We start from the raw sequence: 231,019 nt of genomic DNA, 5'->3' as shown, positions 1-231,019 counted from the left end.
GCCCATTCATCGAGCCCAATGCCTTTGCGGCCGCTGCGCATGCGACGCGAAGGCCTATACAACGGGAGCTTATGCTAATATTGAACTAAAACGTGTTAATAGTTCCAAAGAAGCATGTAAAAGTGAAATACCGTGACGCTGTCGATTACACACAGGCCACAAACATTTTTTTTTCTGTAAATAACTAAAGAAGAAAAATATTATTATGTTTAGTGGACAGTTTTTTTTACTTGTAAATGGTTTATATTAACTTTACTGATTCCATGGGTTCTAAGTGCAGTTAGTAAGGTCAGTAGAAATTAAAGTAGATTCCTTTTATACATATTCTACCAATAATGATTTACTGAGTAATTTTACCTATAGAAAATAAGGATTTTATTTATTCAAATAACTATCTGACCCACCAAACTTCGTACCATCTCATTTTTTTTATTTTTAAACCTCTGAACTTCCACGCTTAAAACCAAAACTAAACCAATAGGTCCAGCCGTTTTCATGTTTTAGTGACACTAAGGAACAGCAATCAACTTCAACCGACTTTCAAAAAAGGAGGAGGTTCTCATGTCGACCGGTATTTTTTTATATGTTTAGATTTAATAATTATTTTCTTTTAAGCTAGTAACAAAAGAAGTAGTGTATTATATTCTAACTAATAATTAAATATTAGAATGCATAAGAAGTTTTTTTGGCTACCTACCTATTGCGTTTTATTTTAATATAACGTTTTTGCGTCAACAGGATTACATTGTTTATTTTTGTTTATAAGCTGATGTTGTTGTAATTATAGTAATTTCAAAATTCTAATTCCAATATCTACAGAAAAATATTTAATGCCATATTCTGAGCAATATTTGCTTCTGACGACCATACCTGTAAACATTATAGATAGGTAGTATGTAATCTTTTCTTTTAGGGGGGAAAATCATCAAATGACTTCTCCCGCCTTGGGCGAGACGAGAGGGAGTGTCAGAGTCTTACTTAGGTACTAAAAACCACCCCGTTCCTTTTCCTGCTTTTCGAGCCAGAGCCCCGGTAAACCCGCTAGGTAATCTGCATCTACGTAGTTAGTCTATTATAAATACATTATTTATATCTATTAATTGATATACCTAATAAAGACAAGTTTATATAGAAACTCAATTTATCGTTTGATCAATTTCAAATGATATGAATGCATGGTAAGTCGAGTTTTCAATATACAGCTTATAAACTTATGCCCGAATACTTAAACGCTACTCAATTTTAAGATCCTCAAATGTAGTTCTGTTACTATCAATTCTTTATGAAATGACAGAGATAGCACGATATTTAAGTACAACTTTAAATTGAGCGTTTGAGTATTCGGGTGTTACTGTTTTAAACATTTGAGCAAACGGCCCTAAATCACGGTGACTTGGACTCGGTTACTGTCTTGCGTAAATTATAACTTGTCTGTCATAAATACCGTACAACCTTGTATTACGTTGTACGTTGAATAGACAGTACCAGCTGTGAATTATTTAATTATGTATTACTATTTACTCACGGTTAAAGATTTCCTATAGAATCTATAAATGTATGAAGCAAAATGAATCACCGAAATGTACTTATGTAAGCGCATAACTACCGAACTGCTAGTCCAAATTAGATTAATCCTTTTTTGTTGTGATTGTCATTGTAAGGACAAAGTTTTTATGAAAGAAAAATTTGAATATATCTTCTAGAACACCGATAATACTAGTTCATGTTGTGGCGGATTGCTAGTTGTTAATAATAAAAACTCTATTGGTAAATTACGACAAAAAAAACGCATCAAGACATTCATAAACCTTATAATGTATGTACAAAGGTGTGACTAGCGTAATATTAAGTAATATTAATATACATATGCGTTTTGTTTACATATTTAAGTGGGCAAGCAATGTTTACTTAGGCTCTCAAGTTTTGTGTAATCCACCAAAAATGTTCAGCTTATAAGGACATTAGCACTGAACCAGTCTTATGAATATTTTAGCCAGCTTAGTTGCATCAATATAGCCCTCACATTTTTAAACAAATAAAAATGTCTTAATAAATAGCATACAATTTCTTTTTAATTAGGTATATGTAGAATATAATTGTAATATCATAATTATAAAGTAAGGTTTTATACACCGTTGGGTAAATATAGAAAGGTTAATAGGTAATTAGGCTTAGGATACAATGTGTTTTGTTTTGAGAGTGATGTCTGCCTGACTAATTGAAATCAGTAGTAATTAGTACGAGTTTGCTTAACGTTGAACGAAAACGTTCGGCGCTCTGATTGGCCGGCGCGAATGAATCAACCAATGAGAGCGCCGAACGTGCTCTCGTTTTATTTTCGTTGGACGTAAAGCAAACTCGTACTAAGGGTATTGAATATGGGAAGAATGTAATGAACAGCTTTTTTGTTGATAGTGTATTCACAAATGCCTCAGCCGGACAATATGTTTCATAGTTTAAATCTTTAAATTCAATTTGTAGTCGAGAAACCTATTACATATAATAGATATAGGTAAGTGAGCGATCGCGAGTAACGCTTTTTTAAATGACAACACATGAACATTTTTTACGTAGAATGATCATTTATCTGACACATATGGACCAGCCATTTTTTAATTGGTCCCATAAGTACAACAATTATAAACATATTAACTATAAATTAAAAAAAAACAATAATAAATCAATCCATCACCAGAACATGTACAGTTTAGTTTTATAGTTTCAAGAAAAAAGTCGACAGAAAGAGGTTATATATTGCTTCTTCTTGATGCAACTAAGCCTTAATTACTAGACTAGAAAGTTTATATTTTATACACGAAAATTATTAAGTTTTTTAGAGATAATAGAGATCAGATGTCATGCTGATTTGGAGGACGGAACAGCCCATCATGGATTGCTGGTTAAACTCTTAGATTCATGTCGCCAAGCCGATGGACTGGCCACATGCACTCGCAGCCAGCAGGAATCACCATGGTGCTCGTCTCCCAACAGTCACTGAAATGATAAAATAACACGACATGATAGTATTTAATAAATCAATACGTTTATGTTACACTAATAAGCTATCCAATCATATTAACACTAAATAGACAATATCTATATATTAATACGTGATGCAAAAACTTTGTACCCCTTTTTATGAAAATTGCGCGAACGTAGGAGCATAAAATTTGGTACACTTATAGTTTATGTGTAGGAGAAGTGCAGAACGCTAATATTTTTCAAAAATAATGCTTATAACGTACATTAAATCAATAAATAAAACATTACACACACTACCATGCATAGTATTTGACAAAACGTCAAAATTGACAGACATTGCGATGATATTCTCACGTCTCATATGAAAAGAGGTTTCTCATTGAAGGAGGTTTGGTTATTCATGATGCGCCGGAATATATTAATTTGAATTTTACAAAACGAATAGCAATTCGTTAAATAAAAATTATCCTTGAACGTATGTTAAGTGGTATTGTAAATTAAATCGTATATGGTCGAGTTTCGACCACTAGGCGACCACTAAGTAGTTACTATAATTGAGTAGATCACCTAACATTATATTTTCGGTAAGTGCTTTTAAAACGGTCCAATTGTAGAATACAAGTGATTATTATATCATATTTGGGTACGAAGAGCTCAAAAATTTGTTCAATAACTTGTTATTCGAGTTGTCTAAAGTTATAGAAGATTTCTAAGTTTTAATTTTAGATGAGACTACGAGCTACCCAATCGCCATATTACTATAATATCATTCATCAGCCCAGAGACGTCCACTGCTGAACAAAGGCCTTCCCCTGATTATACCTGAATATTACTAATATGGTGTGAAAGAAACTGACTGAGTCGTCCAATGGTTACAGCACTTATAGCTATTTTGACTTCGTTGAAATATACAATTTAATGTAACAATTGCTGCTATCTCATACAATAGCCATTTTAATTTTCATACCTACGTGTAAATGTCACTAACTTGACGGATATTCAAAAGTGTAATTTAAAAACGTCTCGGTTGTATGCACCCACGTCATTGTAGATCTCATCTGTGTGAGTATAATGGATAAGTACGATAATACCACCTTAACTCAACTTAAATAAAGCTTACTTAAATTAAAATTACTTCTACCTGTATTTACGTTATCACATAAGTACATAATTAAAGTTAAATACCTAAATGCAATTATAATAATTTTGCAAATCCTTCTTCATTTGTTTATAAATAACTTTTATTCAAATGGATTTTTTTTTTTTTTTTTTTTAGGGGGACCATCATCCCATTAGTTCTTCCGCCTTGGGCTTGTGTGAGACTCTTACTGTCTAAACACCACCCCATTACTACTCCTGCTTTTCGAACCAGGCAGGCTCAATTCGAATCAGTCAACACAGGGGTTGTATTTTCGTACTTAAATTCCTTAATTTTATAGGGTTGTGTGTTAACTAGTAGTAGTAGGTACCTATTAAATTAATAACAAAGAAAAATTTAACCTACGTAATAAGCTGTGAGAAATTACATATTATACAGTGTGAAAAAATAATTTATTTTATACTAGCTTTTGCCCGCGACTTCGTTCGCGTGGAATAGTGACTTCCGGCAAATTTTTGGTTTTAACCACATAGTTCCCGATCTCGCGGGATCTCTTCAAAAATGAGATGTGGAAGATATTCCAGGGAACTCTTCAAAAATCAACATAATGAGCTCTGCGTTTGAATTTAATAGATGTATACTCACTTAGGGCATTGAAAAAATAGTTTAAAAACGGACTTAAACTAACTTAAAACTAAAGAAAGCTACGAATTACGAATTTATAACAATTAAAAAAGAAACTATATTACAACCTATCCTCTATGCTATAATAACCAAGCTTAAACTAAATAATTTAAAAGAAACGACTTAAATCTAATCTAATTAATTTATAAATTAGACTTACAATTTTATTAAAAAAACTAACTACAGTAACTACTAATAATCGATATCAAACTAAACCTACGTTAAATAGTTTAACCAAAAAACCAGGAAAACCCAACAAATAAACTTATTAATTGACAAATACAACGAAACCAATTTAGAATATACGAAACAGCAGGACCACTACAGACAAATAATCATACGACTGATAATACACTTTTTCTACGATAGTACCGAAGCGCTCGGCCGATACCCAACCAAATGAATGTAACGAAACCATAGCGCGATCTATTTCGATCCCAACGCCATCTATCGAGGATAAAGACAACTTGGATTATTTATTTATACTCCGTTCGGGCATTTTCTTTGTACTAAAAGTTTAATTATATTGATATTATTTTTTTCATACCTTTTTACTATTTATTTACTTTTTTCGATGAATTAAAACAATAACATGAACCGAAGTCGTGTAACGATCGACATAGAATTATCTATACTCCGTTAGAGCATTTTCTTTGTACTAAATGTTTTATTATATTGATATTATTTTTTTCATACCTTTTTACTATTTATTTACTTTTTTTCGATAAATTAAAACAATAACATGAACCGAAGTCGTGTAACGATCGACATAGAATTATTTATAAATAATTTATTTCTTATTTTTATTTTTTGATTTTTGAAATAAAAATATATCTATGTCCTTTCTAAGGTTCTAAACTATATCTGTACCAAATTTCAACCAAATCCGTCAAATAGTTGCGGAGATTAATGGTATAAGCATAGAATGTTCGACGTGATTCTTTAATTTGACATAACTTTTTTATTTATGAACCGATTGACATGAAACAAACACTAAATGTAAATTTAAGCATCCCACAATATATTCGTGAAAACCGCATCCAACTCGGATCAGCCGTTTCTGAGATTAGCGCGCACAGACGAACAGACAAACAGACAAACAGACAAACAGACAAACAGACAAACAGACAAAAAAAAAGTTAATTACATTTTTGGGTTCGACATCGGCATAACAATAACCCCTGCTATTTTTTTATTTTTATTTTCAATGTACAGACAGCACTTTTCTACGATTTTATTATATGTATAGATTTTAATAAAACAATGGGCCTTTAAATATTTTTCAAAGTTTTTCTTGAATATTTATTCTGTTTTTACGAAAGTTAATATTCGTCATACATTGATGTACCTAAATATAATTACTGTACCTTATATTTTTTTTTAATGTCTCGTTTTTATTTTTAATTAATGCGTATATATTTTCAAAAGTTCAAATACTATATTATAAGAAAAGATAATAAAACTTCGCAGTTATATTTTTTTATCTCTAAACACCATTTTTTTTGTAACGCGATGGAAATCCTCATGGATGGGATGGGAATCGGGGCGCTGGACTCTTACCGGCTTACCCTTGTGGATCCACCGTACTCGTAATGTTTACTTGTATAAGCAATTATTATTTTCACTACAAAATCGCTACTAAGGAATAGTTTAAGTAATAATTAAATGTCTCGAATGCGGCAGTAAAAGAAACTGAAGATTTGCTTTAAATGACGTATTGTATATCGATCGACATCATGACATGATATACATTTGTTTAGTTGGTATTAGTTTCAATAGATGACACTACTGGTCTGATATTAACTTCTGTAGTACGGTAGTACCTTACACTTACAGTACATTAATACAAAGTTCCGTATATTATGTTAAAATAGTAAGTAAAATAATAACTAAGTCGTTTTTTTTATGGAACACGCCGGCCGATAAACGAGCATGTTATCACCTGTTGGTAAGCAATCGCCGCTGCCTATGGACACTTGTAATACCAGAAGAGTTACAAGTGCGTTGCCGGCCTTTTGGGGGTTAAGAATTTAAGGAATCGGGGGTTGGGAAAATTGGGAAGGGGGGAATTGGGCCTCACCTTACTCACACAACGAAACACAACGCAAGCGTTATTTCACGTCGGTTTTCGGTGAGGCCGTGGTATTCTCCGGTCGAGCGGGCCCATTCGTGCCGAAGCATGGGTCTCCCACATTTCTGGTTTCTAATGATAACTGCCACTGACAAATAATTTGATGCATAATTCAATTTCATCTTGAATTTCGCTTGTTCAGCAGAACATGCGACCCATCGATTCACCATCGATTCGTCATTCATTGGAACTGAAATCATTAAGCGATTTGAATATATTCTGGATCAAACCCAGGATTTTGACCGTAACTCTATAGAAAAATAAGTCCATAGATTTTGTATTGAGATAGGTTATATTTCTTGTATGTTTTTTTCTACACAACATCGAAGTCAGGCAGGGCAGAGTTTACCTCAAGAAGTATTTGAGATTCATCATTAGGCTTATAATTAATGTTTTTTTTTATTTAGCTACACATACGAGCTGAAGTTTCTAGATAGAGGTAAACCGTACACTTTTGTAAGCGTTAAAATAAATGGCAAAGGTTCTTTTTTGTTATAATTTAAATTGCCTATTCAGTTGGTCTCATTGTCTATATCTACTAGACCTTTAATTTCTCGAATTTTCTCATAGATTTTATGGTAATTCAAAGTTGTATTACCAACCAGTGAATAATGTCTCATTACATCCGCACCCCCATGCCTGAGAAGCCTTATGTCTTAAGACTCCGGGCCACCACGACTTGCATAGTTACAATTATGTGTAATTACAATTTTGCAAAATGGCATTGTATATGTTTTTTTTTTCATGTCAAAATACTGCGACATTATGGCATGATGTGTCTGAAGATAGCTAGGAGGCTGAAGTGTGATCTGAAATTACTTGTCCTTGACCACACAGAGGACGACCCGGGTAATAGTTAGTAAAGAGAATTGTAATAATTAAGAGAGAGAGAGAGAGAGAGAGAGAGAGAGAGAGAGAGAGAGAGAGAGAGAGAGAGAGAGAGAGAGAGAGAATTGCACTCCCGGTCCCCAATATGTCTTTCTACAATAGAATTCCAAATAAATTATAGAAAATATTAAAGTTAATTAAGACTAAAATTTTGGAAGACCTACATTAAATTCCGTAAACTTCGATTGTGATGAGATCTACAGGTGCACGTGGTTGTCCCGTCTTGGAACATTTGATACGAGTACTACCTACCGCCATGACCAGTTCAAAAGACTGTTTATTTTATTAAATGGACATTCGACATATACCTACTGTTTGCATTAATAATTCTCTATGGATCACGTGTCATCCCACGAGATTGTTACAGCACGATATCAATGCAATATTGTTGCCTCCACTCAACTAATAGGTAAACACATAAAAGAGGTTTCTAATGGACTGAAAAAAATGGCGAGAGAACAATGCTATAGAAAGAGATTTTATAGTCTATTTTCATAAAATATTGTATTATTAAAGTGTAATAATGTTAGGTTTACGATATTAACAGCCTTTATTATAAGTGTCTCACTGTTGCCTCACCTCTTTACCTCTAGACTACACCAAACTTTTAATTTAGAGGTACCTACTGTAACAGCAGAATTTAATTTATACCCATTTTAACCCTAAATCTCTCGATCATCTTAGTTTTTTGATAGAAACTAACTAATGCCGAAGATTTAGGGAATTTATATGGGTTAAGACCTTAAGGCCAAATCACATAGATCAAGCGTGGGTATTAATACTCAAACCTTCTCCATGTGAGAAGAGGCCTTTGCTTAACAGTGGCCACTTATAGGCTGTTGATGTATATAGTAAAATATGTATATAGTAAAAAAAAATCAGTTAGTAATCATCTGTCAAAAAGTTTCATTTTGCTTCTAAGGACACAGACTCTTGACAACTGCAAATTGGCTTAGCAACAAGAGCTATACATATGTACACATATGAAAAGTCCTTGTACATAACCATTACCTAAGAGACAGCGTGATATTATTTTGATGATGAAAGAAAATTACTCAGTATCAGTAATATTAGTTCATCTTAAAAAGAAAAGTTGTACTAAAAAAGAAATGCTTTACCTGGAGTACCGTCTTCTTGTTAAATGAATAGTTTTGTTCCATTGGACGCACGCCAATCCGAGACTCGAGCAGACCTGGGAAGACCGAACATATTTGTTTTATAGGGATGATTAGGATACATGAAAGTCAAGACTGGCAATTCTAATGCTGGCTACACATCTTCTGTTTTAAGTGCGCTGTTTTAACTGTAGGTATAGTCGAAATATACAGATGTGTATGCTGTATGGACCTACGATTTAACTGTACAGTACGAAAGGACAGATAAGACTGCACATGTAAATCGTAAGGTGTGTGTGCATAAGATTAACAGACTGTCACAATAATCCAGATAGAGTTTCTTGCTCGTTCTTCTCCATTCGAAGCTACACTTTGGAACGAGCACCTAGCTTTACTGATAGACAGACTGACGGACAATTCAACTTGACGTTTCAAAAGTACCTTTGACTTTATATATCTGTTGGTAGGATCAATTAATTAGAGATAGAACATCGAGCTTTGTTGACATTCAACATTTTGTGTGGAGCATATGTTAATAATAATTCTCTTATGACCAAATCTATCGATAGATTTATTGAGTTTGACCTTAAATCTGTCGCGGTATGTGAAGGTAAATTAAAATAATGCTCACAAAGTATGCATTGCTCATTCTTCAAGTATATTTGTAATATCTCGTTACGATTTCGCCGACTCATCTTACTTTTGGTAATCGTCATTTAATTCTTTTTTATTCTCGTTTCAATGTGGTACAAAGTCCATAAACCTACTTAAATTAATTTTTTTGTGCAATTCAGTAAATAAGTTATGTGAAGATATTAGATAAATTTAATTCTAAATCTGGAACATAATTGTTGAGAAGCGGGTGTTACTAGTGATTGGTACATTTGATGCATCACCACACATATCCCTAATCCTTCGGGGAATATTAGTGGTGATGCTCTATGTTCATGTTACTATAAATAAAAATGGCAGAAACAATGAAATGCCAAATGAAATTGTCCTCAATATTTTCAAAGTGTTTGCTTTTCACTTAAATCGCTTTTTGCGATGTTTGCAAAAGGTGTTAACAATTTATAGGAGGACATTGCAGTTGTGTTCGTAAGAGTTCTGCTAGACGGACATTCTTATTTTTTAAGCGTCATACCTATTCCATAGCGCTAGCCATTAGACTGTACAAAAAGTTGGTATCTAATATATCTTTAGAGGTAAGGAACTTCTAAAGATACATAAAACACATTTATAAAAAAGAAAGTAAGAGAGAGAAGTTGCGAGGCGACCCCATCACAAGTATTTGTATAACTTCTTGGGGACGTTTCGATTTTGTGAAAAAAAAGAAATGTCTCAAGAAAACGGCAGGACAAATTTGGTTAATTTTGGTTTTGAATTATTTGTGGAAGTCCACGGCACGGCAGGTCTAGATTGTGAGAAAGAATATGTTTGGAAATATTTCCATGCGAGCAGAAATATTATTTGCCGGTAAGCGACCACCGCCGTTTATGGACAACCAGAGCTTCAGAAGTGTAACCAGTGAATTGTCGGCCTTTAGGTAGAGTGTAGGGGAAGAGGAAAGGAAAGGAAAGGAAGAGGTTACTAGAGATGATCTCTAACCTCATTAGTTTCGCCAATATCGTCGCTCGATGTCATGGTGCAACGTACTTCTTCATAGTACGCTGGTCGGTATTCGTATTCGTTGGTGTTCAACTTCTTGATTGTCCTCTCCAAATGACATATGGGGTAGTGTTTCTGAAAGAGAAATATATCTATAATATAAAAATAAGTCGGGTTTTCCTCCTGACGCTATAACTCCCGAACGCACGAACCGATTTCCAAGGTTGGAGAGGTCTCGGGCTACGTGAGGTTTAAAGAAAAATCAAGAGAAAAGCAACAAAACAGGAAACATCCGAACAACAAAGCGTCTTTGAGTTTCCATGTGTGAATCGCTATGAAATGGAATATAAGTTTGCTAGAATATAAGTTTCCTGAAAAAGATAACTTAGGTGTGTTCAAATCCCAAGTAAACAGGTGCAAGGCGTTTGAGGTAGTAGGCGTGCTCTACCATCGGCCACATGATCGCTTACCACCTGGTTGCGCAACTCAACTGTTAGCTGCAATTTCCAATTCAGACAGTCAGAAGCAATTTCCAATTCAGTCAGTTAGAAGAATTTTTAATTTAATTAGAAATGTTTATGAAATTGTTATGATTCATATTAAATGTTAATAGGACACCTGAAGCCGTATTTAGCTAGTGCTAACACTGCATTTAGTGACATGGCATGATGCAATATTGGTCTTACGTCATTCTATATCTGATGTTAAACAATAGGTACATTAAGTTCTTTTGAAATCTTAAATCCGTGTTATGATATTAAACGATCAAGACTTGTGTGTAGTTGTATCTATGGATTTGTAATTCGAGACTTTAAAAGAAACTATGACCTCTGAGTTTGTTTCGGCATTTCTTCTCAGAGTAGTCGGATAGTAAATGCCGGCCTCATCTAGCTATTTGAAATATTGACGTGTAAAAGTGTTATATTATTTAACAACCTACTTACAGATATAAATATAATTTCATTTCATTTCGACTCTCGAAAACTATTGCTATGTACGTAACCGATTAAAAGAAGACCTGAAATTATGATTGAATTTTTGAATCAACTGGTTGTAGAAAGAATTAAAGTCTACTTAGTGAGGACACTACCGTGCCTCAGATAGTAGAATTCATTGGTTAGATTACTTACCTGTGCTCCTAGCTGCCTGAGCTCCCGTGAACCTTGAAGGGCCGCTGTGTATTCTGGTAACAGCTGGAAATCAGATAAGTATTAGGAGAATCGTCTAGATGAAAGTTTCTTACAACATCATGATAAACTCCCATTTTAATCAGTTAGTAATTTACGTGTACGTTATATTTAATCTTTGAATTATAAGAACGTTTACAAAAGTATATTATGAAACATACTGGATACTACAGCACAAATATATCAATTCCAAATAGACTTAATCTGGATTTTGCAAGAAGGTGCAACATACTGGATTCTACAGCTCAAATAAATCAACTCCAAAAAAACTAAATCTGGATTTATTATGAAGGTTGAAAATTCTTGCCGATTTAAAGCCTCACTTCAACAGAATCATCAGGAAACAGCGGTGAAGTTCAGGATCTCTGAATGTATCTGTATTGTAAACTAAACAGAGTCTAAATAATGAGTTACCTCGCTAGGATCTTCACAGTCAGCCTCAGCAACACGCTGCCTCAACAGCTCCTGTTGTCGAGCCCTCTCAAGTCTACCACGAGCAGAGTTCAATATCTTTTCAGGGTTTGGGATCCTTAGGACATGTTCTATGAATTCTCTAGCTGATTCTTCATTGGGCGATGGGGAATTATATGCCAGGCATACAGTCACGCAGAGCGCCTAAAAGAGATGCGAAAATATGTTTATACTAATTTATAGGCATATAATTTGCCCTGGTTGGGTTCGAGGCCATTGCTGAGAGTGTGGATAGATTTGTCCCGTTTAGTGGTCAACAGCCCTACCGTACTGAACTAGGAAAAAGGTAAGCAACTACAATTGAATATCAGAACCAGTCGAAGATTAAGTACATAAACAATGTTAGGGGATTTGAAGACCATATTTGAGTTCATCCAAAATTCATAAAATAGTAAACCATGAGGTATACGTTGATGGTCTCTCTATAGAGGTACCTCTGTATCTACCTTCCCATCCTTTTGTCTGTGATAGTCATCTTTACTATTATCATGCACTAAATAGAACATTGTTTCGAGTTTCCGACTGTAACACCGGAAAAACTATAGGTACACATGTTTACTATTCATCATTAAAACAGATATGTATATGGTACTACTACTAACTCCATACAAACGCTGTTAGATTGAATTATAGTTCAGTCGTCAGGGCATGTGGCTACCCAACATATGAACTAGATGTCAGACTATTGGCTGGTAATTGAAGAACATCTTGAATCGATCTGGTTCAATTAGCTATTTAAAAGATATTAAAGCTTTAGTCGTGGACTCCACAGATGTCGTACTGGCGCGATAGTTCAAACTAGGAATCAAAACTATAATAATGATTATTATTAATACATTCATCAAAATTAACTCAGCAGACATTGTATGCTGAAATTATTGCGAAAATAATAGTTATGCTGTTCGTCAGAAGATATCATTAAACCTCGAGAATAACTGAACTGATTTGGATCAAGTATTAAAACGATCAAGGAAAGTATGAAAGGTGTAAGAAATATTTGCATGAATGAAGCCATGGGCACTCCTAACTAATAAGTTGTATAGGTGTACCTGTATAAATAGTACATGTAGGCACAAAGGTTTGAAGAATGATATGTGATTTGTGAAGCTGATTCAATATGTTTACGTGTGACAATTTACACGATGACGTAGTCATTGTGTCTTGGGGTCAATGTACCTTTGTATGCAAATACACAGAATCTTCTAAGTAGTTTTCACATACATAATATTAAATACAGAAAACCGTGAAAATAGAATAATACGGTCATTAGTCACGAGTGCTTTATGAAAACAACTGGTTTACATTAGTTTTATCTCATGTAATAACGGGACCATAATGGGGACCGGCTGAAAATGTTGATATCGAAAAATACAATAACTTATCGGATGAAAAATGTAAAGCAGGACAACGGAACAGAAACTTGTCCTTCTGTTCCTATCCTTGCGCAGTTATTACATAAGTTATTATCACTATTGAGATTATGCTCAAATCGCTGGCCCATCGTGCTGTGTAGTGTGATACATACTAATAATCAAATCAAGCGATGTCCAAGTCATCTATTTGTTTAAAACGCTTAAATATTTTTAATATTAGCAACTACTAGATTTAAGAAGCAGTATACCTTTAATAATGTAATAATAAATTATATATCTGTACCTACAGTACCTATCCTATGCAGTACTCTTTGTAAATATCAACACGAATACAGATTCCCGATAATAACATGACAACTGCATAATGCGAACTGTTTTGAACTAACAGCAGCACCGGAACACATCATTGCAAATAACGGTTAATTAGTTTTAATGCGGGGTCAGATTCAGCCGTACCTACTGGTGTACCGTGCATGCTGTGACGAGGATGACGTGTTAGCATCGAGGCAAATAGCTATTCAGCTGATTAGTCCCGAGCGACAAGCCCGCGCTCTGATTGGCAACCGTCCGTAGAGCTCAACTGCTACCACACTGCAGGATCACAGGGGCTCTCAACATTCGTACCAGTTTTGTTGCGATTTTTTTATCGGGCCTTTTTATCCTTGAAAGCTAAAGCAACACTCACTTTTATTATCAGTTATGTCTACCGAAAGTCTCATATTTTAAGGAGCGGATTGGCATGTACCAACCACAACCCTGGATTAAATTTTAATCAGCTAATAATTTAATGTTTCAAAATCTAGTAACACCTTTTCCGTGTTAGCACTCGCGATTGGATTATAGTATAATTAAGTATTTATACTGTTAGTACCTGGATTCAGAAGATTCTAGTTACATGTCTAACTTGTAACTGGATTCTACCGTCTTGGTAAAGTGATGAATACATGGGAAGCTAACAGAATAAAAGAACAAATTCTACAAACATGGTCAAATTACCTGGCGATGGCAATATAATTATAGAGCTGGTATCTGTTTACTGTATTGAATAATACCTTATTGAATTTCCAGTGCAAGTGTTCTAAGCATGAACCTCGGTTTCAGAAGTCGGTTGAATAGTATCGTACTGCGTAGGAGAGAGTAAGATTGGCCAGCCCTGCGGTCACAGCTTTGGCCCGTACAGTACACTCTGCTCGCACTACGGTCAATGTAACATGCTATGATGATGGCACCTTGCAAGTGTTTCTGTTTTTTTATGCACAATACGTGTCTACGTGTGCACATTCGTCAATGATTCTTCACTCTTCACAACCAGTGCATTTAACAAGTGTTTATTTATTTGCAAAACGAATTGGCGCGCAATGTCAGCTGATATTGTTGACTTCTTATCACCACAGCTTGACGGGTAAGCGATGTTTTTGTGACAAAAACAATAGAAAATTTTGTGCTTTTCATACAGATATATCATTATTTTATACTGTAGTATTGAAATAGCAGAAATTATCAATCGTTTTGACCAAATACAAAAATAAACTTAAACTAGACACGTGTTTATTGTTTATTTATACGAATTATTTTTCATTGTGTATGTATATAGACTATCAATATCCCAAGTAGTTCCTATTCCTACCTGTGTATGTGATGATCATCATTGTACAACGTCATGTGGCCTTTACAACGGGCACAATACATTTATTGTCGTATAAAAGATCGCTAGTTTTTAACACAATGAAATTGAATGGTACTCTGCTCCAATGAGGAGGGACTGCGGATCCTGCCAAATACGACAAAGCAAGGGGTACTAGAGCTACGTAAAATCTATATTTAGAACCTATTATCCTGCCAAACCTCATCCTCATCTTGAGTATCAAGTGTTGTGACGTTTTGATACAAATAAAACTAACAGTTAACTATAGAACTTTAATCGTTGAGTTGGACAAAGGTTCAATCACAACAACAGTAAGGTAGGTTCAAATCGGATGTTTTCATAATCAGCTTAACATTTGTTTATATTAAAGTCTTGCTAAACTCTCTGTATGTGTGCTAAGCAATATTGTTACTTAGTGATGTACAGGATACAAGCAACTTTGATGATATTAGGAGAGACATACGGTAATATAATTGTAATATTATCCGTGTATTTACTTTTAAAATCTTATTGCGAATTGTGATCAAGACGTTTGGTTTATCTGATGTGGGTGATGCTGCGTTTTGTTCATTAGTCTGTTTAACGTTTGTGGTTTTCTGTGAGATTTGATCAGTTATCCAATAATTTGAATAGCTATAGAAAATCTAAAAATCTTTTACCTATTAATACTTTACCTTAACTTTAAAATTTTGGAAGAAAGGTAGGTAAGTACGAAAATAGACTTCCAAATTTATTTTAATGATTGTTGCTAAAACTTTAACGCATAACAAAACGTGGATCAAAAATAGAAATGTACTTAACGGGTAGGAAAAAGTTATGTTACGTCTACGTGCATATAATTACAGTAAAATACCCACTTGACGCACTTTTTTCGCGATAAGCGGTTCACGCTAAGATACGCTTATTTCATTAAAGGTGGCAATGTATTGCTTTGTTTTAAAGATAACATTGACGTTTAGTACTGCGTATAGTTATTGTTCGTAGTTATTCCTAATTCCTATAAAGGTGTTAAATCGTGAATGGTGATTTAGTTATACAGTTTTGTTGTTCAAGAGAACTGTTTATCGATACAATGTGTGATTACTATGAAACGCAGTGAGGACATAATTCTGTGCAGAAATGAAAGGGTTATTGAGACGGTAAATGCTCTTTTGTCTTTTGGATCTTGTGTTTGTTTTTAAAGTTAAATAGTTTTTGGTTTTGATGGTTTTCTTTATTGATATGAGTCTCGTGAACTGTAAACTGTACTTCCTTTTTTCATTACAGATTTTGTTGTTTATTAAAAACTAGAAAACGATACTGCTTGTTTTGTATATGAAATGGTGATTTATATTGCCTATAAATCAATTTCCTACATTAGGTAGGAATTGATGTATTTGACCAACCTGAAAATTTAGGTTAATTTAGTTAAACCTAATTTCTTAGGTAGGTTAAATACCTGTGACCTAGACACTTAATTATATTGTAGTGTAAGCACTAGATTTTAGAAAATTCTTAGTACTAAACATTGAAGTTAGAAAAAGGCAATAAAATTCATTCTGTATAACTTTATTATATCCTATTAGGTACGCATCCTAAATAATAGTAACAATAATTGCGAATGTGAGTTTGTTTAATTTTAACATCGCAGATGTATTTTGTTGTGTTGATTTGAAATAAATCGAGATATGCTAAATTGTGACAAGATTATCGGAACAACTTAATGTTTCTATTCATATTTTTGGAATACAAATAGGAAAATTCATTGGTATTCCTTGCATCTGTAGATTTGCGACGCATTAATTTGTCAAAACCAATGAAAATGCTAATTTATTGTAGTTCTGAGATAAACACAAGGAAATGAATGTCAATATGGGTCAATTCAATTGAATAAGTTATTTAGCTACCTAGTAAATAGCTACGTAGAATATCTAGATACTTATTATGGGTACAGCAATCAGAGGATGATTGATAATAGTGCTACCGTGCTACTCATCAGCAGATCTCAGGTACCATCGCAAGAGTGTAGTTTAATAGTTCTATTTTGAGAAGTTTTTATTTCGAGAACATTAACAGTCAAAGAATTGGTAAAGGAGGTCTCAAATAATTGCTATTTTGTTTAATTTTTGTTGTAATTGAGAATTTCGGAAAGAAAATTCCAGTAAGTAATGGTTTCTGATGTACTCCCAATATTTCACTGTTTCGGGTTCTCAAATGAAAGTATTGTTTTCCTGATATTTCTCTATTTCAGATCTCTCGATTAGATGTGCAATACAATTAATTATATTTTGTTTTATATGTTCCATAGCACCCGTAAAGCGGAGATGCGTAGGAGTCAGCGTGGTACTTTCCACATGGAGCCGGTACCAGAGAACGAAGGTCTTTTCAAAGTCTCTCAAATTGGAGACAGGTATGTATCTAATCATCATCAATATCTCCATCGCATCATGCATGTATTTATCTATACATAAAATAAATTACAATATAAAAAACAAAAATCGATCATAATTCAAAATATCTGGATCGATCCTTGTTTTTTACACTACCGTTAGTATGGATTTGCTTCACGTTTAAAAAAATCGAAACGAAAGCGCGTTCGGGCGCTCTGATTGGCCGGTGCGAAAAACCAACCAATCAGAGCGCTGAACGCGCTCTCGTTTCGTTTTCGTTGAACGTAAAGCCAACTCGTATTAAGGGTATAGAACAGAAACTTCATACAAGTAATGTCAAAAATTCATGTTTACGACAGATTTTGTATTGAGATTACTTATTTATTTCGGACGTTAATCAGTAGTGTTACTGATTCAGCATCCTTACTCCGAGTTTGCTTTACGTTTAAAGCAATCGAAACGAGGGCGAATCCGTTGGCAGAAGCAACAGTGGTATAATTTATTTTTATTACCAGAGATGGTAGCTAAAAATGTATATTGTAGAATTCCTCCATAAAAAATGGTTCATCATATAGTAAAGACTCGCTTGCATATACCTAATGATAATTTTTACTAGTTTTGATTTTATTTTAAATCCATAGGTAACTTTAAAGTCGTACCCTTGTGAGGCTAAAAATATCTTGTTAGCATGATACTTGGCCCTGTCTCTGGACCTTAACCTGTCAGTTTTAATCATGAAACAAGACGTTGGGACCCTCCATCCTACGGGTGATCTCGGTCAGGGTCTAACAAGCAATTTTGAAATTGCGGACCTTTGAATTACGGACAATGGCAAAAGGACGTGTTAGGATCGCAGAAATTTTGCGTTTTTGCAATCTGATGCATAGCAGTCTTTCTGGACATGAGCCTACGTAGCATGTATTAAAATCGTGGCTATCGCAAACCAATGCAAGGCAATGCAAACAAAAATATTGATGAGAAGTACAATAATTACCTTAATGATGAAATGCCTGACTGCCATCTTCAACTGGTGCTTTCCCAGGTTATTTTTATGAGGGGTGATTCACGGCCAACAATCCACGGTTTTATGAATGATTTCCACAGTCTGAAACTCTTTTTATATCACGAATTATCTTAATCCAGTCCAACTGTCGAAGTGTTTTAATTAAAATGTTCTGGTTAATCTTTACGATGAGAATAGTATGGGTCACCATTTTGTTGTGAGAAATAAATAAATGTTGATGACCATGCAGCTTTATTGGACAATTTCATATATCGTGAGTGACCCGGTTGTGGCCACTTTAAGAATTTTGTCGACTTTGGGGCTTTCTTAACTTATAGTTTTTACCGACTTCACAAAAAGGAGGAGGTACTATGTTCGGCTGTTTGTATGTTTTTTTTTTTTTTTTTTGTATGTTTGTTCATCGAATACTCCGTCAATTGTCGACGGATTTTCAAAATTCTTTTTTTGTTCGAAAGTAGATAGTTCTGAGGTGGTCCCATTGTCACCAAGTTAGGATCTGATAATGGGATCTTAGAGAAATCGAGGAACTCTTCAAATATTATAGGGAACTATATAGTGATTTTGGTATATTCATCTAGAATTGAAGCATTTACAGTCAAAAAATAACCTTTGAAGAGGTGGAACTGATGAAGAAGACCAGAAATGGCCAATGGAACTTCATACTCACATAGAAATCACAATAAAGTTATACTCCGTCAATTGTCGATGGATTTTCAAAATTCTTTTTTTGTTTGAAAGTAGATAGTTCTGAGGTGGTCCCATTGTCACCAAGTTAGGATCTGATGATGGGATCTTAGAGAAATCGAGGGAACTCCTCAAATATTATAGGGAACTATATAGTGATTTTGGTATATTCATCTAGAATTGAAGCATTTACAGTCAAAAAGTGACCTTTGAAGAGGTGGAACTGATGAAGAAGACCAGAAATGGCCAATGGAACTTCATACTCACATAGAAATCACAATAAAGTTAATTAAGTGACTGTGACAATACAAATAAATAAAGTAGTTATTGAGATAGAGAATTTTAACCGACTTTTTTAGTTAAAAAGTGTGAAATAAAATACTTTTTACAAAAAAATAAACCGACTTCACTAAAAAAGTTAAAAATAACTTAAATTTCGGAAGTCGGTGTAACAAACAAATAATACCGAGAAACACCGAATTCCGAAATTTAAGTTATTTTTAACTTTTTTAGTGAAGTCGGTTTATTTTTTTGTAAAAAGTATTTTTTGTAATCACGAACATATTTCTTGTAAAAAGTAATTTAACATGTATTAATCTTGCCTAAGAAAACCCTTTTTTTAAAGAACGTCCAGTAAAAAAATAACTGTATAAAAAAGAAAAAAAAAGGGAGTTTGTGCCATTTTTGGCCAGATTCGTGCCATTTCTGGCCACGGTCGTGTGCCAGTTCTGGCCATCAAAAAATACAATAAAAGTAATCAAAATTTATTAATTAGATTTGACATTTTAGAAACAATGGTTTTCATTTAGTCTGGAAAATATGAAATATTATTACTTCACTTGAATTTAACTTACAAATAAAGAGATCAACATTTATATGACGTTGGTAAAAGCTGCAAAGTAAACTGACCTCCCTTTGTATGAAGGCAATTTATTGCATCTCTGAAAATGAAAAATATGTGTTTGTTGATATGTAAAGCCAAGGAAAAATTATAAATAAATTACGATAAATGACTAGAAGTGGGGCGTTTATGTACAAAAGTTTTGGCCAGCCGTGTGGCCAAAGATGGAGAAATTCATAATTTTGTCTCCATTAGTGGCCACCTTCTAATAATCCCACTTCAGAAACATATGGCGACAAAATAACTTTAGTTCCACTTAGACAATATATTCTTCATGTAGTATTAACATAAACATCCAAACAATAAGCAAAGATTAAAAAAATAAAAACCAAATCCTCACCCGCTCGCCTTAGCCTTTTTGTTAAGAACTTAACAATTTCACCCTCCACTAAAAAGAATGACTTGTTGCATCGAAGTGAAGTTTGACACATCAAAGCTGCCAACGGTATCAGTGTCTCCAATATTCAATATTTTAAATACTGTACATAACAGAGTAATTTATTTGTCCATGCCTTAGTTATAAATATTTGAAGGCCCAAGTGGCCACAAAGGGGTCGATGGCCACAACCGGGTCACTTGCCCTACAAATTGGAATAGAAAAAGATTTTTTTGTATTTTTTTATGGTATAAGCCGGCAAACGAACATACGAATCACCTGATTATAAGCAATCGCCGCCGTCTATGGACACCCGGTAACCAGAGGCGTTACAAGTGCCTTGCCGGCCTTTTGGTGATTAGGAATTTAAGGGTTGTTGGGGCATCGGAAATGTTTGAAGGAATAAGTGATTATTTAAATTATTATTATTGATATCTTTCATTTATTCATGATGCAATCGATATTCCCCTTAATTATAAATAAATGCTTACATTATATTTATGGTTTGGTACGTTAGTAACAATAATTTTCTTTGTGTGACATACTCACCTAATTACATGCCATTTTAGATTGTACCATGTATTGTTTAATTATTACGTTTAATAATCAATAGCGATAACTGCCCATAATAATATTGTTGATGGCTACATACAATTGATCATGTTTATTGTGTAAAAATACATTATACAAATAAATCAAAATTTAATTAACTTATTTCTCTAGTAGGTACTATCAGTTCAAAAACGAAGTACCTACACATAATGAATATTTAAACAATATTTTTTTCATTAAAAAGTAAATATTTTTCTATCGACAGTGTCCATCGTCCTATCCATATTTTCGAACGTGAACAAAAAATTTAATTTTCTATATTAGTCGTCAGATTTAACAACAGAGAGATTAACACCAAGATAACACCGGGATACTCTGTGATAATTCCCGACAAATGACAATCACACTAAAATGTCAGACTGTGATAATAAAAATGTGACCACAATCTGCGTCATTAGCTAAATCAAACCAAATAAGCTAATATTTACGTTGATAGGAATTACCCCTTTTAGACGGTAAACTTGTTCCGTTTTCTAAGAATTGTCATTTTATTAATGGAAGGAAAAATGGTTATTTTTTATACGGATTCAATGTTCCAGCCTTTTCGTAGATTACTTTGCTTCAATTATTATTGTGGGCTTTGAACTTTCGCGTTGTTTTTAATACACTTAATCAACATGAACCGAACTACTCTCTTCAATGGTTATTTGTGTAGCTATTACCTAAGTACATTTTCTTTCGAGAAATATCTCCATTAGATAGGTTTTTTATGTTGTAAGTCGGTAATCGAGCAGACGGATCAGCCGATGGACACCCGAAACACCAGAGGCGTTACAAGTGCGTTGCTGGCCTTTTGGGGGTTAGGAATTTAAGGGTTGTTGGGGAATCGGGAATCGGGAAGATTGGGAAGGTAGTTGGGTCTCCGGTAACCTCACAACAACAAATCAACGCAAGCGTTGTTTCACGTCGGTTCTCTGTGAGGTCATGGTATTACTCCGATCGAGCCGACCCATTCGTGTCGAAGCATGCCACGTGTCCAAGCATCTCTCACATTTAAAATATGGCTCTATATTACATAAATCACCCAAAAGTTTTACTTGTTTTTTCAGGAAAATGACCAGCGATATAATTTCACCGGGGGCACAGGGAGTTTTTAGACAGGTATGCAACTACGCACATTAATAAGAATTACCTACAATATTGTATTGCGGAAAATGTTCATATTGAAATGTAACGTGACGTCATGAGATCGATTTACGTCATTATTGTCAGCCGGCCGTTCTACAACAGTGATGATGAATAAAAATCTTCAGTTATAGAAAAGTTTGCCGAATACCTTTTTAGTTTTTTTCCTTTCATTCTTAGGCTTCAATCCTAAATCAATTCACGGCTTTTTTACTTAAGACACGCAGAGTTGCATAATTATATTATAATACTAGCTTCCGCCCGCGACCCCGTCCGCGCGGATGTCGATCTTTGCGTGGAAGTCATCTTATAAATATCTATTGGACCCAAATACGGCGAGGCCCATAATAATTAAGGCGATCCCTCTATTGAGCTACTGCTGTTGAGCTCGCGTTCTGTAGAATAAAACTTAAAAATAAAGATTTGTTTTTCTACGTATTTTTCCAGGATAAAAAGTATCCTATTTTATGCTCAGGATAACAAGGTATAATTATACCAAGTTTCATCAAAATAGAACCGTTAGTTTTCACGTGATGCTTTTCTTTCAATATTTTCAATGTACAGAATTGACCCTTCTACAGATTTAGTAATATGAATGTATGAATGAGAGTGTTATAAACGTAAGAGTAGACAAATATAATCAGAAAGCTCCGAACTGGTAAGCTAACTCCCGATAGTTATAAGTGTTATTGTGAGTCAACCATAAGAGATAGACATTTGCTGTCGTGGAATATTTTTTTAACAATTTTAAGGAGAACATTTCCGTCATACATTATTTCTGTGTAGCTTTAACCATTAAGGCTGCACACGCGACGGAAGTTTAAAAAATGGAGTAAGTTCTCCTGTTTTCCCAACATTTCCCTTCACTGCTCTGCTCCTATTGATCGTAGCGTGATGAAAAGTATACTATAACCTGCCCAAGAGTATGAAGAACAATTGTACCAAGTTTCGTTGAAATCTGTCGAGTGGTTTTTGTTTCTATAAAGAACATACAGACAGACAGACAGACAGACAAAAAAAAATCTGATTGCATTTTTGGCGTCAGTATCGATCACTAATCACCCGCTGATAGTTATTTTGGAAATATATTTAATGTACAGAATTGACCTCTCTACAGATTTATTATAAGTATAGATTTTATTAAGTGGGGATAATCCAAATACCTCTCCCGCTTTAGATGTGGTGTGAGGGAGTGTCAAACTCTAACTGATTAAAACCACCCCGTTCCCTGTCCTGTTTCGAGCCTGAGCTCCGGTAACCTGTTACCCACATACTTTCAACTTACAATTGCAGATTATGTACCACCCCATTTAATAACACTCATTTAAAAGATTCGATGCTTTTCGATTTTTCTTAAAGCTATGTTTTGGATCTCACAAAGAGTTGTTCCGTGCCGGAATCGAACCTGTGACACTTGCACGGCGAACACTTGCCTAGTCAGTCATTTGTCATCTTTATTTAAAATCATAGATTTCGCAAAGGTAGAATGCCTGTACTAGGAAGAATATCCTGTCTTACAGGCAGAGAAGGACAAGTTATTTATACATACATATAAACAATTTATTTAACATAAGTAATCAATTAATAGTAAATCATAAGTAATCATAGTACATGACTTGCCTAGTAATTTTGTATACTAGGCGCAATTCTGAATTCTGCGTCAATAGCTAATAAATTTTCCCATAGTACCCATAGTTGCTGAAAATCACGATAATATGAACTTTACTCAGGCTTAAAATTAAACTTCTTTTTACCTAAAAAGTAACCGAAATTAATATGGAAAATGAGATTTATTATCAATGTGGAGGCAAACGTGTATACGTTTGTCTTACCTACTTAGGTATTATTTTATTCACCTTTACGAAATTAAAAGTAAATATAATACTTAATGTGGTTAATTAATGATAAATGTAATGTAATAAAATAAAATTAATGATAAATCTTGCCTACTCAGAGCAGCAATACGGCACATACCATATTTTAATGGTATATTAGTTGCCAAACAAAACCTGAATAGTTATTTATTTTTTAGCAATTCGAACTTGTAAAATAGTTTTTCAGTATTTATTAAGAACTGAACTGCAGCAATGCAGACAGTCCTATTCAAAAATATGGATACACGCTACTGCATGAGCCTTTCTTCTTAGAGAGATGACCTCTCCCTATATTTCCACGCGTCGCCCGCCGGTATATGTAGTCGGCTTGGAACGAAACCATAGCGCGATTCAGCAAATGAACGGTTTTGTACAACGCCATCTATCGAGCAAGGGGTCAATGAAAATCTTAGGGAATGATTTTATTTTGTATAAAAATTCATATATGTACGAACCAGTAACAGGCGGCTAGGGATATAACTTTTTTGTTCTCATATTTTATAGCCCGGTAAGTAGTTGATTAACTCTTATTTCGAAGAGCAAAATTCCATCGAAACGTTTAGGTTTCTATATTTTTATTAAATTACCTTAATAATGCTTAATCCATTTTGTTACACTGTCAACTCAGTATTATTAAGTGTAAATTGACTATCTACATTATAATTAATGTGATAGATTGAAATCGTAATGAAAATTATGGAAGAGTCGTATCGAGTTGCAATGTGTGATGATTTCTGTATTTAACTATGAAAGAAACAAGTAGGTATGTTTGTATAATAAGCTCAAATCACATAATATGTGGTCCATAATATCATTTTACAAGAATCGAGGGTACACAGTAATTGGTGGTTTCAAGTCATTTGGTATGCACTATGCAACAAAAAATAGATTCTAACTCTTTCCGCGTAACGGACTCGGCCGTTGATTCCATACGACAGCCTATAAATAATATAATTAATAGCCAGAAAACGATGCTACGCGCTACGAACTATGTGCTACGAACTACGCGTTACGAACATGTGCTACGGACTACGCGCTACGAGCTACGGCTGTAGAATTTCACTGCAATTTGAGACTTGAAGGGTACAAATTAGGACTTTTAAGTTTAGAAACCTGTCTCTACATTTTCATATTGAGTAAATCTCATGTAGAGGTCTCCCTCTACACATTGGTAAAGTACTTTGGTAAAAGAGTATATAAAAAATAGCTAGGTATTTATATATTATTTATCCTTATGCTTCGCTTTGCTCGTGTTTGTGGGGCACCAGAGATCTAGATACATTTATTCAGTCATCAATGGCCCTTGAGGTAGCCAGTCTACAGTACTTACCCTTTCCTCCTGCGTAGGTAGATTAGTGCTCTAAATAAATCTTTATAAGACACACATTAGACTGGCATTGTTAATAGAAAAATGGACCTATAAATCAGTTAGCTAGATCGTTAAGGACACATAGAGTACAGTGCAACAACGTCTACCTATAAATTCACTCATAATCTGGATGTATTTTTATGACGGTTAAGAACTTTGAACACTGTGTGGTCACGGTAGAGTGGGTAGTTCGAGTAGGTAATAAATACCTATATTCTCTTTGTACATATACATCTGTCACCACTCCTACGGTGGTGCTACTGATGGCGTAAGAGCTGACAGGACCTCACATGTATCGAAAATTGCACAGCAGCGCTCTGTGATAAATCTAAACCTCTTAAACTGCGACCTCCACCCGTCTGCTTAACGTGGAGACGAATTCTTAATTTCACATAAGAAAGTCAGGTACTCCATCTACACATACATAAGAGTAGTAATAATATAGCCAATTAAATATTACAACTTAGAAGGGCTAAATACCTACTTAAATGTAGCCTAGTAAGGTATAGGTAGCATAGTTACGTACCTACCTACTTTGAGAACTCATAAATTGTTTGTATACATTTCCACCGGGGCAAAGTCCAACTTGCCAATCATGCTGAGTCAATAACACGACGACACTTCAATTTATTCTCTCCATTTAATCGATCATAGATGATAAAATTTCATGTTGGTTTTCTGATCTTAGATTTCATATTCTGCCTACTTAGCAATAATTTTTGCCTATTGTTTTTTTTTACAAAAAATGAGTTTGGAAATCTTTAGGTATGTACAGTGGCGTGCTGCTTATCTATTTACTTAAAATTACAAAATACCCAGGTACGAATTAAAATTTAATTTTATGTCCCACTTTCAAGTAATATTTTACCAGACATCGATTACCTAAAATAATGATAAAAAGATTGGTAACAACAAATTATTGGGTTAATAATTAATATTTTTAAAAGTCGAAATTGAAATTTGTGCCATCTATTGAATCATTGTAAGAATTTTATACTATGCTATCTATGTGTATAGTTGCCGAAAAGTTTTAAATAGTAATAATAGATGACGCTACGGATTTCGATTTGATTAAAATATTCTTTATTTTGAAATCGAAAAAATATATTATGAATAAAAGACAATTAACTGACCAACTTAAGATTTATTTACTCTAGCTTTCCTTATTTTGCATTCCTCAGAAATCATTCGGAGCGTGCGATCGTCAGAAAACCGCATTGTCGTCATATGCGCGAGCCGCGCGCTTGTCGATCGGAACAGCCGCGGCAGGAATCGGAAATTTATTCACTCGCAAAATGGCGACTGCTACTGCAAACAACTTGTGTCCATGGCCCAATAGTCAAGATGATTATGAATTACGAGATGTTATTGGTAAGTTTTTTTATGAAAACGTATTAAACTATTGCTAACTAGTATTTTATTCGAGTCTAATGTTTTGTATGTATTCATAAAAACCGCAGTCAAGGTGACGATGGCTTATTTGGGTCTGGCTGTCAAATTCCATATGATCTAGTAAATGTCAGATTTTCTTCTATTTCTTTGATTTTGTCCAGGTTCTCAATGACTGAAGTGTTTAGGGCTCTATTAAAAATAGATACGTACCCAATGGTATGGTTCCAACCACTGTTATCTATGAAGTCATGTTTTAGTACCAAAATCTAATGTTACTAATACAGCAACTTGGATAGCCGCAGTGAACAGTGTTGTTGATTTTAGGTGTTGGGGCTACCGCTGTGGTACACGCCGCCTTCTGCGTACCGCGCGATGAGAAATGTGCCATAAAACGTATTAATTTAGAAAAATGGAATACATCCATGGACGAATTATTGAAGGAAATACAGGTATGGGCGGGAAATATTTGTTATTTTTAATATTCAACGGGTTTTTAATTGTCCAAAATGATTGTGCATTATTGATTTCATACCTATTTTTATTTTCAGGCTATGAGCAGCTGTAACCATGAAAATGTAGTAACATACTATACTAGTTTTGTAGTACATGACGAATTATGGCTGGTGCTGAGGCTCCTTGAAGGTGAACATATTCTCATGAATTTTTTATTACTTAATTTATGCTTAAGAACTCAATAGTATAAACAGTTGTATCATATTGTTTAATTGAATTATTAAACCGCTTGCTTGATGAAGTTCAAATACGAGGAAGTGTTTATTGATTATGTTTTTTACTTGTTAGTCTTTACCTTGTTTACTAGACATAAAGTATTATGTTAAAATATTTCTCATATATGTTTTGTATTTTATGTTATATTATAACATCTTAATTCACAATTTTTGTATACATTGCTGTGGCCATGGAAAGCTCTACAAAGAGATGAGTGGAAGGAGGGTAGGAGGGCTTTGCCCTGCATTAGGATGACCATAGCTGAAAATAACATAAATAAATAAAGTATCCCATGCTGAATTAAAATAGTAATCAAGCCACAATTAATAAATGTGTACTATAAATAGTTTAAGTCTTGGTCGCAAATGTTTCAGGAGGCAGTTTGCTTGATGTTATAAAGCACAAGATGAAAGTGGCAAACTGCAAGCACGGTGTATTCGATGAGGCAACTATTGCTACAGTTCTCAAGGAGGTCCTCAGGGGATTAGAGTATTTTCATAGTAACGGACAAATTCACAGGTATATTGTTATTATTAATATAAATGAAATAGCTTTGCGCTAAAAAGGAATATTTGTTACCGTTATTGTAAAACTTGTTGCTCTTAGCTTGCTATCATTATGCGACATACATTAAACCAAATATAATTTGAAATAGATAATTAATTGTGCTGCTAAGTTTTATCCATTATTCGCTTCATTTATTATTTGAATTTCCAATACAGTTTTTTTTTCGAGCTTGCTACAGATTATAAAGGTTCTTATTTCAATTTTACTTTGGTTGTTCTATTTTCCAATATCTTTTTTAAATAAAATACCTATTATTTTACTTGATATTAAGTATATTTCACCTATACTTTGCTGCTTTGACAAATTATTTGCGAAAACATAGATGCAAAATTTTATGAAGTGCGAACAAAAATTTTTCTCCATAAAGCGAAAGTTGAATATCAATATTATGGTGAATTGCATTTTAAAATTTCTGATCAAATTGCATAGATTTGTTTTTAAATGTATCACATCACATGACCTACAAACCTTGGAAGGAAATCGATTATTTATTAAAGTTGCACATTTCCTTGAATGAGACATAATAATATTGCAAGTGTCATGCGAATTCTGAGATCTGTGCTAATAATAATTACTGCTAAGCTTTGCATTGCTGAATTAGGAATCTTATACATATATTCTAATACTATGTTATGTATGTACTGTTAGATAGTTACTTGAGTATTTTTTCACAGGGATATAAAGGCTGGAAATATATTGTTAGGGGAAGACGGGACTGTACAAATTGCTGATTTTGGTGTCTCTGCGTGGCTGGCCACTGGCAGAGACATGTCTAGGCAAAAAGTTAGACATACATTTGTGGGCACTCCATGTTGGATGGCCCCAGAAGTCATGGAACAAGTGAGATTTGTATGATTCTATCACTACTAATACCATTTTGTTATTTTTTGTTTACTAACACTCGTTTAGGCCTCAGAAGTAGATCACATCACTTTCCACTTTCCATTAATTATAGACAATAGATGCATTACATTTAATAATCATTCAATTACATTGATGCAACATTTAATAATGCCTGATATTTCCTACATGGTCAACAGTTTTGTTATATGTCCTACTGTTTTAGGGACTTTCAGCCATTTATGTTATGAGTCCGAAGTAGACACTCCGCCTAGTACCTTATACCAGACAGTATCACTGCTCTATTGCAGATTTAACCAGGTTTTATTAATCCAAATAGAATGAGAATTTCTAAATTGAAAATATCTAAATATGTAATCTAATCAATAATCCAGAAGCGTATATGTTTTTTGACCTTGATTAAATTTTATATGTATGTTACATAATTACTTTAATGAATAAATTATTCATTCAGCCAGACAGAATACATAAAAACAGGAAATGTATCAGTGCATATTCAAATTAAAATGCTAATGACTCTATTGCTTTTCGAGTCTCAGGCTGTATTAGGCTTTCTTTTTTTGTTTGCACTGAAAAAACGTAAAAGCTATTATTACACCAGGTTATAAAAATTGCAGGATCATGGCTACGATTTTAAAGCAGACATTTGGTCTTTTGGAATAACTGCTATAGAAATGGCAACGGGCACAGCTCCGTACCACAAGTATCCGCCAATGAAAGTATTGATGCTAACGTTGCAGAATGACCCACCTAATTTGGATACTGGTAAGATATTGAATTACATGACTAATGCAACACGCTTTGTATTCTTCGAAGCGATAGACAGTACATTTATTCCACATTAACAACTAACTGATGCCCGCAGCTACGCTCGTGTGAATTAAATTATATTAGTTAATAAAAGCTGATTATCGCGGCTACCTTCTAATAAAAGTTTGTCAAAATCGGTTTAATCAATTCAGAAATTAGCCAGAACAAACAAACATACAGATAGACAAACAGACCGACAGATAGACAGACAGACAAAAATTTTACTAAATATTATTTTGATGTATGCAACCTATATATATTGATATGCATGTAGAAAAAGCGGTTATATCAATATTACGAATAGACACTCCAATTTTATTAATTAATCTAGATTTGAAACACGTTTTCAAGTGTGTTTAGTAAATGTACTGTTGTAATGTAATGTTATCTAGAATTCTAGACTATCTACATGCTAAATGCAGGAAGTATTAGTTAATACTTAACAGTTTATGAATTGGATTTAATATACTCTACAGCTGCCCTTCAGAAAACTAGACCTACCTAATAATAATATGAAGTAATTCAAGTCCTTTTATGCATGCACGTGACCAATTCACTCACAACTAATACATGAAGTCTGTACTTATGTACTATAGAAATTTGAACCGACCGTATCATATTAACTTGCCTTATTGAATTGTGACGACTGGTTGATTGCAATATGAGATGGAACAATCTTTTTATATATGACACTAGCTTCTGCCCGCGACTTCGTCCGCGGAAAATTCTTGTTTTAACATAAGATTACACTCGGCGTGTTATTGTAGCTTCCTATTAGTAAAATAATTTTAGGAATCGGATTTTACCGAAATTCTCTGTCAAGGTTGAATTGAAATGGTACGATGATGTCATTAAATATTTTATGTCACATATCAATCAATTATAATCTGCTTCAATTACGTCAAATTGCAATATGAGATGGAACAATCTTTTTATATATGACATGTGTGTATGATATTATAGATAGGTTTAATCCAATTTGGAGATCATTTATGCCTCAATATAATTTAAACTAGTCACTACTACCTGATGTTATGTTGCACCACTGCTGCATGAGCATTTAATTGCGGGCGGGAGGTCGATGCTGCACACAACATGTTAAAAATACATGTATAAGCGGAATTAAAACTAAAAATCTTATTGTATTGTTAGTGTAGGTAGCATGGATTTCCGCAAAGCAATACCTGATTCTATTCTATATAGTCTATCTATCTGAAGTAGTCATTGAAACTATCACAGATTGAATATCATACCACAATTATTTCATTTGATTGACGTGATATGTACATCTTACATAACGTTTTACGTAAAGGAAACTGCTATCAAATTAACTAAAAAAATATTTTAAAGGATTTTAATTTCAATTGCTAATATCGTCTGGAAAAGAGTTTAAAAATGTTTATGTATGACATGTTTACGGCTACAGATTCAGATTATGTTCTGAATTAAATATAAATTCTGCATAATACATATAGATTTGACATTAGTTTACCTTTCCGAGGTTACTGTCACCTTGATTTCCATTTCAACGGGACAATATTGTTTACAATAACATTGTTTGTTACTAATACCTTTCTGTTGCATGAAACATTTATTTTAATTTACATCTTCCTCTATAGATTGTTGTTTTTATTTATAGGTGCCGATGAGAAGGAACAATACAAAGCGTATGGTAAAACCTTTAGGAAAATGATTGTAGACTGCTTGCAAAAGGATCCATCGAAAAGGCCAACTGCTACGGAGTTACTAAAGCATCCATTCTTTAAGAAGGCAAAGGATAGAAAGTATTTAACGCAGACTTTAGTTGCCATTGGACCTAGTATGGAAACTAGAGTACATAAGGTATACTCAAATATTACCTAAAGGGGTTCGACAAACAATCACGAAACATTACGAAGGTGGATGGGGGCTCAATAAAATATCTGTACTTATATTTTTTGTCGAACACTGGATTTTTAAGTCTTTAAATATGGTGGATTTATCCCATTTCTTAACTCCATAAGAGTATAACTTATGAGAGATGTTGATGGTGGCGGGTTAATCTAAAACCTCACCACATATCACAAAGGGGGAGGGGACGGCCACCTTATTTGCAGTTTTGGACCAATGATAAACAAGTTCAAACAAATGCTAAAATAGTGTAAAAAATGTGATCAGCAGAATGTATACCATTGATACACATTATATTACAAAATTTACAAATATAATCTGAATATAAATAGTGCATTAAAATATTAATCTAACTTCTAACAAATATTCCAGGCAAGCAAGCGTTCCACGGGTGCGTCTGGCAGGTTACACCGCACAGTGACGGGTGAATGGGTATGGAGTGAGGAAGAGGAGGAACAACCAGCTGTTGAAGCACCAGAATCTGATGAGGAGCCATCCTACACTGATGACAAGCGACCAATGAACCAGTTACAGAAGGCTGACTCCAGCGGCAGTGACAATGAAGCTGAGGTGAGCTTAGAAAAAATATTGTTTACTGAAACATGAGAATTTATTGTACAGTAGGATAAAAAAATATATTTGTATCTATATGGTTTCTCGCTCAGTAAATTTTGCATTGTCTTTCTTTCAAAGTAACCTTATTATTTTATTTATTTTTCGTTTTCCAACCACTTGTATCCAGTTATCGCCAGTTGTATTGCTCTGAGCAATCTGACACTATAATAGATGGTTACTAGAAGGGTTAAAACTTAATTTTCAGGAACCCCAAGCAAAGCCACCGAAGCAAAGTCCAGCGGCTCCTGCCCCTTCGCCTCCAGCCCCGGCGCCTCTTGCCCCTTCGCCTCCCGGTCCGGCGCCTCCTGCCCCAGTTCCGGCACCACCACCGCCACCAGCAAGTACACAGACTCCGTTCGCATTGAAATCAGACGGAGAGCCTCCAATCGTGAACTTGGTGCTACGATTAAGGTCGGCCTCAAATAGAAATACTTAACATACTATAATATCAGGTGTTCTGTCCTATGAAAGGGTAGGCGGACAGATACACGCAGATTTTTGTTATGATCTTTTCGTCAGAAGGAATAAACTGAAAGGATTTTATGGTACACATTATTAGTTGAGCGCGGTTCAGAATGCCGAGCTAATGGTCTTCCTGGGTCAAGAAAAAGACGGTTTTTCGTATAACATAAACTAAATCTTGATTTGAACCCAGTCCAGGGCTTATAGATTCCTAATCTCATCTTCAATTATTTTCTTTATAGGAACGCTCGCCGCGAGTTGAACGATATACGGTTTGAGTATATAGTCGGCAAGGACACTGCTGAAGGCATTGCTATGGAGTTAGTAGGGGCTGGTCTGGTCGACCCTCACGACTCCGTTCCCATATCCGTGAACCTGGCCAAATTACTTGATGCACAGGTGTTGTCTGGCACTACGCACCCTAAAGCGGTTACATTCCATTTGGTAAGCAATTCTTTTTGATATTTTTGATTTGCTTGGCATTGGTCTTTAATACTCTTTAATCTTGAATTTTTTAGTTGAATTTTGATATTACGACAGAAGAGATTTGATTGACTTTTCAATGTGACAATAGCGCACGCGAAGCCAGTAAATATGGATCGCTAGTTTTTCTCTTAAATATTTTATTTTATTTTATTATAATATATGGAAATAATATCTCATATACCTGATTGTTACCATTTCAGAATTCGGCTGGACCCAACGAACAGTTCGATGACAAAGCACTGATAGGATTTGCGCAAATCTCAATTATTGATTAAGGACAGAAGCAGGGTTGAAATATTGTGTAAGAGGCAATGTGTTTGGTGGCCGGCGTCTAGCTATATGTACTTGTTTGTTTATGGTGCTAAAATGTGAAGGCTTCATAAAATTACGGTAATTTAATTTCCTTTATATTATTACGTTATTATTGGCCATTGTTTTCCATCGAGCCAAAGAATTTTAGTCTTAAATCTTAATTATCGTTTTGGTGAGTAGCTGTAAGAATTATTTTTTGTTGTTTTGTTACTGCGTATGCGTTGCGTGTTCGTAAAGATAATATAAAATTGTTTTATTGATTTATAATAATTATTATTACTGAATGTACGAGTCGCCGTTTAGCCATGGATATCCGTAATGTCTAGATGTTTTAGGGGTAGTAATTACTTTTACCAAACATATCTTCATGTGTTCCTTGCATTGTAGATTAAAGTCATCTGTCAGTATTTACCGAATACTTCATGGTTTCCTGAAACACATTGACAATTACTTTGTCTATTTTTATAGGTAGACAAAGGATTATTTCAGTTTTGGAAGTCATTACTTACATTACATACCACTACGGAATACTATACGTAATTAATGTTCTTATTATTGGTATGACTTTATATCGCTAAAATATCCTCGCTTTGCGTGAACTTGAACAATGCAACCCTAAACTTATAAATGAATTAAAATAGTTTTCTACACGATTTGTATGAGGAGGGAGTCAGTTCTACAGTCCTCCTTGACTCTCATTAAGACGAATTAAAGAAGGGCCATTATTGACCGTTGTTTCGTAAATATGAACCTTAAATTGACCACTTTAAATCTATAATTGTCTGGCGTTGCAATGTAATTAGTGCTAGGTATGTTGAATCTAATTGTAATATGGGATGTTGAATTTGGATCAAAGGTTTTACCGCAGGTAGTTATTTATATTAGAGTTATACAATTTATCGTATAATTTGTTCCTAAAGAATCGTGAATGAGGATGCTCGAACTGTTTAATCATCCTCATTATACAAATGTCCCAATTCAGACAATATACTAGTGTAATAACGTGATTGGTTTGTGCATTTCAATCATAAAAGAGCATTTAGCTCGCTGTATTTACGGTCCTTATTATATAATATTTATATACTTAAATTATATTACATTTAGACATTTTTTATATTCCTTGAAATCATGATCTGATTATTTAAACACTAGTTTGTTTTTTTTTTTTAACTTTTTTTAAATATTTCTTTTCTTAACAGTGTACATTTACATTCCTTCTTTGTTTCTATTGCTTTATGCATTTTAGTTATAGAAGCTAAGCAACATTAATTAATTTCATAAATTATTGTCGAACATGTTTGGTATTATTATCAACACTTTTAACGTATCGGAAATACGATACACCTCTTCTTTATTACAATGATGCTAAGAAGTAATAATTTGCTGTTATACTTACTTATTAAATTCCTAGGAAAACAATTTTATAATAATGTGAAATAATATCAGTATTATTACATATTGTTTAGGAGGGTTCCTCTGTATTATGAGTGGCACTATTATTCCATAGTACTAAGAAACAGTCAAGTCATAAACAATATAGTATTTCTATCTACTCTATTCTTTATTGCTTTTCCAGTAAATAAGTAAATACAGGTGTTACTTTAAAACAAATTATCAATTATGTACCGTGTCAAGTACATCATACATGAAATAAGATATAGGATACTACGATACAAACTGTCTTATTAATATTAAATAACTTTTTTAAATATCATGCTTCTACATCTTACTTATTAACTTACATACAATATTAATTTTAAAATATTCATTCATGCTATCGTGGGCAATATTGATTAGAAATTTTATTTTATTAATTAATCTACTACTTATATTTAGGTATTTTCATGTATAACTAACTTCACCCAATTACTTATTGTATTTCTATTTAAATTAGAGAGGTCCCAAAAAGTGTATTTTTTATTTTTATGCATCTTTTGTGAATTTGCAATGTGTATGTTCGCTTGTGGAATTGAATTCAGAGTATTTGCGAACAAATTTGCTTATTTTATTGGTAATTTTTTGTTTGTTTTTGGAAGTAATATTTACATCTATTTGCTTTTTTTATTATGCCATTCATTAAAACAAAAAATAAGAGCCCCGCCAGGCGGGGCTCGGCCGTCTTGGGCTAGTTTAGGCTAATATTTTTTCATTTTTTTCTTATTTTCTCTCATTATTAATAATCGTTGCCCCACAATGCGATTTTATCCTGTGTCGTGGGTGCGTTTCCAAACATACAAGTTCATATACACATGACACCCTAACCCGAAATAACAATTTGTGGAATACACAAAGAGTTGCTCCTTGGGGTTATCGAATCCGCTACATGTTGTGCGGCAGCCGAATATTAGGGCAAACCTATGTAAAACAACAATAATCATTTAATAGGTATAGGGTACTGGATCCCATAACTCCATGATTGTAAGTGATTGATGAGCATGATTTACTGTAGGTCTCATTTTATTTATAGTTTGGCCACAATCCTTCTATTTTGCGGGCAAACACTATTATTTAAGAAACACAGAACTAACAAAACAAATTGACACACGACGTTTGCACACAGTGGCGCTGGCGCACTTCAAAACTTTCTACAAAACTTTGTGATGATTCTGATGCTAATTCTGTAGTATTTAGTTGTGTTTGTACACAAGGATCATAAAAACATAGATAGTTTTACCAGACACTGAGTGATTTAATATCCTATAGCAGTGCAATTCTCTATCTTAATAGATATTCAATGCGTTTCAACCATTACTCCTTTATTGTACCACTCATGCTTGCTCATTCATGGTGCATATTATAAATCATTTGGTCTTACCTACATACAAAATAACTGAGCAAACTGTATACAAATAGAACAGCTTCAGTTTCTAACCGAACGAGCCAAATATTTGAACAGTCATTTTGAAAACGGACCAGACGGGATGCACCTACGAATACGGCACGCCAATAAGATATAATTCAACCTTTATTCGTGCTTTCTAATAACTAATTCTAAATCAATACCAAACATGTGTCCTTTCCCATTAAAAATATTGTCGCATTTATTTTATACAATACATCAAATGAAGCTATAAATAAATTTTTCACTTCGTGCGTTTATTTTTAATTTTCTATTAATCGTATTTTAATATAATAATTAACAGCAATGTGGATAAAGCCGGGTAAAATCTATAATCTATAAATAGTTTATAAAATACGAGATTTTTAGTATTATTTTGTACGATCAATGTATAATTATGTCAAGGTTAGTTTCATATATTTTATTTTGTATGTAGACACAGGGTTTTATCGTTAGCTAAATTTATTTTATTACGTTAAGTTTGTTTTTGGGCATATTCGTTTTGATTTTCTAAATCATTGTTGGACAGGGGTTCCCAACCTTTGCTTGATCAAGGGCCACTTGTATATGGTTCTTTTTAGGTTAGGGACCACTATTATTATACCTTTTTCATGTCGTCACGTCCTCACTTCATGGTGTTCTTATAAGAATAGTAACTTGGATTATTGAAATCAATTGCTCGGCTCTGCCGTTTCCTTGGACATAAGATTAATTCGAGCTTTAGCAGTGATATTTATTGGAAAGAGGTAGAGATGCTCAAGACCTTTATCTTGTGGTTGGGAACCACTGTTGTAGAAAAAATTATAGTACCTAGCCTGAGAATGCGTACACAGATTATTCTCAATTGCCGCGATATTCATTTTTAAATGTTTATTTTTTAGACTGTAGGTTTCGCGACGGTAAATTAATTTGAGATATTATAAGTAGATGCTTCAAAAATTATGTGGTTTAGTAGCAATAATATTATATGATTGTATTTTGAATGGATGTTTCTCACTATAGTATAGAATAATTTATGGTTGAGCCTATAACAGTATTCATCATACTGTGAACTAAATGTAGATATATTCTGTTGCAATTTTGTGGCAAATATTAGTGAGCTTCTTATCTAAAAGGAAGCTAGGAGGGAAGTATATTTTATGTAATGCACTCACACATACTACTCCATCATTAGTAAACTGTATGTTTTAGTCAAAAGTACACTCATATAATACACACTTTGAGAGACCGCATTAAATACAAATACCTTGACTACGTGACTGACAAGCAGACAATCTCTGAACCTATTCCTAGACCATTCCAGGGGTTCACAAGATTTTAAAATAAATTCTCAGTAATCCCACAAAATTACCGTTCTTGGTTCACGAGATTTGAAAATTAATTCTCAGTAAACTCCCAAAAATTCCGATTTTGGTAAAAGCTAAATATAATATTATTTATAAAATCTTACAATATGAGTTCTTAATGTTGCTGTTCTTTAGTAGTACCGCTGTTATTCTGCAATTGGCAGGTGGCGCTGTTGTAGTTTAAAGTCCGAAGGTCCGATCTAACGGAGTACTGTTATACTAGACAATTTTAAACTGTCGCTTACTTTAGTGCAATCTTTTGAAACTATCAGTCAAACAAAATCATCATTTAGAGGATTTGGTGTTTTTCTAACAGTATCTAACGAAATTGAAAAACACATCTGTATAATTAACCTAAGTTTATTAAGTACACCGAGTACACGATAATGTTCTTACTGCTAAATATTGATGACTATTCAAATTCATTGATTAAAGTTCGTAGCGTATTTATTTATATTTGAATATCCGACTTATTGTGTGTAAAAACTATAAATAAAAAATCTATTTTAAATAGATAGTTTGCTTACGCCAAACTCGATCATATGGCTATTTGATTTATTGATGTATGAGTGCGTATTTGTAATTTTTATCAGAATATACGCCACATAGTTCCACCTAATGATAGTATAAAAACTGTGTAATCTAATACTGGGAAGCGTCCCAATATTCTAGCGGACATTAGTAAAGAGAAACTAGGTGATTAGGTGGTATTTACACATATTTAAGTAAATATTTTGCCACCAAATTCTGATAATACAATTTGTTTTGCAGAACTAATAAAAATGTTATTTCTGCATACATTAGGGTAAACCCTAAACTAACTCAGTAATGATTGGATTTCTTCAATTAAAATTATCTTATTTCCTTCAAAAGTCGCTTACAATGTCAAGTAGATATAAATTCCCTGTGCTGTGCCTTGCTATCTTTGCTTAGACTATAGATAAACCTGCCATACGTGAGTCATAAGGTCGTGACGAATACTATAATTAGATATTTGATGCGATGACGCAATCTCTACAGAATCCCTTAGCTAGAGATCAATGTCAATCTTCGTTGTCCAACGTAACTAACATTTTTCTTAGTAAGATTCGATCCTTTGATATTACACATTTATAGTAGATATGATATGATAAGTATTGTGCACGAAAGTTTTCATGCAATTTAGTGCAATTGTATCGACCACGTCTATTACTAAATTACTATGTGACTTATAATAGATCTTGCACGTGACACTTTTGTTATTGTCATCGTATTTTTTACATATCATTAGCGCGAAAAATTTACGATAGCGCTATATTTTCTGTCCTTGAACTTTACTTATCAAAAGTCTGTGTTTTGTACGAATGAAAGCCAAGGTTCCCCGCAGATAGAGGGGCCCGGTTCTCGGCGTGTGAGATCGTATCTTAGGGATGACTGATGTTACGTAACTAAGTCACATTATAGAGGCAAGTGATGGACGCATGTGACTTTCTTCTCTTATCAGAGACATTATATTCTACAGCGAGACAATAATCAACTGGTATTATTAATAAATAGGTACATGTCGTAGCCCGTTATATTAGCTAGATCGTGACACCACTGCTGCATGAGCATTTAATTGCGGGCGGGAGGTCGATGCTGCACACAACATGTTAAAAATACATGTATAAGCGGAATTAAAACTAAAAATCTTATTGTATTGTTAGTGTAGGTAGCATGGATTTCCGCAAAGCAACTCCTGATTCTATTCTATATAGTCTAACTATCTGAAGTAGTCATTGAAACTAGCACAGATTGAATATCATACCACAATTATTTCATTTGATTGACGTGATATGTACATCTTACATAACGTTTTACGTAAAGGAAACTGCTACCAAATTAACTAAAAAAATATTTTAAAGGATTTTGATTTCAATTGCTAATATCGTCTGGAAAAGAGTTTAAAAATGTTTATGTATGACATGTTTACGGCTACAGATTCAGAGTTTGTTCTGAATTAAATATAAATTCTGCATAATACATAAAGATTTGACATTAGTTTACCTTTCCGAGGTTACTGTCACCTTGATTTCCATTTCAACGGGACAATATTGTTTACAATAACATTGTTTGTTACTAATACCTTTCTGTTGCATGAAACATTTATTTTAATTTACATCTTCCTCTATAGATTGTTGTTTTTATTTATAGGTGCCGATGAGAAGGAACAATACAAAGCGTATGGTAAAACCTTTAGGAAAATGATTGTAGACTGCTTGCAAAAGGATCCATCGAAAAGGCCAACTGCTACGGAGTTGCTAAAGCATCCATTCTTTAAGAAGGCAAAGGATAGAAAGTATTTAACGCAGACTTTAGTTGCCATTGGACCTAGTATGGAAACTAGAGTACATAAGGTATTACTACTCAAACATTACCTAAACGGGGTTCGACAAACAATCACGAAACATTACGAAGGTGGATGGGGGCTCAATAAAATATCTGTACTTATATTTTTTGTCGAACACTGGATTTTTAAGTCTTTAAATATGGTGGATTTATCCCATTTCTTAACTCCATAAGAGTATAACTTATGAGAGACGTTGATGGTGGCGGGTTAATCTAAAACCTCACCACATATCACAAAGGGGGAGGGGACGGCCACCTTATTTGCAGTTTTGGACCAATGATAAACAAGTTCAAACAAATGCTAAAATAGTGTAAAAAATGTGATCAGCAGAATGTATACCATTGATACACATTATATTACAAAATTTACAAATATAATCTGAATATAAATAGTGCATTAAAATATTAATCTAACTTCTAACAAATATTCCAGGCAAGCAAGCGTTCCACGGGTGCGTCTGGCAGGTTACACCGCACAGTGACGGGTGAATGGGTATGGAGTGAGGAAGAGGAGGAACAACCAGCTGTTGAAGCACCAGAATCTGATGAGGAGCCATCCTACACTGATGACAAGCGACCAATGAACCAGTTACAGAAGGCTGACTCCAGCGGCAGTGACAATGAAGCTGAGGTGAGCTTAGAAAAAATATTGTTTACTGAAACATGAGAATTTATTGTACAGTAGGATAAAAAAATATATTTGTATCTATATGGTTTCTCGCTCAGTAAATTTTGCATTGTCTTTCTTTCAAAGTAACCTTATTATTTTATTTATTTTTCGTTTTCCAACCACTTGTATCCAGTTATCGCCAGTTGTATTGCTCTGAGCAATCTGACACTATAATAGATGGTTACTAGAAGGGTTAAAACTTAATTTTCAGGAACCCCAAGCAAAGCCACCGAAGCAAAGTCCAGCGGCTCCTGCCCCTTCGCCTCCAGCCCCGGCGCCTCTTGCCCCTTCGCCTCCCGGTCCGGCGCCTCCTGCCCCAGTTCCGGCACCACCACCGCCACCAGCAAGTACACAGACTCCGTTCGCATTGAAATCAGACGGAGAGCCTCCAATCGTGAACTTGGTGCTACGATTAAGGTCGGCCTCAAATAGAAATACTTAACATACTATAATATCAGGTGTTCTGTCCTATGAAAGGGTAGGCGGACAGATACACGCAGATTTTTGTTATGATCTTTTCGTCAGAAGGAATAAACTGAAAGGATTTTATGGTACACATTATTAGTTGAGCGCGGTTCAGAATGCCGAGCTAATGGTCTTCCTGGGTCAAGAAAAAGACGGTTTTTCGTATAACATAAACTAAATCTTGATTTGAACCCAGTCCAGGGCTTATAGATTCCTAATCTCATCTTCAATTATTTTCTTTATAGGAACGCTCGCCGCGAGTTGAACGATATACGGTTTGAGTATATAGTCGGCAAGGACACTGCTGAAGGCATTGCTATGGAGTTAGTAGGGGCTGGTCTGGTCGACCCTCACGACTCCGTTCCCATATCCGTGAACCTGGCCAAATTACTTGATGCACAGGTGTTGTCTGGCACTACGCACCCTAAAGCGGTTACATTCCATTTGGTAAGCAATTCTTTTTGATATTTTTGATTTGCTTGGCATTGGTCTTTTATACCCTTTAATCTTGAATTTTTTAGTTGAATTTTGATATTACGACAGAAGAGATTTGATTGACTTTTCAATGTGACAATAGCGCACGCGAAGCCAGTAAATATGGATCGCTAGTTTTTCTCTTAAATATTTTATTTTATTTTATTATAATATATGGAAATAATATCTCATATACCTGATTGTTACCATTTCAGAATTCGGCTGGACCCAACGAACAGTTCGATGACAAAGCACTGATAGGATTTGCGCAAATCTCAATTATTGATTAAGGACAGAAGCAGGGTTGAAATATTGTGTAAGAGGCAATGTGTTTGGTGGCCGGCGTCTAGCTATATGTACTTGTTTGTTTATGGTGCTAAAATGTGAAGGCTTCATAAAATTACGGTAATTTAATTTCCTTTATATTATTACGTTATTATTGGCCATTGTTTTCCATCGAGCCAAAGAATTTTAGTCTTAAATCTTAATTATCGTTTTGGTGAGTAGCTGTAAGAATTATTTTTTGTTGTTTTGTTACTGCGTATGCGTTGCGTGTTCGTAAAGATAATATAAAATTGTTTTATTGATTTATAATAATTATTATTACTGAATGTACGAGTCGCCGTTTAGCCATGGATATCCGTAATGTCTAGATGTTTTAGGGGTAGTAATTACTTTTACCAAACATATCTTCATGTGTTCCTTGCATTGTAGATTAAAGTCATCTGTCAGTATTTACCGAATACTTCATGGTTTCCTGAAACACATTGACAATTACTTTGTCTATTTTTATAGGTAGACAAAGGATTATTTCAGTTTTGGAAGTCATTACTTACATTACATACCACTACGGAATACTATACGTAATTAATGTTCTTATTATTGGTATGACTTTATATCGCTAAAATATCCTCGCTTTGCGTGAACTTGAACAATGCAACCCTAAACTTATAAATGAATTAAAATAGTTTTCTACACGATTTGTATGAGGAGGGAGTCAGTTCTACAGTCCTCCTTGACTCTCATTAAGACGAATTAAAGAAGGGCCATTATTGACCGTTGTTTCGTAAATATGAACCTTAAATTGACCACTTTAAATCTATAATTGTCTGGCGTTGCAATGTAATTAGTGCTAGGTATGTTGAATCTAATTGTAATATGGGATGTTGAATTTGGATCAAAGGTTTTACCGCAGGTAGTTATTTATATTAGAGTTATACAATTTATCGTATAATTTGTTCCTAAAGAATCGTGAATGAGGATGCTCGAACTGTTTAATCATCCTCATTATACAAATGTCCCAATTCAGACAATATACTAGTGTAATAACGTGATTGGTTTGTGCATTTCAATCATAAAAGAGCATTTAGCTCGCTGTATTTACGGCTCTTATTATGTAATATTTATATACTTAAATTATATTACATTTAGACATTTTTATATTCCTTGAAATCATGATCTGATTATTTAAACACTAGTTTGTTTTTTTTTTACTTTTTTTATATATTTCTTTTCTTAATAGTATACATTTACATTCCTTCTTTGTTTCTATTGCTTTATGCATTTTAGTTATAGAAGCTAAGCAATATTTAATTTCTTAAATTATTGTCGAACATGTTTGGTATTATTATCAACACTTTTAACGTATCGGAAATACGATACACCTCTTCTTTATTACAATGATGCTAAGAAGTAATAATTTGCTGTTATACTTACTTATTAAATTCCTAGGAAAACAATTTTATAATAATGTGAAATAATATCAGTATTATTACATATTGTTTAGGAGGGTTCCTCTGTATTATGAGTGGCACTATTATTCCATAGTACTAAGAAACAGTCAAGTCATAAACAATATAGTATTTCTATCTACTCTATTCTTTATTGCTTTTCCAGTAAATAAGTAAATACAGGTGTTACTTTAAAACAAATTATCAATTATGTACCGTGTCAAGTACATCATACATGAAATAAGATATAGGATACTACGATACAAACTGTCTTATTAATATTAAATAACTTTTTTAAATATCATGCTTCTACATCTTACTTATTAACTTACATACAATATTAATTTTAAAATATTCATTCATGCTATCGTGGGCAATATTGATTAGAAATTTTATTTTATTAATTAATCTACTACTTATATTTAGGTATTTTCATGTATAACTAACTTCACCCAATTACTTATTGTATTTCTATTTAAATTAGAGAGGTCCCAAAAAGTGTATTTTTTATTTTTATGCATCTTTTGTGAATTTGCAATGTGTATGTTCGCTTGTGGAATTGAATTCAGAGTATTTGCGAACAAATTTGCTTATTTTATTGGTAATTTTTTGTTTGTTTTTGGAAGTAATATTTACATCTATTTGCTTTTTTTATTATGCCATTCATTAAAACAAAAAATAAGAGCCCCGCCAGGCGGGGCTCGGCCGTCTTGGGCTAGTTTAGGCTAATATTTTTTCATTTTTTTCTTATTTTCTCTCATTATTAATAATCGTTGCCCCACAATGCGATTTTATCCTGTGTCGTGGGTGCGTTTCCAAACATACAAGTTCATATACACATGACACCCTAACCCGAAATAACAATTTGTGGAATACACAAAGAGTTGCTCCTTGGGGTTATCGAATCCGCTACATGTTGTGCGGCAGCCGAATATTAGGGCAAACCTATGTAAAACAACAATAATCATTTAATAGGTATAGGGTACTGGATCCCATAACTCCATGATTGTAAGTGATTGATGAGCATGATTTACTGTAGGTCTCATTTTATTTATAGTTTGGCCACAATCCTTCTATTTTGCGGGCAAACACTATTATTTAAGAAACACAGAACTAACAAAACAAATTGACACACGACGTTTGCACACAGTGGCGCTGGCGCACTTCAAAACTTTCTACAAAACTTTGTGATGATTCTGATGCTAATTCTGTAGTATTTAGTTGTGTTTGTACACAAGGATCATAAAAACATAGATAGTTTTACCAGACACTGAGTGATTTAATATCCTATAGCAGTGCAATTCTCTATCTTAATAGATATTCAATGCGTTTCAACCATTACTCCTTTATTGTACCACTCATGCTTGCTCATTCATGGTGCATATTATAAATCATTTGGTCTTACCTACATACAAAATAACTGAGCAAACTGTATACAAATAGAACAGCTTCAGTTTCTAACCGAACGAGCCAAATATTTGAACAGTCATTTTGAAAACGGACCAGACGGGATGCACCTACGAATACGGCACGCCAATAAGATATAATTCAACCTTTATTCGTGCTTTCTAATAACTAATTCTAAATCAATACCAAACATGTGTCCTTTCCCATTAAAAATATTGTCGCATTTATTTTATACAATACATCAAATGAAGCTATAAATAAATTTTTCACTTCGTGCGTTTATTTTTAATTTTCTATTAATCGTATTTTAATATAATAATTAACAGCAATGTGGATAAAGCCGGGTAAAATCTATAATCTATAAATAGTTTATAAAATACGAGATTTTTAGTATTATTTTGTACGATCAATGTATAATTATGTCAAGGTTAGTTTCATATATTTTATTTTGTATGTAGACACAGGGTTTTATCGTTAGCTAAATTTATTTTATTACGTTAAGTTTGTTTTTGGGCATATTCGTTTTGATTTTCTAAATCATTGTTGGACAGGGGTTCCCAACCTTTGCTTGATCAAGGGCCACTTGTATATGGTTCTTTTTAGGTTAGGGACCACTATTATTATACCTTTTTCATGTCGTCACGTCCTCACTTCATGGTGTTCTTATAAGAATAGTAACTTGGATTATTGAAATCAATTGCTCGGCTCTGCCGTTTCCTTGGACATAAGATTAATTCGAGCTTTAGCAGTGATATTTATTGGAAAGAGGTAGAGATGCTCAAGACCTTTATCTTGTGGTTGGGAACCACTGTTGTAGAAAAAATTATAGTACCTAGCCTGAGAATGCGTACACAGATTATTCTCAATTGCCGCGATATTCATTTTTAAATGTTTATTTTTTAGACTGTAGGTTTCGCGACGGTAAATTAATTTGAGATATTATAAGTAGATGCTTCAAAAATTATGTGGTTTAGTAGCAATAATATTATATGATTGTATTTTGAATGGATGTTTCTCACTATAGTATAGAATCATTTATGGTTGAGCCTATAACAGTATTCATCATACTGTGAACTAAATGTAGATATATTCTGTTGCAATTTTGTGGCAAATATTAGTGAGCTTCTTATCTAAAAGGAAGCTAGGAGGGAAGTATATTTTATGTAATGCACTCACACATACTACTCCATCATTAGTAAACTGTATGTTTTAGTCAAAAGTACACTCATATAATACACACTTTGAGAGACCGCATTAAATACAAATACCTTGACTACGTGACTGACAAGCAGACAATCTCTGAACCTATTCCTAGACCATTCCAGGGGTTCACAAGATTTTAAAATAAATTCTCAGTAATCCCACAAAATTACCGTTCTTGGTTCACGAGATTTGAAAATTAATTCTCAGTAAACTCCCAAAAATGCCGATTTTGGTAAAAGCTAAATATAATATTATTTATAAAATCTTACAATATGAGTTCTTAATGTTGCTGTTTTTTAGTAGTACCGCTGTTATTCTGCAATTGGCAGGTGGCGCTGTTGTAGTTTAAAGTCCGAAGGTCCAATCTAACGGAGTACTGTTATACTAGACAATTTTAAACTGTCGCTTACTTTAGTGCAATCTTTTGAAACTATCAGTCAAACAAAATCATCATTTAGAGGATTTGGTGTTTTTCTAACAGTATCTAACGAAATTGAAAAACACATCTGTATAATTAACCTAAGTTTATTAAGTACACCGAGTACACGATAATGTTCTTACTGCTAAATATTGATGACTATTCAAATTCATTGATTAAAGTTCGTAGCGTATTTATTTATATTTGAATATCCGACTTATTGTGTGTAAAAACTATAAATAAAAAATCTATTTTAAATAGATAGTTTGCTTACGCCAAACTCGATCATATGGCTATTTGATTTATTGATGTATGAGTGCGTATTTGTAATTTTTATCAGAATATACGCCACATAGTTCCACCTAATGATAGTATAAAAACTGTGTAATCTAATACTGGGAAGCGTCCCAATATTCTAGCGGACATTAGTAAAGAGAAACTAGGTGATTAGGTGGTATTTACACATATTTAAGTAAATATTTTGCCACCAAATTCTGATAATACAATTTGTTTTGCAGAACTAATAAAAATGTTATTTCTGCATACATTAGGGTAAACCCTAAACTAACTCAGTAATGATTGGATTTCTTCAATTAAAATTATCTTATTTCCTTCAAAAGTCGCTTACAATGTCAAGTAGATATAAATTCCCTGTGCTGTGCCTTGCTATCTTTGCTTAGACTATAGATAAACCTGCCATACGTGAGTCATAAGGTCGTGACGAATACTATAATTAGATATTTGATGCGATGACGCAATCTCTACAGAATCCCTTAGCTAGAGATCAATGTCAATCTTCGTTGTCCAACGTAACTAACATTTTTCTTAGTAAGATTCGATCCTTTGATATTACACATTTATAGTAGATATGATATGATAAGTATTGTGCACGAAAGTTTTCATGCAATTTAGTGCAATTGTATCGACCACGTCTATTACTAAATTACTATGTGACTTATAATAGATCTTGCACGTGACACTTTTGTTATTGTCATCGTATTTTTTACATATCATTAGCGCGAAAAATTTACGATAGCGCTATATTTTCTGTCCTTGAACTTTACTTATCAAAAGTCTGTGTTTTGTACGAATGAAAGCCAAGGTTCCCCGCAGATAGAGGGGCCCGGTTCTCGGCGTGTGAGATCGTATCTTAGGGATGACTGATGTTACGTAACTAAGTCACATTATAGAGGCAAGTGATGGACGCATGTGACTTTCTTCTCTTATCAGAGACATTATATTCTACAGCGAGACAATAATCAACTGGTATTATTAATAAATAGGTACATGTCGTAGCCCGTTATATTAGCTAGATCGTGACCCGTCTAGGTGTTTCACGATTTTGTTGATTAACACCTTACATATCTTTCGACGTACGCTTTATATTTAGGCAATTGTGGTCAAATAGGGATGATGACAGAAGGTGTATAAACTATTTTGATTTGGAAGTGTCTATGAGGGTTATTTTTTACAAAGCTTTATGTGGCAAAAGAACTCGAAAAATCACATTAAAGTATTGCAAATATATCCGTGTTATATTTAACTCACAAAATAGAAAAAGATTTCAGTCATCATTCCTGTGGGATCAATTAAAACGTAGAACATTTGTGGTTGTGGATGTATTATCGTAATTTGCAAGGGAAATAAATCGTTTGAATGTATAGCGAATATTGTTATTATGTATACAAGTTTATTAGCAAAATATAGTTGTTAAAATATGCATTTCTGCCCCACTGAGCGGTTACTCTTACTTTTTTAACCGCAATACTAGTTAATGGATTTTGGATTTCCAAAACCGCAATTATTAACATTGAAACGATTTATTTCTATTGATTCGGACCCTGTTATTCGTCCTTATATTGATGAATTTGGATGTTATTTAGTTCGAAATTGATGTTAAATGTTTATTGGGGAAAAGTATATTTGATTAGACTTAGGCCCAGATCGACGTGAACTGTTTGTAAACACAAAGTGAAGGAAAGACACACATGGGCCTAAAGTTCTTATTATCCAAAAGTAATATTTCGTAACATAAGAAAATTTCTTTTCTGACCAGGTTGCTTACAAAATGTCAATGCTCTGTGAACGAATGTTCTTCTATTAGAAACAGATTAAATAACCTACTTACTTTTCCTCACATTTTAACATCGATTTTCCGAAGAGTATACACGGATCTAGAGAAATTGGCAAAATCATAAAATAGCAGGCCTAGCAGTGTAAATAATTTATACCTTATTATCATATAGATATTTAAATATACAATATTATACCTACTCGCATTAAATGTCCATAGACTTAATGCTTTTGATGGCATATTGTAGACTTGATAACATGTGCACGGGAACTTGGGACTTCAGAGTGATATTCTGATATCAATTTTATACCCAAATATTTAAGATTCATTTTTATTTTAGCTACAAAACGCCTTCTACTGAAAATAGACTTAATAAAACAAATTTGGTTCCTTTTTTATGTATGATTTAATATAGGCAATATTATTCGTATAATGTTTGATGTACACTGTGTACACACGGGTGTCAAGTTTTCCGCACAGGTTATATAGGTACCTATTGCAATGTATTATAGTTTTATAGTGTATAGTTACCTCATGTGAACAGTATTCGTATACATAATATTGGTGAGTGAAACCTAATTGAAAGCTACACGACACACGTTCGTCGTAAACTGAAGTCACATGCTTATACAAGTGACAAGACGCAGTGGGGAATACCCGCATTTATTTTTATACAAGAGTAACACGAGACCATCTCCGACAAATACTGCATAGTAATCTAAACTTTATATACTTGAAAATACGAATGAAAACTGATTCTAAAGTATTTGCCTATGCATTATACACGGTTCTTAAGAATAAGGAATCTTTCATCGATCTTTTAAACCTTATCACGGAATTAAAAATATATGTGGTGTTTTCAGTGTGCTATATATTATACATTATACATGTATTTATTGGATGTATTCAAATATTGATGTTCTAATGAATGTAAAAATGATGAGTTGGTTCATACGAGCCAGCTAACCTATGTACGTAAGTTATTATAATATATTGTATGCCAATTACAATTATTCATGTTATTAATTACTATGAATCTCTGAATAGCACATTTCTTGATCGTTTCTATGTGTCAAAATTTGTTAAAATGGTGCCTGAAAGCGCACAATATTGTTTTCATTGAGTTTTTGCGTCGCAATAATCATTTTAGTATCTCAATGCTTATGTAACATGTTTTATGGTCTTATGATTAGCAGTGACGTTGATATAATGCTTATGTGTATCGTATAAATACTATAAATTACTTGATTCAGTTTATAGGTACCATTTAAGTCTCCTTTTACCAAGCAACAAAATGTCCTGCGATATGTTGTCGCTTAGTAATACATTTTTCTTGTACGCAATCAGTATCTGTAAGTATATGGAGTCTGTGTGCTGAAAACAAAATTCGTTATTAAATAAAACTGTAAAGAAGATTTTTTGTTGTTTTAATTTTTATTGGTACGTGATCTTCCCCATTTTCAATCAAACCAATTTTATTTGCTAGAAACTGGTAAATTACAAATAATTTCTGTCTCTAAAATTGTTGGCAACACACTCGTCTTGCCTCTCCAGTTGTAATTTTGCATAAACTAGCCATTTATGGCTTTTCAAAGTCTGACTGAAAGCATGCGTCGCTTTCAAGCTCACTTAGGTACTGACCAGGCATGGATGCTTCAGTAAGTAGCAGAATCTGGCACAGGGATTCCGCATCTCGTCCTGTGTGTTTCTCTGAGCGGTGACACCCTGGTTGCCAGGATCGGGCAGATCTATTTCTTTCAGCAGTAGCAAGACTATGTTGGTGAAGACAGATGATTGGGAAGGAAGTGACCTCCTATGGTGACACAGTAAAGCCCCAAAAGAAGAGATCGTGAGAGCATTGATCGTGCTCAGAAGGAGCCATCGAGGTGGCAGCTGCCTCAGTGTGTAACGTGCTGATATCAACCAGGGCCACGGACGCTTAGTGAATTTACCGGCCACACAGTAACTTCAAAGATGCTGGCAGTCGTAACGTACCCCGCGCTAAGCGTGACTCAGTGGAGATATTTCTATTGTGTATGAAATACCGACAGACAAGAGGTTAAAATAATCCAGGTAACCGCTTATAATATTACGTCAAAAAGTAGATTTGTTGAATTTCAAATGAAATCTAGGTGCGTACCTAAATTTATTCAGTTTCAGTAGGTACCTAGGTATACATAGGTACAGCTTTCTTTTGCGCGAAAACCGTAACTATTACTAACGATATCTTTCGAGTTTTGGGTTTCAAGTCCGTATCTTAGTATATCGCTCGACCTCAGATGTTTGTATTATAAACAAACAATTGCAATGTTTTCTTTATTTACTATCCATAAAACGTTCACAGAAACCAAAAATAAAGTTGTTCTGAAACCCTGACCCAATTTTTGGTCGAAAGAGTTTTCGCATTAGGTATACTGTGAGTACAGATTACTGATTAGAGCATTATCAGTTGGACCGATAGGAGCTGAGAAGACGCTGAATGTTGGCCGGACAGGACGGCTGCGCACACGACGTGAAGCGCGAAACTTGATACCTACAGTTCCTGGAATGATATTGCGAGTCGTATACTTAATCTACAGTGTACATAAATTGCTTAATAAATTCGTCACATGAGCGTCGTCAGTTCACAGGTCACACCAGCGACAAACAAATTTGTATCAAGGTCAAGTGCGAGCCCGACCAATCAAACCGTTACCTAACAATTATTTCTGTTTTCATGTCATAACATCAATTTTATATGTGGCACTGTTCCCTACATACCTACTTAAAAGACGCGACAACAATTTATTCTGGAAACAATAAGTTTAATACTCCTACCTGCTACGGAAATTGGTTTTCATAAAATTATATAATAAAATCAAATTACCCCCTTTTCCACAATTTAGTTGTTCAAAGTACAATTAAAAAAAAAAGACTTTCAAATTGTTTATGTAGTAGGTAGCGTGAATCAAAACAGTTTGTACGCTTGTAAATATGTACATTGAAAGCGATAACCAACCACGTGATTCGTCGTTATAATTTTTTCGCGAAAGATCCGTGTTGTAGTGACGAAGGGGGGTGGCGTGGGTTGTGGACTAATTTGAAGTGGTAGATGACAAGGAGAGTGTGAATTTGAGTGCGTCGGGAAAAAATACGCATTAAGAAGTGTACGTTGGTTGTAACGCGTACATACCTAGTGAGATGTGTGGCGCATAGTGGCGAGGCGCGTTGTTTATCATTACGGGTCTATATAAGCGTCTGAGCGGACCGGCGTGCTCATACATTAACGGAATACACCACGCTAGTAGTACTCAAGCGATTTCTTCACACTATTTCAAAATGAAACTGCTGAAAATGGTTGTGTTTGCATTCTTCGCACTCCTGGTGGTTGCAGTGAGGGCCAATCCCCTACCTTTTGAAAGTAAGTTCACATTTAGATCTGCATTTTTACGTTTACATTATTTTTTTTTTAATTTTTATCACGCTCTTTTATATTTATGTTCACAAATATCAAAAGAAAGGTAATTAAAATTTATGTTTTTGTAAAACATTATTAGGAAATTAATAATTTAAATCTGTGTTAAAATAAGAACAGGCATAAGAGGGGTATTTATAATATTTATTCTACTATTTTATACCAATTGTGACCGTTTATTAGTGGCCAGTACCTACCATAGCGAAATAGGCTACGTGTGCAAGCGATGCAAAAAAGCGAAGTGGCTTATCTACGAACTTTCAAAACAAATTCCTGTGCTATCACCACTTTATTATTAAGCAAAATTATTGATCTATCATGTACCTATTTATTCCAAAATTAAACAGTAGGTAAAGAAAGGCGATAGTTAAACAAAACAACTTGATTACCGAACCGATTTAAAGACATTATTCATATTTTTTTACTCATTGCTTGCTGTTCCCGCCATACCTATCAAACTTACCTATTTAGGTTATTTACGCTTTCACTTGCTTCTGCCAGTGGCTTTGTCCGCTTTTCCGGGAACAGAAATAGTCTATATGTTATTCCAGACCATAATTTACCCCTGTTATTCATTTCAACCCGATCCCTTCAGCCGTTTTCACGTGATTGATTAACAAATATAGACACAAATCTAGTTACTCAAACTTTTCATTAATAATTTTAGTAAGATGCAACTGTTAATTAAAAAAGTATATCATGATCATCATGGTGCGTTTTTGGTCTTCAATGTAATCTCAGTACAATCCCAAATTGCCAGTGAATATAGCTTCTGTCAATGGCTTCGCCTGCGTTACCGGGTGACCAAACTCCAAGCTATATTCCAATTTGTATTGTGTAAAAGAGAATAATGAAATATATAATGTAATGAAATCCTGTGTGGATGCATCAAGCATTTATGTATAGTACATACTGATAGTTTAGTCGGTCAATGAGTCAATCTCCAAAAGCCTCAATCAAATGTGCATGAAGTAAAGGTGCATGAAATGAATGACATGATCATCATGACCTAAGTGACAGCAGATCATGTAGGTACGAGATTTCTGTAGAGTGCATTTTATATCTAATACTTATATAAATTTTCCATGTCACAATTTTAGTTACCGTACTCATCCGAAACGCCTATACCGATTTTTACCAAATTTTAAATGCGTATTCAGTAGGTCTGAGAATCGGCTTTTACCTATATTCTAAAAAAAAAATATGGCAAAACAACGTTTGCCGGGTCAGCTAGTAATACGCAGGAACAAAAATGTCACGCAGATATTTTCAGGTGAAAATTTTAAATATTTTTAACTATAACCTGTTGCGGGATTTCGCCAGCGGCATCGACAGTAGTGTCCATCAATTGACACCCTCCCCATTTCTAGTCCTCTTCGTTTTATTATGTCTCACTATCTCCCCTTTATATGAAAAATAAATTAATGAATGTTCAATGAATGTTAAATGCACCTGTACTTTTTTAATGACACGATGAAGAATATTTAAATGGTTGTTTCAATCAGTTGAACTAAACAAAAGTTTTCAATTTCAATAATTGGGTAAACGTAATGTGTTTTTCATTATGCTGGTATCATCATTATCTTGAACTTGTTCCAATTATTCTGATTCTGACCTAGTACAGAAAAGTAAAATTATGTCACTCATACATTACCTACATGAAATGTTCATTCAAAATTTCTTTTTGATATTTTCTGATTTATAGATACTGCTATCCTATAAAATATGGGCCTAATATAACCTACATATTTAAGAATTGGAATTAGTTATTTCCCTAAGAATTGGGTTTCCACATAATAAAAATATTACGTATCGGTATCAAGTTCTTGTATATATTTTAAGTGCTTGACCTCTATCTTGTTGAACATCTATCGAGTAATAAGATTGAGCGAGCAGAAAGTGCATCAACAAATATATGCTTATACAAGTATATTCGGCTAATCTGGTTAAAAAGAATCGATACAGAATCATTGAAGAAAAAATATTTATTGTTTTTATTAGGTACACCTAATAAAAACAATAAATATTTTTTTCACAATCTCTGATGAGAATTAATGCCTTTAATCTGTCACTCAAACTGATAAATAGTCCAAACATAACAGTAATAGCGAAAAAAGCAGTAGCAAGTGGAAGCTTGCAATTTTTCATCGAAAAACGAATAATATTCGAGTCTTGATAAAACTCATAGTTTAATTTTAATCTTACAATAATTTGGAGACATCACAACAATACAACTGAAGTGCCCCTAAGATGACCTACTGACCAAGAATTCCTGTTAAAATAAAAACTTTTTTATTTAACAGCAGGTACAAATACTTCGGTAACAAATTCACTGCCAATACAATTACTAAATAAACTTATACCTATATAGTAGTTACTTATATCCGTTCGTGTCACGTGAAATTATTTTCGAATAAACTGTGTCATTTGCTATCGGACCGTACTTACGTTAGTAATTTCAAATTCATTACTATCACGACATCATGTGAGAACTAAATGATAACTAATTAGGTATCATATATATTTTGTATATTATGTAAATAGGTACTTACTACTCATTGCCGAGTATTAAACTTCGTCATCTCGGGATTCTTGGAAACTACAACGATAAACATATCTTATACCATTAAAATTTTGCGTCGGAAATGTTCTTATCGCTTATTCAAAGCTACGTGCAATTGTGATCGAAAGGAACTTGCCAATGTTAGTGAGAATCATCTCAAGTTACTTATAGATCTAAGCTGCGAACAACGTAGAAAATTACCGGGGCTGCAGCTCAAAGCAGGAGAAGGAACGGGGTGGCTTTAGTCAGTCTGACACTCCCTCTCGTCTTGTCCATAGCGGGTGAAGTCATTGGATGATTTTTCTTCTCAAAAAAAAAAAGAACCAATAAAGTTACTTATGGATACTATTTGAAATTGTCAACAATAATTAAAACGTATAAATTTCTATTACATAAGGTTGAAAGGTGTATAGGTACATTCAGTGCAACGCAGTTTTTCGCCAACGATCGAAACATTTTCTATAGTAATTTTAAAATAGGTCAATGTCGATCTAAATGTTTTTTTATAACATCCGATGGATTACGAGAAGTATGCCAGATCTGACATTGACCCGTTTGCCACAAATAAAGTCGGGTGCGGATGTTGTGACCGTTCCGAATCACGCTGTAAATAGAGTAACTACACTTTAATTTCACTCACGTACGTCACAGCCCCGTCTTACGAGCTATCCATTAAACTAAGAACAATAAACTTTAGCGATCATTTACGTACGTCTTACTACTTATATAAGTGTACATGTTATGCTATAAAACAGGAGCAGTTACTTTTGTTTATATACCCTTGATAGTTTTAGATTTTCTTCGCGAGTGTACTTGTTTAGTACGAGTATGCGTGCTGCTACGCTAATCTTTGGATCAAAATCTTAATAACGATTACTTTTGCTAGCTCGTATTCATTCATAAAATGAAAATACAATATCCAATGATATCAAATCAGTATTGAGTATCACAGCGCAGTGATACTCTGGTTTGACTATTGGATTGCAAACTTAGAGGTTTTGGGTTCACACACATTTGGCAGTGTCCAGAGTTCAACATAGTGATAATCTCCTACATAACCTGTTAACTGGCTCGGTTATAATAAACCACCGTGATCTAAATCGATTAAGAGACCATTATTTAGTTTTTTTTAATTAAGTCAATGCTCATGGTGTGGCGATGTTCTCAGATAGAAATTGGTTTAAAATAACTGTCATGAGTTTTGAGCTCCAAGAAGTAAATTATCGTGCCTATTTATCGCGATTTTTTACTTTGATTAGCCAATAAATAATATCTATTCAACTTTAAATCAACGCAAGTGACCAATTAACATGCATTCAAGAATATATTCCTAATCGCAATGGACTATGATCGGAAATTCCCAAGATAAGGCGAATTTTGTGGAATCTTGAGTCAGGCAGTTGGATCAAGGATCCAGCGGCCTAATCTCATGAGGTCATGATCGAGGTCACCACGACGATAAGCAATTACAGTTGTGACAAACCATTTGATTTAATGACGATGATTCCATGATTTAGGTACGAGATGATTCTAGAAATTCCAGTTATTACCTATCATATTCTTAGGATTACCTACAAATTAAAAGCGCCCTAGGCAGGTGCCTAAATTTCTTTGGTGCCGCAACCCCTCAATAGGCTGTTGGCACTTGCGTCTCGTGGTGGGCACCAACCTTCGTAACCTGGCGTTCTAGGTACTTTCCTAGTTTAGCCTAGGAATAATACGGTTCAGCTAAGGTAAAAAACGTTACCCCCTTGTTTATTACATTCAGAAATGGATAACATTTTCAGTTTTTCCAGCAACTAAGGATTATTTGCTTATAAGGAAAATTAATTTTAAATTCACTTAACTTTTTAATGATTTTCGTTTGAATGACAACAATATGTGAGTGTCATTTTTTTTTAAAGACATCCCGATACGCATTTATGATGGCATGAAGTGCGCATATTAAATGATAAAAATATCCAACCGAGTTTTGACTGAATTTGCAAAATAGAAAAAGCCAATAATCAATCCTTGGACAAAACAAAAGTAACAAAAGTCACGTATTTACCTAAGTACAAGAGTTATACACGCACTCTTTCGATCTTCATTTTTGACGGATACTCCATAGAACTAAAATAAAATTAAAAATATTTTGTATAAAAATAAAATTAGTCATTTGGCTGAAGGTAAAGATTTAACAATATCACGTGCAATGCCCAATGCACATCACCACATTAACGGATAAACAAATTAATCATGTTTGGAGAAAGTGTGATAAAGCAATAAAACTGATATGAAAGGTTATGTAAACTGGCTCGATAACCTCTAGTGATTAACCTATAATCCGTGCTTATTTTACCTAATTCTTAGTTACATAGTATTTTATTTCATTTTAACTGGATTGTACCAAAATGTCATTTGAGTACAAGAATTTAATATTAACAAGGCTATTAATAATAAGGTATCTACTTAGTAATAATACGAGTAGTTCAAATTATGTTATAGTATTACTTATTATTTTGCAACGTACACTGCACAGTGTGTTTATGACCCGCGGTGCTAGCTTGAAATTAAATGAGAATGATCTATATATCCCCACGATAATTACAAATAACACAAAAATACACATGCATAGGCATATATGCTATATGGGCAGGCCTCAACCTAGGTGGAGCGATGAGAAGATGGGTGGAGAGATGCAGAACATACATATCATATCGTTATTTTATCCTACAAGTTTGTTATTGAATAATAGTTATTATTATCACATTTGTTGTTTAATTTCAGCTGTACATGAGTTGGAAGAGTCGTGTGTGCGACAAGGCGGTCTCTGCGTCATGAAGTCGGACTGCCCACCTGAGAACATCGTGTTCCTCTCGGGCACACTCTGTCCGAAACAACAACACTTAGGCGTCACGTGCTGTTACGTAAGTGTCTGCTTATTATATTCAAAATTAATACCAATGGTTAGATAACGATCTGTAAAATACCAAGATAATATTGCCCATTCATTTTAATAACTCTGGACACCAGTCTACGAGGTGCTATCTATTTCGAGGATAGGAAGACGTGACGAGCAAACTGTTCTGAAGAATATCACTCCAATACCAAAATTAGGGATAGTAATGGTAATGATGAAGTCGATACGAGGGCTGAATTAAGTAACTTTTGTCAAAGGAATGTCTATGGCATAGTTACTTTAAAATAAAAAAAATATGTTGCATCGTACAATGGTTGGCACTCTGTCTCCGAACTAAACTCTCTTGAGAATGGGGAAAAAAAAATTAAAATTCAATAAAAATGCAAACTGTTCTCGTACCAAAAATCTTAAAAAAAAGTTCATTTTAATGTGCCTACATTTTAATAAGTCGATACAGTACCGATACTTAATTCCTTATTAGATAAATCTATGACCGATACGCTTAAACTTTGAACGAAAAAAAAAACAGCTTCTCTTTAGTCCTTGTCTATACTAATATTATAAAGCTGAAGAGTTTGTTTGTTTGATTGTTTGTTTGTTTGTTTGAACGCGCTAATCTCAGGAACTACTGGTCTGATTTGAATAATTCTTTTTGTGTAGGATAGCGCATTTATCGAGGAAGGTTATAGGCTATAAATCATCACTCTACGATCAATAGGAACCGAGCAGAGCGGGTGAAACCGCGCGGAAGTAGCTAGTCATTAATAAAATGTATCTAATTAGATAGAGCGATAGAATATTCTTTATTGTACACTTCCATCAACTATACATAACATAGTTATAATATATTGAAGAATGAACACCATTCATCATAACATAATAGTACACACAGAGAAGAAATAACAAACATAAGTAGTATAGGACTTACCTGCATTCATAATTAATTAATACATTTTTTTTCTGTTTCCAGTTGTGAGCTGAACATGGCAGCAGCAGACTCCTTCCTCGTACTTACCCATAGTTAATTGCTAACGATTTAATACTTAATTAGCTATAAGGTAATTTAAGCTCCTGTAAGATTTACTTAAATACTTAGTGGGCCGTGCCGTATCAGAAACATTTATTTTGTTTATAACAAGAAAAAATTAAGATTTAGTGTGTGTGTCCGCCTGTCCGTCCGTTCGTCACACAAGCATAAATATTTGGATAATTGAAATAAAATAAAGCTATGGAAATTTTTCAGCTGAAGTCTTTAAAATGTACCTAGCTTTGCATTCATACCCACGAAGATTTGATTAGACTATTGGTATACCTACTACTTATTTAAAAGTAAAAAATAGTTAATCAGATTGTGAGGGCATAGTACGAGTTTGTGTTACATTTAATGAGATCGAAACGAGAGCGTGTTCAGCGGTCTGAGTGGCCGGTGCGTGTGAACCAACCAATCAGAGCACCGTACGCGCTCTCGTTTAGTTTTCCTTCAATGTAAAGGTAACTCGTACTGAGGTTACTGTTCTTAACAAATAGAATGACAATAGAATTTCTGTTTAATATTTTAATGTATAATGTAAATTCAATTCCTCTACACATTACCTACTTACTGAACAAGGCACGGGTACCCAAACCAGTAATAGTTACATTTATTATTATTTAATGTTAAACAACGAAATTGTGTTAAGATGTAATTTAGGTATTAATGTGTCAAATTGACTTATTTACTTAAATAAATGTAAGTTGAACTGTTTATGTTTATTTGCTAACCGTTTAGCTCCCCTCTCTCTTTTGAGTGTCAACCGTAGTCTTTACACCACTTGCTACGGCTACGGCCACCGTAGTACGTAGTCAACGTAGCGTAGTAAGAATTGTTCCTTATACCTTTCTTCTTATCAAACAATTTTTTTTTTTAGTATGTACTTAAACAAGTGATGGGTAACAATAACCTTTGTATAATTAGTACTACATTTTTTAAATTTTAGTCTGGTTAAGAAAACCAACACCTAGGTAAATACTCTCTAAGACAAAGTCAAACTAAAACAAAAACGAAATACTTAGTTTTAAATTATTTAAGTAGACTTAAACAGGCGTTTTGAAAGACAATTTTCTTTTTACAATAATTGTGCCTGGGTTTTGGTCAGTTTCCTAGTAAAAATATGTATCAATGTCGTGTCGTTATAAAGAGAAGATATCTTTATAATAAAAACTTCATATGAAACCTGTAGTTGCCCTAGAGCACTTAGTATAGTGAATCGAAAGCCTTTGTCAAAACTGTTTTTGATATTTATCATTATTTTTACAGATTAATAATGGGAAAATATTGATACCTGCAAAAAAAAAAAAATTTTTTTGATTAAAAACTCAATGATACAACTATGACGTAGTTCACCAATGAAACAATAGATGGCGTTTGTTGAACTATACCTATTCATGTAACAAAAGCTTAGACAGTGCACATATGTAAAAAAAGTATATTCTAGGATACAGTCCATATTATAATTTATTGTGTAACTAACGTATAAGATCGTATAAAAGTGCTATGAGCTTTAAATAGTTATGGCACTTCAGCTTCAACTGGCCATAACTTAAGGGTAGCGAAGAGTGTTTCTGTTTTGAGACTTCTACATTACTACTAATATCGAGTCTTTTTTTTTTTTTACAAAAAAAAAACTAAAAGACAACTGTAGTCACTAATCGGGGTTTACAATTAAGTATGTACTTACTAAGATATTAATACATACCTTTAGGCTAGCGAAAAAGAAAAAGCAAAATGACAATATTCCAATGTTTAAACGGCATCTCCATTTTTCTTAATAATTATCATTTCTATTCAGAGTCTAGGTATCCGGTCTACTTTAATTTAACTGAAATGGGACACCGACTAGCAATTATCGCAGTATGCACTATTGAAATGCGCCTAAGGGCATTTAGTTAGCGGCCTATTGTGGACTATAGATACGGTACTTATAATAAAGCTATGGGTATACATGCGGAATAGTTAATAGGGAGTATGACAGCTTGACTGAAAGTTATTGTCAAAGTCAAAATTAGTTCAAATTACATAACATAGAATAGCATTGATGAGCCTCACTTTGTTTCCGAGAGAGCCAGATTTTGTTTTTTATGGAACACGCCGGTTATCGAGCAGACGTATCACCTGATGGTAAGCAGTCGCCGCCGCCCATCGATACTTGAAACAGAGGTGTTACAAGTGCGTTGCCGGCCTTTTGGGGGTTAGAAATTTAAGGGTTGTTGGGGTATCGGGTATTGGGAAGATTGGAAAGGGGGGAATTGGGCCTCCGGCAACTTCACTCACACAACGAAACACAACGTAAGCGTTAAATGCACGTCTTATACTTATTTTATTATATAATGCTGATGAGTTTGTTTATTTGAACGTGCTAATCTACGGAATTACTGGTTCGATTTGAAAAATTCTGTTTTCCATTAATTGAGGATGGATGGCTATAAAACATCATGCTACGATCTGTAGGAACCGAGTAGAGCGAAATAATGTAATTGTAGCTAGCTAGCTTGTATAATACACCCAATTTTCATTAGTTATGTTATGTCTCCCATATGCTATAGGACGAGAACCTATCAAACATAAATTCCATACGAGAATTTTAAAAAATCAGAAAATGTATGAATAGATTTTATAAAAAAAAAAAATGTGTTTATGAAACAAACACATGTAACACAACCACGTAAACACATTGCTGATAATATCAATCAAGTAACGCTAAAAAAATAAAAATACCAAAGCTATTTTTCAATTGTTTTGTCTTTGTTCAAATTTAATACTTGTTTTTGAAATACGTATACATTGCAGTCTAGATAAACAAACTCCCACTGCTGGGCAAACGCCTCTTCTCAAGTTTTCACATGAAATTGCTGATTGGTGACAATTTTGGACTATTATTATACTAAGGTCATAGCATCTTTAGTTAACATTTAATATCTATCATCAGGGAAAATCATCCAATGATTTCTCCTCAATTGGGTGAGGCTGGAGGGAGTGTCAGACTTTTACTGACTAAAAACCACCCTATTCCTTCTCCTGCTTTGAGCCGGAGCCCCGGTAACCTTTTATTTCTTCTTTTTATATCCGGATTTCTTACTACTTGCCAGGTTTTGACTTCGTATCTATCCTCATTGGTTCATACTATGGAGATGAGGAATCATGAGTAGATTCATAACCCCTGGACTACTACTATACCTTATTATCAGTTTGAAGAATTTGTCGCCTGTCAACTTAGAAGAACACAGAAAAGAAACGGAGACTTCCTTAGTATTCTATTTTTTTCCGGATATCTGCCCGGATAACACTTAAATAGGTACATTAAAAAGTTATGTTATTTGGAATAAGTTCGTCTTGTTTACCTAAGTACTATAGTACTAAGGAAGTCTCCGTTTCTTTTCACTGTTCTCTCTCAAAGTTTGACATTATGACAGACATCAATATAACTATGATCGTAATTTGATCATCTCAATACGTAAATAACTATATATAATAACTAATCGTACGTTTGTTAGTGTGTATCAATGTATCAATAAGAAACAAATCCATTTTACTGTGTTTTAGTAATTGAGGATGGTAAAACTTCGCACAACGAGGATACATGGTGGAGCCTCGTTTCTCCCTACCTTTGTTAATAATAGTTTAATAGGCGATAATAATAAAATGCCGTACACAATTGTACTCAATCACTGAAGTAAATAATTTGAGTATCACATAAATAAAATAAATCTGAGCGGGAATCAAACCCGCAAGACTACCTGCCAGGCAGTTACAAATTCAAAACATTTGTTCTTAAACTTAAACGACACTATGATTGCCAAACATAGCAAGAGAAACACAAGAAGTTAATATAAAAAGAAATAAAATGTTATTTGTTCAAAGTCTAGAGAAAACCCAAGTGACAGTCTCGTAGTGTAGGGTAGCGGATACTGAACTAGCGAAGCAAGTAGGGTAGCGGAGCGGGTAGCGAGTAGCGAGTAGCGAGTAGCGGTAGCGGTGTCATATCGGTGGTTGGTCCGCGATCGCGTCACTTCTCGCCTTGAAGTCGTGGGGAACGCGCGCATATCCTGCTCGCTTGTAGCACGAGCAAAGTTCCGGTCACCGATCGCTTACCGTTGCAGCTATTCCGTTCCATCCGTATCAACGAAAGGTGAGCAGTATTTTACTTTTAATTTTTGTTTTTATTTTAATCTTTACCGATTTCCTAAGAAGACCCTTTTTGTTTTGGGAATTTTGTTCAAATAAGCTATCTCTGCGATACTTTGTCGAGTTCTCAAACTTTGATGAGTTTGAGTAGGTACAGTACAAATTAGATTTTCCCATCTTCAGATATATAACTCTTTAATGTAATAAAAGTTGCATTAAAATTAAAATAATCTGTAGGTTTTTAGGTTTTAAAAAATACTTATAATTAGTGTAAATAAAAATATGAAAAGGTATATTAGCTTAAAAACTGTTGTCGCTACAGGGTATTTATACAATTACCTAACAATAATATGTCAACGCAATGAACAAAACATCTTGTTTTTTTAATATCTTTTTCAAAAATATCAGCCATTTCGAGCGTTGTAGTTAAATATTTTTTTTTGTTGATGTAAAATCCTTTTTTCGGTCCATATTTCGACGTTTTTATTTTGAGTGAATGTAGGTCACCAAAAGATTGGTAGACAGAATAGTGTTTTAATTGTAGATGGAGTAAATATTTTAATAATTTATATTGTGAAACTAAAGAAAGGAAAGCGCGCCAAATTGTTAGGCGGGAACTTAATATTAGTATCTTACTAACCTACTTAAGTACAATACCTTTAATACTTTTTTTATTGGAATCTCTTACTTTAATACTAGATATTAAATACTCTTTTAACGTATTTCGTATTTATTTGTGCATAATTGCATAGAAGTCATTGGGGGAGGTCTATGTTCATCCATACTTTTTCCCACAAAAAGCCTTAGCAGTCAGCCTAAAGCGGACAGTGCTCCGTGATAGGTACCCAAACCTTAAACTTTTAAAATGCGGTCTCCAATTCGGTTGAAAAGTGTGGAGATTTTGACCAAGCATTTTGCGTAAGCTGTGTATATCCTTATATACCTTCTTTTTATACGTATAGTCCCCCAATTAACTGTTAGGGGCTGTTGGTTATGATAATGACTATCTACCATACTCAGAGTCATTAAATGGCTATCTAAGTCGTTCCTTAGTAACTTTAAAAATGTTCACTCTCAGACACAGTTGACTACTCAACAAAAAAGTAATATTGTTTAAATTAAACACCAACTCCAGCTCTGCAGACATTATTGGAATAAGTATTGCAAAAGTCATCAGAATCAATACATCCGAATAAGAGATTATTTTTTCAAAAATATCAATAAAGGTACACATTGCAAAAAACATGGTAATATAATATTACGGGTATGATAAGCCTTAAAGATTGGATTGCGTACTAATGGATGTGGATGTACAGAACCGAATCCAATCAGAAAAATGGGTTGGGGATATGCCATTGCAAATCCGGCTGTAAAATATCAAGTTTCGATAATTCATTAGTCGACGGATGAAATGATAGTGGTCGGTTACCTACCTCATATCCAGACAATGTATTTGGTTAATTGCTGTGGTTATTAAATATATAATTATTATTAGGATACATTATTTTTGTTTTTGCAACACGCTGTCGTTGTTGTTGAAGTAAAGGTTTGTTCTACAGAAATGGGATAATCCTCATCATAATCACAGAACAGTTAAAACTTCTTTTATCTGTTTTGTGATCATAATATCAGCCTTAAGACAACCACCTCTATGCAATAGTTCCCCCTACAGAACTACCGATTTGTTTATAGCTGTAGTCTTTTATTAGGATTTAAGTATACAATTATATGTTCTAATTAATGAGTATTGATTCAAGAACGATGGATTGGCAATTCAATTTGCTCTTTAAGTTTACATTTTCTTATATATTCACGTGGCATTTTTAATTTACTATCGAATTATTTTAGACAGGCCTTCAATGTTCACAGAACTTCTTCAAAAGTTCAGAATTGGGAACCATGATATTTTATCCTAGATGTTGATATTTTTTTAAAGTGAGTATCCTGTGGACGAATCTTGCAATTGAGTTAAAGACAAAAAGAATACACATGTCTGCACATTGTCTGGGTACAAACATCCACTGCTACTATTCTAACAAACCTTTTTATTTTTGCCACGTAGTTTCAGGCCGAAACTAAAATCAATTCTAAGCGGCTACCCTATAAACGTATTAGAACAACTCGAGCGCAAATCACTGACTTAACTTTCGACATCGGTGTATACGCAACGGTTACGCTGCAGACTAGCCGCCGCTGGGACGCAGCGTATCCCAAAATTACATTACCAACAGTTAACTCCACTGCAAATCTTCTATCGGTACCTAGTGTCAATGTGTATCAATTTGCAATCAATGTCACTGCATTGGCAGGCGTCTCGTGTATAGGTTAATATACCTATTGAGTGAGATTGATGACTTTAGATATGTTGACTAAGTAATAGTAGGTATTCTTGTTAAATCTTCACTACTATCTATAGTCACTCGTCTAAATGTGGTTAGGTGTAATAGAGGGTGCGAATATTACATGTGTTTGGCTCCATTTTATTCTCTGTTTTAATTAAAACAATAAAATTGGTGTAGGGCTACACAATCTCGTTTGTAACAAACTTAAGAAAATGTTGTACTAGCAGAGAAGCCGTTTGATCAAAGCACGAGACAGTGTAGTCTGAAGGATAATAAGGTATCAAGTAGCTGTATCTGTCACACTGCTCCGGCCATTTGGTGGCCTTAATGCATTGCAGGGCTCGGGCCGTAGCCGGCGGGCCTTGTCCTTGTTGCACCGATAGGCGTGGGTACATGGTTGTAGCCTCCAGGCTTTTGGTACACAGCCATCACTTCCAGCCACCAGGCATCAAACGTTTTGTCCAACGCCGTTACAACTATACATAAAAAATGTGCAATGATTATTCTTGTCTCATTTAGAGGATCCGTGGAAAGGCTTGTGATGTTTATTAACAGCATTTATTCATTCTATTTATTTTAAAATAAATGAGGTTTTGCATCCGCCAGTTTATTTGAACAGAGCAATACTAGCTAGCCATATAAATAATAAAATGACCACAATTAATGACCTAGTTCTTAAATGCGTACCTACCCTTCCTATCTTTACGTATCTTTTTACTGAAAAAACTATGAGCAAAAAATAACTTTTTGTTTCGTTTTACTCCCAATTTTAGAGTATAAAATTTTTGCCTCGTTCCGAAGAGGTATGCGTTCCTATGTCGGTCTTTAGCCCGTGGCGTAAAACCTAGGGTCACTCGCATAGACATTGAGCTCCAAGTACTAAATGTAAAACCATCGTCCAACCATGCTTAAATGGTGAATCCTGGTGTATGGTGCCAACGAGGTAACTTCACTGACTGAATGACGGAATATTCTACTTTACTGTGTCGCAAACGCCTATCGGTGTATGGTTTCTTAGAAGATTGTTTTTGGTAGGATTTAAAAGCTTTTCTTTTCTTTTACTGGGTTATTTCGGATTTTCGAAAATTTTTCGGTAGTAGCACGGTGTCTGGAATTGTGTCCAGTATGTGGCAATAGGCTCACCCCCTATTACCTACATCAGCTACCTGCCAATAAAATTCCCGTCAAAATCGGTCACGTCATTTCAGAGATTACACAGAAAAAACAGATAAAAATGAACACTCCAATTTAATTTATAAATGTGGATTTTATTTTATTATTTCTTATGAGCTGTACAACCTGCTATTGTGATATACGCTACCAATTAACTAAGAAACATCTACCTCGATGTACGTATCTCACACGACAATGGTAATACAATGACGTTTACTCACTTTGGTGGCACCTGCCTCGGACGTTTCCTTAGGTACACTGGCTTAGGGCTGTTTCTACCCTCCAGGCCCGTAATGGGAACAACGCATACCTATAGTATATTGATTGCTGTCTACTTACTTAAAGGGTAGCCCCAAGCTGTGTACCTATAAATATTGTATTGTATGAACCACTAACCCTACGGCTACGTCTTAGGATCTTTTCCTAATTTAGGATTTATTTTAAAGGAGGAAACTTTGGTGTTGTTAGATGTACTTTTATAATATGTTTTTTAGAAAATGTAGCGCCATAGGATGGTATAAGTACATTCATATTTGAGAATATAAGTTTTTAAACTGACATGGTTACTGGTAATATCATTAGAACTTTAAACGGGATTTTACCATGTTTATTAGTTTATCATCACGGATGAACTTTTCTAAGTTCATCTGTGAATATGGCGCTTGCAACAGTGCCGAAATATCGCGAATTCACAAAAACTAATAAACATGGTAAATATCCCATTATAAGTTCTAATGATATTACATATTTGATAAAGAATTTTTTTAAACTTAAAACACAGTATGAAACTTCGTGCTACGTACAATTTTGTTTGTAACTCTAATTCCTCGTCTTCATCAGCCAGTATCCATCCACTCCGGGACATGGGCCTCTTCTCTAACCCGACAGCGAAGAGATCTATAACTCTTTATCTAGTAGTCCAAAGTTCAAAATTAGAGAAGTAGAGTAGTTAGAAGCTCCCATAAACAAGAACATTTGTTTAGGGTAAGGAGTAAGCGTAGTGTAAGGTCTAACCCTGGCATTCTTAGTACTGTCGTGATACATCATTATCGTCTATTATATTGTTCTTACACCTTGTGCACATACAACTCTACCGCCCAGCTTTACTGCTCTAACTGCGATCGGATTTTTAAAACCAAGTTCGGTCTGGCCAGTCGCATCAGGGCCCACGACAGGAAATAGCTTATCTAAGGTCGCCGTTAGCGAAATCGGTAAGGAGGACTATATATTAGTTCCTGTGAACATATTACCTCGAACTGTGTTGGTGTAGCTCTTCATATGTCTTAATTTAGTCTCTTCTTGGTTTTCCCATTTAAGTAAACGTTACTTTTGATATTTTGTCCTGTACTTTGATATCTATTACGGTTTTATTCAGCTTGACCTGTTTGTTTGTTTGGGTCAAAAGTAATTGGAAGTTAACACCCTTTCTGACGTCTTATTGACCTGATCTTGGTACACTTGATGACCATACAATATAAGCCCATTAAAGCCGTTTAACATTAAAAAAAATATATGTAAGTATTGCATGTTTGTCGAATGCTTCAGTTAAATTCGTTTTATTCCTTAGACATTCAGAATCTGTAAATCATTTACGTCATAATCGATAAAATGTTTAGTTCGGAGCTATTGGAAATGCAAGCATTAAATCCAGTTCAATTTAGTTCAAATAGGTTTATCAGATAATTAATTTAGTACAATATTACATAAACAGCACCACAAACGAACCGGAAATGATTTGAAAGCAAATTCGTATCTGGCCAAATTGAAATAGATATGTTAACCGACGCAGTGCCTTTTTGGTAGGCTTTTAATTCACAGGTACGGTACATATTTTGTTACAATCCATTAAGTGTGGTAGAGAGGTACCTTAAAAAAGCAAACAATATTTGTTTCATGAGTGAAAACTAAATGTTGTTCAGGCAAATCGCTTTGAAATATTTCAGCGGAGGGTCGCGCGCGTCGCTAGGTACGAAGAACTTTAGAAGCGCGACCGTAGGCGGCGGTAAGTCGATAGCTCAATGACTCAGTCTCGAAGGCTCCAGGCAGTTTCAAAATAATTTTCGAAATGATTGTTCTGCAGATGAGCGCCTCGAGTAAAATGGCCTGAGGTATCAAAAGCAGAGCTACGAATAGGTGTGCTTTAATATCGTCGGCGCCGAACGCTGCCGGCGAGCGAGCAGCGCCGCGACGCCTGCGGCCTCAGCCCCTCCGCCCCACAACCCGCTCCACATTATGCCCCGCTTATAATATAATATAATCATATTTGTATGTATGCTTCGCAACCGATGTGGCTAAATAATAATTTATGGCCTCAGTGCGTTTTATATGTATACAGAGCCAACGGCGATGACCAAGTCGTGATGTGCCGCATGACCACCGCGCGGCTGCAGCGATCATTCTTACATTAACCTCGAGAAATTTGGATGGCCTGCGAAAAAAATTGCGCCCCAAACGTCTTATTCCAAGATAATAATATTTTTAACATAAGCATACAAGCTTGTTCATTCTCTCTACTAAATTTGCAATCTGCTCAGTAACAGACAAGGGCAATTTATTATTTAAATAACATTACGTGCATTATTTAGCTTCTAGTAAAATTCGAAGTAGCTACATAATAATTATCATATTTATTGCTGTCAGCAGTTACTCTCACGTTCTAAGTATGTGACACTCGTCTTACGTGACTGCCGTGTCCTATATTGAAAAAGTGCACAGTATTTGTTTTGGAACATAGAGCAACGCGGACCTCGTACGGAGGCCCGCGTTGCTCTATGTTTTGGAATAGTCAACTAATCAGTCCATAAAGAGTTTGCGATAACTAGATGCTTATTGAAGCTGTTCAAGCACCATTATTTTGCCATTGCTAAAATAATTTTTGCAGAAGTTCTGACTTCAGCACTTTAAAACATTTTATTTTGTCATTTCTAACTGTAGATACCTACCCATTATATTTTGACTGCCCCTTTGATCGTACGAGCGCAACTACCAAGGGGGGTCTGCCGGACTCTTAATAAATTTCCACGTCGGGCTTTTTGTATGGTAATAGGTTCATCCTCTGTGACATACCTTGAGAAATTTTATATACACCCCTCCGCACATTAAAAAGTATATAGTTTGTAGTAAAACTGTTCAACCTTCACTTTGATATAAAAAAGTGGGAGGATGGAATTTTCGCCTAATGAGTACGGTACGGTAGTGTTAATTATTTGCCTACGTTCTAATGACAATTGACTGTCCAGCTGTCATATCCTGACTACAGACAGAAGGGCAGCAGAGTTTTGGTATTTGATTTCCGCTTCTATCCCTTGAATAGGAAACCCTAAAAATACAGATTTATGACAATTTTTTCATCCAAAAATATTCGATATCGAATATTTCGTTGAAAGTAATATTGAATTTTCCATTAACGTACAAATTGTACTCAAAACAGGAAGGTAATCTAGATGCCTCCGGCAGAAAAGTTACTAGTTCCAACGGGACACACACAAGTTGCACGGCAATTTTTTTATCATACAAACTGAAAAATTTTAGTAACCTGTCGAAAAGTTTTCAGACTTTCATACAATGGCTAATTGGACGCCTTATGACAGCAATGCCTAGACGTATGAGTACGAAATGTGACTCTATTTTACCTCACGTTATTATGAACGCTTAATGACAAATTGGAGCAGTATTTTGCTAAAGTCTACAGAACAGACATTTCGTATAATAACTTGAACTAGATTTTCGTACTTCCCAAATGTTTTGTCTCTGTTCTACTAACTAAGTCACAAACGAAGGAAAACATCGTGAGGAAACCTGGGCTTATTATTTTAAAGTTTGAAATCACCAACCCGCATTGAGCAAGCATGGTGATTAAGGCTCAATCTTCTCCGTGCGAGAAGATGTCTTTCATCTCAGCATTGGCCACATAGGCTGATGATGTGATGTGTGACTCACTAACAAGTTTATGAGGGTGGCTTTTGATTCTCAATGCCAAGTCCAAATAAAAAAAAATGTTTTGACATCACTACATAGTGCATAAATGCTGAGTATGTAGGTACATAGGTGCATCTGTGCGTGTGTATGTTATTTTTTATTTTATATATTTATGTGTAATTGAGATAAGATTGTGACTAAAAGCGAAAACGGTATTGATGTACCAGTGAACGTTAGAACACACTAACTTATTTTAATGTAAAATTGTATTCATAAGTCTCCGCCTAATTCAAAATTATACAAGAATTTTGGTTAATTATTATCCTAAAGATTACGTCATACGATATTCTATAAAATGTAAGGAAACTGATTAGTTGAGCCAACAGTTAATCTTTAAAAATGCATTTAAGTATGTATGTATCAGACAACAGTTTTCTTTTGATCCAGGTCTCTTTGATTTCACTCATGTGTATTGTGTAGTCTGTGAGTACCTACCGTAGCATGTTAGTTCACCATCTTCAGTAATAAAGTGTTCTGAAGCAGAAATTTAATATGCGTTTATAACAGACTGGTACTTCTAGATAGTGATTATAAAATACTCTATAGATAAAGCTGCGTAGTCTGTTTGCGATCAAATAACCAAACTCCTCAGCCCTGATATTAGTTTATACTGTTATATAGGAACTTACTTGAAGATAGGTTATACGTAGTTTTAGTCAACATTAACGTTCACGTCATATCGTCGATATATTTCAACGAATGTACTAACTTATTGTTCAGTAATGTAGGTAAGTACCTACTTAGGTATTGCTTTTTTGTTCTTTGAGTCAGTAAAGTAAAGCTCCCTTGTTGGTTTTAATTCCGTCGTTGTCTGTGAGATCAAGAAATAGTTTTGTGCTGTTTGGTGTGGCTTGCGCCTTAGAGGCGAGATAGCCGGAGGCCCAAACATAAAGTATTGATAAAACGGAAAGGGTGCCTACAGGCCGCGAGCGCCGCCGGCGGCCACGACATTGTATTACGACCGCTCTATTGTGTGTTGAGTACACACCAATAATTCTCAAATAACGTACCTGCACACTATATTATAATATTCACTACAGTATAAAGCTAAGAAATATTATATTCAGAACGTTCCCTAGGTACATACAGGCACCTAGGGCGCCACTCACTATGTGTAGATACGTAAAACCAAAGTTAAAATCGTCTACATGCGGTGTAGCAAACCCTTTCCGTCTGTCCGGTTCGTAATGAGAATAATTGGAAATCCGTATTCACTTTTCAATACCTCAAATTCGACGCGGCGTTTGATTGAATCGAAAGGAGATAAACGAGAACCAAAACCTACGGGCAGGGTACGACAGCCGAAACGATTGAACAAAGCACAAATCCCCTTGTGATGTTTTTTCAACTATTTTGACCATCTGCTCAGATAAAGGAAGCTCTGTGGGGCTGGCGATCTTTTTAAAAAACAAAATCTAGGCTGCTATTATCGCGTGTCAGTTAATTTGGGAATAGGGAAAGGATTGAGTTGTTCGAAATTCTGACATTCAATTTTCTACCCAATTATCGAGTCTGTCGTTCGAAAATCATTTTGAGTTTTCAATTAAAAGTGAATACTTACTCGCAATCCGCAATTCTCGTAGGTCGGCTGTACATATACACTGTACAGTCACAGTGTGTTCAGTATAGTTGACCGTTGCATGCATTGATCATTATTAATGACTGAGTATAAATATGATTAATATTAATTGAATACTAATTTAGTACACGGAATACAATATGTATTGTGTATCTGTAAGTAAGTAGCTATCTATATAGTTCATATTATGTTAATATTTGAAACAAATATTTTTATTTTCGTTAAGAGATTGAACGTTTTTCTATAATAAAATTGATTATATGGACAATATGCTCGATTAACTACTATTTAGCTTTTCATCTAACTGGATTTCTATAAACCTCTTCTATATAAGAGGATTTGACCCTAGTACGAGTTTGTTTTGTGCGTTCGGCGCTCTGGTTGGTTGGTTTATTCGAGCCGGTCAATCAGAGCGCTGAACGCGCTCGTTTCGAAACTCATACTAAGGGTACTATATAAGATTAATATCTAAGAGAGTAATATCTAAGAGTAAATGTCAACTGTACTAGCATGTGGATCGGGATATTCAGGTGAGACAGCCAAAAGAAAACATTCACAGGAACAGGACGGAATACCCGTGGTTTTGTCAACTATACCGAAATATACTTGAAAGAAGCTTTGTTTTAGTACCTGCATAGCTTTTAGTTGTACATACACACGTTGACTATCAGATTGTTACTTTACCTTACCTTTGAGTGTTACTTACTCTTACACGTAATAAATGTACCTACAGTACTGCACAAATGTGAAGGCTTGTATAGATGTTTGTTTAATAGTCACTCAACACGTGACTCCAGTGGACATCTGTCCACTAGAGTCGCTGCCACAAAGGTAGGATAGGATTAACAGATATATATTTCTTAGACAAAAATGTGAGCCGAGCTGTTTAGAGAAGCACTTCTTGCTATTTTATTTATTTTTTATTATGACTGTCATATCGACACCAGCAATTTATACTACGCTAACTCGAAATTTGGAAAAAACTGTTTTTATGCCAAGTTGCTTAAAATGTGTGTTTACATACGTCATAAAAAAATTGAGAAGAAATATGCAAAAATAAGAAAGTTACAAATCTTATAAAACGCTAAGTAAAGGTACTTTTTGAAATCACTCGATTTATATTACGCCAACTATTATTAGCGGAGTGTGCACGAGGATCACTTTGGTCAAAGTCCGTGCAACACTGCACTAACACATAGTTAGCGTAGTTTAGTGCGTTCGTGTGTATACTTGTTCGTTTGTAAAATGAACGACTTAGCGACTTTTACATAGTAAATACTTATGTGTTAACGTATTAATTAGTTTATCAATGGTACGTTGACTATTCTTTTTGTGAGTAAGTACATGTTCTTTATAAAATATTGAAATATGCATCAGATGATTGATCATGCACTACGACGTCCCGTACTACACTACGCTAACATAAGTTAGACGTGTATAAGATGTAATTTTTTTTAATGAATTACGTTTATATACGGCTAACTTGCGCTAAATCAAAAAATAGAAATAATTAAGGAAATATAAATATGAGATATTACAATGAATAAATTAAATATTAAGCATACCAAATTTCAAAAAAGTATCTTAATTAATGTAAAAGTTATCACGTTTTTCCCTTTAAACGCCTCTATTGTAAAGTACGCTTTTTGAGTTAGCGCAGTATAAATTGCTGGTGTCGATATGTCCACAGAAAATACATAGTAGGTACCTATTCCTCAGACTGGTTAAGCATATGTGACGAGACTTATCCGGTGTGTAGCATAAATATACTTTACATACAAATGCTAAATAAATACCCAGAAATTTACTAAATATTAAAGTAGCGGGCATGCCCTTGGGTTAGCCCTAAAGCAAGAGCCGGTGCGTAAATTTCTTAAAAAAAAACACAACGGTTAATAAAAAAACAATATAGCTTTGAACTCACTTCCCAGTTCTTACCTATATGTAAAATGTAGTTTAAAAACTAAAATCAATAAATTACCCTGATGTTTGCTTCCTCGTAGTAACATTCAAGATTACAGTCAGCCGAATAAATACAAAGAAAACTAAAACTGGTCAATTTGATTAACGCCAGCGGTAGTTTGGTGCAGAATCGCATGTGCATTTTTTAGAGGTAGGCTGTAAGGGCAGCATGGAATAAGACCCGCGGCGATGCTGGAGGCACGTGTTCTGTCCACGTCCACGTGCGCTTCCGAGGCGAAATATCTTGGAGCCTGCATGGTGGGCTGCCACGTGTGTCGGAGAATAATTATTCCCGAACCCCAGTCCCTCAGTTACAATGACAATGACTGACTGAAAACCATCTTCGTCTGTAGTTCAATAGAATAAAATCCAGATTTTAGCAAATTATTAAAATTTTTGTCCACGGCACCAAGGCGGTGACGTTGCGTACACCCTGAACTTAGGTTCAAAAATATAAGTAAAACTCCGTATATCTGGTTTCGTAGAAAGTAAAATCATTCTTCAGTTGAAAAAATATTAATATTATATAGTTACGAAAATATAGATGTTTGTGTGCAACGTTTGTTACGGATTCCTGGAATCTTGGACTATTAGAACATAGGTATTTATAAATTTAAACTTTGGTAATAGACGATAGTCTATTGTTGAAGATAGTTTAGGGGTAATTTGGTGAGTCCGAACTGGATACGCGATTATACAGCCTTCATTGGCATACAAAAAACAACTACTTATAATAGACTACCGACGTTGCCTGCTGACGTGTATTTAGAATCCATAAATTAAATATTTACATTACATTTTCAGCGGCCACACCTTAGAGGCAACAGTGCATTCGTTTTTATGTAGGTTGCCCCAACAAAGTTTTAATTCAGGTTCCCAGTACCTTGCCTCGGGACAGTAATTATTACAGTTGGAATAGAAGGACCGGCCAACCCATTGGCGAACCCGCCGGCTAACCCGCTGGTACATTGCCACCCTTTGAACCATTTTTAAACTAAAAAAAGTCATATATTTAAACTGAAATGAATTCATCAACATCATAAAATATGAATAAAAAAATGAAGATGTATACAAAATTTAGACGTATTTTATTAATTTTAAAGTTCACTTTTGAATGTGACGGTCTGTTGAATGTTACAACCAAAATGAATGAATGAACCAAATTTTGTTCGTCATTTGTATATTACACTCATATAAAAATTCTCGATTCTTTTCAATATTTGCTTTGAATAAAATGCACATAATTTTACAATACTTTTTATGGCCCTGTAAACGGAAAAGTGTAAACCCTAGATATCTCTTTTAGGCAAAGGATATTTGAATATAAAATCTAAAAAAAGATTCATATCAAAATCGGTATGTATTGAGCAGCATAAATGGTATTGGTACGTTTTACTTCATACAAAATTCGTACTAACTATGTATGTACCAGTACTACATATTCCCCAATTAATTTATATTTCAAAATTATATAGAGAAACTAAAACGAAGCGTTACTTTGGTGTAGTTTCGTAAAGGCTAAGCTCCTATTGATCTAAAATTATCCCATGAAATTTGTCGAACTTAATCAACCGTTCATTTCTGTGAAATTCAATCTCTAAATATAGATTTTAATATACGTTTAAACTGGTATCTAGTTATACAGCTTGTTAGGTAAAGGTAGAGGGAAGATATTTATTGCTATGTACTTGTTTATATAGGTTAGTCACAGAGTCTATTTTGGTAAATAGAAGTTATCGAAATTAAACACATTAACTAGATTTTGTAGTATGCCTATGTATAGGTACATAGTAGAAGTATAATAATATACTAGTATACTAAAAATATACTAGTACTTATTATTTATTTTGAATCCCACAATTCTTTAATTTCCTGAAATATTTCCAAACCCAAATTATCGTTAAATGTTCAAGAAAAGAAAGCTTCAGCTTCATTGATGGACAAACTGACAAACAAGACAATTGTTGTCTTATTGACATAGGAATAAATGATTTGACTTTGACTTTGACATGATCGCTCCTAATAACAAAATACGAGTATTTAGCTAAAATTTTATGAAACAATACATTAGAGAGAAGAATGAGAACAGTGGTGGTCGGTTAAATACATTGTATATCCTGTCAGACGGTAATTATGCTATTATTTATCGATACAAAAACCACTACATTATATTACTTTTCTAACAAATTATTACTAAGGTGTAACATTGTAGCATAGAGAGACAGGAACATATAATTACATATCGATACCAGTGTACACAACATATTGATATATCATGACAACAAACCACAAATCAAAGCAAAAAGGTTTTGATTTATTCTAACAAGACATCATACACTTGAGTATATGAATCAATTGAACCAAATTGAGACATTACTCTTTGAAAACAACTTTATTGACCCGTATATCAAGTATCACTTACGACACCCAGCCTTATTAAACTCCTTAGGTACTCTGCTAAGTACCTATCTAGAATGCTAGTACATCTACATTGTGCCTAGTTACAAACGAATACGAAACACTCCACACAAGCAGTTGATATGCAAAGAGTGGGTTAGAAATACGTCAGAGGGATTAACCTCAGGCGATATTTTCGAACGTGGCGGATAGCGGATTGACGTTTTGAATCGTTGTTCGAACTTCGGACATACATAGGCGCACATCACATCACTAAACTGACACTTGATGTACGAACCCACGAACTATTTTAACTGAGATGTAGGTATCATACATCTGAGGAATTTTTTCGATGCTTTTTTGGTATGATGAACGATGCGTCGCCCCAAGCAGTGGTGTGCCCCGAGACATCGGAGGGATCGCATGCGCTTCCCACTGCCGTAGGCGCAGAATACTTCGTCACTGGTGTACTCAGCTTACTGATAAATATATACGATAAATTATTTTTATTTAAAGTTTTATAGTTACCCATAGTTTGCGCAGTCCACAGAATCCGCTAAAGTCTACAGAATTCTTTAAAGTCCTCAGAATAAGAGTGTTTTGGATTGAACGGTACGAACAAACATCATTATAAAATTATTTTTACGTACTTTTGCGGTAAAAAGCTAAATATAAAAAGTTAAATAAAAATAATTTTTGGGAGACTTTCTAGTTGTAAATAACAAAAATATAGTTTTACACCCTTGCATTGTTTGAATAATTACTGTTTCAATTGTTTTTATATTTTCCAAAATATTCAATATATCCAAAATATACATATATATTTTGGATTATATACATATGTATATTTATATGTGTATATATGTATATAGGGCTATATACAAACCGTACATAAGTTTAAGGAAATGCTTTTTAATGAATACTTTATTCACAATGATTTATACGAGTATATCGGGTTTACGCATTCAATCTAGAGCTGGATAGAGGTATTAAAATATAATTTCCGCGCTATTACGAGTTTAAGTGGAAGCATATTCACGTTCTGTCATCCATCTTGAATCGCAGGGCTCCAGCTCTGTTATTTTACAACTAAAATATATGTACCTAAATCAAAGTAATCACTAAATTATATTTTTCTTACCTAAATGTATTGAAAAATATATGAAGATATACGACCCACGTGCAGTTTGTTCAATTATTGTTGTCACACGGGAACCTTTTTGTTCAGTTAGTTTTCTTGATAGTACACAGGAGCAGACTATGATTTTGTAACAAATGTTATTTGCTTAACCAAGAATTTATATGATGACACTACATCTTTTACAGTTCTCATCAGTCATCTTCTACAGTCGAATTTTTTTTTTGGATATATGCTCTTTAAATACTATGATATTTTTGTAATTATGACTGCACGGTCAGTGCGGTGGCTGGGGAACCGGCTGCCACAAAAGGTGTAGCGGGTTTGATTCCCGCACGGAGCAATTCTTTGTGTGATCCAAATTGTTGTTTCGGGTATGGGTGTCATGTGTATCTGAACATGTATGTTTGTAAACGCACCCACGACACAGGAGAAAATCCAAGTGTGTGACAACGTTATTTAAAAAAAAACTAAAAACTAAGAATTAGATTCAATTTCACAAGATTTAACTCGCAGGATGTGCATCCTTTTAATTGAAGTATTACTTTAACCATGTATAGCTAATTATATTTTATCAAGTTAGTATATCTTTCGTTAGGAGTCCAATTAAACAAAACAAAATAAAAACACTCTAGAGGTAAGCAAGGATATGAAAGTAATTTCAAAATCATCTTGACTGATAAGCTAGATATTTTTAGTAATGCTGATATGCTAAGCTTATATATATCTACTATAAAAGGTTTATATATTATATATATATATTACTGCTGACAAACGACCACCCAGAACAAAAACACCAGCTGATATCGTCATGTATAGTCGTTTACATTTACGCAACGCTGCCATTTCTCAAGAAATTAAGCTTACACCCAAGCGTTCGTTATTTTCATATACTTAATTATGATAATTAGTTTTTAATCTTCTGTAGTTTTTTGTGTCACAGGTACATGTTGATCTATTGTTAGTAGCTGCTTTGACTTCACACATGTATCGAAAGCCTTAGACGGTTGAAGTTTATTACGTTGGTCGGTATCCAGCGATTAGGTATTTGGGCTGTCGCGGAGCAGGCAAACAGCCTCAGGCATATTTATAATGAAACCAGACAGGTAAGAGTGGTGGCTTGCTTCGCGACGTAACGCCCTCTAGCGGCTCGCTACTGTAACTACAAGTATACAGTAGCCGTCTTTACTCGCTTGATTTCCAACTCGTTTCTCAACCTGTGTACTATTTACTGCGAGCCACTAAATACCATATTTTTTCTCTACTTTTACTAAATGACTATAATTCTCAGTGATTACAAAGCGTGTAATAATAGTCCGAGGTAGCCATAAAAGCTCGCTAAAAATGTCTCTTTAGAGAACAATTTACTTCGTTTAAATTATGCAAAATGCAAACGTAAAAAGGCATTTTTATTCATTTGAGAATTCCGAGACCTGTTTTGTGTTATAATTTGGAGAGGTAGGTTACGAACAAGAGCAAGAAGAAATGAACTCATTATGTCTAGTTGTTTCTGTTGTACATAGAGTTTATTTCTTTAAATAATGCTGAGGTAGCAAGGAACTGTGGGGAGAATAAAGAGCGCCTTACTTTACAGTCACAAGTGTACCCTGAATAGAGCGTTAGGTGTGAAACTAGTGAGATAGGCCACCAGCCGACTGCGCCGGAGATGCATTCAAGAGATAAAAAATAATTGAAGTCGGACTTGGTCCGGTGTGTGGCCGCGGGCGGCTAGCCAGCCACACGACATGGCAAATGACAATTTTCATTGCAATTTGTTACTTGCAAACATCCTGAGTACCAACTATTTTCACTGTCAACGTAAATGCTACATGAATAATGTATTTAAAAAGGTTGCTATTATTTATACAGGGGGTGTTTATTATTTCTTCGTATGTAATTAGATTGGCATTTATTTAAGAGAAAGAATTAATGTAGTAAAAATATCGATGGGTAGTCGGAGAAGGGTGCCGTGGGAGCGATGGCAGTAGGTCGGCTCGTTGGCTGCTCCCACGCTGACGGCGTCTCACGTCTCCTACACTTTTACATTTCCAACATCATCGCAATGGTTACCTACGGGTTAAACCTTAAAGCAACGTTCCCTCCGTGTTTAGGAAGATGGCTCATCACATCGAAGCAATCATTTTGCTAATGCAGCTTGCGTGAGTTTATCAGTTTTATCTTGATAGATTCTTTTATGGGAAAAATGTTGGTTATTTTCATTAACATTAAAATTAAAACATTTTATAAAATGTAATTCGTACATTATTACATACATTTTATTTAAGGCAGCGATCAGGTTTTAAATAAACTGTATAAAGATATTTCTTAAGATGATGTAGAGGTTGAACTTCGTTCGATTCTTTCGAATTAATTAAAATCAATCAACCTTTAAAAATCTTGTACAAATGTACACTGCTATATTTACTGCTACTAGTGTTTTAATTTTATGAATAAATAACACTTAACCTAAACTTAATTATTTTGTCTTACATAATCCACAGTCTTGATATTGACTAAAACTAGAAGTACATAGGGTTGTGAATTCAGTTTCGATTTGTACTGAACTTCCATCTTCACTCCAGGGAATGTGAGGTACACGGTGTGGTATAGTATATTTTTTATTACGAACTTTAATTTCGTGTAGCCTCCGCCTGAGGGATCTCGTTGCCGATTGCCGGGGGCTTTAAGATGTGGTCTAAATAGCGAAGCAGGCGCCCAGAGCCCCACGTACCCGCGACCTCCTCAGGCATCCTATCATTATACGAAGAATTAAAATTCTATGTACTAAACTACAAGATAATTGGATCCCTGTATTCGTATCAAGTTCTAGATGCGGTTTACGATAACATATGGAAAATAAAAAAAATACTTGTCAACTAGTGATAGCCAAATAATGCAATAGTGGTTCAAGAATTTAAGTATTGTGTGTATTATTAAAATAATTTCATTCTATTTGTGTACAATTTTAAATGCACTACTGCCGCACTCAGAGTCATTTAATGATTACTTAAACTATTCCTTAGCAACGATTTTGTATATAAAACAATTGCTAAGGTCTGGATTAAGTAACCATTAAATGTCTCTGAGTGCGGCGGTAAGTGTGTGTGTTTCGTAAAATATGTGGAATTACATAGTTCATTCGTTATTAGGATATAACATCTAATATCGGATCATTTCATGGAAGCTGCCTTTGTGTAAACTAATAATTTACGTATTATAACATGCCAATACCTGCACAAACTCTCTAATATAAACAACATATAAATATAAGTTATTTACTCGATGTTACGTAAACAGTATATTAGAGTTATTACATATTACTAACATCGAAATGACTATCAAGTCATAATATTTGCTTTAATAAGGACATTATTGGATTCAACATTCGTAATAGTTTCTTCGTGATTGGCATAGTCGTTGGGTGAACGTGTAACGGGTTCGCTTACCACGTTGACCAAAAAGTACTTACTCGAAAAGCACAAAAGTGGCTCCATGTCTGGGAAGGTGACGTTTTCCTACTTCCCGTGCCTCGGAATGTATTACATTCCTTAGTCTCGGTTGTCATATAAAGGTTGCGATAGTTGTTAATTTCCAATAATCTCAATACATAATTCAAGTGTTGGAAAGCCATGCTTCGGCATGTATGGGCCGGCAGCCACGGCCTTACAGAAAACCGACGTAAAACGACGCTTGTGTTGTGTTTCGTTGTGTGAGTGAGGTTACCAAAGGCCCAATTTCCCCCATCCTAATCTTCCCAATCTCCAATTTCCCAACGACACTTAAATTCCTTACCCCCAAAAGGCCGGCAACGCACTTGTCACGCCTCTGGTGTTTCAAGTGTCCATGGGCAGCGGCGATTGCCATTAGGTGATCCGTTTTCTCGTTTACTGGCTTGTTACATAAAAAAAATATAAGAATCAGCACTCAGCATCGTCTTCAAAAGTAATTGAGAAAAGCCAGAAAAAAAATAAAAAGAATAATAATTCCCCTGCTCTTTCTTCCTGCATAACAATTCAGTTATTTAAACTCATAACTGAAAGCAATTTTGTAATAAAGCAAATTCCATTTGTAGACGTGTTTCATCTCATAAAAACAAATAAAATTACTTTAGCTCAGCTCAGACGGTGCCTGTTGATTCTTTTACAATTGTCGAGCATTAATCCAAGCTTTTAGTGGTCTTGGACACTTTCCTAACATTACTTAGTATCTAGATAATGCTGCAAGTCTTTTTTATTTTATCTGTTAGCACCTTGCAGTCTTCATCTTATTTTTATTTTCTCCTTGTTTAATAAAATGTCTTTCTTGGTACTTAAATTGTATCGTAATTGTAATTAAGTCTTATGCATTTATGAAAGATTTGAATTTGTTGTTATTGTTTGTAAGTATGTACCAGGCTTTTTGTGTAAAAAAGTCAAAGAAACGTGGCACAGAATTGGAGGACAAAATGTGATCGAATATTGTATCACTATTACTTCGGCGTCCCATTTTGTCTGGCTACCTGCATGGGAGACAGGTGTGAGGTTATGTGTATGTATGCACTATTGGTTTTGGTAATCCAAATATACGTCGTGGACATCAGTTTATTCCTTTACGAAAGTCGCAATGGTGACCATTTGACTAATGAGGTAGTTGTTAGTCTGTCGAAGCAACCCTCGGGATGTATCTTTTATTGACTTTAATAGAAATCTTAAATGTTGTTTATAAAACGGTATCCATTTTATTAACAAAGCCTTGCGATGTAGTCTATTTATTGGATGCGCTTCTTTCACGGTAATTGGTATTCGATACGTACCTAGGCGTTTTATATAGGTGGTTATTGAAGAAACAATATCTGCAAATAACTAATTCGATTTTAACAGGACACGAGTTCATCCATTTGTTTTTAAGTCAGTTTGATGGATCAGTTTTATTGTTTTTTTTTACCAAAACAAAGAATTCGTGTATCATAAAGTGTTCTTATTGGTAAGGACCTTGGTAGTACTTACCTACCGATTTAAGGGGGTTCTCCAGGTAGTACTTATCTAACATTTTTAAGGGAGGTTTTTAATGGTGGGGGGGGGAAGTAACCAATGACTTCTCTCGCCTTGAGTGAGGTGAGAGGGAAGTGTCAGACTCTTACTGATTAAAAACCACCCCGTTTCTACTCCTGGAGCAACAGTAAACCCGTTAGGTAGTCGGCAGCTCTTACCTACCCTGGCTCCTAAAGTAATTGAGATGTTATTAAGAAATGGCTATTGTTTCAGATGCAAGCCATCAAGGCAGGTAGTCCGTTGCCGGAGGACATGTCGTTGGCGGTGGACAGCAAGCTGATCGTGGGCATACCTCGCGTGGCCACCACCACCAAGGACAATGCGCCCGTCCACATCGACGTCGGTGGCACCATCTATACTTCGTGTCTGGAAACTTTGACTTCGTAAGTGTCAATCAAAGATTTGTTCCTTCTCCTCTAATAACATCTGATTTGTTTCGTTGCGGGATCCAAGACAGTCATTCATTACCCTGGGATGCGCCGGAGTTCAGTGTTCTGGTGTTTTCATGGTTGTATCTACTGTAGATCTTGGATTACAGGAGTTGCGGCGGTATGGGAGGTTTATTTATTTATTTATTTATTTATTAAAAAAACATGCATAATTTTACAGCTTAAGCCAATACATTATACAGTTAAAGATAAAATAAAATAGTACAATAATCTTAATTACTTAAAACTAATTCATCAGCCATCCATCTTCTCACAAAACTTTAAACATTCACGACATACATCCTTCCATCTCGCTGCGAACAAATCACACTCTGGTGCGGACGTCAAGAGAGCATTGATCATCGTCAATGCACGAACGAGTGGAGAATTTGCATGCGCGACTGTTCGGGCTGCCGGCACAGCCAGCAATGGGTGCTTGCGCGGCCTAAGCTGATGTTTTAGCACTGCCGGCACAAACAACCGCACCACCTGCGCCACCAGCTCGGGACAGTCAGATTGCCCGCGCAGTGTGCTACAGGCTGAAATAATGAGAGAATAATTCCGTCTCACTTCCAAAGAATTAAAATTTAACATTCCTAACAGAAACTTGGTAGGATATAGAAAAGGAGGTTGTGGCGGGTTTGTCCCACTAAAAAAAAAATATCAATCAAAGAAAAATAATTTATATTTTTGACATTTGAAAAAGTTTTGAACTTTACCTTTCCCGTTTGTAGTCCCCGTCTCGTGGTTACTTACCTACCGGGGGAAGTTGATACACATGATAGCTTTGAATGAATGTATCGAGAAATATCTAGTAAAAAACTCATAGCGGATTTTTTTGTAGAAAATGAAAAGAAACTGGCAAGAAATGCAGAAAACTTTTAATGATGTAGCAAAGGTATAAGAAACAAGTATCACGTCATAGGTATGATATGATCAGAGGTAGGTTTGTATACGGTTAAAATAATATCCGATACTTTCTTCCTTCTTTGTAACTTATTAATGACCGCATAAGTTCATACGTAGGTTCTTTTCTATAAGAACTTATATACTTCAGATGTGATGTATAGGCCTAGGTAGGTCCAGTTCGTAACAAATATGTATTAATTATTAACTACTATGGTAACCACTGGAGAAGTTAGTTACTTAAAAATAAATTAAACCCCTCACAATTTTATTGTTATTGGTCACGGTTTACTTTTCCATTTTTGATGAACTGAAAATAAACAACTGAATTGTTACTATTGTAATGAATGACTATCGATTGAGATATAAGTAAGTACATAATAGTAGTGATACTTTACGCTTGTTGTAACATGTTAGTAAATAACTACTAACATGACATAGAGTAGATCAAGGGATCGTGGGCGGGGTTGCTCAAAGGCTAGATTTTAACAGTTGTAACTTGTAAGGTCTAAAAGGGACATTAGACTACACTTACATACGACAGAATGATCATATTATATTACAATATGAGTTATAAGTAAGTACATAAAATATAAGTGACACTTCATGTTTGTTGTAACATGTTACTAAAGAACTACTAATATGACATAGAGTCAATCAAGGGATCGCGGGCTGGGTTTTTTGAACGTTAGACAGTTATTATGAGGTCTAATAGCGATAGCTTAGACACTCACTTACATACCACTGAATAACTACATTATATTATAATATCTGCTGTTCTGCCTATCAATGGACATGATGTGATTTCTATGCCTTGAATCTCCCCTACTTTCCATCTTAGTTTCTAACCATGTACATTTATTGTATGCCTAACAACTCTTTACTTTATTCTCTGTTGTTTATGACATTCCATAGATTCAGTGTGCCCGCGGGATCCTTGTAGCCCGCGGTCGTGCCATGCAAATGAGCCCCTGGCATTTTCATATCGTGGATATCAATGACAATGCTTGCGGGCAAATGAAGCGTCAACTCCAATTAAGTCTTTGTGCGCGATTATTTGCTAAAACATACTCAGTACTTTTTAATTAGTTGGTTTTTATTTTAAACTACTGTGAGTAGGGAGATAGTTGCCCGTATAAGTTGTTCATAGAGGTCGTGTTGACATCACGTACGAGTAATTGGTTGAATTATTTCAATATTATATTGTTATGTGTTTTTTTTATATTATACTAGCTACTTCCGCGCGGTTTCACCCGCTCTGCTTGTCTCCTATTCGTCATAGCGTGATGTTTTATAGCCTATAGCCTTCACAAAAAGAATTATTCAAATCAGACCAGTAGTTCCGGAGATTAATTTGCGCTTTCAAACAAACAAACAAACAAACTCTTCAGCTTTATAATATTAGTATAGATTGTTTTTTAGGTCACAAAAATTATGATTTTACTGGTAATACATACAAAAAAACCGGATTCATTGATTCAACACCCAAATTAGGTATTCCATCAAGATATAACATGAAAAAGTTTTTTCTTTTTGAGCCCGTTTTTATACTGAATCCTTCTCTTACAACTATAGAATGACTTTAGAAGTTTGTCTAAGTATCTCAATAGGTACTAAACATTTGAAAGTTTGGGTTTGCATGAAAATATACGCAAGTTTGTTGCATTTGAGCAAATAACGTCACTATCGGTGCAACAAGTTTGCGTGAAACTTTAGATATAATCTCTTCATGACTTAAAAACACGCATGAACAAACAATTTGTTTTAAAATAGTTTTGTTATAAAAACGTCTATCCTTTCAGATACACAACAAAATTGTTTATATAAATTGATTTCTCTAGAAGAGAATCGTGAAAAAGTTAAAGGTGGAGTGCGCTCGAAGAAATTACTTAAATATTAATATACCTACATACAAAGAACGTCTCACAAAGAGCGATATAAGCAATACCGAGATTATTTATTTATACATGCACGTATTACCAAGTCTTTGGTTACAAAGAAAACGGTACAGTATGCGATTAAAAATTGTTTACAACAGTTCTTGGGGTCTTTTAATACAACAGGAACTTAATCTACCGTTCATAGCCCTTCAATGGGTTACTGACCCTAGAAAACCATTTCTTCTTCTCCCGAGGCATAGTACTTGCAGATTTTACAGGAGGAACTCTTCATTATTCATCGAACTGAATAGTCAATCACCCTGTGTAATGTGTATTTATTCAGGGACTATGAATGCATCCTGTAGTAAACTTGTTGTGATGACGACAATCGGAGTGTTTTTCAATTGGACAGTACTTTTTAAAGATTCAAAGTTGAGTCTTTTGAGAAATTGATTATGATTCATCATCGTCATCATATCAGCTACAAGACATTCACTGCTGGACATAGGCCTCTCAGAATAACTTCTAGATAGGAGATAGGCCGGTTGGAAGCGACCTGCATCCAGCGGCTCCCAGGTCATCAGATTATAATTAGGGAACTGGAATTTTCCATAACTAATAGAAGTATCTTCCGATTTATTTCGTTTCGGGATCCAACTGACTCTCATTCATATCCCTGGGACGCGCCCTGTCATTCATATCCCTGGGACGCGCTGGACTTCTGTGTGCCGGTGTTTTCATGGTTGTATCTACTGTAGATCTTGGCTTACAGGGGTTGCAGCGGTATAGGAGGTTGTGGTGGGCTTGTCCCAAAAAAGATACTAATGGAAACAATAGTAAGATAATCTTGATACTTATATCAACAGTTTATGCTCAAGGAAATTGGTTTTATAAGCATTTTAGTTAAGTTTAAGTTTCAACATGTTTGTTCTCATAAACTTTTGTTCTAGATAAGCAATAATGTTCCTTCGACGGTGCTGTGGTTATTTTGCAAAACGATGATGTATGTACTTAGTTATTGTGAACTGCGCGCTGTGTTGAACTTGGTCTACATATTATAATTCGATTTTGTTGAAGTTAGTTCAAAATTAATTAGGTACTTACCTAGACGTCGCGTCGTCAAGCGATCTTTGTACAGTTTCAGAATCAATTCAATAAACGTTCTGTTATTTTTGTTTTTGATGTAGGTATGTACTTAATGAAACATTGTCGATGAAATTGAAATATGTACGTAAAATGCAAACAGCGTATTTAAATTAACATTTAAGGCTGGTAACGTATCTGTAACTCTACTGGTGTTATGGGTGTCCCTCATCGGTTGGACGGCGGTAATCGCTTACCAAATCCACAAAAAACCGGATCATAGACGTACTTACTGGTGTAAGATGAATTTAGTTATATTTAACACTTTAATAGACTCTCTTTCTCAAGTCTAGTAATGACGACGAAGGTTTTATCGCTAAAGAACATTCCCATAGGATAATTATGGGAAACTCGTTTTCCAACGTCGACATAGGCGAAGCCGCAGGCAAAAGCTAGTTACATGAATGAATAAATATAAAATGTCCACTTGAAGCAAAACACGCGATAATCTCATCGGATTCATTACATGGACAAGGACATAATAACAACCAGGTCTAATCAATGTTTCAAGTCTTATATTAGCAGTAAAATGAAATCTGTCAACATAATTTACCATCAAGCATTTTATTTCATACAAAAAACACGAACTAAACATTACATATACTGCTGTTAAGTATGTACTGGTTTACTGTATGCCTGTGCATTGGTTGGCATTCCGTTTCATACATGGCTAAATGATGCAAATAAACTCTTATAAACCAACAACCTTGATAAGAAAGAACGAAGCTTCTCACTAATTACGCCTGCACAGCAATTGTTTGCGCGAAGAAGCCAGGGCATCACGTCGCGGTGGTCGCGGCCCCGTTGCAAGTGATGTCGCTGCGTTATTTGACTACATGATCAGTGTTATGTGCGCTGTTAGCTCGCATTGTTTAAGCTTGTTTTATCTGAGCTCGCCGTGTTATTTCTCGGTGGGAGCGTCGGTCGGAGCGCGCCGCCGGCGCTGCCGCGGGGCCTGCGGGATATGCAGTGCTCCAACCCCGCCCCGCAACGCCGCCTTCGCCCCCTCACTTTTTCTTTTAATCAACTCACTTGGGGGCACAATATGAAATATTCTTCGCTTCAAAATCTTGCGAAATCATGAATATTCAGTGGCCAACAGTCGGTCGGTACTAGCAAATTGTATAGTAAGTTTAGCGTCTAACGATTCTTACGAAGAATATTGTTTATTCCTGTAATTAGGCTCCTAAATAACAATTTTCTCGATGATGTGTCAAAAGTAAGTAAGCCTGGCCTTTCTAATCTGACTCCTTAGAGAAGAAAGACCGAAATTAACTCAGAGGTAACTCTCTTTCTAAGTCTAGACTCTAGACATCACAGAGTGGGAGTACAGTTTTTTATAGAGAGATCTACACGTACGAGTGTATCAGTTTACTAAGGTAAACTCTACAGATCTAAGTTAATTGTAATGATGATGCCCAATGACTTGATGAACAATTCGCGATGTGTATTAGGTCAAATTAAAATACCAAATTCTAAAAAATCCACACAACAATGTCGCATTGTATAAAACTGTAATTTCATACCACAAACGTGACTATCAATCATGACAACGTGTGTAGAAGTTACAGCAGATCATTGTCAAGTGTGACCCTTTAAGTAACCATTTATTTTTCTAATTTACTCGGCACTTGAGTAAACTAGTTGAAGAGCACTCAATCGGAAATCGTTTTGTATCTAGATCACTTGAATCAACGACTCACTGACGCACGACCAATTTGCATCACTCAAGAATTGATCGCAGAACGTTCGAGTTGTTTAATAGGTGACATTGTTTATCAGTCTGCCGGTAATTGCACTTTTTGTTTGTAATTTCTTTCCTTAACACATTGAACGCCGTGGTGGTCGCCAGTGACTGACGTTAGCGGAGGATTTGCCTTCAACAGTTTTCTATTGGCAGTCAAAGACTTGAGAAGTTACAACTTATAATAAAGCTATCGTTTATTAGTTATAGCTAATTGTTAATAGCGATATATTTTGGCATCGTACCGGTATTAGTTGTGCTTATTTCGGTTCAGATCTTGGTTTGTTTAAAGAGAGATCGGTACCGTAGTATGAGTATGCCTTATGTTTACGCTCAGCGCTTTGATTAGTTGGTTTATTCGACCCGGCTAATTAGAGAGCAAATCTTTCATTTGGATTACTGTAAACGTAAAGCAAACTCGTACTAAGGGTATGGATAATAATAAAGCCCGTTAGTTTACTAATCCGTAATTATCATTATCATCATTGGTATATTAGTCACAAGATTTCCATTACTGAAAAAATAGGTCCCGCAAAATTCCTGTGTTTTTTATGGTATAAGTAAACGAACAGATGTATCACCTGATGATTTGCAATCGCCGCCGTCCATGGACACCCGAAACACCAGAGGCGTTACAAGTGTTTTGTCGGTCTTTTGGGGGTTGGGAATTTAAGAGTTAGTGGGGAATCGGAGATTGGGAAGATTGGGAAGGGGGGTAATTGGGCCTCCGGTAACCTTACTCACACAACGCAATCAGTTTCACGTTTGTTTTCGGTGAGGCCGTGGTATCACTCCTGTCGAGCCGGCCCATTCGTGCCGAAGCATGGTTCTCCCCCACTTCAATGATAATGTGTATCTACATATTATGTTATGTTATATTTAGTTTCTTTTTGTCATAGATTCCCGGAGTCCAGACTGAGCAAGATGTTTAACGGCACGATTCCAATAGTCCTGGACACGCTGAAGCAGCACTACTTCATCGACCGTGATGGTGGCATGTTCCGCCACATCCTCAACTACATGCGCTACAGGAAGCTGCTGCTGCCATCCGACTTCCAATACTTGGACCTTCTGATACATGAGGCGCAGTTCTTCGAGCTTGACAGTAAGTGCTTTCGTCTTTGTTATTAGTTTTAAATACCTGTGTCATGATTGTTGTGATTTTAGGTAATTGTAACTAGCAAACCCAGCTAATTTCCTTTCGCCACCAATGATTCTACCGTTCTCCTGCTTTTCTACTGAATTTTCTTTGCTATATACCTCACGGAGTCCGAAACCTTTCCAACGAATGCTAAACCGTGGAAATCGGTCCGTGCGTTCTGGAGTTACAGCGTCAGGAAGGAAAACCTTAGACTTATTTTTATATAAATTACATAAACGTAAACCTATATAGAATTGGAACTATATAGTATATATACAGATTGCGATCTTATGTTTAACCAATATAACAAATGATCTGTTTACTTTCCCATATTAACTTGGATTATCTATAAGTCTGTTATTTTTATTGCTCATTCATAAAGCCTGTTTATGTGTTTTTTTTATTTACTTCTCTCTTCTAACTAAACTATGTACTTAACTGCTGTGCATTTAGATATGAGTTCACATTTGCGACTTAACGACTTCTAGTTGCGACTTTGCTATGGTTTTTAATATCTGCCCTGCGGATTTATTAAACATACATATGTATTATATTTTATTATTATATTTATAATTTAATTCAGTGACAGCATACCAGGGTTATCTTCTCTCTTCAGCTTTTTATTTGAACATGCTAAACTCTGGAATTACTAGTTCGATTTGAACATTTTACTTTGGGTAGTTCATTTATCAAGGAGAGTTATAGAGTTAGAGAGAGGCTATAAAACATTACGCTACCATTAATAGGAGCTAAGCAGAGCGGGTGAAACCGCGCGGAAATAGATAGTTTATTTATAAACAGTTATATTCTTAGATAGATACGTATATTAAAATATTACGTTATATTTATGCTGTTGCAATAATTGACGACTTTCTGTATTAATAATAATATAGGAACTTAAGTACTATTATGAAATGGAAATTAGAATCATATAATATTTGAAATAAATATAGCCCCATTTTACATTTGAACATACATACACCAACACAAATTGTGTCATTATTATTATAAAGGAATGTTTTTGATGGTAGGTACAATTTTCTGCTTCAGCGATTTGGTTAATGCATAATGCGATATTAATAATGGTTGTAAATATCGCGAGGTTATACTTAAATATGTCTAAAGAGCTGCTGCTGTTAGCGTTCATAATAAAATTATTATCTTTGCGAACCTTTTTTTTTTATATAATGTTGTATGCACGTTATAAATAATTGTACGGGTGCAATTTTGTTAGAAGAGATTCTGCCTCCTTACCTAATGATTAACTTAAAAAAATATATTTACATTTTTGTATTATAATATCGAGAATTATTTCGAGGAAACTCGACTAATTTCAAGCCGCTAATGACTCACATTCGCTAGCAGCCTTGTACTTGAACATTGTAGGTAATTCAAGACTTATACAGGGTGACTTTGAATTCGACGTATTCCTCTCGGGAGGTGATAATACAACTAATTTCCTACAAAAATAGCCCTGAGGTCCTTGGGCGGAAAGTGGCTAGTTTCTGAGATATTCAACATTTTTGGTTTTGGTAAAAATATCCCGAATAGATTACAAAAACATCAATAAATAAAAAAATACTGGTTGGATTTTAGTTATTTTAGTTTTAATCAGTTGCCAATACATCAGTTATCATTTATAAATACTAATAATGGCAGAAATATCATTCGTTTTAAAATAGCAAGTAATTTCCTATGAAATTTTGTTTTGTTTCACTAATTTGGTCAATAGATAACTGGATTTATTTCGAAAAAAATATATGACACTAAGCGTACAAACTATTAGAAAAACTTCCTTGATTTATTAGCTACCCAGAAACGTAAAATTATTTACAATATTCCCAAAAACAAATGAATTAATTGGTGATAAGTAGAGTGTAAAGAGAAAAGCGCAATTTCAAAAACATCTTAATTTGCAAAATTTTGTTCAAAATAATCTTCCCTACGACGTGTACATGCTCGAACACACTTCCTTATCCCTATGACGTTCACTCTTGGGCTGAATATGCGTTTTATTTCGTCACTATGTTTTGGAGAAGAATTTCGAAATTCTGCCAATTCCATCTGCATAAAAAAGGGACTTCATGTAAAAATCAACCAGCGTTAGATACTGGACACCGCGCTTGCCATGTAGTTGGACCCCCTTGCCAATATAACACCTGGGAACCAAGGTATCCAACCATTGTCCCACAGTAGTTCGATAGTGTGCTGGATAAACTATCACAATATCCATTATTAGCCACAAAAAAGTCAACAAAATCCGAAAAATCAAATCATCGTTAGCGCATCGCGGTATTAATTCAAATGTTTGCAGGGGTATCATAATTAATTATTTGATTGGACCCTACTTTTCATCCAACAATTTAAATGGTGAGAATTACGAAAAAAATTTAAGGAATGAGCCAGGGTCATTGTTTTAAATTTGAATTTAGAAACAAGATGAATGAACTTATTCTACTTATTGAATTAATTTATTAATTTGATTGAAGAATTTATTCCACATGACGATTGTCAAGTGCATTATCGAACTACTGTGCGGCAATGGTCGAAAACATTGATTTTCAGGTATTGGATTAGTAGGGCGGTCCAACTACATGGCATGCAGAATGACCAGAACCTAACGCCGGTTGATTTTTACATGAAGTCCCTTGTTTATACAGACGTAATTGGCCGTGTATCGTAATTCTTTATCGAAACAGATTTGAAGATAATGACGAAATAAGACGCATATTCAGCCCAAGAGTGAACATCATAGGGATAAGGAAGTGTGTTCGAGCATGTACACGTCGTAGGGAAGATTATTTTGAACAAAATTTTGCAAATTAAGATGTTTTTGAAATTGCGCTTTTCTCTTTACACTCTACTTATCACCAATTAATTCATTTGTTTTTGGGAATATTGTAAATAATTTTACGTTTCTGGGTAGCTAATAAACCAAGGAAGTTTTTCTAATAGTTTGTACGCTTAGTGTCATATATTTTTTTCGAAATAAATCCAGTTATCTATTGACCAAATTAGTGAAACAAAACAAAATTTCATAGGAAATTACTTGCTATTTTAAAACGAATGATATTTCTGCCATTATTAGTATTTATAAATGATAACTGATGTATTGGCAACTGATTAAAACTAAAATAACTAAAATCCAACCAGTATTTTTTTATTTATTGATGTTTTTGTAATCTATTCGGGATATTTTTACCAAAACCAAAAATGTTGAATATCTCAGAAACTAGCCACTTTCCGCCCAAGGACCTCAGGGCTATTTTTGTAGGAAATTAGTTGTATTATCACCTCCCGAGAGGAATACGTCGAATTCAAAGTCACCCTGTATAAACAGTTGAAAAGGTACCCACTGTATCTATAATAATTCATAGAAATATAGCGAATTCGTAGAACTGACCAAAACGTAAAGCCTTTTTATTTTTTCGCCATAAATGTATTTTCTGTGATGTTTTCTTTTGTAAAAGGTTATCTACTGATTGTTATGGATACGAGCCAATTCTTGTTATGGAAACAGGCTAATATAATGTTACAGTTTTTACAGCGTCATTGTTAATTAAAGCAACAATGGGAGTTCCTACTGTTCCTTTCCAATTACACACGTGTAATCCAAGTTCCCAGTATCCATACTCTGTGATTGTTATTAAAAACCAATTGCATTGGTAGATAGGGACTTACATAGAACGTATTTATTGTGTATTCATCTGTATTATGCAACAGCGATATTAGCAAGTTTCAAGCCTACGCGACTATTTATAATTAAACTTTTTAGTTGTTATTTCCTACAACTTTAAATTATTATTTGCTAAGCTCTTTCTTATAAGTGCGATATTTTTAATCATGTGAATAATGAGCGCCATGAATATTTTTCGGTTATCGGCATCAATATTATATGTCGCTAGTGTATCGTTGGGTCCAGTTTGTCTTATTTCACAACAACAGTGATTGGCACTGTAGTTGTGAAAAATGGTTTTGTCACTGACTACTTGTCTAGACAAACAGGACTACACAAAATAAAAAGATGGTAATCCTTATTGTAAAGTTTAATTTCGTTGTTAAATTTTTCAGATATGGTGTATGCTCTGACGAAGGTGAAGGTAGAAAGGGAAGGAATGAAGCAGGATAGGGAGTGGCTGAGCGAGGCTACTGAGCGCCTGAAGAAGGAAACTGAGATACTGATGCACGAACGTGGCCGTCTGCAGCAGCGCTGGTCTTAAACAGAGCTAGGTACGATATCCAATTTTGTTGATCAACTTTTGCTAGCAATTTCACCCAAGTTAATACGCCTGTGTGTTATGCCAAATTTTAATGTAACAATAAATTATAAATCCACACTTATGAAATAGCGAATAGGACGCTATTTAGTTCTTATTAGGTCCACTATGGGTCCACTAGTAATACTTTCTATTTTATAAAGATTTATATTTCCCGCGTTATTTTGACGTTTGTTAGCACAGTAGCGCCATCTTTTATCATCATTGCGTACCAATTCTTGAAATAGCTTGTAGTAGCTTGCAATCTTGTGATATTTTATCTTAATTTCTCTAGACAAAATTACGTATTTTAAAGTTATGGATATGAAACTGTAGTTAGTAGTATAGTATAGGATTCGATGAACTGTTGCCCAGAGTTAAACTAGGTTAGTTTTCATTTTAGTCTTTACTGCTTTTGATAGATGGCGCTATTACTTTTTAAGTGACTGAAAAAAATATGTCTCATTAATAAATGTGTATTGTAGTCGAAATTAATATTCTTAAATGTTGTTATTACAGATTGCAGTTTCTAAGACATCAGCTGATCCATAACCGAAGAGACGTCGCATTTAAGTACTACTTTTTAAGGTTGTTTTTGAAGTACCGTTTTGTATTTACTTTGTAGTGTAAATTGTAATCAATTAATGTTTAGTAAAATTCCAAAGTTAGATACTTAGTTACGTTAGTTATGTTTTTAGTGATTATCTTATTAGGTATAGTAGCGAGAGTTTGCTTATTATAGTAGTTATTAATTTGACACAGTAGGTAAGTGAAATCATAAAATATTAGATATTATTATTAATTTTATTTATAAAATTGGAAATTCGTTAACACGTTGAAGAGATGCACAGAAATATTTTTTTATTAAGTGGATAATAATTAACCCATAGGAAAATATGCCATCTGACTAATTAAATCCATAGCAAGTCTTATAGAATTCATTAACCTACTACTTACCTGCTGCAATATTTACAATTAATAATGGGCAAAGTTGACTACTGTTCAAAAATATTGTTAAGGAAACTAGGCACACCAAGATACTTTTATTTCATTCCTAAGCAATATTTATTGTTTCTGTGAATCTTAAAAAACGTGTAAAATATTCGTTGTTCCTTTATAAAAATGTTGTTATTATTAATTAGTTTAATTGTTGATCTTATGTTATTAACGTTAAACGTTCCCATCAATTATTATTTTTAAGTATTTTCCTAGTTAAGTATTTCATTTTGAAGTAGGTAATTGGTTAAGGAACATATTATACTTAAACATAATCTTTCATTATTAGATATTAGGTATACTATTAAAATTATTAGTACTTAGAAGTAGTATGTTTAATATAATTAAGTAGCTACTTGTATTTCTAATTCTATTTTATAAAATTAAGGTGAAATTTAAGTGAATGATATATAAAATGGTAATTATAAAAGCTGTTTATTAGAATTCATGTTGCAGAAATGCTGAAACATGTTTGGTGGACATTTATTGGTTATATAATTTAAAATTATTTGTAGATACTTAATATCGGTGATTCGTATACCAGAATTGTGCTATTAACTTAAGGGATAAGTGTGTGTACATAATTAGGGCTGGTGGCTTATTGGGTAGGTTACATAGAATGGATGCTCACTTCAGCAGGACAGATTATTTCAGGGTGTCGAAACATTAGGAATCTCAACATGTTGAAAACTTGAATGTCACATTTTTGACTAAAATGTGAATTTTGAATAATGATCTTTACGTAAAACAAGAACCAAAATTGAGTTAGATATTCGCAGAACTGCAAACCTGATTCAAATTGTCATTCATGATAAGTCACCTTAAATGAATAGGGCGTGAGGGCAAACACTTTTCAAAATTAATTAAGGTTTTGATTTAATTTATTTAGGTCAGGTAGGTAAGGAACAATGACGTGAGGTAGAAAAACCTTCGCAAAGACTGATGTTTTGATGATGGTTTAGGTATTTCGATACATGCGAGTTCGAATGTGTTTAATGGCTTTGAAAAAGAACATGAAGCAAGTACAAAGGAGATGTCATAATGTGATTGTGCACACAAAAATAAACATAAAAATATGAAGATGGGTTACCTATAAGCGATCAGAAAGTGGCACTCTAAAATGTGGACAGTTGGCAACGTGTTTGTAGTATGGGATTGCATGTTGGAAAACAGAAAGGGGATTGATTTATAACATCCTGTGCTCCCTTAAAGCGTCACGCTTATGTTTAGGAAAATCCCATTATGATATCTCTTCTTAGTATTGGCTTCATGAAAAAGACACATGTGAAGAATCAGCACCATTATTATGAGTGAGTGAGAAAAACAAAGAGAAGTAAAAGTGTGTTAGAGGAATTCTTGAAGCATTGTCAGTCTCAGAGAAAGTACCTACTAGGTGATATCTTTTGTTATGAGCACGATGTAGTATTATGGTTAATACACTTTCTACAGATTAGGCTATGGTGACCATCAGTTGACCTGAAAGTTTTACTGCCTACAAAAGTAGTTTAAAAAAGGATGAAATCCATTTAGCTGAGCGAATGTGATGGATGGATATGAAGGGGAAAATACCAGAAGGTTTGAGAAGCAGTGCATGTCATAAATCACAAAGGTAATAGTAAAAAAAGTACTTGCTTGAGAATTGGGATGAGGCTAGACTCTTTATTACTAAATTCTTCATAAAGGTATCAAAATTATTTTTATTTTGTCCACCTCAAAAACTCAAATTAAACAGCGTCGCTCCATCTGCAGTAACATTCAGGTTTTTATAAATATTTATATTGTCATTTACTTGAACTTCTATTTTTATTAAACCTCTAAATAGAGGTAGTATCTAGGTCTCTCATTTCAACAAAACATACCTCGAAAAGTAGCTTAGTTGTTTTTGTAATCATATAGACATTAGCGCACCGGTATCTGGAAGTCTGATCTCATTGATAAATTAATGTGATTGGCTATTACTGAGCGAGGAAGACATAAAGCGATGGTGCTGCCAGCGGCTGTAATGTTTAACTTTAGATTGGGCACTAACGCCCGAATACTGAAATGCTGCTCAATTTTAAGTTGTACTTAAATATCGTGATATTTCTGTCATTTTTTTATGATGTGATAGGGACAGAACTAGTTTTGAGAGCGTCTTGATTGAGTAGCTTTGAATATTCGGACATAAGGGGAGAAGAAGTATCTAGTCTGTCACTGTCGTTTTGTTTCTTCCTTTCTGATAAGAATTATATTTATTATCTATTTATTGACGTTCTTTAGCCTCATCTCTGTCAGCCAAATTTCCAAAATTCTAATGTAAACGATAAAAATACTGACAGAATGTTTGTTTCGATCAACCTTCGAGATGTCTGGTGTTTACTTGTTTAGACTAAGTTTAGTTTAGTCGTTGTTTGAGGCTAGTTCATTTTAATTTTAGTTTTAAAGAGGCTCCTTTTTAATTTGCTCCATTTCACATAGAAGACAAATCATAAAACATTTCGATGCGTAATATCAAGAACTATTTTGTTTACAATATAATCAGTCAGTAGTTGTAGTGTGAATCTAAATTTAGCTACTTTTTAGTTGCAGTAATATAAAAATGACCCATAAATAATATTCTATTAAGTTTAATATTTAATATAAACTATTATAGGCCTTTGGTTTTAATATTGATTTCATGAAATATAAGTAAATGTTTTCGGATGATCTGCAACCTATTAGATTAGTATAAGCCGGTACTTTGGTATTATTGTCCTGGTACTCGGTATTTTATTTCGGGGTTCCTTTACCCCAGCTTATACAGTTGTAGAAAGAAGAACACAGGAAATTACTATAGTACATTAACCAAATCAAGGCCTATGCCCCAACCAAAGCCTTTAGTAAAAATTTCCCTGGCTTACACGATGTAAAATGGTCGCCAAAGTTTGTAGAAGTGTGCATGCACATTACTTAAGATCGCGTAATCTATGAGCACTAGCAAGGTAACCCGTGACCGCGATTATGTTGGAACCTAGTGACGAAAACTAATCACGACGTGGAGCGCACTTTAGTTCTGGATTATAAAATTCGAGTAGCGTAAACTGTTACCCCCTATTTTCATAGATCAGTATACGATCTTGCCGTGTTTTGTCGGTGTGACAATTATACTTATTTCAGCCATCTCCTCACATTGTTTGAAATAGCTGGTAATATCGGTGTATTTCATATAGTCGTTGTTTTGTTATAGAATATGATGCCATAGCCCTAATAAAGCCTACAATAATTAACGTGTAGGCCATAAGTTTATATACGGCATAGTTGTACTATTTCAGTAATTCTCAATGAAAACGGATACTTTTAGCTTCTGTCAAAAAGAAAGCCAATGGATTTTGCATAAGATGGAAAACGCTTGTTATGGTATAAAGGGGTAAACGGGGTGAATAGATACAGAAATAGGTGGTGAATGGATATCGGGAAATATCCTTCATAGTCACTATTACACCCTAATCTGAATTTTAATGCACCCTGTTTTACCCGGTAGGCTGCAGCCAAGGTCACTAACATCCAAAGAAGTACGCATCATCTAAAGAGTGGTTTCCACTACACGAAAGCTAGGTCGGTCGCTAAATTGGCTACAGAACAAGAAGTTATTCTCATTCGTTTGACTGATGCTGGGACGCGCCCTGTCATTCATATCCCTGGGACGCGCCGGACTTCTGTGTGCCGGTGTTTTCATGGTTGTATCTACTGTAGATCCTGGCTTACAGGGGTTGCAGCGGTATAGGAGGTTGTGGTGGGCTTGTCTCAATGAAAAAATTACTAATAAGAAACAATAGTAATATAAGATAATCTTGTTATACTTAAGAAGTATGATACAACAGTTTATGCTCAAGGAAATTGGTTTTATAAGCATTTTAGTTAAGTTTAAGTTTCAAAATGTTTGTTCTCCATAAACTTTTGTTCTAGATAAGCAATAATGTTCCTTCGACGGTGTTGTGGTTATTTCACAAAACGATGATGTATGTACTTAGTTATCATGAACTGCGCGCTGTGTTGAACTTGGTCTACATATTATAATTCGATTTTGTTGAAGTTAGTTCAATTTTAATTAGGTACTAGGTACACGACGCGTCGTCAAGCGATCTTCGTACAGTTTCAGAATCAATTCAATAAACGTTCTCTTATTTTTGTTTTTGATGTAGGTATGTACTTAATGAAACATTGTCGATGAAATTGAAATATGTACGTAAAATGCAAACAGCGTATTTAAATTAACATTTAAGGCTGGTAATGTATCTGTAACTCTACTGGTGTTATGGGTGTCCCTCATCGGTTGGACGGCGGTAATCGCTTACCAAATCCACAAAAAACCGGATCATAGACGTACTTACTGGTGTAAGATGAATTTAGTTATATTTAACACTTTAATAGACTCTCTTTCTCAAGTCTAGTAATGACGACCAAGGTTTTATCGCTAAAGAACATTCCCATAGGATAATTATGGGAAACTCGTTTTCAACGTCGACATAGGCGAAGCCGCAGGCAAAAGCTAGTTACATGAATGAATAAATATAAAATGTCCACTTGAAGCAAAACACGCGATAATCTCATCGGATTCATTACATGGACAAGGACATAATAACAACCAGGTCTAATCAATGTTTCAAGTCTTATATTAGCAGTAAAATGAAATCTGTCAACATAATTTACCATCAAGCATTTTATTTCATACAAAAAACACGAACTAAACATTACATATACTGCTGTTAAGTATGTACTGGTTTACTGTATGCCTGTGCATTGGTTGGCATTCCGTTTCATACATGGCTAAATGATGCAAATAAACTCTTATAAACCAACAACCTTGATAAGAAAGAACGAAGCTTCTCACTAATTACGCCTGCACAGCAATTGTTTGCGCGAAGAAGCCAGGGCATCACGTCGCGGTGGTCGCGGCCCCGTTGCAAGTGATGTCGCTGCGTTATTTGACTACATGATCAGTGTTATGTGCGCTGTTAGCTCGCATTGTATAAGCTTGTTTTATCTGAGCTCGCCGTGTTATTTCTCGGTGGGAGCGTCGGTCGGAGCGCGCCGCCGGCGCTGCCGCGGGGCCTGCGGGATATGCAGTGCTCCAACCCCGCCCCGCAACGCCGCCTTCGCCCCCTCACTTTTTCTTTTAATCAACTCACTTGGGGGCACAATATGAAATATTCTTCGCTTCAAAATCTTGCGAAATCATGAATATTCAGTGGCCAACAGTCGGTCGGTACTAGCAAATTGTATAGTAAGTTTAGCGTCTAGCGATTCTTACGAAGAATATTGTTTATTCCCGTAATTAGGCTCCAAAATAACAATTTTCTCGATGATGTGTCAAAGTAAGTAAGCCTGGCCTTTCTAATCTGACTCCTTAGAGAAGAAATACCGAAATTAACTCAGAGGTCACAGTCTCTTTCTAAGTCTAGACTCTAGACATAACAGAGTGGGAGTACAGTTTTTTATAGAGAGATCCACAAGTAGGTACGTGTGTGTCAGCATACTAAGTTAAAGTTTACCCTTGTACAGGTTTAGACTTGACGAACAATTCGCGATGTGATATGATATTAGACAAATTAAAATACCAAATTCTAAAAAATCCACACAACAATGTCGCATTGTATAAAACTGTAATTTCATGCCACAAACGTGACTATTAATCATGACAACGTGTGTAGAAGTTACAGCAGATCATTATCAAGTGTGACCCTTTAAGTAACCATTTATTTTTCTAATTTACTCGGCACTTGAGTAAAATAGTTGAAGAGCACTCAATCGGAAATCGTTTTGTATCTAGATCACTTGAATCAACGACTCACTGACGCACGACCAATTTGCATCACTCAAGAATTGATCGCAGAACGTTCGAGTTGTTTAATAGGTGACATTGTTTATCAGTTTGCCGGTAATTATACTTTTTATTTGTAATTTCTTTCCTTAACACATTGAACGCCGTGGTAGTCACCGGTGACGGATGTTAGCGGAGGATTTGACTTCAACAGTTTTCTATTGGCAGACAAAGACTTAGAAGTTATAACTTATAATAAAGCTATCGTTTATTAGTTATAACTGATTGTTTAAAGAGAGATCGGTACCGTAGTATGAGTATGCCTTACGTTTACGCTCAGCGCTTTGATTAGTTGGTTTATTCGACCCGGCTAATTAGAGAGCAGATCTTTCGTTTGGATTACTGTAAACGTAAAGCAAACTCGTACTAAGGGTATGGATAATAATAAAGCCCGTTAGTTTACTAATCCGTAATTATCATTATCATCATTGGTATATTAGTCACAAGATTTCCATTACTGAAAAAGTAGGTACCGCAAAATTCCTCTGTTTTTTATTGTATAAGTAAACGAACAGATGTATCACCTGATGATTTGCAATCGCCGCCGTTCATGGACACCCGAAACACCAGAGGCGTTACAAGTGCCTTGGCGGTCTTTTGGGGGTTAGGAATTTAAGGTTATTGGGGAGTCGGGGATTGGGAAGATTGGGAAAGGGGTTAATTGGGCCTCCGGTAACCTCACTCACACAACGAAAGACAACCCAATCTGTTTCACGTTTGTTTTCGGTGAGGCCGTGGTATCACTCCTGTCGAGCCGGCCCATTCGTGCCGAAGCATGGTTCTCCCCCACTTCAATGATAATGTGTATCTACATATTATGTTATGTTATATTTAGTTTCTTTTTGTCATAGATTCCCGGAGTCCAGACTGAGCAAGATGTTTAACGGCACGATTCCAATAGTCCTGGACACGTTGAAGCAGCACTACTTCATCGACCGTGATGGTGGCATGTTCCGCCACATCCTCAACTACATGCGCTACAGGAAGCTGCTGCTGCCATCCGACTTCCAATACTTGGACCTTCTGATACATGAGGCGCAGTTCTTCGAGCTTGACAGTAAGTGCTTTCGTCTTTGTTATTAGTTTTAAATACCTGTGTCATGATTGTTGTGATTTTAGGTAATTGTAACTAGCAAACCCAGCTAATTTCCTTTCGCCACCAATGATTCTACCGTTCTCCTGCTTTTCTACTGAATTTTCTTTGCTATAAATCTGACGGAGTCTGAGACCTTTCCAACGAATGCTAAATCGTGGAAATTGATTCGTGCGTTCTGGAGTTACAGCGTCAGGAAGGAAAACCTTAGACTTATTTTTATATAAATTACATAAACGTAAACCTATATAGAATTGGAACTATATAGTATATATACAGATTGCGATCTTATGTTTAACCAATATAACAAATGATCTGTTTACTTTCCCATATTAACTTGGATTATCTATAAGTCTGTTATTTTTATTGCTCATTCATAAAGCCTGTTTATGTGTTTTTTTTTATTTACTTCTCTCTTCTAACTAAACTATGTACTTAACTGCTGTGCATTTAGATATGAGTTCACATTTGCGACTTAACGACTTCTAGTTGCGACTTTGCTATGGTTTTTAATATCTGCCCTGCGGATTTATTAAACATACATATGTATTATATTTTATTATTATATTTATAATTTAATTCAGTGACAGCATACCAGGGTTATCTTCTCTCTTCAGCTTTATATTTGAACATGCTAAACTCTGGAATTACTAGTTCGATTTGAACATTTTACTTTGGGTAGTTCATTTATCAAGGAGAGTTATAGAGTTAGAGAGAGGCTATAAAACATTACGCTACCATTAATAGGAGCTAAGCAGAGCGGGTGAAACCGCGCGGAAATAGATAGTTTATTTATAAACAGTTATATTCTTAGATAGATACGTATATTAAAATATTACGTTATATTTATGCTGTTGCAATAATTGACGACTTTCTGTATTAATAATAATATAGGAACTTAAGTACTATTATGAAATGGAAATTAGAATCATATAATATTTGAAATAAATATAGCCCCATTTTACATTTGAACATACATACACCAACACAAATTGTGTCATTATTATTATAAAGGAATGTTTTTGATGGTAGGTACAATTTTCTGCTTCAGCGATTTGGTTAATGCATAATGCGATATTAATAATGGTTGTAAATATCGCGAGGTTATACTTAAATATGTCTAAAGAGCTGCTGCTGTTAGCGTTCATAATAAAATTATTATCTTTGCGAACCTTTTTTTTATATAATGTTGTATGCACGTTATAAATAATTGTACGGGTGCAATTTTGTTAGAAGAGATTCTGCCTCCTTACCTAATGATTAACTTAAAAAAATATATTTACATTTTTGTATTATAATATCGAGAATTATTTCGAGGAAACTCGACTAATTTCAAGCCGCTAATGACTCACATTCGCTAGCAGCCTTGTACTTGAACATTGTAGGTAATTCAAGACTTATACAGGGTGACTTTGAATTCGACGTATTCCTCTCGGGAGGTGATAATACAACTAATTTCCTACAAAAATAGCCCTGAGGTCCTTGGGCGGAAAGTGGCTAGTTTCTGAGATATTCAACATTTTTGGTTTTGGTAAAAATATCCCGAATAGATTACAAAAACATCAATAAATAAAAAAATACTGGTTGGATTTTAGTTATTTTAGTTTTAATCAGTTGCCAATACATCAGTTATCATTTATAAATACTAATAATGGCAGAAATATCATTCGTTTTAAAATAGCAAGTAATTTCCTATGAAATTTTGTTTTGTTTCACTAATTTGGTCAATAGATAACTGGATTTATTTCGAAAAAAATATATGACACTAAGCGTACAAACTATTAGAAAAACTTCCTTGGTTTATTAGCTACCCAGAAACGTAAAATTATTTACAATATTCCCAAAAACAAATGAATTAATTGGTGATAAGTAGAGTGTAAAGAGAAAAGCGCAATTTCAAAAACATCTTAATTTGCAAAATTTTGTTCAAAATAATCTTCCCTACGACGTGTACATGCTCGAACACACTTCCTTATCCCTATGACGTTCACTCTTGGGCTGAATATGCGTTTTATTTCGTCACTATGTTTTGGAGAAGAATTTCGAAATTCTGCCAATTCCATCTGCATAAAAAAGGGACTTCATGTAAAAATCAACCAGCGTTAGATACTGGACACCGCGCTTGCCATGTAGTTGGACCCCCTTGCCAATATAACACCTGGGAACCAAGGTATCCAACCATTGTCCCACAGTAGTTCGATAGTGTGCTGGATAAACTATCACAATATCCATTATTAGCCACAAAAAAGTCAACAAAATCCGAAAAATCAAATCATCGTTAGCGCATCGCGGTATTAATTCAAATGTTTGCAGGGGTATCATAATTAATTATTTGATTGGACCCTACTTTTCATCCAACAATTTAAATGGTGAGAATTACGAAAAAAATTTAAGGAATGAGCCAGGGTCATTGTTTTAAATTTGAATTTAGAAACAAGATGAATGAACTTATTCTACTTATTGAATTAATTTATTAATTTGATTGAAGAATTTATTCCACATGACGATTGTCAAGTGCATTATCGAACTACTGTGCGGCAATGGTCGAAAACATTGATTTTCAGGTATTGGATTAGTAGGGCGGTCCAACTACATGGCATGCAGAATGACCAGAACCTAACGCCGGTTGATTTTTACATGAAGTCCCTTGTTTATACAGACGTAATTGGCCGTGTATCGTAATTCTTTATCGAAACAGATTTGAAGATAATGACGAAATAAGACGCATATTCAGCCCAAGAGTGAACATCATAGGGATAAGGAAGTGTGTTCGAGCATGTACACGTCGTAGGGAAGATTATTTTGAACAAAATTTTGCAAATTAAGATGTTTTTGAAATTGCGCTTTTCTCTTTACACTCTACTTATCACCAATTAATTCATTTGTTTTTGGGAATATTGTAAATAATTTTACGTTTCTGGGTAGCTAATAAACCAAGGAAGTTTTTCTAATAGTTTGTACGCTTAGTGTCATATATTTTTTTCGAAATAAATCCAGTTATCTATTGACCAAATTAGTGAAACAAAACAAAATTTCATAGGAAATTACTTGCTATTTTAAAACGAATGATATTTCTGCCATTATTAGTATTTATAAATGATAACTGATGTATTGGCAACTGATTAAAACTAAAATAACTAAAATCCAACCAGTATTTTTTTATTTATTGATGTTTTTGTAATCTATTCGGGATATTTTTACCAAAACCAAAAATGTTGAATATCTCAGAAACTAGCCACTTTCCGCCCAAGGACCTCAGGGCTATTTTTGTAGGAAATTAGTTGTATTATCACCTCCCGAGAGGAATACGTCGAATTCAAAGTCACCCTGTATAAACAGTTGAAAAGGTACCCACTGTATCTATAATAATTCATAGAAATATAGCGAATTCGTAGAACTGACCAAAACGTAAAGCCTTTTTATTTTTTCGCCATAAATGTATTTTCTGTGATGTTTTCTTTTGTAAAAGGTTATCTACTGATTGTTATGGATACGAGCCAATTCTTGTTATGGAAACAGGCTAATATAATGTTACAGTTTTTACAGCGTCATTGTTAATTAAAGCAACAATGGGAGTTCCTACTGTTCCTTTCCAATTACACACGTGTAATCCAAGTTCCCAGTATCCATACTCTGTGATTGTTATTAAAAACCAATTGCATTGGTAGATAGGGACTTACATAGAACGTATTTATTGTGTATTCATCTGTATTATGCAACAGCGATATTAGCAAGTTTCAAGCCTACGCGACTATTTATAATTAAACTTTTTAGTTGTTATTTCCTACAACTTTAAATTATTATTTGCTAAGCTCTTTCTTATAAGTGCGATATTTTTAATCATGTGAATAATGAGCGCCATGAATATTTTTCGGTTATCGGCATCAATATTATATGTCGCTAGTGTATCGTTGGGTCCAGTTTGTCTTATTTCACAACAACAGTGATTGGCACTGTAGTTGTGAAAAATGGTTTTGTCACTGACTACTTGTCTAGACAAACAGGACTACACAAAATAAAAAGATGGTAATCCTTATTGTAAAGTTTAATTTCGTTGTTAAATTTTTCAGATATGGTGTATGCTCTGACGAAGGTGAAGGTAGAAAGGGAAGGAATGAAGCAGGATAGGGAGTGGCTGAGCGAGGCTACTGAGCGCCTGAAGAAGGAAACTGAGATACTGATGCACGAACGTGGCCGTCTGCAGCAGCGCTGGTCTTAAGCAGAGCTAGGTACGATATCCAATTTTGTTGATCAACTTTTGCTAGCAATTTCACCCAAGTTAATACGCCTGTGTGTTATGCCAAATTTTAATGTAACAATAAATTATAAATCCACACTTATGAAATAGCGAATAGGACGCTATTTAGTTCTTATTAGGTCCACTATGGGTCCACTAGTAATACTTTCTATTTTATAAAGATTTATATTTCCCGCGTTATTTTGACGTTTGTTAGCACAGTAGCGCCATCTTTTATCATCATTGCGTACCAATTCTTGAAATAGCTTGTAGTAGCTTGCAATCTTGTGATATTTTATATTAATTTCTCTAGACAAAATTACGTATTTTAAAGTTATGGATATGAAACTGTAGTTAGTAGTATAGTATAGGATTCGATGAACTGTTGCCCAGAGTTAAACTAGGTTAGTTTTCATTTTAGTCTTTACTGCTTTTGATAGATGGCGCTATTACTTTTTAAGTGACTGAAAAAAATATGTCTCATTAATAAATGTGTATTGTAGTCGAAATTAATATTCTTAAATGTTGTTATTACAGATTGCAGTTTCTAAGACATCAGCTGATCCATAACCGAAGAGACGTCGCATTTAAGTACTACTTTTTAAGGTTGTTTTTGAAGTACCGTTTTGTATTTACTTTGTAGTGTAAATTGTAATCAATTAATGTTTAGTAAAATTCCAAAGTTAGATACTTAGTTACGTTAGTTATGTTTTTAGTGATTATCTTATTAGGTATAGTAGCGAGAGTTTGCTTATTATAGTAGTTATTAATTTGACACAGTAGGTAAGTGAAATCATAAAATATTAGATATTATTATTAATTTTATTTATAAAATTGGAAATTCGTTAACACGTTGAAGAGATGCACAGAAATATTTTTTTATTAAGTGGATAATAATTAACCCATAGGAAAATATGCCATCTGACTAATTAAATCCATAGCAAGTCTTATAGAATTCATTAACCTACTACTTACCTGCTGCAATATTTACAATTAATAATGGGCAAAGTTGACTACTGTTCAAAAATATTGTTAAGGAAACTAGGCACACCAAGATACTTTTATTTCATTCCTAAGCAATATTTATTGTTTCTGTGAATCTTAAAAAACGTGTAAAATATTCGTTGTTCCTTTATAAAAATGTTGTTATTATTAATTAGTTTAATTGTTGATCTTATGTTATTAACGTTAAACGTTCCCATCAATTATTATTTTTAAGTATTTTCCTAGTTAAGTATTTCATTTTGAAGTAGGTAATTGGTTAAGGAACATATTATACTTAAACATAATCTTTCATTATTAGATATTAGGTATACTATTAAAATTATTAGTACTTAGAAGTAGTATGTTTAATATAATTAAGTAGCTACTTGTATTTCTAATTCTATTTTATAAAATTAAGGTGAAATTTAAGTGAATGATATATAAAATGGTAATTATAAAAGCTGTTTATTAGAATTCATGTTGCAGAAATGCTGAAACATGTTTGGTGGACATTTATTGGTTATATAATTTAAAATTATTTGTAGATACTTAATATCGGTGATTCGTATACCAGAATTGTGCTATTAACTTAAGGGATAAGTGTGTGTACATAATTAGGGCTGGTGGCTTATTGGGTAGGTTACATAGAATGGATGCTCACTTCAGCAGGATAGATTATTTCAGGGTGTCGAAACATTAGGAATCTCAACATGTTGAAAACTTGAATGTCACATTTTTGACTAAAATGTGAATTTTGAATAATGATCTTTACGTAAAACAAGAACCAAAATTGAGTTAGATATTCGCAGAACTGCAAACCTGATTCAAATTGTCATTCATGATAAGTCACCTTAAATGAATAGGGCGTGAGGGCAAACACTTTTCAAAATTAATTAAGGTTTTGATTTAATTTATTTAGGTCAGGTAGGTAAGGAACAATGACGTGAGGTAGAAAAACCTTCGCAAAGACTGATGTTTTGATGATGGTTTAGGTATTTCGATACCTGCGAGTTCGAATGTGTTTAATGGCTTTGAAAAAGAACATGAAGCAAGTACAAAGGAGATGTCATAATGTGATTGTGCACACAAAAATAAACATAAAAATATGAAGATGGGTTACCTATAAGCGATCAGAAAGTGGCACTCTAAAATGTGGACAGTTGGCAACGTGTTTGTAGTATGGGATTGCATGTTGGAAAACAGAAAGGGGATTGATTTATAACATCCTGTGCTCCCTTAAAGCGTCACGCTTATGTTTAGGAAAATCCCATTATGATATCTCTTCTTAGTATTGGCTTCATGAAAAAGACACATGTGAAGAATCAGCACCATTATTATGAGTGAGTGAGAAAAACAAAGAGAAGTAAAAGTGTGTTAGAGGAATTCTTGAAGCATTGTCAGTCTCAGAGAAAGTACCTACTAGGTGATATCTTTTGTTATGAGCACGATGTAGTATTATGGTTAATACACTTTCTACAGATTAGGCTATGGTGACCATCAGTTGACCTGAAAGTTTTACTGCCTACAAAAGTAGTTTAAAAAAGGATGAAATCCATTTAGCTGAGCGAATGTGATGGATGGATATGAAGGGGAAAATACCAGAAGGTTTGAGAAGCAGTGCATGTCATAAATCACAAAGGTAATAGTAAAAAAAGTACTTGCTTGAGAATTGGGATGAGGCTAGACTCTTTATTACTAAATTCTTCATAAAGGTATCAAAATTATTTTTATTTTGTCCACCTCAAAAACTCAAATTAAACAGCGTCGCTCCATCTGCAGTAACATTCAGGTTTTTATAAATATTTATATTGTCATTTACTTGAACTTCTATTTTTATTAAACCTCTAAATAGAGGTAGTATCTAGGTCTCTCATTTCAACAAAACATACCTCGAAAAGTAGCTTAGTTGTTTTTGTAATCATATAGACATTAGCGCACCGGTATCTGGAAGTCTGATCTCATTGATAAATTAATGTGATTGGCTATTACTGAGCGAGGAAGACATAAAGCGATGGTGCTGCCAGCGGCTGTAATGTTTAACTTTAGATTGGGCACTAACGCCCGAATACTGTAAATGCTGCTCAATTTTAAGTTGTACTTAAATATCGTGATATTTCTGTCATTTTTTTATGATGTGATAGGGACAGAACTAGTTTTGAGAGCGTCTTGATTGAGTAGCTTTGAATATTCGGACATAAGGGGAGAAGAAGTATCTGTCAGTCTGTCACTGTCGTTTTGTTTCTTCCTTTCTGATAAGAATTATATTTATTATCTATTTATTGACGTTCTTTAGCCTCATCTCTGTCAGCCAAATTTCCAAAATTCTAATGTAAACGATAAAAATACTGACAGAATGTTTGTTTCGATCAACCTTCGAGATGTCTGGTGTTTACTTGTTTAGACTAAGTTTAGTTTAGTCGTTGTTTGAGGCTAGTTCATTTTAATTTTAGTTTTAAAGAGGCTCCTTTTTAATTTGCTCCATTTCACATAGAAGACAAATCATAAAACATTTCGATGCGTAATATCAAGAACTATTTTGTTTACAATATAATCAGTCAGTAGTTGTAGTGTGAATCTAAATTTAGCTACTTTTTAGTTGCAGTAATATAAAAATGACCCATAAATAATATTCTATTAAGTTTAATATTTAATATAAACTATTATAGGCCTTTGGTTTTAATATTGATTTCATGAAATATAAGTAAATGTTTTCGGATGATCTGCAACCTATTAGATTAGTATAAGCCGGTACTTTGGTATTATTGTCCTGGTACTCGGTATTTTATTTCGGGGTTCCTTTACCCCAGCTTATACTGCGTAGAAAGAAGAACACAGGAAATTACTTATTCATTCCTTCAAGACTATGAATTCGCCAAAGCTTAAGTAAAAATTTTGGCTTACACGACATAAAATTATACTAAAGACTACAGAAATATAATAAGTACTGTAAGATCGCGTTTCTATGATCCTAGAAGGTAACTTTGACCCAAGCTTTTAGACCAGTGGAAAACTAATATACCTACGCATTTTTCTGGATTCTTATTGGTAATAGAATTTGAGTCAAAATTACCCCCTAGTGTCAAAGAAATCCGATCTTACCGATATTCGGTGTGATTTCTTATTTTAGTCTATCAAAATGTTTGTTTCCTGGTTTCTTATTTCTATGCCGTATTTTGTTATAGAATAGATATAGTCATAGTAAGTACAATAATTAAGGTTACCCATAAGTTTATATACCACACAGTGGTACTATTTAGCTTCTAATGACATACTTTTATCTTCATTAGCCTATGTATTGATATTTCATCTTGTGATTATAATAAAGGAATAAAAGAAATAAGTGGTTTTATTTAAAATATCCTTTATTCACTATTACATACTAATCTGAATTGCAATGGCCAAATTGGGCCTTATTTCAGACAAGGTCACTACCACCCCTAACAAATAGCATTTTTTTACATAACATATACGAACGAGTGATAAAGGGGATTGACCTTGGCTATTTTTAAATACGCACTTCAGCTAATAATGTATGTTTGATTTATTAGTTCATATCAGTGAGAATGAAGATACAAACTTAGTTTTGTATCAAGATTTATATTTAGATATTTTTTTACATTTTATTGAAACTGGTTATGCATTAAATAAAACATTTTTTTCTATTAAAATGCATTATTAATCCGATTTATATGTAATTAAAATATGGTCAAGGAACTAGGCAGGTGGATTAATAATTTTCTGGTACCTTGCCCAGCTCAAAAACCAAATAATAGTCATTAGGGTAAAGTACCCAATTATCAGCACTTTAAGGGTTAGTGCTAATTTAAGCCAATTTATTATTGTGAAAAAAAGGCTTTTACCCGTTAAGGCAAATTTTAATAGTTATAATATTTAATAAGGAAGACGATAATAAAAGAAAAACATGATTGACCTCTATCCAAGATTATTTAGACAAGTAAGAATAAAAAATGGGTCTGTCACCATTTACTGGCACCATCTCCACCAATTACTAGCATAGAGCAACCCAATTATCAGCACCTAACTATCACTGTTAGGAATTGCATTAAAAAAATTAGTTACATTAATAAAATCTGTTTTTAATTATTTTTTATATAGTTAGTAAGTAGGTAACATAATAATTACTTATAATCTAATAATACTTTTATCTGTATAAGTCGAGCAAAAAAAAGCGTCACGGCCGTACCATCCTTTTCTCGAAACCATTCAGGCCAATTTCGACCGCCTATAACTTCGTTGTGGATAAATCAAGAAGCCTGAATTTTCAGATACTAAGCAGGCATTGTACAAACATGGTATATTTGAATTTTCGTTAAATTTTAACCATTACTTTAAGAATTATAACACGTCAAGGTTTCAAAATTTTGTCACTGACTGACAGATCATCAAAAGTATAAGGCACTTCTAACAGACATAGAAGCTTAAATATTTTGCATAAAATTAGTAGTTAGTACCTACATCAAGGGAAAAATCAAATATTTTGTAAATTCAGTCCAGTTTTTTATATACATCAACTGCATCAATAACTTTGTAATCCTAAATGTATGGGATTACAAAGTTATTTATATAGTTACAATTTCATCACACCAATAACTTTGTTAACCCATATAAATGTATGAGATTACAAAGTTATTGATGCAGTTACATTTCATTGTTTAATGGAATAATTGAATCTACAAAAAGAAGTGAGATACCATCAAAAACATTCTGTAAAAAAATCCAAGTCTCGCAACTCATCAGTTTATGTACCGTAAAAAATGTGAGATCCATGTAATACCAAGTAGGTTATTTTATTTAGTCCCTACTTAAGAGACCTTCTGTCTAAAGTTATAATGTAAATTGTTATCATATCAATATTACATTAATTTTAATTTTACGTTTTAAATAAAATACACAATACTACCTATATACCTACTTTTGTTGACATTTCTCGTATTAAATTGTTTAGTCTATTTCATGGCAACGAATTACGATGGTCTGTTGCACGATTACGTACGATGGCCCAGTCAATCTCTTTTTTTAACACCTTTTCGTTCAGATGTTTTTTCAGTAATCAAAATGTCTTGTAATTTGACTGGTGTTAGTAAATATTGTTGACTATCAAGATATACAAATTGCGCACTACTAAGACAAGTATCTCCAGTAATATTATAAGTTATAACATTGTTTATTTGTTATAGAAGTTGTCGTAGCTTGCATACCATCTACAAAATTCTTCTGCTAATATTACTGGTAATAAAACAAAAAATAAGAAGAGAAAAAATAAATAAAAAGAAATAAGAAGAGATGATGAAATTCTAGGGAAACCAATTTATCAGCATGCTTCTGATCCAATTATCAGCACCATGCTAACATTTGGATTTTGTTGGTATAAACTACTTTTACAAAACAAAATTAATTCTTTGCATAAAATAAACATAATTTACATTAAAAAAAATGAAATTTGTATTTATGTACTTTTTTCCATTTATCATCACCAGTGCTGATAATTTAGAATTTACAAAATATTCGATCCATTTATCAGCACTACGTATTTTACCAATTAATCACCAGAACCTCAAATTCTACTCTTCAGATTATCATAAAAAAATATCTCAAATATCAGAGAAATCGATAGTTTCAATATTAAATTTGTAAAATATACGATATATCATAAAATGTAAACACGTGTCCTTACCGGCGATCACAAGAAACAGACAAAAATAGAAGAAACTGCAGGACACAAATGTTTGTTTACACAATTTCCGCCAATTTGAGGTCTCAAAGTATAATTTTCCCAATAGCAGGATGCCAAAAACGTGTATTTATTTATTTATTAGTGTGGAAACTCAAATTAGTAAGTGAAAACCTTAGAATTGGTCGATTTATTCAGAGTGCTGATAATTTGGTGCAGTGCTAGCAATTGGGTAGTTGCCCCTATATGTGCACAGCAACCTACTGTTCTACGACCCACCATGCAGTTGCAGCAATCTTGTTTTATGGCTGTCCTGCCTTAAGTGTTATTTTCATATAATATATATACAAAATATGTTTTCCTACTAATGTGTCTACTTTGTATTTTCCCACGCAATAAACTGCAGTTGCAACACTCACAATGCAAAAGAACAAAGCGAATAATATCTGTCATTTTGACGAAAAAACAACAGATTAACAGCAGATTGGCAGCACTAAAGTCAAACTCAAAGCCAACTACTACAAAGACTTGGTCTTATCATAACAAATACCAATAAAAAATTTCGATTTTTTTATAGTGCTAATTTGTACAAAGTTATTAGCATCAGACATTTTTATTATTAATTTTTTAGCGTTATTTCCATCTAACTTAATGTACTTCATCCAGTGTTTCTTAAACTTTTTGATCCCTTTCTAAAGCATGTTGGAGCTAAAAATATTTTCCATCAAGATATATATTTTTTTTTAATTCGGCAACAGAAAATAGGTGCAAGGAGCCAAATCTGGGTGAATATAGTGGTGTAAGATAGCAACTCATGTCAACTGGCCATGGAAATCGCGCAGGTGTGCACTCGTTCGTCGTCTTGGTGGAAGAGCATTTTATTCATAGCCAAATGTGGTAATTTTTCTGTTAAATTTGGTTAATATGGCGTTGATCGTTTACTCTTCTCTAAGCACTTACCCTACGAGCATCCCAGAAGACTTAGGTATAGCCATCACCATATAGTCCGATAAAACTACTTTGGCCTTCTTCGAGCTTGTTGGTTTCTAGCAGACTATTGTTTTGATTGTTCCAAGGTTGATGATGTATGATGGTGGTTCCACGTTTCGTCTACCGTTGTACAACGACGAATAAATCCGGTTTATTCTGTTGTAACAACACCAATATTGCCTTCGAAGTGGTAACTAGCATGCGTTTTTGATCAATAGTCAGTAAACGCGGCAACCATCGTGCGGAGAGCTTTCTATATCTTGATGTTGGTGTAAGATATTGCGCAAACGTTCGTCTGAGATACCTAAGTACTCTCAGACGAACGCATGCCTATCACGCACAACGGATTAAATAGACGAATAAAACAAATAATTGTTTTCTATTATTTATTAACTACCCACAAATTACTGTATTGACTGAAAGGTTACAAATTACAATGTTGCTTTGACATTAACAATCATCTAATAAAGTGCCTGATGAACTCTGACAAACTATTGCGGATACGTAGCTACAAGTGAATGGTATGCAGGTAGTATATTATGTGGATTAAGATAATCATTCAAATAACATGTCACTTTCAATTCAGACTTCCATATTTCCACAGTTCGACTAATTTATTTAACTCGTTTTCCAATTTACTTACGAAAATATTTTGATTCGTCGAATTCGATCGAAATCTTCGCTATCTGTGTAACATTTTCGTAAAAATCACTTCCAAATGTTATCAAAAGGTTGTATAATTTCCCAAATACCTACTTGTCTTATATTTTCGAATAATTTCGACAGTCCAAATCCTCTTTTAAAGCTTTCTCTTTCCCTGGTTTCCTGCTGTGAGGAAACAATTGAATGGTCAATCAACAAAGATGTTATGTTTGCCCAAATGTCCAAAACTATTAATATTTATACATAATATATATTTTTGAAAACTTCTTAATGATAACTATTACTACATTGTTCGAAAAGTATGATTCCAATAATATCAGCGATGGTTTATTACAGTATGAAGTTACTATACGGGAGGATATCCAGAGGATCTCTTATCCAATCACAAGATTTCCAAATGACCTGAGCTGCGGACAACGTAACATGATACTGGGGCTCCGGCTCAAAGCAGGAGAAGGAACGGGGTAGATTTTAGTCCACTCAGTAAGAGTTTGATACTTCCTCTAGGATGATATTACCCCGTCAAAAAAAAAAGATTTCTAAATGAAATCTTTGTCAGGTGTTAAAGATAACATGTCAACATGAGTAAGAGAATTTCGTTTATTGTCTGCATATCAAAGATAACTTTATTTGTTGATTCGTAAAACAAGTGATTGGAAAAGTGCATCCCCTTCGTTACCTGTGGTGAATATGGGTACATTTCTACGTAAATATCATAAAATTTGGGCTCACCCATAGCCCTAAACTTAAATCGACTTCCATCTTAGCATTTTAATTAGAAAAAAAGAACAATCACAAACATCTAGTTTCAAAATTGATACATTTGATTGAAATCTGTGAGTTAAAAATGACTTTTAGGTACTAATTGAGAATAAAATTTTAATGTTTATGCCAAATGGGCATTACCTATGCACATTTAATTTCATAGTTAATATTTAAAAAGTATTTAATATCCACTTAGATTGAGAGAGTTGTTCTAATCACTCTATATTAAAAGTGTTTCTACTAGATAAACATTTAAAAAATAGTGAAATACACTAAGATATAATAACAGACGAACAATTTTCGTCTTGTGGTTTAGTGCCAAAAACAGTTTAGACATTCGGTACCATTTATAATAAATCAAGTTGCAAACGACCACTTTTAAGAGAAAACCATAAGTTATACAGAATAACAAAAAGATAACATAAAATATAATTATTAAGAACTTAACTAATTAATGAATAAATCGATCGACAAATAAAAGCAGGTACAGACAACAGTAATTGGCACTATCTATTGAAAACTTACATTCCACTATAAGAATTATTTACTTTTAAATGACGAGATTACAATATATGGCCACGTGGCTATAGGCCTTGTCGCAATACAATATTTGTAAAACGTTGAGAGTTCAAACTACATTTTGTTTTCCATATCTAAGAATCTACTGGAAACTTAGCTTTGCCTCGCGATTTCAAGTCTACGCTAAGTTCATGTGACGTAGCGTGATGATAGCGTGACCTCTATAATTAGGCTATCAAATGCAAAAACATTTAATCATCCGACCTGTAGTTGCATTACCGCACGACAAACAAACAAACTCGTTTATATACAAGCACTATATTATGTAGATTGATGAGATCTTATGCACTTCTATGACCAAAACTTTATATATTGGTGTGCACACAAGAAGAATAAAATTACGTAGGTACCTACAATGATAAGTTCAAAGTCACTACCTAGTGTCAAATGCAATTTTAAAGTCAATTTTCGGTACTGACTGGCTCTACCCACTAGTCTAGCTAGAGTATTAATTTTATGAATATAATCGAAATTATGCGAAGAAACGAAGCTTTGATATAGGTACATATAAAGCAGTAGCTCCTTCCTATGTATTGTGACAGGCAGATACATGGCAACGTTTACAAAAGGTTTCTGTGTCTATTTGGGCATCATTAGAATTAGACCTCTCTTGAACATTCTACAGATTTGAAATCATTGATTAGTGTTAAACTTTCTATCTGCACAAAGATATTATCTTTCTTTCCATCAAAAGATTCAATGATGCTCAAATAGACAAATAACAATAGAAAATCATGATCCCCTCAGGGTTTTATAAAAAGGTAATAAAAATCAAAAAAACAACTACAAAATGCTGAAATATAAATCTAAACAAATCACTTAAACTTTAACATAATGTTTTGAAGCCAACAATTAAAATTATTCAGTCTTGCGATACGTCAAAATAAGATATTTCTAAGTTATGTGTTACACGAAAAACATGGACTATGTCAAGTTTTGTTTCACTTTCGAACTTTGTCTATATTTAACGAAGTTGTCGTGACAAACTGGTTGACGTGACTAGTTTTTTTAAGTTTATTTTTTTTTTGTTTAACTTTGGCAATATAGATATAATTAAGGTTTCTTAACGAAACATTTTGCCTGCTATAGTTCTGTACGCGTGCTCTGGCAAAGCGCAAGCGGCTAATCAAATCAAATTCTGCGTTTACACTTACATAGCTTAGAATAATCTTAAACAAGTAATTTTGTCGAAACTGTTCGACATAGCTACGTGTACACTAACGATATAGCTACCACTACTCATAACATGGATATAATATAAGAACAATAAACTTAAGTATATTAAAGTGTCCATTTCGGATCACTTGTTTAAAATGTTTAAAACAAACCAGTTACTCCCTGGGCTAATGAATATTGATGGACGCAGGGTTATTCATTACGTTATACTTCTTTAAACATGTTGTTGAGACCCAGTAACTCTACGCCGTCTTATAGTTGATTCACTGTTTAAAATTCAATAACCCTGCATTTAGTGAAACCGCTGAGCTGATAATGAAAACAACGCTTTATTCACAAACTAAATGCCAATGCTATATTTTAATTTGCTTACCATTTAGACACTTATTACTCTTAAAAGTGACTATGAGGACCCGTAATTTTGACATCTTGATATTAAATGTGAATGACACTAAATCCATTTCTCTAACAACTACAGCCCTACAACTAGCTACAGATATTTCTTAACATCTACCATTAATAATATAAATTAAAACGACATAATATATTTTCCGAGATCTTTGCAATTTAACTTTGAAATTAAGGTACCTACAAGAAGTACTTAGGTCTCAGAAAATCGTATCGAAATATGTCCGAGACAAAATGGTGACGATTGAAGCGGTTGGTGTAGGGTTCTTTGGGTGGCTCTTTCTTCACCACAGAGCGCCACATACAACTGCTTTCAACAGAATCAACTGAACATTGAACAAAATATCAATTTTGATTCATCTACCACTTGAGTAGATTAATTACAAAACGTTACCAGAAAGTTTTGTTTTTAAAAACTTATTCATAATCTGATAAATCAAAAACTGGTAGCTTCTGCCCCTCTTCTTCTGCTTCTTTCTCAATCTGTCCCAAAACGTCTTGGACGTCCGTTGAATTCTGGAATGTTACAAAACTTATGTCAGTTACTAGCAAACTCGGCGAACTCCTATTTTCCTCCTTTTTTCTTTTTCTTGCTATAAACCTCACGGAGCCCGAGACCTTTCCAACGAATGCAAAACCGCGCAAATCAGTTAGTGCGTTCTAGAGTTATAGCGTCAGGAAGGAAAACCCGACTTATTTTTATACAATAAATATAATAGAATAAGAATAACTATAACAGAATATTATAGGTATAAGTTGGTATGGACTTAGTAATAGTATTTACTTTACTTGCATTTAACTACAGGGCAAAGGAGAAGTTACTATGACTCTATGACCGTGACGTATGTCAACATAGCGATAGCGAATTGTAAGTACAGCAACTTACCAATAAATCTAGAAATGATGGATCGAAATCGTCCAATGAATTTAATGCCGATTCTATTTGATCACTGTCCAAAACTGAAAAAGACATTTTTTTCATTAGTACCATGTATTGATAAAACTGTTTTAAACATGTACGGTTTTACTTTTGAACATTTAAATTACTCACATGACTCGTTAAATAACGCTTCCAATGGTGATCCTGAGTCTGAACTTTGTTCATTCGTTCGGAATACTTCGGTTTCTGTCACCTTCTTTTTGTAAGCAACCTCAAAATCGTCAAACTCATTAGGTCGTTTAGTTCCGCAGGTGTAAGTACTAGTGCTCGGTTGTGGGTACAGATTTGGTGTGAAAAAATCTGTTGGCCCTGAATATTGGGACGGCATGTAGTGCGCCGGTTCCGGTGTCTCATACGGGATTTCCTCCACGGTAGCAGCAAGGGGCTGCTCGTAGAAAATGTCATCAGCATTTTCATTCTGATCAAAATTACCGAAAAATGGTGTAAAGTCAGAAAACGGACTCGGTGAAGAGTCAAAATAGCCCAAGTCAGGAGACGCCACCGTGTTCAGAATCGATGGTGGATTGAATTCTTGCTGTGGTATGTTGGGGGTTGGGGGAGGGTATCTGAAGCTGTTCTCGGGAACGTGCACGTAGTTTGACACGTGACAGCTTTGGAATGGGGCCACCGGTGCTCGCTGCGGTGGCGCCATGTTCGGTTCTATTTGGTGCGTATTGTTATACTTGGGAGTGCTATGACTTGATCCAGCGTAGCTACTTCCCTCTTCATGGCTAGAATCTCTCGGAACCGCCTTTATAACGTTATAGATTTTTTCAATCGCGCTAACTATTCGTTCCTTATTTGGAGGAATTATTGTAAGATGATGTGGCGATTTATTCTTCTGCGGTGAAGAATTTGGTTCTTGAGTAGATTCTGATGGCGCAGGCGATGGTAAATTGGTTACCAAATGTAAAATGACTTGCTCGAGACGCCGCGGGTCTTCCACTGGAACCGCCTCGTCGTCATTCTGCTGAAAATTAGAAAAAAATACGTTTTGATTGCAACAAAATCTTTAGAGTCTTGACTGAATCAACGATTTCACAATTTTTACAACACACTTACCTCATTTTCCTCATGAGCATCTTCGATTTCATCCACTCTAGGGGATTCATTGTTATTTACCAAAAGCCTGAATTTCCTTTTCATTAGTTTTATTAACTGTTTTCCTTCTTCCTCGTCGACGACAGTGTTGGTACACACGAAACTCGTGACGGCGCGCGAGTCCCGGTCGACGTCGAGACAGCCGCGCGTCCTCATGTAGATGGACTGACCATTCTTGGTAATAAGTCGGTAGCATGATTCGCCAAATAGCCTGTGCTGGTCATACACTGCCAAACAAAAATTCTCAAGTTAGATGCTAATAATCCATTTTTGTTTAAACGCTAAGATAAAAAATATAACTTAAAAGTCGCTAAACGCATAGGACGTAAAATATCCTGCAATTATTACTATAGTTCTGCACATTGGCATCACAATTCGTACGTAAGTATTGAAAATAGTTATTATAGCCTAGGTATAGAATAAAGTCTAAATATCTGTTTATATGCCTTTGAAAACATATCTAAGTACCTCTTGTATATCAACTCAAAATGATAAAATAATCAGCATTAAATAGAATGTATTAGATATAAGACTGTCGTTATGCGGTGTAATGGAAAAATAGAAAGTGGCTATCTCAATTAATAATAATTTATCGAATAGATAGACGATAGACGTGGCAGATGAACAGGCGGTAAACAAGTGCCACTAGATGATAATACAGCTCGTCTGATTACGTACGTATTTACTAACAAGCCGTTAAGTGACATTTTCATACACTATTTGTTAGAAAATGCACCTACAGCTACAAAGGAAAATATTCGAAACATTTTATTTTAAACTGAAACAAATGCACTCTTTAGTAAATAGAACTATGTGCCACATAGTTAAAAACGGATTCGCAAAGCGCATAAAATATTGGAATGTTTTAAACAAATATTTTATAACATTTCAGGATTATGTTTTGCGCACAGGTATGGTATTTTAAAATTGTCTGTAAATCATAGTGCTCTCGTATACTGGCATAACTACTAATAGCTAGCCTGTAAGTTGACGAGCAAGTCATCTTTACTAAGCATTGTATTGAAGGCTATTTAGAAACATTAGTTTTTCATATTGGTATATTAATTTGCTTTAAATCCTATTTCAGTACCAATCAAATGTCATGAAGATACAAAAAAGTTGCTTTGTGCACATATTTTATTTGTAGCATGGCTACGTCTAGGGTAAGACTGAAGTGTTACCATAATTTTCCATTCCATCACGGAACGTATGAATGTACATTTTGTACTTTATACATAGTGCAGTATCATTATGTGGAGTTGATAACGTCGACTCAGATCGGTCACCTGTTGCTAGTTTATGTGAACTGTTGCAATCTTATAACCTAGCACCGGAGGTCGAGTCAAACTCATTTACATTCGCACGGAAAAGGAACAGCTCCAACTATCTTGACTGTTGTTCCTTTCTATTACAATGTTTATTTTCACCCACGTAACCTTTTTTGTATGTATTTAGTTTTGTATACATTGAATTGCGCAAGCAGATAACCTTCCTACGTTTTGAAAGTTATCTTTATTAGGTCATTTACTTGCAGTTTTAGTGTAAACTATAGTAGTTTCCTGCATTATATAAGTATCTGGAAACGTGTATCTTGTTGCTGTGGGGGTTTATTGAGAAGTGATGTTGTGGAGTGCAATCATAATGTTGCAATGTTGCTTGGGAAGGGAGAGAGCGCGTGCGAGACGCAGCGTCGGCTGGCTTAGGGCAGAATTGTTCGCAAGGCACTTACTCTCTCGAAGGGCGATGATGACCCAGCGCACATCGTCGCGGTGCATGAAGTTCATTGCGTTCACGCCGCTGACTTCGTGCGTCATGTAGCCGGTGACGAGAGCAATGCGGGAGTCGCACTGTATAATCTCGCCGTCGATCGAGTGCCTGGTGCGGTACTCCATTCTGTACGATTCGAGAGCACTCTCGTTGATGAACGTTTCGCTCGTAGGTCGCACAATACCTATGAACACCTGAAACAGATTCAATTTCATTAATTACCTATTGGATAGCAAGTACACGCTTAAAACACCGGGCGTTGCAGTGTACCTAATTGTAAAGGGGATGGTGGGGTAATGCTCTTCCAAAAGCTGCAGTATTTTATTTAAAATAAATAAAATAAAAATAAAATTTTAACCAACACTTCATCATTAACTATGGTGAACCTATACATACACATACATCGGTCACGGTTTCAAACCTCGTGTGATTGATTTTCAAAAAGCTCAGTAAAATCTCAGTACCTACCTATATCTTGTTAGGAATCGAACAAGAGACAATAGTTGCATTATTGTAGTTACTTCTATTTTTTTGTTTGCCCATAATACAAAACCTTAACTAACTATTTTCTATCGCCAAGATACAATTTTCAGCAATTCAACCATCATAATATTCAAATAAACCAGATATTGAAATAAGATTTTTCTAATAACAACTTCCTACTGCAGCGACTAACGTAACAGGGCAGCAATATATGTTCAAAAACTCATTCTGTATGGTTAGACACAAGTATCCAATAAGAAGTAAGTAATGTAGGAACACGTGAAGAATTTTCTAGAACATCTCTAGTAATAAAAACAATATAAAACTTGTTTTCTGTTTGTTTATTCTCTTTCATCTAGTGCTTTTTGCTCTCGGCGCATTATTGCCACGTGTGGGCTCTACCCAGCAAGAAGACTGTTAAAGAAAAGGTATGGATTCAAAATCCCGGGCAGGGTTTATGATAACTTATTTCATTATAAGTAGGCATGGAAAGTGAACATGACAGTCAAACATTTATTAAACGTACGGGACACCAAAGGGTAAAATCTTTTGACGCACCTACATCCCAATTTTTTCAAGAAAGCGTCCAATTATTCAATATTCTAAAAACAAATCAAGTTACGTAGTCAGGCTAAAACATTTTATCTAACGCAGTGTTTACATTGGACTTGGGCGACGGGGCAAGTTAGTCTAAGTTGTTGTCACTCGGAAATTTCCATTGAACTTTCTCAGTTGCGCTCCTGCACAATGTAACGAGGCGTATCGATTTTTAAAACTATTCCCGGTTTTGTAAACTGAAATGGATTTTGTTTTCAAGTTTTCTTGAAGAACTAGCACCAGAAATGTAACGAACTTGTCACAGATCTTTAACTCGGAAAACTTTGTAAAATTTGAAAGAGAATTTACATAAGTAAATGCTTATAATATTCATGGTTACGATCAATATTACCGTTTAAATTCATTAAGAAAATTGTTATAACGAATAAATATCCAGTTTGATGAAACTCCTCTTATTGTAAAAGTAAATTAGTTTCGTTTAGCAAGAGTCTATTTTTCATCACGTAGCTAACTATCAAAGTGAGACTATGTACCTACATAAAATTTATGTGAAGTATGAATATACATAGATGCACCTTTAACCTGCGCTTTAATTAGCTTGCATGTAACTAAAGAGGTACGTTATATTTATTGCTGGGGATCAAATAAACAAAATGTAATGAAAAACCTTTGAACATAACTTTGTATTGTAGGTACTTAAGTACATAGTTGTAAGTTGTTCGTATATAGGGATGTGGAAAAATACGTGAGGAGCTGAGGGTCTAAAGTTAATGACATTGTTAGTTTACGTCTTCTTCAGTTATAGTTTATTTAGGAAGGCCTCGTAAGAGATAAGGATTACCGAAACTATTCCATATTTATTGATAAAAATTGCAGTGAAATGGAAATAGGTACACCTAATAACTAAGAAATTAAAAAGAACGTTATAGGTGTGTGTAGAACTTTCGAGTACGAAGTACGAGTAACGAAGTTACCTTGAGTTTGTATTCAACTCTTTCCTCAAATTACGAAAATCTTAAAACAAAAACATTAACACGTAAAAATGTAAAGTTAAGATATGACGGTTCCCTACAGAAACTTTTTGATTGTTCCGTCAGTTGTTGACTCGGTTTTATTCTCCAAATGTTTCCCCATTTTGTAAGAATATGGTATAACATTCACGAACTTATTACTCCGCGTAGGTACTTATTTTACTGTGTAACGAAGGGCTATGCTCCTAGCGGTTGCTACGGGTGAGTTAAAAATGAAGTCGTACACGTGTATTGTGAACGCAATTTCGTCCCTTTGCAAGGGGTTACTAAATTGAAATTCTAGTACCAATTTTGTTTCAAGTTATGAATGATTGCACTTCCCTTCAAATGTCAGGCTCGTTGTTTGATGAATGTCTGAATATTTTAATATTTGGGGCTACAGGAACCATAGTGACGACCATAACAATGGTAAGTCGTTGTTCTGTAATAGCTCTAATGCACATGACAGACTAATGACACAGACTTACATGTTCTGTTTGATATCTTATTGACTCTGTCGATATCGTAGTCTGCTATGACCTATCACGGCTTTCCAGACAATCATGTGTTTCAATTTCTTTTCCATGAATAAGCTATTTTCAAGTGGTTGTTTGTCGTAAGAACTATACTAATAACTACTGAACAAATACTTTGCTCTGTCCTAGAGTAGTCTGAAGCTAGTATAAATGGTTTAAATGCTATAGTTGGTCTAGTAACTCTTTTATTATTATCCTCCATTAAGCAGCAAATGAGTTGACTAATTAATTGATTGTTAATAAAAATGTAGCAACAAGTGAATTAAGAAAATCGTTCGTAGCATTGTAAGAAAACAAAGCCCTATCTCTAACTATTACAGATTGTTGCCATCGTGGGCGGGCACATTCGATTTACTTCGAAGCTCGACACGCCACGACCTGTTGCGTCACTTGAAGCATGGCTTGTAAGTCAGGAACCGAGTCCGTAACTAGCTTCATAGAACAAATACATTGTTACACGTGGAAAAGTATCTAGTTGACTCCGATCTACAGTGATCAACTTACGCCCTCTAGCGGGTTGAATCGATATTCGAGTTGAAACAATCCGATTGCCTAGAGGTCCTCCACTCTAGCGAACAGTCGCTCAAACAGGATTTGACGGTAACACTTTTGTTCCATTTAAAAGTTAATTATACGTCAGTGTTAGCTCGAAATTCCTACACGTGGCATAATTGATTTTTTTTCGGCAACGAAACAAAAATGTGAGCATTAAAACCCGAGTTTCATCCCCATGGCGCGCTTCAAATGAAAATGTTAAAACTTGTGCAGCTTATGCATCGCTGCTGCAATCGAGTCTGAAAACTGTCCTCGATACATAATCATCAAGGCATCAGAGAATTTAACTTGGAAAACCTATATTAAGAATCATTTATTCGCTTCAGTTTTCATTAGTAAATCGATATTGGTCTGATAAGATCATCTTTAAAACATGATAGTCACATCAACAGATGGAAATCGTTTACAAAATAAATTCGAAACTAAGATGGGGTAACTTAAATAAACGGTACTTCGTTGCCTATAATTATGTTAATTTGGTCCTGTATCTCAAATTTAAAATATGAGTCCTTCAATGTATTTATATTACCTATATTATATTTTCCTTTTACATGCACTATGGACTATGTTATGGGTGTTAATCCGCGATCGAATCTGGATATCACATTCAATTTAAAAACAGCTTAATCCCTAATAGCCGATTGTACCATACGAATACTGCCGAAGCTTTTAAAGGATTTCGCATTTTCGATTACTAAAAACAAAGAGTTATGATACAAGCAAAACAGTAGTCAAATGTTTCTGTAGGTTTGAAAGTTATTAAAGGACTGGTAAATAATAACATTTTTGCGCAAGACAACTTCAGCAAATTGGCAAAGCAAAAAGAAAGAGAAAATTCTTTAAAGCTTTAAACTGTTGAAAGATTATTTGCAGCATTACCTGAAATTCATGCTAAATTTGTTTGTGATTTATCCTGATAAAAAACCGAATGGAAAACTTATGCCTGTTTGTTTTCTCTTTATATGAAGGATTAGTACTCATCCAATGCATTTTATAAAGTACCGTTATACTGCATTAAATGTACTATACATAATTCATGTTTTATGGACATTGGACGTGCTTTAGAATACATGTTAATTTTTGATTACATTAGGTCTTAGGTTCGTCATTGGGGGTAGAGAGATGCAGCCCATTAAATATTTATACAGAAACAGTTTTAACTTTTAACATAACGTAATATATTACGCTTGTTACAAAAAGGGTAAACTGTAAACGAATGGTAATAAGTATTGTATTCTATTTCAATGACAAAATTACGATTTATCTTTTTGAATAAAAGTAAACATTTAATCGAAATGAAGAAATCGATAAATTTGATTAAATTTAACTACTGCTGGTCAAAGTTTACCAAAACTTTTAATTTATCTGTACGTACAACATGAGATAAGTAATATAGTGCAGTTTTGCGGTCAATAACCCTATCGACAGATTCAAGGCCGCAAGAGATTTTAGGCAAACATAAGTCACAAGTAAATAGCAACTAAGTATTTTTAAGATGTCTAAATGTCAATGTGATGGATACTAGAGTAGTTAACGCTCTATTTCTACTTGTTTTTTTTTTGTTTAAAATAAAAACGTTGCCCAGTAGGATTTTCACCTGTTCACACACACTAGGATTTTCTTTTGTGTAGTGGGTGCGTTTACGAACATACAAGTTCACATACACATGACACCCAGATCCGAAACAACAATTTCTGGATCACACAAAGAGTTGCACCGTGCGGGAAACGAACCCGCTACAGGTTGCACGGCAACCAATTGCCCAGCTATCGCGCCAAACGTGCAGTCTATTGTGATTGGAAAAAAGTTTATGTATGTAATAAGGTACTTACGATATCATTGCCACTGGAGCAGGGGTTGTCAGACCTGGCCCTAGCGCGCCGCACCACCTGACAACAACGGTTGTAGGTGCGGCAGGCGCGGTCGGACTTCCTCAGGGACCCCTCGACGTGGCATGTTATGTACTGGCTGGGCTCAGAGCGCTGGCCCAATTTCTTAAGCCTGTCGATGTAAAGAGTCACATGAAAAAAGTAGCGCAGCATACAAAACACGTAAATAAAATCGCAAATGGAAATTGTATTCGAAATCTTCTGTTGAAACGCTAGCATAGACATTATCGCAAAGCTAAAGAATTTCTAGAATGATTCAATTAGGTATGAGATGATTTTAATGAAATATCGAATGTAGGTAACATATAATAACATTGTAAAGATTGAAATACAGAATTTCATAGTTTTAAATATCGAAACACTTTACCGTGTTTTTTTGAAGTTCGTTTTCAGTTTTCTGATCTTCATTACACGGTTAACTTTTATATTTAAAATAAGTATTATTTTAATAAACATTTTAAGGAACTGATCTTGGTGGATGCGGAATCTGGAATGAAAGTCTCCCTATTTCGGTCACGCGGACCCTTGTCACCATGTTATTTCAATATATGGCTTCACGGAAATAAGAAAGTTGGGATCACAACAAAAGATCAGAAAATAGACGAAAACTTTAGATGTAAAATGTTTTGAAACAGCCAGTTCCTTGGTATTAAAGTACGATGGTTAAAAATTAATTAGGTTATATTTCATCTTGATTTCCCTTTTCTGCATCAGGGTTTAAAATGACACAAAATAAATTTTATGTATAAAAATCATCCAAATGCTCTTTCAGAAAAGACCATTGAAGTAAAGTGACAACAAATGCCAGCCCCATTCTTAGCCACTGATATTATGTATTTGGCAGCCTTATATAACCCCGTAAAGATACGATCAGTTGTATCGGTACTTTCAGCCAAAACCACAATATTTCTGGGTGAATATAGCTTACGTTACTATTTTTGTATGACACAAAATACACCCACAGATGCTAATGTAGAAAATTATAATGATGATGAATGCGGTGAAGAAGTGTGTTATTTCTAATTGCATTATAATATTAGTATTGTATATGACTTCGCTTGTTATTCGCTAGGTAAATATTATTGGCAGCGTTAGCAACTTGTGTATTGTTCTAAAAATCGCTTTGGTCGCTAAATATCAATTTGCTATATAATGCTCTATTTGTTCACTCGCATTTGCCGACCAGCTGATAATAACACAGTTAGTACAACATTACCATTAGCCCCTGAATGGTGGAGTGTGACTCCTACGAGCTAGGAGTGCTATCAGCTATCGTACACCCAATACGTGGCTTGTTCTTGGCGTTTAGTAACGATGACGCCTGGCACATTATGCAAAAAGAATAAAAGCTGGCATTAAGGAGTGCACAGACGCGTCACAGGTCCAGGCCCTACCTACACCGAATACTTGTCAGTTTATTACTATGTTCCGCGTCCGTCGTCTACACCCTGTAGTAAAGAAGAAATATACTTGCTTACATAAATACCACTTACCTAATTGTGAATGCCCGTTTCTCATTTGCTAAAGCCCTTTTGACTTTTTTTATGGCATCAGGTTCGTCTGGTATCAAAAGTTCTCCATTTGGACCCAGTTTTTGGGACCTTGGCATCAGCTGGTCGCGAAGCAAGGCCCGGTCTGCTTCGTGGGTTATTGTATGGAGATTTTGACCCAGAAGGTCGATCTGTTGGGATCAAAGTTGATGAATAAGCTAAAGGTAGCGTGATGCGGTGATATATTATTCTAAATAGGCACAGCCTAAGTGTGTCAAAATCGCATACTTGTATTGCGGCATTTCTTATAGAAATCTATCTCTGCAATCAAGATCAAGTGCATCTAAACATCGCTTGAATTAACTAAATATAAATCGGTATGAAATAAAAATATTACGAATGTAAATGAGGAGGTAATTGACGATGAAAACCCTAATTCAGCGTATTGCACATGCGTTTTTTTATTAAATATGGTAATCGCAAATTCGCTGGTGCGATTAATTCTAATTAGCAATAGCAAATAAGATACAATTATGACTTTTTAAGGGCACTACGTAATAGTAATAACACTAAATGTATAAAATTTATAAGTAGTGGAATTCATTACTTCCCATTTAATGTACAAGTATACTTTTACAACTTATTAATATACAATACTTATTAGCACTATTAAAACTTAATACATCATTGATTTTCCTTAGAAAAATTGAACTAGCCACAACTACTCATAAAAATTTTATTGAGTTATAAATCATGGAACAAAATTGCAAATTCAATCGCATAAGAATCTGTACGTATCAGTTTATCATTAACATTTATAACTACACCTAGGTAATTACAATCGTTTTCCTTATTTACTTTAGTGAGTGCAATTGTAGGTGAATAAACTATTGAAGGTTTTCTTCAAGAAAATAAATAATAATAACTATGTTGCATTACTTATTTGTGTGCCCTAATACTATTTTACTAACAAGCGAAATGTTTTGGTATTTTATTGCAAGAAATCAATCACCAATTTGTGCTGTGATATCATTAATACATGAATAATAGTTAAACAATTATTACTAGCAGTCGTCAAAGTACTTATCAATCGGAAAATCACTTTCTTAACTTTATAGCAATATTTAAACAATCAAATAATGTTTTTAAAATATTTTAACATAATGATTCAAGTTTGAGTTCCATTTTTACTTACCATATGGTTACGTATGCCAAATGATAAACATGAATTAATATCAATGATAGGTACCTATAGACCCCAGACTTTTGAATTAGAGTCATTATTGTTTATATGCGCACAGAAAATAACATTTGAAATCTGCTTACCTCATTATATCCGAGATATTGGTTGACATTTTGTGAGACGACAACAATGATTCCCCTATACGTTGTAGTGATCAGGAAGCCATTAAACATGCTCAAAACTTTTTGAATTGAAGCCGCGCTGAAGTCTCGCGGGGTTTTACCAATCGAGTCACCAAATACTGCGGAAAAAGACACATGTGTTAGTCCTATTTCAAAGAAAAAAAATGTTATTATTATAGGTAGGTATAGTATTAGTAGCCATTCACTTCTTATAGATTGAGGGGTTGCAAATATATTATTATTCCGGTTTAAGCACGCTTTTGCAGAATAGAGAGTGTATTTTCTCACTTAACCATAGGGACTAGGTATTGCCCTATCTATCCTCTTAGGTGCATCGTCAATAGCATTGATAGTAGCGATGGCAAAAAGCTGGTATTTTCCATAATGAGATCTTTAGATTCGACAGTCAAATTTTTGGCTAAAGTAGAATAACTGGTTTTACAGACGTGAAAATAGGTTCCTAGTAGGTACTGGGGACCTATTTTTAATAAGCAATTTTGAATCGATAATTAGGTACTTATCGATTCCAAATTCCAATAATTTCGCAGTATTTACTTTCCAAACCTAATATGTAAAAAAATCATATTTTCAGGAGGAACAAGATTTCCTTAAATAGAGATTTTTCATCTAATACTTTACTCTGCAACTCCTGTGAAACATAACTATTATATTTTATAAAATATTTTTAATTAGCTGCTACAGAAAATAAAAGCGAATGTGGCATTAGCTCGGGTCTCAGTATAAAATATGCTTATTTGAGCAAAGATGTCGTGGCATGTAATGATAATATTAACTGGAAAAGGCGCATTTTTAAAAATAAATAGCTGCTACAGATAATAAACGTCTAGAACGGATGTGTACTAACGAGAAGTTTCTAATTAAAAGCTCTGTTCGCTGTAAATAAAATATATATTTTTTTTATTTATAGAAATGACGTAAGGGATGGTGACATCCTTACTTGCTTAATTGAAAATCTCTTTTTTTACATATTGTATATATTTTTATCTCATGTTTTATTTTTAAAACCTAATTAAGTAAATTAGTGTGGGAAACTCGATCTATATTTACTTGTATCTTTGCACATATGATAAAGAAGTATGTAGTAATCGTTTAACTTATTTTTTATGCCTAAATCTAGTCAGCTTGATCATGATATTTATCTCTGTTCCCATTTCCCAATCACCCACGAATTGGTTTCGAAAGTTTTATGAAGAGAAATGAGAAGCTATAGGATTTAGGATAGAATTTTTATTTGGTGTCTAAAACCCATTAAAAATCATTATAAAAGGCTTTCCGATTTTAAAATGAGGTTAAAAAAAATCAAGCAGTAGATATAATTGGGTTAAAGTACCAATTTTATTTTCATTTTGAATCCTTTCTTTATGGATTGTAATACGATATTTTAAAATTATTATTTACTCCATGTTGGATAAGGTTATGGCAATATTACGCCACCGCGTTATGACTTGTTCACGCTGTCTACAGTGACATTGAAACTAAAATAACTGAATTCGCTATGCAGTGTGTTGACGCCCTAAGCATAGGAGCATGGCGCCGCACGTGCGCTGGCGCACTCACGTTACTATACACGACCGGATTTTATATTGATAGACAAATATGTTACATTGCAATAACTAATTGTACTAAATCCCACATAAATACTATGTTAATGTTTAATGGCAATCAACTTAATTCATTCTTACTTGACTATTTTTCTACATTCATCTAATCAGCAGGTAGGTACTGTTCGCAAAAGATAACACTATACCTATAGTTACTAACTCTGCATAATGAATTTACACAAACGACAACATTATCTAATTTGACAGCAAAATATGACGTACGAAAACAATATACATAGGTACGCGTTACTATGTATCGTGAATGTATAATTAGAGCATAAAAATTAAAGTAATTATGTAGATAAGATCATACGTGAATATGTTATTATGTAAAGCGTGTTTAATGAAATGCATGTTACATTTAGCGAGCAAACTAATAGTGACACGAATGTGTGAGCCGCTACTATGAATAGATTTGCACTTTGCACTAGTTCATTGGCTACGTCCAGTTACCGACGGATCCTCATCGAATAGGCATCGGATGTCTTACAATGCAACGTCAGTCCCAAAAACAACCACCTTTTAATCGAGATCAATCGCGTTCAATTTCATTACAACTGCAAATATTGAAGTGTCACATTGTATGAAATGACGTTGCAACAATGTTGCCTAATAATATTACACTTTCACGATCGAAAATCGATATAATACAATACATCTGGAAGCTATGAGGTACATGTTTATACATTACTTTCATCAATATTAAATCCTACCTTTAACCCATTAGTGGGAGGAAGCTTCCTTGCTATGTTGTTAAAATACTTACTTTATCTTTAAACGTGGCTTAGCCTACCCCACTTCATTGTTTTATATGAAATTAATATTCTAATTTTGTGAGTCATTGTGTTTATACATTGCCAGTAGGTACCTATTTACTGAGGTACTCGTTCCACGCACACGTTATGTACTTACAAGTTGTTACTTTACAAGTTATGGACCATTTTATGACTTTTATAGGTTTTGTTCTTAATGGAGATACTTAGGTTAGTATGACAACAATTAATATGATGAAACATCTTTGGAGAGTAACAACATACTTTATAGAATGCTCTAGGCTTACCTATATAGGGTCTACGTGTTGAGTTACCACAGGATTGCATAATATGAATGCCTATGAACCTATATTTTATGTCTAACTAATTCAAATTAGAACACTAAGTAATCTAATTATTTAATGGACGTACAATTTCTATAAATGCATTGCTGTCTCTTTATTTTATCAAAGTTATACTCTCGTATGTGGAAAATGACATGCCATTAATAACAAGATACAAAATGTGCGCACCTGCATCGTCTGTCGGCTATCCTGCTAAATCTAATTGCATCTAGGTACACTCACGATAGTAGTTCAGTCTAAGACAATTCAATTTAGTCGTGTATGCCCATCGTAATTGGTATGGGTGGAGTTTGCATTCCAACACATAACAATTACTGATTGGAATGTGGTGAAACTAGAAAATATTTGCAAATTAAAGCGTAGAACTAGATCACTCACTGCGTCACTCAAACCCATAAGGTGATCAGGTTATACGAGTCTGGGAGCTGATGACATACTGACAATGGAGGGTCTAATTGCTTAATTATCATATCGAGTGTCTACATAGTTACATAACAAATAGCTCAAAGAGATTTTCGAGAAGCAGAAAGACTGATGAAATGTAAGTAGTGATAGCTTTGTCCTATTAAACTGGACTTAACGACGCCTTTACTTTACGTTGGCAAAATATTTATGGTAAATGTGTACAGTCAGCACAGTTATTAACTATACAGGTAAGAAAATAAAACGTTGATTCAGTAGAAAGACAGTAACCACTGCACCGACCAATGGTTACAAAAGATATGGCTTCGTTAAAAACTATAGGTATAGTTTATTATAATAATAGGCTATTGTCTGAGGGCGCTTGTCCACCAGATATGTGCTATGCTTCGTTGCTATGGATAAGTTTGGCTTCCACCAATAATATTCATTGGTACACATAGCATAGCACTGGTGGAACACGACACGGCGTAACTTCACGTCGCAACATTAACATTTTACGAGCGGTCAAGCAAAGTAATTACTTAGTAAGTACTTTCTTCTTGAAGATTCAAACGAACCTAAGTAAAAATAAAGACGAAAATCCTTTGAAAACTAAATCATTCTGAGACAGTTTTTAAAGCTTAACTATACTTGATTGACGTCACTTTTTGCCATAGCCAGTTATATTATTTAACGTTTTTTATATAATTATTATCCTTTTCTTTTAGGGAGAGGGAAATTGTTCAATTACTTCTCCTAGCCTTGGGTAAGGCGAGATACGAGTGTCAGACTCTTATTAACTAAGCACAAAGTACCCCGTTCCTACTCCTGCTTTGATACATTAGAACACATACTCGTCGCCAAAGTGGAAGCGTGACCACCTAAGTAGGTACCCGCTCTCTAGGTGTTTGCTTACCAACAATCTTCCTACGTGATTGCTTACCATCCGTGCTTTGTCACCCTATGCCATAAAAATACCACTGTATATAGTTACTTACCGTATTGATGAGCTCGCAGATAATGTGCTGTAAGACGCAATACAGTCGTCTTGTCCAATTTACGCCTAGCTGCCACTACTGGTGGCACCATAGACGCGAGATCGGCAACAGACTGGTTCAGTCTATCCCGTCTCATTTTCTCCGCACGGTTGCGGACCTCCCTCGGATTCTCTCTGTAACACAAAACAAAACACAATTTCAAAAACATTCCTTTAACATACCTATATAGCCTATGTACCTATATGTATACCTATGTTTACGTATGACCAAAATAACAAAATTCAAATAAATTCCTACATAATCATCATTCGTCGTTTGAATCGTATAGATCAGAATCAGAAACTCTTCCTACGTTTATCTGGACTCTTTGTAAACTGTCGTCAACTCAATATTTATTGATATGATATTACATAAAATATTAATTAATATTTTTAGGGTAATACTGTTTTTGTTATCTAGGTTGATGGTTTACAATATGTAAAGGAGCTTTAAGGGCGTCCCGCGTGGGTAGCACCTGGTCACATCTACCTACGGCTACCAAAATATTCATTTCCCGCATAGAACAAAAGGTGGTAATTTTTTGCAGACACATTTATAGGTAGAGATAACTACTATTTGTATATTGGTAACATGAACTAGCTTCTAGGAATAGCCTAATTGAAAGTTTACAATTCATGACTTTTGTATAATCAAACATCCTGTTAGTCGGACGAATTACATTGTATTCATGTTCGTCAACATTTATGCACATACTTACATGCGAATACATCCTGATTTACAACTCGATTCTAGAATTCTACGCATTTTTCAATAAAAAAAACAATTAGAAAAGCATAGAAATTACACTTTTGAATACACTAGTTTGGTTTTCGCGGCATTTGTAATGCATGCCGAATCTAATTTGAGGACACGACATAATAATTATGTAAATTACAATTCATTTAATGAAGATAAGTACTAAATTATAGACATAAAGAATTTACTCACTAAAATTCTAATAAAATATTAATAACAAAAAAAAAACGAAACATTATTTGTGCTTTCGACGCGGTAAAAAGGCGGGAAGAGAGCAAAATAAAATGGCGGTTTAATTTCAAGTAATACTAAAAAAACATTTTATTCTGCCTATTGTTTATGGTAAATCATTTCAAAAACGATATTTTCTATGAATTTTGTATGAAATAGTGCATTATGACGTCATAAGTTTTTGATGTCAAATAGCAGACTTATTTCTAGAAATTTAGCTAGAAAAAATCGAAAAATAAATAGTTCATCAAATTTATGAATGAGAGTGTGATTATTTTTTAATATTTTATTGTATTGAAAAGTTGTAATAATTTATTTTTGACCGAGGATAGTACCCCATTCCAGAGACACAGGAGCACAAAGAATATAAAAAAGTATTCGTTTGTTCCATTTTTAAATTAATGAACTCCAATTATTATTCTGTAAAATTTAATTTTTAAACTTTATTATTAAAGTAGGAAATTAGGTACAATCACAGTACAATATATTATAATTAAAAAAAAATCTATAAAAATATTTGATGATTTTAGATGCCATGTGGCCATGTTTTTATTGTTGTTGATTGCTAGTTTTTCAAGTTTATACCTTATTAGGTATAAAGTTTAGGATATTATCCTAAAGCGCTTGTGAGCTTGTTACAGGTGTATGTACTAAGTTTTTTTTTTTTACTTTTGGAAGGTTTACCTAACTGAAGGTCACAGTTATATTTCTTAAAAAAGTTTTTATCTAAACGACAGTGATGTGACCTAAATCAATTCTAAAGAGTATTCGCACAAAACGAATGTCGAAAATTATGTGACAATTAAAAAGTTTCTTACAAAGTCGAAAATCGAAACGTCATTCGTGACATCACTCGTGTTGCAAGTGAACTATATAGCAAAATGTATAATAAAATTGTACCTACGTATAATTTATTTTTCATAACTTATACATATTATAAAAGTTAAATGAGGCTAGGGTAATATGAAATGCATGAAAGGTAGAAGTTGTTCAATGTCTGGGGAAAATCACGGGTGTTGTAGGTACATACCTACCAACTGAATGCGTTTATTTATATGAAGCAGTGAAAACGTATTACAATGCTCAGTATTATATAATTATGTCTGTTGTTGTGTGATATCAATTTCAAACTTTCTCTGCATATAGGTAGAGTACATTTTCCTACTGAATTAGAAAACTTTTTCGTCTAGGGACCCGATTATAATAATATTATAGGTATATATTTATTTTCCGCTTCTAACTATGTATCTAATTACTTTCGTATCCTTTAATATATTACGTACAGATATCATATTTAATATGGCAAGGTTGCCCCCAAGTTAACTTATTTCTGTTTTTTAGCTTCAATCGTTGTAGGTACTGTGAGTAAAGCGTCACGCTTGGGCTCGTGTAAAATCAGCTACTGGTACTAGGATAATAACCCTTAAGATGTTGGATACCCTTGAGATTTGCTTACCAACAACAATACTGGTATTTGCTCTGAAGGAGCTGTTAGTTAGTGCTTCGAATATCTATCTTTACTTAGATCAATAGAGTATTTGCTACCGGCCTCTCTGGTGACTAACCCGAGTTTACGATTCAGCAATTCCTTTATTTAATGTCGTTTCCTTGTCTTAGCGAAATAGGCTTAAAACTTCTTTCTTACTCTTTTCAAAATCTTTTTTCGTTGATACCTATCCTAATCACATTATTTTCACAATTATCTTAGAATCTCAAGTCTTGAACATGATTTCATGCCTAGTCCGAAGCTATAAGTTACTCTTCTAGGTATCTACTTACATAATACCTAAGTGTTACTTTTTTTAAATAAAGCACGTACCTATAGGTAACTTCGTTACGTATAATCACAAATGAATAGTTCAACCCAACCATCTCGTTAAAACACACAATCGAACATTGAACAATAGTAGGTACAGTTTCCGCGGTAAGCAAATTGATGCTACCATGTTTGTGTTGGAACTAGGAATAATTACCACTCCAATTTCTCCAATAATAGTCAATAATTCCGATTGCTATTTCCAGTTTTCCCAGCTACCGATAAAAGTTTGCCCGTAGTTACGTTGTTACATAGTTAAGTTAAATTGAACTTTTACTGCAATGTAAGTAGCTTATGCTCACAGACTGTTAACTGTGTAATGCTAGTGAGCGCTAAACTGATGGATTTATATGATTGAGCAATATCCTAACTTTAATGCGAGCACTTTCAACTTTAAACTCACTCGCTCATTTATTTTGCTAACAGCTTAATCTAAGTAAATGGTTACGAAGTGTAATATTTTACACGTGTTCACAGGTGTATTAGGTCCCTATTATTCGGCGGTGTTCCACCCCCGTGCCTCGGTAGGTATCTAGGGCCTGCGCATGACCTCTCTGATCGTCGTCCACTGTCCCATTGGGTTTAGTTAATGAGGGAACTGAGAGTGCACCTGTAATTGCGCACACACTTGTGCACTATAATATCTCCTGCGTAGTGGGTTAGTCTAGTTAGATAGACTGACCAACGTGATCGATCGGGAGATATATTGATATTAGGTACCTATTCTAATAATCATAATCTCCATGGCCTATTACTTTGTCATCGCCAAGCCATTGCTGTAGAGAAATCATCAACAACAGTGTTCACAACTCACAACGACAATGAAGAAATAAATGTATTATCCCGATATTAATCTTCTTCAGTGTCCAGCAATAGTCTTCCACAAGGGCATGCTCTGGGTAAAGACGATATGCCGTAATTTCCACCCTTGGTAAACGTATTGGAGATAACAGTTCGACGGGATAAGGTTTATCAAAGAGTTCTACCTATCCAGTCTAAGCAATATAATACTCGTATATTATATAAGTAGGTGGTCCCTTAGAGACAGGCTCGAGAAGAATAGTAGAGGTAGTGATGAATATATTCTTCACAGTACATAATTGAGTGCCTTAAGCCAAGATATGAACGAATTCATTACAAATACTGTATAATGCCAAGTGTAGGGCTCGGCATCAAATTCCATCAAACATAATCCAAATTGCGAAGTGGCTCGTGCCTCACAAATGGTTTACGTTTCCACTACGTACTTACTGTTGATTGCTATTTGTTCTTATTGTTTATATGTTTATTTCATCAAATATAAAATGTTGGTTACAATGTTAGGGTTTTACTACTACTGAAACTCCCTTTCGTAATCCTAACTTAAAACATAATACGTCTAAGTGGCTTTCTTTCTTTTAAGCCTGTACTGTTCGATTGTTTAAGAATTTATTATCGAATTACTTCGATTGGTTTACTGGAGTTCCCCCCTTTTTTGAAGGGGAAATCAACCAACGTCATCTCTCGCCTTGGGTGAGGTGAAGGCTTCTCTTGACTTCGCCTCAGTGTCAAACTCTAACCGACTTAAAACCTCGTATATACTCATGCTTTAAGCAGGAGCCGGCAAGCTGCAATCTTATTGTAAATACTGGTAGGAAATCAAGTAAGTAAATGACTTGAAGAAATAAGAAAATTCTTTAATAAAATATCCTTATCTGAACGGATAAAAACACGATGACCTAGAACAACGAACAATGAAATAAACTAAAGACATTCAGTCTGCCTCACACCGTTAGTCACTAGAACATTCATTACATCACTTGTACGCAACCTTGAAGGAAATTTCTAATCTTTAGTATAAATAGGTACTCGTCAAGTATTTGCATTCTCACCTGCTTTTATTAATGGCTTATCACAAAGCGCTGTCTGGCAGGTGCGGGTATGTTATTGTTATATATTACTTGATATGTATAACAGTGTTATAGAGTCTGCCATATTGTAAAGATGCCGTTTATCTGCATTTTGTATTGAATTGTGTTACTGAGTGACTTACCAGATGTCGTTGTTACAAATCTTGTTCATAGTATATTAGTTTTTTATCTCGTCATGATATTATTAATGTGCAGAAAGCAAAATGCATTTTGTTTTGAATAAAGTTATAACGTTTAGTAAAACTAACAGCAACTAGTGGAACCACTAAAATTTTTCAAGTTATCGAAGTTTCTCGATTAAATTGAAAACAGGAAGGTTTGGCAAAAAAACTGGAATTTCCAGATGGGTTTAATGTTGGGAACATATACTCATTTTTATCCCGTGGTAAAATTCAATGTAGGTAATATTCCAGGATTTAACCTTTAAAGCAGTATTTTCTTAAGAATGAAGAAGTAAGTAGGAGTACAGGAAATGTACTTATTTTCTTTTATTTTTACTAGTACATAGGTAATGACTTCATTTCAAGAATGTTCTCAACGGTTACTTCTAAATCTAGAACGACACAGGCCCTAGACTCATGAAGTGCCATAATTTCGCTACATTAAACCCTTTAGCTTGAACTGTACGCCAGTTACAAAAGATTCTCATCTGCTGACGAACTTAGCCCTTTACACACGAGTGGGTGCAAGTGCACAGAACTTGTAGAAGTTTTAAATTTATTTCTTAACCCAGATTTATATTCTCTTATAGCTTTTGCCCGCGACTTCGTTCGCGTGCAATAGTGACTTCCGGCAAATTTTTGGTTTTAACCACATAGTTCCCGATCTCGCGGGATCTCTTCAAAAATGAGATGTGGAAGATATTCCAGGGAACTCTTCAAAAATCAACATAATGAGCTCTGCGTTTGAATTTAATAGATGTATACTCACTTAGGGCATTGAAAAAATAGTTTAAAAACGGACTTAAACTAACTTAAAACTAAAGAAAGCTACGAATTACGAATTTATAACAATTAAAAAAGAAACTATATTACAACCTATCCTCTATGCTATAATAACCAAGCTTAAACTAAATAATTTAAAAGAAACGACTTAAATCTAATCTAATTAATTTATAAATTAGACTTTTATTAAAAAAACTAACTACAGTAACTACTAATAATCGATATCAAACTAAACCTACGTTAAATAGTTTAACCAGAAAACCAGGAAAACCCAACAAATAAACTTATTAATTGACAAATACAACGAAACCAATTTAGAATATACGAAACAGCAGGACCACTACAGACAAATAATCATACGACTGATAATACACTTTTTCTACGATAGTACCGAAGCGCTCGGCCGATACCCAACCAAATGAATGTAACGAAACCATAGCGCGATCTATTTCGATCCCAACGCTATCTATCGAGGATAAAGACAACTTGGATTATTTATTTATACTCCGTTCGGGCATTTTCTTTATACTAAAAGTTTAATTATATTGATATTATTTTTTTCATACCTTTTTACTATTTATTTACTTTTTTTCGATGAATTAAAACAATAACATGAACCGAAGTCGTGTAACGATCGACATAGAATTATCTATACTCCGTTAGAGCATTTTCTTTGTACTAAATGTTTTATTATATTGATATTATTTTTTTCATACCTTTTTACTATTTATTTACTTTTTTTCGATAAATTAAAACAATAACATGAACCGAAGTCGTGTAACGATCGACATAGAATTATTTATAAATAATTTATTTCTTATTTTTATTTTTTGATTTTTGAAATAAAAATATATCTATGTCCTTTCTAAGGTTCTAAACTATATCTGTACCAAATTTCAACCGAATCCGTCAAATAGTTGCGGAGATTAATGGTATAAGCATAGAATGTTCGACGTGATTCTTTAATTTGACATAACTTTTTTATTTATGAACCGATTGACATGAAACAAACACTAAATGTAAATTTAAGCATCCCACAATATATTCGTGAAAACCGCATCCAACTCGGATCAGCCGTTTCTGAGATTAGCGCGCACAGACGAACAGACAAACAGACAAACAGACAAACAGACAAACAGACAAACAGACAAACAGACAAACAAAAAGTTAATTACATTTTTGGGTTCGACATCGACATAACAATAACCCCTGCTATTTTTATTATTTTTATTTTCAATGTACAGACAGCACTTTTCTACGATTTTATTATATGTATAGATGTACAGACAGCACTTTTCTACGATTTTATTATATGTATAGATAGAGGCCATTCAGATTTTTTATTGCAGTTCATAATCCTAGTGAACAGAGCCGCCATGTGTCCGTAACATCAATTTCTTTTTAAAGGCAGAAAATCATCATATGACTTCTTCTGCCTTGAGCCAGGCGAGAGATAGTTTCAGACTCTTACTGACTAAAAACCACCCCGTTTGTACTCCTGCATTACGAGCCGGAGCCTCGGTAAACCCGTTAGGTAGTCCACAGCTTCGGATCAGGCATCCGTAACACCAGCGGAGGTACAGTTACAAGGGTGTTGAGGGTATTTGGACGTCCAGTAATCGCATTTACTTACACAGCAAAACTTTCTTTCAGCTATTTTATATGAGGACGTGGTATCACTCCGGATATAGATAACTAACATAGAATCAAATAGAAACACTTACATAGTAATATCATTATCTCGTCTATGTTTTCTCATTAGGATATGAGAAGGTGTATCTACAAAGTGTTTATGAATTGCAACATTATCTTTATTGCTGGAAAATTACCCTTAGCACGATGACTATAGAATTCTAATCAGTCATTCACCGATTTTAAATCAAGCCTCAGTTTTACCGCGTGATCTGGCGTGTCTCATTATTGGTTGAGTGAGCGAGGGTGTCGGGTGGCGGTTAAAACGATGCCTGGTGTATGGTAATAGGTTCATTTGACTCCTAACTTAAATGATGAGAAGTGGGTGCTATTCTTTAGAGTGATTTTCCAACAGTCGGTCATATGATTTCGTAGTGTATGTAGTATCACTTCTGCTCTTTGTGGAGATTAAGAAAGTGATATCACCTATTATTGAAAAGTAATTAATTTCCAAACACAATGAATACTGACAAACTATGAGCTACATATATAACTATAATCCATCATTCTCTATACATATATGATAGTGAATATATTTCTGTACAGCATCCATTTTACGCCAGTTATGTGTAGTACTACGTTTTAGCGATTAGGTTAATGCCCTGCACTGGGAACAATTCCAGACTCTGTGCTACTACTACCACATCATTGTGCCGTAAAACAGTACAGGTACAAATAACAAATGTTATATTCATTTTAATCCATTCTAAAGTGGAATGGTAGCGATCCTTATCTTTTGACATAAGTACTAGGTTATAGACACACAGTAATGCACTGTATGTATGAATGATAGTAATGTTTACGTCTGTAGATTCTATAGTTAAAGTAGGTAAATTGATTCTGTGTGGTTTTCTGACTTGTCTATCGGTTTAGACTTTGGTGCGATGATGTTACATAATGGCTAGGTACTAGGGAAAGGCTGTTTTCCTGATTATATATGTATTAACTTAAGCTGTAAAATTATGTTTGTTTTTTGTAATAAATAAATATACGGATATTACACATTATCACTCTTTTTGTTACCCGAAAAGGTAGGTAAAACATTTTTTTTTATTCCAAAGAATATATTGTTAGGAAGTCGAATTTGCAACAACTTCAAATAGATAGTAATCTTTCCTATGGTTTTATGTGTCCAAATCATCAAACTCTGTGTACTTGCACATATTCACTAGATGACCAGTCACAGACTATAGGATTAAGTACTTATGTATACCTGTCTCTAGATTCATGCTTATCACGTGTATCACACAACCTATCCTAACTTTGGTCATATGCCTTACATTCATAATGGGGACTATAAACTTGGACTATATTGATACTGTTGATACACCTCGCTCTGAGTGGGGAACTTACTGCATATTGAATGTCTATGTCGAAATTGAAATAGTTCATTAGTACCTACGACTAGAAATTAGGTATAGGACACCGTTATAGAGTCAAACGTAAAATAAATTTACGTTATAAGGGTAAACGTTTAAAATATTCTAACTGATGTTTTCTGAATCAAAGCCAAAAATTAATATCTTTATTGTCAATTAATAATCTGAACACTAAAACAGTTGACTTTCTTATATAAATGTTTGCTTGCTTAACTACCCGAGCAAGGAGTTGTTCTTTTGTCAGGTAAAGTAATATTCAACATTTTCGTTTTCTATACTCTTTGTATGAATTTGCTTTACGTCTAAAGTAATCGAAACGAGAGTGCATTGCTGCTTTGACTGACTCGTATCGATTACTTTCAACCCAAAGCAAACTCGTACTAAGGGTACCAATATTTTAGTAGTAGGTAAGCACCATATTTGAAAAGGGGCCTGGTGTCTCACATCTCATAAATACAAGAAACTACGAACATAAATGGTGAAAAATGCATTTTACATTTTAGATTCCTAATGCCTAAGTGCTCAGGGAATTAAAGGTATGTTGTTAAATACCTAAATATATATGTAGGCTCGTGATTCAGTCAACTATAAATACGAGTAACGTGTAGCAATGGAAATTGCTCGAATTCAGGCTGTGGGACAGTTCTGTTTGCTTCGTTATTGGATTCATTGTTTGCTGCGCCCCCTGCAGCCTCTACACGTCACACGTGTAACTTTGATTGTGAACCGATAGTGTATTGTGTACCGTGTGACAATCAAACTGCTTCCAAATTGATTTGAATTTGCACGCATTTAGATAGATAGGCTACATATTTTGTTACCGTACTTGATTACTAGAGTTCCTTTAAATAGATGCTTTTTACCAGTCCTTGTCTTCGTGCGGGTATTGTAAATCCAAGTAAAGAAAGGATTGCGAGTCTGCGGATCGTGAACAAGGGTAGGTCGCTGTCCGACCAGAACCAGAACCGTGGATACAGCGCCTTGCGTTTGCGCCATCAGACCACCACAGATCAGAGTCCTACTGGGCTCCGGACTGATGTCTGATCCGGAGCTGCGGACTACCTAGCTGGTTTACCGGGGCTCCGGCTCGAAAAGCAGGAACGGGGTGGTTTTTAGTTAGTAAGAGTCTGACACTCCCTTTCGCCTCGCTCATGGCGAGAGAAGTCATTGGATGATTTAAAAAAAAGTAAAGTCATTGGATGATTTACCCCGCTTAAAAAAGGAAAGAAAAAATTTTCGGAGGTAAATATTGATATTAGATGGGCACAGTGATATCGATATCTTCGTTCTCTTTGTAACATCGAAGATTTACATAACTCGTTTAATGTTTACACAACAAGAACTGCACTAAGAAGTACCATTAAATCATTACTTACATTAATTGACCTACTCTCGAAGATAGTTAATGGACTAATTCACGAATTAATTGACGTGTCTTCGTCACTTAGATTAAGTGCATGGAAATGTCAATTGTGAGTAACATTGTTGGCATATTTCCAAACGGTACAAATTAGCGTCGCGTTAGAGGATCAAGATAACATGTGTAAACATGATATCTAAGGGATAGGCAGAGTTGCACAGTTTCAATGTGCCCAGATATTTTTTATTAAGTGTGTTATGAATTTTCATACAAGCTGTGAGCCTATTCACATAGGGCGCAGTGCAGGTATAATTGTAGACTGTGTGCTATTATCCAAAAATAATTAATAAACCCGAAACTGAACCTATAAGATCTTTTACTCGGCAGTCGCAATTACGGCCACGCAACTAACGAGGTTAGTAGATCAAAGGAAGGAAGGAAGTAGTAAATACATAGATCTAAGGAATTGATGGAAATGTGAAAACAAATGTTTATTGTTTGGAAGGACTTATTGTATACTTTCTAATATTTTTTGTAAAACAATACATAAAACATATTATTTTTAGTAAAAAAGAAATTCCTATTAATAAACAAAATGATTGATGTGGCAAAATGTTTTTTCTAGGAAAATATCTTTAAGTGAGAGGTCACACTGGGTATTGTTTACATTATAAAATCTATTATTATTGCCTTTTGTACCTTTATTACCAAGCAGGGGCGTTAACCTAATCCAAAATTCTAAATAGGTACTAAACATTGCTTGAGTCGTGTTTCGTTGTGTGAGTGAGGTTACCAAAGGCTAAATTACCACCTTTTCCAATCTTCCTAAACGCTGATTTCCCAACAACCCACCAATTCCTAACACTCAAAAGGTTGGTAAGGCACTTGTCACAAGTGCGTTACCATAAAAAACAAAATTAATTTGAAAGTTGAAAACACTTCTACAATTTTCTACATAAAACTGTGCATATGAATTTCTCAACTCCCTTTTTAATTAATTTTACCTAGAGATAATTAAGTTTTACTTTGATTTTGAAATGAATTTTTAATTAAGTAGGTATGATATCCGTAAACAATGAAAAATATGACCACAATTAAATTGGAAGATCCTGCAAAGCAGCGGGACAAGGGCTAACTTCTGACTAGATTTATGAATATTAGATTACCTATTGTTCTCGCCTTCACTCACTATAAATTTAATTTTGTAGCCAGCCCCGTGCATGCCACTCATTTAGTAACTCGAACTACTGAGACTTTTGAAATTAAAGTAAATTGTACTGGACTACATGAACTAATGACTAATATGAAGGCGACTAGAGAAAATAAATTACAAGTAAGAGCAATGATTACGTTTCTTTAGTAGGTAATAATAATAAGAAACCATTAAGCTCATATTTTCATATAAAACCCACAGAAATGTATACAAATGTCAAAATAAAACCTTCAATTGACGAACATCTTAAATATAAACATAATTCACTAAATGATTCGTAATGTACTGCTGGCAAGCCGCTTAATACGTCAATTAATTAATATATGACTTGAACGATTGTTGCATTTATATCTGTATGTACACTGCATATAATATGCATCTTATTAATATATACATAGAGCTCCATATACAATGAATGCCGTATTGTAATATTCGTGCTCGCACACACAACGACTGTTATGGACGGATTGCTACTTCTTAGCACTTTAATAGATACAAAATGTTCCCATTTTCTTCAAGTATCATTTCGGCTTTTGTTCCACGTACATTCAGAAAGCGTTCTAAAGAACACAACCAACATTTGCAATAGTCCGCTTTTAGTAAGTTCTCTTTTGTTTCATACGACAAAGTTTTCATTTAAGTCCCTTCCAGGTGAAATGTTTGCAAAACATTCCTAAATGCTAAAGAATATATTTCGTATAGTGTTGAAAAAATTTAAAAATTTTAAAGAATTTTTGGATTAATTTTCTAAAATTCCACCGACTCTCTTAATTCTTTGACATTCCTAAACTAACTTGCATACGACTACATAATTACAAAAACACAACGGTGCCAAAATGCAAAAATGCATCACCAAAACGAATTACAGAATGTCCTAGACAAATAGACGTCAATAAATAATGTAAGAACCCACATAATATAATACCATAATTGACTCACTATGATTTAAATACCTATGGTAATTAATAAGGGATATTAAAACACGACAGCAGAAACTCCCATAAACAACGTTACACACATTAAAACTACTGGTAGGTAAGTGTGTCTGTCTCAACACGAATAATGGTCGTGTAGAAATGTTGCCATAATCACCATATTTTGGCAAATGGATTTGTTGCAGTTTGCGCGACGAGTGCCTATACCAACATAGGTATTGATGTATTATGTTCACAAAGTCGTCACCTTTACGAGAGCAAAGGGGGCGGAGCCAATTCTTTTCGCCGTGCCACACGACTTGGCTTCCATCCCTCCAAATAGTAGAAACATTTGATAGTAAGAGTGCAAGTAGGTGATTACGTTAAAGCTTATGTGGAGTGCATCGCGTACGTAAGCGATGCCAAGTTTTAATTTTAGCGTCTTTCGCTAGCCAGTATAGTGTATCTGAGCCGACGGCCAAGTCACATGGAAAAAAATGTTAGGTACTCGTATTTGTTTGGTTTTTATTACAAAATAATCCCTTAACAAATTTAACTTAGAAATAAACATGTTTTTCATGAAAGTATTTTGTATGGTTTCTATGTGGGGAAATTCTGAATGGTTACGTTACGTCATGTCGTGTAAAATTTCCGCCTTCAAATGTTCTTAAAGTATTTCAGCACTTTCATAACATTTGTGACATGTGCTCATATATACATATATTATGTTAGTCTTTAGAAGAGTAGATAGGAATATACATATTATTTAGTTCAGTTGACTGAACTTAATAATGATACACGAACTGATTCTATGATACAATTTAGATATCTTTAGATTATTAGTAAATACTTATAGCCATTATTTTCGTCTTGTTAGCAACATGAGCACATGTCGAAAATTGTCTTTAATAATGTATTCAGAATAAATTACAAATGATTAGGAAAATCTTGGAAGCAACATCCTACGCTACGCCCACGACACGATCGAACGATCAATTTATACCATGAGTATCTATCATAGGTATAAAGAATAACATCTTTGTGATATCAAAGGGGTGATGAGTCAAAGGAAAAAGGTTATTATTGGAAGATAATAGATCTTCCAAGTTTTTTTTGAAAAATCAACTACCTAACGTCAATAACCCGTTGCCCACCTACGACGACGAATCAAATAATTCACATATGACACCCCTTGATCTAAATTCGCCTTTACACCTACAGCTACAAGGCAGAGCTGATAGGGCGGGAGGAAACGCCCGGGTGTCCCCACCACAGATGGGGCCCAGTAGGGCTGATGCCTGATCCGGAGCTGCGGACTACCTAGCGGGTTAACTGGTGCTCCGGCTCGAAAAGCAAGAGTAGGACTGAGGTGGTATTTAGTCAATAAAAGACTGACACTCTCTATCGTTGAGGTGAGTCTCGCTCAAAGTGGGAGAAGTCATTAGATGATTTTCCTCCCTCAAAACAAAAAGAACTAAGCTATACAGCAGTCTTCTTCAAGTACACTTGAACTTATACGTCAATAAAAAAAAAACAATGCTTTGCAAAGTTTAGCGGTTGCACATTTTTTTATGAATGGTCAGTTATCAGCAAGATGTAGCACTTGTGTCCTAACCTAAGACAACTTGGTTTTCGTAAGCACATTCTTGTGTCCCCGCGGTCACTCGTATACTTTGAAATAATACACCATACTCGCATTAATACTGAGAAAGAAAACAACGCCATAGTATCGAATTCTATACTAACAGGAATTAAGACTGAAATGGCAGAAGTTTGCAAAGTCAGTTGTAAACTGATATATAGCATAATATGCTTTATACAATGGGAACGAATTATATGCGCCATATAATTAGTATCGCCATATATTCGGCATTTGTAGTGTTTTTATAATGCTATGCTAATGTCTGTCCCGAAATTAAGGATTTTGAAATAAACCCAAAGAATTGTGTGTTCTCCTAATGTCTTAATAGTTTCACATCAATTAGGGAAACTGATGAGACTGTTCTATTTATTAGCGCAGAGGTTTGATTCTTGTACGGAACAAAATATGTTCGAGTGATCCACAAAGTGTTGTTCTTCAAAATCATTTGTTCTTATGACAGAACATTAACAGAACAAAAAGAAATCTTAGCTTTAAATTTTTTAGGAAAAATGTTAAGGACATGATGAAATATACTGTTAAGCATAACTTAAAATAACCGATCAAAAGTATAGCCCAACAACTTGGAGCAATACCAAAACTTTTTTTAAGTTCAGAAGAAATTAAGCAACAAATATTTGGCAATTTATGCAATCGATTGAAAATAAACTTTGTTATTAGATGGCAAATCTAAAAACTTACAGTTTGTTGTAAAAATAACATTTTCCTCGTTTGAAAAACGTAAGCACTAACGTAATAAGGTGAACTTACTTAGTTGCGTAGCGATAAAGATGAAAATAGTTCCAATATGGCAACCCATTAATCTATTAATTAGTAACTACTTTAATAATGTAATAAATCTTGTTTATAACATTTAAACATGTCGAACAAAATAGAGATATTTATTTGTATGTAGTACTCATTTTCTTCTGCCATGAAAACACCGCTTGCGTTGTGTGAGTGAGGTTACCGGCGGTTGTAATTACCCCGCTTCCCTATCTTCCCAATTCCCGATTCCTAACAACCCTTAAATTCCTAACCCGCAAAAGGCCGGCAACGAACTTGTAATGCTTCTGGTGTTTCATGGACGGCTGCGATAGCTTAACATCAGATGATCCGTGCGCTGGCTAACCGGCTTATACCATAAAAAACCCCCATTAATTATAATAGTTACAGTTAATTTAAAACAGTGTACATTTTGATTACCAGTCGGGTAATCAAAATGTACACTGTCCACTCTCAATACCACTATTGATCCTGTCGAAACAAACAATGTCATGATTTACTTCTATATGTCCAATTAACATAGAATAGAGTAGCTAACACTAATGTATCGACAATTAATGGCATATAATTGTTAACAGCACTATAATTGGATCGTATTTTTTCATAGAAATGGTTACAATTATGTTTTGCAATAAATGTGATTATGTTCGTAAGTGAACACTCTAACGTTAACTCTAACGTCCAGCCGCGCACGGCATCCGAACCGCGCGCGACTCGCAAGTTCGTCGTAACAAAAAACCTATATAGCTACTGAACCGTAATGCCTAGAATAAAGAAAAGAATACCAAAAAAAAGATTGAAGAATACTGATCAATCTTAACGATATTTTAAAATCTTTAGTTAATCTTTAAAATACAATAAAACGGGTTAAACATGAAACACAGAAAAAAAAACAGAATTATTTCTACCTTTTTAGAATATACGGCACAACTATTGCATATTTTATCAATAAAATATTTTTACAACAAACTAGACTCATTACCCTTTCTTTTGATGTATATATGATTATATTCGGTTAACTCTAAGTATTGTAATTAAATCGAAAGAAAACACTACTCGTAATTTTACACATCAAAAAACCTGAGGAACACATTGACATTATTATGGAATCTTCAATGAATTTAGTATATTTCTCTTTGAAAAATGTATTATTTTGCTTATTACGAAATGTATTTCGATATTTTATATACTATTGTAATGCAAAGTATGTAAAATATGTATAAACAAAACTAAAATGGCCAACACCAGACCGGCCATTTTTTTCGAAACAACAATCGTTTGAAGTTAAAATTAGACTAGATTTATCAGCTAAAACTGTGATATTTGTACATCATCGTAAAGCACAAATCTTCTAGTTTATTTTGATGTATAACACTTGCAAGATAAATTAAACAAAACTGTAGTATTTACGACATAATTGTTGGAACTCACAAAAACACTTCAAAAACGAGTCAACTAACTTTAAAAATTTATATTTTGTTTGTCAAAGCATATTACAACGCCATGTCTTATTTTTTCGTCGAACAATTTATTCAGCTGTATAGATAATCAGTCAAAACTCACCAAACAAGACCGTATTTTAAACTAGAGGGAGTTAAACAGAACTCGTCACTTTGGATACTATAGTATCCATGGACGTTAGAGTGGTTATGGACAAATTGTATAAATACTTGTCTTTAATGTGTGTAATTATTTATTAATTGATCTTAGGTACCGTATATATAAAGACAAAAGACTTAATCTCAACGTATTACTTGATGAGTTAGGTAATGTTGTATCTAACTCATGAGGTCTTAACTAAATAAATTGATTGGCCCATCCTCGAGAAAACCTCAGTCTATTACGCAAGTATCCCAAAGGTGACCAAGACTCATTTACAAAACTGTCTTACCTCATGTAAGGACATCTTCTATTCTATAGTTCCATGGGGAAATAGATGCAATGCACACGATGGCACTTTAATTAAAATGCTGCAATCTAGGTTTATGTAAATTCTAGAATGAAAATAGAATAGACAAAGGGGTGTTGAGTGTAGGTAGGACGAGATTTCGCCATGCGTTGGCCAGGTGCGGGGGTTGCAAACAAAACAAATTGTCTATTGCATTGCATCAGTGGGTTTACCTCCATTACACGCATGACCGGTATCCCACACTATTGCTGTCAAAAAAAATCCCACTAGCCTGTGTAGACCGCCGTGTTCCTGTTAAATTTACTCTAAAACTAGTAACTATTGCGCAAAAATTTAATCTATAATTTTGCAAAAACTTTACAGCAATAGCGCCAAATAAGATTGCTAGATCATTAAATTTTGTATCGAGCGGTAATCCTTTTAAGTTAAGCAATGAAAGGGGGTTATTTCGATAAGCCTTAGGGCACTCAGGAGCTCATACTCATAAGATGATGATATTATCTACTATTGCAATATATTATGCGACTAAGTTACATAATAAAAATACTGTAAATTATTTACCTTTAGTACAGCAAATTTACATAAAAGTTATTTAGTTTTGGTCGCCGAATGATCTTTATTAAAATCAAGCACTGAACCGAAATAATTGACACCATGCTAATGAGTTCTGCCAGTATTTGTTTATCGAACACAATATTACATCACGCTTGTTTATAGCTGCAGGGATAAGCAGAGTATTTGTCATATATCACTAATTTACGTTATAATTACAATCTTGTTTGATTTTGTATTGTTTTTATTAATTTTCCCTTAAACTTTACTATGGTGGATATAGAATAGAGTAAAAACTGTGAAATAAATTAAAACTACGTTTAGAAAATCCGACTTCCAAAAACTAAATACCAAAAACTAACTATCATTGTACTGCCTGCGTCTACCCACTGATAGTTTAGAAGTCGGTGCCTAGCAGTGGGTAGACTGATTATGATATTATGTTTAGCTGTGGTTAGCAACACTAACACGAAGCACTAAACTTACTGATGTCAGCGTCAGGGACCTGACCAATCTGACCAATATTAATAATAAATGTGTCAGACTAACCGCTGTACACACGCTATAATTTAGGTGGTCAGGCCTGATCAAAGCAAGCATATAAGGGCTTAATTAATAACGTTAGCAATATTTACAGATAGGTATTTAGTGAATATAAAGGTATTATAAAAGACAGGGAAGATTAATCTACAACAAAAGATTGATGACTCAATGATTAGTACTGCAATAATTAGTTCAACTACAATCACTTGTAACTAGGTAATTGGTACTAGTTTCTGATAATTTTCAGAGAAAAATTCTCTGGAAAATATCCTATATTATATTTTTAATTAGTATTGTCATAGGAGGTATTTAGCATTTAATGGCACTTAGTATTAGGTTTTCTAAAGAAATATCTTATAGATAGTGTTAGGTATATAGTTAGTTAAAATGCTTAATGATTGTGGATCGTTAATCGTGCGGCTAATTGGATTCGCGTTGTGGAAATTATCATTGGTTGTTTACAGTAATTGTTGGTACCTATATACTATCTATTGAAGTTTATAAGTAACATTACTCCTCCCTCTCTTTGTCACATAGATAATAGCATTAACTCTAGTCAAAGTGAATGAATAGAATATTAAATGTGTGTTATTGATGCTAATATCTTATACTTGACAAAAAATAATTCAAATATTTGTCAGAGGAGTATTGTCAAACTTATACGTATTTTATTTTTACTCGTCCAACTCCAATGTAAAAATCAGAACGGGTTGACAATGAAAGTCGTACTTCTTATAACTAAATTATACAACAATACCATAGTAGCTACGCCTACAAAAAGAACAAAAATCGTGCAACTATGCGTGCAGAAGCACACATAAAAAAAGTTCAGTTAGCCATATCGCTGTGCAATGGGTTGCCGCACCATGTGTGCCAGGATTCCCACAGGAAAGCGATCATTGTTTATCTTGTCTATAGATGCAATGTTGGTTTTATAAGAGTAAAGTTTTTTGGGAACAAAGAGTAGAGTTCACTAAGAAAAGGAGGATCCTACGAGCAGGCGAGGTGATCGTGTCTGGTGGACTTTCTGCCCAACTGTTGTTCGCCTGCCCAATTGGGATTTTCTATTCGTGCTTATTCGCATATAAACTTCAAAATTGCTCAACATTTCAACAATCATATTGTAAAAAGATTGCTAGTTTACGGCAGACTTAGAAGGATTTACGCCTGTCACGTTTTTAAGGATGTCATAATTAGCAGTTTAGTTCTATATATCTTTACAAAACTAACCAACTAACCCTTTAAACTGCTCTAAAATTCCATATCCATATAAGCCGTTGCACCACAAGTGATAGCCACCGATCAAATGTATGCATGCAGTGGAAATTCTGTCTTAATATTCAGTGACAATACTCAATCAAGTTCTCTTTTTACGGCAACGTGCGCTGCAAAACATATCAATCTACATCCGCGCAACACCCGGGCTCCAGCGTAATTATTGTTACTCGTATTCATGTCGTATAACAAAGTGCTGCAAGCGATACGACCAGAACATTCGTTATTTATGCTCACTTTTCTGCGGTGCAAAGGGTAGGTTAACTGTGTTGGTGTAACGGTCTTCAATCATAAAAAGCTTAAGTTTTACAAAACAACTTTTAGATGTAGAAGGATCTTATGTAAGCAAATTTATTTTCATAATAACTATTGTGAGACATAATAAATTAACTAAAAATCATAACAATAACAATTAATTAAAACTGATTTCCTCAGATATGATCAGCAGACTACGCGACGACGCCGCGTCTGCGCACGCTGATCATGATGAAGAGTACCTCTGTGACTCGAAACTAGTAGAGCTTTTCTCTATTAATAATACGTAATAAGTAAACCGTAAGCAACTGTATCTACCAACATAGGTATTGATGGATGATGTCTACAGTTCCACTCAACAATACAAATAAACTATCAAAGTCCAAATCAAAGACATTCCTATCACAACTAGAACATATCACCGTGAAGCTCAATTAAAATTATTTGCTACGTAACATTTAAGTCCCAAACACCCATGGTCCATTTACTTATTGGAAGTGTACTATTCTATAAAGCAAGTGTTTCGAGTGCATACCAAACGGTCTGTATAAAGGCTGGGTGGACGACAAATTAGCGAATGGACGCGAGCCCGTGAAGGATGCCTTGCAATATATTATGTAGCCACTTGATCCGCTCCAGCTCGAGACTGTTCCATACTCAATACTCAATCATATTACTCCGATACTCGAATGACCCTTTCCAATAAAGTCGTTAGACAGCAATCGACAATCGATATTGCAAAGGCACTAATGAGTATTACGGAAGAAATTAATAATAGACTCTAGGTAATCCAAAATACCTAGGTTCCTGATATAAAGTCAATTGTTTATCTCATTTCAACGTAATCCTATCGTTAATAAGTGCGATGATATGATTTACTTCTAAAATCTCAAATGAATTCAGTTGTCAAAGTTCGTATGAATCTTACAAAGTAAATAGATACCGTACTCGTAATACGTTTTGTGTCATATTATCGGTATGCCTTGGGGAAAGACATGCATTTGAAATATGCAGCTTTAAAATAAGACATGGCGTCCTCATAGGAATCGACAGACGACTGAAACACTTGCATTATTGCATATTTTACTAATTAGAATTGAGCCCTTTGAATGCTCAAATAAATTCATATGAGGAACAGAAGCGAGGAGATAAATCCTGTTGTTAAAACATTAATTTGTTTGCAACTGAGATATGTTAATAATGCAGTGTTGAGCAGCTGGATATGCAACAAACGCGCAATTCATAGCGCAAAGAGAAACCGCCGCAATGCTAAGCCTCAAAGCATGCAGAAACCAAACCGTATCAGACAGAGTACAGAGGCTCCATGCACTAATATAATCAACTATAGGACTTAGAATCCTTATCCCTGTCAGTCAAACTTGATGAAAAATTCCTTCAAAGTGAAACCTTTCATGTAGCAAGTTGGAATCACGATGGAAACGTGACTTTCTTCTTGAACAGCATTGATGCAGCTAAAGTAGATTGCAAAAGGTATTATGACATAGCTCTTTCATTTCTTATCATATCATATTCCTTTTAAAAGTAGAGTGAAGAAAATCTTGAAGAAAGTTAATTAAACAATTGAACCAACTTAAAAAACGAATTCAATACTCTTCAATGATGAATATGGTACCCAAAATAGCTATCTACAATCTACATCCATTTTAATCTAGGCCATCTAGGTAGATTATGGGGTACAATATGTTTGTTATCAGAATAATTAGTATGCACTATACAGTCAGCATTTTATTTCTATTATTAAAGTGCTATCAATATCTATAATGACATGAAATCAACTTTTATTGCCAGGGAAATTACTGTTCGTATACTCTATTTCATTTTTACTTATTTTCAGTAGTTTTGATGGAAAGGTATATTATTATGAAATCTAATTATTATGAAAAAAGATATTCTGTAAGTACTAATGTCTACCTAAAACAAAACCTTTTTGCTCAACAATAAACAAAAATTGGAGATACCTACCCAATCTGTATTCAAGGTATCTAAACAGCGAAAGCGATAGCAATGCATTTTGTTTCATAATAGTTTGTAAACAGAGATAGATTTTCTAAAAAGTAAATACGCTAAAAGGTATGACAATACTTTTCATGAATATCAAACTTTGCTATACGATGCATCGGATTGGTCTGCTGTGTAAAAACAAATGAACTTTTACAATATTGCCTGCAATATCGTGAGCATTCTAAAAGCAGGCTTTTAGAATAACCTAAAAAAAGTTCTGGAAAACTACTCGTTGGAATTGCTTTTAGTTATTTTTTAATTGTTTTATATGACTACTGTTCATAGATATTTCTAATGGCTATTCCTATTTCATTTAAAATTCATGACAAGAAATCAAAATGACCACCTTGGACTTGTATTTGAAAATCTACACGTTCCGATGAGCATAGCTTTTCTTTTATTTATTTATTTATTTTTTATTTATTTTTATTTATTTATTTATTTAGTTCAGTTCAGTTTCTTAACATGATGGGTCCTGTGAGTATCGACGCAGTCTCAGCCACTCAAACAGATTATTTTTAATTCCCTCTGAGAATTGCACAACTGCTCGTAATTGTTTATTAGAAAATAGCAGAATTCTCTCTCTCTTTCTTGAAGTACTGCTAAGAGCGTCTTGCACTTAGTTCATTAGAAAATCCACTAAACGGAGTTAAGTTTAAGAGGTCGTTACTGTTACTGGTCGCATGGTGGTGGCAGGTTAGAATATATTTCTAACACCACCCTTACTCTTCCCGCGGGTATCATAAAAGTTGACAGGTAGCAGCAATGGTCTCACACAAACCTAAACCACGCGTCACTCAAACGGTATTTCTGCAACCTAGAGATTGCAAGAAATAATTTTGGTAAAATTAGTATGACAAATATAGTGTGGTTCTCAATGTTTAATCAATGTTTTATTATATGAAATATTTTCTAAAGTTTTATTAGTTTTTTTTTCAGAGACTATATTATAATTTCTCTACTCATCCTCAAAAGAACTTATTAAAAGGTAGACAATGCACACAAGTCTACTATTCTTTTTAATTAAAATCTACCAGCTTTTTCAGTCGCTTCATTCTATTGGACTGAAATGCAATACGGTACCTTAATAATTAAAGATATAAAACTCCTATTTGATCCTTCCCTATTCCGTCTGGTAATTCTATGAGGGACTTTGCTTTGTGCTTTGTATAGTGAGTTGTAAAGGATCATAAAGGGGTGCGAGATAAGTCAAAGGATCAAAGAGGAGTGCAATATGACTGAGAGAGTGGTGCTTTACGTGAAATTAATTTACACCATTATTATGAGAAATTGCTGGAGAAGATTTACGAAACCGTCCTTTCAGAAATCTAAAGTTCTTTCTTTGAATTCCTACACTGCAGTGTAGGTTCTTTTAATATATTTTATTTATTGAGCGTTAGCTGATACTCGTCGAATTTATTGACCGAACTCAAACAACTCAAAAAATCTCTGGATCTATCTATTTATTGAAAATTTTACTTTACAAAAATATATCTGTAGCAGGTGATCTTATAAACTAACTATTCTATATAATATAATACGATATCGATATCGTGTTGTGGTTATATAAATTTCACTAAGACTAGAATACTTTTCAATTGATCTCAAGATAATTTGGTTATGGCCTAAATTATAGCTTTCAACTGGGTGTGGTTTTGTGTCACATTGTGATAGCAAAATTAGTTTACCTTTCATTCCCATTCGCATGCGAAACACGTACGATTTGTTTTAATAAAACCTCCATGAATCTAAAGTACGGATCGTGATTCTCCATTGTTCGCTCATTTCCAGGTTTCAAAAGCTTTTTATTCGAGGTTTTTTTCATGTTTTATTGTTTTGAGAGTAGAGTTTATGAAGTCAAAAACGTTGAATTTCATCGGAATTATTTCAGTTAGGTTATAATACATTAGAAAGCAATATATCTCCTCATAAAGCTAAGTTGAAACGTTTTTCAATTTATTCTTATCTTCACCTGATTTATGAAGAAAACAATGTTCGTTCCCTTATTTATGACTCAATAACAAGAACATTTTGTGAAAATTATTTGTGGTTAGCTTATCAAACAAGGAACAAATCACATGAAATTTTTATATAAATTTTTATTATGCTTAATTTAACAATAAGGCTTTTAATAGTGATCACAGCGTCGTGTGGCGAGGCCGTCGAACCGATAAATTTTTGCACTACCGAATGCACGCCACATCAGTTCAGATTGGTAGTTCCCTTCTCATATGCTCAGTGGCACGTTGCGATACATGTACATTAGGTGCCTGTAGCCCGAAATAACACCAGTTTAGTGTTACGTTTAGGATATCTCAAATTCTTGTTTATATGCAATTTATTGTTTGTTAAAGTGAACTCATTGCAGTCTTATTATACTTTGTAATAGGTCTGTACTTCTTATATAAAATGTGTTTAATAATTTTACATAGGTATTTATGTGGAAACTTCATTGAAAAGTAAAAGAATGATAAAAAAAAGTAATTAATGTGGGAAACGGAACGTGAGTGTAAGAGTGAGATAGAAGTATGTATACGAGTGAGAGAATGATAGTGAAATGTTAAATTCAAATTTGACAGAGAAGAGTGGAAAAGAAAAGACGACGAATGCTAGCCGTAAGACGTCTAATTTTTCAAGAAGAAATACAAGTTAATTTATTTCAAAACGGAAGCTTTTCTTTTCCCTGCCCAATATCCCACATTAATATCATCTCTTTAATTCATAACAAACGCTAAATAATGACTTTATCGATATCTAAAGCCCTAGATCTATAATAAAATGAATTAATAATAGTAATTGATTCATTTAAAGTCAAATTGATATAAATGTGTAAAGTTGAATATAAATACCGGATTGTAAACAATGTAAGGATAATAAATAACTTCATCATAGCATAAGCTTATTCTTTCTGTTAGGGTAATTCATAAATATGTAATGCGGCTGCGCATGACGTGACTGACTTCAAATGACACACTACAGAGGTCAATATCAATGAAACCATACGTTATATTGATGTCAAAGTTTTAAATTTAGAACCAAAGTTTTTGAATGTCAATAGTCTGAATGTTGTTTTGGTGTTCTCGTATAATATATTTCTTTTAAAAATTACTTTTACGTTACAATATTTAATCTTTAAATAATTGTGTTTAAATTAAAAGCATTCCTTTCTTAAAATTGTTGCCCTTGTGTGTACCAGTACTTTTAAAAACCAATTTAGACTTCAAATCATTCATGTTAAGTTCTATTTTCCTGCGTGTAGGATTAATACTAGACTAGTTATTCGAAAGCGTTCAGTCGAGTGCATTGACATTAGTTTCATAACTCTGATAAGATGCCTAGGCTTTATGTATTAGGCATTAATTAATAGAAATCTTTCTCTACTGTTCATCAGTTTAAAAGGACGTAACAACCAATTATCTACTCTTCTATTTCAGGAATAAGTGCCAAAATCCCTTGTTGTGTGTTGTTGTTCCACTCGACAAACAGCTGTAACAACATCTACGTAATTGCAGTAAGGTGTAGTTTATTAGTTCAGGTTAGCTTAAATACAGACTGCTTCGTTGGTCGAGTGGTCGCAAGTGCGACTGCCGAACAAGAGGTCTCGGGTTCGATTCCCGGGTCGGGCAAAGTATTACTGGGCTTTTTTCGGATTTTCGAAAATTTCTCGGTAGTAGCACGGAGTCTGGAATTGTGTCCAGAATATGGCAATAGGCTCACCCCCTATTACATGGGGCCTTAACACAAAAATGGTGAAAAGTGGGTGTACATTGTATAACGGCATTACGTGCCGTAATGTGCACCTCTGCCTACCCCTTCGGGGATAAAAGGCGTGAAGTTGTGTGTGTGTGTGTGTGTGTGTGTTAGCTTAAATAATATAAGATCAGATTTGACCCGTGTTATGATTACAAGTTGCATGACCATCAAGTTTCAGTATCGCCTGAAGACATGCATGAAGTTTCAAAACTGAACTGACGAACAGCTGATGCAATAACATGGATATGAAAACAGTATATTTTAATCATAAGGACGAAATAAATACAACCTATTAATCCGAACAATACTCATGCCTCATTGTTCGAGTGGCCCCAAGAGCGGCTAGGGATCGGTACATAACACAAATGGTGAAAAGTGGGTGTATGTTATACAGTGGCATTACCTACATGCCGTAATTTGCACCTTTGCCTACCCCTTCGAGGACAAAAGGCGTGACGTTATTCTTATCAGTTGCAATTTGAAACCTTAAATTTTTTGAAATCAATCGACGATTAAAACCGCGAAAGGAATACAATATACCAAAAAAATATCCCACCAATAATATTATAAGGTAGTAAGTCTTCGACAATAACTAATTGAAAAGCTGAAGATCTTCAGCATTCAAACGATTGAAAAGAACCCTGAAAAAGCTTCTTAAAGAAATATAGATATATGAGTATGTATAAAACTCTTGTATGAATTCCAATACGGGTGTATAAGGTACTAAGTATTAATATGTGCCTAAGAAAGCGGCAATGTATTGAAACCATAGCAATCAAAGCGTTTATAAGACTCCAGTGCGACTTCGAAGCTTCTTAAGGGCTGGAACACGTGTGGTGTTAGAATTGCAGTGTAAGACGCAGTAGTGAGGTAACAAGATATCGCTATTTTTCTCTGAACAATCCAATGGAAGTAATACCTATGGAACATCTAGATTATTCGGTTAGAGTGAAGTCTGACTTTGTAGTCTATGTAGACTGTGTAGAGTAAGTTTTCCTTTGACCAAAGAATATGTCCATTAAAGTTTTCATGTGATCGGTTAAAAGATTTGTTAATATAAAAAACTAACTGGTCCACAAAAGTACATATGTACTTATTGCAGTTTAATCCTACTTATGTTATAAAATGTGAAAGTTTGTGAGTATGGATGTTTGTTACTCTTTCCCGCAAAAACTACTGAAGGGATCGGCATTAGGAACAGGGATAGATTATGGTCTGGAATAATGCATAGGCTACTTTTTAACCCCACGGGAACGCGGGCAAAGCAGCTGGCAGAATATAGCAGCAGCTGAGTACTCGTAAAGTGTTTTATCTATCTATTGTAACATATCAAAGCACTCTTTTGTTTATCCTTTAGGGATCATAAAGCTTAAATAATAAAAATAGCAAAATATAATAATCCGATTAGGAAAATTGATCTTCTAATTGCTATGAAAATGTTCCTAACTAGTTCTATTTTAAAAACATAAATCCGCTCAACTAAATCTTTTGTTCCGCAGTACCTATTATTTTATTAAGAAAAATAGATAATCCCGATATTATAAGCCGTTATGTATCATGGAAATAACATTTTTTTATTAATTAGTTGATTTCTAAAACGTGTAACGGATTATAGCTCTATTTTAGAAGAGATTAAAAATTCCGAGCTTAGGTATTAAGTTTATGAAAATACATAATAATGAACAGAAAAATACCTTTGTATTTTAGTTCCACGAAAAATTCCAAATAAATGTTCTACCTACTTTCTTCAATTGATGGACGAGGATTATTAATTTCAACAAATTTTTTGTCATAACTTAGTACTTATTCAGTTATTTACTATTTCAGTTAATATAGTTAGAAACTGAACATGGTTATGTTCAGTGAAACTTGGTTAAGTGGGACCTGAAGAAATGGAACTCATACTGAGGTACCAAACCATTGGCACTGAATGACCTCTATTAGTGTGAAAGAACAATCCTCTTTATCTGTGATTCGTTCATTCGATCTATCATCATAAGTTATCTCTATAACTGAAACAGCAAATTAATTTTAAATGCATAAACCTCGATTTCCGCACGGAGATACTCTTTGCGTTATCCACAAATTGTTGTTTCGGGTCTGGGTGTAATACGTCCGTGAACTCGTATGTTTGTAAACGCACCTACGACACAGTAGCAAAATTTTAGTATGGTTTACCGTTTTAATTTAAAAAAATCATACTTATTGACCAGGTTTTTGTTCAAGTGTCATTGAAGCCAAGTAAAGGACGCACTACATATTTCACAGAATCTGAGCAGTAGAGCTCTAGGATAAAACTGAGCCTTTTTAATTACGTTAAACAACCCGCTTGGCCCGCTTGCCAAGCGTGAAGATACCTTCAAACCTAGTGGCTACGCGTGGTCCAGTTATGACCTTTCTCAAGTTATTGATGTTGTATTGATCTTAATATCAAAAATACTGTTTTTAAAGGACGTTAAAAAAGGAGAATTTGACTTGTATGTATGTATAGCATAGTATTATTCAGACATATAAGAAGGTTTTAAGTATATTACCAATCTTATAAAAAACGCAAGTTCGAACTTTAATACGTGTTTAAACATAAGTATTGTTTCGTTTTTTAAACGTAGTTTTATCTAAGATTATTGTTCTATCATATTACGGTAAGTATCTTATAGTTTTTATAGTTTACGTTAGAAAAATATTATTGCAAAGAGGACTTAGATAAATGATCCCCAGTTAAGTTTAATGACTAATTATAAGTTTTTCTAGAGACGATCGTTTCGAACGGTCTTGTGAAACGAGAGCACTTCAAGTATTTATATAGTAAACGTAGTACTTAAAGAACTATCTTATATATTTTTTTAAAGATCTTTAAGTACTTAGACGTCTGTTGTAGTTCTGATGGAAAAGTCCTAACGTCTTTTGTAATGAATTCTTTGAATTTGAGTGTAAAATTACATTATTTCCTTCTTAGCTATATTTTTCAAACTCTGTTTAATATGGCACGAATTGCATTGGTTAAAGTTCCAAAATCATGACTATAACTTCTTCTGTTGTAGTAGAATTCTTATGTAGAACTAAAGTATCCGTCTTATTCTTGACTCAGAATAAAAGTTTAGCTGCTTTTAAAATACAATTAAGAAATGATATTTCACGAATATTAATCCCATCTCTCTTCTTTGTCCACAAATATATATTGTTCCATATATAATGAAACAATATAAGATGAACTATTCAATTTAAATATTTCCATTTCAATTATCTTTAAATTTATTGCACAATTTTAAAACGGCTACCTTCAATGCTGACAGCTAAGTTAATAAGCTACTGTTAATCTTATGTATACAACTTGATAGAAAAGATCGCTTTATTCTTGAAACATACATACTATAGGCATTACCCGCAACGTTGCACGCTTGATCAAAGGAGAAATAGTAGCCTTTCTTTATAATTTTCAATGACTCTCAAGCTTTCTAACTTTTTTATCTTCAGGTACAAAATTCATGAAGTCATTGTATGTATCAATGTAGTCGTCCATAACCACTTTGTATTGCATAAATATGTTCATAAAAAAGCTGCAATATTAATTTGATAACTCTGACTGGACCAGTCACGTACCAATACACTCAACCTCAAGCCAAATTTCCATATAAATTGCCACTATTTCAACGATAGACACAGCTCAGATATTTATATCTGTGTTAACACTGTTTTAGCGAGTATACGTACTTAATAATTGTGCTTATGGAACGTGGCTGAATTAGAACAATATTCCGCGCCCACGCGCCAGCCATCTATCTTTGTTTTAAAAGACTAAACTAATAACACCCAGTACTTGCTTACTATAGACATCTGAACCTAGAAAAATAAGCACATAATAAGTGCATCGTTATCATAAATATACTAAACTTGATAAACAAACACTTAATTTTTCCTAACTCAGTATGGAATCGATATCAATTTACAATTATCGATTTTTTGTTCAAACGTATCAGTTGAATGAATTGTGTTACGTTTACAAAAGGCATTCGTTGTGACGTAATTTGAGTTTCGTAATATTTGCAAGCAATAGCAAACTAGTGGAGAACCTCAATCGATAAATATGACTTACTACAACAGTATGAGTAAGCGAACAGCAGGCTATTATTATGTACAAACGTGTAAATAAGTTCACCGTTATGTAGGTAGGAGTAAAGAATGTTCAGCGAAATTTATTACTTTCAAATAATGACAGAAGATTAAGAAAACAGAATCTTGAAAGCCTGGGTAAATGAAAAGTTCTATCACCCATGTTCTTCAAAGTCTTATGAAAGGTATTTATTTTAACAAAAGAAATGGCGTTTGGTTTTCATTATTGTACCCCATGATATAATATTAAACGTTAATTATTGTTTTTCGGCTTACTTACGTAATTATTTGAAGAAGAACTCGACTAGTTTCAAGCCATACCAGAGACTCATACACGGCGCGGCGACTGTCGTATTGTTACTGCTGAATATGAGCCTCTAACGTGGCTTGAAACTAGTCGAATTTCTGGTCAAACGGTTACGAATAAGGCGAAAAACATAATAATTAATTTTGTGTATGTCTCACAAAAGTTAAACATTATAATTTTTTCGAAAGAAAATTACAATTTATTTGCCAGATGACGCTCAGTCAATGCTATCCTAAGTCCTGAGTTTGCATCAATCTTTCCACTACATTCCACAATCAACAACATATCATAATTGTTTATTTAGAAAACAAAGTTCATAGAACATGAACTGGTGTCAAGATACGATTTTAAAGGAATTCATGATGGAGTCGAGTGTCAAGGTGTGTGGTGATTAGGCGAGTTTGCATCGCTCGTCAAAACATTCACTGGAAACTACCGCTGGATTCTATACCAGTTTACCAGTACTATTAATATTACGCATGATTGTTGTAGCATATCAGGGCTCATAGCTTTCCAAAAATTGAAAACCGCCGCCTACATCGGCTGCTACGCATATGTGATGCTTTTGTTCCTGCTTTTGAACTAGTAAAGAGATTCTTCCAAAGAAGAATTATTTAAGTGTGGGAGAGCCATGCTTGGGGACGAATGGGTCGCCTCGACCTGAGTGGGCAGTATTACACAAAAAATTAATACTAAAAGGAAACATAGTTCTACCATGTGTAATTTCTACACAATATTCATTAATTATTTGTTATAACATTTTTTAAAAATTTATTTCTAATACTTGTTAATTAAATTTTTAACCATTTATTTATAAAAAATTAAAAATAATAAAGCAGTAGCCCACCAGCAGAGCTATCGGGCAGTCAGGACTCAAGAGAGGAAACTGGACAATACACGCCAGGTCCAGAAGCACTGCTATCTTTCTACAATATTATATTTCTTAGTTTAATAACTGCATGATTTCGTGGTCACTCCTTTATATTATGATACTGCCCACCTTCTGCCAAATTTAAACCACAGACAAGTAAGAGAGGACAATTGCTTCCTCACATCTGTTACTTGCGTGCACGCATCGTTCAGGATGCGAATTTTACAACGTATAAATTTATCTACCCACACAAAAGACTCAAATTCAAAACCATCTTTTGTACCTATACTCTGTATTTATGAACAGTTTAATTCTATATTTAGTGAATTGTAATTAAAAATATTTAAATAATAAAATATTTATTTGTAAATGTTTTTTTAGGTATGTGTGCAATAAAGTATAAATAAATAAATAAATAAATATTTCGTACTAAAGCTGCCATTACACAATAGGCTACAAGCATTCCAATTCAAGTTTGACAAAGACCCTGGCTCGAGTATTCAATTGCTGTAGAACTTTCAAAAGTTAATCGAGATCAGTGTGCTCCTGAACTCCTGAGCAGGTACAAATAGGAGATTAATTATTTGAATGCAGTATTGCAGTATCAAGTATTAATGAGGTTAAGTTAAGAGTACTTAAAGAAACTGTAATAAAACTCTTTGTTGTGTAACTAGCTCTACCCAGAACCATTTAATGCTTATCTAAACTATTCCTTAGTAACGATTTTGTACCGAAAACAATTGCTAAAGACTATGTTAAATTACCATTAAATGGCTACGTACGGCGGTTATAAATTTACTCGTTCATAAGATGTTCTAGATATCCGATGTAACCGTCATTATAAATTATCTATTGAAAAAAAAGTTTTAAGATAACATTCAAATTGTTGAAATTCGAGTTTTGCATAGTAGGAGTATAATTACAATTCGCCCTCTTATTACCAATCTGTTAAGTAACCTCCTTAATAACAATCCTTTGCCTTCTGCCTGATGGTTACGCTGACCAGTAAGTTAATGGGGGTCATTATATAAAAGGCATTTTCTTTTATTCATTTATGATTGGATTGTTACAAATCTGACGGTGCACCTGACATTTAGACATTTGTAGGCTATGTTCAGTGTTTGTAATGAAGTTACACTGTAAGGCCCAGTTTACACCGACGGAGACGGGGCAAAGGTACTGAGAATAAACCAATGTAAAATAAACTTTAACTGTTGCGGCATACGTATGAAAACGGCATTGTTCTCAGTGTCTTCATCGCGCTCCGTCGGTGTGCACTAGGCCCTTTGTAATGTCAGTTAAAGCTGGAGGCATTTAGGTAGCTCATTAGGGATTGTTGTTTGTATGGAGTAGTACAAATTGTAATACAATTCGTGGGTATTAATTAATTTGCTACCCTCTGTTTGTAACGTTACAAATTAAGTTCTAGGTTTGGAACTGAACGATTAGATCTCTATATCTCTATTAATAGTATTCGAAAACATGAAAGGTACTGGCATTATGTATATATAGAAAATGGTGGCTCTGTGCACTGTTAAAAAGTTTTCTACATGGTAGTCAACTCACTTACGAGTTACGATAGCTGTGGTGTACCGCTTAAAAAAGTGCGAAAATGCACCCATTGGATTAAAAAATGTTATATAATAAGCCTGAGTTTTTATATCTTAAAAATTGCTGTGCCCAAACTAGGTCCATATTTGTTATTTTTACTTGTAAGACTAAAACATCTATGTACAAAAGATACAAATGAATATGAATATGAAAAATATAACATGTTCCTGACGTTCTCATGCCTCTGGGTATTGTTCAAGTACCGTACTTCTATAAACTACACAAGTGAAACTATATGATTTTTCCAAATGTCAGCATTCTTTGATCTATAATGTGGTAGTTTGTCAATTATCCAATTATAGGTACCTCTATTGATCAAGTCTTACTACCACACTCAAAGACATATAATAGTTACTTAAACTATTCCTTAGTAACGATTTTATTCCGAAAACAATCGCTAAGGACTGGGTTAAGTAACCAGTAGATATCTCTAAGTGCGGTAGTTAGTGACTTATTCCTAGTAACGAAGGGTTCACTCTAGTTCTAAAGCTATGTAATAGTGTAATATTATAGCATTTATTAATTCCTTAATGGCATGTCATGTCTAGGTATAGAACTGAAGTACAGCTCCAAGTCGATCCTAATTGAATTGTTTGGAATGGATCAACTTTGTAGGGAAAAACAATAGAGCAGCGTGACTAGTGAGCTGAGCCTGATTTATGAGAACAATTTATTGAACTTCTGCATAATATAATGGATTTATTTAAGTTTTTAATAAGTAAATAAGAGAAATTTTAAATTAATTAATGTTGTGGTTATTCCCGCACGGAATTATTATATTATTTGTGTGATAAGGCACTCACGGAACAATCGAAAATTCTAGTGTGGAACAGCATTAAAAAAATATATTTAAGTATGGTTTTTCTAACATATTAACTTAAAACCGTTAAAAAATAAAACTTACGTTAAAAGTAATACTTACTTCTTCATAAAGATTAATAGTAAAACGTTAATAATTGTAACTTAACGTAAGTAATTATGTATTAAATAATAATATTTCAGTTGGCTAGTTCTATACAAACAACTGATATGGAGCGACGGCGGCGCCGGCCGTCACCGACGGGGAATAGCGAATTCATACATAACACGATTAAATAACATAATTATACGAAAGAACACATTTTTCTTTAAATAAAAATCCGTAACTACACATAAAAAGTTTAAAAGTTTCATACTTAATCACGTCAAAACCTGAACAGATCCTAATAGCACAAAAGTAAAAGAAGATTACTATTTATTATAAAAATAACTTAACATATTCTTATCTTGGTAACATGAATAAAACCTTTGGACGCAGATCTGATCTGGATATCATCCTATCGGCCTATCCGAAAAGCCTATGTTCAGCAGTGGACATCTCGAGGCTGATATAACGAAGCTGACTACCATATAAACGCGGATAAGGCTACTGGTAGAAGGTAGTATTGTTCATCATCATCTCAGCGTTATCCTGGTTGCTTTCTTTTGTAGCCTAGGGTCAGGCTCCCGGCGTTTTTCTTTCCACTTGGCTCAGTCATTCGCATCCTTTCTAGTGAGCCCATTTCGACGCATATCGTCGGCCAGGATATCAAGCCATAAGCCAGTATTATTATAAGGGAAGATATTTTTCTCAATTTAACGTTAGCACCGGTTTAACAGTACTATAAGAGTCAGATCAGTGAGAAGATTGCAAAGTAAAACTACTAGGTACAGGAACTTTGTTATTGTTAAGATCATATTACGCAGTCACATTCTTTTGCACCTACTAATTTGATATACCTTATAGCCATTTATACCTTGACACAAAGTATAATATTTCAAATAACAAATAGACGTACAACAAATCATGAAAGAATCCAAATAATTAGGGACTATGTGGGTGTATCTATTTATTATTATACCGTATTTTATTTTTGTATTTTCTATAGGAGTTTTTTGTCGGTACCTACTCCTACAATAATTGTGGACAAATTTACTCAGCCTTGGATGATAGACTTAGAGCCCATTAGGTCTGAATTGAAGGATGGTAATTTAGCTCTTTTCTTAAGAAACGACGGCATCAAAAATACTTGATTATATTTATCCAATAAGTATTATATTGTATTGTAAATGTATTATTACTATTTTGGTCAAAGGAGGCATATCAATACGTCAATCCGTGATAACAAAATACCTAAGATACATAAAATATTATGAAAAGGTTAAATTTTCTTGAGCTTTCAGACTGTTTCAAACTAAATTCTAATGAATCAGTTAAGTAAGTGATAACTCTTTAACAAATACCTAGGCAATCATTCTTATACTATCACTTGTACTACAATTAATGAATTAGAATTAATTAGAATTGGACGATAAATAATTACTTGTATTATCATTGCATTAGGCCAACAGCGTGTTTAATTTGCATACAAGCCAAGTGCAAAGAAATCCGAATCTCCCGGCAAAATACAACAGCATCAATAAAACTTTTGGCAGAATTAACTGAGCCGCTCTACATTGTAAGAGCATGGCTAATAATATAATTCACAATCATTTTGTGTGAAACTATATGTTATTGTTTAAATCAATGAAACATTATGCCGAACAGTTTACTAATTAACTGAAATACGTGAACTATACGTCCTACAGTTCAAAACTTTTCATGAAAGGTAATGATAGAAGCTCTCACTTGTTTACAATCAGTATTCATAGAAGTGCAATGCTTTAATTGCTCCATCACAAAATAATTGATGGTAAGCAAACAGCAATGGCAATTATTAAATTATGTAGAGAAATAACAATATACTGCTGCCATTAATTCTACTAAATGCCACGCGAGATTTATCAAAACATTATAAAACTATATGAAAAGTTGTTCAAAGTTTTCTCACAGTCCTACAGCTCAAGAAAAATATGAAAAAAGTCACTTGCTTACCCTTTGGAGGGGGCCGCTGCCGCGCTGCCATATTGCAGCGGCGGCGCGAAGTGCAGGGCCATGGTGGCCGCAGCGCTCGCTGGCAGACAGGGTTGCGCTTGCGGCGGCGGACCGAGGGGAACTCGCGGCACGGGCTCGTGCTCGCAGCTCGAGGGGTAGGTCGCGTAGTGATACGGATCGAAGTGGTTTATCGGACAGTCGAGGTCGGGTAGAGACCATTCGGCCATGGTCTACTCGGCGACATAGGCGACTGACTACTGCGTAAGGCGGGGACACGCGTGCATCTGTCGAGGCAACGCGCGCGCACTGACGCCCCGCTCGCGTCTCCCGCCGCCGATGCAACGCATAAACAAACTGCAAATCCTTTATCTGGCCGCTTCACGGCACTCGGCGATGTACGTAGTTAGCCGACTACTGATAAAGGGCAGTCTTGAGCTGCGTTCACACTAAACTAATTAATCAGCATGCTACTGCAACTATGATTACGATCCGATTACACAGGCGACCCCTAATTTATAAGGCGCTAGTGCCAGTTTTTTCTTACGTTTTATTTACATTATTACGCAGTATTTGCAAGTACAACAATAATGTAGTTTTTCGTCACAGTTACTGTTATAATCGTATTAAAGCATAGTTTATGTATATTGTTACACAGCCCATATTCCTTCATTTAACCTTAGTTGGGTTTATGATATGAATATGAGAACGAGACGAGATTATCATTGTCTCGCATCATTTGAACAAATTAGGAGCGGCGTGGAGTTGAGTACTTAGGTACAGACTGACATACAGACGTACTTAGTTCTAATTGATTGGAGGTGGAGTGGTGTGATAGAGATTATAACAAAGTTGCGGAACGAAAACACGCCTTGTTTACCCATAAATCTGCTGTCGCGGTATTCTAGATAGGTATGTAGCGCTGATATCAGCCTGTAACGTTTACGGCTGAACGTTGGCCTCCAACCCAGACACAGCTGCAATTAACGATGGACACATTCAGAGGCAACATGCATATATTTTATTGCTAGTCTCCAAAGAATTGTCAGTCACTCATTGCAGGTACGCAATGCAGTCTTTCTTGTACATCACTACTTATATTTAAATATCCTTGTGTGTTATACTATTTATTAAACCAATTAATTTGTTTAATTATTATTATATATTTACTATCGCAACTATAATAGCAGTGCTGCCAATACTAATTAGCAAAGGTGACTTGGAGATGACAGTTCCTACAACATGGAAACCGATAAACAGCAACATACTTTCAACTTTATATCTATATTATAATAAAGATTATATTCACTTTACCTATAGCAATTATATTATTAGAAAGGCAGGATTAAAAATTTAAGGTGAGGAAAATACTTATAAGTCGGGTATAATTTTTAGAAATTCAATGTTAGATTAGTTTTCATATATCTACCCGATATAATTATATTGTTTAGATATTATATGAGACACGTCGCGTGGTTCGACAAAAAGGTGAAAAAACATATTATATTTTCCTTCGCTTATAAGAGACATTTTCTTTAAAAGAAAATTATATTTAACTTGACAATATGCACCTGTCGTTTATAATTACAGTTAAGTGTCAAGTGCAGGTTGCAGGGCACGTGTTGAGCATGTGAATATAATTATTTGTTTACTCCTTCGAGACCATCGGTCCATCACAGTTCAACCTTTTTAACTGTAGATAATGTTGGAATATAACCCAAAATTATCGAATGCCAGTTGGACTGTAGATAATCAGCTAATTCAGTATTTTGGGATATAACCCAAATTTATAATGCCAGTTGCATTGTAGATAATCTACTAATAAATTAATTAAAATTCTCTGTAATAAATAATAATGTTTTATCTGTAATAAATAATAATTCTCTGTAATAAATTATGCCTACATTTTTATATCAGATATAGGATTTCAGTTCCCACATAATTGAATGGAAAATTTTGGAAAAGATTAAAATGTGAGTTCAGATTGTAAATCTTAAACTGCACAAGTATAGCAACTACATGAACTATTTGTCTAACCAATTATAGTGTTTTCTATGATTATATTATAAGAGAATTAATGCGCTTTTTCTCCACTTTGAAAGAACAAACCCCCGTTCAGAAATTGTCAATATCGGCCTACCCTTTCAGTACAAAAAAGGCGTGATATTAAATGTGTTCAAAATGGTGAGTTTTAAATCCAACCCAATTCGAACCTTTCAGTTTTTTGGACTATTTCGGTTGACTTGTCTACAGTTCACAATTTCTCGTTTTGGGCTTTGTTGTGATGTTGACCTATTCAACGTCGACATATTGTGTGTGCATGCCATGTACCTATATTGCATGTCATATACTATCGACTCAGTATGTACATAATGCTCTTTTTGTCGAATATACATAACTTTTTAAGCTAATTTAATACTTAAGTAGATGCATAGTACCAAGTATTATTAAGAGAAAAGTTAGTTATTTTGTTATTACTCCTGGCCTTTACCCTGTTCGTTTAGGAGTCCACACTGAGTCTTAGCCAGGTTTGGTTAAAAGTATTTTTTATGGACAACTCACCTAACACACAAATGCCTACCACAAAGCGCACGCTTTATAGACTTGCAGATTTCTAAAGCCTTTGATTGGCTTTTTTTTCAGGGGGAAAATCATCCTATGACTCGTCTCGCTAGGGCAAAGCGAGAGGGAGTATCAGACTCTTATTGACTAAAAAGTCACCCCGTTCCTACTCCACACCGCTTGTCGAGCCGGAGCCCCGGTAAACCCGCTAGGTAGTCCGCAGCTCCGGATTAAGCATCAGCCCTACTGGACCCCATCTGTGGTGGTCTGATGGCTCTTTGAGGCGCGCGCGGAACGCAACGCGCCGTACGCACGGGTCTGGTTGTGGTCGGGCGGCGAGCTACTCTTGCTCACCGTCCGTAGACTCGCACTTACGGTGGCCGGAGATCGTCACGCGATCCCCAACGCCCGGAGTGTCCTTCGCGTCGGCTGGGGCGTGAGGAGGTTCGTTCCCTTACGCGCCCCGCCTCCTCCTTAGCTAGCATGACTGCATCGCAGCAGGAGGAGACGGCATCCCAGTTCCCCTCGCTCCGCACCATGGACTGAACCAAAGCCGGACGCGAGAGGTCGCCGTCGCTGATCACTTCCCTGAGGGCACGGCGGTGTTCAGCCCACGCAGAGCAGACCGCAACCGAGTGTTCCACTGTGTCCTCCGGGTGGTCTTCGCAGTGATGACGCCCGGGCGTTTCCTCCCGCCCAATCAACCGCCCAAACAGGAACCTACCGAATCTCCCGTGTCCGGTAAGCACCTGCGTCAGGCGGTAGGTGCGGACGCCATGGCAGCCTTTGATTGGCTACGCTTCCTATATCGACTATTCTAGATGATTATAATTATGACATCTCTAGCGGAACACTTTACGTAACTACTACTTTTAAATTTTCCAGACTTTGGTCAATTGTACCAAAGTCAAATTATTTACGTTTATATCATCAGGTTTGTTTTTCAGTTTTTAATACCGGTTGGAAAATTTCTTAAACTACTTGAAACTTTATTTGTGAACGAGTAACAAAGCGTTGTTTTAATTTCTTAAGTCTTATATAAGGCCAGGGGCGGAAAACTGGATTTGTAATAAAGTGGAAAGTATTTAAACACTTTCGAAAAACTGCTGTTTCTTCTTTCTCAATATTATGTATCTAAACACAATGATTTCTGCACAATAGCTTTAATAGGAAACGGTAGAATCGCGATTAAATGCTGCTTCTATTGTCAATTTTCGTAAACAAAGTTTGCATACGATGACAAAGGATGTGGCCGTGCTGTTGATAATTGGGACTCTATGTGGATGTAATTAGGGTTGAATATAAAGAGATAAATGTAACAAAACATAAGGTATTGTTAGCGTGTCAAATGTAATACAATTTTCGCCAATGTTATAAGTCCTATGTAATAGGGGTGAGCTGATTGCTTTACACGCGGCTCTAGAAGATATCACTAACTTTATTTCTCTTACGCCCGAATACTAAAATGCTACTCAAGCTTCGTGCTATCTCTGTCATTTACAAAGAATTTATAGGGACAGAAATATATTTGAGAGCGTCTTAAATTTGAGTGACGTTTGAGTATTTGACCATTACTCTTTATTCGACAAATTTTGGAATCCACTAGAAACCATTCGTATTAAAATAATCTTCATATTTTACTCAAATCAGAAATTATTTCCATACTTACGTATTAAATTCCAAATAGTATTAAAAAAATAATGTGGAATGGCACCTGCCGATCTGCAGGTATTTCAGTGGATCTCACTGTCAGCCCCTTAATGCAGATTGAAAATTTAAAACTGACTATAGCCCGTATTGCTTTAAGTAGGGATGTACCCACATAACATTTCGGATCTGAATACGGATAGGAAATAGGAAAGTAAATATCCGCATCGGGTAAGATGTAGTCTTGAATTTTCGTTAAGTGCTTTCACAAAATAATCATGATGACTATTTTACGGAGAAGAGTGTAGGTGTTATACTTAATATAATGTATGCATCTCCACCTAGCCACCGACGGACTTGTTTTTATGGAACAAGCCCGCCACTCCACAACTCCTATAATCCAAGACCTATTGTATTTTGATGGTTCTATTAACCATCAAAATACGGGAACACTATATTCCTCGTCTTCGTCCCAGAGACATGAATAACTTTCATAGATCACTATATAAACAATTAGAGTCGTGACTGCCACCTTGAGAAACTTCCAAATAACTTTTACAACAACAAAATGAAAACTATTGGAAATTTCAGATACGGTTCCAAATAGATTATCATTATCACGGTTCTGGTTACGAATCTCTTTCACATCCCTAGTCCAACAGATTAAGCGAACGAACTGCACTCGTAAAGGGTTGGAACCGCAAATGACAGATATAACGCCCTCGGATTTTTCATTGAAACTGCATCGGATGACTTTAAAAAGGAACAGGAATAGGACGGACATGATAATGGATTTTAGTCATTGGTATCGGCTAATTGGAGTGCATTCTAGTCAAACAGAGAGAGAGAGTAGAAGTTGTCACCGGTATCTTGTTTTAAAAACTTTTCTAATTGTTGTTGAAGGTTTAGTGGACTTTGTGCAGAGATGAATTTTTCGATTATTATTTTTTCCCGTCGGGTGCTGTAAGAGCCGATTGGGAGACTGCATATTTGACCAATACTGGGCCACAGCGTTTGCTGATAAACCTAAACCTATTAAGCTGCGATTTTTAAACCACGTATGTGTAAATGTAGAAATAATGACAAGCCCTATGATGCACATAGTCCAGTAGTGGACTGTCTTGGGCTGTTCATGATGAATTATTTTGTTTGCTATTTTTAATAATATATAGTTGGTCGCCGAGTTTCGAAGTTTCGAGACTCGTGTCCGATCGGAAAATAAACTATCGAGCTTTTTAATATTATTAAAATTTCCAGCAATAGACGGAGTTGTATCAGGAGTAAGGTTTAATCCCAATTTCATTAGATTGTCGTAAATCATAAAATAATGCGCTTGGAATTGCAAAATATGTTGTTTAGTAATAAAAATATATAACCGATATTTTTCATTTTTCTGGGACTGAAAATCGTATTACCGTATATATATTTTTAATATTACATGACGTCTTTTATTAGTTAATCGGTTTAAAGTAATTGGGAAGTATAGGTATAAAGAAATAATTAATAATGGACGTACCTAATTAATTTACCTAAGTACCTTTTTAATACTTTTTCATTGTTATATATATTCCGTCAACCGAAATGTACATCACTATTTGGGATAAGTAAGTTTGATTTAAAATTAATATTTAGGTATTTGATTGATTTGACTAAATAATTATTGATTTAAATTAATTCATGATTTCGATTTTGAGAGTTTTCCAATTATTTCCAACCTATTATAAATAGGTTAGGTATGCATTGGAAAACTTCATATCTATCAACTAGCTGACACGGCAAACGTTGCTTTGTTTTGTAAATTACTATGTCCAAAAATTTTAAAAAATATTGAGGTGTGAACATGGCAAATAGATAGTAGCCAATTCTCAAACCTACTGAATACGAATTTAAAATTTGGTAAAAATCGGCAAAGCCATTTCGCCGAAATATATTATATTAGATTATGTACGTTTGTACATATAGATACTAAATTAATAAAAATCAATTATTTAAAAAAAATTAAATAAAGGTTTACTCTCATACATGAATGGAGAAAAGCTCTACTTTTGCTTCGAGTCACAGTGATTATTCAACCGTGTTATGTAGTTAATTTAGTGTGCCTCAAGATAGTTATTATAAAAATATGTACCTATACCGTTATTTTCAATCATATTAAAACATACGAGAGCACACCTAGGTCACCTAGTTATAAATATAGCACCCTTGTAATATTCTAAACACCTATTAATATACTTTCATAATGTCATTATGATAAGAGGAATAAGGATAATTTTATATTAGACATTCATATACAATAGGGAATGATGATAGGGTGTAAAACTTAAAAATATGTAGTCCAATCTAGTATGGGTTAAAAAAAAAAAAAAAAAAAATTAAACACGTATGTTATTGTATTTGTCATATTCTTATATAAACTTTGATTCGTTTTATCTACATGTTATCTTTAACATGTAGGATAAAACGAACTTTCAAAGTTTGGCAAAACTAGGAGCTAATACGTCATTTCTATGTATAAAACGTACCTAGAAGTGACGTTACGAGGTATTTTAAATCATCGAAAGTATTTGTTTAAGAAAGACAATATTTAAAATATACATATGTGTCTGATATTTAAAAATACTGTATAAGACGGATATAAAAAAATAACTACCCTATAAACATCACGTTACACCATTTAACCCAAGGACCCCCCAAGGAAAGGTTAAGGAGCGCATTTATAATATCACGCCTATTTTTCACCAGTTATTGTCAAGGGTCCCTTAATTAATATTAAGGGAACTACCTAATGGTAGTTCCTTTACATGCCATTTACTAGAGACCATTTTAAGCTCCGTCTCATTAAAATATAAAAATTTTCATACAACTTTAAAAACCTTACAAGAAAAATAATACTTTTACGTTGATGCCTATATTAGAACTTCACGCTATTGACCATTGATCTATATAAACTCGTTTAAAAAAAATATAATGTAGAAGTACCTATGTAGTTTATAAAGGTCTTCTTATTATATTCTCAATACAGTAATCTTTACAAAGGCAAATTTAAATGCGTGACCTCAATTTCACAATAGCAAACTTAAACGATAAAACTTAAATAAGATGTAAGTTAAAACCCAGGTGTACTTAATAAGGGTACCTAATATAGTTATAAAAGAAAATTATCTTTTATATTCTGGTCACCGCAATAGGGGACGTAGTACTGATACCTACTTTTATTCAACTCTGCTGTCCTTCAAAAGAATCCGGTGTGCTTGAATACTCGTGACCAGACACACACAACTAACAGATCTTTAATTTGTACTTACCCACACAGAGGGCGAAGTTTCTGCTTACTTACCTTCATTTTTATTTTCTTATAAAGCTCACTTATCACATTGAATAAAAAGTTTTTATGTCCAATTGTCCTAAAACACCACCCCCTAATTCAAACTTTCTATTTTTAAACTTTGCGTCCATTTTATTCGGAATTTTATAAAGAACACGTTTATAGTAAACCGTCGTAAAATCATTTTTTAATTAAATAAATTTAAAACCAGTCAATATTTAGTTTTATGACTGAAAAATGTAAGTTATTATCTCTCCGATGTTAGTAGCGATTCCCGATAGACGAGTTCAATTCGAGGCCCGGTAACAGACTGAGAAGAGTGTCGCTGAATACCCGCGCTTTCGGCCAACACGACGGTTGTTAGTCGCCAATACGCCGAAGGTATATCGGGAACGAATGCCCATTTTCTCATTAAAGGAAATTTTTCTTTAGGTACGCGAACGTTCGATTGTAATAAGTACTTTAAAGCAAAGAACATACGGCTGCTAATGAAATAGCATTATAAACAAACACGTTGTTAGAATTCGGTAAGCTTTCGTTAGCAATGGTGTTTGGTAGCGTTTCAAATAAAATACTAAAACTCTATTCCCTTTGACTTGCTCATTGGCACTCCAGACTTCATTAACCTTTCTATAGAACTTATGTACATGTGTAATGATTTTAAATAACCTTTGATCAGGTGCTGTTCCTAAAAATAACTAAAATAAGTACTTTTACACCAAACAAGCTACGAGACTTTAATCAAAGGACCTTTGAAGAGATTTTCAAAAATAAAGGTAACGACCTCTTTTAGCTAAACATTTCTTTCATTTCACTATAGTTAGTTTACGAAAAAGTTTTTAATCACAAGGTAAGGTCCTGGTTTATTGGAAGTAAATCCTTAATTATGTATAACTAGCGACCCGCCCCAGCTTCGCATGGCTGCAATGGCGATATATTATTATACATATTATAAACCTTCCTTTTGAATCATTCTATCTATTAAAAAAACCGCATCAAAACCAGTTGCGTAGTTTTAAGAAATTATGCATACAAAGGGAAATAGGTACAGAGAAAGCGAATGTTTTATACTATGTAGTGATAAAGGAGCATGGCAACCATTAATATTCATTATTCTGATAGCACATCGCTAATGTCACGCTCTTTCAGTTTTGAACACATGAATGTAAGAGATTACGTATTTAGTTTTTCAAATTACGTGATATAATAAAAATCACGGTTTACTCACGTAAACTAATGGATAAAAGCTCTACTAGTTTTGAATCACAGAGGGACTCTTATCATGAGCAGCGTGCGCAGACGCGGCAACGACACGCAGTCTACTTGACTACAATACTACTAATTTACGTGATTTTAAGTGGACTGTGACAAGTGTCATATCAGAATGTTTGATATTTAAATATATTACGTAATACCCAAAATTATTACTTACGAAATTCTCGGAAGATTGTCGGTTGTCATACATACGTCTTACAAAGTTTCTAATTAACCTGCAAATAAATAAAGTAAAAATCTCTCAATGCTAATAATCCAGGCTTTATACAACCAGAATATTGCGAATAAAACTTAAAACACATTTTATACAATACTATTTGAACAGGATTAGTCAATGACACTAATGTATGTAAACAAACATAAAACCTCAGCAAAACCAAACTTCATACACTCTATTTATACCTGATGAAAGCCATGAATTTACGATTCGAAATCAATCAACCAAATTGCAATTTCAAATATTATTCCGTATGTGAACACTGGACAGTACATTAGTACTAGTGGATGCATTAGTTTAAAATATATTTAATTCCAAATCCAAGTTACGACTTCAAGTTATCGAAATATCGACTGAATCCCAATTTTGCTTGAAGTGTTTGTTGTTCTAAGGTCCCGCTTACCACCATTCCACCAACGAGGTAGTCTAATTAATTATACATTTTCAAATATCAAACAAACGGGCCACGAAAATACACATTTTTATTTTCTCGTAGCACGTCTGTAGGCGCTCGTAGCCGTAGCCGTAGCCGTAGCTCGTAGAATGCCATTTTTTATTATTTCGTTTGATATCGATGCACGATATTTTTCATTTCTAACAGATTATTAGGTTCAAAGCTATTTGCTGCTTTTACATGTAAACCTTTGATTTCAAATTGCAAACGTATTTATTGACCTATTTTTAGTTTCTTAGTGGCTAACGAGCCCGTCTAGACTGAATCCTTGTTTTGCTCAAAATTTCCTCATTAAAAGTGCAGAAATCAATCAGAAAATATTTTCAATAAATCGAAAAGAACCGAAATAACATTCAGTGTTGGTACATAAAGTATACTAGAAGCACCTGCCTAACATTTCTTGAAAATCAACAAAATATTTTAGTAGCTATTTTCGAAAATGTCTAAGAAGATATAAGCTGGATGCAAGGTTTGCCTTGAAAGTGTCTTGTCGAGGCTTTGTCGCACATTAACATGAAGTGCGCCGCAGATGTCGCCGGCACTAGTCAGGCGTAACCAGGTTGAGATGTAGCGAACTTTAGTTTTTCCCAGATTATTTTCCAAGGTACGGTAGCAACTTTCCCGCTTGTTGACACTTTTCTTACGTCACCAGCCAGTTTTCGAAGATAATTATTTTTTGTTTGCTGTTTGTTTACTTTTTTTCACTTCGCGCAACATTTTAGACTTTGACTCAAGTTATAAATAGAAGGATGAATTTTAAATTAAATTTGAAATCTTTGGATTTTTTCGGGTTAAAATGTTTTAAGAGTTTTTCTCCGTTACTGGTATCACACCGTGGGTCGTGGGTGCAGCCCGGAATATAAGATAAAAGTGAGATAACATATGCATAGTCACGATTTAGTGGTCCGAGTATTCATGGGTGGTGCTGGTTGCTTATCATCTAGTGACCCGTCTGCTCGTTTGCCGCCATATGCCATAAAAAAATCAACTCTTGTGACGCCGCTGAGTATTCTATAAAATTTTGCTGATCTGTCTCAAAGCCGCCTGCTAAAAAAACGATAATACGAAAACAAAGATATTTCTATAACATTGGTCGTTTTACAGATGTGAAGATTGTTAAGGAAAATCTTCGGGGCTTAGATAATATAATAGGTAATGATCAGGAAGGTAGGAAGTGTTTGTTCAGAAAGGAGGTAACGTTTATTTATTTTTATTTTTTTGCGTTACGCTTTATAATGCGGGTATATCGATTATTGTTCACTGTACTTAGTGTGTTATACGTCTTGCTACGTGCTTTTTAAATTTTATTTTTCGCTCTAGGCAACCATGGCCACCCAAACCCAGTTTTAGAAAAATGAAGTTTTATTCCTGTTTCACGATCGAATCGCGTATTTTATTCGACAGACACGTTTGTAATCTCTCAATCAAACAGACGGATTTTATTTTATTTTGATTCTACTGCAAAAAGTAAAAGTATGCAGGTAGTAGTCATATATGTGCAAAATCTATAGGAGCCTTCTTTTTAAGTGAGGGAAATTATCGAATGGCTCTTCTCTTTCGTCTGTATATCGGCGTGGTTATGACTTAGCAGGCAAAGGTAGGCATAGTCCAAATCTTCTACGACTTCGGATAGAGAAGCCGCTCTATCCCGCGGCGCCCATTAGCAGAGGTTCTAAGCAAAATTCCGTCTAGAAAAACCAGGAATAGAAGTGGCGACAGGAGGCAGCTCAGGCGGACACTTGCGTATTGCGGACACTACTATACTATGTCATCTGACACGAGGTATTGTTGATCAAAGTTGATTTCAAATTCCTAATTTGGGTCACATTATCGGAGTTAGGTCCATTGGGAAATTATACAGCAGTGAATTTCATGATTGACTGTCATTATTTGAGTTGTGGGGCAGATAATAGATGCTCTCAGTTGATCTGGTCAAGCCCAACATCTCGACAAGAATGAGATAAAAACAAAATTAACAGTTCGTGATAGTTCATTATTGGTCTATGGACTAATTTACAGTTTAAAATAGGTTTGGGTTACCTATCTACCAAATATTATTATGTGGTCAATTAGTCAGATTTTTACCTTGCATTACTACAGTAATAGTAGCTAGGTACACCTATTGCAGTCATTTGCAGATTTCAATATATGCAATAGGATTTAACTGTATTATTGTACATTAACATAATAAGCAAACAGTAATAAGTCATCGCAATACGCAGCTCATATATGAAACCACAAGTTACCAAAAGGGCAAAAACATTCCTATACACGGGAATTTCTTCTGCACTAGAACGTGTATGCTTTTGTCTGGATTCCTAACGGAATAAAAATACTTGAAGTTCACTTTCACGTTCATTTTATATTAACATAGGTACCTACGTTTGCTACCTCGTGTTTCCTTCGTATGTTCCAGAAAAAACATTTCACTTATATCTGGAATTTAACATTGTTCATACATACATACCTAATAATTATAATGTTATGTACTTAATAGGCTAAATAAGATAGTTCTTTTATATGATATAGGACTCATAACTAGACTTTTAGCGATTTGCACTATTGATGCCGTCTAAATAACATTTTTATTGTATTTTAAAATTGCGCAATAAAGTTCAATATTGAACGAATGCAATCAAAAGTTTCCTAAACCACAGTTTTTTTCCTTCTTTTGCATATACGTCAGTAGCACTGACAAACGGTGAAGTACGGGGCGTGTACCCCCTCTCTGTTTTAGAAAAAAAGGTATGGCTTCATATTCGCCGAAACTCGCTTTATTTACCCACTGCAATGAATGTTGCGGAAGTTTTATAGTATATTTGTTCAAATTTTTAACGAAATTAATTGAATGTTTGAGTTCAGGTATAACGCTTTCTAAAATTTTTGGCTACGATATTGGTATAAGCAGACAGACAACATTTTCACATTTATGTTTTTGTGAAGGCACAAACTATAGAGTACCATTTACTTATTTAGCTTCCTGATCATACTAGCCGCCATTTAACAGCACCTATTGACGTTTTAGTGCTATAAATCAATGTTCGTTTTAAAATATTTCTTTCTAGATCAAATCATGTACGAAAATAAATATTATTCTACAATTCGAAATATTGGTTGAATTTATACAATTTCTAGGGAATTTAATTTTAATGTAGCAATTTTTATAGTATCGATAGAATTTTATTTTAATATCACAGCAACTTGCACGTTAGTGGGTGCATGGGAGAAGACCTTCGATATTTTTATAACCATATTTATATTTCTAAAGGTATGGAAATATCAACGGCCTCAATATCGTAAATAGCTGGCAATTTCAGTATAATATGGCGAAGATATGATTAGAATTCTTAGTAGAAGACTGACGGGTGGCTTAAGTGTAGGTAATGTCCACTTTTGCTCAAATGAGCAGAAATGTATAAATATCACATCACTCAATAACATCCTAAATGACCATTGCTGACCAGGTAAAAGATTTTTGCAGAATGCATAATAATTTAAGGCTTATTCTAACTGTCAAAGTTTTTCAAAGAAACTGTTTTATTTTATGACGGTCTCCCGTGGCTGTGTGTGTACCGTAGTTATCTATTGTAGGTCACAGGATGAATTTTTTGAGTTCATCATCATTTGTGTCATAATAGTAAAAAGACATTTTTAACAACTTACCTGGTCGTGGATACAGTAGAAGAGTCATCGTCCCCATAGACAGTGGAGACAGGTGACTGGTGGTCTTCAGAATCGTGGTGGGCGTCGTTAGAATCATTGCGATCCCTAGAGTCGTTGCGAGTTTCCGAGTCATTACGACTGTCTTCCGAGTCGTTGTTAACGTCGGAATCATTTCGATTTTCAGAGCCATTGCGATCTTCAACATCATTGTGAGCTTCTGAATCATTGCGACCATCTTCTGAATCATTACGAGCGTCAGAGTCATTGCGAGCGTCGTCAGAGTCATTGCGACCGTCGTCAGAGTCGTTGCTAACGTCCTCGTTGTCATTGCGATCTTTAGGGGCAATACGGGCTTCCTCGGAGGTATCTGGAGACTCTGATGCTGGTGAGGGGTTCAGGAGGTAATCGCGAGTGCTGCGGATCACGCCCGGCTCGTGGCTCTGCGTGTCCGCCATCCCTGCTAAATCTGTAATGAAGAGAATCAAATTTGAACTTCGATGGCATTGTTTGATGACGTCAAATAAAAACGTTACTAACTGCCGGACTCAGAGATATTTAATGATCACTTACATACATACAGGGTGTCCCTGAAATCGACGTCCAACGGGCACTAGATGATCAGCAAGGTTCCAACTGTTATCAGAAAAATATAAAAAAAATCTAAGTCCTACAGTTTTTAAATTACAGCGACTTATGTGTTATCCACGAAAAAGTACACCCTGTGCCAGTCTTTTGACTCTTGTTGCTACAAATCTTTATTTTTTCGTCTGCAGTCTTCCTTACATTATCCTGAATAGTGCTCCAGTAATATGGAATCATAAATTCTTAGCCAATTGCTTTAGATTGGAAAACATTGTTAGTTTTAGAGGAACCAAATACTCTGAATAAAATTTTCACCTTACTTTAAGTGACTGTACTGAATAAATTATGTATGGCGCTAATAGTGGCAAATTTCACCAAAGTTGGCGCATTTAATAAGGATTATAAAATGGTATAGCACTTTGCAAATTATTTCTTAAATTCGACACAAAAAAAGATTTTTCAACGAAACTCCGTTTCGATGAATTTATTTGAACTTACTAAAAATTCTTCTAGTGTACTCAAATCATACGTTATAACCTCGTATGCACTAGACAGCACTTTTCACGCTATTTGTTATCATCATGTTGAAAATCAGCGAGGATCTCTTGTCAAACAACATTGTCTGTTTAACCGTGATTTCGCTTGCAGCATTCGTCGGCAATATTATCGCTAGACGAACTAGAGGAACTGATGTTGTGTATCATGTTTCACTAAATAATATTGAATGATTGCAATATGATGTTTATAGCATAGTGCATCAAACACATTATCAAATGTGTAGTAAAATCAAAAGGAACAGACGCGGCAGATTCATGTACACAGCATATCGACGCGGTAGTGGTATGGTACATGAGCCCTTACGCACAATTACTCGTCATATCCCAAACAAAAAAAAAAAAAAGAATTGGGTGCATCGTCCGATTAAGTTACGTGTTCATTCTTTGTGATCAAATGCGGGATGAAGCATCAAATATTCTTTAGTTTGTCAAGAATGAGTTATTTGCACCGTTACAAGGAATTGCAGGTAAAGCAAAAAATAATTAAAAAAATAAATAATCAACACGGCGCAAAAAAGGCCAGTACTCAGCTAAAATACCGAAGCCTGGGTACGATGGCTCGAGATGCACAACACCAGTTCGTCTAGCGATAATATTGCCGACGAAGCTGCAAGCGAAATCACGGGTAAACAGACAATGTTGTTTGATAAGAGATCCTCGCTGATTTTCAACATGATGATAACAAATCGCGTGCAAAGTGTTGCCTAGTGCATACGAGGTTATAACGTATGATTTGAGTACACTAGAAGAATTTTTAGTAAGTCCAAATAAATTCATCGAAACGGAGTTTCGTTGAAAAATCTTTTTTTTGTGTCGAATTTAAGAAATAATTTGCAAAGTGCTATACCATTTTATAATCCTTATTAAATGCGCTAACTTTGGTGAAATTTGCCACTACTAGCGCCATACATAATTTATTCAGTACAGTCACTTAAAGTAAGGTGAAAATTTTATTCAGAGTATTTGGTTCCTCTAAAACTAACAATGTTTTCCAATCTAAAGCAGTTGGCTAAGAATTTATGATTCCATATTACAAAAAATAAAGATTTGTAGCAACAAGAGTCAAAAGACTGGCACAGGGTGTACTTTTTCGTGGATAACACATAAGTCAATGTAATTTAAAAACTGTAGGACTTAGAATTTTTTTTATATTTTTCTGATAACAGTTGGAACCTTGCTGATCATCTGGTGCCTGTTGGACGTCGACTTCAGGGACACCCTGTATATACCTTAGAAACAATTTTGCATAGAAAACAATTGCTAAATATAAAGGTAGAGGGTTAAGTTACCATTGAATGCTTCTAAGTGCGGCAGTAAGACAGAAAAGTCAATAAGATTGCAAGCGAAAATGAAGATCTAAGTAAATATGTACGTAACTTGAAATACATTTGATTAGTAGCAAAATGCAATGTAAACTTTCTTAAATTATCGTATAAAATAACTTCTGGTATTGAATTTTATACTGAATCAATTTTATTTGAAGAAAGTTAGCGTTAGGTTTAAAATAAAATTATAAATCAAAGGCTTTTAAACATCAACTTAAAACTGGAGTTAAGTCGATGGCCGCCTATCGCTATGTTGTACGAAAGAAATATTATTTTTAAAATGCACGCCGTTCAGGCTTTTAGTTTGGTTTTTTAAAAAGTTGGTAAGTGCTGCAGCGGAATACGTAATAGTGTTGTCGAAAAACATTATGCCATGGCTCTTGTCCTCGATACCAAATGATATAAATCAGTGAGCTCTAATTTTTGGCGACAGAGAATCCTTTATTTTTCCGCCCGAACCAACTTTTAAAGACGTTTTAGAAAAATTCAATAATTTCGCTCGCCTTGAGTAGAGAGGAGGGAGTTTCACCCTTTTTATCTTTGAGGGCGGAAAATCATCCAATCACTACTCTCGCCTTGGGCGAGGCGAAAGGGAGTGTCAGACGCTTACTGACTAAAAACCACCCTGATTCTTCTCCCAATTTGAGCCGTAGCTCCAGTAACGTGTCCGCAACTCTGGATCGGGCATCAGCCCTACTGAGCGCGATCTGTGGTAGTCTGATGGCTATTGGAAGCGCGTCGCGTTCCGTGCGCGCGTACCTGATTCTGGTCGGGCAGCTAGTAGCTAGCTACCTTTGCTCGCCGTTTGCAGATCCCCACTTACGATGGCCGGAGATCGTCGCGCGATCTTCGACACCCGGAGTGAACTTCTAGAGACGGGTAGCAGCGTTTATTGATAAACTTGATTCTCTTAAACTACGATCTCCAATCTGCCTGCCAAGTGTAAAGATTAGGGCGAACCCCACTTTTGTAGAGATATGGACCTTGTCAAGGAAAAAGTGTCTAACGTTTATTTATAAGAACTATGTCATGTTTATCCTGATGAACCTGCTACGCACAATTCGACAGACATTCTGACATTCAGATCTATCATTTGGCAGTGTACACAATCACTCGATAAAAGATTTGCAGTGCAACAAATCTCATTGTCACATGAAAGCAATTAAGTGACGTCACACTATAAGTCAATCGTTTAAAACGTTTCATTAAAGAGTTGGTAAGGACATTTAACTTACGTTAACTAGTTTATGTGATCTATTTAGTAAATATTTGTTACATGTACCTACTCGTTACATAGGCTACTCACATTGATGTCGTATATGATTTTACTATTCGTTGATATATTTTTTTTCATTGCAATGACTTTTCTCTTACCTACCATTGCTATCTACGTTCAACTTTTGTGAAATTTCAGCTTCAGAGTTCAGAGCCCTCTCTACGAAACATTAATGCGTTGAAGCCTAAAAGTTTCCTTCATATGCTGCGTTTTGTTTCGAGCCAGTATCTACTTGTTTAATGTGAAATTTTAATACGTGGCTGTAGGAAGCTGTTTAGTTCGCGAACTTTAATTATTAGACGACACCCGTCTAGACGACTACTTTCAGTTACCAAAGTGAAGTTTCAATGGTGAAAAGGTAGACGGTAAATATTTTGATCATTCTATTATCTATTCTATCTTTGCATGTAAGTCAGATAAATCCTTACTAATATTATAAATGGGATAATGTGTTTGTTTGTCCTTTCTTCACGTTGCGAAGGAGCGATTTTATGACACGTGAAGGAGGATGGAGAGTGACTTAGGGCACTATTTTTACCCGACTGCACCAGAAGGAGGGTTATGTTTTTCTCTTTCTAACCACCCACTTTCCCTAAATAATGGGTAGAAGTTTGCATCAAATAATTCGACTATTTATCGTAGAGTATTTGTGGCTAACAAAAATATCGTGCATTATTTTTTGCAAACCGGAAAGCTAGAAATTTATATATTTGGGATTTCAACATCTGGGCTACTCCTAACGTCTTGTTCACGCCTTTAATCTCCGGAAGAATATTTTACGAAAATATTTGTGAGTTCTTTTCACCCCTCACTTATGTTTATAGAAAGGAACAGCAAACAGTTGCATTGTAAAATTATTTTACAAATAGTCTTTAAGGATCTTGCCATGTAAATATTTATACTATGTCACCCTATTAGACCTTAAACTAGTATTAGTAGTAATAGTATATTCCTGGCACTAATGCTAGAAATTTTCGAGAATGGAAACTCAACATTTCTTTACCCGTGTCAGGAGTAATGATCATGAACATGTAACAGAATAAGAAATAAATGTAACAGAAGTGAAAATTCTGGTTCTGATATATTTAAAATCGAATTTCTTTAGCCGTCTTTCTCCGACCGTGTTTCTAGGAGTTCTAAGGTGACAGGTTACTGACGTTACCGAGTAATGCGGAAATTGGCATCTACTCTCACATATCATTTTATACGTTTGAATGTAACTAAAATTTTAAAGAAAGTACTGCTAAGGGATTATTCTTCTTTTATCATTTTTCAGTAAGTAATCGTGTTAATATTGGTTACTGGAAGGCTTTTTGCGAGTCATGAAAGAAATCTGAATGATGTTTTACGGGAACCTGGAAACGAACCCTAACTTTTTCTTCATACTTAAAATATTGTATATCATGTTTAATTTAAAAGCACAAAAGTGAACCTAGTTACTAAAAACAATTGCATCACTGCACATAGTGTACATAATAAGAAATACATTTCTAAGAACTTAATAAATGACAATCTCCATCTCAAAGGATAACTAACTCGACTCGAAGTGTAGCGAAGCTTAAAAATATTGTTAGTTGCTAGTAAACATCGCTTGCAAGTTGCAACGGCAGAATGAGCCTTGCGCGGATGTTGCGATCTTGTTAAAAATCATTTCACTTCAGTGAACAGAGATAATTACTATTCCCTTTAGGTGAATACTTAGATTTATTCATATTAGTGTAATTCTATACATTTCTGTTTTCACGTGGGTATGTAAGTAGTATAAGTTGACTAAGACCTATTTTCCACGTTTGCGTCATTTGACGAATGCATGCATCCGTCAAAACCGAAAGGTGTATTTAATTTAATAAAATTTAATTTCGTGTATAATTTTATTTGTTTCTAAGCAACATACAAGCTTTATTGTTATTTGTATCGGCCGCTTAATTCTTGTGAAGGATGCATGCTTTCATCATGCTTTCGTCAAATGACTACAAATGAAAAATGGGTGCATCTTGCTAAACACAATGAAAACTGTTCACGAAGCGGCAATGACACGAAGTAGACAGTAAGCCGAATGCCTTGTTTGTACTATGCTAGTATTATGGTCAAGTATTTAGTAGCTCTCTTTCGCTTCGATTTTGGGACAGAAGCTAGAGAGATCTACTGAGTACTCGCTACTGGAATATAATGCTAGCGTAAGGACTACTCGGTGCTGCCCTATTATAAACTATTATTTAGTACCGTTCTCTGATATACGTTATTCATTCAAACTACGATCGCTAATCGACTTGCCAAGAATGGAGATTGTGGCAAACCCCTTTTTTACCGACTTCATAAAAAGGAGGAGGTACTATGTTCGGCTGTTTGTATGTTTTTTTTTTTTGTATGTTTGTTCATCGAATACTCCGTCAATTGTCGACGGATTTTCAAAATTCTTTTTTTGTTCGGAAGTAGATAGTTCTGAGGTGGTCCCATTGTCACCAAGTTAGGATCTGATGATGGGATCTTAGAGAAATCGAGGGAACTCCTCAAATATTATAGGGAACTATATAGTGATTTTGGTATATTCATCTAGAATTGAAGCATTTACAGTCAAAAAGTAACCTTTGAAGAGGTGGAACTGATGAAGAAGACCAGAAATGGCCAATGGAACTTCATACTCACAAGAAATCACAATAAAGTTATACTCCGTCAATTGTCGACGGATTTTCAAAATTCTTTTTTGTTCGAAAGTAGATAGTTCTGAGGTGGTCCCAGTGTTACCAAGTTAGGATCTGATGATGGGATCTTAGAGAAATCGAGGGAACTCCTCAAATATTATAGGGAACTATATAGTGATTTTGGTATATTCATCTAGAATTGAAGCATTTACAGTCAAAAAGTAACCTTTGAAGAGGTGGAACTGATGAAGAAGACTAGAAATGGCCAATGGAACTTCATACTCACATAGAAATCACAATAAAGTTAATTAAGTGACTGTGACAATACAAATAAATAAAGTAGTTATTGAGATAGAGAATTTTAACCGACTTTACTTTACTTTTAAAAAGTGTGAAATAAAATACTTTTTACAAAAAAATAAACCGACTTCACTAAAAAAGTTAAAAATAACTTTAATTTCGGAAGTCGGTGTAACAAACAAATAATACCGAGAAACACCGACTTCCGAAATTAAAGTTATTTTTAACTTTTTTAGTGAAGTCGGTTTATTTTTTTGTAATTAAATAAAAAAATCACGGTTCAGGCGCGGCGACGTCGCTCAGCCTACTGATTGCAGTAGCACTAGTTAGCTTTTCGCCATTAATGTACCTACGTACTTGAGAAAACCGTGACATTTTGTTACTTTAATATGTCTTACGATAGTTATTATAAATAAAAACATCAAAATCATTTTTTGAAGAGGATGCCAATGTAGTTGACAGTTTTATTGTATCGTTGAAAGGTTTTGTATACAATCAACTATGCACTAATCTCTGAAAGTATTATTCTTATTTGGAAAATTGAAACTGAAAGTATTATTCTTTATGTATAAAGTTGAGGAAGATTTTGGTTTTGGTCTTAACTTCGCGCTATTACGTTTAGGGGAAAGGCACGCACATGAAACTGCGGGGTAATGAAACACAATGAAAGAAGTAATATTGTTGGTTTTAAAATAAACTTCTGCCTACCTCGTTGGTTGATTGGTCGGAAGTGCGATGGATAAGGGGTCTCGGGTTCGATTCCCGAGTCAGACAAAATATTACCAGGCCTTTTTCCCTTTTTTGGAAACAAATCTCAGATTTAGCGAGGAGTCTGGAATTGTGCACAGTATATGGCAATGGGCTCACCCCCTATTATATGGGACTTATAACATAAATGGGTTTACATTGTATAGCGGCATTCCGTGGCGTAATGCACCTCGGCCTACCCCTTCAGGGACAAACGTCGTGACGTTGCATTTATGTATTTAAATATAGGAATGCATAACACCTCCCCTTCGGGGATAAAAGGCGTGACATTGAATTTATTTATTTAAATGTAGGAATGCATAACACCAATATTAATAACTACCTACCTACTTAGTTAGCTTTTTTAATATCAACATTATTTCAAATGTAATGTTATTGAATCTCTTATAGTAATGATATTTAAAACGGATAATTACTGACTCAATACCGACTATATTGAAACAGGATCGATAGTGAGCATCGAATTTAATTCAGTGTAAGCATTCATTTGAAACTTGCAATGATTACGTACATAACATGATGCCTTTTTATCCCCGAAAGACTGGGCAGATGTGTACAAATACGGTGTAAAACCGTTTTAAAACGTCCCACTTCCCATAACCTCTAGGCACGTTTGGTGAACGGATAGGTACATACATATATGTATATGTGAGGGTTGGAATCGTAACTAAAAACAAAAAAAAAACTATTATTCATTGTACTGCCTGTTTCTATCCACTGATAATTTAAAAGTTGGTGCCACAAGTACTAAACAAAATTATATCAAAACCTAAGTAGATACCTACGTAGGTGTAATAGGCATGTTTCATCACTAGTCAAATTCAATACTTTTTTCGAAACGTCAAAAACGATATTATCTACGAACTTTGTATGAAATACTCTATTATGACGTCATAAGTTTTTGACGTCAAATATCAGACTTATTTCTAGAAATTTAGCTAAAAATAGAAAATCAAGTTCATCAAATTTATGAATGAGAGTGTGATTATTTTTTAATATTTTATTGTATTGAAAAGTTGTAATAATTTATTTTTGACCCAGTCATCATCCCTATTATATGTGTAGCTTTTAAATTTAAAACCAAGATCATTTTCATTTTGCCATAGCTTTGCTATGATAGAAAACCGCAATGGCTAAGTTGTAGTTTATTAGGGTGTTCACTAAGAATTTGTCATATTTATAATATCTATTTACAAGTTGGGCCCGAATATGGATGATAAAGTATTTCCATTTCCTTTCCATATCAAACATCGAGTAATTTTATTGGTCAAAAGTAGAATTTGAAGTATCACCACGGCGAGCAGTTAACTGGAGTTAACTAGCTTACAAAACATTTCCGATTGACAATAATAAAGTGCCGTATGGTAGTCTGTGACCACGTCGTATTTGTTAAATCTATTATTTTACTACTTCATTTATGTGTTATGTTTAATATACTGCTGTTTGTTGCCGTTAATAAAAATTAAATAAAATTAAAATAGTTTTAACAATTTTCGCCCGAAGGACTAGTAGGCTTATCCCCTCATATGTAGAAGGCATACATAACTGTTCTTCGATTTTCGTTGGTGGGTTGGGGATTAGCGACGTCTTTGGTACCTATTGTTCCGCTATAGATTGCAGTAAAAACAGGTCAGAATATGTCTACATCAAACTTCTATATAATATTTATGTTATTCTTATTAGGTACTCTCAAGGAAATAAAACATGTCATGTTATGTTCACCTACAAAAGGATTGTCGACCTGCCACAACCATATAATTATTCAAGTGACTGTTTTTGAAACAACCGCGTTACCGTGAGCCATGTGCAAATGAGCATACAAGATGACGTTAGGCAGTGTAGGTCAGTTACATTAACTGGATTTAACCAGTTGAAACCAGCGCACGATTTGGCCTTTAAGAGCTGTGTTACTGTAGGTTTATGACTTCGTACGTCAGACGTTATCGTAAGCCACAATTACCTTGAACAATTTATTTAGAGGCGTGTCAAGATTGTGTATTGAGAAAGGTAACTAAATTAGTTAATTAATGAGTAACTAACTACAGTGTAGTCCGTTTAGTACGACTTCGCATATAGCAACCAACCGTTTTTAGCGACGAAAGTTTAGGCATTTGTTTGGTTTTAGTATAAACTTGCATAAATAGACATTCGTTTATTACGACTCCGCTTACAACGACCATCCGCTTTTAACGACCGAATTTCACACATAATTGTCCGGTTACAACGACACAACGACGTATTTACAAATAATTCATAGAAAAGAATGAAATAAATGAATAGTTATCTCAGCTATCGCTCCGCGCGACGTCTCTGATTGGAAATTAACTGTTTATTTTATGGCAGTACGAATTTGTAGGTAATTCCAAGTGACGCGATAAAACGCGAATGAAACCAGAAAACAAACAAAAATTACAGTCTTTTGCATAAATTTTTAGTTCTTAGAATAGATTTACACTTACATATAAGAAAGCGGTACGTTATGTACGTACATTACACATCCTTACATAATTTGAAAAATTAATTATTTTTAATTTAACTATTTTGATTAAAATGAGTTTTTTTATCTGCTCATCACCTAAACGGGCATTTAACTTTAATATCTGTTATATAAAAACAAACTTTTTTCTGTTCGTTTAATTCGACTTCCGGTTAGTACGACGTAAAGTCACCGGTCCCTTGGCAGTCGTTATAACCGGATTCTACTGTATATCAATCTCTGATGTTTGTCCTTTGTGTTTTTTTGGTGTACAATAAAAAGTTTTCTAAACTAATATAATCTAAATTAACTATACTTAAACAAAAATGGATGTCGAATTTATCTTCCGGATAGATCAAAATATAAATTACCTATAAGATTTTTTGGATTTTTGATAATTCTTGCAGTAGGTGAAAAGTCAAGGTAAATCCTAAAAATTGGTTAAAACCTGAACTATAAAAACAGCGATCTCTAATGTGCCAGCCAAACGCGAAGACAAAGTAAGGTCAATTCGTAGTAAATCCTTCTATAGTACTACCCTACCCTACTACCGCTACCACCACAGATGGAGCCCAGTAGGGCTGATGCCTGATCCGGAGCTGCGGATTACCTAACGGGTTTACCGGGGTTCTGGTTCGAAAAGCAGGAGTAGGAACGGGGTGGTTTTTAGTCAGTAAGAGTCTGACACTCCCTCTCGCCTCGCCCAAGGCGGGAGAAGTCATTGGATGATTTTCCCCCCTCACAAAAAAAACCCTACTACCCCAACTAGCCTATATGGATTTTTTTTTACATAATAATTTTTGACGTGTAAACGTGCTCTTTTGTAGCCTATATGGAATAGTCTATTTAGAAAAATAAATTCATTTCATTTCAATCATTGAGGCCTATGTTCAGCAGTGGACGTCCTGTGGCTGATATGATGATGATGATAAAACCTTACTATGTATTTAGGAGAGAATCAAGGTCCAATAGTGGCTTGGCCATGAGCTTTTGATATAGTTATGAATGGGCAGAGGGTCCAGATTTTATTTGGGTCAACTTGAGTGTCCGTGGTTGATTAGGTACCTTTTGTATAACCAGGTATCAATTGTATTATACCACAAGTAGGTTAGCTTTATGGAATAAGATATCTCGACAATTCTATAGGATTCTAAAATAGGGGACCTCCGTGGAGATACTTGGCAATCCAGTTCTATCACACAACGGTCAATTTATTATACCACTTCTGCTTTTTGATGGGATGAACGACTACTATCTGTGAAACACTATTGACCTATATCAGCCCCAATTTTTTCATATTTTTACATACCCAGTAACTAGTACCTACATTACTGGTATCTTCATTCTTTTTTACATAAGCTTGAGTTCAAGGTCCTCGTTTTGAAAAGCCTATGAATAGATATAAAACCCTTTAATTTTCAATGGTATGAAAGGTACCCCACTCAAGTAATTGTGTTCAATTTATAAGTACCTACTTATGTACCCAGTAGTATAATGATCATCTTATTTTTTGTTGCCTTGTCCTTATTTATTGTTATTTCTTTATTTATTTTTCTTTGCCATTGTGTATTCTATCAAATAGCCCTTTTGAAAATAGTCATAATAAGTATCCTATTAAATACGGCGCGACGGGTTTGCGCGCGCCTCAAATAGCCAGACCACTACAGATAGGGCTCAGTGGGCTGATGCCCGATCTGGAGCTGCAGACAACGTGACTGGTTACCCGGATTCCGGCTCAAAGCAGGAGAAGGATCGGGGTGGTTTTTAGTCAGTAAGAATCTGCAATCCTTCTCGCTTCACACATACGAGAGAAGTCATAGGATGACTTTCCCTCCTCGAAAAAAAAAATATTTCAACACGTTTAACGCCGCGGTGGTCACCGGTGACCGACCGCGACGTTAGCGGAGGATTTGCCTTCAACAGTTTTCTATTGGCAGTCAAAGATTTAAATAATCCTTTTGTATAACTAGTGTTACTAGGTATCTCCTTATATTATACGTAGTACCCATTACTATATAGAAGGTATTTTAAATAAAACAAATTAGTTAATATTACACTGTACGTTCAATTATCATAATAATGTACCAATTCAAATCTTGTAATTTTTCTTATTATTTTTTTGCTACACGCTTATTATAATACAATATCGGTTTCAACAATTGATATAACGTATCCTATAAGTACCCAAATAGCCGCCGGGGGGTTCGTTGCCATGGTAACGAAGTGCACCGCACTCCATAGACCTACACTCCAATATAGAGTAAAGGTCATTCACCCCGCGCTGCACCCAAATAAACATCAAATTCCTTACATATTTTTTTCTCCATTTTACTTTAGCCCTACAATACTAGTTCATTGATAATGACTATAAATGTTAGTGGGTATTACAAGTTTTACAAGTAGTTTTTACACATACCTTCAAAGAGTTTCGGTATTTAGTCATCTTAATTGTTAATAGATCCAATCTTATTTCACTAACACTATACAAAAGTAATTTAGAGTTCATAACTCTCTCACACACTTTTAACACTGTACTAACTACATTTTAAAACTTTTTAACAGTCTATTGGAGCTTTTTTCCTCACATAAACAATATTTATCTACTATTAAAATGTTTTCACTGCTTATCTAGGAAAATCAAACAATAACAATGAAAGCGACATCTAGTAGAAATTAAAAGAACTAACAGCAGTAGCATTTCATTGGTGTTAAGTACTTTGGGAGTTTTGTACTTTAATCTAGATGTCACTACTGTGTATAATAATTCAAGCAATTTCGCATACTAATTTTTGGAACTTTTAAAAAAAATATATTAATTCATATAGTTTAATTAAGTTATTGTATGTAAGTCTTAATGACTAACGTATATCGAATTACAAACTTTGCTAGAAGTATACAAAGTAATCGTATTACCTGTCTTAGTAGTAACTCCTTTAACTAAAAGATGGCGCTTACCATGTTATCTAAATAAATATCTAGATGGCGCTGTTCACTGTTTTATTTTCAGGTGAAAATAAAATACACCGTACCTACCAGAATATTCTTTAGCTCCTAAATATATCTCCTATAGCAGGGATGCACAGACTTATTAAGACTAGGGGCCACTCGGACAAATTATGAACGGATTGCGGGCCGCAGAAGTATAGGTAATTAATAAAGAATTGATAATATTGTATTAAAAGTGAAAAATAATTTATTAATTTGAAGCGTAGCACTGCATAGTGCTCACAATCTTTTTCATAATATTTGGCTCATATTTACTTGCAGTAATTTATTTTTGCTGTCAGGATTCGACCGGCGGGCTGCGGCCCGCAGACACTATAGGACATGCATTCATGTCATAATTTATAATTGGCACTGGAGTTGTCTCATTTACAGAATATTTAGTGTATTACGCACAAATTTTATTTTGGATCTTTTTTATTTTCGAGTCCATGAATATGAACAGTTATGTAGGTACTTACATGCAAAGGCCTCAGTGGCTAGTAGGTACGTAGGTCGTACGTACTTCTAACTAACCTAGAAACCTAGAAGCTACGTAGACAAAGCAATTAGGTTTACGATGACATAACAAGGAGGAAAACTGGTATAGGAACTGTTATACTTATTACCTAAGTACCTCAGTCATTCTTACGTTAGGTAGGTCAGCGTGATACTATTATTGTGGACGACTTCGAATTTCCAAGTCCAAGAATTGGGGAAGAGATATAAGTAATGGGGGGGGGGGATCATCCAATGGCTACTCTTGGCTTGGACGAGGCGAAAGGGAGTGTCAGACTCTTACTGTCTAAAACCTACCCGCTCCTATTCCTGCTTTTCCACCCGAAGCCCTCGTAACCCGCTAAAATGTCCGCAGCTCCGGGCGGCAGCAGCCCTACAGGGCCCACGTAGTAATACGAGTATTTTTTTGGCTGAAGACATTTAGTTAAGTACCCTACCTAACCTTGATTTTAATCATGAAATACCAATGTTACAACACGTATGACATGGCAAGTTTTATTAATAAACGATTATAATAATTATGTGCTGTATAATCTTAAGGTTTATATCTACTAAACTTTCTATGGTCAAATTCCCACATTAACTATACATTTTTATTACGGTCATATTTATAGACTGTTAGCTTCTGCCAGCGGCTTCCCCCGCGATCCCGTAGGTTAAAAAGTATCCTATCACCTAAGTCAACACACACCTTGCCTGTATACCAAATTTCATAAAAATCCGTTTAGTAGTTTTAGCGTGATAGACGGATAAACATCCAAATAAACAAACTTATACATTTATAATTTATTATACAATATGATAGAAACCTAAAAATGTTATTACGCCGACGATGGACACCCGAAACACCAGAGGAAGTTCCAAGTTCGTTGCCGACTTTTTAGTGGTTAAGAATTTGCGGTTCGCCAAACCCACGTCACATTCGAGTAGGTACCATATCCGTTAATTGAAATTAACAAAACATTATGACGCCATAATCTCTTAGTGGTCAAACATTGCGCTTTTTTGCGCACAACTGAAAAAGCTACTATTTACGTCATCGATGACGAATTGTGATTTTGATGGTCATGATCATGATCATTTTCTTTCGTGAACACGCTACTTACAATGTGATAATTTGCAGATTTTTTGTTTATTAAGATAAAACCGCAGAACGGAATATTTTTGGAGTAGACATTTATGTTTGGGACTATAGGTAAGCAAATTATAATGATTGACGCAATAAGAATTGCGTAGGTACGCCTACACAGCAATCTAGGTTTTTACGTAGCCATGGAGGTCTTTGCTTTGGGTTTTAAGTTATAACTCGTGTAGTATATTATATTATATATTATTATCAGCTCACATGAAACGTACATGTCCATCATATAACAGCAGATACTGTTTAAAATGCTGTAACATCAGCTAGTCACCATCAATATTTATCCAGACTTCTGCATGTCGCCTCCCTCCGGTCGAACTGTAAATTATTGAAGGAGATCAATGTTCGTCAGTAAAAATCAGAGTCATTATATTTTCTTTTTCTTATGTTTTTCTTCTATAATTATTCTCACTTACCTAACCAGCAATCTGTATTCAATATCTCAATTTAGGAGCTAAATTCAAAGTCTCAAAACGGCTAATATCCAATCGGCTAATATAAGGTATAAAATAAAACATTCACAGCACCGACGCGACAGTTTCCCCTGAAACCCTCCCTCGTTGAAAATGATGAATGTGGCAGCGGGAGCTAGAAACGCACTTAGATATTATACATAGTTATAGCTAAGTAGTAAGTAGCGAGCTAACTTTGAAGGGATTGGGGTTGGTAATAAAAGGTCCAATGTCATTACCTACACAGTATTTTAAATTAAACAGCTTTAGTGGCAGAGTGATACTTAGTAGTGATGTAAATCAAATCCATATTTTAAAAGGAAAATAAAAACACCCATATCATAACATAACGTAACGTCACGCCTTTTATCCACGAAGGAGTAGGCAGATGTACATATTTTGGCACGTAATGCCACTGTAATATACACTCAGTTTTCCCCATTTGTGTCATAAGTCCCATGTAATAGGGGGTGAGTCTATTGCCGTATACTGGGCACGATTCCAGACTACGTACTACTACCACTAAGAAATTTTCGAAAAACCGAAAGAACCCCAGGAACGCTTTAACCCATTATTATCTTAGTAACGAATGATATAATTTTGTTTGAAATGATATGAAAACGATTCCATCTTGGTTAGACATGCCCAATGCCACACATAACATCTAGGCTCGGCATTTTATTCTGTGAGAAAGAAAGAAGAACCGAATCTCTTGCAGCAGAACCTCGGTAGTAGCACTTGCCAAATCAGGCGCGCCTTTATTTATTTAAGTCTATATACTAGTCTTTAACTTTAACAAAATCTTAAGACCCTATTGTTTAAGCCTTTACTTATAATACCGGACATAAGTTACATAGTGTTGAGGGCACGCTCCACTACGCCGCGAGTGCGAAACGTTATCTCATTTCCTTTAAACACTGAAGGCCTAAGATACAGATCTACCGACAAATAATTAGTTCATTGATGTTAATTGAGTTCTAATATTTTGTAATTAAGTTTATTTTCTAACAATACACTTGTAATTCATTCGCACTCGATACAGGGTCACTACGCTACCTTTTGTTTTTTTTTTTATGTAAGGACTTTTGTTTGAGTTTTACGCGATTTTTGATTGTTTGCTTAATATTGCAAGGTCCAGTTTTGTTTGAATGTTATTACGAGATTTTGAGTTATTATTTAAGTGTTGCTTGGTTACATTACAGAACAAACATATAATTTTAGGTGTACATACTGCATTCAACAGGAGACTGGATAATCACTGCTAGGGACAGAGATAAATTCGTGGATTTCTGCCCTGTGGGTGTCTATATCAGAAGGGGATTAAATCGCATGCATGAGTATAAATATAATTTATTAAATATCAAACTAATTATAAATATCTAATATTGTCCTACGCTGATTTTCAGTTAGTTAGTGCAGTAAGCTGTTGATATCTTCTTGAAAACCAGATCCATTACACAAAGTAAATGAAATACGATACAAGGATACTATAGTTTCCACATAAGCCAAGATTAGTTTTCTTTGACGAACGAAGCACGTAGCTATTAAATAGATAACATATTAGTTTAAAAAAAATGGCACTACTATAAAAGGAGACTTCTCAGCTTCCTGTAATTACTTATTAGCGAATACATACCAGATACTCGTTTTACAATGTATTTTTAATCGAACTGAATGATATTTAGACACACGAAGTTGCGATTGCATCAGTTTACTATTTCCTTGGTTCTGCTTGCACAAGGACATCCAACCGCTAGATAATTCGATGAATTTTGTTGCTGTGCCGTTCATAAGAAAATATAAAGTCGGTGTGTTTGTTTTTAACACAATCAAGAATAATACAGAGGGCCTTTTTGAGGGGGAAAAATCAACCAATAAGTTCTCCCGTCTTGGGCGAAGTGAGACGGCTAGTCACACTCTAACTGACTAAACACCACCTCGTTACTACTCCTGCTTTTCGAGCCGGAGTCCCGTTAAACCCGTTAGGTAGTCCACAGCTCTGGATCTGGAATCAGCCCTACTGGGCCCAAATGGCTCTTTGAGGCGCGTACGGAACGTGACGTCTTAGTAGTATCTTTTTATCATCTTTTATCATACTTTACTGATAATTTAAATTGCGTATATTAAATAACGTTTGAAATAAAGTTAAGTACCATGGCACATTAAAAGCTAATCGATAGACCCCCTTGTCAAAATCGGGTCACTAGGACCGACGTTAGGGAGGGCCAAATTGATATATGTACGTACAGCCATACACCCAGGCTGTCAATCATTAGGTAGGAACGGACCCCTTTCTACACTCGCTAATAAAACTTTTCATTGATTGAAATACTGACATTCAGCTAAATGGCATTGAGATTAAGGGCCAACCCCAAAATTGCGAAAAGTTCAGGGGAAAGCCTAAAGAGATGTCTCTTCCTAGATATTTCTAGCTGCTGACTACCTCTCGGAGCTATGGACTTCCTCTCGGAGATTTGGATCACCTCCCGGAGCTGCGGACTACCGGGGCTCCAGCTCAAAGAGCAGGAGTATGAACAGGGTGATTTTTAGTCAGTAAAAGTCTGACACTCCCTCTCACCTCTTCTGGAGAAAAAATTTAAAATTTTCCATTCTCAAAAAAAGACATACTAATTATGAATAATAATGTTTCGATTCAGATGGAGCCGTGGGCAACAGCCAGTATGAATATAAATCTGTTAAGCCCTTCAATTACATGCAAAACTAGTTGTCAAATCAACTGTGTATAATAAATTCAATGCACGAACTCTTTGGCTGAACGATGGCTTCGCCTCGAGTCACTTTGTCTATCGAAGCAGATCAGTATTTCGCGTGCGCTGTAGTTATAACGCTAATTTTGCTATGGGCAACACCAGCTATGTAATTGACAACATCATTACGTAGATTTATTACCACTGACCTACAAACTGGCAACATTGTTCTGTTCTCACCACTGAACTTGTTGATTCCCAGAAATGTAATCAATGTTGTAAATTGTCGTAAAGATCTATTGAAATGAGATTTATTTCATGAATTTATTCCAGTCTAAAGAATAAAAGGAAAAAATATTTCGGGTTCTTCCATTATTGACTCACTCTAAGTTACTATTCATTTGAATTGAACGTGTTTTCATGGTATGTCTTTAACGAGTCATTATTACGTTAAGATAAATGCCTTGCTAGGCTTTTTGTATATCACTCGATAAGACTCTCAGTCTGGCTTACCTCTCGTCCTAGTACAATGAAATAACCAGGCACAAAAAGCATAGCTTCGTTTTAGTTAAAGAACATTAATAACCCATACAGAAGGTGATTATGGAAATCCTCCATCGCGTTTCACTCGTAGAAAGGTACTTTCATTTTAATTGTACTTTTGCTTTCTTCAAAACTACAATCACGTGGTATCAATAAATAGTAATGTGATCTTCTACCTAGAAATCGAGATGTACCAGACATTTTTATTAGCTTGCAAACTATAATTAGGTTAAAAAACTATGTCAACCAGAAACCGGTGAATGACCATAATTTACTTTTATTATACCAGCAATTCAGTATTTGCATCTTCTTGCTAATCTATTTGCGTCGACTCAAATGTGACCTCATAGTGCTTGTGACCAAAGTCGCACAAAGTCGGTACTGAACTAAATTCGCCTTGCAAACTTTTTTCTTTGAAGGTTACATTTAAATATTTCCTGATCTGTCGACACCAATGCCAAGTATTGCGCCAGAAAGCATGCTCTGGAACCGCCAGATCTTCGGGCCGAAGGTCAACCCTCCGACGTTGTTCCTGGAAACCTGTGGCCAATCACGTAGGCACTAGATTATCGGAAATATAGAGACAATGATTGACACAATTTCCTATCTGATACGAGCGGTCGGCTTTGTCCGCATCGTGATTTCCTTAGATCGTAGATAATTTTTGAAGTTATAGCGTAATAATTCCCTTGGCCGAGCTGCTGCTGTATAGCACTGATGACTGGCCAAGTTCGAGCCTTGACATTACATATCAGAATTAATTTATACCTACAAATGTTGTGTTTATTTATATCCAGCCAAGCTACTAGTTAATTTAATTAAAATGATTATAGTTTTGCTTTGCGTGCGGTGGTCAATTTAATAAAACAAAAAATAAAATTTGTGACCGAGAGTGAGTCAGAATGTGGTTCCGGCTTTTTTCATGTCTCGATTATCATGTTCCGTATCCATATCCGTATGATAAGTGTCTAACTATATTCTATTTACGTCTACGAGCAAAGGATCACAAAAAGCAGTTTCTTATCTAATTAATATATCACTGTAATATGATCTTGTCTTGTAAGCTTTAGTTGTCAAACAATTCAAAATATGTAACTGAGTGAGTATATAAATATCTCACGGCTATTTTGCAAAAAGTTAACCGGTTAACAGGTTAGATTAGAAGTTGATAATTATGTTCGTTTAAAGACTAGGTGCGGAGATCTTGTTACCAGTAGCGTGCTTGTATGATTAGATGCGCGTATTTGATTAAAGTTGACCGACGTAACATACAATTCCTTATTATCCCTGTTTTTATGATTTAGGTGATCCTGATGGTAAGCATTCGCCGCCGCCATTGACACTCGAAACGCCAGAGGCGTTACAAGTGCCTTACCGGCTTTTCGGGGATTAGGATTTTAAGGTTTGTTGGGGAATCGGGGACTGGGAAGGAGTGTAGTTGGGCTTCCGGTAACCTCACTTACACAACGAAACTCATTGCAAGCGTTGTTTCACGTCGATTTTCTGAAAGGCCTTGGTATCTCTGCGGTCGAACCTCTCCCACACTTAAGGGTAGGAAGATATCTTCTCCCTGTAAGGAAGACATCCACACAAACTATCCCTACAATGTTATCACTGTTTTCACCAATTAATTATATAATTTAATAGAATAATTAGGTTACACACCGCAAATATGAATCGAAGAGTTTACTACGATTGTTACATATGAACACATTAGTTGTAACGAGCGAGTCTCAATGCAATGCAGGCATGAAATGTTGTGACATCTACATGTCTAGGATGAGTACATATAAGTATGTCTTCTCAGACTCTAAATGATATCACAACAGTTAATCTCTTAATTGAACATTGTTCTTTTTTATAATCAACTTAGAATTTGCATCCAAAATAAACAAATTATCTCTTGATCTAGAAAAATTACTTAGCGCTACTTACTCCAAATAAAGATTCGTGGGAGAATGATAATTTGTAAATAAAAATATTTTTTCCGCTATAGCTTTTGCGTGTGGTTTTGATGTGTGAATTATTCAAACGCAAGTATAATATAGTACTAGTACTAGTGATGTAACGAATGTCATATTTTAGACATTCGCGATTGCGAATATCTGCCAAAGATATTCGCAAATGCGAATATTGACACAAGGATTTGGACCAATAATTTGTCTAAGGTTTTATTTTGACAGCTTAGTTGATGCGCGAGTTGCGGCACACATTTGTTACTCTTTGCATTAACTTCTAGTCTTCTCAAAGCAAACATCAAAACAATAGATAAATGATCAAATTTTGGAGGACATCTAGTGTTCACCTAAATACCTACAAAGTAATTTAAATAATTCTTACACCCGATCAACAAACCCATCATAAAAAAAATATGTAAGCGTAATCCTGTGGATTATACAATAAAAGGTCTTGAGTACAGACCTATTATACATGTAGTACTTAGTAAAAAAAATATATGTACCTACTGAAAAAAATAGAAAATGGAGACCAACCAAACGAACAAACATTTGTAACTTTGTTGAAATTACAAATGACGTAAGGATTAGCGGTACATTTTTTTTTGTTTCAATGTTAATTAAATTACTTAACATCAGTTACATTTAGACCTAAAATATAATATCTTTATACAGTTACGGCAAAATGCTTTCTTGCCGTTTTACGGGTCCATCCGACCTCCATCGGTGGCCTTTTCTCTCTTGAATACAAATAGTGTAGATTCACGAAAATCACCAATACATTACTTGAACTTATATAATACTAGTCGTAGGCGTATTATTTGCATTTTCTTCCTACAATGAGTAAGTGTTTTTTTCGTGGGTGTACAATGTGTAAATGCTTCTATCGTGGCTGAGTTTAGCGTATAAGTTGCGTCTTCTTTTAAACTTTTACTGTCTACACATTTGACAGAGACCGGGCAGTAGCGCTCTCTGGTCATACATCTGAATCTTTAAAATTACATGTTAAAATCCGCAAAACCGCCTTTTTTTGGGGGAAAATCCCTCAACGTCCAGCCTTGGCCGTGGCGAGAGGGAGTGTCAGACTCTTACTGACTAAAAACCACCCCGTACCTACTCCTGCGTTCCCTGCGAGTCGGAGCTTCGGTAAAGCCGCTAGGTAGTCCGCCGCCGCTCCGGATTTTCAGCCCGCCTGCCAAACGTGGAGATTATGGCAAAGACCCTCTTTGTAAATAACTCTTCTGGTGATGCGGTTTTTCATGAGCGGTGCCGATTGCTTACCACCAGCGGATTCGTCTGTTCGTTTGATGACCTACTTATTCCAAAAAAATATTATGTACTAGAGGTGGAAATAGATTAGTAATACGTAGTAATTCGTTGGTCTTTGATGATGGATGCTTTATGCGAGCAACCGAAAATTGTTTTATAGTACGTACTTCAAAAGCGAAAACTTCTATAGTTTTTAAGCGACACCTGTTAATAAATTAGTATTGATTGATTACTCATTAAATTGCCAGTGTAACTACCTTTTAGTTTGATTTGTTGAACGATCGCCGTAGGTTCGCAAACCGGATATACAAACGACAGTATTTACTGCGTCATAGGCTTGTCTAACGTTTTCATTTGCACAAATTTTATTTAAATTTATTTCCCCTTAAATTAAAACTAGTTGCTTTATGCATTAACATTTGATTAGAATCCAGTCCAATTAGTCTTATGATATCTGGTATTTTAATCCCCGATGGTGAATATTTATTTTTTGCTTAATATTTCATTCAGGTTTCGTGTTTTGGGCGAGAAAATTAGTATGCCGAATTTGAATTTAAAAAATTTAATGACATTTCCGAAGAGAATTTGAATCAAACACGAGAGGTCTTCTTCGTTCAGCAATTGCACTTGTGACTATCGGTAACGCGACTGTCTTCTCAACAGGTCTCAATCGAGACACTGGTACCTATTTGGTCGTATATTAGGTACTATTTTTAATTCCAAAATCTCTAGAGACGTACCAATAGAAAGTAATTGAAGATGATCCCTCTTTTTAATTAAGACCCTCTAAGATTAATTTTGGAACAATTATTTTTAGGTAAGCTTTTTCCAAATTGGCTATAATTTTAAGATAAAGACTAACGCCTACGTGAAGAATTATTTTTTCTATTGTACAAAATTTTGAATATAAAAAGCAATTTATTATTTGGATACCTACTTTTTTTTGGTGTCGGGGGTAACCTTCAAAAGTCTCCTAGCTTTTTGGGGATAAAAGACTAGGGGTGTTGGAGTTTTACCTCACTAAATCCTGGTGGCCACCTTTAGCACCTGTACGAGTATTATTTGTATACCTAGAGTAGCTAAGAGGCGTGCCAGCTGTTGTATTAGCAAATATAAAATAACAGCGAAAAAACGGGCGTCATAATAGTATAACCTATTTCCATTATTAAAGTAGTTATAAATAAATGCTTTGAAAACACGAGTGAAGTCGCGGCACAAACTACTCATATGTTAATGGAAACATCCGCATAGTACCCCAATACCCTATTTTGGTGAGCGGGCTCTTTGTATGGGGGAGTTGTTCGCTGGTTATCATGGCTTACCGGTTAACAGGAGATGGCGGTGAAAATCGATAACGAAAATAAAAGGGGTCGTGACGTCACTGCGCGGTTGCATTGTAACACACGATACGTCATAATTATCACCGTTGTTATCGATGGAAAAATAGTAACGTAAAAAGTGAGATTTATTCATTTAAAAGCATGTGTTTATTAAGGATGTGTTATACATAAAGCGAAGCTAGAGGGAGTGTTAATCTCTTACTGACTAAAAACTACCACGTAACCCGGTAAACCCGATGGGCAGTCCGCAGCTCCGGGTCGGGTCCTACTGCATCCCATCCGTGGTGATCTGCACCCTACACTACACTTGCCTGTAAATGCTGGCAACAGGAGGTACAGGTACAGAGATACTGGCTATTTATATACATTCCTACATATGTAAAGGAGCTGAGGGCCTAGCTTACCACTGGTGAAAACGGACTCGACTAACCTGTTGTTTATGCGTACTATGGATGCGTACTATGGAATCGTGCTGTGGATGTGTACGATGGCTTCCGTTCTATAGATACATCACATACATACTCGAGCTACGCGTCTACCTCGCACAGCTACTTTGCAGCAGCGCATTTTCATAGCACATCTTACACGCACAGCTACATAGTTTAGTATCGATGGAAATGGTCACATAGTTTTATAGCTTAGCTTATTAATACATCTTCGTAGCATATCTACATAGCACATCTATGGTGTAAAGCACCCTTATTATGTATTACGTAAAAATAATTCGCCTTTAGTATGCTGTTAGACTAGATTTTAGGCCAAGCAGTCACTGTTTGACATAATGTTCTTACTTAGCTTACTTAAACGACATAAAAAAAATATTGCATAGATCGATCAATGATATTGGCATATTAAAATACAGGTGTCCAGCTGTATAAGAACCCTCGGTAACAATAACGTCCTCTAAAAAATGGGTCTGATAGAACTGGTTGATTGTGGGTGTAGATACAGACATAATATAATGTCGATACATAAGTATGGTATGTACTAGTCGCGGATTATGTAACACGTTACCGTCCCTTTGCAAAAAAAGGTCAATCCATTTACGTTTTTTTTTTGTAACACACTTTAAGTATCACAAGGGAACGTCAAGTAAGTCATATTATGAAAATTTAATTACTTTTTTTATTACATGTATAAAACTTAAAATAGACTTGGCTTTAATTAGGCATGATTGTGGTCCTTGGGTACTCGTTAAGGATAGAAGTAACTTTATTCATAACAAAAAACCTTTTGCAATTATTATTAATCTTAATGTAATTAATTAATTAGTTTTGTTTTACAGTCAGTTACGAGATACAACCAGAGGTAATGAAGCTCGAAGGTCATTGGAGACTGCTTTGTATTTTTGCTAACTTATCTACATATTAACTAACTATACAGTGTCTACCTCTATGCAGATATTCAGCTCTCTATATTTCTGACAAAAGATTTAATTACCGCCTCTCTTTTGAAGTCCCTTGCTCGGTAGTCGAACGAACGAAGTTCTTACTACTTACTTCACAAATTGAAACATCATAAATTAGGTATTCGTTGCAGATGGTGACCATAGGGTGGTTTTAGTGAGGAAGGAATCCTACACTCCGTATTCTTTCTTCCCAAAACTCTAGGCGCATCTTCAAGGATTCCCGATCGTCTTAAAAGGGGTATAACTTTCCAAACTGAATGATATTGAAACTGGTCGAACAATGTATTCTAATATGCATTTTAATCAGTGATCATATCTGCTGCACCATATTTCAAAGTCTTATTGAGAAACATATTTGTTATTTCTATATTAAAGATTGTAATATTTGTAAATTAATGACGATGGTACAGCAATATGCCGGGGATCGCCAGACCGTGGTGATTCGCCCTCCTTTCAATTTTGCCTTTAGTTAGAGGATGTCCGCTCATTTTAATTGGGATCCGACCAGCTAGCTACGAGTATATAATATTTCAAATTAAATAATTGACTATTTCCATAATAACGAGTAGGTATCGTTTTAGACCGTACTGCAACGTAAATGTTTTATTTATAAACAGGATGTTTTTTTTTTCTTTTGAAATCTCATAGAATAGTGTCATCGCATATATTTTTTTTTTTACAGAGGAAAATTACCGTAGATTGTTATAGTAATTGTATTATGGTTATCATTTTAATGTTTTAGTAGATTGTTAGTTGTCATGTTGTAAAAGTGTTGTTGATCGAGTGGCCGCAAGTGTGACAAAACAGTCTCGGTTTCGACCCCTTTTTTTTTTGAGGTTGGAAAATCATCCAATGACTTCTCCCGCCCTGGGCGAGGCGAGACGGAGTGTCAGACTCTTACTGACTAAAAACCACCCCGTTCCTACTCCTGCCCGTTGAGTCGGAGCCCCGGTAAACCCGCTAGGTAGTCCGCAGCTCCGGATTAGGCATCAGCCCTACTGGGCCCCATCTGTGGTGGTCTGATGGCTCTTTGAGGCGCGCGCAGAACGCGACGCCCGCACGCACTGGTCTGGTTCTGGTCGGGCGGCGAGCTACAGGGCAGACCGCAAGCGTATGTTCCACCGTGTCCTCCGGGCGGTCTTCGCAGTGATGACACCCGGGCGTTTCCTCCCGCCCAATCAGAAACAGAAACCTACCGAAGCTTCCATGTCCGGTAAGCACCTGCGTCAGGCGGTAGGTGAGGACGCCGTCCGCTCGCTGTCGGATCAGGCAGTGTCCCAGGGTAGGGTTGCGTTGGCGATAAGTCTAGATATCGTCAACGCTTTTAATTCCCTACCCTGGAAGGCAATCAGGGAGGCTCTTGTTTATCACAGAATTCCTCCCTATTTGCAAAACATTATCGGGGCCTACCTATGCGACCGGCACATTCGCTATGTGGGCCGGGGCGGTAGCGTTCAGCGGAGGGGGATTACGTGTGGGGTTCCACAGGGATCTGTGCTGGGTCCTTTATTGTGGAACCTCGCTTATGATGCGGTCCTGCGTGTCGAACTTCCTGCTGATGTCCATGTCATTTGCTATGCAGATGACACGTTGGTCATGGCTAGTGGGACTAACTTTGAGGACACTATCCGGCTTTCAGAGCTCGGGGTGGCAAAAGTCGTGGCTTCTATTCGCGGACTGGGCCTGGAAATAGCGCCTCATAAAACTGAGGCTCTATGGTTCCATAAGCTCCCGAAGACCAGGGAGCCACCCAGTTCGTCATTGTCTACGTTGGAGATGCGCATGTCCAGGTTGGGCGATACATAAAGTATCTAGGCCTAACCTTGGATGGTCGGTGGGGCTTCGAAGAGCATTTCGAACGCCTGGTCCCCCGAGTCGAGAAGGCAGTGGGTGCTCTGCACAGACTGCTGCCTAACATTGGGGGACCTCGAGAAGAAGTTCGCCGCCTCTACGCGGGTGTCGTGCGATCGATGGTTCTTTACGGGGCGCCTGTTTGGTCAGCTCGACTATCAGGCGTCCGACGCTGTAGGACGAAAATATATCGCTTGCAGCGGAAAATAGCCATCCGTATCGCACGAGGATACCGAACGGTGTCCTTTGAGGCGGCAACTCTCCTGGCTCGCTTTCCGCCGTTGGACATCCTGGCGGATATGGACGCGAAGGTGTATGACCAAATCCGCACTGCCCGCCGAAATGGCGGTAGCGTGCCAGGAGTGGCGTTCGTAAGGCTGAGGCGGCAAGAAAGGCGACACGCGCTCGAGCGGTGGCGTGAGCGGCTTGAACAGCCGGAGTACTCACGCAAGCGCGTTGTCGAAGCCATTCTGCCGCACTTCGAAGCCTGGCTTAAGAGAGAGGAGCGGTGAGTACCTGAACAGGATTGGGCGAGAAGCTACGACGAATTGTCATCACTGTGGAGGTGACCTGGATTCCGCACAGCACACGCTCGAAGAGTGCCCAGCGTGGACCTCTGAGCGGCGGATCCTGGTCGCCAGGATCGGGCGAGATTTGTCTCTGTCAGCAGTAGTTAGGGCTATGTTGGCAGAGACAGAAAATTGGAGGGAAGTGGCTTCCTTTTGTGAGACTGTAATGTCCCAAAAGGAGGCTGCTGAGCGGGATCGCGAGAGGGCCGATCCCGTTCGTAGAAGGCGTCGAGGAGGCAACCGCCTTGACGCCTAATACGCCGAAATTCCGCTTGTATAACTGCAAGCGGTCCTTTGGGGCCACGGGCGCATAGAGTGGGGACTCTAGGCGCCCACCCAGTGACCTCAGGGAAGACGGCGGCACAGTGGTCACGTGCTGCCGTGCAACTTGCACAGCAAGGCTCATGGGAGACACACGTCTCCCTAGGGAAGTGCCGTAACAGGCGTTGCACCGTGGGGCTCCGGAGCAGGTCTATTGAGAGGACCCGGTGCCCCTTAAGGGTGGCCACCGGGGTGGTTTTAGTGAGGTAAAAATCCCACACTCCCTAGTTTTTTATCCCCAAAAAGCTAGGCGCCTTTTGAAGGTTTCCCCCCGTCACCAAAAAAAAAAAAAAAAGGTGAGGACGCCGTGGCGCCTCTCTAGCCACTCCTCAAAGACTTACAGCTGCAATGACAGCAAGCCCAGGCTTCGACCGCTGCTGGGTTTATTATGTTTTTTTTTTTAGCGTTGATAAGTCTGCGTTTGACCAACATCTCGCTTACTGCCAGTTTTGTATAACATCTAGTGACCATGGGCGGCGCTGATCGCATGCCATCAGGTGACTGTTCTGCTCGTTTGCCACCTATTCCATAAAAATCCTCCAATAAAGGAATTACCTAAGTGGCTTATTATATTATGTATAGGTACCATACCAACATACATTATTCGAATCCAGTAAAAAGAGAAGTCGTTACCAGCGAAGAAGCCTATTTGATAGAGAAATTATTGGATTTTATTAGCAAATCCTTATAATATCCATCCTTGTTTTTTTTTTATTAATAAGAATAGATTAGGGTCTTAATTAAAAAAGATTTTCTGGCTGGGGAATTGGGATTTATTTTTGAATTTAAATGTTACTCATAGAGTAGATATATTATATTATTTTCGCTAATAATAACGTTAGTACCTAGCGAAAGGTAGCTTAATCCACCACTTGTAGGTCAGAGTGCCTTTTCATAAAATAGATTCAGACATAACGTTGAAGATTTGGACAAATAAAGTCCACGTGTTGAACAAGCTTGATTAAAATGTCAGTCTGTCAGACAAACAAGTAAATTACATACAAAAATACGTTTTCAAATGAAGCTATTGTGTTTTTCGACAATATTAGGCTCTTAATAATCCTATTTTTGTCCACCGGAATCATGCACTGGAGACAGACAGTGGTTACATGCACTTGACAGCAATTTAATTTTAACGATCCTTTTTATATTGCCACGGTTCGAAACACAAGACGAAATAAAATAACAAAATAGTACATTTATTTACAGATTATATGACGTCTACCTAAATAAGAAGAAGAGTTCTAAATTACTTGTGGTTGAGGACTTTCAAAAATATTTTGAGTATTTTTACCGGCCCAGCCTTAGTACAAGTTTGCATCTGTACACTTAGTACGAGAGTAAATCAAACTACTAAGGGCACTGAGTGGCACTGACAAATCAATAAAAGACTCGATTTTAGAACATGGTACCTTAATTTATTGTTGACACTTGGGAAAAATAAAATGTAAATTAGTTAAATCCTTTTAATGTCTTTTTCACCAAAATGGAAGCGATCTTTCGCGTGCACACCAAAGGACCAAAATTCATAGCTTTTGGTCCTTAGAGCCGCTAGTCAACCTGATCGATGCATTTTACTAAAGATACAATAATTATTCATTTTAAGAATTAGTAGTCGCATTTTGTGGTCGGAAAAAAACCGAGATAGGAAGTCCTTTTTGCGGTAGTGATGGGTCACTAACATAAATGGTGGTAGCGTAGTGGTTTTCCCTTAAATCTTAAGACTTAAAAGCCTAGGTAATTGGATGAATGGGAAAGTCCAACCGCGTAACTTAGGACCCTCCATAACAGGTACAAGGAAAGAGTGGCATCAGGTATCTAAGATAGGTACTATGAAGGTAGTACGAAAGCACCTGGGAATTAAATTATAAGATATTTTTAAATGTCATGTTTAAATCTACCTATTCTGTTTTTTTCCTCATAGGCGACCGATACTAAGCTTTACTAAGATTAGTGTCAACTTTCAGTGATTTTCGATTTTTCGTAAATAATAACAGCGGTTTTAAAAAATGCAGCTATAAAAGAAAATGTATGAATTCAATTAATTATTATGTACGAGATAAAGTATATACCTACCTACAGAATGACACGCCCGATGCTATTATGTAAATATCATGTAAACGTATTCGTCCCATAATTTATATCTTACTAGTACCTAACTGTACTGATGCTGGTGGTGTATTTAATTAAAGTTTACTTAAACCAGTTTCTTCTTAAAAAAAGAATATTATTTAGTGTGAAAAAAATAACGAGTTTTTTATATATAGTTGGCTATGTAGATACGGCTATAGATCAAGCTATGCAAAACCACTATAAATTGACCGTTGAAAGTGGGGAAATATCATATAATGCGAGTCCATGATAAACTGGTTTGTGTATACTTCAATGTGTAGCTGCATATACACACTTGGACCGAAGTGGTAGAATCATGACAGCATGTCAAATGTCGTCTCAGCTCGACGCCCAAGCCTCGATTCGTGTTCTATGATCTGAAACCAAGGCTGCAATAATCGCTACCTACGATTAATTCAATAAGTACTACATTTCACACATACTCACATTACACATTACAAAAAAAATTGAATTATTTTTCACAAGTTATGTTACGAAAACCATGTAGGTATGTACTTAATAGGAAATGCGCCCGCAACTCCACAATCCATGCTATAACTGAACATTTTGAATCATCAGTTAAAACTTAAAATAAAAATCTTTAATTAAGATTTCCCAAGGATACGTAGACTACATCCATCTTTAACTACTTATTTGAGATAATAAATAAACAATAGGTAACATAAAAATGTATAATAAGGAAGTAATTACGTTCCATAGTAGATAATATAATTAAAACCAATTAAATGACTAAGTATTCAATAAATAATAAATCAAACGATTCTTTAATAATAAAGTGTTCGTGTATTGCGTTGAACTATTATGCAAATAATACATTGTAAAAAATATTTTTAAATATCTCAATAAAATATTCAGCACGTGTAACATTGCCTATTATTATTTAAAAATTCAATTTATTATGTGAAGTATAATTCCTACTTACAAAATGGAGTCTCTTTCATCAACGAAATATTGTAACCAAGAGTTGTATTGTGAACCTGATTGGAAAAGAGTAACCTATGGAATGTCTTCCTCTTTCTCTCCCCTCCATTGGGAATCAAAATTTCGGAACGAGCAAATAGGCTCACTAGTGGACTGACTGTCAGACTGACATTTTTAATATTTTGTTTGACGATGCAGTGCCATCCTTGTCTAATTGTAATAAATTATTTTTTACTACGATGTCAGGTGCCTATTAATTTAAGCATATTTAAAAGTCCATCTTTAGAAATTCCATTACCGTATCTCCACCTCGCAGAGTTTGAGAATTGGTCTCAAATACGTAGTATGTACCTTATTATGATACCCGCATCATCTAACCATAGGTCCTAACCATTTCTAGATCCTACCATCCAGATTATAATGAAGGATCTTATTTCAACTTTACTAAGCATTGTGTCAATAATAAAATCTCAATAAATTTATCAGCATTAGGTATAGATACGGTAATAATATAAATGCAAAACTATAGTATACTGCTTATTAGTAGGCAATGTTTAATAATATTAACACTTAAAAGGTTAAATAACTAGTTGTTAAACACTTATTACGGCAGTCGAAACCTGACTTTTAATTGAATTTAATAATCACTTTGCTTAGTTGTATACTAATGAAACGGTGACTCGAAGTTTGCATGTTGCATCAAAATTATTCTCGATTATATTTGCCAGTAGGGAAAGACCGTAAATGGTAGGTATTGCACAACTTGTGAAAGATATAAGATGATGCGGGTTTAACCAAGAAGAAAAAACCTAAGCTATCTAATTATCAGACAGTTTAGTTAGTCATTATGTAACCCGTTATTTGTTGATGTAATTAGTGGTATTGTAAACTGGGCATACACAATCATAAACACATCGACTTGGGATATTGTGAAAAAGTGGAGTCATTTTAGTTCTTCCTCGTTATGATTATCAGTGTGCTCTACCTATTTTCCAAATTACATGTATACAAACTTCGCAAAAAATATTTCACAGTATGATTTCATTAAGTCTGGTGTTCGATAATACTAAAATGAACACATAGTCTAACTACCAAATAACTCCTCAAGATGTAACCTCCAAATTAATTGATTATTCATATGACAATGTCGTTTTGTTGATTTAGTAATTATTATTAAAGATTAAAGTCTAAAATTTGGACATCAACAAACTTTTATAGAACTAGAATCCTATTGAAACAATTGACACTTATTTTGGTTTCTGATTTAAAAGAATTTGTAAATAGTAAAAAAAAACATAAAACAAACTTCTCGTATTTACGATCAGATGATTGTGCAAAATATTTCGGTAGCCACATTATTATATTAAACAATTATTCTGATCTAATAGAAGCAATGACGCGATCTATCGACACAGTTCAAGGCACTATAAGACCATAATTATTATAAAATGTAATCATAGTTTCAAGATTAAAGTGTGGAAAACCTGTCAATTTATAACTTCATTCGTGCCCCGGGTGTATTACCACGGCATAGCAATAGGGACGTATGACTATTAGAGTGGAAATTCACCTATTATAAAAAAAACGCTAAAATATTTATTATCTTGATTGACGCGTGCTACAGATTAATGCGGGAAATATAACTTTTTTATTATAGTATTTACTAATATTAATACTAATTAAATAACGTTTATCGTTCCCTAATTGAGTCAATTAATATTTACTTAACTTTATTATAAGTAATGTTACTTCAAAGAACCATCTATTATGGAACGGCTATTAAGTAATAAATAGTAATAATCTTCATGGTAACTCTATCATCTTAGACCCTTTTACATGGTAATGGTCCTATTCTTAGCTAAAGGTTATCTTGAAGGACCATGATGGTAGGTGCGTGCGTACCAAAGGACCACAAATTATTAACATATAACACAATAACAGTAAGTAGAGTTTTGATAATAAAAATTCGATAAAAAATGCCTAATTTATTAAAAAAGGAACAATTGAGTCCAAAGTTGATTAAATAAACATATACCTAACTATCATGGTAGACGCAACAATTAGTGTTACAGGTCATTCATTATTTACTGGCTGATCTTTAGAGCCTTTTTTTTGAGGGGGGAAAATCATCCAATGACTTCTCCCGCCTTGGGCGAGGCGAGAGGGAGTGTCAGACTTTTACTGACTAAAAACCACCCGGTTCCTTCTCCTGCTTTTCGACCCGGAGCTCCGGTAAACCCGCTAGGTAGTCCGCAGCTCTGGATCAGGATCTTTAGAGCCTAGGCTTAAACAATTTTCTTAAGAACTTCTGCTATTGGTCATAGAAAATTAATTTGTGAATTTGGCTTACCCATTATTAAGAATCTGATTGACGATTAGGAACTAAGCCAAAAATATATTATTGATACGTATATGTTTTATGTGTCGTGAATAGAACCCTAATTGAAGTTAAAATTGATACCTTTGTTATCAATCCACAAAACCACATTGTACCTAAAGGCACAAGTGGCAAAAAAATTAATATGTTTTGACTTGAGTCTATCAAATTGCTTTTATAAATAAAGGAATTCCCAACAATGTTTTTGTTATGACTAGACATGATTCTGTGCAATATTGTTAGGAAAGTTCCTCTACTGTTGTAATTAGAACATTTTAATTTGGTGGAACGAGGTGTTCCTTCAGTGTCAATGTCGCTTGAGTTACACTTCACGCTTCATTACAGGTTCAAGCTTCATTACGGTTCGATTTTTAAATTAAATAAACTTCATGTTTCACGCACTACCGAAACAGGAACTTTGTGTTCTAGAAGTTTCCATTCGCTCGAACATTGATTTGGCTTCATGGCATCTTTTTTTGTTGTGGTACATACTCTCCCTATTACAAGAAAACTACTTACCAAAACACGCTGTGTAAAAATAGAATTCGTTTCGTAATTCGATGCCCTTTAAAGCAGGATATTTTCTAAAGATAGTTCTTGTCGTTTAATAGTCAATTTAATGTAAAGGTAATAAAGTTAATTATCTTTTGTTCATGTTCTACCAGGATAAGCTTTTTGGTCGCGACTTTATACGCTCGCAAAATGCTGCGTCTACATTGGGCGTATGCGCCGTTCTCACAACATTTGCGAGCTACTCCTGGACCATGGACTCATCATACGAATCTGTATTTATTTTTCTAGGAAATACATAACCTAACCATATCCCCTATTTTCAGTAATACAAAAACTGATATAATAATGTCATCTATGTATAAAATCAAGTTAGTTTAAAAACGCGAATAATTATTAATAAGTTCTGCGATTCGTACCTACCAGGTTACTGGTTAATTAATCAGTCGATGTCCAATAACAAACAATGGTAATGATCTAAAGATATTCATGAGTTAACAGCAAGGATGGCGCGGCACAGAAACTCAGCGTCGATGTAATTGCAGGCATTGTTTGGCTTGCAACTGATTTGTCTACTTCAAACAATTGACCTCTTTCGTTTCGTAATATTCACTTCAACGAAGCGTAAGAAGGAAAAAGGATCAATAAAAAAAAAACTAACATTTTCCATTCAACATCCAGAAGTGGTGTCCAGGTAGGAGGTAAACAATGAAGCTGACGGCTCATAGTTTAAGATGGTGGCAAAAAGACCAGCCCATTGAAATATCCCATTGGATGTGATAAAAATGGTCCTTACTGCTCCTCTTCGAGCTTTTTACCGATACAAATAAATCCAAAAGGTGGTTCCGGGCAAGAAGGCAGACCGAAGGTTAGCACTAAACCAGGCCAGATTCCGTTGAACTCAAGTTGAAATAATGTGTACGTGACTGAACTCCGCATGGAACACAACAAACAGTAGAATGTAGATCGGCAGTAAGTAACCGGTGCGGCCGCTGCGCCGCCGGAGCCGCGAGATGGCGCGTACTTGACCGCGGGGGAGACACGAGCCGCCACTCAAGACCTTAGCCTGAATGTGCATGACTCGATTTTTTATGCGAAGAAACCTCGCCCCAGTAAGCATTGGACACGACTCGTCCTCCGAGTTGACTCCATGCCCTGCACGACACCACACCGACTCTCACGCACTTGACATTGAATTTATTCAGAGGATTACGAAGGTGCTGCAATAGACGCCGACCTCACCCGGCGAACACTCGCGGAGCGCACCCGAGATGTGGCACCTTGGTGACAGACATTAGGCGAGCACATGCCAGTCGCCGGCTCACGTAATAGCTCCGTTCATTAGTGTTACGCTACATGACCGGAGTAACATTGATGTTGGAGGTAAACCGATTACGTAGTTAGGCGGTGTACACATTTTATTGTTTACCCATTGTTTACTTATAAAATGGAAAATGTAAAATGATAAGTGAAACGGTCTGCGTGTCGGAGGGTACGTGTCACTAACGAACTGCACATATTTGCCTTGATCTGTTTGCCCCGACTTGAATCAAAGAGGACAAGGCTATACTTTTCAGTTCACGCCACGATCACAATCTGAATCATTTGTGGCAGCCGTGTAATTATTCAGCTTTTGCAATTATAAGTAATTTTATGGCTCTGCAATGAAGAATTCGTTATAAGATGGGATTGAATGCACTGCCCAGCGAGCCCAGGAACATTAATTGACGCGACTTGATGACGGTTTTGCTGTAAATGGCTGTAACAATGTACGCGGTACGTAGATAAGACAATAGATTAAGTATAATAATAATAACTACTTGAATCCGTTGCCTGTGCAAGTAGCAGCTGGCTTGGCTATGAATATTTAGCAGTGGGTATAATTATAGGAGCCTCGACATTGCCCCGGATGGCAGTCGAACTGTGCGATGCCGGAACCGACGCATGTTCTTGAAAGGGTCACATACTCTGTAGACGCGTTAATTAAACTCACAATACATTATGTAAACACATGAAGCAATTACACCAAGTACACAAAGCATTACTCTGATATTATTGCAGGCACGCATAATAACAACCGCACATAAGGATTTTCTTGTTTTCGCATGAATTTGTTGCTTATACGGTTTTATAATACAAGGTAGACAATAAATAGTTGGTGCTAACGGTGACAAGACGGCTTTTTAAACGGTATTGAAAACTGTTTTTATTGGATGGTGTGAACAAAAACGAGAACAAAGCTAAGATTTTTCAAAACAAGGAAATCTAAACTGTTTTACTAAGAGAAAGGAATTTGTAGGTAATACATAAAATGAAGTCTGATAGGGGAGAATGGAGAAAGAGGACATGAGGGGTACCTCATGTCCTCGCCTGTTTCCTGTACTATTTGGTGTGGCCTGTTAGGCGTCTACCGACGCCACACCAAATAGTTTAGGAAACAGGCACAAAAATAAGAAGCAGAAGTTTTGGTGAAGTGACAATACACAGAATCCACATTATTTATTTTCAAAAGCGTTCTTTTTTATCATTAGGCGTCGCCTAGCCTAATATGTAGAAATGAGTACCTACTTTAACACTATTATCCATGCATGGTCATTGAACTTTCTGTCTGCATATTCGCATTATATTCTTATGGGTAATAAACCTAGATGGCACCTCAACAAATAATCATTTGCTTATTACTACATTCACGATGCAAGCTAGCCACGTAAAGTCGTTAAATATCGTAAGTGACCCGGTTGTGGCCACTTTAAGAATTTTGTCGACTTTGAGGCTTTCTTAACTTATAGTTTTTGTTATCACGAACATATTTCTTGTAAAAAGTCATTTAACATGTATTAACCTTGCCTAAGAAAACCCTTTTTTTAAAGAACGTCCAATAGAAAAATAACTGTATAAAAAAGAAAAAAAAAGGGAGTTTGTGCCATTTTTGGCCAGGTTCGTGCCATTTCTGGCCACGGTCGTGTGCCAGTTCTGGCCATCAAAAATACAATAAAAGTAATCAAAATTTATTAATTAAATTTCACATTTTATAAACAATGGTTTTCATTTAGTTTGGAAAATATGAAATATTATTACTTCACTTGAATTTAACTTACAAATAAAGAGATCAACATTTCTATGACGTTGGTAAAAGCTGCAAAGTAAACTGACCTCCCTTTGTGTGAAGGCAATTTATTGCATCTCTGAAAATGAAAAATATGTATTTGTTGATATGTAAAGCCAAGGAAAAAAAGCCACGATAAAATAAAGGGGAAGAAGTCGGGTGTCTGTGTACATTAGTTTTGGCCAGCCATGTGGCCAAAGATGGAGAAATTCATAATTTTATCTCCATTAGTGGCCACCTTCTAAAAACCTCACTTCTGAAACATATGGCGACAAAATAACTTTAGTTTCACTTAGACAATATATTCTTAATGTAGTATTAACATAAACATCCAAACAATAAGCAAAGATTTAAAAAATAAAAACCAAATCCTCACCCGCTCGCCTTAGCCTTTTTGTTAAGAACTTAACAATTTCATCCTCAACTAAAAAGAATGACGTGTTGCATCGAAGTGAAGTTTGACACATTAAAGCTGCCAACGGTATTATTGTCTCCAATATTCAATATTTTAAATACTGTACATCACAGAGTAATTTATTTGTCCATGCCTTAGTTATAAATATTTGAAGGCCCAAGTGGCCACAAAGGGGTCGATGGCCACAACCGGGTCACTTGCCCTAAATAGATATTTTTACAATGTTTTCAACATTTTTTGCATTAATTTGGTCTCGATTTCCTTGCGATATTCGCACGTTTTTGCCCCTACGATGAGAATAAGTATAAAATACTCAGTGTCACCTAGTATGATTCTTAAATAGTTGTTTGGCGATCTTCATTATCCATGTATCTGGTCATACAAGTAAGCCAATTAGGAGTACTTCAGGCCTCATTCTTCAGGAATTCTCGGATAAGATTAGCATAAATTATTGAATAAGGTTATGGAAACAGGTTAGCATATCTAAGCGACTCCTATTCACATTACCGATGTTACTTTTATGCGTCCATTACATACGTAACGTAGTCTGGAGAAGATACACAGCTTTAGCATAATGGTAATTAGATTAACTATCTTCATATCCTAGTAGTAGTAGCAATAGTAGTAGAATTAATAGGAAAACGATATCTTTGATAAGACCCCTCGTACAGACATGGGCCCAACTATTTATACCAATTTTTTATACAACTTTACCACCCATTGCTTATGTTCAAACTGACAACTAAAGTTAAACAGTCTTGCAACTACTTGACCTCTCGTTCGCAGTTCACATTTAAGATTGACCTAACAAGTAAATGGCCTTGGTTGTCACAAATAGCTATCAAACTTCATTTCATGAACTTAAGGTTCAGTTATAGGGAATGCAATCTCGATCTCGTAAGATCTTGCTTTAACGAGATTGATATACTAAAGGATTTTTTTTTAATATTAGGAGATAAGGCTGGTTGTTGTTTTTATTTGGTATGATGGCAAAGATGAATTAGATGTAGTAAACTACTTAAAATTAAAAAAAAACCACTAGCTTCTATCTCCGACTTCGTTCGGGTAACTTAATTTCATAGAAAAGGCAATTAAATAAATGTGTGTCTTATAATCTCATTAGTTTTTACTAACTGATACAAGTATTAGATACTGATTATTTGCAAAAAAAAAAACATACAAAAGTACAATCTCGCTTGAGCCATAATCTCGTGAGTATTGCATTCCATAGTCAGCCTAAGCCTAATTGATTTTGACCTAACTTCCTGTACTGCATGAAAAGGTGGACGGTATCATTTGATACCTTTGACGCACCTTCAAAGGATATTTAATATAAAAGCCTTGGTTTTCCCACTAATAGGGTCAGTGTGATGGTGTTAGGGTACATTGCCCTCAGACTATAACGAGACGATACGTGAAAAATCCCGATGGTCAATTACGAGCAGTAGCCGATTTCTTAAGTGTTATTATAACGACCGATTTGATTGTGTGAGATAGTTATCAAGTAATTAAGCGCGGGGTACTTACAATAATTACATTAAATTTCGCTTCTTGTATCCATCTATAGTTACCTCGACGTACGGTTAAAGCAAGTTATTATCAATAATGTACATCGTAATAATATAATTTAACACCACAACGTGAAAATATTGCACAGCACTGAGGCCGAGGCTTGCCGAAGCATCGAACGTTCTAGAACGATTCGAAAGAACAAAACCACATTCACAAAAAACCACGAAACTTAAAACAACCCGATCCTATATTTAAAACATAACTACATAATATTATTTATAGATTTTTTAAAAACAATAAAATTAAGAAGCGTGCAAGTTCACGATTGGTTGAACGTGAACAATTGTTTAAATTGCTGTAACAATTGAAGCTTTTATCGAAAATTGTTTGGTTACATAATGTGCATGGTGTCCATTAGATCAGAGTTACGTGTGACCTTGACTTTCACCTTCGACATTGTGTGCGCGGCTGCGCGGGCGCCGCGCGGCTTGCAGGCCACACGACGTGATTCGGGACGTTACGTAGCCACCTTGACTCTACCCAAGGCTGTGTGGTTTAGTGAACAGCACTCACTACCAACGGCCAACGAACGCCTTCGATGACTACTGCACGCATGCGTAATGCGTGTGAACCACTTACCTATGAAGTTGTGATTTTATGTCTGAAGTTCTAGCTAAAGTCGTCTTGTTTAGTTGTCATTATCTTGAAATATCCTTTCTTTAGCCTTCTTACAGCCCGGAGCTGCAGACTATCTAGCAGTTTTACCGGGGCTCCGGCTCGGCAAGCAGGAGTAGGAACGCGGTGGTTTTTAGTCAGTAAGAGTATGACACTCCCTCTCGCCTCGCCAAGGGCGGGAGAAGTCATTGGATGATCTTTCCTTAAAAAAAGCCTTCATACAGCGTTCTTTTTTTTTTAAAGCTTTGCCCCACGTTAGGATTTTCTCCTGTGTCGTGGGTGCATTTACAAACATACAAGCTCACATACACATGACACCCAGACCCGAAACAACAATTTGTGGATCACACAGAGTTGGTCCGTGCGGGAATCGAACCCGCTACACGTTGCGCGGCAGCCAGTTGCCCAGCCACCGCAACAACCGTGCAGTCAGAAAGTTATCCTGAAAAATCTTATTTATCAGCAATACTACAAAATAATAATACAAATACAATGAGGAAACTTAAAGTTAGACTCACATGAGAACTGTAGCTCTATATGCAGTGTTGTATAAGATCGTGATATTGATTCGTCACGATATTGCCAATACAGTTCCGTGCAACATAACTAACACTAGCATGTGTTATGCGAAAATTGCTCTACGCCAAGTATTTTATTCATACACTGGAAGTGTCCCATAGTAACAGACATTTGTCTATGCAACGTGAATCTTAAAGTTTAAAACATTCAAAATTGCAATTTATATTTATAGATACCATATCACTCCTAGTACTCCTAGTAGCCGGCCTCATCTAGTTATTTAAGAGATTGACGTGTAAAAGTGTTATTTTATAACCTATTTGCAAAATAAATATCATTTATCATTTATCATTTACCCATATTAGGAGTGATACCACGGCTTGACAGAAAACGGACGTGAAACAACGCTTGCGTCGTTTCGTTGTGTAGGTGAGGTTACCGGAGGCCCAATTACCCCCTGCCCAATCCCGATTCCCCAACAAACCTTAAATTCCTGACCTCCAAAATACCGGCAAAGCACTTGTAACGCCTCTGGTGTTTCTGGTGTCCAAGGGCAGGGACGATTGCTAACCATCAGGTGATCCGTCTGCTCGTTTACCAGCTTATACCATAAAAATATTATATCTTTATAATTGCTTCTAGAAATATACAAAGGTAATCTAAACCATCTTTTAAATTGTTTATAGATCAAGAAATAAAAACCAAAATTGAGTTTTATATTTTCAAAAAGTCGTTACCGAAAGCTTGACTAAAGTTATTATTTTCCTGCGCTGTTATTTTGTAGTTTTGATTTTAGTTATTCATCCCATTTAGAGTTTATTAATCTGAGCAGCGAAATAAATTAATGGTAGTGAACACCTGTTCGTATCGAATAGAATAAATTAAACATTCTGCACTGTACAATTGATTCAAACTAAATATTTATTTATACAAACATAACATTTCCGTCAACATAATAAAAATACCGGATATATTTTTAAAATAATTACCACAAGGAATTAGACGTAAAGTGATAGACAACATGGAAATAAACAGTAGACTGGCGACCGAAAACTACGTGACAGCATCTTCCTAATTTTTGGACATCTAGTTACGTCTACCAAAATTCTGTAGATACCGAGAAACCCTGTGGACTAGGATCCAAGGTGCACAACTGGATTTATTCCGGCCGACGATGATAATAATGACTCTTTTTGAGCCCCCCCCCCCCCCCTCAAGATCATCCAATGACTTCTCCTGAGAATGACTTCTCGGGAATATCAGACTCTTAATGACTAAAAACTACCCCGTTCCTAGTTCTGCTTTTTGAGCCGAACGTCGATGGGTTATCGATAGCTAGGCAGTCCTCAGCTCCGGGTCGATAATGATGACTCTCGTTGTTTGGTTATTCCATTTAGGTATAAAGAATTATACTAATCACACTTGTAACAAATCAAACGTAAAATAAACAAAATCGATTACCTTTATCACTTTTCTTTCTCACGAACAAAGGTTTTATACAAAGTTGAGCTCAGTTCCGGATCTATACCGGATCTGTACATTTATTTATAAACATAGTACTAAATACCTCACTGGCTAACCATACAGTTTTTGTATGTATGTCAGATGCCATTAAAATACTTGAAGGCATCGTCCATGTTAATTAAACTAACAAGATAATTCACTTAATCATTAAAAAAAATGATGATTGGAACTCTGTTGAGATAAGTATCATAATTGTCGACTTGGGAACCGATGGAAATCAACAAGTTATCAGAAATTGTTACGACATTGTAATAGTACTTATTACGGATGGTGTTAGATGATTTATTGTCTTTTATCAACAGCATAGCGCGTGATGCTAAGTTAAAAAGTCCATTTGATATTCCAGACCACAAATCCTTTTGTTATTTTTCTGCTTTTAATTCAAAGTTCTGTAGTTTTGCGTATAGGAGTGCAAACATCCTATATTCTTCCGAACTTTATAGTAAACTTATATTAAGTAACATTATGCTCTAGATATTTATTTGATGATGCCCTATACGTTTATATCCTTCGTGAATTCGTTAGTAAAACCCATTATACTTTTTTTTGAGTGGGGAATTCATCCAATGGCTTCTCCCGCCTTGGGCGAGGCGAAAGGGAGTGTCAGACTCTTACTGACTAAAAACCACCCCGTTCCTTCTCCTGGTTTTTGACTATATACTAAGACCAAGAACAATGCATGTATTTCGTAAGCAATATAAGTATTCTGATGCGATTCAATAATTAAAATCTCCGGCTTATACACAAAGACTAAAACTACAAAGCAACCGTTTAAAGGCTACTAGAAACTTAACTTAAGTAATAAAACAGTGTACATTTAAACTGTGAAGGTTACTACGACTTAAAGCTAAGATAAAGTAAGTTGACACTGCTTACCGTTTTGTGGTTTCCTAATGTTCTTATTACTTGCCCCATTTACTGGATCGAATTATTGCTAATATATGTAGGAATTATTATTAAATATAGAAATTTTAATTATTACCAGATATAAATAATTCATTTTAATTTGACGCAGAGTCTTCTAATTCAGCGCCACCAAAACACAAGATTCGTGCATATCCTCGCTCTAGGATTTTTTCCTGTGACGTGGGTGCGTTTACAAATATACAAGTTTACATACACACGAAACCCCAGTTCTGGGTATCATGACCATCTGTCCAACAATTTGTGGATCACACAAGAGTTGCTCCGTGCGGGAATCGAACCCGCTACACGTTGCACGGTAGCTGGTTGCCCAGCCTCCAACCATGCACCGTGCACCAACCGTGCAGTCGAAATATTGTTCTCTTAGCACAATTTAAAATGACTCATTGCTAGTGCACTTAAACTTTATTGATATAAAGAAGGTAATTATTTATTTATTGCTTGCAAACAATTATTGACTATTTCATAAAAATAAGTAATGACTAATAGTGTTTTAGCTTTTTATTGCAGTGCGGCCCATTAGTTGGCGAGGTCATCCCTTAAAGCCTGCTTATTTTACTGTTTTTACATAATTTTGTTCGCTGAGCCTGCTTATTTTACTGTTTTTACATAATTTTGTTCGCTGCCTATTTATTACATACAGTTTCCTTTAAAGAGGAGGTTTGTACTGAACTCTACACACTACGAACCATCTAATTAGAATATATGATAAATAATCACCCAAAAATACGCAAACGAATAAGTTCATAGAGTTGAATTTGCGTAACCGCTACGTTGCGTAGCCATGATGTAGTCCGTATAGTCTTACGTTTGCCAAAAACAGTGTACCCAAGCGTAGCTCGTAATGTCGATTTGGCGTAGAGATTACGCCTGCATAATGAGGGCTAACATTTTCGTCCAAGTCGTGCACATCATGACATTATAGAGTATTTACCATTGGATAGTTAATTTTTAACAGCTTCAAGGATTGGACAAACAGGAGCCTTAGTAAAAGTTTGCTTTACGCTGTGATTGGTCGGCTCCAATGAACTAGCCAATCACAGCGCCCTACACGCTCTCGTTTTGATCTCGCTTAACGTAAAGCGAACTCGTATTAAGCCGTCTGGAAAGGTCCAGACGGCTTACAGTTACTTAATGATAAAGGTAAATCGTCAATGCGTTTGCATATTGCTTAAGCCTAAGATTATTATCAACACAGCCTACACCAGATACGATCTCACAGACTTCCTAACTGATAATTATTTATTACTGAGAAACAAACAAAGCCTTATAAAACTTATTGTCCTTACTCGAGTAAATCGGTACACTTGATGAACGTAGGCTGATAATGTGACCTTATACTTATAACTGTTTTTCTCAATACAATCAGTTTATAGGTCGTATTTAATATTAAAAGTTAACATTGTAGGCTTAATCCTTACTTGAATATGCTGTACACAAAATCATTAAAAGTAAACCTACCTTTTACAAATAAGAATTTAACAAATAATTCTCGTCAGTCTCTTACCTACATGTAATACTAAGAACTCGCTGTCAAGCAACGCGATGTATGAATATGTAATTTCAAAATTAATTCCCGGATCAAGACATGTCGATATCAGATTCCTAAATTCTTAGTAGTAGCAAAGAACACGGAATTGTTACTTGTGACCGGATTTTGTGGACACTACACGTATAGAAAAATGTTGGATCCTTTTGATCTCTTTATCTACAATTACTTATATTTAAGTTCCTTCAGTTACCATCGTCATCATTACTTTGATCACTTACTGCCACACTCAGAGTCATTTAATGCTTACTTAAACTATTCTTTAGTAACGACTTTGTATGGAAAACAATTGCTAAGGACTAGGTTATGTAACCATTAAATGACTCTGAGTGCGCGAGTTAGAAACGTCTGCTGATGACTAAAGGTCCTTTACTAAGGATATCAATAACCGATGTTAATCCATAATCTTTGGATCGATCTTCATTTCTGACTAAAACTGTAAATAAGTTAGGTCAAAACTCGAACTCAAATTAAAGGTTTGTATTAAGATCGGTTATTGAAGTCAGCTGTTAGTCCGCCAAAATTAATGACAACTATAACTTTAAGTCCTTATTCTCAAACGACAATCATGCGCAAATGATTATCAATTACCTAGTAAGTAATTTAGTCGTCGTGATTCTTTTTCTGTAACACTTTTTACTGACAGAACGAAAACCATTGACAAAGTAATTATACAAAAACGTCGGATCACTTCGGACCACCGGCTTTTTGCTTTCGTTACCTTCAGACTATTTAATCAACTGCTATAATTAAAATAGATAAAACAGTCGTTAAAGAAACTCTACGACTATGACCCTAAAAACTAATCGAAGTTTACAATAGGATATGTCCATTTTTAAACTAGTAATATAACTACTATTGTTCTCTGATCGATAAAGAATAAATTAAATAATTGTCTGCATATTTCTTTCTACTATGGCTCAGATTGAGTAATCAAAAGTAAATACAACAAGTATTTCGCAGTGTGTAGCTACTCATTAAGCGTTTACTACGTACTTATTCAAGACATCGAATGTTCCAGACGTCGATAAAAAGTCTTAAGGTACCTCCACGCAGATTCTCGCTCCACCAAGGTGCGTGCTCGGATCATTACAAATAATCTTTAATACTCACTGTGTAAATAAATAAAACTTTACGAGCTGCATCTAACGCATAATCATCATGTTCATAATTTACCTAAAACACACTGCATTTGACAGTATTCAGAGACTAATTCTTGTCAGAAACGACATAAGAATAGCTCAGTACGAAGTGACAAAGTATTAAATGCACCTCATTACCAACACTTCGTTTATCTGTTTGCTTCGCTTCTCATTGTTGGATTAACAAATTTTAGTTATCCTTTGTAAAAAACCAATTTTGAAACAAGGAAGAATAACAAATATAATTTTAAAAATACCAATTAACTTTTTGATTCCTAATTATTTTAATTCTATATCTAATGATTCACCAATGTAAATAGCGTACATTAAAATTAAATACAACTCTTTGTTTATCTCGACAAAAATGTATCTCGTATTAACTTGTATTGCGGGCTTGCGATTTCCTGATTCGAAACTGGTTTACTGATAGCCAGCCATTCGGAAGTGCAATAGACTCTAGATAATAACGTTCATTAAAAATAACAACGTTTTATTTTCAGATAGATAAGGATCTCGTTGAACTCGTGTTGATACTAAGCTTCCGTGAAGGACGTCAAAGTAATGTGTTAATATATTACTCCCATCAATAAAATAGTTTAGGCACGCCCAGCGGTCGTCTCCATAGGCACTTGGCTCCGAATAAATATTTTAATACATTAAAAACTCGTTTCGCGTTGTGTAGAGGGTATTAATCTTTACGCACTCCATTTGTTTTGTTTATGTTTTGAGCCTACTCGATCAAGACGACCAAACCGTAGCACGAGTATAATTACCACCGTAATCACTACAAACGCTGCAACACAACGTAGAATATTCCTTGCTGGCGTTGTCGAGCTGATAATTCAATAGGAACCTAAATAAATTGTCCTGTTTTTAGTTATGAAAGGAACAAACCGGTAAGGCGAGCGCTGTATGTTTCCTGAGCAGCCACTCACGCCTGCTGCCAGCCCAGTGCTTGGGTCAAGGCGACTGCCACGTTCAACTTTATTGTTAAATTGCTGCAATTTATATTATTTGCTTTTTTAGAATCGCGATTACGATAGATAAGGTTAAACATAATTGTTGCTGCCTAGACATTGGATCATCTGAGGTTCGCGTCCACCGCCATAAGGTATAACGCATACCATCATGCCTATAAGTCAAGTAACATTCCACGAAGCTTGTAGGACAGACTGGTCACCAGAAGTGCTAATGTTTCAGTCGCGCCATATATTCTCGACCAACAAGGCTAATATAATCATAACCGAGATTAATAGTTAGTTACTAATTCAATTACCTGAGAGTTTATATTAATAACATTAAATAAATTGCTTATTAAACTTTTGGCGGGCACGAGTTACGACATAGCTGAATGTAAGGAGTGTATTTACGAACAAAGCGGGCGAGAGCAATTGACTTATAAATTGTAAGGCGATTTGCAATAAATCGTCTGCGGTCGGCGTCGGAAATAAGTTCACAATATAGCTTCGTGACCGGAAGGTGCAGGGTCCTTGCTGTGACCACGAGCACCGCCTCTGCAGCTCCCAATGGCACGAGACAAACATTTCCTTCATTCACGACACTTGTGCTAATCTGATCTATTTACTTAATCTTAATATTTGACTGTATTTCAATGAAAGCGTTCCTCAGCGAGCAGTAGCCTTAACCTTGACCAACAGACACGTTGTCGTCTACCAGGTTGATGACACACATGATATACATACACCCATCACATATTTCAGGTTACATACCCAATGGTAAAAACAGGATTCTGTTACTAAGACTCGGTCGTCTGTCTACCATTTTATCGGTCACCGGGCCGCCCCAGTTTAAAAATTTCAAGGACGATATTATTCTCTTACAACTATAACAACAAATAATAAAAGCAAAACTATAAAAGGGCTCTATACAACAATGATCGCTTGCCATTTTTATAGACTTTGGCACAGAACCCTTCGTGGGTGTGTCCGATTCGCACTTAATCAGTTTTTTGTTGTACACAGACTTGTTCCACATGCTTCGATACACTATACATGTGTACCTACATTGTTGTTCTGAATAATTATTATTATCGTTACAATTAAATGTAAAGTGTGACCTTCGGAACAAGTAAATGAATACATAACAGTTAAAATAATTAAAGCATTAATTAACCGGCCTCATCTATTTCGTGTCATGAATAGATAACAACAAATTAATATGTATGTATGAAAATAATATAAACTTCATATTAGTTACGGCAGGTAGTTATAAATATCAACTTCCGCGGTTTTTCAATAGTAATTATATGTGGTACGACAAAGGCACGAGACCGACTGGTATATTTTGCAATTTGCCTTTAATGGCTTGCACTTATTTAACGTAAGAATGTACGTTATGCTGCGCTAGTCCAGGTGTGTCGATCTGATTCAATCTCACATCGACATGGCTTGGGATACGATTATAAAGGCAGTCGCATTCCTTGAAACATGGCTACATTTACACATGCTGCTTGCGGTTCTGCTAGGACCTTCGGTGTTACCTGGTGTTTCAGAAATCTTTATTGTTATAGTAGGTTTCAAAAGAGTTTGGTCCTGTACAAAACCTTTTCTGCTTATTGTAGTATGATGGCATAAAATAATATCACGACCCCTTTCGAATGTAGAACTTAGCACGAATGGGCCGGCTAAACAGGAGTAAACGGCCGGGCCACACAGAAAATCGTCGTGAGACAATGCTTGCGTTGTGTGTCATTGTGAGTAAGGTTGCCGGAGGCCTAATTACCCCCCTTCCCAATATTCCCAATTGCCGATTTTGCCAACCCTTAAATTTCTAACCTCCAAAAGGTAACGCCTCTGGTGTATCGGGTGTCCATGGACCGCGGCGATTGCTTCTATCGGGTGATCCGTCTGCCGGATTATACCATAAAAATAGAGGAAGTTCACAGTCTGTCTGTTCTTAGCTGTTGAAGTAGAAACTGGTCATTATAATTAAATCATTTCTCAATAATTCACTAAGTAAACATTACTAAGCACAATATGCGTGAAGGTTGTTGAACTGCACGCATACTGGTTTTCCTGAAAGTAATTGCACTGTAACAACAATTACACTTATAAAACCACAAAAGGAAAATGAATGAGTTCTTACCACAAACCGTTATAGGAAAAAGGGTAGAGGAAAATTTGTTCCCATAAAAATGCATCTCTAAGAAAATAATACGGACATCTTTACCTATTTTGTAGTTCAAGAAGTGCCCTGACAATCTGTACCTAGTACAAGTTTGCTTTACGTCGAACGATAATGAAACGAGAGCGCGTTCGACGTGCTTATTGGTTGGGTCATTTGCGCCGGCCAATCAGAACACCGAACACGCTCTCGTTTCGTTTAAGAATAAAAATTAAGGAATAATTGAAATAAATGCATTGACTTTGACGACTTCTTAACTTGCTAAAAAAACTTTGACTAAAACAACTGACCTACATTAATAACAAATATTATATTTGTGAAGAAAATAAAAGAAAAGTCTATTACTTTACAACAATTCTTTACTGCAATGCTACTGAAAGCTAAATTGAAAGGCTCCACTTTGCAATAAGATTTATATCCCTTAAGTAGACTAGTAAAAGAAAACAACAATTTTATTCAATTTTTATCTTCATTTCAGCAGACTGGAGATGGCGGGATGAACTCGATGCCTATGACAAGGATTGGCCACAGAAAACTACGAAGAGACGAGTGGAAGGATGGTAGGGAGGCCTTTGCTCTGCAGTGGGACGACCAAGGCTGAAAATAAATATATAAAAATTGAATCATTCTCCGAATCGTGGAAAGAGGATTAATTATAATTGAAATGCATCGGGTTTCATTGTTCCGATAGTCTAGCTACTAGAGATAGATACTTGACCTTTTTTTATGATGCTGGGAAACCTTCAAAAGGCGCCTAGCTTTTTGGAGAGAAAGATTAGGGAGTGTGGGATTTTAACCTCACCAAACCAACCGAGTGGCCACCTTCAACACCGATAAGAGGCACCAAGACCTCTAACTACACCTGCCCCGTAGCCGTTATGGTGCAAAGCCTGTTACAGCACATCCCTAATTAAAAATGCATGCTTCTATAATGTTTTGTTTCCCTCCTTTAGATCCTGGGTCAGAGGGACATTATGGGGCAAACTTGACCTAATAAAATGCAATATAAGATTAATTTGCAACACAAAGAGAGGACAACTAAACAATATTTCATATTAAACGATTCTAATATGATATCAATGCAAGAAAACAAAAGATTAATATAACCTATACTTTGTATCAGTAATTGCAATCAATAACTCGATTATATTATTCACGATACAATGCCGGCTTGTAATGAAACAGTCATTTATCGTTTCATAGATTCTACTGACAGCACGTCAAGTTATCCTATTTAATCGAGTTACGAAATTTTCTACCTTATATTTATGCAGTAAAATTGGCAATTGAATAAAAAAATACATTATTTAAGAAGGCTTGTCGTGCTAGCTGTGCATATATAAAAGTAAGCGTCTACAGGCCCGCATCGTACGCATCGCACGCAACGTACTCATTCCGTATGAAGTCATCAGTATGTATTGCATGTAGGCATTGCTGATGATGCGGTCCGTACGATTAGTGAACGCAGTTGTATGAGTTTTTTATAGAAAACAAGCTAAAATCCATTGTGTACGATGCGTGCGTTGCGTACGATGCGGGCCTGCGGAGGCTTACTTTATATAGGTACCTGTTCACCGTTGTGTCTCCATAACCTAATCTTACCAGCACAGGTGCACTGATCAATATACTAAACGTATTTGGTACATAGCATAATTTTTTGGTAATTCGGATTGGCCACGAGGATTCTACTCTCCGTCACCGCTAACTCGTTTCAGTTTTAACCCTTTCCCAGAACTATCTAAAAAGGAAAAATCTATTATAATTTAATGCTTCCTATTAATGTATTAAATCAGTTATTATCGGTTAGGTACTACCTAAATAATAGGAGGAAGAATTTATTACATTCGTATAAAATATGTAATTATTACTAATTTGATCAATAAATAATATAATAAGCACACCTATTTTATTACACTTGGAATTGTGCATAACTAGCTACCCACGTGGACAAAATACATATATGTGTGGTTAATTTTTGTCTATGTTTTGTCAAATAAAAATAAATGTTTTGACTTCAAACCCACCCATAGGGAACTTATTATAAACAATTTGTATTACAGGAAATCCACGAAATCTTAATAACAGTAAAATCCCAAGGAAATAAAAATAGCTCACCGACCTTTTATTAATGTAAAAAGATAACCATGAGAAGTACAAAACATAGCTCTCTATGCCTAGATATTACAATACCATAATAATACATAAGCCAAAAGCCATATAGATATTATACTACAAATCTAATAAGAGTGAATAGAAAAGTCGATGTAGGACCGAGCAAGTAGGACAAAGCACCACGGATTCACAGGAAACCGGCGCGAAACAACGCTTGCGCAGTGTCTCACCATGGGGTTGAGCTTACCGGAGACACAACACCCAAAAGACCGACAACGCATTTGTAAACCCCCTAGTGGTATAAGTGTCCATGATTGAAGCCATCAGGCCATAAAGAGATTCATCCGCTTCTTTGCCTGCCTCTCAATTTCATAAAAATTGTTATGGGATGTCAAAGTTTACAATAACCCTGTGTTGACTTTTCTATTCACTTCTTGAGTAGCTTTTATGTCATTTATCTTTGAAACTTTTATGGGAAGAAACATA

At 35.0% G+C, this 231,019-nt stretch overlaps 6 protein-coding genes and 2 long non-coding RNA genes across 20 annotated transcripts; 5 read left to right on the top strand and 3 right to left on the bottom strand.

Annotated features, from left to right (window-relative positions):
• Window positions 1-1,795: 1,795 nt before the first annotated feature.
• Window positions 1,796-18,660, bottom strand: LOC118263373 (uncharacterized). Its single transcript, XM_035575315.2, has 6 exons — window positions 18,547-18,660; window positions 12,109-12,309; window positions 11,638-11,700; window positions 10,508-10,642; window positions 8,903-8,976; window positions 1,796-2,994 (listed from the first exon to the last, which is right to left on the bottom strand). The coding sequence occupies exons 1-6, from the start codon at window positions 18,571-18,573 to the stop codon at window positions 2,901-2,903; spliced, it is 594 nt and encodes a 197-aa protein (XP_035431208.2). The 5' UTR covers window positions 18,574-18,660; the 3' UTR covers window positions 1,796-2,900.
• LOC118263307 (serine/threonine-protein kinase OSR1) lies at window positions 14,699-50,049 on the top strand. 10 transcript variants are annotated; one of them, XM_050704125.1, is made up of 15 exons: window positions 14,709-14,940; window positions 17,471-17,572; window positions 22,199-22,250; window positions 26,699-26,888; window positions 27,234-27,358; window positions 27,458-27,551; window positions 28,016-28,157; window positions 28,880-29,054; window positions 29,684-29,831; window positions 31,516-31,718; window positions 32,139-32,336; window positions 32,587-32,792; window positions 33,086-33,287; window positions 33,530-38,019; window positions 46,501-50,049. In XM_050704125.1, exons 1-14 carry the CDS (start codon window positions 14,897-14,899, stop codon window positions 33,602-33,604), a joined length of 1,956 nt encoding a protein of 651 aa, XP_050560082.1. In that variant the 5' UTR covers window positions 14,709-14,896; the 3' UTR covers window positions 33,605-38,019; window positions 46,501-50,049. The 10 variants fall into 10 exon arrangements, with proteins under 10 accessions (XP_050560080.1, XP_050560082.1, XP_050560076.1 ...); XM_050704118.1 differs by having other exon boundaries at window positions 14,711-14,940; window positions 28,013-28,157; XM_050704126.1 differs by having other exon boundaries at window positions 14,715-14,940; window positions 28,013-28,157; window positions 28,880-29,045.
• LOC126912367 (uncharacterized) lies at window positions 20,009-217,687 on the bottom strand. Its single transcript, XR_007707061.1, has 2 exons — window positions 217,065-217,687; window positions 20,009-20,169 (listed from the first exon to the last, which is right to left on the bottom strand). It is a non-coding gene; the product is annotated as an uncharacterized LOC126912367 (long non-coding RNA).
• On the top strand, window positions 51,646-59,297 carry LOC118264989 (uncharacterized). Its single transcript, XM_035577673.2, has 3 exons — window positions 51,646-52,034; window positions 57,421-57,560; window positions 58,524-59,297. Exons 1-3 carry the CDS (start codon window positions 51,953-51,955, stop codon window positions 58,527-58,529), a joined length of 228 nt encoding a protein of 75 aa, XP_035433566.1. The 5' UTR covers window positions 51,646-51,952; the 3' UTR covers window positions 58,530-59,297.
• On the top strand, window positions 62,588-93,785 carry LOC126912364 (BTB/POZ domain-containing protein Tiwaz-like). The gene is made up of 4 exons (XM_050704129.1): window positions 62,588-62,718; window positions 82,527-82,696; window positions 89,314-89,519; window positions 93,627-93,785. The coding sequence occupies exons 2-4, from the start codon at window positions 82,527-82,529 to the stop codon at window positions 93,773-93,775; spliced, it is 525 nt and encodes a 174-aa protein (XP_050560086.1). The 5' UTR covers window positions 62,588-62,718; the 3' UTR covers window positions 93,776-93,785.
• On the top strand, window positions 88,354-110,297 carry LOC126912365 (BTB/POZ domain-containing protein kctd15-like). Of its 2 annotated transcripts, none has more exons than XM_050704130.1 (4): window positions 88,354-88,459; window positions 101,498-101,703; window positions 105,810-105,968; window positions 106,514-110,297. In XM_050704130.1, exons 2-3 carry the CDS (start codon window positions 101,523-101,525, stop codon window positions 105,956-105,958), a joined length of 330 nt encoding a protein of 109 aa, XP_050560087.1. In that variant the 5' UTR covers window positions 88,354-88,459; window positions 101,498-101,522; the 3' UTR covers window positions 105,959-105,968; window positions 106,514-110,297. The 2 variants fall into 2 exon arrangements, with proteins under 2 accessions (XP_050560087.1, XP_050560088.1); XM_050704131.1 differs by lacking the exon at window positions 88,354-88,459 and adding an exon at window positions 88,505-88,661.
• On the top strand, window positions 94,339-110,297 carry LOC126912366 (uncharacterized). Its single transcript, XR_007707060.1, has 2 exons — window positions 94,339-94,572; window positions 106,760-110,297. It is a non-coding gene; the product is annotated as an uncharacterized LOC126912366 (long non-coding RNA).
• Window positions 114,015-193,533, bottom strand: LOC118273548 (neuronal PAS domain-containing protein 2). 3 transcript variants are annotated; one of them, XM_035590620.2, is made up of 11 exons: window positions 193,329-193,533; window positions 180,987-181,452; window positions 133,067-133,239; window positions 128,889-129,046; window positions 127,566-127,753; window positions 126,016-126,184; window positions 121,004-121,235; window positions 119,236-119,501; window positions 118,285-119,143; window positions 118,120-118,193; window positions 114,015-117,749 (listed from the first exon to the last, which is right to left on the bottom strand). In XM_035590620.2, exons 2-11 carry the CDS (start codon window positions 181,439-181,441, stop codon window positions 117,651-117,653), a joined length of 2,673 nt encoding a protein of 890 aa, XP_035446513.2. In that variant the 5' UTR covers window positions 181,442-181,452; window positions 193,329-193,533; the 3' UTR covers window positions 114,015-117,650. The 3 variants fall into 3 exon arrangements, with proteins under 3 accessions (XP_035446513.2, XP_035446590.2, XP_035446674.2); XM_035590697.2 differs by having other exon boundaries at window positions 118,285-119,140; XM_035590781.2 differs by lacking the exons at window positions 180,987-181,452; window positions 193,329-193,533 and adding an exon at window positions 167,847-168,221.
• Window positions 217,688-231,019: the final 13,332 nt, after the last annotated feature.

This window comes from Spodoptera frugiperda, chromosome 25 (genome assembly GCF_023101765.2).
Source record: "Spodoptera frugiperda isolate SF20-4 chromosome 25, AGI-APGP_CSIRO_Sfru_2.0, whole genome shotgun sequence".
NCBI classification, from domain to species: domain Eukaryota; kingdom Metazoa; phylum Arthropoda; class Insecta; order Lepidoptera; family Noctuidae; genus Spodoptera; species Spodoptera frugiperda.
Note: the sequence above shows the minus strand (reverse complement) of the source record. Positions and strands in the feature narration are given on the sequence as shown.

Coding starts and splice junctions, on each gene's coding strand:
- LOC118263307 (XM_050704118.1), top strand. CDS start 14,897: ATGTCAGCTGATATTGTTGACTTCTTATCACCACAGCTTGACGG. Junction 26,889..27,233: donor TGAATTACGAGATGTTATTG/GTAAGTTTTTTT, acceptor TGTTGATTTTAG/GTGTTGGGGCTACCGCTGTG. Junction 33,288..33,529: donor AAGCGGTTACATTCCATTTG/GTAAGCAATTCT, acceptor TTACCATTTCAG/AATTCGGCTGGACCCAACGA.
- LOC118263373 (XM_035575315.2), bottom strand. CDS start 18,573: ATGGCAGTCAGGCATTTCATCATTAAG. Junction 12,310..18,546: donor TCAGGCATTTCATCATTAAG/GTAATTATTGTA, acceptor CATCTCTTTTAG/GCGCTCTGCGTGACTGTATG. Junction 11,701..12,108: donor ACTGTGAAGATCCTAGCGAG/GTAACTCATTAT, acceptor TCTGATTTCCAG/CTGTTACCAGAATACACAGC.
- LOC118264989 (XM_035577673.2), top strand. CDS start 51,953: ATGAAACTGCTGAAAATGGTTGTGTTTGCATTCTTCGCACTCCTGGTG. Junction 52,035..57,420: donor CAATCCCCTACCTTTTGAAA/GTAAGTTCACAT, acceptor GTTTAATTTCAG/CTGTACATGAGTTGGAAGAG.
- LOC126912364 (XM_050704129.1), top strand. CDS start 82,527: ATGCAAGCCATCAAGGCAGGTAGTCCGTTGCCGGAGGACATGTCGTTG. Junction 82,697..89,313: donor TGTCTGGAAACTTTGACTTC/GTAAGTGTCAAT, acceptor TTTTTGTCATAG/ATTCCCGGAGTCCAGACTGA. Junction 89,520..93,626: donor GCAGTTCTTCGAGCTTGACA/GTAAGTGCTTTC, acceptor TAAATTTTTCAG/ATATGGTGTATGCTCTGACG.
- LOC126912365 (XM_050704130.1), top strand. CDS start 101,523: ATGTTTAACGGCACGATTCCAATAGTCCTGGACACGTTGAAGCAGCAC. Junction 101,704..105,809: donor GCAGTTCTTCGAGCTTGACA/GTAAGTGCTTTC, acceptor TAAATTTTTCAG/ATATGGTGTATGCTCTGACG.
- LOC118273548 (XM_035590620.2), bottom strand. CDS start 181,441: ATGGCGGACACGCAGAGCCACGAGCCGGGCGTGATCCGCAGCACTCGC. Junction 133,240..180,986: donor TCTACTGTATCCACGACCAG/GTAAGTTGTTAA, acceptor TTTGTGTTACAG/AGAGAATCCGAGGGAGGTCC. Junction 117,750..118,119: donor CATCATTTCTAGATTTATTG/GTAAGTTGCTGT, acceptor GTAACATTCCAG/AATTCAACGGACGTCCAAGA.